Here is a 229,532-nt window from a genome sequence, read left to right on the forward strand (position 1 = left end):
TAGATAGATAGATAGATAGATAGATAGATAATCTCCTGTTGGTTCTGTTTCTCTGGAGAACACACTAATACATTACTAACCTCCCCCTTACACAGGTCCCCAAAAGGCTCCCACCTACCCCAATATCCCAGAATGTACAGAGATGTGACAGAGTAGACTCGGAGTAGAAAAATACAGCAGTCTTAAGGTGAATCTATTACAATGAGAACATCTCATAAAAGATTTACAAAACTGTGGGAATGAGTCACTAATGACCCCCTGACGGACGCCCTACAAGACACTCCAGGGAGAGGCCCTGGAGCTTAAGCTGGGTGAGCTCCCTGACCAATTCCCGCCTGGCCCCACCTCCGCAGCTGAGGGCCCTTTTCTTCTCCGAGCCCTGCTTCCTAGTCAGCTCATGCACCATACAGTCTGCGGAGTAAATTTCCTCCCCTCTCCCCAACACAAAGATCTCTCTCCAGCCATGCTCCCCTCCCTCTGTCTATCTCCTTTCCCTTTCAGCTGAACCATTCCCGCCAGCCTCCAAACATGGATGCTTTCTCCATCTTAAAAAAAAAAACACAAACCTTTCCTGCGTCTTTACTTTCCTCCCCGGGAACCTCTCCGTGTCTCGCTTCCATTGATCACAAAACTCCCAGCAAGTCTGTGCTCAATGCCATCCCGTTTTGTTCTTCCACTGTCTCTGCAACCCATTCTAATCAGCTTGGTGGAAATCCTGGGGCCCGAGGGCCTGGGCGTCCCTGCCACAGTCCCAGACAGCTCCCTCCCGGATTTTAATGAGAGAAAACAAGCTCCTGTCCTACGGAAGCCCTGATTATTGGGGTTTTCTGTTTTACTGCGTGTTCTGTGTGGCTGACCTGCATTGGTGGGAATCCTGGGAGTGTTGGGATGAGAGTGAATTCTTACCCAGAAGGTTGCTGAGTATGGCTCTCTTTCAACGTCTCTTTGCTCCATGGCAGTGATCGGAACAAGGGGACTTGGTATGAGAAGGCGGAAACAGGAGCCTAAACAGAACTCTGCCTCTCAAAAGGGAAAGCAGCTGAAGAGGTGGTGGGATTGTTTTCCTTCAAGCTAAGTGGCCAGAGCAAAAAGGAGAAAGCTGGGGGCCGGGGTGTGGTCTCACCTGCTGCAGGTGAGACTGTCCCAGCTGTGAAAACACAATCGCTACTAGGCAGGGGAACTGGCTCCACACACGCTGCCCGCCCACCACCACCAGGTGCTTTGAAACTTGTCCTTCATTGCCCTACAAAAGAGAGAAGGGAACCAACATTTTTGAGCAACCAGTATGTCGCAGGTACTGAGTTAGGTGCTCTAACCATCTCACTCAGTACTTACAATCCTGGGAAATGGGTGATAACTTCCCAGCCTCGGGCTAGACAACTTGTCAAGGACAAAGTTTTAGAGCAGTGAAGTCCAATATTGAACCCAGTTCTGCCTACCTCAAGTTCATGACCTGTCCAGGGTAGGACAGAAGGAAGAAGTAGACTTGAGAGACCTCATGGAGTTGTGTGCACTGATCAACAGTGGGAAGACGGACAAATTGCTTGAATTCTGTAAGTCTTGGTTTCCTCCTGTATAAAATGGGTAGACTGGAACCTCCCTTGCTGAGTTAATGTAAGGATTAAATAACAGAATGCAAAGAAAGGCTTTCAAGCAGTGCCCGGAGCAACACTAGCTCTTGTTAAAACACCTTAGCCCTTATCACCAGTAGGGCTAACAGCATTGTTGTTATTATTAGGTTTGGCCAATGTTAACACCCAAGTACTTTAGTTAACGGTGCTATATCACCCCTTCATTTTCACCCCTTCATTATCACTCCTTCATTTATGCAGCAGTGACAGACAGCCTTCTGAGTGCCTGAGATACCAGATTATGGAATAGACACACCCCCTGCTCTCAAGGTGCTGACATTCTAGTAGAGGAAAGCAGACAATAAACACGCAATCACAGTAAACAAGTGAACCAGCGGTCAGCAAATCTGTTCTGAAAGGGACAGATAGTAAATATTTCAGGCTCTGTGGGTCATAAGGTTTCTGTTTCAACTTCACAAAAGCAGCCATGGACAGTCTGTAAATGAATGAGTGTACCTGTTCCAATATAAATGCATTTCAAAACCGGGCTTCCTGAAAGATTTAACTCAGAAGCCACAGTTGGCTGACCTCTGAGGGAAACAAGGATTATACAGGATTACTTCAGAGTACTAAATGCTATGAAAACAATCAGGGGAGCAGTGTGATACAGTAGGACAGGTGTGACAGTGCAAATTAGATGGGCTGATCAGAGGACACCTGAGCTGAACTCTGAGCGAGGAGACGAGGCAGCCATGCGGTGAATTGGAGTGAGTTGAAGGTGAGGAAACATTGCAGAAAAAGGAAACACATATGCAAAGGCCCTGAGGCAGGATCAAGCTCGGTTGGTGTGCTCCACGAGGCTGGTAAGGTTGCAGCATCAGGGAGAGAAGACACAGGAGGCAGGCCCTGCAGGACTTAATTAGCCTAAAGGAGCTGGTATTTGATGATAAGTGTAAGTCCCTTGCCGAGTTTAAATGCGACAGTAAAGTGTTGACAGTTGTTGAGTTACATTTTAAAATGTCACTCTAGCTGCGGTAGAACAGAGAAATCACTGGTGACAATGACAGTGAAGAGTGGGGAGGGTTGAGGAAGAAGGGGTGATAGGCAGTGGAGACCTCCTGAGGAGAGAATTCCTGGGATGTTTCGCTGGGAAGACAATATGGTCATAGCTGGAGGAAGATGTGTCTTTTTATTATTATTATTTTTTATTTCAGAGAGGACGGGAGAGGGAGAGAGAAATAGAAACATCAAGGATGAGAGAGAATCACTGATCGGCTGCCTCCAGCACGATAGGGGATCAATCCCGCAACCTGAGTATGTGCCCTTGACTGGAATTGAGCCCGGGCCGACACTCTATCCACTGAACCAAACCAGCCAGGGCAAGGTGTGCCTTAATTGAGAGATTTAAGGATGGGCTACTAGAGCATGTTCTCTGCTGAGCAGGAAGGTCCGGTGCGGAAGAAGGAGAGGCTGGAGTGAGGAGGGATTAGGAGATAAGGATGGATGGGACCCAGAGAGAATGGGGAGGAGGCGATGCAGTCTGGTGAGAGCAGGAACTAGAGCAACAGGTTGGATGATGACTTTGAGAGGGAAGATGGAGGAGTCCGCATCTGTGAGCCCAGTGCGTGTGGGGTCCCCAGCATCTTCTCCTCTTGATGCCTTTCCCACTTGTCCCTGACCTGAACTTGATCCTGCATCACCATGAATACACTGACTGCTCTTTCCTCTCCCTAACCCTCTCACCCAATAGTATATAGTAGCCAGAATCCTTTGATTTCTAAAGGCTGTAATCCTCTGCCTTTCAAGATAATGAGTTAACCCAGTACATTTTTCAGAATAAATGTGCAAATCACCTGATCTCCCAGTTTACTAAGGGACTGAGCTGATAGAGGGCATCCGATTTGAAACTCTCCCCCCACCCCCCCACCGCACCCGCCATTGTCCTCTCCATCTCACAATCTCCTCTCTCCTTCCTTCTGTATTCCAAAAATTACTCCCACTCCAGTTAATCCCACCTTCTCTGTGATGGTCCAGGGGTGGGAAAACTTTTTTTCTGCCAAGGGCCATTTGGATACTTATAACATCATTCTTGGGCCATACAAAATTATCAACTTAAAAATTAGCCTGCTGTATTTGGTCAAACATTTAATTAACTTAGTCCTAATGCCTTAGCAGGCCCAGACCAAATTATTTTTCGGACCTTAAACAGCCTGGGGGGCCAGATGTTCCCCAACCCTGAGACTGTAACCACAGCCACAGAGATTCTTCTCCTCTTCCCACAACCCTCTACCTTCTTAGCAATTCTCTCTCAAGTTCATTTTGAATGCATATGTGTAATCTCCTCAAGCAGATGCTGACATTTTTTTAGTCCTAACCCCCCAAAGGCAAGTTCAATAATTTATGAAATAGTAGGTGGGAATAGCAGTGTGCTCGTACTGACTCAGAGAATAGATTGTTAGCTTTTCAGAATTCTGTGAGCCAGTTGTGAAACACAGCCACTATTCAAAATTGTTACATAAAATTATAGTTAAGTAAATAATATTAAATCCTAAAATAGAAAATACTCAACACTCATGCTTTACAAATTATTCTGATGCATTTTTACTATTATCTATGCATTAGAGATTAGTTTTGTCCACTGTCTATGTATATGGTGGAAATACTAACTAATGATGAGTTTCTGTGCATCTCATTTCAATGCCACGTTCAGTGATGGCAGCTTGAAATCAGTTAAGAGCATTTACACCACAGTATATGGGCACATGCTGTGGTATAATTCAGGGCTATCTTCCCAAGAGGGTCAGCTGTCATTTACCAGCACACTACTGATTGTAAACCAATTTAATAGAAGGCTATAGCAAACTTTCCAAGTTTATCTCCTATAACTATATACATGATCTCTCTCTCCCCCACCCCCAAACAATTCTTGGTACTCTATGCTGAAAATACTTCATACTTCTGGGTCATTCCATGTGCCCTTTGCCTAGAATGTACTTTTTTCTCTTTTCCACCTGGTAGACTCCTACTCATCCACTGAGCCCTGATTCAAGTGCAGCTCTGGGAATTTTTTCCTGACTCCCTGTATTAGTTGGCTAGTGCTGCCATAACCAAGTAGCCCTGACTAGGAGGCTTAAACAGCAGACATTGTTTTTTGCACAATTCTAGAGACTAGAAGTCCAAGACCAAGGCGTTGGCAGGGTTGGTTTCTCCTGAGGCCTCTCTCCTTGGCTTGCAGATGGCCGCCTTGTCCCTGCATCTCATATGGCATGTCCTCTGTGAATGCATCCCTGGTGTCTCCTTGTGTGTCCAAATTTTCTCTTTTTATAAGGGCTAGTCAGATTGGATTAGAGCCTACCTTACTGGCCTCATTTAAACATAATCGCCTATTTAAAGACCCTATCTCCAAATACAGTCACATTCTAGTGTACTGGGAGTTAGGGCTTGAACATATGAATTTGGGGGACATAGTTCAGCTCATAACACTCCCCCAGGCTTAACTTTTTATTTTAATGTTTCTCTTAAAACTTTGTGTATGCTTCTTACTATAGAAACGTCCATAGCCATTTTGAAATTATCTTTTAGTATCTTTCTGTGTAACTGCTCTATTAACTTCATTAAAGACCCTGACTTACTCATCTTTATATCTTCTCATACCTAGCATCATGCATACACAGAAAAAAAAATTTAAGTACAGTGGGGCCTTGACTTACAAGTTTAATTCGTTCTGAGACCCAGCTCATTAAGGAGCTCGTTAACTCAAATTACTCTGTCAACTCAATGCAAAAAATCAGCCGAGAGACAGCTGGTATCTCAAAAAACTCGTTAGTCGGGACACTCGTAAGTCAAGGCCCCACTGTAATCAAAAGAATGGAAGAAGAAATGAAGTTCTACTTTGACAGAGGAAATGTGTATTTTGTTCTTCAAAATAATAATTACTTTCTAATTTCACAGGTATCACAAAAAATTTAAAAAAACATAGAAAAGGGTCAAGAATAATTTTTTAAATTGATTGAGAGAGAGAGAGGGAAATATGGATTTCTTGTTCACCCATCCCTGCATTCATTGGTTGATTCTTATATGTGCCCTTACCAGGGATCAAAACTATAATCTTAGTATATCAGGACGATACTCTAACCAACTGAGCTCCCTGGCCAGGGCACAAGAATAATTTTTAAATTGTCCTGGTCTTTGTTATCTAGAGATAACAGCTGTTAAACATTTTGTTTGTTTGTTTTTCTTCAAAGCTTTCTACATGATTAATTTTATCAGATGGGAAGAGAGAGGCAGCTGTTCGTAGTATCTATCCTTTCCTTCTTGCGAGTAATAGCTTCTAGCCGAGTAAAGAAGAACCTAGAATGAGTATTACTTTTCTCAGGATTCCTTGCATCTGATGACTAAGTTCTGCTCAATAGAATAGGAGTCAGAGTGCTGTGTAATGACTCCTGGAAATCTGCCTTAACAGGCAGTGGGCCTGCCCCCCCCCCCCCCCCCCCCCGCCTCTCCCCACACTCCCCCACAACCCTTGCTGCTTCCTGCTGCTTAGGAAGCTGAAACCTCCTTCTCAAACTGCAAGGCTGAGCCCCTGTGGACACCCGCAGAGGGAGGCAGAGGGAGGCAGAGAGAGTGCGCTGGAAGAAGTCAGGGGCCCTGAAAACCTTATGGAACTTCCTGGGCCTCCAGGCTTTGTTTGTGAGGGAAACATAAATATGCCTGCCTTAAACCACTGTTTGTTTTAAATTTCTGTAACATACAGATGAAACATATCATTTGGTAACTTTTATTTAGTCATATCTCCACATCAATGAATATGGAGAGTTTGGTGGATTAAAAATGGCCCACGAGGGGTACAGTTTGCTGGTTCCTCAGAATGCTAAACATAGAATTACCATGTGACCCAGCAGTTCCACTCCTGGGAATGAGAATTAAAAACAGGTACACAAGTGTTCACGGCAGCATTATTCACAATAGCCAAACAGTGGAAACACCCACACTATCCATCAGCTGACACATGGATGAACAAGATGTCATCTGCTCATTCAATGGAATGAAGTGCTGATACATGCTATGGCACTGAAGAGCATTGAAAACATTACGCTGAATTGAAGTAGTCAGTGACAAAAGGTATATATGACTCCATTTATATGAAATATACAGAATAGGCAAAATCCTTAGAGGCAGAAAACAAATTAGTGGTTGCCAGAGGCTAGTGGGAATCTCAGTGACTGCTTAATGGGTATGAAGTCTGCTGTTGGGGTGATGAAAATATTCTGGAACTAGATAGATGGTTGCACAGGGTTGTTAATGTACTAAATGCAATGAACATACTGTAAATAGAACCCTGAGACTTCCACAGTGTGGGAAAAGACATGTGGAAAGAGTGGCCAGCTGTCCCCACTGCCCCAGCCAGGCTCCTGCTATGTGCGGAAGGCCTTGTCCTATGACCAGGCACAGCGGAGCACCGGTCTGCCCGAAGCTGCCTGAGAGAGAGCTCACTTGACATCAGCAACCATCAAGCCCAGTCAAGTCCAGTCAAGCCACAGAATTGTGAGAAATCATAAATCACTGTTGTCTGAATCCACTTCCTTTTAGGTGGCTCATACAGAGGAACTGTAACTAACATAACGAATGGCCGCCATGCAGTTATCACTCAACCTGCCTCCTGCCTCCAGGCATTGATGCCTTGTCCAGGCTCCTAACTATTCTATACAACTCTGTCCTGGACATTCTTATATAAACAACTCTCTGCACTTATCTGATTTCCCCCCTAATACTCTCAGCAACAGCACACTTGCATTTAATGGAAACATTAGGGAAAGAACATTCTAAACATATTCCTAACTCATTAAAGAAGCAAAAACAATCGTGGTGATTTCAGGCCATGTCAGCTGGGAAAACAAGGCCTTGCCAGGTTGCTGAAGAGTTTGCGTGGAATCGACCCTGTGATGTATCTCATGAATCCTATCCCCAAGTTTCTCACTTGTATGCCAGCCTTAGGTTCTTTGGGGCGTCTCATAGGGTGTGTGGGACCCCTGTATATATATATAAATAATTTAATTAAAATATGTTACAAAATGCTTGGGCCCATGTAAGGTGATTTCTCCATGGATATTTAATAAGCCCTTGAGTATTTGTTTATTCCGATGAGTGTACATAAAGATTCCTCTTAGGGCCCAGGCACCAACTTTTCCTGTTTACGTTCAGTATATATCTCCCATTCGTCTTGTCAAATGTGACATGTGGCTACTTTCTGTCTCGCACCATGAAAAAAGGACAGGGAAACTATAATTATTCAGTGTCATGGATCTTCAGAACCTGTTGGTATTAAAACAATACAGAAACTCATACCTCTGTAGCTAGCTTCTTAATTCCATTTACGTAAAGCTGACTGCTTTGTTTTTTATGACCCTGTGTTGTCCATTGTGGGCCTATGACACCCTTAGAGGTTGTCACAGTGCTTTGTTAATGATGACCACAAATGCAAGCCCAAACCAGAATATGCAGGAAAACGTGAATGATAATTCACTTCTGGGTCATGTTAAATTTACCACTGAGGGTCATATGGGTGCTAGGCTTATCCAAGTGATTACTTCGTAAGGTATAGAAACGTCTAGTCACTATGTGATACACCTGAAATGAATACTGTACGTCAACAGTAATTGAAAAACAAATGTTTGAAAAATTTACCATTGAGAATTTTATAGCAAAACCATTGAACATCACATCCCCCCATTATATCTGCTCTTGGACTTCACAGGCTGTAATCAAGGCATTCTGAACATACGGTTGATTTCAATGTTGGGTGCCCCTGGCTTTCCAGCGCCACCACCAGTGGGGAGGTGGAGGTGGGGCCATGAGTGGAGTGGGAAGAGCTGCCCCAAGAAATGCTCATCTCTCATTTGGCTCAGATTAAGGACCCCTCACAAGACTAAAGACACCATACTGATTGGAGGCAAGAGAAGACATTGATTGGAAGGGCTGATTGACAATGCTGAGCAGCTGTCCACAAGGAGAATGTGGGTGCAGTTAACCTGGGAGGATTGCCTGATGTGAGGCTCAGAGCCAGTGAAGGGAGTAGGATGACTGTTCTGTGTGCCTAGGGTGGGGCCACACAGTATAAAGACACTTGCCACCTCCCCACAGTGAAGGGTGCTATAGGCCCAGGCAGTACCACTGTTTGTCAGAACATACAGGTGAGGCCTGACACAGGAGGTCACACACATGGCTAAGTCCAACAGTCCACCACTGGGGGGCTGTTGGTGGCAAAGAGTACTGCAGTTTGCCTGTCCAGGGTGAGTGAGTCACTGAGAACCCATACGCTCCATGAGGTCTCCATTGAATGCCAGCTCTGGACTTCTGGATGACACCATGTGCAGGATAGGGGGTTAGTGAGGGCCCCAAATGGGGAAAGACTGAGGGTAAAGCCCACACAGGACCTGGGTCCAGGGTGGCCTGGATGGCACTGCTAGTCCTAGCCAGTCCTAGCACCAAAAGGGCCATAGACCGCTTTGAGGAACGCATTCCCAAGCACAGTGGCCCACTTTCTTCAATCTGCGGGTGTCAGTCCTCCTGAGGTATTGGCAAATTGTAGGCAACAAAATCTATTTCAGAGAACAAAAGGAGACTTATTAGAGAGTGTTTCAACGTTTGCTGTATCATTGGCAGAGCTGGAGGATGGGCTTTAGGCAAAGCTTCCAGAAACAATTCTTAGAACCACAGCACAGAGCAGGCCTGATTGGTCAGAGGCTGCTTCACCTACCAACCTAGGAAACCTGCTTCTTCTGCCCCCACAGCTGGCCACAAAAGCATGCTGCCTCTGCCACAGCCTGGGCCACCAACATGCAGTTTGTTTCCTGAGTTAAATCTTCAGTGGGTACATCCAACTGGTATAACTGAAGTTGTATCTTTGGAGCAAATGGAACTTGAAGGTTCTCCATTGGGTTGAAGGGATTCACCATGTGAGGACCTTCTAGCAGGTAGATAGGATCATTGGAAGATATGGTGCAGCTCTACATGACATACCCACTCATTAAGGTGACTGAATTATGATTATGCCATTAATAAATGTAGGAAAGTTGGTAGGTGTTGATGAGGAGAATAAAGGTTTAGTTTTGGCATATACAGGATGAGAAGACCCTCACTAGGAAAAATCCAACAGATGGTTGAAAATATGGGGAAGGGACACCATAGAGCGTGAGTTATGGATTTGGACATCATTATGAAGAGACGGCCCTGGAAATACTGAGAATTAATGTAACACTGAGAATGTCAAAGTGGGGTAGAGATTTAAAATGCATGCTTAGGAATGATCACATTTTGGAGGCTGGAGGGAGAGAGGAGCCTGTAAAAGTGGCAGAGAAACAGGTCAAAGAGGTGGGAGGACCAGACCAATGCAGTGTGAGAAAAGCTAGGTCAGAATGGCTACATAATTTTCAGGACCTAGTGCAGAAGGGAAAAAAAGCAAGGTCCTTTGTTTAAAAATCAGCAAGAATTTCATGACGGCAAAACCAAGAACAGGGCCCCTTCTGAGCCTGTGCAACTAACTCTGCAGGTGGCACAACAGTGAAGTTGGCCCTGGAAACTAAGATGTTAGAGAGTTTCACAAGAGGGGTAATGTCAAGGAGGATGAAATTTGAGAACAGGCTATTGAACTTGATTATTTTGAGGTCATGGCCATCTTCAAGAGAGCGGGATGAAGGGCAAAAATCCCATTGTAAGGCGTTGGAGTTGATTGTTTAGAGATGAATTGTAGACAGTGAAAAGCTAGGGGTTCGAAAAGAGATGGCTTAACAGTTCAGGGAGCAATTAGGTTAAAAAACAGCTATTTCCAAGTCAAATACACACAATCACATATATTGGCTTGGATAATGTGAGCAGAAAGGTTCAGGAAGGGGGAGGAATATGTGAGGGCACAAGGTTGGGAAGTGGTAAACATTAGCATTATCAACAGCAACAACAGAGGTGGAGAGAGGGTAACACTGGAGAGTCAGCCTCAGAGCCACTGTAAGAAAAGATGGGAGCGTGAAGATATAAGAAAATGGGGAAGCAACAGTCCACTGGGGCAGAATAGACCATCACCGAGTGTTCCCAGGATTTATACCATTTGTTTATCACAATCAGCAAGACCGGACTAACCGCTTTAAATGGAAATGGATTAATTTATGAAAACAACTCTTGGTGTTTGTGTGGGTTCCCAGTTTAGAAAGCATTCCTGCGGTTTTGAAGTGATTGGGATTTAGTCAGAATCGACTGTCCACTGAGTGCCCTCGCCCTTCTCGTTTAGAAAAATGACTGCTAACAAATTAGTTTTTTTGGATGACTTATCCTTGCTTTATTTCTGTATTTTGTACTTGTTTAATTCTATTACAAGGTGAAGCATTTCAAGTATCCCCCCTCCTCAATTTTATTCTTTTTATAGAAATCTTTCACCATTGCAGTTTCACATGGAGAAAAATGTCCTTCCGGATTTTTGAATTGCAACTTATGAGAAATAAAAGAAACACTTGTCTGCAAATGTTTAAAATTCCCTTAATTTAAAAATTCCCTTAATTTTTGTTTGTTCAAAAAGACAAACACGCGTGGATTTTTAAACATCCAGGACTATAAGTGACCCGAAAGGAGGAAATGTTGTTTAGTTAAACACGAAGAACAGCATTTTACAGTTGTGTCAGTTATTAACCTCTAATTTGTGTGAAAGAAACTTCTAGAACTTTCCCTTTCCGTAACTACTAATTAAACCATTACTCTGATTGGAGCAATTAGAGGTGAGTGTTTTATGAAAACAAAGGTAATGGAAAAGATGCTCCACACTAAACACACCCAGATTAAGAGCTGCTAAAAAGCAACAGAATAACAGCAGAGAAAGCAATTTGAAATCACAAAGGAAGTTAAGACAACCCATTTCAACTAAAAACAAACTCTTGGGTTGAAAACAAAACAGGACCATTGTAGTACTTCACTCACATATATGCATACATAATCCTCCTTTAGAGTGGCAAAACGGTCCCACCTATATCAAGATAAAGTTTTGTCAGTTGTGGATTAATTTGTGCAGCTAAATAAGAGAATGTTGTTTGAGCTTTATTGATGTTTTAATTTGAAAATATAGCACTCCATTCGCATGGTGTCTTTGCGAAATAAGTAGGGTGACTGGGAAGGAGCTTTGGCTCAGAGCATTAACATTCCTGAGCCTCTGTTACTTGTCGGAAGGCAGGGTTTAACTGTTTTAGCCTAAACAGCTTTGACCAAAGGGTTCCACAGACCCTTGAAAGGAAACACTTAACTTTTTAAAAATGGTAACAAAAGTGGATATTCTTAGAAATCTATGGATTTAAAATGCTTCCCCATTTTTGCCCAATTTTGTCAAAGCCCTTGTAAATGTAAGAGTCCTTTTAAACACCAGATTCAACCCCAAATACATGAAAGTTGGATATCCTATTTAGAAAGCATATATATATATATATTCACGACCTTTGCTGTTTATTCAGCAAATAGCCTAACTGTTCAGTTTATCTTTACACATCTTTGAGAATGTACATTTATGAGGAAAATCTGATGAATTCTGACAACCTTAAAGCAGCGATTCTCACACTGAGAATTGCCTAGTTGGGTGCTTACTAACATTCAAATTTTTAAGCACTCAGTCCACACCTGAGATTAAGAAACAAGTGCTTTTTTTTTTTTTAACAACAGTCCCAGGTGAGAGAAACTTTTTAATTATAATAAGTTAGTAAAATTCAACCCTTATGGATTGGATCTGGCTCATATTCTTCATATGAGTCAAGTTGGGGGGGGGGTAATTAACTATATCTTCTTAAACAACAGAAATGTGACTTTTAAAAACTTAGACTTTATTTTTAGAGCAGTTTTAGGTTTACATAAAAATGGAGGGGAATGCCCTGACCGGTTTGGCTCAGTGGATAGAGCGTCGGCCTGCGGACTGAAAGGTCCCAGATTCAATTCCGGCCGAGGGCATGTACCTTGGTTGCGGGCACATCCCCAGTGGGAGGTGTGCAGGAGGCAGCTGATCGATGTTTCTCTCATTGATGTTTCTAACTCTCTATCCCTCTCCCTTCCTCTCTGTAAACAATCAATAAAATATATATTAAAAAATGGAGGGGAATGTGTCCATCTACTCCCTCACTGCCCCTTTCCCTAGTTTCCTCTATTCCTAACATGTTGTATTAGTGTGGTAAGTTGTTACAATTGATGAGCCAAGCGTCTTGGCCAAGACTGCCCAATACATTACTCAGTGCCTGGGCTGCTGCTGGGATCCACGCCCCACCCGCACACCCACTTGAACAAGCTGCCTGGTAATTTCTCTTGGAAGATGTTCTGTACAGATTAATAATACCATAATGACTGTAATTGTTCTGCTCCCATACTTGAACACAGGTGGCAGTAGGACTCATTTGAGTAAGCACTTTGATGCCTGGGATTGCTGTTATTTATCCTGGCTCCATCTTCAATCTGGGACACGGTCTTTATTGGCTTAAGCGTCTATGAAACAGGGCAACAGCACAGTGCACTATCACAAATTTATACCATGACGTTTTCCACAGGGGGGTGGGCTGAATAAATATTAATGCTGGAGAACGGCTCTGAGAAGGGTTATAAACATGCCTGGAGTTTCACACAAGGGTTCATTCATTCTTTGAGAAAGACAGGGGATGCAAATTTTAAAGTGCAGTTCCCTTTCTTAAGGAGCTTCCATTTTCCCAACTGAAGGTGAGTAGGACAGCAATAAAAAGCCCCTTACAATATGATGTAGTTTCTTCAATAGTCTTAGAAATAAGCCACACCCATGTCTCGGTGGGGCTGGAAGCAGGGTGAGTGTCTTGGCATCTCCGGGGAGGCTTCCTCTGGAAGATGTGACTTTCTGGCTTGAGTTTTAAAGCATGAGTTGGCAAATCCCAGCGAGCGCGTTTCAAACTACTTGTGGTGAAGAACCAGTCATTTTTGTCAACGATCTGCTAGGAACCAATAGGCGATCCCTGCTGTGCCAGGTATATGACTCACCATGCAGTCTGACAACACCAGAACTGGTTTATATTCGGTTCAAAGAGTCCAACGATCAGGCGCTTGGATGTCGTGGCATTTTAAAATCGTTACAAAAGTTTCTAAACCTCGGTTCTGCATTTCTCTACCTGTGACAGACAGGCTTCAGTGTGCAGATCTGCACAGCTCCAGGTGCCACCCTCTGAGGTCCTGTTAGAAACGCAGATGGTCAGCGCTCACCCCACTGAACTCCAACCTGAATTTTAACAAATTTTCCAAGTGAGTCCTGTGCACGCTAAAGTTTGAGGACCTGCCAGAGAGGAAACCAGGGCTCCGTCCGTACCTGGTGGGTTTGATCCTTCATCCACCCGACTTTCTTATCTCTGTTTCCTTTAGGTCCCAGGACAAGGCTACGTTTTTTAAAGGTGCAATTGGCCACGCCCTCTTCCAGTTTACAAAACTGCTTTCCCTCCCGCGGCTAGGAAAACGTCCGTTCGCCTGACCGCAGGAGAGAAACTCAAGACGGGAAAGCAGCTTCCAGAAATTCTGATGAGCCTCAGTTCACCGCTTTGATCTGACCCAACAGCCGGGGCCGCTCCGCGGACCGCGCTTCCTTCCCGGGGTCGCTCCTCTGCCGAGCTGCATTAATGAGATCCGCGTTGAGCGGGTTCCAGGGTCTGCCGGAGATCAAAGGCACAAAAGAATCTCTCAACCCCTCCTCCCCGGTGACTATTTGGTTTCTATCACCAGAGCGAAGAGTCAACTCCCCCGCCAGCCTTTAGGTGGGGAGGCGGGGACCGGAGTGGAGCCACTTGGAAACCGCCTTCCCCGCCCGCCGCAGAGCCTGGAGCAGCCCCGGCGCGGAGTGGGCGGGGCCTGGGTGGTAGGTGGGGCGGGGCGACGCGGGCGAGTGGGCGTGGCCTGGCGAGCGGATCGGGGCGGGGCGTGTGCTCCCGTCGGCAAGTCCCAGAGCCTCGCTGAGCCGGCTGAGCCGCGGCGCCCGAATACTTACCGCGGCGGCGCTCGCACGGGGAGAACGACTCCGGGCTCGCCCTGTGGCCGCTGTCCCGGTGCCGGCGCCCAGTGCCTCGGGCCCCAGCTCAGAGGGGCGGGGAGCGCTCCCCAGCCCCCCGCCGCTCTCCCTAGCCCCGGGGAAGAATGTGCCACCAGCTGTTCTCCGCTCGCGTGCGCTGCGCCCAGAAGTGAAGAACTTGGAGGAAGAGGAGACAAAGGCTGCGCTGGGGACGGAGGAGTTCGAGAATTGGGTCTGGGCAAACAAAAGGTGCGAAAGACGAGCCGGGGGTCAGGCGATGGCCACGGGAGAGCCCCTAGGGCTCGAGTTCCTGGGAGTCGCGCCGTGACATGCATGGTTCCTTCCCCGGACTGACTTCTTCGAGCTGGACACCCGACTCGGGCAAGTCGGGGAACGCACTGGAACAATGGACAACTTCTTCCCCGAGGTGAGTGCGCTCGCCGCCCCGCGCGGGCTCCCTTCCTGCCCGGACCTGGCCTCGGTGCCCCGGAGGAGGGGTCTGCCCACCGCGCCGGGCGCCCGCCCGGTACCTTTCCCTAAGCCGTGGAGGGCGAAACTTCCCGTGAATCGCCTGAAATCACCCCCTCACCCCCCGGGGGAGCCTCGGGATGAGTAAGCCGAGGCAGGTTTTGCTTAGTCCCGCGCTTCCCCTTTGCCCCGGGAGTAGGGAAGGTGAGCTTCCTTCCGCGTGGGTAGCCGGCTCACCGGTGTCCCCGCCGCGGGCGCCCGGGCCTGGCCAGGACTTCTGCTTGCCCGACTACCTGGGTGCAGGAAGCCCAGTAAATGTTCCACCGGGACGTGCCTTTCTCCAAGAAAGGTCTGGCATTTCCTTTGCAAAACGAGCCGGCTTCCTGTGCGAGGGGTGCACACACTTCCAGGGGAGCCGGCTGTGAAGGAGTGTGAGCGGGAAAGGCGCGTTTAATCACTCCCCGTGTTCTCTGCCCGCTGGACCTTTGGTGTGGGACCTGTAGTTCTTCCCGAGAAGCGCTCAGTAGGGTTTGAGGTCCTTCCAGATGCTGAGATCAAAAGATCAGGTATCAGTGCGGACTGCCCTGGGCAGATTTTGAATTTGAATGTAAAGAAAATCGTTTAGGGCCAACAATGGCTATTTAAACAGGTTAAACCGAAGCCCCTTTTAGGTTCCTTGAGGGCGGGACACCACAGTGACTTGAAATCCTTGGCTGGAGAACCCTCTCCCCTTTCTCTCCCCCTGGGGTCCAGAGTTACTGTAGTTTCCTGGCTCCCTTTCCTTTCTTGGTTGTGTTTATTTAATGAGTTCTGTTTAAGTTTGAGGTTTGAAGTGGCTCAACGTAAACTTAGTTGACTTCAGGGAGTCAGATGTGACTTTCATTGAGAGCCAGGGGGTGTTTTGTGAAGCCAGGACAGTTTTGGAATGTTCCTGCCTATTAGATTGGTGAGGGGTTGCATCTGTGTTCCCCAGCTTGCTTTTTCAGACTTAATTGGATATAATATTTCAAGTCATTCTGCTTTCGGGATGCCCACTTAGACAACTATTTGTAATGGCCAAAGTGATAAAAGTATTCCTGTGCAATAGTAATACCCAGTTTTTTTCATAGTGGCATCTCACATGTGATACCCATATTCTCTGTGAGATGTGGGCTGGAAAGGAATTACTCATCCATTAATATGTATTTTTACCTGTTTTTAAAGAATGAAATCTGTAAATGTGAGACTGTAGCATTTTCTAATCCGTAGAACTTCATGCCTGCAAGAAGGCACGAGAACTTTTTGCAGGATTGCAGATTAAGCCATGATGAAAGACCAGTGGGCTTTTATCTGTTGGAAAACCTAGGCTGTGCCTGCAGGACACTAATTCTTAACTTTTATTGGCTTTATTTTGCTTTTGTGTATTCTGGGTCCCTTAAGAGATAGGATGGGACATAGAATTTGTGTTGAGTTTTTTGGGATCCTGGTCTCCATGAAGCCTGTCTGGACCACAGGGGGTCTGTGGCCTCCCCTTGGGAAGAACTCTGCCCCCTAGTGCAAGTGGGGGGAACTTGAGGATAACGTGGGACAGATGCCTCTCACATTTTCTGGTTGAAAACTTTTTCCTTACACTAGAGTGACCTTGGTTCAGTGTAAGGTAACCTGGTTGTTGGATTTTATTTCAATGATATAATAGTGAAGTTGTCTTTTAGTGATCATCCATTCCCTTCATTTCCTAGTCGAAGCATTTTAAGTCAAAGATTAAGTCACTTGCCCAAGGATGAAGAGCTTGTTGTAGAATCCAGAGCCTTTCCCCTCTGTTGCTGGTGGAAATGTTCATTTTGAGGATATTTTCATTTATTTGAAATTATATTTTTAATTTGGTGGCGTATTTCTAATCAGGCTTCAACGTTCTGCCCCTGAGGTGGAGGCCAGCAGGGCCAATGACGGTGGCCACACATTGCTGTATTAATTGAAAACAAACTCCTAACGTAGTCTCTCTGTTTAGTGTTTAATAACAGAGCCTCCTTTTGTTAAACTGTCCAGTGAAGAAAATCTTGCTATGTCTTGTGAGAGTAGAAACAATAAGTGTGGAAGTGATATTTCCAAGGACAGCAAAATTGGAGGGCCTCCGTATCACTAAGTGGTGTCCTGTTCTTTGGTAATTTTTCCCATTGCGATTTGGGCATAATGACTTGTTGCTTGTTGGACAACAATTTGAAGCTAATGCTAACGGTTGAGAACAAAACGTTGAAGGAAATGTTATATGCATTAGCTTCATGTATGACTGGCCAAAGAATAAGGAAATAGGAGTTACCTGGGACTTGCAGCTGTTACTCAGAGCAGGGTCAGGGTTTCTCAAACTGGGTGCCAGTGTCATTTTGGGCCGGTTCATTCTTTGTTTTAGGGGGACTGTTCTGTGCCATGTAGGGTGTTGAGCAGCATCCCTGGCCTCTAGATGCTAGTAGAGCCCCCAAGTTGTGACAACTAAAATGTCTGCGGACATTGCCAGATGAGCCATGGGGAGCAAAATCACCGCCACTTGAGAGCCACTGAGCTGTACCCACGAAGCAGTTGCCTCGTGGAATGAATTCTCGTGCGTGTTGCATGCACAGCCCTCTTGCCTTGGAGTTTCTGCTGTAAGTAGCAGCAGATACCTATCTTCCTGCCGGCCAGGTCAGCGGGACACTTGTGAGGCTCACGCCCCTCAGCTGATGGCTACTGACTTCAAAGTGTACCCCGGGGATTGGAGACACTGAGCACCCCGCACTCCCTAATAGAGTTTGTTTCTTCATGGTCTGCCTTTAGATATTTATGGCTACTGTCAAGTAAATTGTGTGTATACTTCTGGGAAGACTAGGTGTGTTTTCTTTAGCATTTGGAGGTAAGTTGTTAAAAAGCTCACTTTAGGCAGCAACTAGGTTTTGCTATGTCTGTAACCAAAGCAGTTAAAAAAAACAGCAGAAAAGTCTCAACCAGCACAGTGGCCAGACTACTGTGCACATGTGTTGTTGATATTTTGAAGTGGACGCCGTTTCCATGCCCCCAGGGCCAAGTACAGTGCTGAGAACACTGGAGGGCCAGTAAGCACCTACCAGTTGAACTCATACATGAGCTTGACTTTTCTGTTTTCCATTCTAGGAACAGGAGTGGCACAATGGCTGTTCAAGCAAAAGCTCTTTTGGGGATTATTAACGGGACATACAAACGCTTTGGTTTTTCAGAATAAATATGTAAAATGTACACAAATATACTGAGACATCCAGATGCAGGAAGCAGGTATGAATGTTTTCAGGGATAAATTGTTAGGTACAACTAGAATGTTTTCCACTATTTCTTACAGCCTGGTTCACTCCAGGTTGGAACAAACTCAACTCGCAAGAGGTTCGGTGGAAATGCCTTTTTCCTCCTGAGCACTCAGTTTGGGTTTGGTTGTTACTGGGGTTGTTTAACGAGCTTTTTAAGGTGCTAAGAGTGTTTGAGCCTATTTTTTCATAGCATTTTATTTTGTTTGGTTTTAGAGCTTATTGATATTTCTTGTTTTGGTTAAAAAAAAAAAATGAAGACTGTTATTTTTGGCAGCTCCTTCCCTCCCCTCAAATCATCTCTCCGAGGCAAAAGGGAAGTGCTGAGGACTGCCTTGCCTCACCAAATCCTGAAGCCCACCCTTTTGACGACTGTATAATAGAATCAGAGCGTGTGCCTTTTCTCACCGTGGAGTTACAGTGTCTTGCCTTTTTTGCGCACCCTCAGTGATTTCTATTGTCAAGTACATTTTTTGGCCCCTGTCACACTGGGAACAGCAAAGCCCCGGGAGCAGCTGCGAGCAAGACAGTTGTTGCCAGCAGGGAGCCCTGATCTCCCTGGCCAGGGCTGCGGGAAGGGCTGCTCCCCGCCTATCACGTGGCCTCTACAAAATCAGGCACAAACCAGCCTGGGCAGGGCCTTCATATCAACCAGAGCGCTGAAGGGAGCAAGCAGAGTGTTTGCTTTTCCAGCTCTGCTGGCTTTAAGTGGGGTCACCTGTAAGGACACGAGCCTGGGAGGTGCTCTTCTGTTGAGATTTGTAGGCGAGGCTACCTTTTGGTTAATGGGTTTTCAAAATTTTGCTTTCAGGGTAATTGCTACGTAACATTTTCATGTCATTAATTTGCAGGAAACATTTCAAGAATGAGTAACCTGTGAGGTCTAGATTAATCTTGGCAAGACTTCCTCATGCCAAAAGGCCCCTGGGCGAAGGGAAAAGCACCCCATCCCAAAAGGAAAAAAGATGTGGCCTCTGGGAGTCCCCTTACCCCTCCCCCCCTGTGGGAGCTTGGCCAGGTTACCTCACCTTCCTGGCCTTGATTTCTCTGGTCTGTAAGTGGGCATAATCGTGTTGACCTTGCATGGAATTCAAGATAAGATTTACATCTCTTGGCACGGGGTAGGTGGGTGAGTAATAATAAGAGTTTAGTTATTGTAACTGAGACATGAAGCACGGGCGCTGTGGTGGTGAGTGAATCCCAGCACTCACGGGCGCAGGGGAAGCTCGGCCTTAGAGCTTTCCCAGGTCTGTTTCTGGGTGCTGGATTGCATTTGTTCATGTGCTCCCTTTTAGCCTGTGCACTCTGTACAACACAGAGTGTGCATGTCCAGAATTCTGTCTTAAAGCATCTCTGGATTGCTTACAAAATCAAGTTCACGTTCCCGAGTCTGGTTGTCCAGGCCTTTCTGACCTTGCAACTGTCTTCATTCATCCCCGCCTGCATTGGGCTCCAGGGCCTCCCTTACCAGCCCTGCCCGCACCTCTGTGCAGGCCACCCTCGCTGCCGATCAGATGGCCTGCCTGCCCAGCTCCCTTTTGAAACCGCCTCTGACAGGTCTAGTTCACCTGACCCCTACCTCTCTTTCCTCTGAACTTGGCTCTGCCTTTCCGTCCTGGTCATCTTAGGAATTTACTCCTGTCCTCAGAGGCTTTACATACCTTCCCCCACCCCACCCCCTCTCAAGTGAGTAAACAGCCTTGAGAGGTTCAATATCCCATTTACAGATTGTATCACCTCGTTTGCACTGGAAGGTCCTTAAGGATGGGATTCTAGCCTTGGATAGCCTCTACTTTCCCCTCAAGTACAGATTTTTTTTATGACGGGAGGGGAGATGCTCATAATCTTTTTTTATTAATTACCAAGCTTTTTACAATTCTTTGAAGACAATGATAAATAAGGCTAAGGTTTACTGAGTGCTCTCTGTGTGCCCCCGCAAGTTCCTGAGCACTTTACATTCATTACCTCATTTAATCCATTTAGCAACTGTATGTGTAAGGAAAGTGAGGCACAGAGAGGTTAAGTCATTGACCCAGTGTCACACAGCTAGAAAATGACAGCCCACATTTGAACCCAGACAAGCAGTCATCAGAGCCTCTGTGTTCTTCACAGCCTGGCCATGCTTTTCTCTCCTGTTGGTGTCCTTAGCCAAAGTGCCATAGACAGTAGGCACTTAGTAAGTGATTTTTGAGTTGAAAACAGCATGGGAGTTTGGGAAAACAAGTGATCCACACCCCAGAAACATTGCAAACCCAGCAGGAAATTGTGAATCAGCTTTTGAACATGCCACTAATTTTTATTTAGTTTGTTTCTGACTTAGGAAAGACAAGTATCTTCTGTTTCTTTGTAAAATGTGACTTCTAAAGCCCCAACCTCCTGAGGATGGTAGGGGGATTGTAAAAGAAGGCGTTTAGAAAACTGGGTTTTTAAGAAGTGTTTATTTTATTTTATTTTATTTTTTTAAATATATTTTATTGATTTTTTTACAGAGAGGAAGGGAGAGAGATAGAGAGTTAGAAACATTGATGAGAGAGAAACATCGATCAGCTGCCTCCTGCACATCTCCCACTGGGGATATGCCCGCAACCCAGGTACATGCCCTTGACCGGAATTGAACCTGGGACCCTCCAGTCCGCAGGCCGACGCTCTATCCACTGAGCCAAACCGGTTTCGGCAAGTGTTTATTTTATTAAAAGAAAGGGTTGGAAGACTATAATTTTTCTCCCCAATTCTACTGCTCGGTTATTGGAGTAGTCCTCCTTTAGATTTTCTGATGGAATCTCCTCTTTCGAGTACAGATTCCGCTCCTTTCCCAGAGTTTCTGCATATAGTTGTGCTCTACTTGTTAGCTTGTGAACGCTTGTGGGGTGATCATGACAGCAGAGAGCAACGTTGCTCAAGGAGTCTTCCTTGAATAACATTTTTTGCTTCTTTTGCTCTGAGGGCTTTTCAGAAAATGTGTCCAGAAAATGTGTTCAGAAACTTAAATCTATTTTGATTGTCCATATTTGAGAAGATTCACTAATTTTATTGTAATCATGATGTTCACAATACTTTGTGTATTATTGATAGTAGTGCCAAAGTAGAAAACCTTTCTTGAGTCATTGTGGTTCTTAGATTTGTTTTTGTATTAATTTCAGTTTGGAGAAGGCTGGGCATTAGTTACTGGCATTGTCAACAGAACTCATATAGCCATATTTAGATTTAAAAAGGAATAGGATTGCATATGATAAGTTATGGATATTACAGGTTTTACACAATTTTGAAATTTTATTTTGTCACTGTCATTGTGAATCTCACCATTTTTTAAAAAATTGATTTCAGAGAGGAAGGGAGAGGGAGAGATAGAAACATCAATGATGGGAAAGAATCATTGATTGGCTGCCTCCTGCCCACCCCCTACTGGGGACCGAGCCCTCAACCCAGAAAGCAAACCGTGACCTCCTGGTTCATAGGTTGGGACTCAACCACTGAGCCATACCATTTCTTAAAACGATCTTTAGGCCCATTAAATATTTCTTAAGTTGTTTTTCAAAGTTTTCAATGCTCTGCATATTATAAAGAAAACTGAACACAGAAGTTAATTCATTAAAAGTCTGTTTTCAGATGAGACTATTCCTTAATGCACCTTGGCCATGAAATAGTGTATATAAAAATGATTGGGGATATGTGTGTGTAAATTTTTTCCCTTTCTAGTCATACAAATATTTTTATTTCCTTAATCTGATTTTTAAGTATTGTCTTGAATTATCAATTTTGTTGCATGTTTCACAATTGTTCCTTTTTGATTGAGGAAATTTTTCTCTAAACACATTTTTAAAATGAAATGGCTAAATTCATTCTGTTTCAGTTTGGGGGAAACTTTTGCTAATATTGTCAGTGGAAAATAATAATAGTTCATATCAAATTACTGCCACTTACTACAAGTTTGAAATTATTAATATTTTTTACCCAAGACCACGATTAGCTCTTTGAGGAACTGCTGTTAACTTTTTTGTGTGTGCCTTTGTTATGTACAGGGCACTCTAAAGCCTACAGCCCAAGGCAGGGGTCCTAGGTGTCCGGTTCTAAAAGTGGCCCTGCCCATTTCTCCTGGGCATGTATCATTTATATGACCATTTTAGGTTGTTTCTAGTTGTTTGCTTTTATAGAAGGCATCACACAAACATTCTTGTTCCTGTATCATTGCATGCTTGTTTGATTATTTCATCGAAGTGGAGATGTTTCATCAAAGGGTTTTGCACATTTTTACTTATCATTTGGCGCAAAAAGTTTTATGAGATGTGCCAGTGCAGCTTACTGCAGGCACAGCCGAGACACTCAGTCATGATGTACTTATGATAAGAGGGATTTTGTAACTTCTTGTTAGTGACATGCATTGCTGAACAGAGGATATTAACGTTGAGTACTCGATTTCCGTGGCCACTGTCAGGTTCTTCTTTAAGTCTGGGTGGAGGAGAGAGGAATTCTTCTCAGTTAATAGCAGGGCTGGTAATTCATGTATGGCCCCCAAAAAACCCCAGTGTGGTTGCTAATGTTCATTTAAGACCAAGGCACACACAAGGGATGCAGCCTTGGGCTGCGTGGGGAACCATTGAACATTTGTTTAGGGCAGCGGTTCTCAACCTGTGGGTTGCCAACCTGTGGGTCGCGACCCCTTTGGGGGTTGAATGACCCTTTCACAGGGGTCGCCTAAGACCATCAGAAAACACATAGATAATTACATATTGTTTTTGTGATTAATCACTATGCTTTAATTATGTTCAATTTGTAACAATGAAAATACATACTGCATCTCAGATATTTACATTACGATTCATAACAGTAGCAAAATTACAGTTATGAAGTAGCAGCGAAAATAATTTTATGGTTGGGGGTCACCACAACATGAGGAACTGTATTAAAGGGTCGCGGCATTAGGAAGGTTGAGAACCACTGGTTTAGGGTATTGTTTGTATGGGTTTTTCTTTTACTTCTCATTCCTTTGCATTGTAAGTATCCTTGGGAGTTAACCCTGGGCCACAACCATTATGGTGTGGTTGTTTTAATTGTAGGGATTTGGGTGACATGCAGCACTGGTCTCTCTCTCTCTCTCTCTCTCTCTCTCTCTCTCTCTCTCTCTCTCTCTCTGTTTGACTTGAAGGCTTATTATTCTTACTAATTACCCCTGGGAAGTCTTTCCATGAACTTTGAAATAAAGTGTTGAGTGCTAGGTGCAAATAGCACTGCATCTTCTACGATGTTGTCATTTCATGCAGCCTTGCCCCTGTTTATTTCCTCCCCCGTTTTGTTCTCTTAATGACTGGGCTCAGGGCCAGGGTATCCAGCCCTCCGGTAGTTTTCAGCCTCAGATTTGCAGATGTGGGGAAGTGTGCCCTCTTCCTCGGCCTTCTCAACCTCGCCACCGTTGACATTTTCAGCCATTGCACATGTCCCCTGGGGAGGGAGGGGGCGCCAAGTGGCTCCAGTTGAGAATCGCTGTGCTGTGTCCCTACTTTTATGGGCATACATTCGATTTGGGTCTCACTGGTAATCCAAACTCTAAATCATTGTTTATCATCCAAGTCATGGGTTAAGGTGTTGGGTCTGGTTAGAATACCCGTATCCGGCTGTACCCTCTGTCCAAGGCTTTCTCACTCCCTGAAAGTTCCCTTTCAGATACTCTCCCCAGAGCATTAGAGAAATGTGTATTATACTGTACAGAGTGATGGGACTGACAGTTGCTCTCTAGAAGGTCATGTTCTCTGAAAGTTGAGAACATCTTGAACTAAGTTATATCTCCTGCGCTCTCCCCCAGGTATTTATTTCTGTTTTATTCTGGGATGCTTTTTTTTTTTTTTTTTTTAACAATAGGCTCCGCAGTTGCCAGAATAGTACAGCATGGTCCTGTGTACCTGTCACCCAGCTTGCTCGGTGGTGACATCTTATATAACAGTAGTACAGTATCAAGACCAGGGAATTGACATTGGTACAGCATTCACACCTCGTTTAGATTTCACCTGTTTTTCACACACTTCAGTGTTTTCACATATATAGGTTTGTGTAACCACCAGCACGATCCCAATACGGAACGCTCCATGCTTTGCTAACCCATGAGAAATATCCCCCCTCAGTCCCTAGTCACTGCTGATCTGTTCTCTGTGAGTTTGTCATTATAGTTTTATGTAAATGAATCAGACAGTATGTAAACCTTCTGAGATGGGACTTCCCACTCAATACCCTTGAGACCCACCCATGTCGTGTGCATGGACAGTCTGTTCCATTTAATAGCCAGTAGAGCTTCATTATTCTGGTATTCATTTAATACCTGTTGCTAACATCCATTATCATTCTGAGGCTCACAATCATTTGCATAATAAAGTACTCATTTTGTCCCATGGTTGTTAATACCCCAGATTCGCTGGCATTTGCTCCTTGTAGTAAATTGAAATGCTGTTGTCTAAGAATTTTATAATCTGTGACACCATTCTCAAGTCTTGTGAGGTAGATTCACTTAGACCTGAGTGCATTCAAACTCTTGCTTATCATGGTACCAACTAGCAGATTCTGATTCTTGGTCCCCTTCCCTGAAACAGAGACTTCATGAAATGAAATGACTTTGGCATGGTTAATGCTGTCGATGTCACAATCCTAACATGTTACAGCCTTATGTGGCCTAGCCAGGTGAGTAAATGGATGCGGAGTTTGCTAGAGCCAAGACTTCCTGGCCACTGAACGCTAATGCAACAAGCTATTCCTGACTTGGCCAGTGTGGCTCAGTTGGTTGGAGCATTGATCCATACACCAAAAGGTGGCAGGATTGACTCCCGGTCAGGGCACATATCCAGGTTGCAGGTTTGACCCCTAGTTGGGTAACATGCAAGAGGCAACTGCTCGATGTTTCTCTCCCACATTGATGTTTCTTTCCCTCTCCTTCCTTTCTCTCAAATCAATTTTTAAAAAACTTTAAAAAAAGGTATTCCTGTCATCCATCAGTATCTTAGCAGGACTGAATGGAAAGGGGATTTGATTTCTAGGACTTCTAAGGCCACTGAAAGTGCCCTGACTTGAGTCAAGTGTATGGCGGTGGTCGTAGTGAGGGGGTTACCCTGTTGGAGGTGTGAGAAGCGATAGCCTCCACCCACTTGATCAGCCAGGGATTGGGCCATCCTGACACCCCAGTTCTGGGACACTGTCTGAACTACCCTCACACATATAGCCAATTCCTGTGCCAACCTACTAGGCTCTGTCTGTCACCACCCTGGGTCCCTGATCTTGCTACCTTTTTCTTGTTATAATTAAATGGAGCCAATCCATTTCATACCTGATCTTCCTCTTTTCCTGATGCTTTCTATTTTTCCCAGCATTGTTGTGTTTTCCAAAGAACCCTGCATTGTCATGATGTGCCCAAAATAGGACAGCTTCAGTTTGTCATTTTTGACTCCAGCGATATTTTGGGCTTAATTTAATTGAGGGACCCCCTTGTTGGTCTTGCTGGCCATCCAGGGTATCTGTAGAGCTCTCTCCAATCCCGTATTTCAAGAGAATCGATGTTTTTCCCATCAGCCTTCTTCACTGCCCAGTTTTCCAGTCCATACATAGTAATTGAGAATAAGAGGCTGTGGCTGGTCTCAGCCTTGATCTCTAATGGCACTTGTTTGTTCTTGGTGATCTTTCCTAATTCTTCCATTGCTGCCCTTGGAGTCTCTCTTTGGAAACCAAGTATCTGTACAAGGCCAAGTTGCCTGTGGGCATTTTCCACATCTAGTAGATGTGTTGTTGCTTGCTGTCAAAAGTGGAGTCTTCAGTAGGCACTATTTCTGAACTGCTCTCAGATTTTTAAGAAGATAAAAGTTCGCAGCCTCCCCACACTTTTACACATTTTTGCCTTGTATAGGAGGGGGTCATCAGAATACTGCCTTGTGAATCATAGGTACTGCATTTCCAAAGATTTTCATTCTCCAGGGATTCTCTCAAGAATAGGTGCCAAGTTCAACTTCAAAAATATAAAGTTAGGTGCAGACTGTAAATTCTGACCTTAATTTTTTCAGCCCTTGAGAGCCACCGGAATTCTTGGATGTTCCTCTTGGTAACGTGGTATTTTTCAGCCATAACAGTTTCCTTCTTGCCTTTGTGCAGATCTGGTAGGTTAGCTTACTCTGTTTTAGGTCCTAAAACCATGCTCACTTAAGGTTCTCTTCACCAAAGCCCATGTCTTTCCTACAAATATTTTAAATATGGAATCTCTTGTTTTTCAAAGTTAACATAAGAAGAAAAAACATTGGATAAAATGAGCTCTTGGTTGTGAAAGTGGATTCTATCATATTTTGGAGTGTAAGCCAGTCAGGGGCTGTTTTGCCTAAGTTGTGAAGGGTAATTTGGACATCTGACTCTCCGGCATAATTATTTCCCAGTATTTTATTTAAAAAATTAAAGTATGAGTCATCAATTCTAAGAGTAAAAATGAAGAGCAAAACCTGCTCTTCTGCGGGTTGTATGCCGTGCTCAGAAAGTGTGCTTCGGAAGTGGACAACCTCTCTCAAGGAGTTCAGAGAGCTCTAAGAGGGCTGGAGCTCAATCGTTATGCTCCTGTTATTTCTTTGATATCAAGTAGATTCCTTTTATCCGGAGGCGCAGAGAACTGGGTTGCTTTACCGAAAATCTGCCACAGGTGATGGGGTCAGAAATATAACTAAGTCTCTTACCATCTCCACAGGCTCGTAAACCTCCACCAGATCCCTAACTGGTAATCTTTAGAGTTGGCGTGTGCGTATAAGACAGGAAATGGGCTATCCTCAGAAGAGCTAAAGGCCGCAAGAGGGTTTTCTTTTGAGTTATTATAAAATGTTTGATGAAGTTGAAGAGCTATTCCCTCCAGGAAAGCAGAATTCTGGAAGCTCATTTTTATTTATTTATTTATTTATTCATTTATTTATTTATTTATTTATTTTTATAAGGGCATATATCCTATCTTTACCTTACTGAGGACAAAGTTACCTTTTAGGAAAAATATTTATTCTAGTAGTGTTCTCTAAGTCAAGTCAACGGTTTATTTGTCCAAGGAGGAAATATGCTGTATCATTAGGGTTTGATATCCTGAGGGACTTTGGTAACAGATTGAATAAATGGAACTCAGATCCGGTAGGCGTGGCTCAGCGGTTGAGCATTGACCTATGAACCAGGAGGTCACGGTTCAATTCCCAGTCAGGGCACATGCCCAGGTTGCAGGCTCGGTCCCCAGTGTGGGGCTTGCAGGAGGCAGCCGATCAGTGATTCTCTTTCATCATTGATGTTTCTGTCTGTCTCCCTCTTCCTTCCTCTCTGAAATCAATACAAATATATTTTTTAAAAAAGAAACTCAGTCTTGGGGCTTAACCAGGGTTTTATTTTTGTTGTTGTTGTTATTGTTCAGCCTTCATGTCCCCTGCACTTTCTTTTAACTGGTTTAATTTTATTGATCACTTACCATGGCCTGGGTCTGTTAAATTTTTTATGTGGATTAATTTATTTCATCTCTCCAACAGCCTTAATGAGGTTGGTACCATTCTCCTCTGCATTTTACATAGGAGATATACAGAGTCTTAGAAGTTAAGTAATTTTCCCAAGTTCGCACAGCTGGGAAGTGATGAAACCAGGATTTGGACCCAAAGATGGAACTTGGATTCATGTGGAGGTGCTGGTAGTGGGTGTTGTAGATAGATAGAAGGAGATATGGGTAACATCTGTGTGGAGATCTTTGGGAATGCGCATTTGCTTCTCCAAAGTCATGTGATACAAGCGGGGAAGAATTACCCATTTGTGCCAGCAACAGGACTAAGAAATAGAAATTTTCCTGTAATCCATCAAAGCGAACACAGTCCTCTGATTGGTAATGTGATGGCAGCAAGTGAACACTGTTTGGGAAGAAGATTCAAAGACTAGTTTCAATGAAACTTTTAAAAAAATTTTTTAAAATATATTTTATTGATTTTCTACAGAGAGGAAGGGAGAGGGATAGAGAGTTAGAAACATCGATGAGAGAGAAACATTGATCAGCTGCCTCCTGCACACCCCCTACTGGGGATGTACCTGCAACCAAAGTACATTCCCTTGACCGGAATCGAACCTGGGACTCTTCAGTCCCCAGGCCAACGCTCTATCCAGTGAGCCAAACCCAGCTAGGGCTCAGTGAAACTTTTATAGGTTTCTGGGGAGCGTCTCTACTGAAGGCGAAGGTCGCACTAGATTTCCTAAGTCATTTGTCATGGCTTTTGTCTGTTTCTGACAACCCCCAGCTTCCCATGAAGTGATGCCGCGAGAGGCATGTTTGCTTTGGAGTCTGTGGGCAGTTTTGTGAATCTCGCTTGTCATCTGCAGAGCTGACAGCTGCTGTCTGCCTTGTGGATGCCAGCGGCCCTCGTCACAGATGTGGGCATTTGAGCTATTCATATCTTCCTCAGCAAAGATGGAGAAAGTGCCGCTTCATTCTCGTTCAGGGGCACATTTTCTTTTACAGGGATTTTTTTTTTTAGAGGAGTTTTAGGTTCATAGCAAGCAATAAAATTTTAAGAAACTATTTGGGAGATTGACCTTCCTTCAAGTGAGGTGAGAAATTTAAAAAGTAATTAATGGTTTACATTTAAATCAACTCTCCGAAGCTGTAATTTAGTTAAGATGGTGATATGGTAGCTGCTAATGTTTTTCATTTCTAACAAAGACAGGTTCTGTAGTTTACAAAGAAGAGTCTGGCGTGGTTGTATCAGCAGGTGTGTTCTGTGTCATAAAGTGTGCAGTCTGGATGTTGGTAAGGGCTGGGCAGATCTTTAGGAATGGGATTAGAATTATGTTTTATATAGAGTAGTGGTTCTCAGCTCTGGGCAATTTTGCCTCCCTGAGGCTATTTAGCGATGTCTGGAGACATTTTTGGTTGTTACCACCCATGTGGGAAGGGTGCGATCAGCATAGAGGGGGTAGAAACCAGGGATGCTGCTAACCATCCTCAGATGCACAGGACAGCTCCCCACAGCACAGATTGATTCAGTCTAAATGCCAACAGCGCCAAGATTGTTTCTGTAGTGTACTTTTTAGAGGTATGTATGCACATGTGTGTGCGTATGATACATTCATCTGATTTTTTAAAATTAATATCGGAATTATATTTTATAGCTTACCTATACTATATATCTAGATCTATAGATATATTATATATATATATATATATTTTTAAAGTATATTTTTATTGCTTTCAGAGAGGAAGGAAGAGAGCGATAGAAACATCCAGGATGAGAGAGAATCATTGATCGGCTGCTTCCTGCAAGTCCCTCACTGGGGATCGAACCTACAACCCATGCATATGCCCTTGACCGGAATCGAATCTGGGATCTTTGAGTTCGCAGGCTGACGCTCTATCCACTGAGCAAAACTGGCTAGGGCTATGTTAATTGTATTTATTCCAAAATCGATTTCTGTAGTATTTAGTGAAAAATAAATATAGTTATCAGATATAAAAATGTATATTTATATAGTGAGATATAAAGTTATGTTTTTCCAGGCTTCCTTAACTATGAGCTTGCACTTGATCCTAAAACAGCAAGGAAATAGACAATTGGACAAGCTGTGTCATCGAACACCAGGAAACCGATACGTGTTTCTGAGACGGAAGGAAGCTAGGGAGGGCCAGCATCAGAGATCGGCACTCTGCTCTCTGGACCTCCCCTGATAATAACTAAGCACTCAGGTTACCGATCTTGATTAAAGCAAGAGGCTTGATTAAAGCAAGAGGCGGCTTCTTGGAACCAGTCATAAGTGAAACTCCACACCTCTTCTTTTCCACCTCTCTCAGTTTGGATGAGTAAGGGTGTGATTTTTTCCTTTCTGCTTAATTTTCACCTGGCATGTTGTTTTCTTGCAAGCCACAGGAATGAATCACCGAAAGCTTGATTAAGGCTGTTGAATCAGCAAGCAGAACTCTCATTTGCTGAAAATAATTGGGAGGATATTTAGAAGTTTACACCCTTACAGCTCTCCCCAAACCTCCAGGCAGGAGGGAAATTAAGTTGGGTTTGTTTTAAAGTTCCTGGATTTAATCTGCGGTTTAGGAGCGAGCGGTTTTTTTAAAAAAATTATTTTAGTTTTATTGAGATAATTGACATAGAAAATTGTAAGATGTTTAAAGTGTACATTGTGGTAGGAGTGAGTTCTCTCCATGTTTCTCCTCACCCCCCCCCCCCGCCCCCCTTCTAGCAGGAGGACAGAAGAAAACATTTTAATCTGATGTTCTTTGGACCTTGTTTTTTAACATGTAAGATGCTCTAAATGAGACATCGTCCTAGAGCAGTGGTCCTCAACCTGTGGGTCACGACCCCTTTGGCGGTCGAACGACCCTTTCACAGGGGTTGCCTAAGACCATCCTGCATATCAGATATTTACATTACGATTCATAACAGTAGCAACATTACAGTTATGAAGTAGCAGCGAAAATAATTTTATGGTTGCGTCACAACATGAGGATCTGTATTTAAAGGGCCAGAAAGTTGAGAACCACTGTGTTAGAATAAGAGTCTGTGCCACTATCTGTTGACACAGTTAATTTAAGTGGATAATTTGTTGGGCATTAGCTGACCCTGACATGGAAGGAAGGTCTCTGGAGATGGTTCATGATGGAAGTCTGGGCTTGATAGGTCGGCAATGAGGCTTCGGCGATGACACTGTCACATTAACACTCTGACCAAGCCATTCAGCTTGTAAGGGACCAGCACCAGGTACTTATTCTCCCACTCAGTTAATTCAGATTAATAAGCAACCTGAGTATGGTGAACGATTCCTTTGCTTTAGAGATTACTGCTTGTTAAAAGACTGCTGTTGGTGGAATTCAGCATTATTCAGTTGTGCGAAGAGACCTGTGAGGGACCCGGCATGTGTGAGACTAAGGCTATGCTAAAATTGACATCTAGGCTGAGTGGATTCCCACCCCTGCCTTACTGAGACCATGATGTCATGGAGGGGGCACCAGAGGACTCGGAGGAAGGACTGTTGATTAACCCATGAACCTGAAACATCTCTAAGGTTTATCCAGATGCTATAAACTTCTAAAACTAGCAATAATATATTTATGAGACATTTTACCTGGTAGCATTTACTGTGCTAAACCCTTTGTATATACATCATGCAATTAAATCCTCTGCATGTTAGCAACTATTGTTAATCTCAGATAGGGTTGATCAGTTGTGGCTTTGAGAGACTAAGTAACTAGTTAAGTCACAGCTGGGAGATGGAATTCCAAGTTTTTTGTGTGTCTTTGGAGCCTGTGTTCATTTTTTTCTTCTGAGTTCGTGTCTCGAGAGCATATCAGAGTCTCCCAGCCAGGTGCATTGCCAGTTTGCAAGATTTTCTGTGGATTTATCAAATGTTTGGACTTTTCTTACTGCTTTATGATCCCACACTGGGCAGCGATCATGTTTCAAGGTTATTTTCATGGCTTGTGTACCCAGATTGAGGGTGTGTTTTGTCTAGGGCTCCCTCATTATGGAAGTCTGGGCTTGATAGGTCGGCATACCTGGGGCTAGAAACTCAAGATTGCAAGTGGACAAAACAAAAATAGTGGCTTCAGCAAAAGTAACAGGTCTACAGAATTAACAGTGACACAGATGGGCCACTTAGGCTTCCTCGGACACCCCTGCTCCTGAGATGTGATGAGACATAGTGATTTGTTCTTTTGCTGGCTGCTCTCTGATAGCCTAGACCAGTGGTCGGCAAACTGTGGCTCGCGAGCCACATGCGGCTCTTTGGCCCCTTGAGTGTGGCTCTTCCTAAGCCTTAGGAGTACACTAATTAAGTTAATAATAATGTACCTACCTATATAGTTTAAGTTTAAAAAATTTGGCTCTCAAAAGAAATTTCAATCGTTGTCCTGTTGATATTTGGCTCTGTTGACTGATGAGTTTGCCGACCCCTGGCCTAGACTTACTGATGACGGATATCATCATTCGGTTCTTTTACAAATGGGTCCTGCGGGCTTCGTAGGGTGCTCCAGCAGAAGCTCATGAAGTTCCTTGGAAGGTGTCACGGGTCAGAATCACATAGAGTGACTGTGTGGCCAGCAGGTGAGATCAGCAGAGTGGACCCCAGGGGTGAGTTCTCGATGTCTGGCTGCTCTAATATTGGGATCAGACAGATGTCGCTCTGCCGGACATTCCTACTGCCCAAGTCCGTGGCCCCAGGTGCCTGCTTCCAGTGCGGAGCCCAGGCTATAGATGGGTGTCGTATCTTGTTCCTTGCCTCACTGAAATGATAGAAAACATTCAACATTGAGGTACAGAGTACCCCCATGACGGAGGTTCTTCCTTCTGCTGGTGCCTCCTCAGCAGCATCCTCAACACCCCCTGTCCCGTGCACCCCAAGTAGGTATAGGCTTGGCTTTGCCTGTTGTGTTTAGAGCTCTCATTGTTGCTGTCCTTATTTTTGAACTTTAATACCCATGGATGTATCGTGGTTCTAACTAGTCGTTTTTGTTCTGACTGAGATCTGGTGGTCCCCTGGCCACGCCCACCCCAATCACACAGAGTGGCCCCTGCTTAGGCCGCTGCCCAGGGTGATCATGCTTCTGGGTAGGCCCGCCCCCTCCTTTCCTCCTCCCCCGTCTCTGACTGTTGCCATCCTGGGGTCTCGGTGATGACAGTTCTTAGCGGGAGTCTCCACCCTGCAGGTGCAATTTCTCCAAGACAGGCCTGGGAAGGAGGAGATTCTCCCCGGGCAGAACTTAAAATTAATTGTTCCGTCTTGAGTGTCAGGTGGCCAGGCGAGGAGAAGCAGGACAGCATAGTTTGAAATGTTCACCCACAATTTACGGAACAGTGGCCTGGATTTCCTGGCAAAACTACCATGTGTCCCACTCCCTGCGCTATTGCTAGTCAGAGAAGAATTGATGATATCACTCAAGGTTTGGATTTTTAAAAGTACTTGGCAAGAGTTTTAAGAAAACATTGAGAGCTGCTTGTACCTTTTCTATTTGGTGAGTTTTTAGCACCTTTCAATTCTGAATATGAAAGTCGTTTGTTTTATATCTGGGGAAAGCAAGCAATTTTTGGTATTTTTGTTAGGATAGCAATCACAAAAGAGTGGAAGTGCTGTGAGAAATGTAGGATCCTTTTTGGTGAACTTGACAAACACTAAAGGGAAGATAGAATCAGGTTTTCTTTGTTGTTGTTTTTGAGGAATACACAGAATTTCCTTGCATGCTGGCGTTCAGTTGGCAGCCAGCCAGGAAGCATGCCTTTAGCTCAGAAATGATCCCAAACCAAACTAATGGAAAAAGTCTGACTTGCTGGAGGCTGAAATTCAATATCGAGGTGGGGACATGGTGTGTGTGTGTGTTCGTGTGTGTGTGTGTGTGCATGCTCATGCATGCATGGGTGTGTGCACTGGCATTAGTGGTAGGGAAGTGGGCGGGTGAAAGCTGTTGGAAGCCTTAACCCCTGGCAGCTATAAATAGACTACTTACTCACTTGAATGGCTAAAATTCATGCTTTTAAAAAGGGCTTTATTCTGCCATTTGGTCAGAATTAAGATTTGATTCAATATATTATGTCCAAGACTGGCTTAAGAACATACTCATTTTCTTTTTGATTTGAGCCAAGTTTAATTAAGAGCGTTGCTCGACAAGCCCATTAAAAATTGAAACACTTCCCTTCAAAAGCTTACGCTGAATGGAGGCACTATGTACAAAATACTATTTTTTAAAAAACCTATATTGAGACCCAGAATCCATGAGGCAATATGTAAAAGAGTTGCAAATACTGGACCACAGGGCCCAGCAGGTAAGGAAAATGAGTGAAATGAGCAAGCTTGTGGGCGATAGGGCCTGGTGGAGACTGTGGTGGACAAGCTCACAGATCTGGGAGAACTAAGGCTCAGTGTTCCAGGCCTTAAACATAGATGAGGCCAGATATGTAGATGTCTTAGAATTATCTCAAAGTAATGCAAAACACTGTTTTAAAGTATACTCTTTTTTTTTAAAATACATTTTATTGATTTTTTACAGAGAGGAAGGGAGAGAGATAGAGAGTTAGAAACATCGATGAGAGAGAAACATCGATCAGCTGCCTCCTGCACATCTCCCACTGGGATGTGCCTGCAACCCAGGTACATGCCCTTCCTTGACCGGAATCGAACCTGGGACCTTTCAGTCCGCAGGCTGACGCTCTATCCACTGAGCCAAACCGGTTTTGGCTTAAAGTATACTCTTTAAAAAGAAATACTGCTTTGAAAGAGAGAGAGAAACATTGATTTGTTGTTCCACTGGTTTACACATTCATTGGTTGATTCTTGTATGTGCTCTCACCAGGGACTGACACCGCAACCTTGGCACATCGGGGCGATGCTCCAACCAACTGAACTATCCAGCCAGGGCCAGACATTCTGGGTTTTACTGCGTGGGCCACACAAAACGTGACTGGGGCTTGTACTCTCTAAAGAGTGAAGAAGTTACCATTTGCAACAGCATGGATGGAACTGGAGAGCATTATGCTAAGCGAAATAAGCCAGTCTGAGAAAGATAAATGTCACATGATCTCCCTCATATGTGGGATATAATGATCAACATAATTTGATGAACAAGAATAGATCCAGAGACAAATGGCAGGGGAGGTGGGGGGGTTAGAGAGCGACCAAAGGACTTGTATGCACGATATTAGCATAACCAATAGCACAGACACTGGGGCAGTGGGGGCTTGCCCCTGGTGGGAATGGCTGGGGGCGGGGCGGTGTCAATGGGGGGGGGGGAGGAGACATGTAAAACGTTAGACAATATAAATAAATAAATAAACAAATAAAAACAGAGTGAAAAAGTGCTTCTTAACTTTGGAGCAGAGAAAAGGAATGGGATGGCTTGTATTTTCCTTTGGGTTAGTTTTAGCTTGCTTCCAAAAAATAGTTGTTATATTGTGAAACTGTTTTGAGAGGGTGATATCTAGGTTAAATTTCTGCACTTTCAGAATGGATCCCCATGTTATTCAGTCTTTTGGGCCCATTCCTTACATTTTTACTTGGGATAGAAGCTGGATAATTTTGTTTTTGAAAGGGGAAAAAGGTTAAAAGTTTACTCTGCTCTTTTTGCAGAGCTGTGCGGTTTGGCGAGTTGAATGCCATATGAAAATTCTGTCCCACCCCCTTTCTCACTTAGCATTCACTCACAGTGGCTGAGGGCTCCCCCGTAGAGTGTAGTTTAGAGGGGAAGGTTGTGGAGGCACACTGCCTGGGTTTGAACGCTGTCCTCCTGCTGCCCAGTGTGTGACTTTGGGCAAGCGAGTCACCGTTCAGTGCCTCATGCTCCCGTTTGTAAAATGGGTTTGATCATAACTGTCCTGTCTTAGTCAGCTAGAGTCACCACAACCAGATACTACAGACTGGTGGCTTAAACAACAGACGCTTCCTTTCCACAGTTGTGGAGGCTGAAAGTCCAAGATTAGGGTGCTGGCTGATTCAGTTTCTGGCGAGGGCTCTTTTCCTACAGAGAGCTGCCTTGTGGTTGTGACCTCAGCATGGAAGGGAGAGAGAGTTTACTGTGTGAGTGTGGTCTCTGGCATCTCTTCTCATAAGGACCCTAATACCATTGGGTCAGGGCTCCATCTTTATGACCTAATTTAACCTCCAAATAAAACCCCGAACCCATTAAAGAGTCATTCCCCATTCACCCCATGCCCAGCAACTGCCAGAATAGGTAAGTCTCTATAGATTTACCCATTCTGGATATCTATACCTATAAAAGCCTAAGCGACGACTGTTATGACTGGTTGATCAAACGACCGGTCACTGTGATGTGCACTGACCACCAGGGGGCAGACGCTCAACGCAGGAGTTGCCTCCTGGTGGTCAGTGTGCTCCCACAGCCAACCTCCTGCGGCCGGCCAACCTCCCAAAGTCCCTCCCCCCGGCTGGCTGACCCCTATCGGGACTGGGTGAGACGCCCCGATCCTCCAGATTGCTGGCCAGGCCGAGGGACCCCACCCATGCACGGATTCATGCACTGGGCCTCTAGTTTCATATAAATGGAATCATGTAATATATGACCTTTTGTGTCTGACTTTTCACTTAGCATGTTTTCAAGTTTCATTCACTTGGTAGCTTGTAGTATTTCATTTCTTTTTTTTTAAGTTTTAATTGATTTTCTTTAGAGAGAGAGGAAGGGATGGGGAGAGAGAGAGAGAAACATCCATGAGAGAGAAACATCATTGATCAGCTGCCTCCTACAGGCCCCTTACTGGGGATCTAGCTCGAAACCTGGGCATGTGTCCCGACTTGGAATAGAACCAATGACCTCTTGGTTTATGGGTCAACGCTCAACCACTGAACACACTGGCCCAGCTCATTTCTGTTTATGGCTGAATAATATTCCAGTGTTGGCTCCTTTTTTAGTATAAATGTGTATAAAACACATTGTATAATACATCTATATGTTTTTAATATATCTCGCATATATAATATACATATTGATTTATCTCTGGCAAGAGGCCCACATTTAGAGAGACTGGAATGGGTGTGCTTTTATTTGTGTTCTTGGTATATAGTATCACAGTAGTTTTCACACAGGTCCCACCTTGTACCTCTATTTTCCATTGGTTTAATAAATGGTATTGGTTTAAATGGTATTTAAAATGATTTATACATATCCCACACACCCCCACCTAAATTTATGGACGGATGAAATTGTCCTGTGTCTTCTGTTTTTTCTTTTCCCAGTAAATCACTGTAAGTGAAAATGCTGTCACCAGTGATCTGCCATCAGCAGATCAAGTGATCAGTGGCAGCTTCTTTGGCCCTCTCTCTAGCATTTGATACTTTCTGCTTGGGTTCCCCTAGCCTGTGTGGTGCTTCCTGTTAGCATATCACTCTTCTTCTGTTTCCTCTGTTGGCTCATTCTCCATCTCTCATTTGAGAGACAGTGTAATAATTATGTGCCCTGGAATAACTTCTGTTTTGAATGCTGGCTCTACCATTTAATAAAGTTACAAAGAGGCAAGCAAAGAAGAGAAAAGGAGGAAGCAGATTTTTCAAGGGGTTTTTAGAAATCATGATGATCTGGTTCCTTAAATATACATAGTTTCTTCCTTTCCACATCAGCCTAGGGATTCAGAGAAGGGGTAGATCAGACATTGATGGCACCTCTTGGATGTAATGGATGGGATTGTTTAGAAGGTCAGTTTTCTACCTAGTGATGGCAGAAACTTTCAAGATGAGGGTGGAGGAGGAGAAGGTTTGGAGAGATGATAGGGTGGTTTTGGCCATGCTGGCTTCTGGCATCTGGTCCTTGGTAGTTAATGATTTATAATGGCCTTAAGATTGCACTCCTCTCCTGGCCTCCACTGCTCTCAGTCGTTACCTTGAGTTCATTCCCCTTGAGAGTTTGGATAAATTCAGTTCAGAGCTGTAACTGTCCTAGAAAATCAATTCACTAAAGGCTGATCTCTCCAGAAGTGTGTAGTTTGAATGTACAGTGATGAGAAACTGCTATTTTATTTTCATTAAAAAGCTTGATTGAAAACTGAAAAAAACTGAATAAATGAAACTGCTTCTGGCCGGGGCTCAGTGGGCCTGAAACACCGCCTGGTCTAAAGAAACAATGGCTCTCAGTGGGGTCATTTTGCCACCCCCCTGGAGGTTACTTGGTAATATTTGCAGATAGTTTTGCTTGTCGAGTTAGGGGCAGGGTTATCAGGTGAACAGAAGCCAGGGAGGCTGCTAACCTTCCTGCAGGTCACAGGACAGCCGCCCACAATGAAGAATCAATTGACCCCAAATGTCAGCGGCACTGGTGTTGGGAAACCTGCTTTAGGCCCTTCCTTCAGTCCTAGGCGAACCTGCGAACCTCATTCAGTCTATAGAGATGTGGCTGTGGGGTCGTGGGGGATGACCAGTGTGGACCCTTCCCCTAGTGACCATGGAGGATGCCCTGATAGAGGCCTGGGAGCAGCTGTTCCTTCAGGGGCTGGGTGCCTTCAGGGGGTGGGTGCCTTCAGGGGGTGGGTGCCTTCAGGGGGTGTGTGCCTTCAGGGGGTGGGTGCCTTCAGGGGGTGGGTGCCTTTAGGACCTGTAAACGGATACGGGCTGCGTGTGAGAGACTGTTACCATCTTTGTGAAAATGCCAAGTATAAGAATCTCTGTTGTCCCTGACAGGGACTGCAGTTGAGTATGTGTCCATTCTAATCGGTGGGGGCTTTTCTTCCCTCTTTTTGTTGGTTTCTGATTTGCCATGGAAGATAGGAAACAGGAAATCGGACTCAACAATTGCTGGATTGTTCTCCCTCCTCAGATGTCACTTTGTTAGGAAGCGTCTCTTAAGTCCCCACAGCACTCATCCTGGACCCATACATTGTCCCGTGCGGGTCAATGCACATGATGGTGATGTGTGAAGGCTCCCTCGGCACTTAGTATCTTGGAGATCAGGGGTTACATTTCTTAGTTCTTCCCCTAGCCGGGGAGTTTATTCTTTAAAGCAAATAAAAGATCAGTTGGTGTCCTTGGGTTCCTGAGAACCATAAACTGTCTTTGAAAGTGGGTAAAGTGGGTTACGTCTAAGGTAATGCTGCCTTTGGCTTTGGCAGCCCCTAGAGCGGAACTTTCTCCCTTTGGGGCACTTGTCAATCAGTGGATCTGCAAGGGGCGCCTTGCCCTGGCAGGCTGAGGGCTACTCCTGCCACCAGGGGAAGGCTGCATGTCAGGGAGGTGGCTCTGGCAGGGGACTCTAGCTGCAAGGGCAGGAACAGTTTGAAGAGGAGGGTTTCAAGGTCATTGAGGGCGATGACTACTCTCAGCAGACAACAACATAAGCTTTGCAGAATGAGACCAGACAAATGGCTGAGGTTGAGTATACTGATTTCATTCTTGGAAGTGTTTCCTGAGAGTTGGGAAGCCAAGTATGTGTTGGTTTGTTTAGAGACGGTCAGACCCATCTCTAGAAAAGGGCTTAGACCGCCGTCTACAGCAAGCATGATTCTTTGCCTCATGTTATTCGGGTCAACTATGCAAGACTCGCCTTATTATAGAGGCTTTGGCTCTCCTCCGGAGTTTGTGTTTTAAGCGATTTAACCTGATAGCCAACCCAGCATCCTCTCTTTTTCAAATACTTAGCTCAAGAAACACAGATCCTTACTCTTATTTAAACACACAATTGACCTTTGTCTTTTTATGTCCACTTCCGGTGTCATTTATCTCTGCATTTTGTTATGGCTGTTTTCTGTATTTACTGGTTTTGTCTGAGAGCGAACTGTCTTACTCGTTTCAGGCTGTGGAGCAGTTCTCTCTGGGCCAGGCATCAACATCTTTTTACTCGTGCATTTCCTTAATTTAACCCCTTCACTGCTCTGCTGATCAGAGCTTATTTGCAATTTATAAGATAGGAAACTGTGTCTCAGGAAAGCCAAGTGATGGGAGAGGCAGAATTTTGAGGAATTCAGAGGATGGACTTCCCTGGATATAAATAATTTGATGGCATATAAATTTCACATTAATAAAGCTGTTCTTTTAATTAAAAAAAAAAAACGGGGGGAAAAAAAGACACAGTGCCACTACCTGTTAGCTCTGGGATTCGGGCAGGTTCTTTAACTGCTCTGTGCCTCATCTCTCACATCTGTTTAAGGGGGCAATATTAGTTGTTCCTGTTCATTGCTGGTGTTAGAATTAAACAAGTTAGCTCATGTGAAGTGTTTAGAACAGCGGCTGGCAGACATGTCTACTGTGACTGTTATTCTCCAAGGGTATGTCTGGGCTGCTGAGTTCTGAAGCCCATGTCCTCATCTTTGAATTCTGTCTTTCTTGGCCCAGAGACGGGCAAGAGGGGCTAAGTCAATATTTGCAGAATGAATGAATGCATTTGGAATTTTGGGTGGTGGTGCTTCTCTAGGTAAAAGGAGTTTGCTAAACGTTGAGACCCTACCTTGGGATTCCTGGAAGAAATAGAACACCAGGTCAGAGTTCTGGAAAGTCCTCTTGTATACCTCAGCCTGGGTTGAAAAAACAAACACTTCTCAAATCAGTCATTTTAAAGGAACGCCCACCCATGTGGAAACTATGGCCTCATGTTGGTCTGGCTCTAGAGGCTGCCAGGGAGCCAGGCACTTGGGCTGGGGTGGTGGTGGAATTCCTGTGCCCTCTCTGCCATCTAGAAAACCTGTCTGGCCAGCACTGGAGGTAGCACGGTGGGGCTGGGCAGTGAGCGGATCAGTGCCTGGGTGCCAGGGTGAGCAGGCACTGACTTCTCATTGTAAGGACTCTAGCAGAGCGCGGGTGCTGGTAGGTAATCCAGGATCTGATGTGTTTTAGGGGGTAGCTATCACTTGTATTATTGGATTCCACAAGTGTGAACCCCAGAAACTGTAATGCAGGGAGGGCTGGCATTGCAGGAGTTATTTTGTACTAATTTCTCCATCCCGGTACAAAGGTGCAGGAGCAGAGGTGATTGTGTTGGGGAAGCAGGCCAGGGCCTCCCAGGGGAGGTGATATTGATGCCCAGGCTAAAAGGGTGCAGTGGTATCGCTGGCAGAGTAGTGGGGAGAGGCTCCGCATGGCTGAGACCTGAGAAAAAGTCCAGATGAGGCTGGAGGTGGGGAGGCAGGGTGCCCATGGTCCACAGGCCACAGGAGGGATTTTGTCCACGTGTAAGGGCTTTAAATAAGAAGGGATGTGGGTCTGCAAGGATCACACTGGCTTCCTAGTGTCACATAAATTAAAGAGGGGGACGGGGCTGGGTGTGGGACCAGGGTGGGGGCATCAGACATGGGAAGGTGTTGAGAACAGGTGTTCTAACTGGGCCTTTGTCCCTGGATGGTGCAGCCCGAGTTTTGAAAAGCCAGTTTACTTCTCTGAGCTGTTCACTTCCCTGCTGAGTATTGGGGGGGATTTACAAGTTTTTCTGCAGTCAGTCTTTCTTCTGATCCCTACTCCAGACTGCAGGGTAGTTATCACTGCTGCTCAAATACCTTCACCTTCTAACCTAGAGCTCACGGAGACCCCAGTTCAAAACACATTTGCCTTAGACTCTTTCCTCTTCCTTTGTTATCACATTAAAAATATCTGGTCATGGTTGGGAGGAGGAGAGGGCAGTTTTGGGGTGAAAGCACATGCTTTCTGCTGCTTGATGTATATATAATTAATTGTCTAGTTTTATTTGTCTTAACTCTAAATCACCAATAACTCAGTTAATGAGCTGACATATGCAATTAAGAGTTCAAGAATTTCTGAAACACTGCTTTTGAAATTGCTGCTAGTTTTATATTACAATAAACAGATATGTTTTTCTTCCTCCCTTGGGTAAAAAATGTCATGGGTATTTATGTGCCAAATTCCCCAGTGCTGTTTAATCATCTTATATAGTGGGCATGTAGAATTTACATTCCTAGAGCAATTCTAATTTATCACATGCTTTTATTATTTCAGAGCTAGAGAAAGAGAATGTTCTTTATTTCCCCAAGTGAATTTGAATAGGTTAGGGTGGGGCAGGTGAGGTGATGAATAATTCATACATAGCTTTGCTGGTTGTCCCTGGGGAGGTTTATTCCTTAAAATGAGAAAAAGAAAACTAAAAAGGAGACCCTCCCCCCATCTTAGCTCACATATAATGACATAGATTCTAGTGTCTAGATTGAACTTCATGATCCAGTTGAGTGGGCAATTGAAATACGGCTGTTCCTGAAGTGAGATGTGCAGGGTCTAAAATACGCCCCAGACGTTGAGAATTACCATGAAAAACATATGCGAAATTCTCATTCATACGTTTTTATATTGATCACATGAGGAAGTGATAATATTTCGCACCTCTAGGGTTAAATAACACATAGTATTCAAATGAAACTTACCTGTTTCTTTTTACTCTTTGATAAAATGTGGTGGCTAGAAAGTTTAAAATGTGACATGCAGCTGCCTGAATTCTGCTGTGAGCATTGGTCTCAAAATGCACTGAGCCAGGAGGCAAGAAGGGCCCAGAGGGAGCTGGGAACCGAGCAGGGAGCTCCTGAGGATTTTATCTATGGAGTCTGAGCTGCTGGCGATAAGTCCTGCTGCTCGTCCCCCAAGGAGAACGCACTGCTTCCTCCATTGCTCTGCTGTGCGGGCCTCCCTTGCCTGCCCCCAGAGTTCCTTAGGAGAAAGGCTGCTTATCTGCCAGTCCTGATTGATGACAGCAGGAGGGCACACATACTTGTAGGTCAGCTCTTTCTTAGAACAAAAAGAGTTCAAGGAGTTCTTGAGATTAGGAGGGTCTGGAGAGTTTTAGTGACAGTCATCAAGTGCTTGATAGCATTTGGTGGGTTGCCCAGGATCTTTCTGATTTCTGGGTTAGCCACTGAGAACATTTGGTCCTTGCTGATCACCTTGCATTTAAACAAACCTCTTTGGGGTGGGGGGGAGAGTGGGCTTTTGCTTCTTTCTGTCAAGTGAGAGGTTTGGACCCTTTTGGTTCTGTCCTTCTAGGTCAGTGGTTCTCAACCTTCCCTTTAATACAGTTCCTCATGTTGTGGTGACCCCCAATTTCATTGTTACAAATTGGACATAATTAAAGCATAGTGAATAATCACAAAACAGTATGTAATTATATATGTGTTTTCCAATGGTCTTAGGCGACCCCTGTGAAAGGGTCGTTCGACCCACAAGGGGTCGCGACCCCCAGGTTGAGAACCGCTGTTCTAGGTGATGCTAGATCTCCTGGCCCAAGCAGGATGTCCCCAGGGAGAGCCGGCACTGTAGCCTGTAATGGAGGCAGTGGAGATGAAGGGTTGTTTCTCAGGACTTCCGGTGTCTGTTGACAAACCTCAGTAGCATTTGTTGGGAGAACAAAGGAGTTTGGACTGTAAGGACATGGGGCCTTCCAGTTTGCCTGGTGTTAGCAGGAGAGAGCAGCGGACGGACTTGCTGTGGAAGCCTGTAAAATCTCTTGCCATTTGAAAAGTCGAGGTGTGGGCTTACACACAGATAGATGTGCTAGTACACGGGTTTATCTGCGGATGCTGAATTCACACACCGGAAGGGCCTTTGCACATGTCTTAGAATGGGATATTGTGGTATTCCATTGCCGTTTCTTCAGGGGTATTGCAGAGTCCCTAAAGAATGCTAATTAAGGACATTTTCTTTAAAAGGGTACATTTTTAGGCTTTGATATCCGTGCAGTTTTGTGGAAACTTCTAAAATAATTTTCAGCCGAAACCAGTTTGGCTCAGTGGATAGAGCGTTGGCCTGCGGACTGAAAGGTCCCAGGTTCGATTCCGGTCAAGGGCATGTACCTGGGTTGTGGGCACATCCCCGGTAGGAGATGTGCAGGAGGCAGCTGATCGATGTTTCTCTCTCATCGATGTTTCTAACTCTCTATCTCTCTCCTTTCCTCTCTGTAAAAAAAATCAATAAAATATATTTAAAAAAAAATAAAATAATTTTCAAATGGCATGTTTCAAAATGACTTATTTCAAAACAAATATGTGGATTGCAGTGAGCATTGATTTTTGGAGTGAATAAGTGTAGAGGTGTACTAGTATGTCAGCATTGTTTAGTACATTACCAGGAGCAAGGCATTCTGTTTGGTGACAGAATGTATATGTTGCTAATTAACTAACTTAACTTTTCTCCCACCTCCTCTTCCTTCCTGGTTTTGCTGGGACCTAATGCTTTCCCCTCCAGGGCAGCTGCTTAGATTCATGGTTTAAAACCCAGTGCTCTTTGTTTAAGCTGGTGTTTGCTTTGTGCGGGGGGGGGGGGGGGGGGGGCGGGGGGGGGCGGGGGGGGGCCTTGTTTCCTGGGAGTCGACCAGGGTTGAGAGTCCCTGATTTGGTGAATGTGCAGATGGGGGCAGGGGAAGGAGCCCTCAGCCTTCACCGCCACCGGGCCCAGAATTTCAGTGGAGCCACGGACGACCCAGGGCCTGCCCGCCCAGGAGTGCACATCTGGGCTGGGCCCCTGGACTTTGTCAAGTTTAAAAGGCTTCGGTGCTTTTGATTCTGCTGTGAAGTCAAGGATGAGGGTCTCCCTTCTGGGTGTTTCTATCCCTGGATAGTTTCCTGGACATGTGGCTGGCCTGGCATCTGAGTTATGACTTCCTCTGCCTATAGTTACTTTCCTTCCGTGAGCCTGTGCAGTGGCAAAGGGCCCTACAGTGGGGCCTTGACTTATGAGTGTCCCGACTAACGAGTTTTTTGAGATACCAGCTGTCTCTCGGCTGATTTTTTGCATTGAGTTGATAGAGTAATTTGAGTTAACGAGCTCCTTAACAAGCTCGGTCTCGGAACGAATTAAACTCGACAGTCAAGGCCCCACTGTATTTTGCAGAGAGAAGCAGTGGGGCCAGGTGGATGGCTTAGGAGCAGAATCCTGCCTCCTCAGCGGAGCCCTAGCTCAGCCCTGCCTGGCCTGCTCATCCTGCACCCAGGCCCACCCTGTCCTGGAGGAGGAGCCCCTCTGTTTCGGGTTCACCAAAGGGGTTTTTATTGTAGGCATGCCCTTGCTTCCAGCCAGGAGTCAGCTTTGTCTGAGTAGGCAGAGTGAGAGTGTGTGTGTGTGTGTGTGTGTGTGTGTGTGTGTAATTGTGGCTCGAGTGATGCGGGAAGGATGCAGTAGGAGCAGAGGACCGGACTCCACTCCTAGGAACTTTCCTTTGGTCTCGCTGGGGAGCAGCTCCTTTGCAGGGCCGAGCTTGTTCTTACCACTAGCCCTTAGGGCAGTGGTTCTCAACCTTGGCTGCACATAAAATCCTGTTTCTTTGTTATGGGGTGAAGCCACAACATTAGTAACAGAGAAACAGAATTTCCGGAGGACGAGGCCCAGAAATCAGGATTTTAAAAAGATTCCCAGGTGATTCTAACGTGCAGCCAAGGTTGAGAACCACTGCCTTAGGTAGTGAGAGACCTTGTGGGAAGGAGAAAGGGGAGCAAAGTGGTCCTGCATGTGGACCAGGGCCACTTGGTCTAGATGGGGCTTGGCATCCAGGGGCAGGGAGAAGCCAACCAGGAGCCAGGAGGAAGTGGGAGGAACTTTCCTGTAGCTTCAGATCTCAGAGCTAGGTGTTACCTGCCCCGAGGCGCTCCCCCCCCTCCACACCACCCATTTAGTTGGCAGGCCACAGATTCAGCCCACCGGTTCAACTTGTTCACCCCAGTGGGGTCTTAACTACAGCCTCCAGTCCCTGCTTCTGCCCACCATTTAGTCTGCTCCAGGAGATCTTGAGAATTTCCAAGTTTTGCGTGACCGAGGGTCTTTTGAACTGAGATGGAATTCAAAGTTGATACTTCAAAAACGGCGTGGCTGCTGTGTTTTGCTTCTTGTGTTTGTAAAAACATAGGAAAAAAAATCGATTGCATTGCCAGACAGTGGAATCTGACCCACAGTCTGTTGGGCAGGGGGAGGCAGTTAGCCCTCAGTGGTTCCTAGTACTTGGTGGGTTTGAGTCTGAGACTTGTTTTTTTCTTGGACTTGTTTCTTTCTTGGACTGGACAAAGGTGAATGCCTTCGTTGTTCAGTTGCGTGCAGCTGTTAATAGTTTACAGATGTGATTAAGACAAGCAGGTGAGCCACGTTACAGAGTATCTTAGCCTACCTAAGCGGTGCCTGGCTAATTTGCATCATTGGGCCTTTCATCTTGAGGCTTCCACCTGCCCGTGGGGTTTGTCCTGTTCATTCATCTCTCAGAACCCAGGTCTTGTGAGGCCTGCTTCCTTCCTTCATCAGCACCCCCAGGTACGGGCACTCTACGCGTATGTACCCCCAAACTAGCCTGTGGCATCAAGTGTAAATGACCTAGCGGCATCCCTGTTAGATGGCACGGTCTGCTGGGTGTTCATCTCTGGGCTGTGTCTCTGGCACAGCGTCTTCCTGGCTCAGTTGGTCAGTGGCCACTTCAGCTCTTCTTGGGGAATGTGTGCTTTTCCACTCATCCTCATCTCAGAGTTACCTGGGAGGTAGGTGGTGTTTGTTTCTCCTCTAAGATGAGGACACTGAGGCCCCTGGTGGTTAATTTGGCCCAGCCCACATTCAGATGCAGGAAAGCCAGGAATCCCATTCAGGCGTTTTGACATCTGCGTTGAGCCATCATTGGAAACCACCCTACTGTAGTCTAACCTTGAGAAGAACCCCAGACGAGCACCAACTGAGGGGCATTCTATAGAGTACCTGACCTGTGCTCCTCAAAACAGTGAAGGCCTTTAATCAAGGAGAGTCAGATAGGGGTCTGCTTGTTTTTCTGTGTAGTTGTCTGTCTCTTCCGTTTCTCTTTTTTCACTTGAGATATAATTCACGCATCAAAAAATTCACCCTTTTAAAAAGGTATACAATTGAGTGGTTTTCGGTATATTCATTAAATACTAGTATTTGTATAGATTTGTATACTAATACTGGTGTATACTAATAGTTATGCAACCATCACCACCATCTAATATCCAGAATATTTCATCACCCTTTAAAGGAACACCATACCTATTCCTGGTCACTCCTGCACCCAGCCCTAGGAGATCAGCAACTGCTGTCTGATATTTCATATCGATGGAATCATATACTATGTGGTCCTTTGTGCCTGACTTCTTCCACTTAGCATAATGTTTTCAAGGCTCATCGGTGGTGTCACCTCGATGAGTTCTCCATCCTTTTCATTACCAAATAATATTCCACTATAGACTATGCCACATTTTAAAAATCTGTAGTGAATAATGCTGCTACAAGCATTTGTGTACTGGTTATGATGTGTGGACATATAGTTTCATTTCTCTTGGGATATGCCTAGGAGTGGAATGCCTGGGTCATATGGTAGCTCTGTGTTTAAGATTTTGAGGGATTGCCAGACTGCACCATTTTTACATTCTCACCAGCAGCACAAGAGAGGTCTGTTTCTCCACATTCTCATCAGCACACCTCTGTTCTTTTTGATTGGGTGGGATTATCTTTTAAACACCTTTAAGTCGAGGAAGTACGATTTTATGAAAAACATTAACTATTTTTGAAATTTAATAAAATTCTGCAAAGGCATTACTTAGTATGGACACGACGGCAAGGAGAAATAGCTGTGTTAAGTTTATTTACTTCCCACTGTGTACTTGGGTCATTTGTTTTTATGAAGTATTGGTGAACTCCTGTTCTGAGTAAGTCTGTGTATTTTTTTTTGCTAAAAACAGATGGTAGCCAGAACACAGCCAGGATTTCATCAAGATAATTTTATCAGTTTTTGTTTATTTGTGAATTTTTTTTTTTTTTATGTATTCACATCAAGAATAGGAAAGGGCAGTAAGCTCTAGGAAAGGGGATGTGAAGGCCGTCTGGTACTGCATGCCATGGAGAGTGCAAACATCTTGTGATGGCTTTTTATTGCTCCTTCTGTTCCCCATCTCCTACTGTTTCCACTAAAAGGAAGAATGGAATGCAGCTCTCAACCAGCTATTTTATGTCTCTTGGAGAGGATTTCCCACTAGTTTTTGATAGTCCTTAGACTCAGAACCGTTTTATTTATTTTATTAACTTTGCACATCTTTTCCTCACTTACCTGCTTTTCTTTCTTGCCTTGTTCTACTGCTCCATATGTTACACGATTTTTCCCTTTGAAAGAGACTAGATGGGCCCTGGCCAGTGTGGCTCAGTTGGTTGGAGCATTGTATTGTACACCAAAAGGTCGTGGGTTTGATTCCCAGTCAGGGCACATACCTAGGTTGTGGGTTTGGTCCTCTATTGAGGCACGTATAGGAAGCAACCTATCAATGTTTCTCTCTCTCTCTCTCAAATCAATAAACATATCCTCGGATGAGGATTTAAAAAATTCTTTTCATAAAAAAACACCTAGATAGGGAAGCTTTTTAGAATAGGCAGAGTTTACTTCTAATATATTGTAAGCTCTTTAGAGCAGGGATCATTTTATACTGTTTTGTAGTGCTGGTACGAAATAGGAAGCCTAAAATATATTTGTGGGAAGCATGGGTTTGTAAAAAGGTGGCCTGGTAGATGATGGATGGATGGACGGATGGACGGACTTATGGGTAAATGACTTAGACATACTTGAATGAATTTTAGGGGTATTGATTGATTCGTTAGGTCCATTTTCTATTATTTTTTTAAACACCTGTTGGCTATGTGACGATTGGTTGGCTAATAGATGGAGTAATTAGATTTTTGTTCCTTGGATTGTCATATTTCTACAGTGTTGAGATTATTTCAGCAACTTGGAGATGTCTCATTTCTTTCAGTGTTGAATTGTTTCTTGTATTTCTAGTCACTATATTTAACTGAAAAGCTGTTTCAAGGAATTGCAAGGAAGGTAGGGAAAATGAAAATATGAAATCAGGACTGAATCAATTGGCAAGTTGAACCCCTGTAATCATGGGAATAAACTCTTTACAGGGGCAGGCATCTTGCCATTTAGTCTAGTTTGTTTTTGTTTTTGTTTGGGCTGGAAGTGGGGGATGCCAATGAGTCTTTATTAGATATAAAAGTTACTTTATTATTACTGATACTTTTTTCCATTTTCTTTCCTCTGTTTCCTCCCTTTCCACCATCTACTCTGTACAATGTTTGTTGTACCCTCTGCATGGAAGCTGCCCTTCTTAGTAGCTGAAAGTGATGACAGAGTTTGACCTTATGGGCTTATGGGCAGGACAACAGGAAAGAACATTGGTGCCATGTGATCCTCTCACTGGGTGCTCTGGAGACCAGACTGTCCAAAGACATGGATGGGATGTTTGTGAATTTGATAGCAAAGAATGCACACAGGCCTCAGTTCGCAGCCAGAGTGTGTTGTAGGTGTGCTTGTGAGTTAGTTGTTTGGGACACTAATCTTCCTGTGGAAATAGGGCTGTAAATGATCCCAGGCCCATAGGCAATCCCAAGAAATGATGTTGATAATGATGATGATGATGATGATGATGATGATGATGACATAGCTGAAATCTACAAGTATATTGTAGCTACAAATAGTTGAATGCATTTCTTACTTAAAAGCAACACCATTCAAGACTTCTCTAGGCCAGCCTTGGGAATAACCCAGCACTTCTGCTATAATCTTTGGGGAGGGGTGCAGATTATGCCATTGAGTCCTGAAGTGGAGTGTCAACTACACATTCTCCTCCGGAATTGAATGGTGGCATCATGTCCAGTGGTGGCAGGATTGTTGTTCTCGGGGTTGCCTGTATCGGAAACAAACGCCATCGCGGTCTCACAACCAACAGTCAAGTGGCACAGACCTGGGATCCTCGCACCACATTTCTAACTTTTTTGGGCTGTATACTCACAGTTTCGCTTTGAGCCCCCCTTTAGTACTTTTTCCTCCTCAGCGGTTGGTGCTGGCCTTTGAGGACAGAGCCTGCACTTGCCCGTGTTCCATTCAGAGCCTAAGAGCCCTGGGCTGACTTGAAGCTTTCCTCTGTGGACTCTGATACAGCTCAGAACTGATTGCCAGGCTCAGGTCTAAAACCCTGCACTCACGCATGAGTCATGAGTTCACTGGGCGCTGTGGGTCCTCACGCTGCACGCTGAGCCGCAGAGGCTAAGGACCACCCACGGCTGCAGGGATGCTTGGAGGGCCCGGCGCCGCCCTCTTCACTTTACTTCCAGGGCCTTCGAGATTGGCCAGGGGGAAGGATCTTAGGTTCCACCTTCCCCTTTAATTTTCAACCTCCTGTGTCTATCCCCAGCCAGCAGTACTTCTTGTCCCCGCTGCTTGTGTTCACGCTGCATTTTTCATACTTATCTTGTGGTGTGATTATGTTGTGTCTTTATTCTCTCTGTTTCCAAGCTTTCCGACAAGTGTGGTGTTGGGGTTTGCAAGCACTTGGGGTTGAAATAGCTCCGGAGGTGAAAAGGCACAGTGAGCAGTTCCAGTGACCTGCATGAGAACATTAAAAGTCCGTTCTAATTAGCATTAAAGAGCATTGGAAGAAACAAAAACAGAAACAGCCCAATGGACAGAGCGGAGGAAGAGAAGAGCCCCTCTGGCACCATCGTCTAACCGGCGGCCTCAGAGACTTTCCCCTTATGTTTGTCAGACATAAGGGGAAACCCATCGCAGAGGTCGCTCCCTGACCCTGCTGTGTGCACTCAGTTTCATGTCCCTGGAAATTAGATCTGTCCCAGGTATGCTGTGTCTGGGCTGATCCTACATTGGGAGGTTATGGAAATTCCTAGAATTTACAAGGGAGTCTGCTTTCAATTAATGATGTCTTGGACAGTGAATGGTTTTGAAAACTCCCTCAGAACTTTGTATTACTCTACATCCACAATTGTCAGCTGGGACAGCCCCCTCGCCCACAGCATAACTACTTCATCCAAAATGTCAATAATGCCGAGGTTGAGAAACCAGCTTTAGAACGTTGAATGTTATAAAAGCCGTGTGTCCTTTGAAGTGGGCTTTAGTAATAAGGATTAGGAAAAAACAACATCTGTGAAGTTGAAAAGGTATTCCTACTTCCAACAGAAAAAAAAGACAATAAAACAGGAGATATCTCACTTACACGTGGAAGCGAAATAAAAGAAACCAAACTTAGAGATACAGAGGACAGATTGGTGGTTGCCAGAAGTGGCGGTGGGAGAAATGGATGAAGGGGGGTCCAAAGGGACAAACTTCCAGTTATAAAATAAGTGCTGGGGTTATAGTGTACAGCATGGTGACCACAGTTAATAACACTGTATTGTATATTTGAAAATTGCTAAGAGAGTAGATCTTAAAAGTTCTCATCACAAGAAAGTAAATTTGTAGCTATGTGTTGTGATGGGTGTTAACTAGACATATGGTGGTGATCATTTCATAATATACACAAATATTGATTCATTATCTTGGATGCCTGAGACTAGTATAATGTTGTATGTTAATTATATCTCAATTAAAAATAAACAGGAGAAAAGTGCTATTTAAATCCTTAGTATAATACATGATTTATATCTGGTTTCTGGAATTTAACACCATTCACAACCAAGATCCCCTTGCCCACTCCCCAGTCTTCCACAGGAGACTTCTTGGCCAAGTTGGGTTGCTTGGCCAAGAAAAAGTAAGAAGCTTCTCTCAGCTGCTTCATTTACTGCAGATTTAAATAGTTTTTAATTTATCCTTTACAAAATTATTTGACCTTTTTGCCTTAAAAAACAAACCAAAAAAAAAAAAGCAGATCACATTTCAGGACCAAATTGTGACTTTCTCATGTAGGTTGTTAGAGAATCCTGAACTGTGATACTTAACATAGGCCAAGTAAGTGGTTGTGGGACAAAAGTAGGTGTGGTACCCTGTTCTGGGTCTGAGATTGAGTTGTGTGTTTTGCTGAAGAATATTCTCTTTTCCGTGAATCTGTAATTAGAATATGCCACACAGCATGGTATTTAAAGTCCATCATCATTATCACTTTTCAAGGATTATTTTCTTACGGTATTTTTAAACGTAATTTTTTCAAAGCCAAGAAAATCATTTTTAAAGCCAAAAGAGAAATATAATTTTTCAAAGGGCAATAGGAGGTTGAAATCTATGTGGTGATTTTTATCTTCTTTACCTTAAGGTAGGTAATAATAAGCATTTTTGTGCAGAAGGCCATTTTTGTGTAAATATTTTAGGCTTTATGTAGCTACCTCACATAGCCATGGTAGGAGGAAGAAAGGAGCTAGGTTAGCTTTCTTGCCCAGAGGAGCACTGGCTGGGGACTTATGACTAACTAGAGGCCCGGTGCATGAATTCAGGCCAAAACCGGCACCCCTAACATCCCCCGAGGGATCCCGGATTGTGCGAGGGCGTAGGCCAGGCCGAGGGACCCCACTGGTGCATGATCAGGGCTGGGGAGGGATGCAGGAGGTTGGCCAGCCGGGAAGGGACCGTGGGCGGGCTCCAGGGCGTGTTCGGCCCATCTTGTTCAGCCCCGATTGGCCAGACCCCAGCAACAAACTAACCTACAGGTCAGAGCGTCTGCCCCCTGGTGGTCAGTGCACATCATAGCAGCTGGTCAACGAGTTGACTGTGCCCCCTGATGGTCAGAACATATCATAGTGAGCAGTTGAGCAGCCTTAGCATATCATTAGCATATTACGCTTTGATTGGTTGAAAGGCCAACCGGTTGACCGGACACTTAGCATATTAGGCTTTTATTATATAGGATAATTGAATTCCATGAGACACTTCACCTTTCGATTACCTTAGGGATGACTTGTGTGGTGTCTTGGCTCCCTGGTCAGTGTCAGTGGAGAGCAGATACTAATTAATTCAATTCAGAACTCCGAGTTTTAACACAGCCCTTACAATTAATTGTTGTGGGTTTGATTTTTATTGAGTGGTTTCTTTTGTATGTTTCTTGGTTACCTCCATCACTCAAATACAAAAACATAATTGGTTTTTTCCAATTATGGAATAGTTAAAAATAATTATGTACAATGGAGATGTATATAAACTGGGAAATTAATTTTTAAAAATTGTTTGAAACTACCAAGGTATAATAACATACAATAAAATGCACCCATTATAGGTGGACAGTTGAGTGAGTTTTTGTACATTTATACAGTTGTGTGGCCATCAACACAGTCCTGCTTTAGAACAGTTCCATCATCCCCCTGAGTTCCATTTTCCACACTCACAGTCAGTGTCCCTCCCATCCTAGCACCAGGCAGCTGTTCTACTTTCCGTGTCTGTGGATTTGCCTCTTCTGAACATTTCATGTAAATGGAACCCTATAATAGGTACTCTTTTGTGTGTGGCTTCTTTCACCCAACATGAAGTTTTTGAGATTCATGTTTATCTGCTGATTCTATCAGTGATTCGTTTTTATTACTGAAGAGTTTCATCCTAGGGATTTACCACATTTTGTTTCTGTACCAGTGGTGGACATTTTATTGGTTTCTAGTATTTGGCTATCATGAATTATGCTGCTATGCTTGCAAGACTTTTAAAATTTTTCTCTTGAGTAGGTAGATATCTAGCTGTTGAATTGTTGGGACATATGGTAAGATTATGTGGAAACATTTTTGTTTTACATGCCCGCCACTATCTCCACATCGTCACCAACACTTGGTATAGTCGGTCCTTTTTTATTATAGCTAGGAAATCATTTGTTGGCAGTGGAAAATGGAACCCCTATGAACTTCACTTTTGAAGAAGGGATGGTATTTCTTGCCTCCCCATATCTTACAGGATTGCTCTGAAGATCAAAGGAGATGGAAATTGATGTGAAAGGGCTTTTTAGTGTTAAACTGTTACTGGTGAGTATGTGCAGAAAAGTATTGAGCTGTTAAATTTAACACATATCCGTCTCAGAGATTAGGATGAAAACTTGCTCAAGTTTTAATAAAATGTGTATGTTATGGTTGAACTTGTTCTACCTTCTTATAAAGGCATTTTTACTCAAGTAGTGAGCTTCCTCCATATGCCTGCATTGTACATTAAATTATCAGCCTTATTTCACCATGACAGGATATAATGGTTTGCATATGCTGGGCAGTTTTTTCTTTCCCACTCAAACTTGGATGGTCTGGTAAATGTCTGCTTGTGACTTCATTTTCAAATACCTGTGGGTGGCCTCTTTTCTGGACCTGGGCATATGTGTTCTATTCCAATGGAATGGAAGGAGAAAGTCTGGGGACTCAGAGAAACGACCAGGAAATAGTTTATCTATGTAAAAACAGGCATTGCAACGGTTTTACTTTGCAATTCTGATTCTATGAAAATTGCCAGTTTGAACTTTTTCAAAGAACAAAGGGAGTTTTGAATGCATTTTCCTCCCTACCTGTGGAAGCCAGCTGCCACAGGTCTAGGGGAACTGGCCTGGGGGCCCTAAATTTGCTATTTGTGGCTGTATTTCATAAAACTTGCTTATCAGCCGCTCTTCACACCTGTTGAGAAAGACCTTTGGACTAAGGAAGTTGAACTGTGTGTTTGACCATATACCACTGTGTCCATAAAAGGCTTGATGGCGCTTCAAGTGAAAAGGTAAACAGAAACAACAAAACTCAAGTAAAAGAAGCTGCGTGCCTTATATAGTTTCTGGGAGTTTATAGTTATGGGGGTTTATATTAATCCTGGCGACAATTTATATTAATTCAGTAATGCTTCCTAATAAAAACCTTAATTTATTCTTACTAAATAGACAGTTTTAATAATTGGGAAAAATGATGCAGGTGATGGTCATAGCAGCCGTGCTTTGGACCCAGGATCTGGGATGGTGGTTCATTAAATTAGTATTTCATGATTTTACCTACTGAGCAAAAGTTCTCACCTTACATGACTTCGAAAATTTCTATTTCAGGGGTGGGCAACCCCTGGCACGCATGCCAAACATGGCACGCCAGGAACTTTTGCTGGCACGAGAAACCCTCTCTTATAATCTTCCATTTACAATTTTTTTCTTAATATCGACTTTTTTATTTTTCAGATAAATTCAGTGTAGGTGCATCTTAGATAAATAAATAATTTTACATAACATGTATACATTAAAAAATAAATGTATTTGTCATCATCATATACTGTGTTTTTGTCGCTCGAACTTTATTATTTCTTCAAGGTTCTTCACATACGTACACCTCAAGAGATAGCAAGCAGGCGTAACATGTTCTCAAAAAATTAGCGTTGGCACACAGAAGAATTTTGAGTCAGAGATTTTGCTGGTTTTGGCATGCACTCACAAAAAGGTTGCCCACCCCTGTTCTATTTGAATATGGGTACACGCATGTGTGTGCACAAGTGTGCTCACATGTGTGTAAGTATTTCAAAGCTTTCAAATGTTGCAGTCTCCAAAGTGTGAATTAAAAAGAAGGTGCAAAAAGTAGTTGAGGCCCTCGGAAATCCTTTTCTTGAGCATCTATAATAATAAAGGCGTAATATGCTAATTAGACCGGACTACCTTCTGGATGAAGCCAGGGCTGCCAGGGAAGCCTGGGTCTCGGGTGCCAGAGGTAAGCCGGTGCCGGCAGCGGGGGGGAAGGAAGGCCTACTCTTGCATGATTTTCATGCATTGGGCCTCTAGTTACTAATAACATGGTTTGTTATGGAATGATATTTGAGGGGTCTTAGAGGAGGCCTGAAGTAAATGTTCTTTTTGGAAGCAGCTGTTTGCTAATCAAGAATCAGAACTGTCAGGCGGTTGGTTCTCATTGTTTCTGGGTGTTACCAGCATCTCAGCCTGCGTTGGGCATCAGAGGTACATGACCCACTCCTGTGGAGATAAGAACGCACCGCTGCTGGTGTTATGCGTGTTCTTTAAATAAGCAGACTTCAGGACTTATAGAGAAACCCCTCATATTCATTTCTGATGATCTTTTCCAACTTGATCGTGGAGGATTTCAACCCCTCTTTGGAGGGGTGGTGAAGGAAGGATGCGGTTAATTTAAAATTCCCTTAATAATGAGAAATGGGGCGCCCATGGGGAGGGACTTGTGTGGGGCTGTCATAGGGGATACTAGGAAAGTTGCAGAACTCACACAGGGAATCATGTGAGCCCTTTCAACTTGAGGCCTCAACCACCTTGATGTTCTTGGAAATGCTTGTAGAATCTCATGCACATGTGGCCCCGCCTCTGGGTCCCCCTGCTTCCAGAGACCCTGGGTCCACTTAGCTGGCCCCAGATGCTTTCATCCAACTCAAGGTGACTTACTGGATCCTGAGTGACAGTGGTGTAAAGGCAAACATTTTGGGCCCTGGCTGGTTATTGATGGCACCGAGGAAATAACTTAAATTGAATTTTTATATCTTCTTAAAATTTTCCTCACAGGGGGTGGGTGGGGCAGGGAGAGAGAGAGAGAGAGAGAGATTGAAAGTGATTGTATGTGATAACTGGCCACTTAAAGGGGCCTTTGTTTTATACTTTAATTATTGACTAATCCATTAATGCATTTGATTTATTTATGAGTTATTTTAAGGAGATAAATAGAGTCGGTGTGATGTGTGGGAAGAGCCTGGGGTTAGGAATTGGAGAGATTTGAGACCTGGCTGCGTCACTCACTGTGACATCAGGCAAGAAGTTAGGCTCTGAGCTTCCGTTTTTTCCCAGGGAGGGGATTCCTGTCTTACTGAGGATTAGTATTAGATATAGAGTGTCATTGAGCACATGACCAGGACACCTCATGGGCACTCCGCTACTGCAAGCTACTGTTTTTGCTATTTATAAAGAGCAAAAGTAGCATAAATTCAGTATACTTCTGTATTACTTACTTCCTGCCAACTCTTTGTTAACAGAGCAGTAGTAACCCCTTAAACTGGAAGTTTAACATACCATAGCCAATATATTGTAAATTATAACAGAAATTATGCAGGCCATTGAAATGAGGTTGAAAGTTCTAGAAAAAGAAGTTGTTCCGTTTAACTGCTATGTCAAGTTATAATTTGGTATATTTTTTTTCCAGTTTTGTTTTTGTTGGAGTTCATGAAATGGTTGAGCACAGTAGAAATAATGTAATGAGATACTAACACTGTCCATCATATGGGTGTACATCATAAAGGCAATTCTTTATGATTGGAATGACTAGCGAACACCCAGTAATTTCTTCAAACTCCTTTATCACTCCTTCTTGGAAACAAATAGTTTCTATGTTGTGAAATCAAAGGAAGAAAAGCTAAAAATATATTTATTTCATTTGTCCACTTGGGAAATTACAATGGAAATGAAATCAATGCCAAAAAAATATTCCCATCATTCAAACAATGGGATCTGGAAGTTATCTTTTGGACTACAACCCCAGACTGTGGAGTGCATTTGGTGTCTGTTGGAATCCTACCCACATTCCTACCAGTGGATTGGGTTCTGATATTTACTAAAATGTTAGTCCCTCTCTTGGTGAATTCAGTTGACTCATGGATTTGGTACAAGTAGGGAGTCTGAAGCCCTCCAAGAGGACACGTACATGGGGCTTGGGCCCAGGAAAATGGGAGCCCTCGCAGGTCCCAAAGAGTTCTCAACTTGGGGTGAAGCAGAGTAGTGACCTGGCCAAATTTGTGGTTTCTGGAAGCCAACTGCCTGGGGTTGAGTTCTCTCTCTGTCATGAGATGATGGGCATAAAACTTTACCTCTTGGCCTCTATTTCTCCATCTGTAAAATGGGTGTGATAATAGTTCCTGCCTCAACAGGTGTTTGTTTATAAGTGAAATGAGATAATCCCAATAAGTCAGTTGCACCCAGTAATACAGGGGCTACAATTTTCTCAGCCCCTTCTTCGTTCTCTTTGTCCAAGTGGGCCTCCCTCTCCGTCACACTTCTCTATAGTAAAGCTTGCAGGTGATGCTTTCTGAAGAGTCATTCTTTGCTTGTTTGAGAAGAACATTTGCATTTCAAAAATTTTCTTTTTCTTTTTAAAATATATTTTTATTGATTTCAGAGAGGGAGGGAGAAGGAGCGAGAGATAGAAACATCAACAATGAGAAAGACTCATTGATCGGCTGCCTCCCGCACACCCCACAATGGAGATCCGAACCCACAACCTGGGCATGTGCCCTGGACCAGAATCGAACCCGGGACCTTTCAGTCTGCAGGCCAACGCTCTCCACTGAGCCAAACCAGCTAGGGCAAAAAAGTTTCTTTTTTAAAGAAATGTCGTAGTCATAGTAATTTTGAGGGTGGTGTTTTGCCACAACATGCAATCCAAACGCATCATTAAATTCTGTTTCTTTTGTTTACAGGGAACACGGGTCTGGCTGAGAGAGAATGGCCAGCATTTTCCAAGTACTGTCAATTCCTGTGCAGAGGGCGTCGTCGTCTTCCAGACAGACTATGGTCAGGTGAGCACCGGTCTCTTCGCCCAAGGAATGCGAAGTGCGCACCTTGAGTGTGTGTGAGACGCAGTGACATTCCCCAGTGGAGCACAGGAAGGGTTCCAACCAGGGCGGGCCAGAAGAGCCTCCACTTGGCTCCACTTGGCCGGTCTCCTTCCTGGGGGCTCTTGTCCAAGAATCAGAAGTATGGAATGCAAGCAGCTGGAGGAAAAGTCCGAATATATTGATGTTTGCTCATTGGTTTCCTTACCACTTTCCCTTAAAATTCTTAAACTATTCATAGAGTATCGGAGATACTGGCTGGCCAGTGAGGCGGTAGTGTGGTGGTGTCTGGATTCCTGTCAGAATCAGACTGACTAACCTCCTTGCCTGAGCTACCTATCCGCCTTGTTAAGCAGCTGCACAAGTTCCTTCTGTGTGTGGGATCCCGCTGCTCCTGGTTCTCCATTTTTGTGTGTAAAACAAATGAAAAGCCCCATCATTGAAAACCGAAATACAATGCGAATCCAGAAACTGGCTCATTGATTGTACAGCTGACTCTTGAACAACACAGGTTTGAACTGCGCAGGCCCGCTTATGCATGGATTTTTCTTCTTCTTCTTCTTTTTTTTTAAGTACATTTTTATTGATTTCGGAGAGGAAGGGAGAGAGAGATAGAAACATCAATGATGAGAATAATTGACCAGCTCCCTCCTGCATGCCCCTTACTGGAGACTGAGTCTGCAGCCCAGGCATGTGGCCTGACCAGGAATTGAACCGTGATCTCCTGGTTCATAGGTCAGTGCTCAACCACTGAGCCACGCCAGCCAGCCCTGGATTTTTTGTTTTTTCCCCCCCAAGAAATGTTGTAAATGTGTTTTATCTTCCTTATAACTTTCTTACCGTTTTCTTTTCTCTAGCTTACTTTATTGTAAGAATACAGTATATAATGTATATAAATATACAAAATGTATGTTAATCGACTGTTCATGTTATTGGCGAGACTTCTGGTCAAAAGTAAGCTATTAGTAAAGTTTTGGGAGAGTCAAAAGTTATATGCAAATTTTCGGCTGTGCAGGGGGATAGGTGCCCATAACATGTTGTTCATCAACTATTCTGAGTAATTGTGAAAGGAGCCCAGTTTCTCCATTTTTATAAAGAAAATTAATTTTAATATTACAAATGGGTCCCTCCCTCAGAGGCACACATCAGAATTTAAGACAAAGACATCAAGAAATAAAAGGATGTCCTATACCAGTATCTAAAACGACTTTCTGAATGTCATTTGTAAGTCGTGCTGAGCATGAAAGCTGCAAGCTCAGTGCTGTGTCGTTTGAGGCAGGCGAGCTACCGGGCGCTCTCTGCCTCTTAGCCCAGCTGGTCCCTGGGGGTGGCACCTTTCGCATTTCTCGGCTTCCTGAGGAGTGATTTTACTGGGCTGTTTTGTAGTTCCTCAGATGCTTTTTCATCTGAGTCTTGAATGGCTCTTCGGAATTCATCTGGTGGTGTGAGGATACAGCTGTGTTTTGTGGACGTAGATTGGGGGGTGGCATAGGGAGAAGGTGGCAGGGGGTTACATGTTTACCAGCCCTCGCAGGTGTGGTCGCTGCACTGGTGCCCAGTCTGGTTCCTTTCCCATCGGGTTGTCAGGTCGTGTTGTGTGATCCATAAACCGACTAAATGACTTCTGCTGAACTTCAGGGTGGGGCGCCGCTGTGATGCTGAAGTTCCCGTGCAGGCTTGGTCAGCATTTTTCTGTCTTTGCTTGACTTCTGCCTTTTTCTTTCTCACTGGCCCCACGAATTCAGTCCCTTTCAGGCCCTGCACATACTTCTCAAATGCAATAAAAAAGGAAACAATACTTACTCAGTGTACCAGTTTGGCGGAAGTATTCCTAAAAGATTTATAATGCAATTACTTGCTGTTGTTGTTGACTTTTCTTTTAATCCCAAAGATAATGTTTTAAACCTTTTTTCCCTTTTTGAAAAAAAAGTGGTAAAAATCCACACAATATTAAATTTACTGTCTTAAGCACTTCATCGTGCAGTTCGGGAGTGTTAAGTACATTCACAGGCTGTGCAACAGGGCTCTAGGCCTCTTTCGTCTCGCAATACGGAAACTATACCCACCAAACACGGGTTCCCCATCTCTCCTCCCCCAGCCCTTGTAACCCCCTATCTACTTTCTGCCTCTGTCCTTTGCCTGCTTCACATACTTCATCTGGGTGGAATCATACAATATTTGCCATTTTTTTGTGACTGGCTTATTTTGCTTTACTGTCCTCAAGGTTCTAAGACGCTTTCTGTTCTTATTTGCGCTTTGCTTAGTGGATGGAGGCTTCTAACATGGCAACTTCAGCAGCACTTTAGTGTTACTGCCTGTGACACGTGGTCAGCCGTCTGTGTCACGGCCCATGGACAGCTCTCGGGGAGGGTGGAAGTGGAATGGGATGGTCAGGGAGTAGTTCTGTTCACTCTTGACAGTATTTATGGATTGTGGGTTTAGAAAGAACGAAGCCAGAATAACGTGTACTTAAACATGAAAACAACTCTCAACGTGGACTTCTGATCTTCAATCGGTCTTCAAATACTTGGTCTTAATGTTGTCTACTCTGTCATTCCAAAGTCTAACAAGTATAATTAGCTTGGTGATTTGTGTAGGAATTGCAGGGTTTAAAATATGAGAAAAGTGAGATGAGATTGAAAGAATTGGGCTCAGACTAGGATCAAGAACTGGCAGTGGCCAAAAGACTCTAGTTTCGTTCTTTCTTGACCTACAAGTTCACTGTGGGGCGTACAGGCGTGGTCACCGAGGAGGAGGAGAAGTTCATTAACTGGTCCTGGTGCCCAGGAACATCTGCTTTTTAACTCACTGGGATAAATTCTTTTTTAAAAAAATCTTTGTGGTTGAAAGTATTACATATACCCCCCCCTTTCCCCCCATTGACCCCTTTTAGCCTGCTCCCGACCCTGCCCCATCCAGGCCTTCACCACCCTGTTATCTGTATCCCTGGGTTATGTATAGATGCATACAAGGTCTTTGGTAGATCTCTTCCTACCCACCCACCCACTCACCCTCACCTTCCCTCTGAGATTTACCAGTCTGTTCAATGCTTCTATGCTCTGGACCTGTTTTGTTGAACAGTTTATTTTGGGATAAATTCTTGAAGGAATCTGGTCAAAGGTGCAGAGCATGGCCTTGTCCTAGTTAAGCCCCGTGTCTAGTAATTTTCCAAGGCATTGGCTAATTTCAACCCAATTTGGTATGTTATAAAAGGGTGTTAAGAAATTGTTGTTTCTGACCTAGCCAATGTGGCTCAGTTAGTTGGGCATCCTCCGGTGCACCAAAAGGTTGCTGGTTTAATTGCCAGTCAGGGTACTGCCTGGGTTGCAGGCTCAATCACTGGTAAGGGGTGTGCAGAAGGCAGCTGATTGATATTCTGCTCTCACATTGTTGTTTCTCTCTCTCCCCCTAAAAAATAAAATCAATAAATTATTTTAAAAAAGAAAAGAAATTGTTGTTTCTGGGGGAGAGAGAGGAACGGGGATTTATTGTTTAATGAGTACAGTTTCAGTTTGGGAAGATGAAAAGGTTGTGAAGATAGATGGTGGTGTTGGTTACACAACTGTGTGAATGGATTTAATGCCACTGAACCGTATGCTTAATGGTCAAGATGGTAACTTTTATATTCGTATGTGTATTTTAGTGCACACACACAAAAAAGATAGTAATGTTTTACCAGTTATGGTAAAACATGCCAATGGGTATTTTTCTTTATCTTTAAAAATACTTCTGATGAAATTTTTATGTTGCCAAAATATGACTTCTCAGAAACATAGACGGCTTGAAAAACGAATTACTCTTTGGCTCAGAGCAGTGCACCTCAAACTTTACTATCCACGAATCATGTGGGGGTCTCCTTCCAATGCCAGTTCTGATCGGCAGGTCTGGGGTGGGGCCTGAGGGTCTTGCATTTCTCACAAGCTCCTTGGTGACTTGATGCTGCTGGTTCTTGAGCCCCACTTGAGGAGTGAGGATTTAAAGACATTCCTGGAAGTTACCTTAGGGTCATGGTTACGGCAGGGAAGTCTCTCCGACCTCTTCCATCTGTCACCTTGGAGGACACACGATAAAGATAAGGTGGAGGACTTTGTAGAGAAAGCTGGAAAATATTTCTTTGGTCTTTCGAGGCTTTTCTTTTCTTGGTGTCCTCCCTTCCAACAACCATTTTACCTTGAGTGTGGCCAGGGCTGGTGCTGGCTGCAGCATAATAATCCTCAAGTAGATGAAAAAGCCGTTTTTAAAATTCTATTTAGTGTTAGACCAAGGAGAGCCTTGTGTAACTAAAATCCTACAATGGAACCCCGGGAGCCCTGGGAGGTAGTAGGCGATAGTGTGGCAGCACAAAGGGCATGCTTTCTTATTTCCTTCAGTCTCTGAGAATTTTGCACACTCATGTAAGCTGTTCCTTTTTGGCAAGGGAGATGGTTTTAAAGCTCACTTAAAATTCTGTTCCACGCGAAAATCTTAATTGCTGTTGATTGGTCCTCGGAATACGGAGGACCGAAATACTCCCCTTGGACTCATAACTTAGGCAACACTCACCAGCAGGTATTTGCAGAAGGAAAAAGAAATGTGCCAGTGACAAGCTAACACACTTGGTTGAAAAATATGCATAGTTGTGTCCTCGGGAGGATGCAGTACACGGGCAGGTCAGCACATGTCCTGAAATGTCAAAATTACTAGCTTATCGTCCTAGATAACAGGCTTTGGACAGAGATTTAGAAGGCACCACGATTCTGCAGGGTGCGGATGTGGCCGAGCGCTCAGCTCCTGTCCAGTGCTGTCTTCCAGTCTTACCCTTGCTGACGTGAGGATGTCTTTTCTGGAACATTCACGAGGCACACGGGTGATCATGATAGCACCCTTTATGCACAGTGTAGAATTGAGTAATAAATTCTACATTAGGTTTTTTCACTTTGAGAGTGAACTGTTATCTCTGATTGCTCTGAAATTGCTTAGAGAGAGATCAATTGACCTAGTATTTTAAAGGGTAATTATTTAACTTAACCCAGGAGACTTAGGACGATTACTCCACGCAATGATTTTTGTAGGATTTGCTGTGTGCCGTCTCTGTATGGGGTCTTCTGAAATATTCTACTGGCGGGAGATTTAATTGCCCTAATCTACAAATAGATGCCCTCCTCCATGCCCTTTGCTGTTTATTTGCAACAAACATAATTAGACTTTGTTTTCAAAGTTATTCTCCTCATTCTATTAATCCAGGAAAAGGCTATTAGGTTGCCTGGTCCTTTGAAGTCATCCCCCAAGAAAGATTTCCCCAGGCCACACAGGAAACACAATCCTAATGATTTATAATCACATCTCCCATTTAAAGCCATCTCTAACCTTTTTGGTTTGACCTTCTGGTTTTGACTTGTTAGAATTAATATAAGATGGGCCCAATTTTGTGAAACTTGGTCATGGGTTAGTGTAGTGATTTTTAACAATTTCTTAAAGTCATTTTCACACTTTCTGCCATGGCCAACTGCTTTTCTTTTGCTTCCCCCTCCCTTCCACTTTGCCCCCATTGGTTCCTTTTTGTGTCCCTTGAATGTCTACGACCATGGGCGGCCTTTTGACCTCTCCACACTCCCTCCTGTGCACTCCTGTGTCCTGGAGAAATCTGCCCCAGGCCTGCTGAGTGCTGGCATACTGACTGTGGGCCTGCCCAGCATGGCTCTGTCCCATTTTAGAGCTCCAAATAACAGCAGGACCCACACATTGTCAGGAACTGGACAACTAGACTCTGATTTTAATCGTTGTGACGGGTGTGTGTGTGTGTGAGTCGGGTCTGACTGCTGCTGGATCCTGGGTATAGTTGAGTGAAACATCTCACATGAAAGGAAGCTGACTGCACAAACTGGCCCCAAGAGCACAGGAATGCCTGCGCTTTTCAGCAGCCAGGGGAGCTGCATTCCAGGCTGCACATGCAAAGCCAGCTGTTGGCAGAGGCAGCTGCCTGGGGACAGATGCCCCTCCCACCCCCTCCTTCTACAGGAGCCGGTGGGATGTGAGCAACCATGGGCCCTGCCCCCAAGTGAGGAAGCCAGCAGTGGGGAACCAGCTGGAGTCTCCAGGGCAGCTCACAGCCCAGGAAAGAGTCTCCAGGCTATGACTGACGGAGGAAGAGGGAGACATCTCAATTTATGAAGATGGAGAAAAGGGAGTATGAAGGGCAATATTAATAATGCAAAAGTAGTGTCCTGTGGGTACTTTGACTCTAGGGAGTCAAACTCGGGGACAGCAGTACATTCTTTCTAGTCAGCTGTCCTGGACATAATTCCACCCCCCACCCCCCCATTTTATTTTGTATTGGTTTCAGGCGTACAGTTTAGTGGTTAGATAATCATACTTCTCATAGTGTGCCCTTCAACATTCCCAGTACCCCATCTGGTACCATACATAGTTATTACAATACTAGAGGCCTGGTGCACAAAAATTTATGCACTGGTGTGTGTGGGGGGGTGGTCCCTCAGCCCGGCCTGCGCCCTCTCGCAGCCCGGGAGCCCTCAGGGGATGTCCACCTGCCGGCTTAGGCCTGCTCCCTGGGGGATTGGGCCTAAGCTGGCAGTCAGACATCCCTCTGGCAGCCCGGGAGCCCTTGGGGGATGTCCGACTAACGGCTTAGGCCCGCTCCCCCCTGTGGAAGCGCAGTGACCACCAGGGGGCAGCTCTTGCATTGAGCATCTGCCCCCTGGTGGTCATTGCGCATCATAACAACCTGTTGTTCCGGTCGTTCTGCCTTTAGGGTCAATTAGGATTATTGACTCTAGTTCCTATGTTGCACCTACTTCCCAGGGACTCTTCTGTAATTACCAATTTGGGCTTCTTAGTCCCCTCACCTCTTTCACCCAGTCTCCCTTTGTTATTTTTAAAGTATATTTTATCTCCGTCTCAAGCTTTCTTATGTCCTTTTTTGTGTGTAAAGGACAGTATTTTTATATTAATGCATGTATTCGGGAGAAACCTTACCCATTTTTTTTTTTTCTGAAAAGGAAAGAAACATAGATGCTATGTCTTTTGGCTCCTGTGGTCTCAGATGTCCCATATTTTGCAATTGCTGCTTCCAACCAAATGAACCTGGGGGTCTGGTTGAACCATATGAAATTGCCATCTGTCTAGGAGGAGAGAGTTGAATATTGGCAATTTTATGTGGCCCCACCTAAAAGCCCTCTTTTAATTTTGTGTTTTAGCTTATCTATATGTTTATGACTTAAAGATAGAACTTTTGTGATGGTGTACAGTAAAGTTAAGCAGAACAGTGTTTCTGCAGGTGAGTTGAGGGGCAAAGCATGTCCCTATAATGATATCCAGCCCTGGTTCTTGGAGTACCACTGACATCTTTAATACTGTTGTGGGTGCGTATGTTTGTTTGTTACGGCTCTGACATTTTGCATTCCTTTTGCAGTTTTCCGTTTTTCTGATATTTAAAAAACTTGCCATGATGGGTCTCTACTGCAAGTGTCCAAGTTGGAACTGAAAGAAAAATGAATGAATGTTCAATTTGTTTTTTTGAACTGGAGCTTGGGTTTTTCCATATTGTCATGTTTGTGTTTTTGTGCTTATTGTGGGATATATAAATGACATAAAGTTGATTATTTTAACCATTTTTGAGTATATAATTCAATGGCATTAGTTACATTTGTAGCGTGTGCAATCATCACCATTATCCATTTTCAAAACCTTTTCCTCACCCCAAACAGCAACTCTATAACCATTAAGTACTGACTTTCTATACAATTTATTTTTTAGCTACCTTCCCCTTAGATGCCTTTTCCTGTGCCGATTTTAGAAATAAGAGGGTATTAGAAATTCTCCTTCGTGTTCTTAAGGCGTACCGTAGACAGCATCAGGAAGCAATTGCTTTCCTCAGTTCCAGATTCCTGGGTGTCTTAGGACTGCTGCCCAGCACTGAGCGTTGGGCACTGGCCATGGATGTCCACGTGGGGCGGGAGGTACTGCCCTGGGTGGGCAGAGGGCCCTTCCCAAGAGGAAGGTGACTGCACAGTCATTCAGAAATTAAGGGGAACGAGGGGCACGATGGTGACAAATGGCAATTTTTAAGAATCGGATGCGTTTGGCTTTTTTTTTGGTTGAAACTTCAATATGGGTCCATCTGTTATTCTTGGAATTCACTTCAATCAAAACAGTGCAGCTGTATTAAAGGGACAACGCAGAGCTGGGAAACTTGTAAATTCTCTGTTCTTTCCCACAATCTGCTATTTCATCCTGGAAATACCCGCCTCTGAGATGGATATGACACCAGCCGCGAGTTTCTTAGAATCAGAAGCTTATTTTCCTCCAGAGACCAAGCGCCACGGGGCTTTCAGTCTTGCTTTGAAGACAAAGTCCAACTTACTTGGTTGTGAGTGGGGGGAAAAAATGTTCCTATGTTCTGAAAGCCATGTGATGGGCCCTCTAGACCTCTTCCGAGAATTTGGTTTGGCATCTTATGGCTCAAAGATAGGAAGTCAAATGTTTCCATTAATTTTCACTCTGGAATGATAGAAAAAAAAATAATGATGTCTGCTTGTTTACTAGTGTACTTAGCTCAGAGAAAAACATGCGAGACTTTGCAAGTCACAGCTCTGTGTGGAACGCTCACTTATTGTGACCTGGGAAGATTGTCGCTCAGGCAGCCTGGGTGCTTGTCTTTCTCCTTTTTGGGTTCCTGCACAGATGTGCCTGGGTTTCCCACCTTCACTCAGGGATGAACGCCCCAAGGGAGACCTTCCCGGAGAGAACTTCTCGACTTCTCCATCCAAAGGAGCCACCACCTTGACATTTGGCCACTGTGTTTATTTGATTTTCTTTATCTTTCCTCACCAAGCTCTCTGAGAAGGGGGCCTTCTCATTGTGTGTCCGTAGCAACTAGGAGCAAAGCCTGGTTGGGGGAAACACTCAACAAATACGAAGCCAGATTAGTCATTAGAATGCTGTGGGCTCTGCTGAGACTGTCTTATAACATTTCAATAAAGAAATGACAAGGCTTAAAGGACCACAAGTGACAGAAGCAGCAGCCACGTGTCGCAAGCGTCAGGGTGGGAGTTTCACTGTGCGATTCCTATCCTGGCAGTATATAAACCATGCTCGACCAGAGGACCCCATAGGACTGGAAGATAAAGGACACTGAAGATAATTAGAGCCTCTTTCAAAGTACTTATTTCACGTGATAAACCTCAAATGTATATGAACTGCATTTTCATTCTTTGAGGGGGAGGAGGTGGATATTGGTTCAGAATATTTCCCCAAGGCTTGGCATTTTGACACTTGAGATTATTATTCCACCTACTTCAACCTCTACACTGAGACAGGAAGCAGTTTACAGGGACAAACACTAGAAGGTTTGTTGGTGTTCTGAGGAATGTGGGCTGTGTCAAGTGTTGTGGACCTCAGCTAGCAAGGACGCACACCATTTCTGCTCTGCTACCTGCCATATTCCCAGCTCCTGAAACATCCATCGGCTAGGCCTCGAGTCCTCCCCTGGCTTCTGGGGTCTGGCGCCCTGTTTCTTTAAGGGTATCTAGTTTAGGTGGATTAGGAATCCAGCTTATTTCTGATCCTTGCTTTAGAACATAGCTTTTGTCTTCAAGCCCCCACCTCCCTTGAAGTAAACATCCAGGCCCCTCCCTGCCTGGCCCTAGCACTGGGTGGGTGGTTGGATGGGGAGGGAGGAATGGATGGCTATTAGAGGTATTTACTGGCTCCAGTGAAGCTGGAGCTGAACACACACATATTACACATTTTTTTGCAGGAGAGCAAATGGCTTCTGCCCTGGGTCACATCTTCCTTGGCTTCCTGTCCTGCTTTCGGCAACTTGACTTTCTCCGTTGTGGATACGTCTCGACTTTGCCCTCTTCTTTCCTCCTATTGATTGAGCCTCTTCCCCATCCTTAGGCTTGGTCTGTTTCTTTGGACTCAAGCTTCCCTCTGACCTGCCTGTGCCTCCTGTCTTTGGTTGACTTCTGGGTTCCAGGCTCTGCATCGGGGTAGCTCAGCCGACTTGTGCCCTGTGTAAGCCTGACCCTTCCTACAACCAGCAAGAATCCTGGTCCTGCCATGGTATCGTCCAGGCACAAAGAGAAGAGCTGATATTTTGTGCCATTGGACTCATTGTTGTTTTTAGTTTTGTGGTTAGTTCAGCAAATTCAGTTGTTCATACTTGAAGGTAAGCAGGATGCTAACTTGCATTTTTGGTGCCCACGAGCACTGAAAATAGATCATTAATGCTGGGTGCTAAGCTCAGGTTAAATCAAAACTTGATTTTTTTTTTTTGAGGCTTAAATAAATACTGTGCTTTTATTATAAGTATCATTTTATGAAAAATGTATGTGAAGACCTTATTTGGAAACAAAACAATTTATAAATTATCCATGGGAATCAGACATGGCACCATGTAATGCTGGGTGTAATTTCAGTAGAAAAAGCAGGGGCAATGTGTTAGAACAAATTCAGGCAGTTGTCAGTTTGTGACTGATTTGCACTCCCTTTCAAAAATTCATTTACAACCAGTTTTCCCAAAGACTTGATGATATAGGTGGGGAATTGGTGTGTCCACCCCATCTCCAAAGACCCGTGTACATACCGCAGTGCAAGACCGTGATGCTGAGAAAGCCCTCTATTGCCTGACTCCAACTTTAAACGTGTGTTCAGAGTTCCAACCTCGGATGCCACCATGGTGAGATAAGGGACTTGCATTCTTCCCAGGATCACCTGCCTGACAGGTGAGCCGTGCAAAAGGGGGCACCTCACTTCTAAGCCATAGCATTCAGGATGGGTCAAGGGAAGAGGATGCCATTTGTTGAGTGGCTGGTGCATTCTGTCTGTGTGTCCTCACAAATACCCTACGAGGAAGGCGTGATTATGTGCATTTTAGTGATATGGACATGGCGCTTTGGTGAAATAACACGTATAAGAGCCCACTCTTGGTCAGCGATGGGTGATAGAGCTGGAGTTTGGGTCCAGAGTGGATCATCCTCCCACTTGACCACCTCCCTTCTTAAGGAGGATGAGGTGAGAAGGGTGATGGGGGTTGACAATTTCAGTTCTCAGGCCCGGTTACTCTTCATAAGGGTTATTTCTTTTCTCTCTTTAGACCCCTCATCTTGTCATGACGTTTATGCTTCCTCTTGAAGTCACTCTTTGTGGTGGCCCTCCCTCCACCCTGTTTTATTGCTCTAGGCCAGTGATGGTGAACCTATGACACGCGTGTCAGAGGTGACACGCGAACTCATTTTTTTGGTTGATTTTTCTTTGTTAAATGGCATTTAAATATATAAAATAAATATCAAAAATGTAAGTCTTTGTTTTACTATGGTTGCAAATATCAAAAATTTTCTATATGTGACACAGCACCAGAGTTAAGTTAGGATTTTTCAAAATGCTGGCACGCCGAGCTCAAAAGGTTCGCCATCACTGCTCTAGGCCCAGGGAATACAAGGGTCAGCAAAAATCACTTAAAAAAAAAAAAGTTTCATTATCTTGTGTTCACAGTCTTGCCTTGCTGCTTCAGATGGTGTCTTTATCAGCCTGGCTGCATGTTACAGTTCACTGGGCAGCGTTTACCAAGAGCCTTGGCCCTGCCCCAGAACCACGAAATCCGAGTCTCTGCTGGGACTCAGGCCAGGGTGTGTTTTTCAAAAGGTTCTTGGGTGCCCTTTAGGGAGCGGCCAAATTCAGAGCCATTCAGAGACAGAAGGAGCCTCATCTCAAAATATTATCTTAAAAGTTGTTGAAAGAGCACAACTTTTGCATCCTGGACTTAGCGCTGACGTCACCCATGATTCCTAGGCCTTGGTTTTTCCCGTACGGCTCCTTTTCTGGAAGTCTTTTCTTACATGGTTCTGTGAAATGTCACCTGGGTGCACATTCTTTGCGACTGCAGCTCCCTCTGCCCGTCCAACTCTCTCTTCAGTGAATTGTACCTGCTCCTCATCTTCCCATCTCCACCTCTCTGCTCCCACCCACCCTCTCACATGAGGATACTCCATGAGAGTGGGGCATTTGGGTTTACATGTCCCAAGCCCGGTGCAGTGTTTCTCAATTGTGGGAATCATGGGGCCCTCGTGGGCCCCCACCCCGGATCTGCGGGAGCCCACTTCTCCGTGAACATGATCCTGGGATCTGCAGTTTAACAAAGTTCCCAGATGAATCTGTTCGTGTTCAAATTGGAGAGTGTTTTTCTTCCCTCTTCTCACCACCTCTCATTTGCTATTTACTTCACACTGGGCTGCTCCCTGCCCTGGATGGCTAAGGGCTCCGGGGATGGCTGGCATTCTGGTGTTTGACATCCCCCTTCCTGCAGTGATGCCCTGACCTCACCTGGCCTGGGTGAGATGCAGGGTGAAGAAGGGCTGGGAAAATCCCAAGAGGCCGCCCAGCATTGGAGAGGACAGGGGCCTGGGCCAGTGGGTGCCGATCGGTCACTTCTGCTTGAGGGGCTATGCTGCTTAGCCCTGCAGTGAAAGCGTGACCTTCCGGCTTTCAGTTCCGGCTACTCGATTGCACTGCCACTTTACAGGTGATGAACATCTAATCCAGTGGTTCTCAACCTTCTGGCCCTTTAAATACAGGTCCTCCTGTTGTGACCCAACCATAACATTATTTTCGTTGCTACTTCATAACTGTAATGTTGCTGCTGTTATGAATCGTAATGTAAATACTATCTGATATGCAGGATGGTCTTAGGCGACCCCTGTGAAAGGGTCGTTCGACCGCCAAAGGGGTCGCGACCCACAGGTTGAGAACCGCTGACCTAAGGAGTCATGCTACAGGGTCACTTCTAAGGAATGTGACCGGGAGGAGAGGGCCAGTGCACTCCCTGAGGTCAAGGACACGTTCAGCACATTGTTTCTGTGTGGCGCGTCGAGCTGTATATTTTGCCGTGTTAAACCTCAGTGTTTTTTTTTTTTTTTTTTTTTAAACTAACATCTAGCTCTTTGGAAGGCAGCTGTTTGTATTGAAGTTACATATGTCAGGAACACCGCATTCCTGAGCCCAACAAAGTGTATGTAATTATTCCATGTTCAACGCAGGTGGCAGCGGCAGCACGGCCCACGCCCGCTGCCTGTATTTTACCGGCTGTGAGCTCACAATGGCTTTCACGTTGTTAAATGTTTGGAGAGAAAAAAAAAATCAAAATAATCCTATTTTATGACACGTGAACACGATAAGAAGTTGAGATTGGGTGACATGGTGCTGGACCTCGGCCACGTCCACTCGCTGACCTGTCACATAGGACCCGTTCGGCTGCAGCGGCACGGAGAGCCGAGCAGCCCAGGGGATTTGCCATCTGGCCCTTTGCAGGAAAGTTTGCTGACCCTGATCGAAGGGCTCGTTTTCCCCGGTGACTTCTGATATGCTATTTAGGGCTGCAGTGGCGGGGCGGGGGGTGGGCGGCCTTTAGTGGTTCCCAGTCCTGGCTGCACATTGGAATCACTTGAAGGGCTGCTAATTGAGAATCCTGGCCTCTCCCCTGCGCCCAGTGGGTACAGCTTCTCGGGGGTGGGCCCAGGAATCTGTGCTGTGACCCCCACAAACAGATTGGCTAGTGAAGCCCCAGGACTGTGTTTTCCCTGGGAGGGGGATGCCTTGCCCAGGAGGATAAAGCGCATCAGGGCGAAGCCATGTTTCCTGCTGCTTGTGGGGCAGTGGCTCAGACCTGAACCGGCCTCAGAACTGCTTGGAGGGCTTGTTGAACCACCGAGGCCTGGGCGTCCACCCAGAGCGTCTGCTTCAGCGAAGTTCAGGTGGGGCCTGGGCATGGGTGTTTCTGCTCCCAGGTGCTGCTGCTGGTCCGGAAGGCATCCTTTGAGAACCAGTGTATGGGGCTTGGCAGGCTGTGTGTGCACCAAAAAAAAAGGAAAAGAAAAGAAAATCCATGTTCTAAATAAAAGCATCTGATACACAGTCTTCTCCCCAAAGCACGTTCTACAGAAGCACAGATGGTCACTCGCACAGGCCAAGGAGCTTTTGACTGCTGCAGCCGTGGGTCCTTGTGCGCAGTGCCTGTCAGACCCGGGACAGGCTGGCGATCTTGGTTGTAAGTACTAACACCTGCCGATGGTTTAGTCTGTCACCCAGTCTTTTTTTCTGGGTTAATGGAGAGTCACTCCCAGGCACAGCAAAAATAAGAATGTAGCCTGTGGGTTATGTGCTCCTTACTCTCAAACATTTCCAAGGAAGTATTTCCAAAGTGAGCTGATTGTGCTTGACATTCAGAAGGTGCTGCATAACTTTTGACAATGCGTGCTTGTTTTTAATATTGAAGAGCAGTTAACATTGTTAACTCATCGTTTGCCGGGTAGCCCTCATTTTCTAAACGAGGTGCCAAAGCCAGAGAAGGAAGCAGAGATTCTGTATGTTTAGAAGCTGCTGTGAGGACTCCCAAGCTTTTCATAGTTACCCTGAGGTTAATATGCTATTGTATCCCACTGTCCATGTCATCCTGGCAGAGAGAACATTGTGCTGGTAGCTAGAAAGGGGGCCAGGACTCAGGTAAGTGAGTGGGGTGAGTAGGGTGCAGGGATGTACAGAAGCTGCATTTGCACGACCCCCATCCAGAATCGGCTTATCCTTACACTGCATGCCCGGCCCTGCCTCACCCTAGTCCTGGTCCTGGTCAGAACCTGGGAGTTTAACTAACTCTCCCTCGGACAAGATTCCATCTGTCGAATCGGACGTCCCTCTCTTTGCTTGAAGGACTTATTGGGACTTTAAAAAGACTCTGAGAAACAACGCCTTTTGAACAGTCCTTTCTTTGGTACTTACTTTCAAATATGTGTGTTCACAAACATTTTATTAGTGAACTTGTGTTAAGACTAACGTAGTGCAGCATGCAGTGCAGTGTGTAATATGATGGTATTGACTATCCACATGAATTTGTGAAGGGAACCATGTCCCCAAGGGTTTCCTGGACGAAGGCTTGCTAGCAGGCGGCGCAGTCTCCTCTAAGGCTGTGATGACACTTGTACGTTCAGCACATGGACTGTATTAGAAGCTCCAGAGTTGGCAGTGGCTTCCTTTCAGAGGTTCAAGTCGGCCTTCAGCTGCTTTTTGGGTGTTCCAAATGGGTCTTGTATTGATTCTGAATTAATTATCCCGATTTCTAAGTCTTCCAGTGAGGGTAACTGAGTAGCTCACCCTTGAGAATTCAGCGAGTATTTTTGTCTTCTGGAATGATCTTCTGTCCTGAAATGCATCCATCTTCCTGCCATGTCAGGGTTCACAGTGGCTTGCTCCAAGCATCTGCTTTCGCTCTTGGCAAGGGAGCTAATGACAGATGTTTGCTGGGCGGTGCCGAGACCCACTCACTCCCATGACAATGGGCCGGAGCATATGCTGTCCCTGGTTCCAGGAAGCTTTTGTAACAAAGGACTCAAAAGAGATCGGGCCACCGGGGAGTGTTGCCAGCAGGCCTTTGTACAGGGCAAATCCCGGCCGATTGACCTAATTTCCTTCCTGGAGCAGCGATAAACTGGGGCGATTAAAATTGCAGATTTTTCAACGTTAGCAATTTTTCCCCCCGATTCAAAAAAAGTTTGTAATTACAATTTAAGCCTCTTTTTTTGTTTGTTTTGTTTTTCTTTTCTTTATTGATTAAGGTATTACATATGTGCCCTTACCCCTCCCCCCACTCATGCCCTCACCCCCTGGTGTCTCTGTCCATTGGTTAGGCTTATATGCATGTATACAAGTCCTCTGGTTGATCTCTCCCCCTTACCCCCACCCTCCCCTACTTTCCCTGTGAGGTTTGACGGCCTGATCGATGCTTCTCTGTCTCTGGATCTGTTTTTGTTCATCAGATTATGTTGTTCATTATATTCCACAAATGCGTGAGATCATGTGATATTTATCTTTCTCTGACTGACTTATTTCGCTTAGCATAATGCGATTTAAAAAATGTTCGTAGTTACAATTTAAGCCTCTTTTTAATTTAACAAATACATTGTGCTCCCCCCCCCCCCCCCACACACACACACAAAGAAGGACTTAACTTGCCTTAGAAGATAGCACCCGGGCCTCATGAACTTTCACTGGAAGTGTCACTAGTGAGAGCAGATGTTAGCATCTGAATGCCACACTTGTTTTGGAGGTTCCCTGTTTGGGACATTCCTGCAGTGGTGTCAGTGCCACAGAGAAAAGAATTCCTGTATTTGAGGAAAGTTACACTCAGAAGTAAACGTGGTCGGCTCTTTGCTATCTTTGATGGGGATTTTAAAATAGTTTGCAGATGTTACTTTTAGCTAAAAGAGTAAAAGAGGTTGTAGCTGCATGTTAGCACCTAGGATATGATTAGTTAATAACTTTCATAACTTTGGGCTTTGATCTGAAATGAAAAGGACTATTTTCTCTTTTAATTTAATTGAATACAGTTTACTCATTTTAAGTACACAACTTAATGGCTTTTATTATATTCACAGAGTTGTGCAACCATCAGCACAATCAATTTTGGAACATTTTCACTAACCAAAAAAAAAAAAAAGAAACCTTGTACCCCTTAGCCATCAACCCTAAACCCTCCTGTCACACCTCAGCCCCCCTCCCATCCGTAGGCAAGTACTCTTTGTCGTCACAAATCTTCCTATTCCAGACATTTCATAAAAATGGAATCATACAGTTTGCAATCTTTTGTGACTGGCTTCTTACACTTAGCAATGTCTTTAAGGTTCGTCCATTTCATCCATGTCCTAGCATGTATCAGTACTTCATTCCTTTTTGTTGCTGAGTAATATTCCATTGTATAGATATGCCACATTGTATTGAAAAGGAGTGGTCTTTTAAAGCTAAGTAGAAAGAAAAATATAAAAGATAGCAAAACAATGGCAAGCCATATGAGGCCACTTTTTATACAGCTAATACTGGTCACACATTTAATATTTCTAAAATTAAATTAGAAATATTAAACATGTGATGTTTTGATGTGTAGACTGGAGATCAGGATAAGAGTTGAGGGCCATGAGAAAAAAATTTTTTTAAACCTTTTTTTAAAAACAAATATTTCTATTGATTTTTTACAGAGAGGGAGGGAGAGGGAATAGAGAGTTAGAAACATCGATTAGAGAGAGAGAGAGAGAGAGACATCGATCAGCTGCCTCCTGCACACGCCCCACTGGGGATGTGCCCACAACCAAGGTCGAACCTGGGACCCTTCAGACCGCAGGCCGACGCTCTATCCACTGAGCCAAATCAACTACGTAGAGATAATTCTTACTTGTATTATAGCAACAGTTTAGACTTTCTCTTAGGTAGTATTTCTGGTTATGGCCTCCCATCTGAAAATGGGCTCAATGCTGTTTATATCATTCTGGGAAGACTGAGAGATCAGAGGCATAGAGACCGGTTTTTCCCAGAAGCAGCCCAGGGATTGGTTACTTAGCCAGGAGGTTAAGTCAGGCCCATAGGATTCTTAGCTCGTGCAGACCAGCTATTCTTTCCTCCTGGAAGAATGGACTTCAGTCCAGACGGGATGCCCCTTCCGCCCTGCCAGCTCTCCGGACAGGACCTCGACAGGTTGGAGAGCAGCAGGGAGGCTGGAGTGCTTAGCCATTGAGAAGAAAGCGTTGGCCCCTGTCCTGTTTGAGAGAGTGCTGATGCCCTAGGCTTTAGACCTGAGGGTTGTCCAGAGTCATGGTCTCTCTGCCTCTCCGTCCACGTCCTCTCCGTTGCATAGACAGAAGCAGTTTCGGGTCTGTCAGTACTGGGACCTGACTCTGCAGTATAAAATAAGGCTAGGGAGCTGGGGAAGAGTCCTCAGGCCACCTCTCTAGAGGAAAAACAAAAACCAAAAACCACCTGAACAGAATGGCCACTTTCTTTTTTTATATATATTTTTATTGTTTTTATTGATTTTTTACAGAGAGGAAGAGAGAGGAATAGAGAGTTAGAAACATCGATGAGAGAGAAACATTGATCAGCTGCCTTCTGCACACCCCCTACTGGGAATGTGCCCGCAACCAAGGTACATGCCCTTGACTGGAATCGAACCTGGGTCCCTTCAGTCAGCAGGCCGATGCTCTATCCACTGAGCCAAACCAGTTAGGGCCAGAATGGCCACTTTTCATTCTCTCCCTGGGAAAGACTTCACCTTCAGAAATGTAAAATGGACCTCAGGGTAGAAATAAAGGTTTTATTGCTGTCTACTTTGTAGTTAAAAACCATTTTGCATGGCAGGAAAAACCCAGAATGCATTAGGTACTTCTTCCCCATCAACCCCTCATCTCCCACCACTGTTTTTAGAGGTGTCAGAATTGCCTTTAGCGTGTGCTTACCTAGACAATGGCTTTATCACCATCTCTCTCCCTGCCAGTGTCCATTCCATTCGCTAATGGCACTGTTAGGCTCTTTAGCTGAGGATTTCTCTTACGTTGCTTTCTGAAAATTCCTTTTTTCAAAAAAGTATAAGCAGAGTATTGGATTGGAGTTGGAATGTCAGATTGACTATGTCAAGCCAGTGTAAACAAGAAATAGCTGAAGGAATTGATGGTGCTTTCTGACAAAACATCTTTACTACAATTGCTGGGCTGGGCAGAATGACTGATACGCCGAGGGATATTGGTGAAGACCAATTAATTTTTTACTCACCTAAAAGCATTCCTTTGTCTATGGAAATGCCGGGTCTAAAGTTGCCACGAGGGTCAGACTTGCTGAATCAACAGTTTGATGTCAGTCTTCTCGGTTACTCTGTGTTGAGAAAGTCTAAGCCATCTGCTTTTACATGCTTTTATTCTGCTGGCTCGGAAGAGCGCACGCCTTTTGTTTTCAGATTGAAGCAGATGTACGCAGCCTGCCATCTTAATTTCTTTAGTATGGGCTGGTGTGTATGTTAGCTGCTTTGAAATGTTGGAGAGATTTCAAACCACGTTAGGGAAGAACATAAATAAGTTGATGTGTTTTTTTCCATGACCAAGTTTACTAGGTCAAATATTTTGTGAACAAGTGTTCTCTGAAAAAAAGTACACTTATTTAACACCATTGAATGCTTCTCTCAATTTGTTGTTAATCTTTTTATTTTTGTTCCACATGCTTAACTTATGTCTGAATCATGGAACCATGGTTTGATTTTAGTGTATACAGGGAAAGAGTGTTAGATCTTGAGATATTTTGGTGTATGAATGTGTTGTGGGATAATGTTTTCTCTCCCAAACACAAACTCTGCAGCAGTCTTGAAATTTATCCTCCTGATTCAAACTTAGCTTTTATCTTTGCTAGTTTGTGCTTTTATAGGTGTGTACCTTATTTAGGTGGCATACATAGACTCTGCCCTTAATAAAATTTTAGTTATAACTGACTTTTGAGTTAATCAGTTACTCTTAAGATTATGCCTACAAGCCATTTTTTGAGTTTATTTTTTAGTTACCTGCGGAAAAGCCATTCTGTTTCTTTAAGGTTGGGGAGGGGATGCTATCTCCACCGGGGCCCAGCTGCAGATTCATTTGGAGGGATCAGTAAGTGGGTGTCATGGCAGATTATGGATTGAAGGTATTTTCCTGTTATCAAATGGACGGAGAAAAAATGCTTTAAAAAGAATTAATTTGAAAAAAGACTTTAAGGGCACCTTTCCTAGTTGCTATTAATTAACCTTCCTGAATAATATTCGTGTTTCCCAATGTAGCTGAGAAAACTCTTGTGCCCACAAAGTATTATGCTCATGCCCAAGGCAGAATTGAAGAAAGAGCCGTGGTCTCTACCTTCTAGCACTGGCTCCTAAGCAGCATTGTCAATGATGTGAACCAGGACCAGTCCCGCTGGTGATGATGCTGGTGTAGACGCTGGCCCTTGAGTCTGGAGGAGAGAGTGGTCCTTCCTTCTGCGGCTCATCGGTAGGTCTCAGCTCCAGGCAGCTCACTAAAGGCAGTATTAGCTAATAGTGTTTCCCACAGACAACTAGGGAGCACCAGGCCTAACTGACAGTCGGAGAGAAGCAGGTGCGGGGTGGGTTACATCAAGTGTGGGAAAGGCTACATTATTTCTCAGAAATTAAGAGCACGCATTTACTCATAATTTTGTGCTTTGCTTATTAATGCTGCGCAAACCTCAGGAGAAGCCGTTCATAAGATTAGTGCTCATTAACAAACACACATTCACTTTGGGAAACGCTGAGCTGGAGGACGCTTTCTTTCTTGTGGTTGCCTTTCATTAGGGTTCTGAGTATCAGTGAAACTCAGTTCATACCAACACTGTCTTCTCTGGGATATGAGTCCCATCTGAGTCCCATTTGGATGTTTTACTGTTTCTCAGGGACCTTAAGAAATGTGTGTGGTTGTGCGTGTCTCCCTTCCTGGACTCTGTGCTCCATGAGGGTGGACACCGTGTTTGTTCCTCTGTATCACCTCCCAGAACGGTGCCACCCAGGCGCTGTTCAATAACTCCTGAATGGATGAAGGACTGGAGATGAGTTCTGTGTTCTTGACTTACTTACAGCTGTGTGGAGGGCCTGGGAACGTGATTTATCTTGAATGGCCTGAAGAGGAGCATCTTAGAGATCAGATGTGACTGGTGATAGAGGGTGGAGTCCTCGCTATGACTGCCCCCTGACTTTGGACACCTTTGGACAATTGCATGACATTAATTCTCTGTTTTCCATCTGGGAGATGGTGATGGGAATACTGGTCTTTCAGGGGCGGCTGGAGGAAGAGGGAGGGAGTGCATGAGGTGCCTAGGGATGTGCTCACATCCTATGTACTCAGTGCCCGCCAGGTATTATGAAGAGTCGTCCCAGTGGCAGGCCCTGCACAGTGATGACTTTCCCTTCCTTTTAATACCAACTGGCCAGTGAGGAACGTGTTTGTGGCCACCGGCTTCTCTTCATCCTCTTTTAGCTGCAGGCACACCTGTAGGGCAGGTTCAGGTCCAGGCCTCTGTAATGAAGTGAGGATTGCAATAAAGGAGGGGGTGACCTTTTTGCTGGTAGAAGGTCTTGCCTTCAGTTTGTACAAATTGCAACATCTGCGAAGTGCAGTAAAAATGAGGTGTGCCTGTACTTTCGACAACAAAGAACCAAGATAAGAAAGGCGTTGGAAGATGATCAGTGAAATCTGTGCTTTCACGATGACCAGAATCTAGGAAATTTCTCTTTATAGTAATGGGCTCTCTGAGCCTTTCTGCTTGGGTGTGTGTGGTGGTGGGTGGTGGGGGGCGGGGCGGCGAAAAGGGACTTGGCAGGTCCATTCTAGTACAGTTTGTCTCACACCCAGAAATGGCTGTCACCCTTCAGTGACTTCAAAGTGGTTTTCAGTGTTGCGAAAAGCTTGCTGTGAAGGAAACTGCATTTGAATCCTTTTAGTCTTAGGACACTTAAAGATAGTAATGTCCTAATTGGTCCTTCAGTAGCTTCGCCTCATTTTACTTTGAAAACAAAATCAATAATCACCCATGAGAACACTTAGCCATGATCAGTCTGCATTTGCTATTGTCTGGTGCCTGGATGCTGTAGCCTCTTGGTTCCCAGGCCTTTGGCTTTCTCCACCCAGAAATTCCAGGAGACCAGCAGAGAGCTTGCCCATCTTTTACATTTCATAACTTCTGGGCCATCATATTATTTTTTTAAGACAATTTTAATACACTTTCAGTGTGTGGAAGGACATAATTTCACCCTAAAGGAGGATAACATTTTAAATGGAAGACATTAGGCTTTAGGAAAAATTCATTCCATTGTCTTATACTTCTTGTTTGGCTACTGATAATGAGCAGCCCCACTTAAGTGTTTGGAGTCCCTGCTGCAGTTAGTTCAACAATAGGGATCTTTTGCTTCAAGAGCAGAAAACGCAATCCCAACCCCAGGCTTGTGATTCCTGGGCCTGGTCTCAGCAAGAGGTTTAGTTCTGTAGCAGGTATTTAAAATTACTCTCATTCCTTTTGCTTAAAGATAAAGGTTTTGATCGTTTTAAGGCAGCTAGTTACGGCTTCAGTTATAGGTTTTGGTAGGATAATTAAGAGAGTTATTAAAATATATATATATATGGAATTATTTTGTTCAAATACAATGTTACTGGAAGTTCATAGATTTTATAGACAATAGAAGGAGGAGTGGGCAGAAACAACCCCTTTGTTTCAGTGAAACTTGGAGTTCTTCAGAGCTGGCTTTAAACACCGCTGAGAATAATCCAGTCAATATCACATGAGCTCTTAGTGTTGCTGTAATTTTCACCTAGCTTCGTAGTTGGGTTGACACACTTTTAGGACAAAAATTGATATACCAGGGGAAAGTTGGAATTAGTCATTGAGTGTAGATTGGGTTCTAGAATTATGTTTGTGCCAGTTTTGTGTTAATATGGTGTAAGACCATCTTTTGCTTTTCAGAAAACAAGTAGACTTTCTGTTCTGGTAGATTAACTAGCAAAACGTTAAACTGAGTAAGTTTTCTTGCTTCGTTTGTTCATATTCCTCTTTTCTTACCATAACTACTTTCATAACGACACATTTGCCCTTTTTGATTGAGACTATAAAAAATAGGCAAATTGTTGGAGAGAGTGTAGTGGATAAACCATGGTGTCATTGGATGCGATCTTTATTTTCAGGAATCATTGTTCTCTGCTCCTCTTAGCTCACTGAGGTGCTCTGAGAGTGAAAAACTATATGAAAATTAAAGATTTGTGTTAATATGGGATGTGGACCTGATAGCAGTGAAATGTATGTTTTTTCTGTGATTTATGAATAATACTCAGCCCTGAGTTGGATAAGAGAGGAATTATTCAAAGAAAAAAGAGGTAGGTAAAATTGCTTGGAAAAATTTTTTTTATCTAGTAATATGATGTAAAGAATAATTTCAGGGGTGCACAGGGACAACTGGATAGAAATATGGAGCAGAGTTCCTCAGGTTGATTGAGGGGAGCAGAAAACAAGGAGAAAGGAGTTGATTGTGATTTGCACCTAGGTCAACGGCTGATTCATTGAGGGACTTGGGACAACCCACTTTTCTTGTTTTGCCCAATTTTCTCTCTTGTGCGTCAGTCCTTTTGTTTGTTGGGATAAATTATAATGAAGGAATATGGGTTATGTATTTAAAGTTCTTATGTAACCATGTAATTATTATTTATTGGTATCCTCACTTAACCCTTCTGCCTAACTTGTGCAAACTAGTTTTGATGCTATTAAGGAAGTTCAGAAGACCGAGGAGCTGTTGGTTAAGTGTTAGCGTCCCATTTCCTGTGACTATGTTACTTCTTTAAAAAGAAAGTCTGTTTTTACCCATCACTATACATTTGATGTGCTATACTGAAAGAGTCCAAGTGCTTAGCATAGATGCAGTTTTAAAGTACTGCTCCATTTATAACTTGATTTTTAACAGTGGGCAGGCAGGAGCTACTGTTTAGATAGATTATTATGCTAAGCAAAATAAGCCAGTCGGAGAAAGGCAAACATCACATGATCTCACTTATACGCGGAATCTAATGAACAAAATAAACTGACCTATAAAATAGGTCCAGAGGCATGGATGCATGAAACAGAATGACAGAGCTCAAAGGGGGAACAGAGGGATGGGAAGAGATTAACCAAAGAAGTTACATGCATCTATGCATATAGCTCATGGACACAGACCACCATGTGGTGAGGGCCCGCAGTGGGGCAGAGGTAAAATGGGGAACACCTGTAATGCTGTCAACAACAACAACAAAGTTAGATAAGCTAGTTGTAGGACCTTATGGATACAAATGGAACATATTTCAAAACAGGAAAATACGGTGCACGCTGGTAGCACAAAAGCCACATTTCCACAGTAGGCCTGGTACACTCTGATGGATGGGCCTTTGACTCCCAGCCCTGCCTGCCACACACTGACCTTGGGCAAGTTGTTTAAGGTCTCTGGGCCTCAGTTTTCTCATTTATAAAATGGGGATTCGAAGAGCACTTCCCAGAGGGCTGATTGCCATATTACACAGATAAGAATTGCCATAATTATATATGTATATCTGGAGATATATATGCATTCGCACATATGTGCATGTAGATACACATATGAGTTACAAAAATACTTGGAAGTAGGTCATTGCCATAGGCATTTGGAAGGTAGGGGTGGAGTGGAGAACATGATTTAAACTGGAGCATGTGGACAGCCTGATGACGTGTGGAGGCTGGGGCTGAACTGGTCTCTCTGGGTGTGGTTTCGGCTGGCTGCCAGGACGGCAGGGAATGGCTGCAGGAATGTATGGCCATGGGCTCAGAGTACTAGCAGAATGAGACAAAACAGGGACATGGAACCAGAAGCCATAGCAGGGTTTCCAAGGAAACAAGCCTCTGACAGTTTGATGATTGAGCCAATGGGCCCACTGCCAAGTGATAGCAGGTATCTTACCTTGGCATAAGCGATGCCCACTCTTCCAGGTCCCTTCAACCTGGGCATTGTTAACACCTGGATGATGATCACATCAGCCTTGTACCTGGGAGTTTTTTTCCTGCCTTTGGACAGATAGGAGGTTCTGAGGAGTGGACTGACTTCTGTCAGGTCATATCACTGAAGGTGCCAGGACCCCTGTGAGGAGGTGATCTCCCTGGTGGAGTTGGTCTCCCTGCACCTTCGTTATGGCACCTTTTAGGGCACGTTCAGGATCATTTTCTTCATCCGCCCCTTCCCTTGACCAGCTCTCATACATTCCTGCAGCCATTCCCTGCCATCCTGGCAGCCAGCCGAAACCACACCCAGAGAAACCAGTTCTGTCTTTATTTCCTCAGCTCCTTGAACGTGCCAGGCACGGAGTCAATACATTTTGAACAAAAAAGCTTTTGGCAAAAGGCAGGTGAGCAGACTGAAACCCCCATCTCAGTCAACACATGCATCAGAAATTACACTTTTCTAAACTTGGGCAGGTGTGGGCCACATTTTCTGAAGTGTGCAGATACGTGTAGAGGGTTTTCTCTACGGTGCTATTTTCTAAGGGCCTATTTTTATACTGTGAAACCAAGGATGTACTTGCTCCCTGATTATCTATTTATTGTGTAATACTACCCCCACTCCTAACAGTCCCTCCAGAAGATTAGTCTCATGGCTTCGATGATTCTGTCCTCTTTGTCTAGGTATCAGATATTGTGCTAATCTCAGCAGGGAACAGGGCTGTGCCCGCGTGTGGGCTACTCTGTGCCCGACCAGTTCAAAACACTCCAGGCCCCCGAGCTTGCCTGGGTCTGGAATAATGAGGCTAGGACAAAGAGATCAGGGGCTTTATTATTAGACACACTTGCAAAAAAGCTTGTTGATGAAAAGCATTTGCGGGAAGAGTTGGCACAGAAGTCAGCTTCTATTGTTAAAAGTCCGAAGAGCACTTGGCTTTGGTGAAGGAGGGCCTGCATCAGTTATTAGTGTCTCAGGCCACAGGCTGCTCGGTTGTGATGGTCCGTGGAGCTCGTGAAAACATAACCGTCCTTTCTATCTCAGAGAAAGAGGGAAAATTGAAATTTTCACATGAAAATTAATCTTCAGCCCCGCTGTTTCATGCTTGCTCATGCATAATTTAAAGGGTGTTAAATTTGCAGAGGCAAATGTTGGTGTCAGTTCAAAGAAAGACATTATAAGCCGTTTTGCTAAAATCTGAAAATTCCGCCCTACTGTCGAGTGTTAGCCCGATTAACAGAATTGTTCGTGTTGTTAATAATTTGTTTTGACCTTTTGTACAGAAATATGGTCTCTATTTTAATAGGCTTAGCTCAATCCACAGAGTAATTACCCGTAATATCTTAATTCTCCTAATATCACGGCGAAAGACTTCAGAGAGGGATTCATTTGAAAACGTGCATTGTTTCTGAATAAGACCTCTTTCTGGGTCTCTAGGGTTATGTAAGCAGCTTCCAAACATTTTAAATCACCTCTTTTTTTATTTTTTAAACAAAGTTAGCTCTTTGTATGTTGGACCTTCCCCCAACTCTGCATACATTGGTTTAAGCTTTATTCGTAGCAGCCAGACATTGTAAATAAAGGCTTACGGCCTGTTTTTTATTGTACCTTGTTGGCAATGATAGCATCTCCTCTGAAGCCATGTGAACACTATAGATTGGATATAGCTGATGGTGTGGGAGGGCCACACTGTTCCTGTGGCAGGAAGTACCAAGGCCGTAGTATCTTTCCACAAGGGCTTCTAAGAGCAGAAAAACATCACATGTTGCGAGTAAAATGTAAACCAGGGAGTCTCTCAGGGCAGGAATGCTCAGGCTCTTCTGTGTTATTTTTCCTTCTTCATTGCTGTGTTACAGTCTGTTAGTGGGAAATTGTCAGAGCCAGCTGGACTGTGCACCCCAGTTCCGTCTTATCCACAGGCCTGTCCATCTTTCTCCCGGCTGCCCAGACTCCTGCTCTAATTGTGGAATTAAAGCACATGGTCTCTATAACTGTAACAAGGTGGTTCACCAAAGTAGAGAGCATTGGGGAACCGGGATTTGAACCCTGGACTTGTAGAGAATGTTGAATATGGGTGCTGGTTTGTTTTTCTAGCCACCTAGCACTGAATTGCTGCTAAAATCTCTGAAATCTTCCGCCTTGTAGCTTTGTTTCCCTGCAAATGTCCTGGTAAGTGACCCAGCACACAGATCCTGAAGCCCTTCTTTCCAGCTATTCAGTTGGCTAATGTCCTGTGTATTCTGTCTGCATATGCCGGCAGCACCCTGAATTCAGATCCACATCTGTTCATGCTGGCTGTTAAGGACACCTTTTCTGGAGTCTCTTTCCCCATCCAGTCACACCCAGATACATAGGTACATCAGTAATAACAGTGATCGATCGTGGTCTCAGGTGCTGCTCCATGGTTCCCAGTTGTCACCTGCTCTCGTCTTGATAGCTGATTCCAACACCCGATTTACTGGCTCTACTCCAAGCCTCTACCCAGTCACACCCTCCGGGGGAGGGACCAAAGGGCAGCACTACTCACAGTTCCGCTGAGAATCCCTGGACGCACCAAAGCGGGAGGTTGGCCCTCACCCCGCCCACCCCAGCCTGGCCTCTGCTCTGGCTCTTACTCTGTAACTCTGGGTCCCGTCCTCTGGTACCACACACGGCTCCCTGAAACAAGTCAGAACAGCAAGGTGACGGTGCTGATTTTGTTTACGTCCTAGTGATGGCCATGCTAAAGCACGCTGCCAGTGTCTCATGCTCCGACAGTGTGAGAACCACACAGATGCCATCTCTCTGAGTTTTGCTGGGACTCACTACTCCCCACCTAGGTATTCACAGTGATTCTTGGTCTGGTGTGCTTACCAGTGCTTGTCTTCACGTTTTAGAGGAGGATTTTAAAAAACGACACCCATTCAATCGATCCTGGTGCTTTTTGATGCTCTCGCAGTTAGTCATTTGGAATGGCAGGTATATCCTCTTAAAGAGGTCTGAGTCCCGAACAGGATTCTTATCCTGGGAGCTAGTTCAGTTTCCTATAATCCTCTGTAGAGTTAACAAAAACAGTGTGAAAGTTTCCGGGAGTTCTGGTTTTACATCATTTCTGCCTGAATAAATACTGTATTTGAGAGATTAGTTCATTAAAAAAAGCTCTATACTATCTGGTTCATGTAACATCTTATTTACAACTAGAGGCCCAATGCACAAAAATCGTGTATGGGTAGGATCCCTAGGCCTGGCCAGCAATCAGGGCCGATCTGTGGGGCGACTGATGGGGCAGTTGGGAGGCCCCCCCGCTGTCACCCGCCTTGGCTGGCCTGGTGCTGCCCGCTCGCTGGCCCGGCCCCCCCACCCCCACCGCCGCCGCTGCTGCTGGTTGCCTCCCTCTGCAGGGCAACCAGAGGGGCAATCAGGGGGCCCCCACTGGCACCCACCTTGGCTGGCCTGGGGCCTGTGGGCTGGGGGCAGCTCCTGCATTGAGCATCTGCCCCCTGGTGGTCAGTGCACATCATAGCGACCGGTCATTCTAGCAGTAGAAGGTCCTGAGAAAGAGCCTATTGTCATATATTTCTGAAATAAAATTCTCAGTTCACTCCATTTAATGATTTTTGAGGACTTATCCATTAAGTGTTTATTAGTCGTGTCTCTACTAATAGATTAAAGAAAGATCTTTTTCCATATTAAAGAAAACATTTCCCACTGGCTAAAGAAAATATCAGCCCAGTTGGAATGGCTCGTTGGTTGAGCATCGTCCTGTGCATCGAAAAGTTGCCTGTTCCATACCTGGGTTTCAGATCGATGCCTGGTAGGGACATGTCGGGAAGGCAACTGGTGGATGTTTCTCTCTCATATCACAGCCTTGATTGGACATGGCAAGAATGTGAGCCGGGCGTTGAATTGGGGTCAGTGGGGTGCCAGAGACTATAATGACCTGTCACAATTACTGTGTATACTATAGATTAAGCAAGTGATGGCTCGAGACTTAGGACTTGGCGTTTTCTACTGCAGCCCGAGCTGTAGCTCTCTGTGTACCTGATTTGGCCACACTGAGGATGCCTTGCTGTACACAGCCTGATGCTTTCCTGCCAGCCCCTCGTGGCATTTGGAAATGCGTCCGGTTTTGTCCTCTTGCCAAGACTAAGACTCAAACCAAATTTCCATCAGTCTTTCTGAACCTCAGGTACTCTGGCTTTTAGATACTTGGACCTGATTTCCTACAGCAGGTGTGCAAGGCTCTTATATCCTTTGCATTCACAGACATGGATAGAGAAACAATAATTCTTTGTTGATACTTTTCAGGGGGAAACAAGCAAGCATTATTTTTTTTGCCCCCTTAAGTTGTTCATGGTCCAAAACTCAGTGCATAGTATTAATTTTTCTTATTAAATATATATTTCTACTAGTAAAGGAATCGTTGCCATCATTTAATGACATATTTTTTTAGTCTTTTCTCTTTCCAGCCTACTGCCTCCTCCTAATCCTTATAGTAATTAAAGTAGCATTTCCCTGACATTTCCCGAGGTTTCCTTGGCAGTAGGGGTTGGGTTAGCAAACAGGGAGGGACAGTGTGGGAACGAATCCTTGCATGTTCCAAGCTGTGCGCTTCGTTTCTGGCCTTTCCTATTATCTTCCGGATGACTTGGTTTCTTCTGCTTCTTGCACCATAAGTTTGAGCCAAGCTGGCCTCTTGGCCCCCTGTAGATATTTCACCAAACTAACAGCCAACAATGACTTTGGGTTTCAGTCTTGAATCTGGAGTCATTCTATCATTGTTCACTGGATTAATAAGTGCCTTGCTTCATATCTCTTACTTGCCACTTGGAAGTGAGTAGCATGCAAAAAACATAGTGCTTAAAGCTAGGATTCATAAAATTGATTGTGACTTTGTTTTAAAATGTCAAGATGTGTGCAATTTTGGCTCAAATGTGTCTTTTTCATTTCACTTTAGAGCAGCTAAGGAATGACTATAATATTATTCAGTTTTAGGCAGTTGCAAGGCAGCCAGGGAATAAAATGTTGATTTACAACTCGGCCTTTGGAGTTAGGTTTTACATGCAAATGCAAGGTGCTCCTTATATGCTCCTCGCACCATAGAAGGACAGCTGGTGCTCGTCCCTTTAGCAGACGGTTAGTAAGCCAGTGGTGCCAGACGTGTCAGTAGGCGATAATGTCCCTGAGGTTTTCACGAGATTGGTCCTCCCAGATCGGTCCAGTACAAGGCCGGCGGCATGGCCCTGACGACTGTAGACATCTCTGTTCTGTATTTCCCTCCTTCCCACTGGCCACCGGGAGCCCCAGATCCTCCTCATGCTGCTCCAGGAAACCAGCCACTTCCGAGCAGGAGCCCAAAGTTTGCCACCCTGGTTCCTAAGAAGAGATGAGAAAGATTGCATATATCCGTTGGTCATCGGTATGTCTTCTTGGGAGAAGTGTCTGTTCAGGTCCTCTGCCCACTTTTTAATTGGATTGTTTTTGTTCTTGTTGTTGAGTTGTATGTGTCCTTTAGGTATTTTGGATATTAACCCCTTACACTTGTAACCTATATAATTTTATTATCCAGTGTCACGTACAATAATGTCACCCCAGTAAATGTAATAAAGATTTAAGAAAAGGATACAGTATAATGTGGTGACAGGAGAGGTTCCTGCAAGGTGCAGTGGGAGGGAAAGGCCCAGGACATTAAGACAGGTACCGGGTGTCAAGTGATGTTTGGGCCAAGAATTGGGGTTCCTGGACTTTCACCCCATCCCTGTTTCATCTCTGGGCTGAATTTACTATGCATAGGACAAGTGGATTAGAAGAGAAGCCCTTTATCCGTCTAATAGTTTGCGATTCTTGGTGGAGGTTTAGTATATCAGTTTGTTTTATTTTTGGTTGCTTTTTGAAAATAGTTAAAAAAAATTGAACCAGTTGTATGTATCCAGATATGTTCATTGATAGCTATATTGATTGGCCCGATTTAGCTTTGTAAGTCTAGAAATGTTGAAAATTTTTAGAAAAGTGTCATAGAAATATATATATATATATATATATATATATATATATATATATATGACAAAATTAAAAACATCTACAAACTTGCAACCCATCAATGGAGTTATGATATATTTTCTTCCTGTATTTTCCCCTCTGTATTTGTAGACGTCATTTGTTTTGAGATCATTGTAAACCCACATGCATATGAAAGCAAGAATATAGAAAGATCCCAGGACCCTTTGCCAGTTCCCCCCAGTGATCTTACACAAGATCACAGCCAGGGTGTTGACACTGATACAGTCAAGATATAGAAGTGTCCCATCAGCCCCAGGACCCCACATGCTGCCTTTTACAGCCACCCCCACTTTCCCCTTAACCTCTGGCAAACACCAGTGAAGTCTTCCATGCTCTGTAATTGTGTCATTGCAAACATATTATATAAATAGAATCATACTGCATGTAAGGTTCCGGGGCCGACTTTTTCAGCTTTTGCGTATTCCAGATAAAGCTGCTATGAACATTTAAGTTTTTGTGCAAATGAGTGTTTTCAATTATCTAGAATGAATGTTCCAAAGTACAGTTGCTGGTGTGTGTGTGCATATGCATGTGCATGTGTGGGTGCATGCACATGTGTATATATTCTAAAAAATAAGCCTAGGATTATACTATGCATGCACATAGAATAATTTTATCAGATTTTAGTATAACTTTAATGAAAAAACATTTGTATGGCACGATCTTTTCCGGCAGACTGAATTCTTTACTGTGGAAAGACCAGGTCAAGGGCAGTAACCGCTTCTTTCCCTGGGGACTTGGCCTGCACGGTGGTGTAAGCCACGAGGAAGCTTCTAGCAGTGGTTGTCAACCTTCTGGCCCTTTAAATACAGTTCCTCCTGTTGTGACCCCTAACCATAAAATTATTTTCGTTGCTACTTCATAACTGTAATTTTGCTACTGTTATGAATCATAATGTAAATATCTGATATGCAGGATGGTCTTAGGCGTTTGACCACCAAAGGGGTCGCGACCCACAGGTTGAGAACCTCTGTCTAGAGCAGCCGTGGGCAAACTACGGCCCGCGGGCCGATCAGGCCCGTTTGAAATGAATAAAACTAAAAAAGAAAAAAAAGACCGTACCCTTTTATGTAATGATGTTTACTTTGAATTTATATTAGTTCACACAAACACTCCATCCATGCTTTTGTTCCAGCCCTCCGGTCCAGTTTAAGAACCCATTGTGGCCCTCGAGTCAAAAAGTTTGCCCACCCCTGGTCTAGAGCCATGTCCTAGCACAGCTGGAACAATAGGGTGACTTCCTTTGGGCAGAATTGCCTGAAAATTTACACATGTAATTTTCTTTAGTGAATAAGAAATGTAGTTTAGCATTTTTTAAAAATCTACATAATTATTTTATAAAATCACAATTGCTCATGTTCCGTATAAATTCAGATTTGAGGTCTGATTTCCTTTACATGCAAATAGTCTATTGTGTTCTTTAGTGTGTGTGTGTTAGCCATTCCTTCCAACTGTGCCAACTCACTCTCACAGTTAGTCCACTTTTCTCTCTCAAGTTCACCGGGAGGGTCCGGGCCAGGGTAGCATCTCGGCCAGTGATGGCGAACCTTTTGAGCTCAGCGTGTCAGCATTTTGAAAAACCCTAACTTAACTCTGGTGCCGTGTCACATATAGAAATTTTTTGATATTTGCAACCATAGTAAAACAAAGACTTATATTTTTGGTATTTACTTTATATATTTAAATGCCATTTAACAAAGAAAAATCAACCAAAATAATGAGTTCGTGTGTCACCTCTGACACGTGTGTCATAGGTTCGCCATCACTGATCTAGGCCTTCCTGGTGGTGAGCGTTGCCCGAGCAGGTGAGCTGGCTGCCTTTAGCACTGCTTGCTGTGTGCGTGGCTCTGCATCCCCGGCGGCAGACACGCATCCACAGAGGAACTGCCTGGGTGTGTGGGACTCTCAGGTTCTCACCCCTGTCCGTCTGCCTGCAGACTCTGCAGGGCCATCAGGAAGATCCCTGCTCAGTGGTTAGCATTTACTGCTGGGGGCTCGCCTGCAGAGCCTCATCTTCCCGGGTTGTGCATGTCATTGCTGATGCTTTCCCTGGTGCGTTACTTGTGCGCGTGAAAGCAGGGAGAGGCCCTCCATGTGGGGACCGCAGTGCTGGTAGGGGTCACCCCAGAGGAGACTCAGACCTTGCTTTCCGGGGGCGTTTCTGGAAAGTTGGTCTCACTGAATTGCGTTTTGTAGTGAGATTTCTTCTTTGTATCTGGTCTCTAGAAAAGCAGTGCTGGTGTTACGTGTGATATTAGAGTTATCCGTGACGGTGAGCAGGTAGAGAATGTCTGCCCCCACTTACCTGCCTACGTGGCGCTCAGCTCCTTCAGGTCAGAGGCCAACTGCCACTGCAGGACATGGGGTCCGCACGCTGCCCCGTCCGCACCCCACCAAGCACCTGCCTTGTGCAGCCCGGCCTCTGTCTGCTCTTCCCTGGCCGTCCTCCGTGACCATGTGACCAGTTCCCATTATGCCCTGGCAATTGCCTCTCTTTCAGCCCCCACCACTTGGTTAGGATTTGCCTGTTTATTTTTCGGATCCCTCAGTGGATGGTAAGCTTTTTGACGGAGGAGTGTTTAATTCATCATTGTATTCCCAGGGTCCCGCTCACAGCATGGCACGGAGGACTGGGGGACTAAAGAGAGTAAATTAAAAATAATGGAATAAATGAGACATTAAACCCAGCATGCTGAGAAAGCAGTGCGCGATGTGTTTCCCCTCCCCCTCTGCACCCAGCTCTGGGGTTCAGAGGGCCACAGAGTTCTTTCCCATTTGCTCCACTATATGTGCCCAGGGATGCACAGCCAGTAAGTTGGCAGAGCTGGATGCAAAGCCCATCTGTAAGCTAGTGTCCCTCCAACATGCATGCTTTTCCATTCTCCCAAGGAATTCCGTGCTAGCTGTGCTGTGTGCTGTTGGGCAGGTTTCCTAACCTCTCTGATCTTTTGTGAATTCATCCTTTAAAAAATGAGCAACAGTATTTCCTCCCCCCTGAGGATCAAGTGAGGTAATGTAAGCCACGTGCCTGGTGCAGGCAGCGAGCACTCAGTAAGTTCGGTTTTCTCTGCCCAGCCTGCTTCTGCATTGTGGTTCTGTGCCCAAATGCTGCACTGGGCATCGGAAAGCTGACAACAGGGGAGATTAAGGGACTTAATCTCACAAACCAGTGTGAGTCTCTGGAAAAGAAGATATCAGTCTTGCTTTATCTGTGTTTTGTAGTCGGTTATCTAACAAACTCACGCAAAGGAGGTCAAAGCAACAAGAACTTACTTATATCGAGGTCATTTTAACCCCCCGTGCTATGGTTATTAGGATGCTAAGTGTCTGACAAATTGGAGCTGAAAGCACCGTTTTCCCCCCATTAGACATGTATAATTTTGCTTTGGATTAGATCCCAATGGAACATTCTAGTGGAGTGTACATTTTCATGCCCCAAATACTTTCTCCAGTCTCCTGCGACAGAGCAACACAATAACAGGCTAGGGCAGATTTTCAGTTAAGTGGTCGGCTTCTTTTAGACTTGTCTTAAGAGCATGGCTTGAGTCGGTGAAGCTTAACATGAGGAAGCTCATCTTTTATTTACATGATTGCTCATTTTAGCCACGTCAGGAGGCAGACGTCTTAAGCTTTGTCATGGATCATACTTTAGTTTGTGAGTTAAGGCGACAGTAAGCAAATGAAAGAAAGAAAATAAATTGAGAGGCATCCCCAGATATAATGTAGAATTCCAGGGAAAATCGAAACAAGGCCACCCAGATTTGTGCAAAGGGATTAAAATAGAAGAAGAAAGTGTTATGTCAGATAGTTTTCATCAGCACACAAGTCAAGAGATTGCTATGGAATATGAAGAACTAACTGTGCAGCCCTCCTCTGGCTCAGTCCCTTCTCCTGCACAGCTGGGGTTCAGCCCTTGCCTAAGGAGTGGGAGCTCTCCCACCCATGCCGAGTCTCTGATTATTTCCTTATAGAATGTTCTGTGTTGTTCCTAGCATTGCATCCCTCTCACAGAAATAGCAACTTTTACTGAGCTCTAGTGGTGCCAATTACTGTGACTTTTATCTACATTATTTTGTTTTCACAATAATTCTCTGGGTTAGGTATTATTATTATTATTATTATTACCTTTCTTATTTTTCAGATGGGGAAAATTGTGAGCCAGAGGTTATCTTGCTCATTGTCCCTGAGCTGTAGGTAGCATAGAGCTAGGAGAAACAAATCCACCCAGATCTGACTCCAAGACCATGTTTTGGGACCTAGCCAGTGTGGCTCAGTTGGTTGAGCATTGTCCTATGCACCAAAGGGGTGTAGGTTTGATTCCTAGTCAGGGCTCAAGCCTAGGTTGTGAGTTCAGTCCCTGGTTGGGGTGTGAGGCAACTGATGGATGCTCCATTCTCATTATGATGTCTTTCTTTCCTTTTGCCTCCCTCTCTCTCTAAAATCAATAAAAACTTGAAAAAAATCATTATTCCATTCTGCCTCTCCTTCTATATTATACCCATTTTGAAGGACAGAACCATCTTTTCTGTAATTATTGAGTCTGTATAGTGGGCCAAGGCTGGGCACTGGGGAGCAAGCTCAGCATGCTTCCTGCCCTCATAGAGTAGAGTTCAAATTGTGGTTTGCAACTCCTAATAGCGAGATGTGAAATCAGTCTGAGGGCCACATCCAGCATTTAAGAGAAATAGAATAGAAAGTATTGGGATGCATCGAATATTGTGGTGTGTTTTATTAAACTACTAGCGGCCTGATGCACGAAATTTGTGCAAGAGTAGGCCTTCCTTCCCCCGGCTGCCAGCACCGGCTTCCCTCCGTCCACGGGCAGGCGTCCAAGACCCGGGCTTCCCTCACAGCTCTGGCTTTATCCGGAAGGTCATCTGGTCTAATTAGCATATTTTGCTTTTATTATTATAGATGTATATAGTAGTTTAAAGTATAAATATATTTCTTACTGTAGGTTTTGGTGGAAATGAGGTGGTTTTAAACAAGTATGATAATAGATCAGATAAGTGATTATAAACTGTCATAATGAGCTATGAAGACATGTGACAGGTGTCTTCTGAGAGGGTAACATTTGGGCTGAGACCTCAAGGAAGAGAGTAGCAGGACCCAGACAGGGGAACAGCAGGTACAAGAGCCCCGGGCCAGGTAGACAAAAGTAGAAATGGTATGGACCATAGCAGCTGTCGCCAACCTTTCAGACCTCACGGACCACCATTGGTCCATGGACCACCGGTTGGCGACCGCTGGACCGTAGTGTCTGACCATAACACAGTACAATTAGAAATACAGAAATGTAAGCAAACACAATGCCTAGTAGTAATCTTCATCATTATTATCATCATAACCATGACCCTTCTTTAGCTGCATCAAATAAGAAAGACTCAAAAACTAAGTTACATAATATTGTCATTCTGGCCTTTGATTTACATCTACTCTATTTACTGTCTTTAATTGTTTCTGAAATACTTGTTTTTTGTTTTGTTTTCTTTGTTTATGAAAGCTTTTGCTTCTAGGCATTGGCTTACTCTCATCATTTTTTTCTAGAATCTATATTGACAGCTGGTTGGTTGGCCTGCTGTGGGATTTCTAAACCAGGGCATCTCAGCTTTGGCACTCTTGACATTTGGGCTGGATAATTCCTGACCTTCCCCAAAAAACTCTTCCATCCCCCCCAGTTGTGACAACCAAAAATGCCTACAGACATTGCCACATGTTCTGGGGCGGGGGTGAGGTTGGGGGAAGTGGCAAAATGGAGGACTTGGAGAACTGCTCTAAGGGAAATCCCAGGCTAACGTGAGGCGAAGTCTCCCAGATTGAGAATACCCTCTATTCCATCTGTTCATCAAGAGAGGACATGGTAAGACTGCCCCCTGCCCTCTTTCTCTTCAAGAGAAAAAGTTAGGTTTTATGACTGAGAGTTCCTGATGACTTAAAGAAAATCTGTATACTAGTACATCACTCCTTATTATAGAAACTGTTGTGTAAATATGGTGGGGTTGCCTTGCAATGTGTACTATCCTCAGGTTAAAAATAAAAGGGGATTGATAATGGCTCAGCTGTTTTAACTGATTAATTGACTCCATGCCTTTTCATACAGAAGTGGACCCAGCCTTTGACAAGCCTACTGTGAGTTGTTTTTCCAGTAGTGTTGATTGGTTTCCTTTGTTCTCCACGCTTAACCCAGTCCATCTTGTGACCAGTGGCATGTAATTCTATAACAGGACCTATTTGTTCTGAGGCCACATTTTCTCTAAATTGATTTCCTGTCTTTTAATCTTCCTTATTTTGCTCCATTTTGTAACCTCACTATATTTCTCCCGATAAATGCTTCACTGAAGTAACTCAGTTTATTCTGAGTTGGGTTTTTGGGGATACATCTTGTTATTGTATGTTGGCAATTGTCTATTCCTGAAAAAGAATTCCATTCTTTAAACCTAGAATTTTCCTTTCTGCTATTTTGGACTAACCTTGTGCAACTAAATACCCTGCTGATTATTGTACATAGAAATGAGTTTTGATCATATAAGGACTCTCCTTAAAAATCCTTAAATAAGAGCCCTAGTTGGTTTGGCTCAGCGGATAGGGCATCGGCCTGCAGACTGAAGGGTCCCAGGTTCAGTTCCAGTCAAGGGCACATGCTCAGGTTGCTGACTTGATCCCCAGGAGGAGGTGTGCAGGAGGCAACCAATCAATGATTCTCTTTCATCATTGATGTTTCTATCTCTCCCTCTCCCTCTCCTTTCCTCTCTGATCTCAATAAAATATATATTTAAAAAATCCTTGAATAAGATTGTTGGTCTTATCAATCCATTGAAATCTTTGAAAATTCAATCATGTGGGGCAAATGTAGGTTTATATGTGTGAGTATGCAAAACACAGGGTTTATTCTTGTATTATTATTTTCCATATGAATAACTGGGTATGCCTCACTCTGTATGCATTAGCATCCTGAATTCAGGGGGCTAGTTTCATCCCTTACTAACGTAGGGTTTCTACTTGGATATTATCCTACCAGTGAGGCTGTTGCAGAATACCTAATATAAAGTAACCTCTCTTGGTACTTAGTCCCCTAACCTTCATGATGTCTTCATAGACATTCCTCACCATCTGTGACGCTATATACTTGCTGGTATGTTTGGGTTTTCCCACCCTTTCCTTATTGGAATGTAAGCTATATTCCCAGTGCTTAGAACACACCAGGAAATATTTGCTAGAATGAATGAATTTTCTTAATTAATTTATCAGGCACTTATTTAGCACTTTGATGTGCCACACATCATTCTAAGATCTTTGCAAACATTAACCCATTTCCAAGTGGATGGTTTTCTTTGCCTTTCCTTCACAAACATATTTTCTCTACTATTCCCCCTTTCTTTGAAATAATCATTGTTTTGAGCAGCTGCACTCCTGTATCTTAGCAGAATGTTTCTTTTTCTGTTCATAGCCTCTTGTTTATGTAACTGTTTTCTTCCATCATCATGTCCTCTCCCTGAGGTCGTGAGGATTGTTCTAGGTCTCCTGATCGCCCCTCTCCTGGAATAGGCACAGGCCCAGTTGTGTACTCAGTGTGTTCCTGAGAATGTCTAAGGAAACCAGTGTAGAAGGTGGGGAACTCTATTTACAGGTTATGCCATTTTTTTCAGTGGCTATGTGACCAGCTCTGAGGGGCTTACTTGTGCTCACAAATGGTCTTGCTGCTCCCAGCACATTAAAAAACAATGCAATGTTTACATAGGTCATAAATACTTAATCACTATTCATATATATTTTAGTGTCTAAGTGTTGTACCGTGTGTATTATTTCCAAAAAAAAGCAGAATCGACAGAAATACAGGCAATTTTAATACTCTAAATTTTCTGTCCTCAAATTCTGGGATTCTCCATCTACCCAGACAATTCGTAGAAAAAGTTGTTTGTTTTCATGTTGGTCAGGACTTGCTGGTGGTGAGCTTGCAGGAGGTAGTTTTGCTGGCTGAAGTGGCGTGTCTTGGTTCCTACGAGAAAGATGTTTCCGGGGAACTTGAGTAACCTGCCTGCCAGTTGTGTTGGCGGGAGCTTTGAGCAAACAGTGAGGAGAGACCTTCCCGGGAGTACTGGGAGCAGAGAGAGGACGACGCACAGGGCTTCTGTGCGCCCAGCCCACCAGACGTCCCCTGGCCCCGCCAAGTTCTGCTTCTGCGCCCACCCTCACAGTCACTTCCGATGGAAGACCAAGAAACCTGCCCAGTGGTGGTGGTTCTGGCAAACCTGCCTGGATTGATATCATGGGCATGTAGAAAGCTGGGGAAGGCAGAGGGTTCCAGCTGTTGCTTCTGGGATTTTCCATGTTGCCCTAACATAACTACCTGTACTTCTCGCCTTCATCTCTCTGTTTAACTTACTTCCCTGGTATTTATGAGTTAAAATGCGAGCGTGGGTGTCCTGAGTGTTTCCACACTCTTGAATGTTCCTGTGCATTTTTCTTACCACCTTGTTATCCTGGCAAACTCCACCCGGAGCGTCCTCCCAGGGCCCCAGGCCTGCCCCAGCCTGCGGGTGCTCACATGGCAGGGTTGGCCACCTTGCCAGGGGTGGGGCTACTGGGAGGGGTGCATCTCCTGGTGGGTGTCCCAGCACAGGAAACAGTTGGGGAGAGTGGCTGGTCCTCAGAAGGCGAGCAGGGTGTCTGCCCTGGCCTCGAGTAGTGTCTCAGGACTGGTTTTCAGCAGCTCTTGTGGTTCACATGGAAGAAATGCCACTGCTGAAGTTTTAATTTTTCTCTAGAAAAAGAAAACATGCCATTTTCCGAGGCTTCTGAAAACCATCGAATTGGTACTTTTGCCTTTTTTGGTGTGTCATTCTCTTTTGCAATAACATAGCATTTGTTGCCATGTAGGCAACTGGTCAATATTCAAAAACAGAATCCCCAGTCATAAAGTTCTGCAAATATTCCAGAAGGTTGTTTGGTGTGTGTATGTGCACACGTGAGAATGGGTGTGTGTTTTCATGTCTTTTAGGTTCTTGTTTATTTTTGGTTTGCTTTTTTGCATCTTGGAGTTCTTGTTTTGGGGACGAACGTAATAAAAGTGTGAAGTGAATAAATATGGAGTAGACTCCATAATTAAATGATGTTACTACATGAGTTTGCATGTAAAGCTGGACAGGCTTGGTCAACAGATGGAGCTGACTTGAAATGGTTAACCTGAAACCAAATCAGTTGTGAGAAAGGAGAACTGAGTAGGTTTGAGAAATCCACGCACATTCGGAAATCAGCCTGACAGTATCAGAGTTGTCTCAAGTACATGCTAAAAAGCTGGTGTCCAGCACTCACCATGGGCATTTGGGACTTTCAGGAAGACAGGCTGTCAAGCAAACAAACCAATTTTATTTTAAATCCGAGAGGGGGTTTGTTTTGCCTAAAGGTCACATGAATGCTATGCTAGTGTATCCCGATAGTGAGAGGAGAGCGTCCAGGGATATTTTTCAAACATTCCTGTGCAAATGCGTTCCAATCTTTGAACAAATCTGTAGACATACAGTGAGTTTACATACCACTTAAATGGACGAATGTTATTGTGAAGCTTTGAAATATATGATCCCGTGTGAAACATTATGCAGTGAAACCAAACTGCTTTCTAAAAGCTTGGTTAGCCAGTTTCTTAACTGATTTAGATCAGTTGGAGAAATAGGCAGAGAAGTGAACTCTAAGGTTATAATTTTTGTGGTTTCCGAAGGATGGTTAGCCCCGAACTAATGTCTCTTAAGATCATCTAACAGCAACTGTCAAGATAATTTCTTCCCTTAAAAAGAGATGGGTGGCACAAAAAAAAAAAATGAAAAAGTTCTCTGCAGTTTGTTTTTTATTAGCCAATTCAGGATCTTGTTGCGGAAATGTGTCTTGTTTGTATGGTACGTTCAGGAAACTTCTAGAAACTCTTTGCTGCTGATAACTAAACAATTGAATTTATCCCACCCCCTCTTTCAGGTATTCACATACAAGCAGAGCACAATTACACACCAGAAGGTGACTGCCATGCACCCCATGAACGAGGAGGGCGTGGAGGACATGGCCACCTTGACGGAGTTGCACGGGGGCTCCATCATGCACAACCTACACCAGCGATATAAGAGAGACCAGATTTACGTAAGTGCCGCTTCGATGCCCTCTAAAAGTCCCCCAGGTTTGACTGTCTTTTCTTCCTTTTTTAATTTTCAATTATGGTTGACATTCAATATTATACAAGTTTCAGGTGTACAGCATAGTGGTTAGACATTTCTATAACTTACAAAGTGATGGCCCCAGTAAATTTCAAAATTATTGTTTTCAAAGAGTACTTCCTGCCTTTTGAGAACCCCTAGTTAAGGTAAGTAAAACTATGTGTTCAAATGTTTTGCCAAATTAGAAATGTGGCTCAATAAATCATGTTCTCTGTGTTTATTGCCATGATTTCATTAGAGGGATTACTTAAATTGAAGGGTAATTTGACCTTTCTTCTCCTGAATGTGTTCTGTTTGTATGTGTTCTGCTGTATAAAGAAGCCAGGAGGAGTGGTTTGACTTCCTCAATTAAGGGTTGGGAAAATGTGGATTTGCAAAGCAATGTACCTGAGCTTATGCATTTTTCTCCTTTTATGATTTCCTTTTTTTTTTCTGGCTCTGGATCCCACCCAGGGATATATTTGGATTCAAGGGAAACCATCTACTTTACTTGTGGGATCTGTTTTGAATGGATACATGTCCTTACGAAGCAGACATGTACATGTTTCCCTCAATGTTTATGAAATGTGACTATTTCTGTATTATAAAGTAATATTTAAAACTCCTATAATAACCATCGTTTACTTTTAAGTACATATATATTACATTATCGTCAAGATAGAATGGCCTGCAGATTTTATCCATTTTTTTATCTGCCTGTTTGCAGGTTTTTACAGTAGACTGGGGCAACTGTTTATATATGTGTGTGTGTGTGTGTTTTCCGATCAAGTTCAAATTCATATAACTTTTAATAAAACATTTTAATATTGTGACAACACTTCATCTTTGAATAATTTTTGTTCTTTCGGAGTTACACTGAACTTGGCTAATATTTCTGTGATTATGATGGAGGGTAATGTCAGCTTTTCGAACAGCGAGTAGGTCCTAACTGATGCTTGAGGCACGCTTAGGAATTAGGGTCCTCCAAGTTATCTACGTTAGACCAGGAGAGAAGAGTTGGGAAAGAGGAGGAATGAGAGGTCTGGGGGTGTGGGGCTTCATTTTATTCATCTTTTAACAAGCATATTTATTTGCCTTCTCTTTGCATTGGGAAAGTGTCATTTTGCCAGATCGACCTAATGTTTGCCAAATGTTTTCAAACAGCCCTGTCTAGAGAAGTTTCCTCATGTTGTAGTCCTCTGATGTGCTGAGTTTGCTTACACTAAGTCTTCAGATTTAAAATGTTTTCCATATGTTCTTCAGACAAGGTAACGTTCATACATGTCTATGTAAAAGTGGCGGTGTATTCTGTGTCTTGCATGTGCTGGCGGGACGCACATTTATTCCTCTGCTTCCATCTCAGAAATCTCGTGGGCAGCAGTGAATGCCCTCTTCCCAGGGAACGCTCAGGCATGGGTGTCCGAGTTCCCATGTACTGCACTGTGTTTTTAGCATTAAGTATCCGACAATTCCATGTAGCTACTTGTTTACATAGCACATTCTTTCCTCAGTTTGTCAAGGACTTACTTATTTTGTCTTTCTGGAGCCAAGGACATTGCCAGGCACCTGGTGGTTGTGCAATATATGTTTGTATAGTAAATGTCATACATATCAGAAAGAACCAGTTCTGGTAGGTAATGAAATGTGAAGCTAGGTTGAAATAGTTTTTATTGGTGTATGTCTCTTGTAGGTGAGTACTTCAGAACTCATCTCTTTTCATGTAAGTCCTTTCTCTACATGTAATAGTCAAGCACAAGTAAGTCAATTAGGAGGCGAAAAATACTGCCCAATGGATTTATTTATTTATTTATTTTTAAAATAGATTTTAACTGATTTCAGAGAGGAAGGGAGAAGGAGAGAGAGAGAGAAACATCAATGATGAGAGAGAATTATTGATCGGCTGCCTTCTGCACACCCCACACTGGAGATCGAACCCGCAACCCAGGCATGTGCCCTGACTGGGAATCGAACCATGACCTACTGGTGTGTAGGTCAACACTCAACCACTGAACCAAGCCGACCAGGCTCTAAAGTGCTTTTATCCATTTGTTCACTGCTATGTGATCCAAACCCAGATGACCCCTTAGGGCCAGAGATTGCAGGGATCTAAAACACAGACAGAGATAAGCACAAGAGAGTATCTCGGGAATGGACTCAGAAGTATGCCATGTGGTACTACCTTAAAGTCAGAATAACCTGCATTATAGTTGGAATGAACCTGAAATTACTGTTCCTTTTTTTATTTTTTTAATCCAGCTGCTCCCCTGTCAGACCTCATCTTTTTAAATTTTATTTTTTGTTTACCTCCCTCCATTCATTCACAAGCTCATCTCAGAAGACTTAAGTTCTTCCAGCTTTGAACAATAACTGCTTTAGAAACTGTAAAGTAGTTACAAGAGGACAGTTGCCCAAGATTCAGAATTTTTAAAAAAACGGGGCGTGTGTATTTTGTGGCCAATATCTTCACTCTAATTTGGTTATGAGATGAAACCATTCCTCACTGATCTAACATGCTGAAGACATCATCTGAGGAGGAGGAAGATGGGTGCTCAGTTGTCCCATCAAAGGAAACAGCATTATTCTATCAGCATCCATCTCTTCCACTGTTAGAGATCTGAGGTTACATGATATACTCTACACTCATAACTGATGTGGCTGGAGAACTGGTATTGAATTTATAGCATCAGCAGAACAGAAAATGTGATGTCTCTTAGGCATGTCAACAAAGGAATGACCTGTTCTTAGTCTACTGAGAATGGAAATTGGAAGTCAAACATCCTTTGTATTCCCAAATAGGGTCTCAAACATTTTGTGATTTCCATTTAAATTGCCAGGAGGCTTGGAGCTATTAGTTAATCTGTCTTCCAATACACTGTTTAATATACCACTGAATAAATGATGCAAGTTGTCAATTGATGAGTGATCAACTAATAGCTCTGCTAGTCATTGATTTATTTTTCTTCGATAAAGTTGCATAATCCAATGAGTTAGCTGCTGGATTAATCAGCATGGGAAACAATCTTTTGTAAATGCAAAGCTGTTTTTGTATATACTATTGGGATTTGCTTCATTGTTTGACATCAAATGATGATGTAAAGTTCAAAAGAGTGAATATTTTGCCATGTTCAGTTAAAAGTGCATGGTCTGTGCACAGGTTGACACATTGATTGGCCTGATTTATGCAGAATTAATAAGCTAGTCAGATAGTGTGGCTTTCATGTGCTGCGCATGATACTGGCAACCCTGGAGTTCATAGATGGACTGGGAACCCAGCAGTTTTGAACATGTGTATGGAGTTTACAAAACTTATTTTCCAGGTGCAACCCCTATCTAACTAAATTTTTTCTTCATCTTGTACACTTGACAGGTAAAGACCCTATAGCATGGTAGTAATAGTGGGTTTAAATGGACAAAATGAAGTACTGTTTGGTGTGGGAGTTGTTGTGAGGCTGTGTTGAAGTGACCTAACTATGTGGGATATTGAGTAACCATTGAAATAGGTTTGTTCAGCCATTTATATTAATAAGCATTTAAATTCAACAGATAATCCAGGTGACTTAACATGAATGAATAAAAATCAATGCTATTGGAAAAATAATAAATTTCCCAAGTAAACCCTGTGGTTAGGATCTTGTTTTTGGTGGTTTTTTTGTTTTTGTTTTTGTTTTTTCCCCTGAAGTGAAGATCTTTTCCTCTCCTTTGAGGGGCAAAACACAGGATCTTTGCACATCCAGTTTGCAGGTCGACTCAGTTAATTTTGCCTGTATGCCTTCCTTGTGAGACTTGGATAATTAGATTCTTATCCATAAAGCAGCCACCATGATTTTCCTATCATTGCTGACGCTGTTGGCAGTGGGTGCCTACCGTCAGGAGCCCCCTGTGAGAAAAGCACGGCTTTTCGCCTTCTATCCCAACTCTGAGTGACGCCCGTCTGTACATTTAAAGGAGGGAAAAGATGGCTTGACTTACAACATAGGTGAGAGCTAGCCTTTCTGGAGGCTCTGGGGGAGGACCCACTTCCTGCTCGTTCCTGATGCTGGCAGAGTTCACTTGGGACTGAGGTCCTCGCTTTCTTGCTGGCTGGCAGCTGAGGGCTGGCCCAGCTTCTAGAGCAGGATGGCGAACCTTTTGAGCTCGGCGTGTCAGCATTTTGAAAAACTCTAACTTAACTCTGGTGCCAGGTCACATATAGAAATTTTTTGATATTTGCAACCATAGTAAAACAAAGACATATTTTTGATATTTATTTTATATATTTAAATGTCATTGAACAAAGAAAAATCAACCCCAAAAATGAGTTCACGTGTCACCTCTGACACGCGTGTCATAGGTTCACCATCACTGTTCTAGAGGCCCCCCCTTCCTGGAACTCCAGGTTCCTCCTGCTTAAGGCTCCACCATGTCAGCCTTTCCCATCCCCTGGTGACTTCCCAGGCGAGAGCCCAGCTCAGCACTTCAGCTCCCTACCTGCGAACCCATCCCAAACTTGCACCTTGAATCTCTTGCCTCTGGGCTTCCTGACATGGAGGCTTGCCCCTGATGGTCTCACCCCTTGGAGAAGGTCTGACGAGGGTCCCGCCCTCCTCTGTCCCTTCCTACCACTGAGGAGACCTGGTGAAGGCAGCCTCCCTCTGTAAGTTCCTGAAGACTCAGGGAGTGGAAGGGCAGGGTGTGTGTTTGTGGTACAAGGAGGTAATAGGTGGGCAAGGAAACCTGAGCCGGGTGTGAAAAGCCCTATGGAGCAGGGGCCATCATGACACTACGGAGAGTTGGTTGGAAGGAAAGGCTAGTGAGACACCACGCATGAAGATGCAGATGAGAGTGAATTTGGTGCGATGGCCTCACTGCATTGGGAGGTTCTTTGCTTATGGACTCTGGTGTTTGGTTGGGAACGCTGAGATGTATGTAGTCAGGCTGGGTCTGGGAACCCCGAAACCGTGGTTCTTAAGCAGGTGATGCTGCCCCTGGGGACATGGGCGATATCTGGAAGCACTGTTGATTGTCACAGCTAAGGAAGAGAATGCTAATGGTGTTTGGCAGGTGGGGGATGCTCATAAAGGTCCCACAGTGCACAGGACAGCCCCACAACCAAGAGTCACCTGGTCCAAGACGTCAGAAGGGCCGAGGTGGAGAAACCCTGGCTTCCTTAAAGCCAGTCAGCAAAGTCTGGGCTCAGTGTCATACAGACTATGCCGTCTTTGCTAAAGGTTAATGAAGAGAGAATCTACCAGAGAACAATTTTTAAAAGAGCTGATAAGGAAGTGATGTGAGATGAGAGAGTCAGCTCAGAGAGTGCTGCAGTAATTCAAAGGTAAGAAACTGAGGGTTTTAGACGAGGGTCTACATGGTAGTGAGCAAGACTCGAGCAGATATGAGGAGTTGGGGGAGGTGAAGGAGACAGGATTATCTTTAACGACACCCCTCATCAAGCCCCTGAAAACCTGGCACCGTTGGTCCGGGCAGCCAGGGGAGGGGAGGTGGGTTTTGGGTGCCTGATGTACTGTAGTTTCTGGAGCCTTGGTCTCTGAAGCCTGGGCCATTTCAAATTGTTATGTACCCAGGATCTAAACACAGTGTTGACAAGAGTAGATGAGGTTTCTGTTGTCTTGAAGGTGAGCGCTGTGTCCAGAGCGGAGGGACTGCCACGCAAGGCTTGTGGTGTGGCTGCTCTATTTCCCTCCGAATGGAAGAGAAGCCCATTCTCTCCAGGAAAGGGTTTGTCATGCTCTGGGTCAATTGCACGGAGACTCCTGTCCCAGCCCTGAAGGAATGGCCCAAAACCACATCAGGGAGAGAGCTGTGGGGAGCTTGGGGCACGCCTGCAATTAGGGGGCAGGAAAGGGCTCCGAGGAAGCTGTGCTGTTCCACCCAGCCCTTCGGTTAGTTTGTTGGTCTTGTTGAACAAACAGTGCAGAGATCAGAATCAAACCAGCCCGTTTAACGACGTGGGGCTGTGTCTAAGGATAAATGCTCATGTCAGCACAAAGATTCTTCACAGCTAACGTATTTTTAGGTGTTTCAAAAATACTCTTCTTTGGTTAGGTGGCGTTCCAGACGGAATCTGTAAATGTATTTGATGTTGTTCCTGCATTAACTTTGAAGCCTGTTTCTATCAAGCCAAAGGTGTTAGCATTTCTAAAAGGCAGCAACCAGCCCTAGCCAGCTTGGCTCAGTGGATAGAGTGTTGGCCGGGTTTGATTTCAGTTACAGGCTCTTCCCCGGCCCGTGCCCTAGTGCCCTGGCTGGGGTGCATGCAGGAGGCAACCAATCAACGTGTTTCTCTCACATCGATGTTTTTCTCTGTCTTTTCTTCTCTCTTCCACTCTCTCTAAAAGATCAATGGAAAAATATCCTCATGTAAGGATAAACAAAACAAAACAAAAATAAATAAAATGCAGCAACCAGTTAAAGACCCACTGATTGCAGGAGGCAGGTGGACTGAGGCGTTATACCCAACACCATGGAGGGTACCGTTTTTGGACATGTGAATTGAAATCTGCATTTCATTTCCTTGAGTTGAGTTTTCCCAAAGTAGACTTTTTTTTTTTTGGCTTGTTTCTTTTCCTTTCCAAAGCCAGTGTCGAGTAACAGCCGCCTCTCACGGATTCGGGATGGCCCGTTGGTGGGATGAGGAGTAGGCCTGGCATGTGTCTCGTACCGGGAACAGCTGAGTCCAGTGTGGTTTGTCCGGGGTTTTTTTTACATGAAATCAAGAACTGGTGTTGCCAAAAGATGATTGTAACCATCTGTCTGACTGGGGATGTATTTTTAAACTTTACCAACCGTTTATGCTTTGAGTGGCCACTTCCACGTCAGCACATTGATGGTGGCAATTACAAACCTTGTTTTTGTGATTTTTTTTCTTCTTCCCCGCCTCTCTTTGGGGTCAGATTCCTTTCAGCAAGGAAGGGATTTTAGTCTGAAAGCCGCTCGAATTAAATCGAAATGTCACCTCTAAATGTAAGAGCTTGACTTCAGTAACAACTCGAGTTGCCTGTTGTGATCTAGTTTTCAGGGGCCTTGAATGCTTCATGGGTTTTTTTTTAATTGTTTAAAAATGTTTTTAATTGTTTAATCGACAGTGATGGCAAACAGTTTTGTTATGTAGAAGGTAGTGGCTTAGAGCACTAGAACACCTTTATAGTGTGAGTTTATCAGGTAGGTAGGCGGTCAGATCTCAGGCTCCCAGTATATCTACACCGATTCAGCCCTTCCTCTGTGTCAGGATGTGTGCTAGGCCCCGAGGGTGCAAATTACTCTTCTTCAAGGTAGTTGCTTCTTGAAAGATTGGATAAATGAAGGACACTGCCCCTCCAGGGCCTCCCAGTTTATTGGCGAAGACAGACAGAGCACACCATTGACAAATAGCGCGGGGTAACAGTACATGCGGCAAAAGTACTTACTAGGAACACAGAAAGGGCCTTGGAAGGAGACGGTGAGGACAGGGTCTGGAAGTGATTCCAGCCCAGGCACCAGTTGGGCTGAGTCTTGGAGCATTCACTGGGGAATTTGGTCCGGAGGAGGGTGGCTCATTCCTCGCAGAAGGTCAGCGTGTACACAGGCATGAAATCGTGTGATGTTCATCATTTGTCCAACGGCAGGACACTGAAGATGCGGAGATGAAGGTTGCATGTGGCGGGCCGACAAGGTGGTCAGGAGCAGGTGAGGAAGGGCTCTGTGTGCAAGGTAGTGACCTTGGATTTATTTGTGAAGGCTGCAGGGAACAACTTTACACTGAGTTCTGGGGAAACTCATCTGGCTGCAGGGTGATGGGTGAGTGCAGGAGAGGGGTGGGTCTAGGAGGAGAGGGGACCAGCCAACCAGATGGGAAACTATGGGGTCCTGACCCAATCCTGGGAGAACTTTGAATTCAGAAGATACCGAGAGGTAGAATCTTAAATGATTGAGTCTGGGGGGCAGGCAGGCTGAGTTTCTGCAGGATGATAACTAGATTTCTAGGTTAACCATTCTGGTGCTATTTGTCATGCATGAGGTGACCATGAAGAAACAGGTGTTTGGGGGAGATCTGCCGTGTCCTTGTTACGTGTGAGCTCAGGGGCATCTGAGTGAAGATGTCCAGTGGGCCATCGAGTAGACAGACCTGTCATTTAAAACAGAAGCTGCATTCTGGATAAACATTCCGGGAGTAATTCATTGCCATGTTTAACCGAGATGATGGAGAGAGAAGGAAAGAGGAGAATGGTGAGTGGCTAATGACTCCGCTTCTTAGCAATTGTTCCCTTTGGAAAGTGTGCCAGGCACTGACTTAGCCACTGTCCCTGCTGCTTTCACATGACTTGGTCTGCATCCAGCTCTCAGGACCACATGACGAAAAGCAGTTGTGGTTTTATTTTCATTAACAGGAACAATCATAGATAACTTCGATTTATGTCACCGTTTTATGGAGCAATCGTGTGGGATGACAGGGGATGTGTTGTTATTACTGATCAGAATCTTTGGCCCAGAGGGGTGTCCCAGGGGAGGCAGCCCCAGGCTGAGGACTTCCAGCTTCTGACTTGGCCACACCTTGCCGTCCAGTCATTGGCTCCTGTGTTGGAGAAGCCACTTCCCAACAGTAGCAGGACTGCTCCCTGTCTCCAAACAGCTCTGCAACTGAGGCTCCGGGCACTTTGCTTTCTTAGTTGTAGTTGATGTGTGTGTGTGTGTGTGTGTGTGTGTGTGTGTGTGTGTGTGTGTGTGTGTGTCTAGGGTTGGAGAGCAAGTATTATACCCTTATTATGTCTTTTGAAAGCCTTGAATTGGTAGATGTCGGATTGAAGAAATATAGTGAGTTCCTCCCAACAGTTTGAAGCAATGTGTGCCCCAGCTGTTCCAGATTATTAAAATGGGCAAGGATTTGTGTTTTTTGGTGAGTTATGTGGAACTTTTCTGAGTCTGAGTAGAAAAAAAGTTTTATGTGTTTCAAAATAGAATGTACTTTCTATTTCTGGAAAGCCGTTAGAAGGACCAGGCTATTGGTTTGTGCGGAATTCAGATTCTAGTAGGAGGGCACCCGTACCCGGTCCCACCTCATGTTGCATGTGCCTAGAATCTTAACTACCGGATATTATCAAGGCCCTTTTTAGAGCAGTAATAATACATTTTTATAGAGTGATAAATGGTACAAGCAACAAATGTCGCCTCATAAGCTCTCAGAGTTTTGTACTACATTTTCTCGTTGCTTCCCTTGGTACTTAATTTTCTGCTGGGCCCTTCTCCTGCCCCTCCGTTCCCCAGTCGCCATTTTTACTTTTTGTTAGCTGTTGAACTTTACTTATTCAATGAATCTGTTCTTTATTTAGTGACAAAGTCACTCATGCAGCGTGGTATATTTAAGGTAGTGGGGAAAATAAGATGTCTTGTCGTGAGCAGTGATTATTGTTGCTGATGGGCCTCTGACATTTCACACAATGTCTTTCTTTGGATAAAGGATTAGGAACTATTGCTATTGTTGCCATGTTACTTTACGCTTGTGTTTAGGGAGGTTCATAAGTGCTGTTTGGTGTGCAGATGGGCACAAGCAATACAAACTCAATGAGTCCTTAAAGACCCTCAGGGAACTGAAGGCCTCCCCTCCCCCATAACTGCAATGAGAATAACAGAGTAGGACATGGGGTGTCCTATCACCTTCTTGGAGCCACTCAGACTCCCTTCTCGAATATTCCTGTGGTTGACCCTGAGAATCATGGGAGGGATGAAGAGTTTTAAGCAGGAGAGTTTCGTCTTCAGATGTTCTTTGTCAAGTGTGGAGCTTGGATTGAGCATACAGGGCCACGTGGGACATCAGCGAGGACGGAGGCGTTTATGGAAATCTAAGCAAGTGAGGTCAGGGCGGCGGAGAGGAAGGGAAAGGGAAATGTTCTAGAGGTTACTGAACGCGAAGCTTACGGGACGTGGAGACTTTGGCCACTGACGATGAGACTGGCAGCATCTGGGGTGATTCCTATTCTGTATGTCGGTGGGTGGTGAAGGGGGTCACGCAGACCCGTGCTTACCACCTTCTGCCCATTTGTCACCTGCCAGAGGAGGTGGAACAGCGCCTCTGCCCTGCCCACTCCTCCAGGCTGCCTTGGAGCAAATGAGGACTCGTGATGATGTCATGACGCAGACAGTATCGTCCTTTGTGCCCCACGTTTATAAATGTCAGGTAAAGTTGTTTTGGAAACATGTAGAGTTAATTGTCATTTAAAATCAGTGACAAGCCTTTTGAGAAATGACTTAGGTCATTAGTGAGAAGGTGAAATTGTAAACCTTGAGCCTTCATTTTTTAAGAGCCTAATTTACTCTGGTACTAAATGGAGTTTCTTGCAGTGGAGAGACCTTTTTAACTGTCAATGAGGCAAGGTTTTCTATAATCTTAAAAAAATCAAAAATTGGGTTCTCTCCATACCAGCCAGACACATTTAACACATTCTTCGCTTTCTTTCTTTTTTTTTATAAGAAGAGATTTCAGATTATTGCATTTGGTTCATAGTCTGTTGTTGCTCTCGGGTACATGTTGTTTGCTTATGGAACATGGGAGTCCATTTGTTGGATTTATTGTCAACCACAGCACGCATATTTATTATTTGAACTCGAAAGAGACCATTCCATCCCTGAAAATCTAAATGCCTTTGTTATCTCCCTTACTAACCAGTCTGTGCTTGTCACCAGAGCATGTTGATTTCTCAGTTTGGGTTGACATCTGAAGATGTGTACTCTAACACTTTTTATGAAGGTTAAGGAACATGATGCATCTTGTTATTTCTGGATTTGTGAACTTGTGTGTCTGGCTTCTTTAATTGGACAGTGTTTTCAAGGCTCATCTGCATGGCAGCAGGTATCAGGTAGCAAGTACTTCGGTCTTTTTGTGGTGAGTATTCCATTGTATGGATATTCCACATCTTATTTACCCATCTCTCTGATGATTGACATTTGGGTTGTGTCCACGTTTAGGCGATCATGAATAATGCTGCTGTGTCTTTATTAAAATACCTGTTTTTAATCCTCTTGGGCATATACCTAGGAGAGGAATCATTGGGTCATATGGTAATATCCCTTTTATGTTTTTAACCTTTTTCGGTTCAATATATTTCCAGAACACATTACAGACCCCCTTCCATTTGAGAACAGTTATATGGAACGTAGATCCTTTGCTTGATGTTCCTGGCAGTCACCATGAATAGAAATGATTACAAATTGCTGTAATACGGTACAGATGCTGTTTGGATGTTTCCTGCTTTCTGTCTAGTGTTTCCTGCGTCCCTCCTGCTCTGCTGTGTTGCCAGCCTTGCTGGTGAATGAGAGAGGGCTCTGCATTACGTCGCCAGGGTTCAGATCTCACCTCTGCCATTTACTGGCTCTGTGACTGTCCATGGAATTTTCTCTCCATGCCTCAGTTTCCTCATTGGAAAAACAGGGATAGTAATACATTGAACTTCCCAGGGTTATTGTGAATGTGAAAGGGTCAGGCCCACTGTATGAGTCTGCTCTGGCTGCCGTAAAGAAATATAACTGACGTGGTGGCTTAAACAACAGAAGTTGATATTCTCACAGTTCTGGAGGCTAGAAGTCCAAGATCGAGGTATCTGGCGGGGTTGATTACTTCCCAGGGCTCTCTCCTCAGCTTGCTGTGTCCTCCTCTGGCCTTTATCTGTGCACACACATCCCTGGTGCCTCTCTGTGTATCCAAATCTCTTTTCTTGCAAGAATACCAGTCAGATTGGATTAGTGCCTACCCTATGGTTAACTTCAACATCTCTTTAAAGGCTGTGTTTCTATATACAGTATAGTCATATTCTAAGGTGGTGGGGATTTAGGGCTTCAACATATGAATGGGGGGCACAGTTCAGCCCCAGACAACCACACTTTGGTAGCATTTGCAGAAGTGCAAGCGAATGCTTATGTCCATATAGAGGGGGCATGAGGTGTCCCGGTTTCATAGCTCAGTGGCCTGTCTTGGCTGCTCTGAAGATTTAGCTTAATGTCTGGCCTGGCTTTGGTTCCAGAAAGGTCCGCCTGTCCGTCTGCTCAGTTCCAGGTGAGTGACAGGCACTCAGGAGCCGTTGAGATTACTGATTACCTAGGATTTTCAAATGGTCTTGTTACTTTTTACACATTGAGGTTCAATACACATACCATCAAATTTACCATTTTGATTATTTTAAGTATACAGTTCAGTGCCTTAAATACATTTGCATTATAGGGGTGATCTGTGTAAGTTATATAAATGTCTAATCATGGGGTTGTACATCTTAAGCTAGCATAATATTGTATGTCAACTGTAATTTAAAAATTTTTTAAAAATGCATTTGAAATGTTATGCAACCATAACCACTATCTATTTCTAGAACGCTCTCACCATCCCAAACAGACACTCTGTACCCATTAAACCGTAACTCTCCATCCCTCCTCCCCCAACCCCTCTGCCTCTCTCGTTCTTTCTTCAACCCTGCATTCATAGCAGCCACCTGAGAGGGCAGGGTCATGATGAGGACACGGTTAGGAGGGCACGGGGACAGAGATTTGGGCCAGGGCTGGTTCACCATCTTTCTTTTGTGTTCCTTCCATAGCAAGTCGTCTTAGAAATGGCTGCATTTATTTGTACAGAATGACTAGATTTTGTACCAAAAGTTACTGGAAAAGCAAATGCAGTGGGGAGCACACATTACCTTTCCCCTAAGGGACACTCAGTGGCTTCCCTGACATGTGGCAGCCCCCCCACCCCCCTTCTCCGCATGGTTTGGCATAGAGCTGCATGCAGACGCCCTCTGGCCCAGCCCCAGCAGCGGTGGCGGTGCCAGCCCTCACCCCCCCCCGCCCCCGGGGCTGTGTGTAACTGTGTCCCTGTCCTTGCAGACCTACATCGGCTCCATCATCGCCTCCCTGAACCCCTACAAGCCCATCGCCGGCCTGTACGACCGCGCCACCATGGAGCGCTACAGCAAGAGCCACCTGGGGGAGCTGCCCCCGCACGTCTTCGCCGTGGCCAACGAGTGCTACCGCTGCCTGTGGAAGCGCCACGACAACCAGTGCGTCCTCATCAGGTAACCAGGGGTCTCCGCCCGCAGCGCTTTCCAAGCCGGGCCCCCACCCGTCCCCGCGGAGCACTCTCATGAGAAGCTCATCAGCGCCTGATGTCTCAGTGAAGCTTTCCGTTTGGGATGGCTGGTACCTACAGCTTCCAGCAGACACGACGCACGCACTTTAGAGCAATTACTCCATTTGTTTCTTTTTGGAAATTTGCCTGAATTCTTCTTCAGTTTATTCTGGTTGTGAGGCCTGAGCTTCCTGCGGACGTAAGGAAGTGTTGTATAGTTCTTTAGGTGAGCAGGGCTGATATTCCAGAGTGCTAGGCAGCATGTCGCATGCCTGAGCAAGCCTCTTTTTCCTCATACAGCATGATTGCCCTAAAGGGAATCTCCCAAACTGAAGACTTTTTAGTGGTTTTAACTGGACACTCCTAACGCGTACCTCTGAATTGGCTATAGAAAAGGGACTGCTGTTATATGTTTAGAAAATGATAGGAGAGCGTGATTATTGGATTTAATTTGTTTCGAGGAGGTAGGGTCTTGACATATCTCTTTCAGCTCAGTCTTCCTCATTGATTGAAATAAACCACCAGAAACCCCAATGTCAAAACCTTTATTACTAGGAACTGTCTAAAAAGGAGTAAAACCTGTCTCTTAAAAAAAGCACTTCTTCGTTTTTATTAACTAATTCAAAATGGCTCATCACCTCTATTCTAGTGACATCTTTACTGGACCTTCTTATTAATTGTTTATATGGGACTCCTGTTCTGGTGACGATCAGCACACCCCTGGGACGTGTCCAAGGAGGACGAGCTGCATGTCACTTTCAGCGGGATTCCCATGGAGTCCCATGCAGAGCTGCGTGCCACTTTCAGTGGGGTTTCCATGGAGTCCCAGGCATTTCATTCATTTGTCCTCCAGGCGTTCACTCATGGAGCGTGGCTGTTACTGGGAACCAGTGGTGTATAAACAGAACTGCCGGAGTGAAAGATTTTTTTGACATCTGTTTTAGATGGCTTTTTAGTCCCAACCTGTGGCAAAATAATTCTATTATTTTAAGAGGAAAGGGGAGTTTGCATTTGGGGAGGCTAACAAATAAGATCCCACCTACCCGCCGGATTTCTGGTTCAGTGGGAGTCAGGCACAGGAGACAGATGGACAGCCATATGGCCACTGTAGACTTCCAGCCGATCAGGATCGCTAACATTGCAGCCCCCGATTAGACAAGACAGCCCACCTGGTCAGAGTCCAGGCAGGTAACTGGTGGCCGCAGTTCCTGTGGGAAACCAGTTCCAGATGGCGAGAAGCAGGCCAGCCTTCAGCGCTCCTGGTCCTGTGGGGGATGGGGTGGAAGGGTGGGGTGGGGGTTGGAGGGGGTAGACATGCTAGAGCAGGCCCTTCATGGAAACCTCAGGGAAGGGAAATGGAGGAGCCTCTAGCCAAGGATCTTTTCGAGGTGCTCACCCCACCCTGTGTGGTTCCTGAGTGAAAATGGCTAAGAAATGACAGCTGTCCTTTTCTGAAGGATTAAGTGTATTGGACGCTGTGCCAAGAGCTTTCCAGGCACCGGCTCATCGAAACCTGCCAACAGCCCTTTGATGTGGGTGTTCAGTGTGATCTGTACACACGGAAAACTACTGTCAAGGGTGTGTTCTTCTCACTGGCAGTTTTTACCCATAACTCTAGGTCTTGGCTCCTTGCTTTTGTGACAAATGGGCATGATATGAATATGAACAACAAAACAGTGCCTTTCTCATCTTCCCTGCCCGCACCCCCCTCCACCCCCCCGCCCCGCCTACCCCTCTCTGCCTCTTTCTTTAAGGGTTGATATTCTTTTTCTCCATCACCTTACTGGTGCTAATGTGCTGGGCTGTGGAATCCACTCGGATAGAGGGAATATCAATTCAGTTAAGCTAATATGAAGGGTTATAACTTGCAGTTAATGAAAATAAAGCTACTTGCTTCATATAAAAACAGAGCTTTTAAGAGTCACATTCCCAATAAAGTGGGCTGCTTTATGACTAGAAGCACTATTTCTGGGTTCTTTCAGATGACTTCACTAAAGTTCAGAAGTTAGGGTTTGAGGTCACTATTTTAGCTTACAGAATCTAATTTAATAAGATTAACAGAAAGAAAGAGAACTTAATCTATTTTAAGAAGATCGAATTGTTTTCCACACTTAGGTACCTGAATATTTGCCATTGATAATGGCTTGTGCTTATTACTTTAAGTGGGGCAAAAAACAAAACAAAAACGAGAGCATAACTAATATATCACTTGCTAGACAGAGCAGCTTAGGAAAAAAGTGAAAAATCAAATGAGATCATTGTGCATTTGTGTGTGTGTGTGCATGTGCGTGTGTGTGTATATGCATGCAATAAAACGGAAAAGGGTTGGCATTTTCATGCCAAAGACTGTGGTCTTTAAAAGTCAGGTGGAGGGAGTGGGGGAAAGGGATTGAGGGGGAGTGGATCCCTAACAGAAAGCTCCCATTGTATCATGCTGATGTGAAAAAAAACTAACTGTATTTCTCTAAATTAACTCAGGAAACAGTCTTTCAAAATAGATTTCTCATTAAAATGTATTTTGGCTTTTAATAGCTCTAACATTTTTTTTTAAGTGAGGGCTGGGGCTATTGGAATGAAGAGAAAATTGAGTATAAAAATAAAAATAGCAGGATACTGGAGCCCTATTTACATTTCCTCAGGCATAGTCTGCCCCCTGGTGGCTGCTACATAAGCCTATTTAGAAGTAGACAGAACTTCCTACATCAATTTTTCTCTCACTTTCTGAGCCCTCATCACTTGGCCAAGGTCCCCCCAGCTGGTTGGTGTCAATGCCATGTCTCTCAGCTTCTAGTTCAAGCCTCTTTTGTTGGTCTTACTTTCAAGGTCGTTTACCTCTCTCGGTTAAGCATATTTTTCACTTTTTCTGCACATTTAAATGAAGAATGCTCACGCTATGATCGTTTTAAGTACATAAGTTTAGAACTTACTTGAGAATTCTTTTTTCATCTAACAGACCAGGTCAGCATTTGATCTTGGTTGACCTACTACATTCTGCGTTGACTTCAGTTTTTCATACGTTGTGTTGGGCAGGCAGAGTTTAGTTGATGATGGTCTTTTCAGTATACGTGACCTTTTAAGAGGCAAAGTGTAGTCAAGTCCTGTGGCTGATTCACCTTTGCCCAGGACAGCGTCTGGCAGAGGGCCCGCCTTCAACAGCTGTCAATCAAAGGATGGACAGAAGGAACAGCTGTTGGTTTAGGGCCTCTGCATCCTTTGCATATTTTGGTTTTCCAAAACCAAAGCACTTTCTTCTTAACTGTCGTTTCGATTCTGGAATGATAATTGGGTGTGTGGTATTTTTCTCTTTCTCGTAATATATTTAGAAGTGACTGAATTGGAACAGTGAACAAAACTTGTACCCTGGACCGGAAGGGTACCAACCAGAATAAGGTGCTGGGCGTGCCTCATGCTCATGTCATACCTCAGGGTCCTGTGCTAGGCTTTGGGGATTTAAAAAGAAGAATACCCAGTCACAGCCCTTCAGGAACCTCTACTCTGACGGGAAGAAACCGGTGTAAATAATTTCCATGCAGCCTGCCAAATGCTGTAATAGAAGTAATACATGGCTGCTCAGTGAAGGTGCCGAGAGAGCATTTCACAGAGAAGGTGACATGTGACCAGGTTATACAGCCAGAGAGAGGGGAGGAAGGGCACAGAAGAGTTTGTAAAAACAGAGATATTTGGTCAAACAAGGATACTTGGGAAGTGGGAGGTATATGCCTATAAGGCTGTGGGGTTTGCTAAGGGGCATGAAGGAGCTGGGGAAAGACGATGGGAGGGGACTGATACTTGTTGAGAAGACAGGCTTGTGTGTAATCCTCAGAAAAGCCGGGGCATTTGGGGAAGCTGAGGCTCAGATTTTGAATAACTTGCTAAAGAGACCAGCTATGAACAACAGACACAGAATTTGAACTTGAGTTTCCCAGTGTTTGTTTCAGATCAGAATCCTAATTCCTGGTACAGAGTCGAACTTTTAAGGATTTTGTCCTGCTTGCTAAGTTCTTTGGGCTGAATCCTGTAGGCGGTGCAGAAGTCTTCCTGGTCTTCCACAAGCAGGGAGTGGTGGGTGGATGTACACTTTGAGGAAATCATGTGAAGTGGAGGGATTTGATTGACAGGGTGGAGATGTTTTTGGATGTCAGCAAAGGGCCAGGGTGTACATATTTCAGGCTTTGTGGGTGAGACTCTGTTCCAACTGCTCACCTTTGCCCTTGGAGTGTGAAAGTGTTTATAGACAGTCCACAGATGAACAGCCGGGCTGTGTTCTGATACAACTTTATTTACAAAAATGGGCAGCTGAGTAGATTTGGGGGCCACAGTTTTCGGACACACCTGCACTGGTCTTGGGGTGGCTAAAGGGCCCCATTTGTGGCAGAGGCCCTTTCCTTCCTGTGTGGTCGGGATCCCTCCCCTGCTCCCCTGCGGACTTCGCTCCATCTCTGAAGTCTGCCTGTCCTGATGCTTTGGCTGTTTGGCATCATCATCCAAAAATTTCTAGTGTGGAACCTTTGGTTCCACAGCCGTTACACCACATGTTCCCCCATCTCCTCCATGGGGCTCCTTCCTTGCTCAGTGGGCACGCCTCCCCTCAGTCATGTTCCACCTTCTCCTCTTCCAACGCCTGCCTTTCCTCTCAGGTCTTCATGACCCGCAGCCCGAAACACCTCCCGCGCCAGTTTCTCCTCTGAGCTCCAGACATACGTCCACGTGCCCCTGAGGTGTCATCACAGATGTTGCACAGGCCTCTCAGGTGGCATGTCCCACATCCATCCTCATCTTCTCCCAGAAGCCTGTTTCTCCTCTCATGCTTTGCATTCTCAGCAAGTGGACTTTCCTTCCTGAGATCCCACGCCTGAGATCAAGAAGTCGTTCTTGGATCTAGAAAGTAAGATTACCTATAGCAGCGCGTGCTGCTCTTGCATGCACACTTGGATGAGTACTGACAGATGTGCACACCTGTGTCACCAACGCCCAGGCTATGCTAGCAAGCTCCCGGCTCTCAGGACTCATTCCCACGCTCCCTGTCACTTACAACCAGCCCTCCTGACCGGGCCCCCAGCCCTTCTTCCTTTCTCCCTCCGCAGTCCTGGGCCTCTCACTTCTCATCTGTTCTCACATCTTGTTTCCCACTTCCCCCCTTGCTCCCTCCATCCCTTTTCCAGACCCTACGCAGTGATTCTTTAAAACCTTGAACCTGATCATGACCTTCTCCTGCTTAAAACACCGGTCTTGTGACTTTCCATTCTGCCAGTGATAAAATTCTCAAAACATGTGATACGGCCTGCGAGGCCCACGTCAGTACTCTGGGTTATCGTTTTTTGTTTTTGTGTGTCTTTTTTTTTTTTTCATTTTCATTCTTATCTTTCTAAAGTATAAGCTCATTTGGATTCATCTGGGTGAACGTGTTTTCGCCGAAGCCCATGTTTGTGTTTGCAATTGGGTTGGCGTCACGGGTTAGGACTCAAATTGCCCTGGGCTGAGGAGAAGAGAGTAGGACTGGAGATGGAAGTGATATGTTTGCTCCAAGTGAAGGTGAAATAACATCGTAATTGCTGCAGGAGTTACTGTTTTACGTGGCTGGAATAAGGGAGGGGTGGAATAAGTGAGTCACAACTTGCCCGTGGTAGAAAAGCCTCCGCAGGCTGAAATCGAAGCAGTAGGGCAGTCAGGGTGCAAAGTGAGCAAAATGTAATGAACCAGAGGGTTCCATTAGTCTTGTTAATTTGGCTTTTTTTTTTTTTTTTTTGGTGTTGTATTTTCCCGTTGGCTGAAATCCTGACCCCTCCTCTCACCTTCCCATTCCCTCTCTTCATTTTCACCCAGTTAATCCCAGAGCATATTTTTGCATTTTCCCAGAGAGGTCTTTACGGAAACTTTACCCTCCATCTAAATGACTTCTCCCATCTAAGATTCCTATTTGACAGTATTAACCACCATCATTTGTGTTTCTGCTTTCAGATCATAGACAAATAGTGTCTGTGGGCGTTTGGCTCATGACTGTGGCCCAGTCTGTAGGGCATAAAAGGCATGTGAATAGGCATGCAGGGGTGCTCTTCCATGGTTTCAAAGATGTGTTGGTTTGACCCTCAATAAATTGCCTTCATTGGGAATGGTGAAGTCCCAGGCGGGATGGGAGGTGGAGAGGAGGTTTAGAGTGAGTCCTGCCGACGGGACATTTGTGTCGGCAGCCATCCGGCATGTGTCTGGGTTTTAACGACTTGTCAGTTGTTTATTTTTATTCATTGCCTGGTTTATGTCCTGTCCACAGTCCTGTTGACAGTAGCCACCAGTTCTCATCTCCCAGTGCAGTCCTATCGGAATTATGTGAATCATAGATCCCAAACATGGCTTCATAGTAGAATCATCTGGAAAGCTTTTTAAAATAGGGATGAGTGAGTTCTCCCCTATAGGATTGGGCGCATACTGGGTGAACCTAGTGTGCAGCCAAGGTGGAGAGCTTGCAGAGCATGGTGTGAACCTCAGCTCTTTTTTTCTTCCGCATTTAATCTATCCAAACAGGTGTTCTTAAAGGAGACGCTTGCAGAAAATGTGGTCCAATGTGAAAAAAGGGGGGCTGAAGATTGATGTAGGTCGATGTTGGTGACTGGTTAACGGCAGTGAGCATCCTGAGCTGTCTTCTCTGCCAAGTCTTTGCTGTCCAGGTTGAAGGATATCTTCTCCGAGATTGTGTTTTTGCTGTGCTGTGTTCGTCAGGGTAGGCTGATTGCTGTACAAACAGCCCCCGGATCTCAGGGGTGTAACACGAGCACATGTATTTCTTGCTCCTCTCCCATTCCTACGTGGGAAGCTGAGAAGCTCAACTTTACTCCGTGTTACTTTGTCTTGGAGATGTGTTATCGCTGAGGGCACCTGGGTGGCAGGAGTGGCAGGTAGAGTCCAGAGGACCACGGGGGCGTGTTAGCCACCAGACATGGGAGCAGCACATGTCCCTCTTGCTCTGTTGTTCGGTTGGCCAAACTCGGTCCCTGTTACTGATTGCTTTCCTTACCAAGGGAGGTGCAAATGTTGTCTACCTCTGGGTGCTGGAGCGTGGAGAGTGGGATTGGGGAACACGTAACGTTATTTCTGCCTCACATGTTTTAACTAGAGAACTTATGCCTTTGAGTTTTGTTTGTTTTAACATAATTTAATCATCAACAACCACTAGATAGGTGAGTGTATGTTTTACTGTCAAAAATTATTTAAATCTCTTCTTGTAACTTTCTCTTGGGTTCTGTGTTGTTCATTTGGTGCATCCTTGCTGAATGCCTCGGGTCTGCCAGCCCCAGGGCTGGGCAGGTGCCAGCTATGGGAAGGCGAATGCTAAGTCCCATGCTGGGGAGATTCTGGTTGCTGATAACAGAAAGCTTAACCACAGTTGGCTTGGCTGCATGGCTTTTATTATCTCAGACTAGACAAGACAGGGCACTTCAGGGCTGTGGATTCAGCCACTCCCTCTGGCTTCCACTTTCTCCAGATCAGTGTGGATTCCCAGGTTCTTGTCTGCAGCAAGCCGGGGGTGGGAGGGCCTTTCTGCTGTTCTCTTTGGTGTGCGTGCAGCCCTCCCCAGGAGCCCTCAGCACACTGCACTTTAAGCCTCTTGGCTGAAATGCTGGCAGCTGTCCTGGTCAGCATGCAAAGGGAATGGAATGCCTGCAATTGGCCTGGACCAGTGGTGATTCCCCATGGGCCCGTGGCACCCAGCAGGGCACAGACGCGTCATTTCTGAGTCATTTCCTCTCCTTTACTACACGTGCTTAATCATTCACCAAGTGTTCAGCAACATTCCTCTCTTGTGATAACTTCCTGGATTTTGGCACTCAGAGAGCACTTCTTCACAACTTACATGGAACTCATCTGTTATATCGCCCATCGAGAGATTATCAGCATGCCGCCTTGTGATATTGGTGGCACTGCTGTACTGTCATTCATGTCCTGGGTTTACCTTTTTTGTAAGTTTTCTGCCTTTTTACTACTTCTGCTCTTCGCACTGTACCAAGCATGGTGCCTTACACAAAATTAATTTTTTCTTTCAAATTCCTTCCATCTCCATACTTTCCTTTCCGTATCCAGCCAGTTGGTCTTGTCCAGGACCTACCTACCGCCACACACCTGGGTTATGGCAACAGATCAGGATCCCTGAGGGACCCTCTCTCCTGGAGCATTAACTCCAGAGCGACTCTGATGAGCTGTCTTTGCCTTCCGTCTCACACAGGTGCCTCTGAATGGTCAAACTCGATCCTTTGGCCCCCTCTCTCCACCGCCTCTCCTCAGTCCTGCTGACCTAACCAGAACCGCACTCCCTCGTAGATCTTTCCAAGCTCATCTGACTTCTGTGCTCTTCACATTGTTGTCTAAACCCAGTCCTTCCCCTTTCCTCTTTGCCTGGCTGGTGTTTGCCAGTCCTTTAAGGCACAACTTGTACCTTACTCAGTTCTCCCATTGCCAGCCTCCCCCCCCCCCCCCACCCCACCCCCACCCCTCTGCATTGCTTTGTCCCTTTTCCTTAACTGGCATTAAAGCAGGGCCTCTCCAGGACTTTGGACTCAGACGGATCTGGTGTTAAATTCTGACTAAGCTTAGCTGCTGCCTCCCTCTTAGGACAATTATGGGAATAGAATGACTTAGTGTGGGTCGAGTACCTGAGGGCTCATTCTTCATCCCCTCGATAATATTTATGACTGATTGCATTTCTGTGCACATTTCCCTGCTTGAAATGCCCCCAGAAACATGCTGATAATGTGCTTACTCATTTAACAATGTCTTGCCCAGTGCCTGCAACCAGCCTGGCACTGTTGAGGTGTCTGGGATATGTAGTAGACCTTCCCTCCCATGAAGGGCACTGTCCATCTAATTACCTTATCTTAGCAAAGGTAGTTCTGTTGACCTCATATGCCATTTGAGGCCAGCGGGACAAAGGACTTCTCCTTTCATTCAACTCAGCTCTTGAAACAGGCATTTTTAGCTCTTTCCACCACCTTTCACCAGGTGTTCAGTGGATGGGTTGTAGTGACATTGGCCAAGGTGGTTTTTGTAAAAGAAATTATACTTAGAAGCACAAACTTTCACGTTTTGTCTTTCAGTGGTGAAAGCGGGGCAGGTAAAACCGAAAGCACAAAGTTGATCCTCAAGTTTTTATCGGTCATCAGTCAACAGTCTTTGGAACTCTCTTTGAAGGAGAAGACGTCCTGTGTTGAACAAGCCATTCTTGAAAGCAGGTATTTCTTCATCATCTCTCTTGTTTCCAGCAAATAGGATTCACTTTCCTCACGGTATGGCTTTTATAAGAAGAGTTAAAACTAGTGGGTCTGTTTCCTCTCTTTCTTGACTTCTCTTTCCTCAAGGAAAGGTCTTGACATGCACATAGCAATTTCTAGTAACCCAAGCAACAGAACCTGACCTTCCATCCTTGGGCCAGGGTTGAGTTGGGGAGGCCTCCTTTTCTACCAGAGTCCTTGACCTGCTTTTTGAAGGCCTTGCTATCAGCAGGAATTTCTGCCTCCAGCCACTGAGGGACAGGGGGCTCAGTATGGAGGCAAGTGAGCCTCTGTTCTGCATTCCGCCCTCTGGAAGTGCCATGGGAGCAAGTCGCTTATTTGTAGCTTCATGTGGCAGAAAATCACTGATCCATCCGATGGCAGTGAGCCTCATGATTTGAAAGAGGGTGGTGTGGTGAGGTATCACCTAGAATTTTCTTTAAAATATGCAGTTGCCCAGAATCTGGCTTGTGCCTTACAATATTTTAGAATCTATAGGGACTTTATAGATCCTACTAGAGGCACAGTGCATAAAATTCATGCATGGATAGGGTCCCTAGTGGCTGCCAGCTGCCAGCCAGAGCCTTCCTTCGTTCCACACCACCCCCTGGTGGTCAGTGTACATCATAGCGAGTGATAGAACTCCTGGTCTTCCAAACTCCCCCGGAGACATGTTGCATATTAGCCTTTTATATATGTAGAAGATTATTTAGAAATTAGTCCAGGAGTCTACAAACTTAGTCCAGATCCTACAGCTGGTTTTTGGTGCTTTTTATTTATTTTTTCATCCAAACTTATTTTTTAAATTGTCATAAAATACACGTAACATAAAACTTCTAACCTGAAATCTTTTCCCAAGTACAGCATTAGGTACATTTACCTGGTTGTGCAGCCATTTCCACCATCCAGCTCCAGAATGTTTTTCATCTTCCTCCTGCAGCCTGTTTTTATAAATTAAATTTTACTGGGACCCAGACACTCATTTGTCTATGGTTCATTTTTGGCTGCTTTCACGCTATCGCGCCAGAGCTGGGTAGTTGTAATGAAGACCCCGTGGATCTTTACAGAAAAGGTTTGCTGATCCCTGACCACTTAGAGATGACCCAAAGAAGTAAATGAGTTACTCCCAAGACACAACCAATGGGTAGAATTTTCAGGACGGACTTTTTCCAGTTCCTAGAATTAGAAGCTTTTTCTGTGTAAACCCTGGCTGGAGTGTATGCCAGTCAGCCTAAGCTGAGTTGTGCAGGGACGAGCCATCCTGGCCTCCTTCACTCAGTGAAACATCCTGGGCTCGCACAACCAGCCCTGAGAGCTCTGCCTCAGGTGGATGTTCCTGATAAACCCATTTCAGCGAGTGCTTTGGAGACCTGGCTCTTCTGTAAAGGAACATAATCACCGTTGGTCCTTTTGATCTCAGACTTTTCTTGCACTTGTGTATTTTGACGTCTGTGGGGACTGTCCTTGCTGTTTTTTAGATCTGTCCTCATTAACACGGCTGCTGTCCTGACTTCTTTTCAGCCCCATCATGGAAGCTTTCGGCAACGCGAAGACCGTGTACAACAACAACTCCAGCCGCTTTGGGAAGTTCGTTCAGCTGAACATCTGCCAGAAGGGAAATATTCAGGGCGGGAGGATTGTAGATTGTATCCTGTTTCGTTTAGTTTTTTGTTTTTTTTTGTCTACAGTATTTGACTCCACAAGTAGAAACTGTTCTTGTCATAAGGATGGATGAAGAATATGAATGAAACATGTCTGTCTGGTTCTTTCTATCCAATTATTGCTCTATTATTACTGTGTTTGACCTATTAATTATTCTAGGGGATAAAGAACCATTTTTATTTTGGAAATCTCTGAAATGTCCATAATCTGAAAAAAATGGATTTCTGATCAAACATCAGCTGTTGTTTGAAATCAATTCTGCCTAATTGTTTGATACATCCTAGGGTGCCATGGGTCATGTTTGAAATTGGATTTAGGTGAAATAGTCTATGCTTTCAGGGCTTATCTTTTGGCACCGGAAGTCTCAATGGCAGCGGACTGGGGAATTGTAATTATTTGGGTAACAAAGAACAGAAAATGAGAGAGTAATTAAGCAGGTCATATCCTGGTTTTGTTCCTTGACTTGCCATTGCTTTTCACATGAAGATTTATTAGAAAAAGTAAGTAGACATGATTTAATTCAGGTTTGCCTTCACAATAACAATTTTCGGAAATTATTGGTTTGTGTTAATTAAGCAGGGGGAAACATCTCTGAATAGAAATCTGATTTATTTCCACAGAACCGAGTAGTAAGGCAAAATCCTGGGGAGCGGAATTACCACATATTCTATGCACTGCTGGCAGGGCTGGAGGGCGAGCAGAGAGGTGAGTCACTCATTTTCCCTTTAAAAACCATCAGGACACAAGCAGACATCTGTTTGAACTTTGTCAGTATTCCACCAATCGATTCGAAATGTGAGAGAGTATAGACAGTGTTGAGTTCCTTTCAGAGCCAAATAATGTACAGAGAAAGCATCAATAGGGAGATCTTGGGTTTTGTGTTTGTTTTTGGAATCTTGGTGCTTTTCTGATGTAAGGAGTATTTATGGAAACGTTTATATATAATGTATTACAACTCGTTTTAGTTTGAAGTTACACCCGAAGAAAGCTAATTTCTGAATATTTGATTATTTTTGCTGAATATTTGATTTTTAAGAAAAAGCAGTCAAGCCGTAACCGGTTTGGCTCAGTGGATAGAGCGTCGGCCTGCGGACTGAAAGGTCCCAGGTTCGATTCCGGTCAGGGGCATGTACCTTGGTGGCAGGCACATCCCCAGTGGGGGGTGTGCAGGAGGCAGCTGGTCGATGTTTCTCTCTCATCGATGTTTCTGACTCTCTATCCCTCTCCCTTCCTCTCTGTAAAAAATCAATAAAATACATTTTAAAAAAAAAAGAAAAAAGAAAAAGCAGTCAAAACAGGATCCTTATCCATTTTTTTTTTCAGTAACATTTTCTATCATACCATTTAGTCTCATTAGATTCTTTCTAATTTTCCCTATCTGATGATTAAGAGAGGACTTTCTCTTAATAGGGGACTACTAGCACAGAATTATTATTATTTTTTATTATATTTTTATTGATTTCAGAAAGGAAGGGAGAGGGAGAGAGAGATAGAAACATCAATGATGAGAGAGAATCATTGATCAGCTGCCTCCTGCACACCCCCACTGGGGATTGAGCCTGCAACCTGGGCATGTGCCCTTGACCACAATCGAACCCGGGACCCTTCAGTCTGCAGGCCGACGCTCTATCCACTGAGCTAAACCGGCTAGAACAAGCACAGAATTATTTATGTACTCAATTTTAACATCACAAAGTAAAAACTCAGATTCAGTCTTATCCTGGACAGTCAAGCATTGATGTTGTTGTTTTCTCCTTTTCGTAGAAGAATTTTATTTATCTGTACCAGAAAACTACCACTACTTGAGTCAGTCCGGATGTGTAGAAGACAAGACAATCAGTGACCAGGAATCCTTTAGGGAAGTTATTGTAAGTTACTTTCTTATTTTCCCTTATTTAGAGTGACACAAAAAGAACAAATTTTATTTTCTGTTTCATATAAAACTTTTATTAAAAACAGAAATAATTATATTTGCACCACTGTCTGGGAACAGTATTTTTTTCTTTCCCAGTTTTATTTTGGCTCCCTCAATGTCTCTCATGACTCAGATTTTCTCCATTCACAATTCATATACTGCATTACTCTCTTTGCTGAAAGATCTTGCATTAGAATAAATTAGAAAACTCGTTCTTATTTTTGATGAGTTGCAAAAAGACGTCTCAGGAATTTTTTTTTCGATTATTTTTTTATTTTTGCTTTCTTTTTTTAAATTTTATTTTTATTTAAGTATAGTTGATATGCAGTCTATATTGGTTATATTAATTTCAGGTGTACAATATAATGATTCAATATTTTTATACTTTACACCATGATCGTCCCACTATGTCTAGTATTCATCTGTCACTGTGTAAACTTACCACAATATTGTTGACTATATTCCCCTTCCTTTCACCCATCTCCTCATTCCCCTTCCTTCTGGTAATTATCCCTTTGCTCTCTGTTTCTGTGAGTCTATTTTTATTTTGTTCGTTTATGTTGTTCTTTAGATTTCACATATAAGTGAAAAAAACATATGATATTTGTTTTTCTTTGGATTATTTCACAAAGCATAATACCCTCTCAGTGGTTCTCAACCTGTGGATTGCGAACAATGAAAATATATCCTGCATATCAGATATTTACATTACGATTCATAACAGTAGCAAAATTACAGTTATGAAGTAGCAACGAAAATAATTTTATGGTTGGGGGTCACCACAACATGAGGAACTGTATTAAAGAGTCACAGCATTAGGAAGGTTGAGAACCACTGCATCCATCCATGTTGTCACAAATGGCAAGATTTCATTCTTATTGCTGTGTAATATTCCAGTGTGTGTGTGTGTGTGTGTGTGTGTGTACATGTACACACACCACTTTTTCTTTATTTATTCCCCTATTACTGGATACCTACATAGCTCCCACACCTTGGCTTTTGGAAATACACCAAAAGTAAGCAAATAATAAAGATCAAAGCAGTAACAAATAAAATAGAAAATAAAAACAATAGAAAAGATTAATGAAACTAAGAGTTGATTCTTTGAGAGGACAAATACAATTGACAAGCCTCTAGCAAGACTCATCAAGCAAAAAAAAGAGAATACAAATAAATAAAGTTGGAAAATGAAAGAGGAGAGATTACAATGGGCACCACAGAAATACAAAGGATCATTCAAGAATACTGTGAACAATGATATACCAACAGTCACAACCTAGAAGTAATGGATATTTTTTAGAAATACACAACCTTCCAAGATGAAACCAAGAAGAAACAGATTCTGAACAAACCAGTTAGTAGCAGTGAAGTTGAAGCAGTCATCAAAAAACCTCCCAACAAACGAAAGCCCAGGACCAGATGGCTTCACAGGTGAATTCTACCAAATAGAATTAGTATCTATCCTCAAACTATTCCAAAAAAAAAATGGAAGGGGTAGAAACACTTTCAAACTCATTCCTCAAAGCCAACATGACTCTGATACCAGAACCAGACAAAGACACCACAAAGAAAGAGAATTACAGGCCAATATCCCTGATGAACATAGACATCAAAATTCTCAACAAAATACGTTGCTTCTTTCTTGAAGCTGCCCAACAGTGCTTTGTGATAGGACCTTGTTCCTGGTAACCCATAGACTCCTAATTATCGGAGTGGTAGTTTCACTGCAGGTGAGACTGACTAGCTGACTGGCCACTAGGGGGCACTGGCAGTGAGGCCTGCCCTCGTCCTGAGTGCCTGGAGAAGGTGCCTTGATGGCTTTCCTCTTGGGGCACCGTTTTCTGATTCAGAACTGCTTGTTCTTGTTAGCTGCAAGTTAATTTTTGGAGCGGGTCCTAGTTTCAGTGATTGCTAGCTTTTATTTTTAAATTATAATGATAGGTTTTGACATTTGAAATGTGGTCTTATGATGAAAGGCTTTGTCTCCTAGAAAGGAAGAAAAGTGTATACATAAATTTGGCTTTGTAAATATACACAACAAACTTAAAAGTATTCTATTGACAGATCCTTAATACTTACTTTGCAATTACCTTTTAGTGTGGACCCGTCAGAAATGTCAAAGACAACGTAGCTGGTGATTATTGAAATCAGGAACATGTGGTTTCCTCCTTCTGGAAGTTCTAAGCAATGTTGTTGGAAAAGAAACATAAATGAGCAACTTTTCAGAAAGGAGGAAAAAATTCTTTTCTGTAAAAAATAAGATTTCTTTCTCCCTAAACTCACAAAATCATGAATTGGAGAATGGTTTTAATAATTTGTTAAACCCATAAAATATGATCCATGGCAACAAGCAGAACACATGCTCAAGTATCTATAATAATAAAAGCATAATATGCTAATTAGATGGGACAGCCTTCCGCATGACCTTCTGGATGAAGCTGGGGCTGCAAGGGAAGCCTGGGTCCCAGGTGACAGAGGGAAGCCAGTGCCAACAGCTGGGGGAAGGACGGCCTACTCTTGCACAGATTTCATGCATCAGGCCTCTAGTCTATATTATAAAAGGCCTGTGGCCCTAACGCCATAATGACCAAAGACTGGCGCGGGTGGGCGGGGCCATGCGATTTCGCGTGCTGGGCTTCTAGTATTTACTAATATGGGAAAACTTGCTTATTACGTAAATGAGGAAGGTGTTATGCAGCACTATAATCTTTTTATTTAAATAATAAGCATTATATATACAGGGTGGGGCAAAAGTAAGTTTACAATTGTATGTGAAACAGTTTATTCTTTGATTATTTATTAATTATTGTATTATTTTCCATACAAACATCTGTAAACCTACATTTGCCATACCTTGAATATAATGTATATATATAATAATTATATATGCAGAAACATATTGGAACAAAATATACCAAAATGTCACCCATGAGGCAGAATTCCAGGATTGTATTTATTCTTTACCAGTCTCTGTGTTACATTTTTACAACAAATATCCCAACTTTGTAATGATTATTATGATAATATTCTTAAAAGTCATATTTCTGTAATATAGGAATATAATCATAAGTATCATTACCAGTACCAGCCAGCCCATCTTTCTGCCTTGGGCAGCACTCTGTTACCAGGAGTGACACAGAAATGGATAAGAAGACTCCAGACTCTCCTGGCTGGAGGTGACTTTATATGTTCAGCATATTTGAGTACCTGCTGTGTGCCGGGCACTGGGGAGACAGAGCAAGCCAACCACATGATCCCTGCACTCTGCTGAAGATGACTGGAACAGATTATACTGTGGTTTTTTTTTTTATGTAATTCATCTCAATATTTCCTTCCAACCGCAAATCCCACTTACATTTGTACCTTCATACTCGAATTCCGTAAAGCTCCTTTTCCCAGAGGTTTGGGGATTGTAGGAAGGAAAGGGACTACATTCTGCTGGGGCTCACGGACATTTGTTAGCAGAGTTGTTAAAGTGCTAATGGAGAGAAATTATTTCTATGAATATGTATGAACATGTCACTGGTGTTCTTTTTACTTTTTATTGATTTTTTTTTGAGAGAGAGAGAGAGAAACAGGGTGGGTGGGGTGGAGCGAGACAGAGAGGATCATCGATTTGTCGTTCTGCTTATTTATACATTCATTGGTTCATTCTTGTATGTGCCCTGACCTGGGGTTGAACTGGAAACCTTGGCGTATTGGGATGATGCTTTAACCCACTGAGCTATCTGGCCAGGGCTGGTGTTCCATTTTTTTAGCTTCTAAAAAAAAACACATCCTTTTTTTTAATCAACTTTAATGTCAATATGCTTTGGCAATATACTTACGGAATTTGCTTAATTCATTGAGAATTTATGTATTTGTAAAAGTCATCATTGGCATCGACGGTGACGCCATCAATATAAATAAGCACCTGTGACATTAATATAAATAAGTAAGTACCTGTGAGGTATCCTGAGCAATTATGGGGGGACCTAGGTTTGCTGGGGCAGGGACAGGACCTGTTAAACTTCGTGACCATTTTTTATGCAGCCTTCCAAGTTGCCTGTTAACTAATCAGTTAGTATGGAAAGCTATTTTTTAAGTCAATAGTAACAACTAATGTATTCTGTCACCTGTATTGACCCAACAGGATAGGGGCTGATGAAATGTGTGTGAGGTAAGATGAGTCTTTGAGCTATAATCTCAGTGTTTTCTTCCTCCACAGTATTGAATGTTTTCCAGTGAGCCTAGTCATGAGCCACTCTGGGATTTCCTCACCATATGGGCTCACTGGGCATATCCATGGGTGTTTAATGGTGTGAGCCCATGTATATGTATGCACAGATTCATGCCTCATGAGTCAGAGTTTAAGAAAATGTAAAGGGCTGACTTGATACCTCGATTTTACCAAGCTTGGAAACAGTCTCTTTCAGTATTGGAAAACTTGGGAATATGAGCAAATTTTATATTACTAAATAGCATATTATGGCCTTGCTGTAACATAACATTACAGAATAAGTGATTATATTACTTATAATAATTGACTATGCCCAGAATAGCCTTCTCTCCCACCATTTCCATTGTACCATTTATTCAGGGTTCATCTGTGATCCCTTTGCCTTCCTGAATGGAGCCTTCCCCCTCACAGCTGACTTCTGAGACCCTGAGCAGATCAGATGTACCTATTGTCAGTGAATTATCCTCAATTCGCTGCTCTTCTCTATTTGTTTCTAGTGTGACACCCTCACTGCCTTCAGTCCTTCATGGTTGGGACTGTATCGCCCCTAACATCTCTCACACACACTTTCACAAACATTTAATTTTTATGGGCTTAGTGCAGACTTTATTGAAAATATGTTGTCAAACTTTGTGCCAGTTTCATAACTAAATTGCTGTTTAGTGCTTCTGAACTATACTGAGAATTTCCCAGGGTTTTTATTTTTTTTAAGTCTTGAGCCCTATTGTTGAGAAAATAAGATAATTATAATAAACCTTAAAGTGCTACTCTTGCCTAGGGGTGGAGATTGCTACTAAAAATATCGTAAATAGGACAGTAAGAGACAATGGATGGAGCTCTGGCTAGCAATTTTGGCACTCACACCCACGCGGGCGATAATTGGTTGCAACCATTAAATTACCCCATGGTGTTATTAATGCAATTACCACTTATCACCACACTCCTCACTAATTAATTCACTCAGAGTTGGACTTGAAAGTGAAGAAGTCACAAGTTTATTAATGAAGTAAGCACGCTTTATCCATCTGTTTTCGTACCTCCCTCCATTTATAATCTTTGTATGTATTCTCAGAACTTAACCAATTTTTTCATAGGGCATCTTTTGATATTTTTCATTTGACCATTTGAAATTTTCTGCTACTGTAGACAAGTTTTCAAAAATCTTGTTTCTTTTAGCTATGTTTAAAGTCCTGGTAGGTGACTTAAAGCAGTGAATATTTGCATTTCTGTGGTCATTCTAAGATGAGGTTAGAACATTTTTATAAATGAGTATTGACTATGTCTGGTAATATAAGGAAAACTTTCATCATAGAAAAGGAAAATATTAACTTTTGCACAGCATAGGTGATTTTTTATTTTTATTTTGCTGATGTCTGATTTGATCCTGACCACTGTTTTAAAGTCCTGAACATAATAAATTGTTCTGTATTTCTTAGCCCTATTTCTTTGCATTTAGAATAAGTAAATTGGAGTAATTATTTTTCCACAGGCCTTTTTATTGATAAACACTTGACTAATAGTTGTTTTTGCATTAAGTTTTGTTTGTACCCTGAAATGAGTCTTCTCACGCTTGATTAAATAATTCATGGTCTTTTCATTTTTTGTAATAAACTTTACTGAGCTAAAATATACATAAAATAAAACGCTCCCATGTAACGTACGCATTTCGATGAATTTTTAATTTACACACCCATGTACCTACAACCACAATCAACAGAAAGGACAGTTCTGTACCCCAGAAGTTCTTTGTTCTCCTACCCAGACAATCCCAGCTACCCCAACCCAGCCTGGGAAAGCACTGATCTTTTGGTCACCATACATGGCATAGGTTTGTCTTTTCTAGAGTTTCGTGTGTAAATGAAATCACACAGAATGTATTCTCCTGTGTCTACCTTCTTTTGCTCACCCACATCCCACATAACACCATTCATTCCTCTGCATGGTGAGCAGTATCCCATTGGGTAGAGAGCGATTTGCATAATAGTCTCATTTTTTGTTCAGAAAGACGTCAACAACATTAAAGGACATGATACAACACAGTGTTTATGAGCCTACCAACACTAACATATTTTTCATTTTTTGTAAGTTTTCTTCCCGTCCTGATTTTATTAGTTATGGATAAAAAAAATTGTAGTTTTTACTCTTTGAATAAAGCAAAATATAATCATGTTCCTATATGAGGTTGAGAATTTCCTTTAAAAACGATTCACTATTCTAACAATGTTATTTACTCTATTTGTTTTGCCTAATTATGGGTTAGTTAGAATTCTCTGGAAGCGTTAAGATAACACTGTAGTGACATTTTGCAAAACTTTATTATTGTCAACATTTTCCTTGGAACAAGTTTTCGTCATTGAAGTTATTGGAGATTACACAGGAGATTTCTTTCTTTCTTTTTTTAATGTTCTTGGAAAGTAATAAAGTTGGATCGATAACAAATTCTTGGACTTTGAATCTTGTTTATGCAACCCTGAGAAAATTCCTTAACCTCTCTAAACATTGTAAGAGTGTATACACATGTGGCCCAACACAGTCCTGCCACAATCTTGTTTTCCAAAAAGTTATACTCACTTATAGTACCAGTGGCCAGTGCCTAAACATCCCAGTTTCGCCACTTTTAGGTCAATTCTTCAGAAATGTTTTGCTAATTTAATATACGTGATCCCCGATTTTCTTTAATTTGTGCGTGCTTCGTTTCTATGACAGAGAATAATTTCTCTGTGGATTTGCACTTCCTGTGTAAGAAGGGCCTATTTTATTTTTGTTGTGTATCTCCCAATATAGCTCTTGCTCCTTCCCTTGCATTTTTTTCTTTTAATTTTGTTTCCCTGTCTATTGTTTTGCCCTTTGTTTCAACTTCATTGTTTTTTCCTTGTAAAGAAATCCTGTGTCTCATTTTTTAAAATCTGCAGTTGTTTCCTTTTGCAATTTCTATTGCTTCAAAGTGGTGCATGGTTTCCTTCTCCCACGTCTCCTGTGGTCAGTGCAGTGATTTCGGATCCAAGTCCTCTTTTTTTTTAAAATATGTTTTTATTGATTTCAGAGAGATGGATAGAAACATCAATAATGAGAGCGAGTCATTGATCGGCTGCCTCCTGCACGTCCGCGTCCCCACTGGGGATTGAGTCTGAGACGCAGGCATGTGCCCTGACTGGGAATCGAACCATGACCTCCTGGTTCGTGGGTCGGCGCTCAACCACTGAGCAACACCGGCTGGGCCCACGTCCTCTTTGTAGGTCATTTCAGGAGTCTTGTCGCCAATTCTGCCCTCAGTTGAGGATGTGGGTGTGAGTGCAGTGTTCCTGACATGAAGATGGCTCCTAAATCCCAATAGAAAATGAGCAGATCTTGGATGTGATCGAGAAGACTCCTGGCTAAAGTCGTTTGGATACTTGCTGGTTTCAAACCCTTTGCATATTTAAAATACAGATGTGGACGTGTAGGTAGATGCCTGTTTATTGTTATTTTTCCCCCAAACAGCATTTTGTTAGGTTCCATTTACTACGCAGAGGCCAAGATAAGACCTTAAGAACCCTTTGGAGAAATGAGAAGTGGAGACGTCAAAGAATGTCTAGGGCAGATAGATCCAGATCCATTCCTAGGTCCACCCGTACCTGTTGTAAAAGGATACAAAGACTCTCCCATTGTAGAGTCCCTGCCCGATTTTATTCCACCTCCCTGGGTTCCTGCTGTGAGTAACCATGAGGACAAGCCCCAGAGTTGACTCTGCAGAACTCTAAGGAAGGCTTAGCTCCCCCAAATTGCCCCCCTACTTTCATGTGTAAGAAAATAAATGTTCCATTATGCTTTGATAGCTGTAGGAAAAAATGTAATTTTTTGTGGCATAATTAGGAGGCTTGTACATTAGGCGGATACTTATTTTTATGTCATTGATTGGGTTCTTCCTCAACATTCCACAGTTCTTAACCTCGTGTTCTTTAATGTGTATCTGTGTAAAGTCTTTATCTTTAAAACTGGTCATGCATCTATTTCCTATTTTCTTGCCTTTTAGAACAATACCTGATAATTCTGTTGAGCAATGAGCATTTAAAAAAAATTTCTCTTTAGTATGAAAAACAACAACCACAACATAAACAATGAAACACGTCACTTTTCTTCCAGACGGCAATGGACGTAATGCAGTTTAGCAAGGAGGAGGTCCGGGAGGTTTTGAGGCTGCTTGCTGGCATACTGCATCTTGGGAACATAGAATTTATCACTGCTGGCGGGGCGCAGGTTTCCTTCAAAACGGGTAAGGCCGCCCCTCCCGCCCCTGCCCCTCTTTCCTGCCTTGGCTTTTTCCTAGTAGGGAACTTAGACCTGAAATAGTTACTGTCTGGCCTTTTGCAGAAAGAGCTTGCTGACCTTGAAATAAAGAGCTACAGAGCTCTATTCCTCATGTGAACTGTCAGCAGATAAACGGTCAAAACCTCTGAGACTTGGTTCCAGAATGGGAGGGTGGTTGTGTTCTTGTTCCTACTAAGAAAGAAGGAACATGGGCCAGATCAGAGGAAACACGCGTAAGGAGGATGAGCTGTAGGGAAAATGTCCTGAGTCGGGCGGAGTGTGGACACAGTTCTCCAGTTGTCGAGTGGTGGCGCAGTGTAATGGTGAGGCCCTTAGTTTTCAAGGCAGAGGCTCGGTCCGCAGCCTGGCACGGCCTTGGGCTATTTCCTGGCTTATTTATCCCCTCAACACCAGCAACTTCTTGTTGGTAAAGTGCCTCGGAGATGTGCTGTCGAGATGGAGTGAGTTCATGCACACATAGCTGTGTCAGTGGTCCTCTTCCTGGAGCGGTTTATGTATTTATTTTTAAACTGTTCTGATGGAAGCACTATATGAGGGCACGGAGGCTGGGAACTTAATGAGGTCAAGTGCCAATGGCTGTAAGGAGCCCAGTGTTGCAGGCCAGTAGTTCTGAAACGTTCGGTCCCAGCACCTCGTAATCATCTTAACATGATGGAGAACCCCAAAGAGCTTCTTTTACAAATGTGAGTCTTATCTATTGGTGTTTACAATATTAGGAATTAAAACAGGCATTGCAAAATGACCATAACAAACCCTTTGCATATTAAAATACAATATTTGTATGTAAGACTATTTTCCAAGAAAAACAAATCAGTAAGAAGAGTCACATTGTCTTATTTTTTGCAAGTTTCTTTAATATCTAATGTATAGAGGCCAGTTGGGTTCTCATATCTGCTGTTACATTTATTTTGTTCGAGATACCTCAGGTCATGTAGTCCCTGGAAAAATCATGGGTATACTGGTGAGGGGATGAGAATAAAAAAGCAAATAACATCTTAGTATCATCATTGACAATAGTTAGGACTTCACAAACCTCTCACAGTGTCTTGGGAACCCCCTAATCTTGGGGTCTCTGGACTGCACTTGGTCCAAGCTCCAGGTTCTTTGCTAATAACCTAGGACTTGATAAAGGAGCGACAAACGTGCAATAGAATGTGTGTCCCATCACTTCTGCCTGAGGGATTCAGGGAAGCTTTCTGCTTTCCTGTGTTGCTATGAGTGGTTAGCTCTGTACCCCCTGGGGGTCCCTTCGGCCTGGTCCTCTTGGGGGCTGGGAGTCCGTGTTCACTTTGTTCTTCATTCCCAGCCTTGGGCAGGTCTGCAGAGTTACTTGGGCTGGACCCAACGCAGCTCACGGACGCTCTGACCCAGAGATCGATGTTCCTCAGGGGGGAGGAGATCCTCACACCGCTCAGCGTTCAGCAGGTACATGCCCTTTGCTATCCAGGCTGGATTTGAAGGACGTTCCTGGGGTTTCAGAGCCATGGCTTGGATTCAAATAAGTAACTGTGGTTCACAGTCAAAATAAAGATATCCGCCCGGAGGGGAGTAGATAAAGTTACTGAATTGTTTCTAAGAGACGGTGTAGCTGCCTCTTTAAGAGGGTTGGGTCTGGTGCAGATGGCCTCCCTGTGAGTCCTGACTCTTCCACCTTTTACTGTCTGCTCTTAGGAAATTTGTTCACTGTGCCTCAGCTTCCTGTATAAGACCTAGTTCAGAGGATTCTTGTAAGGGTAATAAGAAAACATATATATTCTAAGTACTTATTGATTGGCACAGAATAAGAACTAAATAAACGTAAACTATAATACATTATTATACATGAAAACAGTGCAATAGTATGTTGTTTTACTTATTTTTGCCTCTGTAACAGCCTGGAGCTAGTTATATGCTCTAGTCTGTATAATACCTGTGTCTTGATTAGATAAGTCAAAAATACTAACCATATCCCATAAAGGAAACTTTTATGTGTACAAAGTACAAATAGGAGAAGAAGATAAAAATGAAAACACTGTCTTCATTATTGTTTTCAACCTGATAAAATGTGTAGCTGTATATATCAGCCCAGGTTCTTACCTAAACTCAGCACACAGAGTTGTCGTTGGAGCCTGGTATTTAAAGGCATCCTTGGTGAGTCCTACTATAAAGGGACAAGCAAGCTCCAGTTTATCCTTTCTTCAAGTCTGTGTTTTCCGAGGTGGCATTGATTTACTTGCCATTGAGTCCCCGGTGCCACCTCTGCCTGCCACATGTGTCTCCCAAGAGTTCCCGCGTGGGTGGGGCGGACCGGCCTGGCTGGCTGTCCCTGGTCGGGGACAGGGTGACCACGTCTCCTCCCCGCAGGCAGTGGACAGCAGAGACTCCCTGGCCATGGCACTTTATGCGCGCTGCTTCGAGTGGGTGATCAAGAAGATCAACAGCAGGATCAAAGGCAAAGACGACTTTAAATCCATTGGCATTCTTGACATCTTCGGATTTGAAAACTTCGAGGTATGCTTCCACCGGTGGGACACATGCATTCTTTTCTATCCACTTATTGGCTGATCTTCAAAACTTTCGGAACAAACACTGATTTTTTTTCTGGAGATTTTTTTTTCATCTTTATATATAATAGTGAGAGCATTAAAGATACTTTTTGAATGGTTTCTTCCCTTAGGTTAATCACTTCGAACAGTTCAATATAAACTATGCAAATGAGAAACTTCAGGAATATTTCAACAAGCACATTTTTTCTTTAGAACAACTAGAATATAGCAGGTAAGCACTCCTGGAATCCTATTTCAATTTTTTTTTATTAGCCACTAAATTAGAAAGGTACAGGTTGCTATAACTCAGCTTTTTTTTAATATTTCTACAGAGAAGGATTAGTGTGGGAAGATATTGACTGGATAGACAATGGCGAATGCCTGGACTTGATCGAGAAGGTAATGTATTGTTGAAGAGTCGTTTCAGTCCCAAGGGTGTCCAGCTGGCTGATTCATCTTTATGGGAACGAAATGGCTTGTGTGAACACGCACATCAAAGATGTGAATGTTTAGAAGACAATGGGCCATTTGGAAATGTAAATGTAAATGTGCAGGGTTGAATTTAAACACTTGGCTGCTTCAAGGCTATTGTCTCCTTGACTCAGTATTTTTAGGATCAGCAGCGGGCAGAGCCGCTTCACTCACGTAGATTTTAAGTCAGCATCAAGGCCTTGCCGGTACCAGTAAGACACCAGCCAGTTGTAAAAGTTTTGTCCACAAAATAGTGGTGGGTTCAAATGTTTTTTTTAATGTTTATGTGGAATTTAAATTTATTGGATTTCTTTAAAGTACTATTTTGAATTTTTTCAATTAAAGAGTTACTGTGCCTTTTACTTTCTTTTTTAAAATATATTTTCATTGATTGCAAAGAGGAAAGGAGAGGGAGGGAGAGTTAGAATCATCAATGATGAGCGGGAATCACTGATCAGCTGTCTCCAGCATGCCCCCGTGAGGAATCAAGCCCACTACCCAGGCATGTGCCCTGACCAGGAATGGAACTGTGACCTCCTGGTTCATAGGTCAGCATTCAACCACTGAGCCACACCTCTGGGCTGTGCCTTTTCTTTTAACCCCTTATTTGATACAGAGTAGAGAGGAAAGGAGCTCTAAAATATTTTGAAGCATGTTATGTTCACTTTTAACTCATTTAACCTTCTTTCTCTCTTCTAGAAACTTGGTCTCCTGGCCCTTATCAATGAAGAAAGCCATTTTCCTCAAGCCACGGACAGCACCTTATTGGAGAAATTGCACAATCAACATGCGGTATGTCAAGACCTGCCAATTCTGAGTTATGTCTGGGTAGCAGATCTGTGGATTAAAATGACATTCGAGATATTTCAGTGCTGTTGGTCCCCCTGTACCTCCACATTTAATTTTGTTTTTTCACATAACAATGGAGCGCTTCTTCGATTTCTAGAACTAAGTTAAAATAAGCCAAAGGGGTAGATTTGGCCCCCCCTGTGCCTCCACATTTAATTTGTTTTTGCCTCTTAAGCCAATGGCGGTCCTCTTCGATTGTTAGAACTAAATCAAAATCAGCCAAGGGGGTAGATTTGGGGCTGTTTGTCAGATTATGCCCATGTATATGAGTATAGAATTTTTTGTTTTTAACCTGTTGTAATGACACAGACAAGAGGGACATGGTTTTCATTAAGTGTATCACCAGCTGTGTGGCTATATGACTGGTTTTGAAATTGCTTTTACTGTAGTAGTTAGTTTCCTCTGGAACTCAGTGGAAACCAGTAAGTAAAAGTAGGCATTTGTATTTTTTTTTTATTAGAATAACCACTTTTACGTGAAGCCCAGAGTCGCAGTCAACAATTTTGGAGTGAAACACTACGCTGGAGAGGTAACTTCTTAATTAAGATCCTTATTGACATTTGCCCAGTTGGTATTTTAGAGAAATAATACTTTCAGAAGCCAATCATAAATATATTCATATGACTTTTTTTCCATAGGCCTATCTTTAAAGGGAGTCTCATGCTTTTCAACTGAGATTACTCTTTTGATCAATTCTATCTTCTTGCGTTTATTTTTTTAAAACCAGGTGCAGTATGATGTCCGGGGCATCTTGGAGAAGAACAGAGATACCTTTAGAGATGATCTTCTCAACTTGCTAAGGGAAAGCCGGTATGTCAGTCTCTTCCCTAAGACATCATTAGCGAGCAAAGTAATATTTATGCAAATGCCTTTAATCTACAAATATCGAAACAGTGAATATGGAAGCAACTTAATCTGTTCTCTTCTTCCCTGGGCAATAGTTCACCAATAAAATGACCAACAGATATACGAATAGCAGTGACTACCATTTAATCAGGGGCTGTAAGCACAGCAGATCCATGAGTTAGATACTGTTTTGACTCCTGTTGTGCAGATGAGGAAACAGACTTGGAGCAGTTAGGTGACTCGCCCAAGATCCCTCTAGTTTTGATTGGTCTGCTTGGCTTAAGAACCCAAGACTGTAACCAGTATGACCGGCGTTCTTCATGACAAGCTTAGAGCTGCGGTTATCGATTTCAGCCTTGGGTTTGTAGGACCGCTATGTCTTTAGTTAGTGCAAAGTCTGTCAGGAAAAATAAACCAGCATCAATTCAGCTAACATTGTAGGTTTATTACACATCCAGTTATTCATTCATGAATTGTAAATCCACACCACTAAATCGATAGTTGATTAGCTTAGCTATGTGTATATATTAAACTAGGAGGCTTTGTGAGAGGAAAAAGGGAGGAAGATAAGCCTACGTGAAAGCTTTCAATACCTGTGTCAGATCCCGAGTGAATATAATAGAAATAAAATTTTAATACCTAAGGAAGGAAAGCAGCCAATTATTTTAAAGGCGTAATACTTTTAGGAATGCCAAGGCCAGGTGGCCTCCCTGTCACTCAAATAGCTGTGTACTGAGGGGAAGGGAGCCATCTCAGGTGTTAGCTAAGAACAGTGGTTCTCAACCTTCCTAATGCCGCGACCCTTTAATACAGTTCCTCATGTTGTGGTGACCCCCAACCATAAAATTATTTTCGTTGCTACTTCATAACTGTAATTTTGCTACTGTTATGAATTGTCATGTAAATATGTGATATGCAGGATGTATTTTCATTGTTACAAATTGAACATAATTAAAGCATAGTGATTAATCACAAAAACAATATGTAATTATATATGTGTTTTCCGATGGTCTTAGGCGACCCCTGTGAAAGGGTCATTCGACCCCCAAAGGGGTCGCGACCCACAGGTTGAGAACCGCTGGCTTAGAAGCTCAGAATTGGAAGTATTCCTTCAGATGTGTTTTAACTCTCTTTCCCTATTTACAAGTTGTCGCCATTTTTACTCTTAGATGAGTTTTTAGATCTGTAAAAATGGTGATGTTTTAAAAATCCATGGCATGTTATCTACCAGAGAAGTTTCTGAGTTATTGGATGCATTTAAATAAAAGCAGTGTCTTGGTGTTAAACGGAAGCATTCCGATGTAATGAGAAGCTCCCAGGCGTGGAGATCAGCAAGCTGGCATTTCACTCTCACCCGTAAAGTGGTTTTGTGATGGGACTGAAGAACTCTCTGTTTCAGCCCCAGGTTTCTCTCTGCAAACTGAGAGGCGTGGGCTGTTTGCTCACTCTGCTCTTTCACCCCTGACATCTGTGACCGGGTCATGGGACCAGAGCTTTTCTTCAGAGCGCGCAAAGCATTGTTGGAGCGAGCATGAAGTAGCCCCCGGGGACAAAAGTGAGGAAGGGTTGGGGCAAAGGGAGATGTGACGGAGGAAGCACTGGCGTTGCCACCTTGCGAGTTGTGGATGCCCAGACATTGTCCCCACCTTTCCTGGTCTCAATGAAGCCCCCAATTTACAGCCCAAATGTCTTTCATGCAAGGAAGATAAAAAGAAGTTACTGAAAAGCCTTCTACTTTATTAGTAGGGGCAATGAATTATATACAACCTTTTAGTAATAGTACCAGCTACCAACTTTAGCACTTACCATGTGCCAGGCACCCTGCTCAGCCTTTTGTACATTTTCTCATTTCATTCTCCCAGAGTGATGGGATACATTTTAAAATTACCCCCATTTTCCAGATGGAAATACTGAGGCCTGGAGAGAGACAACCATCCTGCCCAAGTCACCTGGCCTGGAAATAGCGGAGGCAGGATTTGAACCCCAGTCTGCCTCACTCTAGAGTGAGCACCTTCCCACCTATTAAATGAATGGATGTTACAACACTGTGACATGAGCAAAACATTATGTCCCTCCAACTGGAGGAAGTCAAGGCGGCAGAAGCTGAGGTGGTTCTCTTCTAACCGGACCCTGGGCTGCACATCACTTTCATCACAATCCACTGTTCTGCCAGACTCTAGAGCTCTGGAGGCGACCAAATTATTTTTCAATGCCTGACGCAGTGGTTGGTTTGAAATCTTTGGAGCTGTCTTAGCTCTTCCAGGCCTCGGTGTGTTACTGTCAGTGGGAAAATGCATTGTAATTACAGTAATCTAGCACCTAATAATTGGGTGTGTGCCCCTCATGGTCCCTGCTCTTCGCTCTCACAGATTCGACTTCATCTATGACCTATTTGAACACGTTTCAAGCCGCAATACCCAGGATACCTTGAAATGTGGAAGCAAGCACCGGCGGCCCACGGTCAGCTCGCAGTTCAAGGTTAGTCTCCTCCGCTGGCTTTGATGAGTTCGTTGTTATTGTGATCTAAGAATTGAAAGTAGGAATTAGGAACAAGAGCTCCATGAGCCAGTGTTTTTCTTTTATATCATCCTTTAAACCAGAAATAGTATATAGTTTTTTCGTTGTTGTTAAAAAATAAGTAGCTGCTTAATCTTAGATTGTGAAATAGCAATTCTTAAGAATTGCCATGTGGGATTGTATTTGACCACGTGGCATCACTGATTTGTATCCAGATCATCATGTGAAAATTGTGTCTATTTCTTCCCATGTCTGAATATTTGTATTTTTCTCAGGTCTATTTATATTGTCATAACTAGGAAGAATAACCAAGTGCATATTTAAATAAGATCAATATCAGTTACCTTGTCAGATAGTTCAGAATGCAGGAAAATAAGGAACATTTTTATTTTCATTTTAAGCATTTTATTTTCATTTTAAGCATTTTATTTAGTTGAGAGCATGTGATGACCATTTTGGTAACTTAATCCTAATATGAAGAGATACGGAAACACATCAGTCAACAGACATTTAAAATATATTTTTTATTGATTTCAGAGGGAGGGAGGGGGAGAGAGAGAGAGACGGAGGAGAGGGGAGAGAGAGAGAGAGAGAGAGAGAGAGAGAGAGAGAGAGAGAGACGAATGATGAGAGATCATCATTGATTGGCTGCTTCCTGCATGCCCCCTACTGGGGATCAAGCCGAAACCTGGGCATGTACCCTGGCCAGGAACAGAACTGTGACCTCCTAGTTCATAGGTCAACATGCAACCACTGAGCCACACCAGCTGGGCAGTCAACAGACATTTAGAACTCTGCCCTTTATGGGGCTTTTATTTACTCACAGTTGGATGCATCAGTGGGAGTCTGTGTGTGGTCTGTTGTGCAATGCGGTTGGCGATAGGCCAGATACACCCAACATGGCTGGCAGTGCTGGGTAACGTGATCAAATGAGGGGCAGATAGGATGTAATCATAATAGCTGCCATTTATTATATACACTCATGTGCAAGGCATTGGGCTAATCACTTTATGAACATTATCTTGGTCTCTTCTCCCATAATTGTATAAATATATATAATTGTCCCCATTTTATAGATGAGAAAACTCAGGTTTAGGGAAATGGAGACCCATCCAGTCCCTCTGAGGACCGAGCAGGATTTGAATTAAGCGGAAGTCTGTCTGACTCTAAAGCCTAGCTTTCAGTCTCCCGGTGGGGCTTTCTTTTTCTAGGTCGGTGTGGTCTTGCAAGGCTTTGTGGCTATTTGGGGATTAAATCGGACTAGGAATCATGGAATTGGAAAAGAGTGGGTGGACCTACCAGGTAGAGACAAGGGCAGGAGAAGGACTCCTGAGACAGGAATGCGATGAGTCCTGTCCCAGAGGATTATGAATCGGTACAGGCCAGCTGGCCAGACACCTTGTACAAACTTAAGTTGGTACCAGGATATGAAGGGCCATGGATGCCAGGACATTCTGTCATCTGTGAAAAACTTAAAGCTTTTAAGTAGAGAAGTAACTAATCAATATAGTGTTACAGACAGCCCAGTTTCCTCGGCAAGACTGTAAGAAGAAAAAAGAGAGATGGGGGGAAGAGGCAATCAATGGCTTAAAAGAGACTTAAGAGATATATCAACCGACTACAATACATGAATTCAAAGAACAAAGCATTTAAAAATGAAATTTGCGACAGTTGACTATTTTAACATGAAATGAGACAATTGCACTTTTTAATGTTAACATTAAGGAATTCATGGTAAATCTTTTTAGGATTACATGGATATGGTTATCTACCTATATATTTTTTAAAGTGATTATCCTTTAATAGAACATATTGAAATTTTGAGGGATGAAATAAGCAATGTCTTGGATTTGCTTTTCTACAAGGGGCGGGCATAGTACGGATGGAGACAGGGATCAGAGGAAATGGGATTAGCTGAAGCTGATGATGAGTATTCATTGCATGCTGTCTGCTTTGGTAAATGTTGAAAATTCACAATAAAAAATCTTAAGAAGAAGAAAATAAAGCAGTATTACAGAAATTGAAGGTAAGAGTGGAGATTGTAGGTCAAAGACCAGCGAGGTGCTGGTAGAGGATTGTGGGTCATTTGGATGGAAATAATGAGTTTGGATAAATAACTACAGTGGGAGAGCTCATATTTCTCAGGTTTCCTATGCTAGCCATTGAAATAGCCTATGATTTTTTTGCTGGTTAACAGAATAATGTTATTTTTTTAAATGGTACTATTTCAAGGAAGTGACAATGAAATTTGTATACTGTATTGTGAAATAATTTCAGTGAAAATGAATTATAATATCTTTGCTTTACTTTATCTTAAATGACATAATTAAAAATAAAGACCATTATTATTCCTATGATTAAATTGTTTTTTTAATTTGTTTCTGATAAGTGTCTAAGGTGCTGAGAAATTTAAAGAACGAGATACTAAGAGACTAAATCGACATGTACGTTTTTCTTTCTATTAGGACTCACTGCATTCCTTGATGGCAACCCTAAGCGCCTCTAATCCTTTCTTTGTTCGCTGTGTCAAGCCAAACATGCAGAAGGTAAGAGGGGCCAGTTCTAGATTGAGACCCTGTCTTTGAGGACACTGCCTCCTAGGGTGGTTACTCACAGATTGGGTTTCTCCGAAGTCCTTTCATTATAGATGGTTGGAGATGGGTGTGGCGTTATTATAACCGAACGTGGCTGAATGGAAAGATTCCCTTTGTCTCCTGGGTCCATTCGTCTGCTTTTGAATGATGCCATTAAGCTTTAAAGAAGTCTAGTTGAAAAGGAAACACTGTAAAGCCTTGACTTTTTTGTGTTGGTTTGTGTGTTTTTTAAGCACTTGATGTGAAATTCTTGGGAAAGCTTCTATTTTAGAAGAAATCATTGGTGTATTTTTGGTGGTTGATTTTTCTGTTTGTTTGATTTTCTTTTGCTTTGTTGTTAAATGTGATGACGAGTCTGTATTCTGTGTTTTAAGGACGTTAGGTGGTCAGAACTAATTTGAAAATTCCTGAAAGGTTGCCATTATGAGTTTTCTTATCTAGGCCCCGAGATTTTACTTTGAATGCCATATCCTGATCAGAAATAATGTGAATTTTAAAAGGGAAAGCTATTTTAACAAAGAAAATTTAAATTTAGCATTAGATATGGATGAAGTTGCTCGGTCCAAGACTAAACTGGGCAACTTGCCTTAGAGTGTTGTTGAAAGTTTGAAATTATCTTCATTTGGCGAATATTACCTCTTAGTAGCCCCCACTGAAGAGAGGCAAACCCCCAAAGGTAATAACGTCAAGGGCCCCTCATGTTGAAAAACAGGTGTCCTCCTCAGAAGGATTAAGGTAAGGAACCTGACCTGAACTGTGTCCTGTGAGACTTGTGTTAGATTCTGATAATGGGGCTGAGGCTAGATCTTTATATGGTGGTTACCAGTTGCCTTTGACTTAGTATTACAGTGATTCCTGATTTATGGTTTCAAGATGTTTATTTATATGAATTACAGTTGAATTCTCTGTCTTCTCAGAAGGCGGAAGTGTATGTTCTCTTTATTGAGGAATAACCTGTCAGTTTGTTACCTTACTGGGTAGTACAATGGTGAGAATCGGCACATATAAGGCATTAAGGTGGTCAAGACTGGTTTTACATAGAAGATCTGTGATGACTTAATTTAATATGCATCTATCCTGGCAGTCTAAATAAATAGTAACTCATCTTCCCCATTTTCACATTTACATTAAAGTGTTTTAGGTGACTGCAAAAAATGACACATAAGCAATACATAGCTTTTCACATTATGTAGGAAATGAACAGTTAAGACATAACCATATATCATTCCCGCTGGTTTATTCTTCACTTTATTACCCCAATGGGCAGTACTTACAAGACAGTATAAATGGGTTTGTCATTTGGGAGGGGAGCTGTTTAACACTTGTCAGCATTTCTTTTCTGATTTTATAACAGAGATGATAATCCTCTGTTTCATCCTTAAGCATGCATGGTTTTTTTCCAACTTAAGGTCTTGGAGCTTGGGATGGATTTACAGCTTTTGGCAAGCCATAGTTTAGTGCACGCTCTTTCTCTTCCTTAGCGGTGGCATCTCAGATTCAAAGAAACGGGGGACCTACTATCTCTGCATTGTTATAAGGATAGACATTCCTTTAAATTGTAATAGCTTTTGATTTTTAAAATGTATATTTTTGTGATAGCTTTTTAAATTAGGCCCTCTTGAATTGAAAATTATTCCACAGCCAGACAGTAAAAAAAAAAAAAAAAAAAAAAAAAAAATTTACTCTCTTTTTGATGTTTATTTTTCCTTGTTGGGATTTGATTGTGCCTAGTTGCTTTGGTTTTTGCTTTTAAGAAAAAAAGATCCAGCTCAAACTCACATTTCCATTTGTGTGCACTCACACCCCCTTTCTTCTCCCCCGACTGGGGGCGGGCGGACACAGGTTCCCAACACACCAAGAGATGGGCTGTAAAGACTTTGAAAAAAATGTCTTGGTAACAGTTTAAAGACACCCCGGCAGTAAAGGCATAGACACAAGAACGGACTTGCCTGAGGCCTGACATGAAGGTGTGATTTTAAGTGTAAAGATGCTAATTAGAATATGGAGATGTTAAATTAGGACTCGCTCAACCTTCATTTAGTTCCATTGAAAATTCGGGAGTGTTACTGGTGATTGTTACATGACATGTATGTAAACAGCCCTCATTTGGAGTTTTTTATGAATACTCTTTTGTCCAAAGATAGAAGCTTCTAGAAATTTCACAGGGAAAACTTTGCCTTTCTTTGCTCCAAGATGAGGCATGTGTATTTCCAGCATGGAGGGGTGCGGCTATCTCCCCTCCCCTCCCCTCCCCTCCCCTCCCCTCCCCTCCCCTCCCCTCCCCCCCTTCTCAGGTGAGTTGTTCATCACTGGCTTGAGAGCATTTATTCAAATACATGTGCATGAAGGTACTTTGTGTATCATTCTGGAATATGGATCATGGGTTTTGGCAGATCCTACAGTGTGTGTGTGCGTGTGTGTGTGTGTGTGTGTGTGTGTGTGTGTTTCAATTCAGTGATCAGAAACAGATAAGAACAGCGGCTCTAAAGTCTGTGGCCTTAGAAAAAGCGAAGTAGTTGCTTTGTGCTCTCAGGAGCACGTCAGGCATATCCAAGACTCCCTGGAGGCCTGGCCAGTATGAGCACACACAGCCCTGGGCCCGGGCTGCCAGCACTGGCTGCCTCCCCTCCAGGCAGCGGCTCAGAGCGGGCGCTGGGGCCTCCAGCATCGGGAACTCCTTTGTGGGAGTATGGCGGGTTTTGTATTTTGCTGTGAAAAGCAGGTGCGTGCAGGGAGAGGAACAATTATGTCAGTTCAGTTATAGTCACAGGTGGACTTTTTTCTTTTTGCAAACAACTGGTAGCTAATGCCGGGTGTGGTACAACAGGCTCTTGTCTGGCGTCCTTGGAAAGTCCTCCTGGTGCTGCTTTATAAAGTGAATTTTAAGCAGCACAGCTCTTGATCCAGTGCTCTGTCCTCGGCAGCCCTGAAGGATATTCTCCTCCACGCGACTCGGAATTTTCAGGTTGCCAAGAGCCGACTTCCCTATTGAACGACTTTTAGATGGTGGGGTGGCCAGTTAGCACTTTTCTCTTGTATTTGCTTAGGCAGTAGTAGTTTCTGGCCGGAAGTGCCCAAACCAAGCCCAGGAGATGCCTGTATGCAAGGAAACCTGCTTTGCCTCCTCAGAATTTCCCCCCAGGGGTAACCCAGGGCCTGTGATCTACTCCCCCCCCCCCCCCCATGCCTGGTATTTTAGCAAATGAGTTCCAGTAAGAAAAGTCTGTCATTAACATTCCTCAGAAAAACCCTGAGGAGGTGTAGGACAGAATTAAAGAAGGGAACAGACCGATACACATCAGGAAACCTTCCCAGGTGTGAGAACTGGCTGTCTGCAGTTACAGCCCCCCCCCCCCCCCCCCCCCGCAGTGCACCCAGCTGGGCAGCTGTCACCTGGAGCTGGACTGCTGGACTGGCAGCCTCACCTCCCAGTGCTGTGGGGAGCAAGCAGGTGCTAGAGGGGGACCGTGCTTGATTTCAGCAGCGTTGTCTCTACTTTTTTAGCCCCACATGACAATATCCTGAACCATCCTGTCAGGTCTTCTTCCCAAAGGCAGGCCTGTGGTCACCGGGGGAGCTCTGGGCTGGAGACAGGCCACCGTGGAGCAGTTTACTTAAAAGAGGAGGGGAAGGGAGAGCAGAGGGCTGGCCACCCTGAGGGAGGCTGGAGACCAGGCCCCAGAGGAGGGAACCTGTGTGGTCTGTGAGGTAGACTGCAGTCATATTGCTGGAAAAAGGGATGTCCAGCAGAGAAGAGAGTGAAGCTGGAGACATAATGGCTCTTGCCATTTTTTTTAATCCTCACACGAGGCTATATTTATTCTTTGTTTGTTTTTTAGAGAGAGAGAAAAGGAAGAAGGGAGGGAGGGAAACATCGATTATACCCACCCAGACCAGGGATCAAACTCGCAACCTAGGTATGTTCCCTGTTTAGGAATCGAACCCGCAACCCTTTGGTGTACGGGCCAATGCTCCAACCAATGGGCCACCCAGCCAAGGCTGGCCCTTGTGAAAGCTGTCTCTCTGAGACATGCGGCTGCCAAGGGTCTCACCGAGTCTTTGAGGAAAGTCAGAGCATGCCGGTGTCCTGCACTGTAATGAACCCTGATGGCCTGCATCCCTACGTTACCACTGTTGACCTCAGACGAGGTCCCTCGTTTGGGCAGCACCCTAGACAGCCCGCGGCCACACACCAAGTGACAACGATGAGCATGCATTGTGGAAACATGAGCCTTTTGCTTCCAGAGACATAAAGATTTGAAGACCGAATCAATGAATCAATCACACTTAATCCTCAGGAGTCATATTTGTGTGGTTCAGGTGCTGCCTGCCATGTTTGTCTAGGCCTTCTTTTTCTTTTTTGCCTTGAACAAAGACCAAACATTCCTGTGAAAAGTTCTGATGATAATGTGGTGTATGACAACCTTGAATTTTCTATATATCTTTTTTATTGATTTCAGAGAGGAAGGGGGAGGGAGGGGGGGGAGAGAGAGAGAGAGAGAGAACATCAATGATGAGAGAGAATCCTGCATGCCCCACACTGGGGATCGAGTCCACAACCCTGGCATATGCCCTGATTAAGAATCGAACCTGGCATATGCCCTGATTAAGGTTGATGCTCAACCAACTGAGCCATGCTGGCCAGGCTACCTTGAACTTTTGTCTGATTTTTATTCTTCCTCTGTCATTTTTTTCCTCATTTTATTTTTCATGAACCTTACTGAACTTCATGCCAGCAGCCCTTAACATTTCATTTTGGGCTTTGGGCGCTCTACCCTAATCCTGTTTTCTGAGGACAGTATTCCATAGATAGAGAAGACAGTGACCAGCACAGCTTTGCAGGGCCTGCCTTGTGCATATTTGCTCCCTGCCTCCTGGCTCCGTGTCCAGGATGTCCTGTGTGCTCAGTATATGTTGGATCCAATTGCTCATAAAAGGGCCCTGGAGAGATGCTCATGGTATGTGAGTGCTTAACGTTGCCAGAGGTAAACTCTTAGGTGCTGTCTTTAATCCTTATTGCCACAGGTTCCATTCCAGTTATTTATTTTTGGCACATTTTTCACTTCTGGATTATCTTTGATTTGTGTAGTTGGAAGTTACTCTAGGGACATGCCTATAGGACATTTTGATAGGTCATTATCTTTCTATTTTAATGCGTTCCTTCTCTCTCTGCCTACCTCTCATGGGGTGGATGACCCCTCCTCAGGGCCCCCCCTAGGGTTCAAAGCCCTTTTTTAACAACCAAGCACAGCATGGGAGGCTCACGCACAAACACTTCTTCAAGCTGGGGCTGGTGCTTCAAAGTCAGATACTCAGATATCCAACTGGGGTCGCCCAGGGCCTTCGTTACCTGCCAATTGGGCAAGAAGGCCTGGAGTGTGACTCTATCAGATAACAAGGGTTTAAACTGAAAGATTAAGCATTGGATTTTTGCCTTTTGATGGAACTTTCTGGGGTTGTAATCAGTTAGTTCAGGCGTGAGCTGTAACCATATTTTGTTGAATATGACTCCCATGATGGTAAAATGCACCGTTATCTGTAAGCCACTGTGGAAGCAGGAGCTCTGCCTATGAAACCCCAGTGGGAGTCTGCACTCAGCTCTTGGCTGTTGCGTTGCAGAAAATATAGAAGAGGGTATGGGAAGGGGGGGCTCTTTTGGTCTGAATAACTACATTAAGAGGAGACAGATGGATAAGAGAAAGTCAAATTTAATCTTGTCCGCACAGGAACCCCCTATACATGAGGGAATCAGAGACCCACATAAGATAGACATCCCGAACTAGGGAACTAGGGATGCCGTAAGGCGCCTTGGGGGCTCAAAGGTCATTTCAGGCAGACCTTTTGTAAACAGAAGTTTGCCAGTGCCCTGCAGATAGGTCAAAAGTTATCTCTTATAATCTCTTAAGGGCAGATCCTCTAATTCAAGTTCTTCTAGGTACTTAAGGGGCGAGGAGAAGTTTCTCTTGAGCCTAAAGCTACATTTGCCTTTAGCTCAAAGTAACCTGCATACCACCGAGGCACATTGGGGGGGGGGGGGCTGCTTCTGGAACACGCCCCACCCCCTAGGTCACTGCTCCTCCACAAATATTTGCTTCTCTAATATCGCAGTTACACCTTGCCACTCTGTTTCCAGGCCTTTCTGCAAATGAACAAAACTATCCGGTTTCACGAATGAAACTGTAGTGTAATATTTTGATGACATTTAAAGGACAGCTGGATTCAGTTGGAGGAGTGTACCCAGAATTTGCCAAGGTAGAATGAAAAGCTGTGATGAGATTCACACGCAGCCATGCATTGAATTACATCAGGATGGCTGTTGGGATGTCAGCGAGTCATAGACATATCCCAGTTTCAAGCAGTCATGATGGCAACATAAATATGCATTAAGAATGCCGAAACCGGTTTGGCTCAGTGGATAGAGCGTCGGCCTGCGGACTGAGAGGTCCCAGGTTCGATTCCGGTCAAGGGCATGTACCTGGGTTGCGGGCATATCCCCAGTGGGAGATGTGCAGGAGGCAGCTGATCGGTGATTCTCTCTCATTGATGTTTCTAACTCTCTATCTCTCTCCCTTCCTCTCTGTAAAAAATCAATAAAATATATATTTAAAAAAAAAAAAAAGAATTGACAGGCCCTGGCCTTTGTGGCTCAGTTGGTTGGGCGTTGTCCTGTGCACCGAAAGGTTGCCTGTCCGATTCCTGGTCACATGACTGGGTTTCGGCCTCCGTCCCCAGTGGAGGGCATGTAAGAGGCAGCTGATTGATGTTTCTATCTCTCTTATCCCTCTCCCTTCCTTTCTCTAAAAGTCAATAAAATATAGATTTTTTTAAAGGATTAATGAAACATGGTCTATTTCTCCCCTTTATATATGACAGAGAAGAATCATCTTTCTAAATAACCTTTGGGGATGGAGGACTTACTCTCTCCTCACACCTGCTGTTTATGGGAAAGGTCTTACTGGTACTGAAAGAGAAATCTGTACTCCTGGATCTTCTATTCACTGGTTTTCATCTGGTCATTGAAGATCAAAGTGAAATGTCAGATACATATTCATTTGTAAGAGTGTGTCATTTTTTTTTTCATTTTTTAATATATTTTTTATTGTTGATAATATTACAGATATCTCCCATTTTCCCTCCCTTCCCCCCTCTGCCTATCCCCTCCCCCGCTCCTCAGGTCTTCCCTACCTTATTGCCCGTGTCCATGGGCTCTACATATAAGTATATAAGTTCTTTGGTTTATCTCTTCTTGTTTCCCCAACCCCCCATTGAAGTATGTCAGTCTGTTCCATGCCTTCCCTGCTTCTGGTCTTATTTTGTTGGTCAATTCATTTTGTTCATTAGATTCCACAAATAATGTGTCAAAATATTTTTAAACCCTTAATAAATATACATTTCCCTGCTCTACTAAGCACCCTCCTAGGCAAAACGTTATCTCAGAATTTTTGTCCAGACATCAGCACACGACGGTCCAACACCTCAAGGCTCCTGGGGCACCTGGGTTTGTAGGGCTTTGCTTGTCTTATTGCTGACTGTACGCGTCTCATTCGTGTTTATGAAGTCTGTTCCTTCCTCTGTGACTTTTCCCACCACCCCCCAGCCCTCTCCCTTCATGCACTTGCAGGGTTACCTGCAGAGCCTTGGTAACTAGGTCATTCGTGCCGAGGACATAGGTGGCTCTGCTCCGTTCCCAGTGAGACAAGGGCATGAGGTGTCCTGGCCATGGGCTAGGGTGCACCACAGTCCTGTGAGTGTGGGAGGCCACTGCAGAAGCACAGGTGCAGAGCCTGCGGAGCAGTGGGGCGAACTAGAAGTAGATCAAAGGTGTGCGCCTGGGTTTCTGTCCAGCCTCTTGTCACTAAGCAGCTGGGGGCCCTGGGGATTGTTTCCGCGTCTCTCCAGTGTGTGTAAGGGCAGTGCCTGCCTAGAGGAGCAGGTGGAGGTGTTAAACGATGTAATGTAGACATGCAACCAACTGCATTTGACTGTGTGAAATACTTCACACTTGAGTTATGTGTTTGAATGTGGACAATATGCTCTATGGTTTTACCCCTCACTGCATCCTCCCAGGTTAACCTCTCAATTCTAGCCAAATCATGGAAAATCTTTCTAAGACCTTTTCTTTTTTGGGTTTGGTTTTAACTCACATATCTTTGGTAGATTGTTGTAATTATCTTTAAAAAAAACAGATTCCTTTAATCCTTGACACTGGTATGGGATAAATATTTTTATTTCAAGTTTTTTAAAGTAATAGACTTTATTTTTAGAAATTTTTAAATGGACAGAAAATTTGAGACTATAGTTGTGTTCTTATATCAATCACTCTCCCCTCCAACACACACACACACACACACACACACACACACACGCACACACACACACACACAGTTTCTCCTGTGATTAACATCTCAAACGAGGGTGGCGCATTTGTTATCATTAGTGGACCAGACTGAATCAGAGTTCTCAGTAAGGTTCGCTGTGTCGAATGGGTCTTTGATCTTTGACAAATGCATACCATCATGATGTGTCCAAATGCCCAGTGTTTCATACCCTATTCACAATAAGATGAACTCTTTTAAATTAATATTTTTAGAAGAGTAGGATAGTTTGTAATTGGCTAGAGATGAAGCATTGAGAATGAAGTTTTATCGCACCTGATAAAATGGGAATGGTATGTTTTATGTACTTAGCAGAGACTAAATGAAAAAATGGGGAGGGCAAAAGACAGGGAGCTGGGATGGTCTTAGAACTGAATAGATTATCAGCCCCTGCGCCTCCTCCCTACATTCGGTTAGCCTGACAGCCATTCGAGATGGTTCCATTTCCGCTGCCTCCTTGCTGAAATATGCCCCCTTGGTATTCGGTAGCTGCCACAATTCCTCCTGTCTTTCTGACGGCCGCTCATGCTGCCTGTCCTCCTGTAACTGGAGCATCTTCGACTTTTGAGAACATCATGTACGGAGGAGAGGACCTGTGAAAAGGGAGCTTTGCTTTTTCAGGAAATTTCAGTAAAGGAAGCATTAAGGCTACCATTCTTCTCCCTCCAGAAAACAATGCCACTAAACCCCTCGGTGGTCACTCGAATCCTGTTTACCGAGTTGCCATAGCAACTATTCAGTAGCGCTATGTAAAGACCAGAATAAATAGCGGTCAATGAAGCTCCGAGAAGGGGAAGAGTGTTGTTCTCAGGGTCGACTTTCTGAGGTCACAATCTACTTGATTTGGTCCTGGAGCATTTTTTCAAAAAAAAAGAAAGAAATAATAATAATTATTATTAATATCTTTTAAAACCAAGGTTCTTAGCGCATTTGCAGTGCAGAGAAGGTGGTTGCTTTCCTCCCCCAGTCAACTGCCCCGCCAGCCTCGCCAAGCTGGACTTCCTTTCAGTAGGAGAGTGAGGAATGAATTAAGCAAGCAGAGCCCAAGACACCACATAAAAGACCGGGAACACCGGCCAGCTGCAGAAAGCCCGTTTTTGTGTCTGTCGGCTCACAGGCTCCTGGTCCGGACTGCTAACGATGCGGCCATTTACTGGGGACAGACACTGAAGGGGGGACCAGAAACCCAAGGTAGGGGTTTTCCTTTTACTTGCACTGCTTAAAAGGTGTGTGTACCTTCGCCATGAATGCGATGGTGTAAAATTTTGCAGAGGACTTTTTTTTTAAAACCTCAGGGGAACAGGTTTTACCGTCTCTGTGAGCACTGTTTAGTTTCTAAACGTACGGGTAAGTGCTGATTTTGATCACGTGTACTAATACGGTGCTTTGTAAAAATTAAGGACATGACAGACTTACCAGATAAGGCGCTGATCATGCAACTTGCTTTTGGAGAAGGAATTCATCTCTTAGAAGGAAAAATAATTTCTCATATTATTTTTGAATGGCAGTCGGCCAGAGGTGAAGCACTGAGAGTGTTGTATTGCACCCGATAAAATGTAGATGGTATGTTTTTGCGGGCGGGGGGGGGGAGGGGTTGTGAGTGGTAGTTTTTTTTATTTCAAAATATTTCTCTTCAGAAGTTTATGCACTACAGTCATGCAGCTTCTCCTTGCCTTGTGCTTTATATGGCTAAGAAATCTGCACACGGATAACCATCTCTCTGTAAATTGTCTTATAAACTGGTTTCTGCACAAGTACGGGAATGGGGGGAGTTACCGGAGCTGAGTGGTCATCTGGTGAATATTCTGTGCTTGTTTCACGAGTTCACACATGCCGGCATTTTGCAATCTGCCTGGAGAAACCTGATAAGGCAGGTTTTGTAGAGATTCCCTGATTCCCCAAAGTAAATGTCTCCAAAGAAAAGAACATAATAAAGAGAGACTGAAATGCTAATCTCTTCCTCTAGGGGACACATGAATGTGTTCAGTTGATTTCTATTCAGTTGCTAAAAGTGCCTTTTAAGAGAGTCACAGTTTTAAATGTGAAGAAGGTGGTCTTTCAGATTAAGTTGAGTTACATTTAAAAGAAACGAATAATAATGTGTCTGACGGCTACTTAGCTCAATCTGCTTTTTCTGAGATAATTTGTAGTGCTAAGTGAAAACCAAATGTTAGATGGTTTTACTTTTACCATCAGTTTTGAAAAAGTTAATAGTAATTAATCTGACATAAAATGAATTACAGCATAAGAGAAAGGCTGAGAGTAAGTCCTGGGGAAGATTTCTGCCTCTCCTATAGCGTTTTCTCACCCTCATTTCTGTGTTTAAATATTGGGTCCCTGGTTCCATAATCCCATTGCTATTTGCAAGAGGGTTTGATCTGTGGATACACTCACTCTCTGGTGAGTAATATTTCACTCTCTCCAATGAGTGCCAGGGTGTGTTAAAGGGTATATTCAGGAAGACACCACCCAGTCTGCCCTGCTCGCTTCCCTCCCGGGGTGCTAGCTGATAAAACGAGGTAAACATTTTCTTCTGCGCCCACTGTCCATAGCCACGGCTCCTCACTGCATCCTGGGGCTGTACATTTTACCTGGTGAACTCTGGGTAGCACCCAAATAGAATCCCAGCCCAAGCTCATCTGTCTGTCTCGTGGTTGTTGTTGATCTCCAGCGTAAGTGGCCCTGCGTTAGCATTTTCACGGTGGCCAGCCCCCAGGCCTCCTTAGTGGGTGATGTCTGTTAGTGACCTCAGGCTAAAACCCACCACTGCTCCCGCAGGAGGTGTGTGAAGGTCCAGTTTGAAAGCTGGGGTTCCCCTCGTGACTCTGGAACAAAGGGCCGGGTTTGAGAGTGCTGGGCTCTGCACTCTCCTCTGCTTCTCCCTGCGCTGGCCTTTGACCCTGGGGGAGGGCCCTGCTCCTGCCTCAGGTGGGCTCTTTCTGATACTCAGATATGCTGCTGAAAAGGTAGTAACAAGAATAAGAACCACCACAAGACTTACTGGGTTTTGTGGTCACCCCTTCCCAATAAAAAGGCAATACTTATTGACTATATAAATTTGGAAAACAGGCAAAATATCCCATAATTTCACCACCCAGAGACAATCCTATTTACATTATGTTGTATATATACTTTTTGTTTTCCTTTATACTTGGGTCATAGTCTACCTTAATTTTATAACTTACTTTAAAAAATATTACTGTCTTAAAATATTCCCGTGCTTTTTTTTCATGACTTTAGAATTCTGCTAGTGGCTATACTTTCAGTCAAATTTCTATTGTTGGATTATTTCCATTATTTGTTTTAAGCAGTGTCGCTATATTATAAATGTGTAGAAGTATCTGTGCACATTCAAGACTGTTTCCTTCAGGGAAAGTCTCGGAAGTCGATTTGCTAAATCAGCATGCAGATGATGGCATTGATGTATACATGCACACATGGCCAAACCGCCCTTCGTTAAGGCAACAATACACAGGAAAACAATTTTTGAAACATTCATAACAGTGGATTTATAACCTTGATAAGTAAAGAGCCCTTACAAATCAATAAGGAAATGTTACAGATTTTAGTAGGAAAACGAGTAAAGCACATAAATGAGAAGTTTCCAAACGGTGAAATACAAATGGAAAATAGCTGAACAACGTCAATGTATAATCAAAGAAATGAAACTTAAAATAGTGAGATACCTTTGCCAGTGGGAAGGTTGAATGAGCTGTTGGTTTGTGTTGCTTTTTAACAACACTTCCCAGGGTCTGTAAATAGTTAAGAAACTACGATTATTGCACTCTGGAGCTGGGGGTTTAAATTGTGGCAGCCTTTCTGATGGGCAGTCTCTGTCTTCTTGATTTAACTTTTTCTTGCCTCCCTGGGACTGTATTCCATCCGATTTTTCTCTCTTGTGCTGTCACAGGTTCCTTATCCTTGCTCACACTCTCTTTGTACTAAGTACATCTAAATATTCTAATATAATATTTAATATAGAAATTATATATCTATAGAATAAAGGGAGGTGAGAGTGAATAGGGTTTTCCTTTGAACAGTCACTTTTCACAACCAAACATTTCTACAAAGAGTCCCTGCCCACTCTCTTATTGCTAATGCTGTGCCATCAAATCTTTCCTGGCCTCTTGCTGAAAGCTCCCAGGTGCCTGTTCTCCGCCAGGCCCTCCTAATCCCCACCCCCGCCCCCAGGCCTGTGACTCTCGCAGTCACCGCCTCCTTCCTGGCACCTCTCTGCCTGCCGGAGCGTCTCCCCCTCCCCCCTCACTCTTGCTTGGCTCCCGGGATGGAGGCCTGGCCTCAGCTTCTGCCCGCACCTGTCCGGTTTCTAAAGGAATGCTCACTTCTCTCCTTCCACCCTCAGCCAACGTGAGTACCGTTCCACTGTGTTTTTTCCAGCCCAAAGCCCTCTTCCACGCTGTGGCCTCATAGTCTAGTTTGGTAACCTACTTTTTTTTTGAGTTCTCTAAAGTTTCTAGTTCTGTGCTGGTCTATGTCACCTGGCCAGCAATTCATATTGAAATGTGTTCAAAATTCTATTTCACTTTCTTTCCTATTTGCCTCATTTAACCATTTTCTTATTTATTGGGTCACAGTAGAGTGTCTCAGCCTTGGCATTTTGGACGGGACAGTTCTGTGCTGGGGGCACCTCCTGTGCATCCCAGGATGTGTAGCAGCAGCCCAGGCGCCTGTAACAGCCCCTTCCCCTGGTGTCTCCATGCCCCAGGGGACACAATTGCCCCTGATTAAAACTCACTGGGTTAAATCAAGGTGTCAGTGTTTATTATCCCCCCCCCCTTTCTTTGCTCAGTAAAAATGGCATCTATATGCAACTCAATTTTTATTACAGTTCTTGTTAGGGCTTTTGGACCCTGTGTCTTACTATTGAATATATGGTGAAAATAGAAAATTGAGTAGCATTTAACCTTTTCCAGATGTACTGAGTCATTAAGTTAAATATATATTATTATTATTTCCTTTCCTAGTAAGTGGTAGTAGAAATGTTTAATTGGGGGGCTGGGGGCTGGGCGCCCTTAGCACCAGCATGCCCTGCAGGATTACGTAATTGCTCAGTGCTAGCCGCTTTCTCAAATGAATGGCTGTGCTGTCCTAGTTTCAGCCACTCTGAAAGGACAGAACAGCTCATTAAAGAGGGGTGCCGCATGCTTCATTGTCAGGATTTGACTTAAAAGGGAATACTGTTTGCCTTTGGAATTATCGTGTGATAGACTCCAAATTTGCCTTCATGAAATGAAAGAAAGGTATCCCAGTTAAAAATATTGTTGCATCTCTCCACCCCCACACACTCGCAATTCTGTGTGTTTATAATGATGAAAACCTCACTAGCAGCAAATGTTTTAAATACTTTTTAGTGAAGCTTTTCAAAGTCTCTTTAATACATTTGGATAACTGGTTTGTAAGCTTTGGGCTAGGGAAAGGACAAGGGTTTGCATGTGAAATCTTCGTAGGCATACCTCGATCTTGTTTTAGGTGAAACCATTTAGGGTTATTACAATTACATAAGTAGAAAACCAAGACCAATTTTGCTGAGCCAATTAATAAATAAATCCCACAAGATAATTAGAGCTAAAGGTAAAACTTGTTTAATATGTTCCTTGTGGCTTGAGAAATGGCAGGAGGAAAATTGGCCCGGCCCCTCTCATTCCCTCCTTTGTGTGCTTGTGTTGGTATTAACTCTGAAACACTGGCCTCTATATGTTTGACTCACTGACTTTATTACATCAATGCAGGGCTTCGACTGTTCCATTTATGCTGGACCTCACAGCTGGAGCTCTTGGAGCCTCTTAATCAGAGGTACCTTGCAAATGAGGGGAGCCCGGTCTAAGCAGAGGTGGGAGGGCAGGTTGGACCAGGTCCGCGATGTCACTTGATTTGGAGTTCCTGGATTCTGGGCACAGCCTGTGAGTCCTCAGGGCCAGCGGCGTGAAAGGTTTAAAAAACTCCAGCGGCAGGAAGTTTAGAAAACTGCAAAGCTTGACGTGACTGACCCCCTCTCGGACCAGCCCCCTTGCACCCGAGAATAGGCACTTCTGCTCAGGGGCCCCTCTGTGTGGGGCTGTGCCGAGGCAGGCCCTGGTTTACACAGACTTGGGGCCCTGCCAGTGTCCACAGTTCAGGCCTTTCCCTTCTCATGCTCTTTTAACAGATTGACTGCAGGACAATTGCCGCTTGTTCCCCATTACTCACCTGGCCTGCCCACAGCTCATGCACTCTCCTTGTTACAACATGTCGATCTAAAGGTTTTAAATCGCTGAGAAGGCAGCTTGGGAATAGTGGCAGGGCCTTGAGCAACCGGCCCGGGTGCCCAGGCTTTTTTGTTCTTGGTTCTGGTTGTGTTGTAAGCATGCCTCAAGCACAGGCTTCAGGGTGCAGCCTCGAGGGGGCACGGATGTGCGGGTGTAAATGAATAAACCCTCTAGACCAGTGGTTCTCAACCTTCCTAATGCCGCGACCCTTTAATACAGTTCCTCCTGTTGTGGTGACCCCCAACCATAAAATTATTTTCGTTGCTACTTCATAACTGTAATTTTGCTACTGTTATAAATCGTCATGTAAATATCTGATATGCAGGATGTATTTTCATTGTTACAAATTGAACATAATTAAAGCATAGTGATTAATCACAAAAACAATATGTAATTATGTATGTGTTTTCCGATGGTCTTAGGTGACCCCTGTGAAAGGGTCGTTCAACCCCCAAAGGGGTCGCGACCCACAGGTTGAGAACCACTGCTCTAGATCCTCTGACGTGGAATATTAACTGTATTGAGGGGTAGGTGCAAAAATGGACAAGGGGGCGAAGAGAAGAACTGATCATGTCTGAATTTTTTCTGTTTCTGTTCATTTATTGCTGTCTGGCCTTCGATCATTGACGAGGGGAACTCGGAGAGAGACTGAGGAGGGGTTTCTGGTCCCCTAGTTTTATTGCCTGAATCACAGAATTAATTAATTAGTTAATTAATCAATTTTTATTTTGAATCACAGAATTTAAGCTCTAATTCAATATTCACACCCACACCCACACCCACCCCCCAACCCCAGCGCAGTGACACTGTAGCAATCACTGAACTTAGGCCTGTTTTTCTACGTATTCCAGGGCATAAAGCTTTCATAATTCTCAGAGAACAAGTCGATTTTGTGGCTGCTTGCTGGGGAAAGCAGTCCGTCGTCCTTCAGGCAGTGTGTGTGGTTGATGGGATGACTCTACAGGTTGTTCTCCAAACGGTTCAGGATTGAAATGACTGATGAGGATGTAGACACGGGAGGCCGTGTCTCATGGGACTGGGTGAAGATTTATAGGAAATGCCGTACCACCGCCTTTCACCTGCCACCAGTCTGTCATCTAAGAACCCCATTTCCTCCTCGATGGAGTAAGGGCAGATCACCCGTGTTTAGGGTGGTTACAAGGGATTAAACTGATCATGTCTGGATCCTCGTTCAGACTCTGGCTCACAGTGGCCACTGATGGTCATGGTGGCTAATACATAATAATGATTATACTTGTCATTATGGAGAGAGGCAAGGGATGTATCATGGCAGAGACCACTGATGCTAACTGTTGTGTGGCTGTCCCAGCCTAAAGGTGTTCATTTCCTCCTGGGACTCATCACTTAACTTATTCCCCACTGACTGAACTCAGCACCTCACCCTCCACTAGGGTTTATGGGGACATACATTCATTTGGGGGTTCGTGTAGAGAAAGATAAATTCATGGGGAAAGGGTGATTAGAACCCTGGGACTACTCTTCACACCCGAGAATGGGGACTTTGGTTTGGTCAAGTCAGTTGGATCACTGAAGATGTGGGTGAAATACATTATTCTAAGGGCGGGTGAGGAGAAAGTTTTATTGTCGCAAGTGTGTTTCCTGTCTGTCTTGGATCTAGGAGCACGTTTGCTCTTTATCATTTTTTAATTTGTACCATTTTGCTGAGTCGCTGAAGTAGTCTTCAACTTGAAACTTTCTGGCACACTATTGCCCAGGCACAGTGTCCTGAAGAAAAATGCGGGGTTGCAGATGAGCGAGCACTTCACCCCGAGGGGCAGTTCCAGTCGCTCACTGGGAACCCTGGCCCCTGATCTGTGATGCTGAGAGTGCAGCCCAAGCCAGGCCCTGGGGTGGGAATACCCTGGCCTCTGAGCATCGCCTGACCTCCTGTTTCCTAGCAACTCCCAGCTGCTCAGTGGAATATGTGGTGGTGTTTCACATTTCTACGTAACAGATATTGGCTGCGTCTAAGGCTGGCTAATTTCCCATTAGGCCTTGCCAACGTCCACTTTAATATATGAATAAGCAAGAGAAAGGAGTCCTAGAAGCTGGACAGACCCACACTTCCTCCCCACCAGGCCTTCCTTTTCCTTCTGGAAAGTAGAGTCCACCAAGGACTTGCCCATACATTTCCATTTTTCTCAGGGCAGACGTGTTCAGCAGCTTCCAAGTAAGATTCTCCATTTGATTTTTTTTTTCTGATAGCCCAATCTATATTCATGAAATAAATATAATAAATCAGCTACATCCATTCTCAAAGAGGTAGCTCTTTCCTTGGCTTTACTTTATTTATGTTTTACTTTTGTTGTTGTTAATCCTCATCCTAAGGATATTTTACTATTGTTCTTTTAAAGAGAGAGTGGAAGGGAGGGGGGAGACAGAGAAAGACACACATCAATTGGTTGCCTCTCGCCAGCACCCCAACCAGGGCTGGGGATTGAGCCTGCAACTGAGGTATGTGCCCTTGAACGGAATCGAACCTGAGACCCTTCGGTCCTCAGGCCGATGCTCTGTCCACTGAGCCAAACTGGCTGGGGCTTTGGCTTTATTTTTTTAAGCAACTGGAGTGGTCACTTCATCGCAGTGCCTTCCTGTGTACTGGTGCTGATGGGATGGGATCATTTCTCAGGCCCCTTCCAGCTCTCAACTCAAATGAATCCGATGGACTTAACACTCTTTCTAATAATTGCCATCACTTTGGTGTTTGGCTCAGATGTTTTTGAGGAGCTCATTTTATTTTTCACACGTTTCATGGCAGTTGAAACTCTTCCCAATTTGGCTTTTTACTTATTTGTCTTTGAGAACCATTGTTTCCTTCTGTATTCTAACTTAAAAAAATTTGAGGGTGGGATTTTTGTCTCTGAATTCAAACACGTTAAAGCAAGAACCCACTAGCTAGTGTGCTCTCCTGGTGATATCTGTAAACTGGTTTGTGCTGCCATGGTGACTGATGACCCCACCCCATCATCTCATTCACAGAGGAAGAAACTGAGATCAAGTGGAGCTTTATGGAAGTAATAACTGGCCAAGCACTGAAAACACGCGTTTGACAGATTCTCCTGGCTGTGGGCGAGGGAGTGTGTTCGGCCGCTTATTTCCCTCCTCATCCCCTGCCTTTCATTTTCTACCTCGGCATCCTTATCGATCTCACAGAACCCACGTGCCGGCATAGGTGACTTGGAAAGTTCCAGGGCCCTTTTGGCATTTGAATGACTGATGTCTTGCCAGAGTCTACAAAGAGAGACAGCTGCCTCCTAATTTGTATTTCTCTTCTAATTTGTATTTCTCAGCGGGATTTTCAGAGTGAGTCTGAATAAAGGGACGACATATGACCTGTTCAATATGGTGGACTGAGAAGCAGAAATGTTAATAATGATGAATAGAGCGAGATTAAGGTTTAGTTAAGATAAAAAGGGATTAATTATGTGCATTAGATGAAATGGCAATAGGTCATATCCCAGGGGGAGGCGGCTCTAGGGGTTGCCAGATGGGATTTATGCCGGGGGTTGGGCCTTCTGTTTTCTTTATTTACACCAAGGATTGGCCCTTCTGTCTTTACCTGGGCTTTTGGGTTGATTTAGAACAAATCTTTAGTTCCTCCCTTTCTCCCTGCTCCCTTCTTCTTTGTGTTTTTTCTGAGTCACTTTCAATACATACTTATTGACTCTCAGGATCAAATTTTTTTATATATATATCTTGAACTACCGAACTCCAAATTGTAAATTTATGTGACCTCTTCAACATTTCAATTTGTCTCTCCAACTCAACCTCTCCTCTTCCCGTTGCTTTTACTCCCTGATTGGGGAGGACTTGCTCCTTTTCACCACGCAGGCCTGTCAGTCCCTTCGTTTCTCGTGGTCTCCCCATGACCCCCCTGTAGAATTTCATTATTCCCTCACCTCAACTGGATTGATTGGTGGGCCTTTTAAAAACTTTATAAAATTGGAACATAGCATACCTATTTTTTAAAAGCGATCCAATTCTAAGTGTCCAGCTTTGAATGAACACAAAGTGAGTCCAGACATAAAACAATATCCCGGATCAGGGAGCTGGCGAGCCATTCATTTAGTCATGAACTTGCGGCTCTGGGACTCATTGACCCCTCCTCCCTCCAGATTGCCAGCCCTGTCTGGATAGTGCGCACGTTCTCCTCTCTGTCGCAGATCCTAGAGTGCTGCCAGTCATCGAGCATTGTGCTTTTTGATTGGTCCTGCTTCACATTTGTGCCAGCCTAGGGAGAGTAGGGGGCCTCCCTGCTCCCCCACCCCACTCACCCATGCCTTCCCACACTCCGCAACCTGCTGTCAACCTTCCCACCCCGGCATGACCTCACCGTGCAATCCGCCAAAGGACTGAGAACGTCTGTCATTAGCCACCTCACCCGCCCTCCTCCACGGCGCCCCGTTTCTCATGGTCTTCCTCCCTCTGGCACATCCTCACTGTATTCTGAGAACCACGTTCCTAAAACTACCCCATCCCAAGGCCATCCGGCTATTTCAGCCGAGGCCACACCTAGTGGTTCTCACTGTGGCCAACAGAACCTGGGCCCATGCATTCTGTCTTGGAGTCTCACTTCTCTGACCTAGATTTGAACTGGACTGCAACTTTGTGATGTCCATCTGGCTTTGGCATAATATATACCAGCTTCTGTGGCCACTGCTGACCTCTGCTCATTGTTGATTTGCCTTTTGAGACTTAACAGCATTAACCACTATCCAGTTTTAAGCTAGACACCGACCTCTCGTGATCACCACGGATCTTGGTCTTCTGGAGTCTCAGCCCATTCCCCACTGGTATCCCCTCCTTCCCTTTTTCCACAACATCTCTCCCATTGTCTGCCACACACACATGCTAACCCCTCAGTCTCCTGGGCAGACTCGGACTCTTCAGCAACAAGACACAGAATAACTATGACCTACACAGTTTGTACACATAAGTATCACATTTAATACTAAGCACTTGTTTAAGCTGCTCGACAATGTCAGAGCTTTGCGTAGATGCCTCTGTGATTCTCTTGGTCCTTCAACCATCCCATCCTCACGGCACATCCATTGTATTCACTTCTTTCATCAGATAGATTGTGACCACCTGTTGTGCCCCTGGGAGGATGCATTACTGAATAAAGCAAACAGAGACCTTGGCATCTTAGAGTAAACAGCAACGCCTGAGTGGAATGCGGGCTGTGCCTAAATGGGTTGCTCTTTTATTAGGAAGGAAAAAGTTTTTCCCAGGAGCCCCTGAGTAGGTTTGCCTCATATTTCCCTGTTTCTAGGGCCAGACGGGCCTGTGGCTGAGCCTCTCTCCACAGGAAGCTAGGAGAGTATCTGGCAAAGGTGAATGGGTTTGCAGGGTCGGCGTGAGTGATCTCATTCCCAGGCCAGCTGCCCTGAGTACAGTGGGCGTTCCATGACCAAGTGCGGGTTGAGTAAAAGTGTTATCAGAGAAATGTATGGATGGTCTTTCTCCCTTGCTAGTGGGAGTTGGGTGCTTGGGGAGCCGCTGGAATAAGCATTTCCGGAGGCCCCCACCTTCCCCGTGGGAGAATGACATGTGGTTGAAAGCTTTATTTTTGAGGAATGACATTTCTGGGTTTGCCAAGTCCCATTTCCCATAATCCAATCCTGGAAGAGGTGCAGTTGAGGTTTCAGTAGAGCTAGAAGCAAAGCCAGCGTCCAGAATTTTCTTTCCACGGTGGAGCTGGGTCCAGCGTAGATTTAGGCCAGTTGCACACCATCAGTCCATTGTGTGGGTCATGTGGGCAAATGCAGGAGTGTGAGAGCTCCACAGGCCAGGGGTCAAGAGAGCAAGGGCGCAAGTGGGCAGGAGAGCAAACTCCTTTGTTTAGGAGCCTAAGGTATCTCAAATCTTCCCCCAGTTGCAGTGGCCATGCCCATCTGGCCAATTACCTGTTCCCAGGTGTGACTGACAGCCAAGTACATTTCCTATTTCACCCAGACTTTACTGGGCAAGCCTATAATATTTGGGATTCTCTTTGCTCCTTTCCTTTTAACTAGAGGCCCGGTGCACGAAATTCATGTGTGGGGGGGGAGGGGGTGTCCCTCAGCCCAGCCTGTGCCCTCTCACAATCCGGGAGCCCTCAGGGAATGTCCAACTGCCGGCTTAGGCCCACTCCCGCCACTGACACTGCACTCACCAGCCGTGAGCCCAGCTTCTGCGTTGAGTGTCTGCCCCCTGGTGGTCAGTGTGCGTCATAGCAACCGGTCATTCTGCCATTTGGTCGATTTGCATATTAGCCTTTTATTATATAGCATTAGGTTAAATTATAACAGTATCAAAACTTATGATGATGAGTGGAGGGTATGAAGATGGAAAGATTGAATACAAAAAATGTCTGGATTTTATCTTGTGTACAGTTTGGAGAACTTTTAGTTGGGATGTAATATCAGATTTTGGGATAGACGTTTTGCACTTATAAGTATTGAGGAAGAATTTAGATAAAATATATTTTCCTTATCTATGGACCCTGGTACTTTATCTAATATTAATTAATAATACATAACAATAGTAGATTTGTGTGCACACAAATGTAAAAAAAATTCTTAGAAGCAGTACTCAGTTCGACATTGGTACCTTCTAGAACAGCACTTCTTAAACTATGTGGTGAAAGAGCCATTCTTTTTTATTGTTGCCAATTGGTGGTGGACTGGTACTTTTGAATATAAGAAAAATTATGCAGCCATGTCAAATTGCTGTGAAGTTCTTAAGTGCTTACTCCCATTTTTTGGTAGATATCTCCTCATAGACGGCAGCCATCACAGGCCACACTTGGAGTAGAAGAGCACAGAATCTAGGTACAGGTCCTAGTGCCTACTAGTCACGTGACTTTGGGCCTGTCACTCAGGCTGTATCTGCTCACCTCCTTCATGTATATAAGGGAATGATATTTCTGGCTTGTCCACTTGCCTCAATTGGGTTCTTTGAGATTTTATTAACATTCTTGGTTGGAGTAACCCATATTTAAATATTAGGTACATTTATTTGCTGTTTCGCTTTTAATTCAGGAAGGAATTAAATTCAGTTTTGAGAGTTAAGTGCCAGCTCCACTGTTATCGATCCAGGGGTCCCCTATTTGCAGGGACACACTGACAGAGGTTGACCACAGGAAAGCCCCAGGCATCTTGATCCCCAAGAGGGGAGGGGCAGGCATGAAAATGGGGAACTTCCTACAGTTTCCTGGGGAATCACAGGTGGGCAGGAGGCAGAGTGGGGGCCTCTGCATCCGCTGTGTGCAGGAGAGGAGGGAAGGAAGCGCAGCAGCGTGCAGTATTCTAAGTAGAGGAAGAGAAGTCCGAGCTGCAGGTGCACAGGCGGTCTTTAAAATCAGGAAACCGGAAAGGAGTAAGAATGGAAGAAAGACGTTCGGAGGAGGGTGGGTTTGCATTCTTGTAGCTCAAGGAAGCATTGGACCAAGCATTACATACTGTGGTTTTCAGGCCATTTGTAGGTTTTGGAAACAAGTATGTGACATGGGCACAATGGTAGCCGAGATTCAAAGGAGTATATGTCCCAGGGATGCAATTAAAGAGAAAGTGCTTGAACTGCACTTTGGGGAGCTTTAGACTTAGCCTTTCCAAGCATAGACTTGCCAATTTGGGGGAGGGGGGAGGAAGGGGGAGGGGGGAGAATCAGGGTGTGTGTTCCCTGTTTAGTCTAGCTTTCTTACCAATTCCCCCAATGGTGCTCTATTTCAATGTTAACATAGGTGCTGAAGACTCGGGGTTCAGTGATCTGCTAAAAACCCAACAAACATCCTAAGAATCTTTTGGAGCGACTTTGGAAACTAAATAGAAGTTTATTAGGAAAAATTAAATTAATGTATTTTGTTGGAGAATCATTGTCTTGATTTGAAGTCGATGGAAGTTCTTTGTGCCCTAATACATTTGTCTAGAGTCTGTTAGTCTCCTGAAAGCTACTCATGGGGTCACTTCTGTTTCACATTTGGGTATTTTTCATCATTGAATGCTAGATACTGTTTTTCATAAGAAGTGATATATTTTATTTTAGTCTCTATATAAGCCTCGTAATAAAGTGGTCTTGCAGTCCTGCCGGGAGCTGGTCCATCCTTGCTGTTTCAAGGGACCTGGCATATATAGCATACGGTTCTTAATATGTTTGCTCACCTTCTTGGCGCTGTGTTTTAACCAAGGTCACCTCTCCGAGAAAGGTTGAATCCCCAGGTAGGGATTTTCCCCTGAAGTTAGGGAGGGAATAAAACCCCTCAACTAAGTGCCAGGTGGGTAATTAATCATTTTAACTACGAACAATCATGCTTAAGCTACATAATCTTTACTCCCTGGAATGGAGATAAGAAACGCCCTAACCTTTGGAATAGAGATTGATAGGATTGGAATCAACTGGTATAAATACAGATGCAACAAGACAGCAAGAGACAGAATTCAGAACACAGAACCTACACAGAACGTTCTCTAGAGACAGAAGAACTTCGCTGGAGAAAACATGGCAAAAGATCCTGGACTGAACCTGACTACAGAAATTGGCAAGAGAACCTGACTAGAACCTGGTGACCGAACCTGGCTGGAGATCTCAGACAGAACCTGGCTGGAGAACCTAGCGAGGGAACATGGCTACAGAACCTGGCTGGAGATCCGAAGCAGAACCTCTCTGGAGATCCAGACCAGAACTTGGCTGGAGATCCTGGCTAGGCTGCTGATCAACTGAACGCTGTCTCCGTGTCATTCCTTCTTCGCCGACTCCGTCCACACCTTTGGGGACCCCTGGACCCGCTGGGGTTGGACCCTAGCACAGTCCATTTATATAAAGCATTCTCTGAGTATGACACTGAAGCAAATGAAATTATAACTTCTTAGGCAGGCAGACATCCCCCAAGGGGTCCTGGACTCCGAGAGGGTGCAGGCCGGGCTGAGGGGACCTCCATGCACGAATGTCATGCACCAGACCTCTAGTAAAATTATAACTTCAAGCTTGCTGTTCTTTCACAGGTCCAGGTAGACCCGGGGTTCAGCCTAATGTAGCAGTTGAAAAACAATGTGAGTCAGATAGGAAATTAAAATTCTTCCAGTAGCCACATTTGAAAGTATAGAAAGGAATTAGTTTTGTGAAGTTAGTTTTAAAAATATATTCTAGCCCGGTATGTCTTGATTCCTCTCCCCCACCCCCCCACCCCCCCAAATCTGGTGTATAATTACCTTTAGCACGTAATTCCATTTGCACTGTTTGAATGCATTCTTTTGCCTGGCTTTCATTCTCTGATTCAGGTCTGCCAGCTTTTTCATAGTAAATATTGTAGGTTTTGCCACTGCGGTGTGAAAGCAATCACAGACAATGCATGGCTGTGTTCCAAGGAAACTTTATTTAGAAAAACAGGTGGCAGAATTGATGGGGCTGGGAGTTGTAGTTTCCAACCCCTGCTCTGACTAAATGAGTTCAATGTATTGTCTTATTTGCGTTTTAATTCACAGAAGTTGATTTCTGTTTGGGCCTAACATCCACTACCAAGTTAGCTATTGTGATGCATTTCATTCAAGAATATCCAGGAAAAGTGTACCAGGAAACAAACTCCATTGTTAAGTAGTGAATACTTGGGAACTGCAGGAACCCTCACTCCCCCTTTTCCTGAGCGGGACAAGCAGTGTGCTGGCTGGGAATCACTCTCCTTCTGCCTGGACTGGAAAACTGGCTCTGTCAGGCATAAGCTTTATGACCCTAAACCGGTTAATTAACCTCTTCGTGCCTCAGGTTATACATCCGTAAAATGGGGGTGATGATAATACCTACCTGATAGCGAATTGCTGACATTAAATAAAAGCCAGCATGGCAAAGCAAGCATAGTGCCTGGCATATAGTAAGTAGGAGAGGTACATGGTAGCCTTCACAGTGACTGCTATCAGGACTGCTGTGGCTAACATGACTTCAGGACTGTTGCTACTGTAGTATTAGTGCTGCTGCTACCGCTACCACCACCACAGAGGTTCATAAATTCAAGCCAATCCATGCTCCAGAACAGAAGCGTTTCGACTTGGTCAACCATCCACAGATGATCCTAGCAGCTGCTCCCATGGTGTCACTTTGGACTTGAACTTGTTGATAAGCATTCTAGGGAAGCTTTGACAGAACCTGCAGGGATTCTGATGTTGGAAGTGGGTGTCTGGGTTGGTAACTACTGTGGGTATGGCGTCGGTCACTCACATTCTTTGGAGCTACTAATGAAAGTACTATTGTCCCGTGCACCTCACGGGTGGTAGAGATGAGCACATGATATCTTGTGTAAGTTCTTCAGAAGGTGTGAAGTGCTGCGCAAATGTTAGCTAATGGCATTTCCTGAGTGGTTGCTCTGTTTGCCTGATATCACATTAAATTTGATCAACGTGGTCTGATTGAATTCAGAGGGTGGTTATAAGGATTAAGTGAGATCATATATGTGAGGTGCTTAATTCTACATTAATGGAAATAATTCCTGTTCAAGATGTAGGTAGTGCTATTTTTTAAGAGATTTTAAAACTGATTTTTACAGAAAGAGGAAGGGAGAAGAAGAGAAAGGGAGAAACATCGATTGGTTGCTTCCCATATGCCCCTGACTGGGGATCAAACCTGCAACCTGGGCATGTGCCCTGATCAGGAATCGAGCCCGCAACCCTTCAATGCCCAACCAATGGGGCCACACCAGCCAGGGCAAGACTTTATAACCCAAATGGGGAGTTCACATGGATATGTCTAATAGATATGCAAACATATGTGACATGAGGGAAAGCCTGGTCAAGGCCACCTCATGTGCTGGGCAGGGAAAAGGGGACCACAGATAGCGTTATTTGTTGGCTGTATCAGGAACAGTTTATTGAAGGAACATCTAGAAACTGATGAAACTCCACAGGGAAAGACAACGGGAGAGCATTTCAGTTGACGAGGCTAAGGCTGGTTCAGCTGAGGTAAGGCAGGAAGTGAAGGTTTCAGTCCAGAAACAGTTATCTATATAATCTGGCTCAAATGTAGGGTGTGTGTAGGGGTGAGCTGACTGGGGAGGTAAATCGGGGACATATTGCGGGGGCCTTTATTGTGCAGTTGAAGCCTTTGTCTTGATTTGGGAGTTTGTGAACAGGGGCAGTGGGTCCAGCTGTGCCTTAGACAGATAGGTGTTTTAGTGCATGTGAACGTGTACCTGCATAGACTTTATGTTCAGATTTTTCCTTTTCCATTAAGTAGTGGGGTTTGTGTGGCTCAGAGGTGAGCACACCAGCTTTAGCTGTAACACCGCTCAGGGTGATAACTGTTGGCTGGCAGAGGTGATGGGAAGGCTGTGCTTGGGGAGTAAAAAATTTCAGGACTGACTCACGGCTTTTGCCGGTCTTGCCAGTCATGTAACCGTGTTGCTCCCTGCTCCTTGCCTGGATGAGCATGGCCCTTTCTCCAGGGAAAATTCGTTGCTGCCTCTGCTACCAAAATGCGAGAATTACCAAGGTGGCGAGAACTGTGTCCAGTGTCTCACAGCCCAGGAGAGGAACGGCTGCTGTAAGTACCAGAAACCTTCCTCACCAGTTCTGTTGGCTTTTGTTTCCTGCCTGTCCAAGGTCAGGAAAATCATATCGCTTTTAGTAACTATGCTTTCGAAAACTGTTCAAAGCCTGATACATTTCTTATCCAAAATGTATTCACTGCTTTTGGGAGTTTGATGGAGCAGAGAAAGCAAATGAAGATGGAGAGGCCTTACACCTTCTTTAATTAGTTTTGTTTTGTTTTGTTTTGTTCTGTTGTTAGTTAGTAAGACTTTCTCAGTGCGTATAGGGCTGGGAGTGATACTTTGCTTGTGTAACATGATCGACATCTGGAATCTTTGACTTTTTAAGGTTGATGAAGGGTTATCAAAGGTAAGGGGTTTTTTGCTTGTTTGTATTTGAAGTTGAATTGCGGCAGAGGTAGAGCCCCTAATGGTAATGCAAACACAATACACCTAAAACGTTGAATCCGCGTAAGGCTTGTTGCAGTGTCTGTCCCCTCCCTGCTCTGCAGTATTTACTGATCACAATAAAGAATTGTAGATTCCAGCATAATTTTTCCCCTGAAGAAGTTTCCAACTCATTCCTTTGAGAGCTGTAGCCTTTGGAAAGATGCTGCCAATTTTATAACATCAGTAGGAAAATGGGTTTGATGTGTACATGTTTGGTTTACTTGTTTTCAGGAGTACAAAGCACTTTGAGACTAACTTTCCTAATTGTTTGATTTAAGCAAATATTAAAACTGGTTTGTACAGGCCATTGAGCCTCGCTCAGTCCCAATGTCCGCATCCGCAAAGTGGAAGAATGTTCCCCACACAGCCAGCCCTGTCAGGGTTTCTGTGGTCAAGTGGTATATGAATTGAAGGATGGCTGTTGGTACCTCACACGCATAAATCAAAGAGTCCTTGGTTCCTGGAAGGCTGTTAAACAAGAATTCGAAATTCTGCATGTAAAATCAACAGCAGGTCTTTGAAGGGTGAATAATAGAAATCTTCTTTTAAAAATGTATTAATGTTTTTAACATATTTTTATGGCTATTTTGGATTTTAAAATATATGTTTCTTAAAGGAATTGAAATATCTGTTGATTAACATCTATGAAGTCATTCAAAAAGAAAGGCAATATAAAATACCTGGTTAATGACAGTCATGAAGAGAATGAAATTTAACTTTGCGTTTCCTGTCAGCCAAGGCAGAAGGGGGAATATAGTGCATTTTCTACTCTTTTCCCTTTTTATCACTGTATTTTCAGTTTATCTTGCCTTCATTCCTTTGGCACAGGGTAGGGCATAAGTAAGTTACAGTGACATATAGGGTTGTCAGTTTACAAATTTATGGTCAAACAAAGCATGCCATTTCTTCTAGAGAGATTCCCCTTTCCCCCCTTCAAACCAAATTTGTAAAAAATTGAATCTCATTGACCCAGGTTAGGTGATATTGCCTAACGATGGGTGATGGCAGAGTGCAATAAGAATCAGTGAGTGCCTGTCCCCCGCCCTTGTCTCGCTTGTCCTCTCTCAGAGTGACAGATGGTATGTGTTGCTCTCCCAGGAGACAGAGGGTCTCCCCTCACCCCTGGTGCTGATGTCCCTGCCATCACCTGGCTCCATGACTGGCAGATACAGTGCTTCATCAGCATGTGTGACCTTTACCATCATTTTAGAGAAAAGTACCTTCTCCCTAAAGCCCTGGCTGGCCCCCACCGAACCCCACCCCCCTCCCCGGGTCCTTGGTTGGTTTCTGTGAGATCTCTCACATAACGAAAAGCCTTCTAACCTCACGGGCCCATAGGTGATAAACTCACTCTGTTTTCTTAATTAAATAAGCACAGCTTGAATGTCCCACACTGTCGACAGGTGATGATTTCCAAGCCCGCCATCGCACCTCCTGTTTCCTTTATGCCATGTTTATGAAATTATGGAAGGCGAGGTAATGTGCAGGTTCATTAACGCATACATGAATTCCTCTCCGTCCTTTCGTTGTAAATCACTCCCCTGTCCTGCTGCCCTTTTTTAGATTTTAAGCTGCAGAAGGTAGGGCTTGCCGTAATTGAGTTTTGTGGAGGGCTTAGCATGCTCTATTTGTTTTGTCTAGGCATTCTGAAATCCTTTTTTTTTTTTTTTTCAGGTTGTAGGGGAGGAAAGGTTTTTCTAATTTTTTTTGTCGAGTTAAATTACCTGAAACTAAATATACTTAATCCTGTCTCCAGGATGCAGGCTTGGTCCCGCACCCATCTCTCCTTGTCCATTCTAAATCCTTCCATGTCTCCCTGGCTGTTAAAATACTGTCTTGTAAAAAAAAACAAAGTCATTCAAAAATTAAGGCAATGCACACACAACCACAACAACAAAAAAAAGCGGCTTCACTGAGATACAATGCACCCACCATGCAGTTGAGCCCTTTAAAGCAGTGATTCGCAACCTTCTGGCCCTTTAAATACAGTTCCTCATGTTGTGACCCAACCATAAAATTATTTTCGTTGCTACTTCATAACTGTAATGTTGCTACTGTTATGAATCGTCATGTAAATATCTGATATGCAGGATGGTCTTAGGCGACCCCTGTGAAAGGGTCGTTCGACCGCCAAAGGGGTCGCGACCCACAGGTTGAGAACCGCTGCTTTAAAGTGTTCAATGCAGTGGTTCACAGGTACGTACACATCACCACAGTGACTTTTGAAACATCATCGCCTCAAAAAGAACACACACACACACACACACACACACACACCCGTCTGTTTTGGCTATTCCTTCCTCTCTGTCCCCATCCCTTTCACCAGCCCCCAGCAGCCACCACTCTACTTTCTGTCTGTAGGTTTCCTATTCTGGACATTTTATATGAATGAAATGAGATGATATGTAGCCTTTTGTAGTTGGCTTCTTTCACTTAGTGTAGTGTCCTCACGGCTCATTCATGTTGTAGCATGTATCAGTGCTTTGTTCCTTCCTTATTTATTTTATTTTTATTTATTTTGGAGAGGGAGGGAAAGGGAGATAGAAACATCAGTGATGACGAGAGCGAAACATTGATCGGCTGCTTCCTGCATGCCCCCTACCAGCGATCAAGCCCAGAACCCGGGCATGTGCCCTGACCGGGAATTAAACCAGTGACTTTTTGGTGCATGGGACCACACCCAACCAGCTGAGCCACACCGGCCAGGACTGTTTTTTGTGTTTTTTTTTAAATGACTGGGTAACATTTCATGATGTACATTATATCAAATATAGTCAGTTTCCAGCTGTGCTGTTGCCAGTAAGGGGATCTTTCTGTGGCATAGTCGGACCATGTTCATCCCCTGCTCCAAGCCCTTACCTCGAACAGTGGCCATGGAGGCTGAGCCTTGTCCACCGTCAGCCGGTCCTCCCACCTCCCTGTTCACTCTCAGACTGACTGCTGAACAGGCCAGGTTCTTTGCGCTTTTTGGAGCTGTGTTCTCTGTGGGGAATGGCCCATCCGCTTAAGCATTGAATAGTATTGTAAGAGCTCAAACTCTGGGTCGGACTTGGGTTTTTTCCTCTCCTTAGTATTTTCCTCTCCTATATTCCCAAGGAAGTTCATTCTAATCTTCATTATGTTTTGTATTAGGCTTTCTACTATCTAAGTCAGTGATGGCGAACCTTTTGAGCTCAGCGTGTCAGCATTTTGAAAAACCCTAACTTAACTCTGGTGCTGTGTCACATATAGAAATTTTTTGATATTTGCAACCATAGTAAAACAAAGACTTCTACTTTTGATATTTATTTTATATATTTAAATGCCATTTAACAAAGAAAAATCAACCAAAAAAATGAGTTCGCATGTCACCTCTGACACGCGTGTCATAGGTTTGCCATCACTGATCTAAGTAGTGATGTTTGGTGCTCCCATCACCACCCTAAATTCAGGTTCCTTGGAAACAAAAGTCTGCCCCTCTGAGGTTGTGCAGTGTATAGAGGCAGGGGGTTATGGGAAATCTAAAACTGTAAAAAAAAATTAAGTCTAAAAAACCCCACTATGGAGCCCTGATGGGTGGCTCAGTTGGTGGGAGCATAGTCCCATACATCAGAAAGGTTGCGAGTTCGATCCCCAACCTGAGTTGCAGGTTAGGTCAACCAATTGATATCTCTCTCTCTCTCTCTCTCTCTCTCTCTCCTTCTCTCCCTTTCTCTCTCCCCTCCCTCCCTCTCTTCCCCTCCTCTCTCCTTTCCTCTTCCCCCTCCTTCCCTCTCTCCCTTCCTCTCTCTCTCTCTCTTCTCCCTCCCTCGCCCATTCTCTCTCTCTAAAAATCAATAAACATATCCTTAGGTGAGGATTTATAAAGCTATAGAGACAGTAAAACGATTAGTGGCTAGTAGCGGTGGAGGGTAGAGATGATTAGGCAGAGCATGGAGAGTTTTTAGGGCAGTTAAACCACCCTGAATGAAACTCTAACGGTGGCTCTATGTCATGTTACAGTCGCCCAAACCTAGAATGTAATGTAAACTATGGACTTAAGGTGATAACAATGTAGGTTTATCAGTTACACGACAAATGTACCATTCTGGTGGGGGGTGTTGATTAAAGAAAAAAAAAATCTAGCCTCCACCTTTTCTTTAATCCCTGCCCCCCCCCCCCCCGCATGAATCGTGGACCTTTGCATGCAGAGGTGTTTATTAATTTAGTATTCAGTAAATGGATTAAGACCAGACTCCTGTGACTATAATTGCCCTGGTTTATGGCTGTTACTTCCAAAATTCACCCTAATTATCGCCATCAAAACTTCACTGTTAGTACCTGCAGGCGGTCTTTGTGGGAGCTAGCTCAGCTCTGGACAGGGGCTTACCAGCCAAGACTGGGGAGCACTCTGAAGTTTTAAAGGACACCGTGCCTTGAAGTTTGTGGCTTGTGCCGGCTCCAGCTGGGTCATCTTTGAACACTAAATTCACCAGAAAAGAAAGTGGGAACTGCAGAGAGAACCACCGGTGGAAATACAGGTGTAGCCCCCTCAGATGGCAGCGTGGGTTGCCCCTGGTGACCATCTGCCTGCAGATCCCCCTTCCCCTGGTTCCCTTTCTGTGAAAGGGCAGAAACAATCGCAGTGGGTGCCTGGGAGGAGTGGCCACTCTTGGTGGCTCTCTCCCTCCCCTGCAGCCCCTCCCTGGACCATATGAAATCCTACAACCACACCACACTAATTAGCCCGAGAATGGAAGGGGTTGTCATGGCAACCGAGCACTTTTTAAAGCGCAGGAATGGTGTTCATTATTGTTCAGTGTCTTTAGCTGTGGCGAAAAGGTCAGTGTGGCAGTTGTTTTCCATATGAATTTTGGCCCCAGAGCCAAGCAGAGTGGAATGTTCCTCGGAGACACTGGAAGATGGTAAGTGCAGCTGCACTTTTTGGATGGGGCATCCCTTCAGCGATACATTTTAGAATGTTTTGATAACTAGTGCCAAACTAAGGAATCGTGTGGACTTTGTTAAAAGATTGGAAGAAAAGAAGCAAAGGGAAACGGTATGGGTCAGGAATGGTGAAAGCTTGAAGGAGATTCTTTATTTGGAAAGTTTTGGAGCATCAAATGATTACATGCTAAATAAGGAGGTTTCTCTGGTTATGACTTTAACAAAGTTGACTAAGTCTGATGCTTTATTCGGGGTTTGTTTTATATTAGCGCTATACTAGTCTTTGCTGCTGGTCAGAATATATTACCAAATAAATGTAGCAAGCATTTTAATTTTAACCACATATCTTCAGGGCAGCTGCCTCTCTCTGTTGTTAACTCAAATATTAAGGAAGAACAGTGACCAAGGGTCATTTTGTTTTCTTACTTTTATGTTTTTCCATTTTTCTAAGGATATCTGAAATAATCAAGACTAGAAACCTCCGAGGCACAATTCTTGGGATGTTTGCCCTAACTTGTTGGCTTTCCCCAGGGAGAATACTGCTGAGTTAAGACAATTTGACCAGTGTTTGCAGAAGAAATTAAGTATAAGTCAGCCTCCTGGAGAGGATGACAGCTATTCCATCAAAAGCTGGAAGGGCGATTGGCAAAGTATTCTTTAAGCTTATGTGTTGCTAGTTTGGAACGCGTACAGAATTACGTGGCTTTCAGCCTAATTTTGTGTTAATGACCGACGACGTTTCTGTGGTTCGCAAATTTGAGCCACTTGCCATATTTTGCACTTTTAATCAATGTACTTCTAGCCCATGGCACTATTTTTCAGCCATTTTATACACAGTTGTGTAGGATAACAAACTTCAGATTAATGAAAGGGGATGCATATTGGAATTAAAAAACAAATCACTGCCCACAGAGCTGTGCATGGGAAGTGGCCTACTTTTGGGCTTTACTCTGAAAGACTTATTGTCCTGTGAGTAATGGCCAGTTTGTTTGGCAACTGAATGGATAAGAGAATACATTTCAGAATGTTAAGTCTTGGTTTGATTTCCTCTGTCTTTAATTTGCATGTTCAGGGATTCAGTTGTTTAGTCATCATGGTATGGAGCTCTCCATAAATGGGGTATTTGACTGGAAATTGACAAAATTAAAATTCTCCTTTTTTGTCTCTTTTCTCCACCTCATTCCTTCCCTCCTCCTCACTGGGTCACTGCATTTATTACCTAAAAATGTCTTTAAATGCTTTGAAATTGAAGTTTAAAAAGTAAGTAAATTAATATTTGTATGACACTTTGGATTCTTTGGAAAACATAGAATTAAATATGGTGGTACATTTATGATATTTGTAAAACAATCAGCAATTGAAATATGGTTATTAATATCAAGGAATCATTGGTATCTTTTAAGGTATGATAATGTTGTTGTGACATGAGAAAATGATAATGATATGTTTACAACTGAGGCAGTGTGATATCTGGGCCTTACTTCAAAAAAAAATCCAAGGGTAGGAGTAAGTGGGCTCCCGGATGGGCAGGATTGCCAGGGGGTGATGGTTGTTGAAGCAAAGAGATGGGTACCTGGCGGTGGGATTCACTTTCAGGTTTTGTTTGTTTGTTGTTTGTTTGTTTGTTTGTCTTTGGTGTAGGCTCAGTGTGTGTGTGGGTAGGTGGGTATGGGTGTGCATCACAGTGGTGGGGTGGCCTTGTTAACTTTATCTCTCACCTTCCGCATGTTTAGATGCCAGACCAGTTTGACCAGGCAGTTGTGCTAAACCAGCTGCGGTACTCTGGGATGCTGGAGACGGTGAGGATCCGCAAGGCTGGATATGCCGTCCGGAGACCCTTTCAGGATTTTTACAAGAGGCAAGACGAAGCGGAATAAATCCACTTTCTTTTCAAAGGGATTGGGAAGAGAGGGAGTGGCAGTGAAAGGTGACGCTGGCCCCTTCGGCCCCTTTACATTGCAGGTATAAAGTGCTGATGCAGAACGTGGCTGTGCCCGAGGACATCCGAGGGAAGTGCACGGCCTTGCTGCAGCTCTATGACTCCTCCCACAGCGAGTGGCAGCTGGGGAAGACCAAGGTAAAGCCACAGAGAAGGAATGCGCCCCCCCCCCCCCCACTGCCCCAGCCCCAAGCTCCATGTCCTATGGTCCTGCTGGCCTCTTGGTTTTTTTTTTTGCCTGGGAAAAATATGGTTGGGATCATGCCCAACTCAATCTTTTGTCTTCCAAACAGTATTTATTGGAAGTCCTTGACATTTTAGGGATTCTGTTTTTCTTAGGGCACACCTTGAAACATTGGTCCCCAAGTGTTTCTGTGTTTGTTTTCTCTCAGGCAGCCAGCAAACCTTTGCTGCTGGGCAGCTCGGTGCCTGGGATGTGCTAGGCAGCCCCATGTCTGAGAAGATGTCTGCCTTCTTGCTAGGTTCTCGCATGGGGGGGGGGGGGGGGGATAGCAGAGTGAGCTCTGGTCTCTCTTTTGTTTTCCCAATTGAATTTACTGGGGTGACAGCTATAATAATGAAAGTGTAATATGCTAATTAGACTGGACAGCCGAACGACCTTCTGGACAAAGCCGGAGCTGCTAGGGCCGAGCCCCTTGCATGAATTTCGTGCATCGGGCCTCTAGTTGGTTAATAAAATTATACAGGTTTCAGTATACAGTTCTACAATACATCATCTGTATATTGTATTGTGTGTTTACCACCCTAAATCAAGTCTCCTTCCATCACCATTTCTCTCCCTTTTCCCTTCTTCTACCTCCCCCCACCTCCCTTCTCTTTGTTTTCTTATAAAGGCACTAATCCATCATGTGGCCTCACCCGCCTGACCTTATCACAACTTAATTACTTCTTCAAAGTCCTACCTCCAAATACCATCACTTTGAGCCTTAGGGCTTCAGCATAAGATGCTGGTAGGGACACCAACATCCAGTCCATCATAACATTGACCAATGTGGGAGCAATAACAGGTATTTGGACATCACCTCAGGGCCACTCAGCAAGGGAAAGTGTATAATGGACATTCTCTTCTGCTCCTGAGTTATTCTGACTGGCCAGGGATTTAAGGTCCAAGCATCTAGTAAGGTAGAGATGGTGTGCAGAGGTATTTATTAGTGACCTATTGCTGAGTAACAAACGGGTACAAACGTTAATTATCTCAGTACCTGTGGACCAGGGGTCCAGGCATGGCTACTGCAGGCTCCCCTCAGGGTCTCCAAGCCGCAGTCAGAATTCCTTCCAGGGCTGCCTTTGCCTCTGGAGCTCAGTCCTCTCCCAAGTGTGCGTAGTGCCAGATTCCACTTCTTTGCAGGTGGGGGAGTGAGGTTCCCATTTGCTTTCTGGCTGTCACCTGCAGCTGCTCCCTACTTCTAGAAAACCCCCTCCCCAAGTTCTTGACCACATGGCCCCTTCTCCAACCTTCCCACAGCATGGCAGTTTCCTAAGATGGAGTCTTATATAATGTGACATGTTCACAAAAGTGACTTCCCATCACCTTTGCCATATTCTGTGGGCTAGAGGAAGTCACAGGTTCCACCCACACTGCTCAGAGCAAACAAAGTAACTCATTGGGGGTCACCTTGTGGTGTGGTGTGTCCTCACAGGTTTATGGGTCTCTCTACCTAGAATTCTGCTCCCCCTCCTACTTCATCCAACTCATCCTTCAGTTACCGACTGAGATGCAGATTTTGACAGGAATCCTTTCTGACATTCTTCAGGTACCCCATCCCAAAAGCTCACCCCAGAACTGGGTTAAACCCCTCCTCTGTCATCTCACCTCATCCAATTTTGGGCCCAGTTGTAATATCCTGTCATTGCCTGTGGATTTCTCTACAGTTCCCCAGTAGAGAATGTGGAGTTACTTGTTGGTTCTACACACTGCACATAGTAGGAGCTCAATCAGTGGCACAAGGATGCCATGCATTTAATCACGCAAGGAAGACTTCTAGAGAAGATGGCGCAGGGGCAGCTCTTGGCAGTATAATGTAGTCTGCTTTGATTTCTTTCTTTTTTTAACCAGAAAGATATCCTATTCTCTATAAACAGATATCCTCCTCCCATCTCACTGCTTGATATAGTGTAGTAGCATCAAAGATCACAGTGACTCGGCCAGCCAGTAAGAGTCCCTGCTGAGCTCTGAGGATTCAGTGTAGCTTCACTTACAACTTTCCTTATGGGAGCCCAGCCCAAGCCAGGCTTGGGAGCTGGCATAGCACAGGGGACACAGAGACATAAAGACATGGGCATGGCCCTCAGTTTACTGTGTTGCTGGGGGACAAGACGTCCACATACAACTGAAGAGTCATCCTTTAACGAATGAGAACACAGCTTCTCCAGGAGAGAGCTCCCCGTGGGCTGACATGATCAGGGAAGTAGTCAAAAAGAGGAGTCTTTAAAGAAGACTTAAGTTGTGATTGGTAAAACACTGGAAGAAGAAGTAGGAAGGAAGCTTATCAATTCACAGAAAGTTAGGAGGTAAATGGAAACAGAGCATGCGAATAGTGTACACTAAGTAGCTTTGGCCTTAACCGACCACCATTTGACTTAATTATACCATTAGCGTGTGTGTGTCGGTCGGTATTGCTGCCAGAATGTCTTTGCATTTAAAGCCTTGAACCTCTGATGAGCATCTGGATTTTCTGGTAATTTCTGCAATTATAGGAAGAAGACTGTACAAAAAACTACTTAGGAGCATTACTTGTGGTGGTTTTACACATGCTGGGGGACCCAGGGCAGGAGTAGGTAAGGCCGTGGGTCACAGGTGGTCGGATTCTTTCGTTCCTTTTTTGGCCCAATGTCTGGGAGCAGGCAGAGCAGAGTCTGGGAAAATGTGCCATCAAGAGGACATAATACGTCATGATAGACCAGGATCATCAACCACAGGAGCGTAAATTACAAAATCATGAGAGAGAGAGGTTGTCATCCAGCTCCCTCCTCCAACCAAAATGCCCTCATGCTGACCGTTCATAGAAAAGCATATAAATATGTGGCACTAGTTTTTGGTTTTTTATAGGGAACTTCTTATTCGTGTATTAAATCTGAAATTGCATAATTAAAAGGTTGATTGAGGGATTATTTTTTTCAAAAATATTTTTTCAAAAGTTATTAACGTTGAGAAACAGCCATGCGAAAAAGAGGCACTCTGATCCCTCCCCCACGCTCCCCCTGACTCTCCCGTGTGAGAGGGTCCGCCCTGTACAAGGAGGAGGAAGGCATCCTTATCACCAGAGGTGGGAGTGGAGGCTGGGGAGGCTGCGGGAAGAAACTAGTTCCTTCGCTAGCTTGTTGCCCCAAACACAAACGCCTTTGCTTTGTCTAATCGTCATGAGTAATTGTCTCTGTGCCTAAAACGGGCGTCTGAGCTGCCTGCTCTGGTCACTTCGGGGCCCATTTCTGTGAGACCGCCATGTGGACGTCATTATATTTGTTTTTCCTCCTGTTAATCTGCCTTGAGTCAGTTTAATTGTTAGATCAACCAAAAGAACTAAGAAGGGCAGGGAGGAAAACTTTCCCTCCTTGACTGTATAAATACTGAATCATGATGTCCACCTGAAACTAATTTAATGTTATGTGTTAGTTTATTCCTCTGTGAAAAAGTAACAAGGCCCTTCCCCACGGGGAGAGGAAAGCATGGGGCTGGAAAGCGTGGCTGTGTGTGCTCAGAGCAAAGTTAAGGCGAGGGGAGAAAAGGCCTAACACTCCCTGCCGGCCCTCCCTCCCCCTTCCCCCCCAGATATCTCTGACTCAGAGATGCCTGCCTTCTACCAGCCACCTGCCTTGGATCTGACATGTCACTCCCTCCTGGACAGGTCTTCCTTCGAGAGTCCTTGGAGCAGAAACTGGAGAGGCTGCGGGAGGAGGAAGTTACCCGGGCGGCCATGGTGATCCGGGCCCACGTCTTGGGCTACTTGGCACGGTAAGAGGCATCGGCGGGGAGAAGGTGTTAAGCTCCATGCGGCCTTCCCAATATAATCCATCAGGTGGGATAGGCTGGCCGAGTGCTTTTCCTTAAAGGGGACCTGGCTGGAAGGTTAGGATGGGGTGAAGGAGAGCCCCAGGTCAGCGCTCCTGTCTCGAGATGCCAGGTGCCTATTTAGCTTGCCCTTGGCAGAGAGTAGGAAAGGGGGCCCCTAACGTCTCGATGAGAGCACTGGGATTAGGGGACCGTGCTGAGATGCTTAAATTGCTTCCCAGGTTCATCTTCCTGGCATACGGAAGCCAGAGGCAGCCTGGCTGTTGTCTTTGGTATTTTGGCTGTTGATATTGGTGTCTCGTTGGGTCCACAGAGGCCCACCTTCAGTGTTTACCAAAGAAGGCAGCATCTCTTCGTGTGCGGTTGAGTTCTGCCCACCTCTGTGGACCAGCCTGCCACCTGTGACCTCACACTGTTACATGTTCTGCAGTCCGAAGCTGTCCTGCTGTGGCGAGTTTTTTGTTGTTGTTTTCCCCCCTTCGTCACAACAGGGGGATATATCTTTAAAAATCTCTTTTGGTCCTGTTTACAACCCAACTTCCTGCCAGAACTTTTCAAAGTCAGCATTAGGGATTATGTGTTTATTTTCAGCCAAGATCATGATAGGGTTCTGGCTTTCCTTTTGTTTGTTATTATTCTTTTGTTTTTCTTCTGCCTTGGTTTTGCCCAAAGGGGCCTCCTGTTTGAGACAGACTCTATAATGAGAGCATCTTCCCAAATGAGGTCCTGTTCTTTTGTCTCATGGCACCAACGGAAACTCACTCGAAGGGCTCGAAGCCTCATTGCCTCCACAGTTATTCTGTTGTGCTGTTTTTGTTTTCATTTTCAGAAAGCAGTACAGGAAGGTCCTTTCTTGTGTGGTGATGATCCAGAAGAATTACAGAGCATTCCTGCTGAGGAGGCGATTTCTGCACCTGCGAAGGGCAGCCATCGTTTTCCAGAAGCAGGTCCGAGGTCAGATGGCCCGGCGGGTGTACAGACAGCTGCTGGCGGAGAAGCGGGAGGCGGAAGCAAAGAGGAGACGGGAGGAAGAGGAGAAGAGGAGGCGGGAGCAAGAGGAAAGGTATGTTGCCTTTGGGTGACACAGAAGGACACCTGTTGAGTTGGAGGCTCGGTACCCATCCTCACCCAGGAGTTCCCCATGCATGCTGCCGAAACCTGCTGGTGGAAACAGTAGCTTCTGGTGGCTCAAATGGAAAATTTCTTGGCAGCATTGAGAAGCTGGTTCTGTGTGTGTTTTTATTTCATGCACAGAATAAATATATTGCCAAAGGAAGAGGCCCCATCCATCATGCTTTCTCAGTTGTCTCAGCAAAGCTTTTTAAAGAAAATTAGCTGTCTCTGACATGTGGTTCTGGGATTTTTTTTTCTTTTCATCATGTTTGTTTATTTTCACTGTCTTTTCTTTGCTGTTTTTAGAGAAAGAGAGAGGGCACGAAGAGAAGCTGAGCTCCACGCCCAACAGGTGACAAATGCAGGGACAATGTGGCATCTCATCCGTCGGTTTCCTTCCCACTTCCAACACTTTGACTCAGAGTGTCTTCCTATAGAGACGTAGGAAGAACACTGGGAGAGATGTTTATGGTGCAATTTCTAACCCAGTACAGTGGGGTGAAAATTAGTGCATGTCTAAGATTTTAGTGTGAATCATGGCAGCATAACTTCTCTAAACCAATGTCTGCGTTAGTGTGCTCGGGCCATAATGAAGTTACCATAGCCCCGGTGGGTTAAACAATAGAAATTGATTTTCTCACCATTCGAGGTCTAGAAGTCTAAGATGAAGATGTCGGAGGTTGGGTTTCTTCTGAGGCCTGTCTCCTTAGCTGGCAGGTGCCCACCTCCTTGCCGTGTTATCACATGGTCTTGCATCTGTGCCTGCGTCCCTGGTGTCCCTCTGTGTCCAATCTCCTCTTACAGGGACACCAGTCAGGTTGGATTAGGGCCCCACCTCACAACCTCCTTCTAACTCAATTGCCTCTTTAAAGGCTCGGTCTCCAAATACAGACACCTTCCGAGCTCCTGAGGGTTAGTTAAGGCTTCCACATGTCAACTTGTGGGTGGTGATCACAATGTTAGCCCAAAACAGCCTGTGGTGGTTTGTTACTGCAGAGGAGGAGCGATGCTTGTCCTCTTGTTGCTGACACCTAACGCCTCCTTCCCCTCCGTCCAGGAGGCAGCGAAACGGAAGCGGCAGGAGCTGGAAGCCTTACAGAAGAGCCAGAGGCAAGCTGAACTCCACCGGGAGCTGGAGAAGCAGAAGGAAAACAAGCAGGTGGAAGAGATCCTCCGCCTGGAGAAGGAAATCGAGGACCTGCAGCGCATGAAGGAGCGGCAGGAGCTGTCCCTGACCGAGTCCTCCCTGCAGAAGCTGCAGCAGCTGCGCGACCAGGAGCTCAAGAGGCTGGAGGACGAGGCCTGCCGCGCCGCCCAGGAGTTCCTGGAGTCGCTCAACTTCGACGAGATCGACGAGTGCGTCCGCAACATCGAGCGCTCGCTGTCGGTGGGCAGTGAGTTTTCCGGGGAGCTGGGTGACCTCGCCGAGAGTGCAAGTGGGGAGAAGCCCACCTTCAACTTCAGCCAGCCCTACCCGGAGGAGGAGGTGGACGAGGGCTTCGAGGCCGAGGACGATGCCTTCAAGGACTCGCCCAACCCCAGCGAGCACGGCCACTCGGACCAGCGAACAAGTGGCATCCGGACCAGCGACGAGTCCTCGGAGGAGGACCCCTACATGAATGAGACGGTGATGCCCACCAGCCCCAGTGCCGACAGCACCGTGCTCCTGGCCCCCTCGGAGCAGAGCTCCTCCAGCGGGGAGCCCACCTACTGCCTGCCCCAGAACGCGGGGGGCCTCCCCTCCCCGGAGGGCGACTACGACTACGACCAGGACGACTATGAGGACGGCGCCGTCACCTCCAGCAGCAGCGTGACCTTCTCCAACTCCTACAGCAGCCAGTGGTCCCCAGACTACCGGTGCTCCGTGGGGACCTACAACAGCTCCGGGGCCTACCGCTTTAGCTCCGAAGGGGCGCAGTCCTCGGTGAGTACCCTCTCCCCTGGGGGCCCCGGCTGCCCCCCACAGGGATAGGAGCTGTCCTGAGCCACACCCCTGCTGCTCCATCCCTTGGACCATGCCAGGATTTCAGAGTCAGGCCCTTAAATCTGATCTCAAACCACTTTCTCTTCCCCAAAGCAATCGGATTAGTAAATGGAACTTGGATGTGTCTGTTGTAGATCAAACACAAAGCGCAGCACTGCATTTTGCCCAAAGCCTAAGGAGACTTTGGCTGTGTCTGTCACTGCTTTGCAGCCAGTTGGGAACCGAGACCTGCCCTGATTGGAACCAGAAGAGCCAAGGGCATTTTGGAGAACTCTCCTCACAGTAGCTTCACAGTCCCCACCACAGGATGTCGAAGGGAGGAATCTTTCAGGGCTAAACATGCCCTTTCCAGAGTCTATATTTATTTATCACTTATTTTTAACCCCACCCTACCCCTACCCCCTTATTGGCCATGCATTGAATACTGCCTTGACTTTCTAAGACTTGATATTTTTAGCTTGGTAATTTAAAGGGAGTTAACTCTTGCATGGTTTGATGAAAATTAGGCCTTTCCACAGCAGTGTTGTTTTTCGAGTAGATGGCTTTTGGGTTAAAGTATGCCTAGCATTTTTTGTATCTGTGCAAGGGGCCACGTGAATGTTTTGGCGACCATGCCACTGTAATGTTATGAACCCTGTGTCTCTTCCTTGTCGGTGGTTTTAATTTTTCTCAATGCGGGTCGATGCTGGGCGCGTTTGTGCCTGCTCTCTGGTTTTCTTGCTCACTATTGCTCTCTCCTTCTCGTCCAGTTTGAAGACAGTGAAGAGGACTTTGACTCGAGGTTCGACACGGACGATGAACTTTCCTACCGGCGGGACTCTGTGTACAGCTGTGTCACACTGCCTTACTTCCACAGCTTTCTGTACATGAAAGGTATGAGCTGCAGCCACCAGGGCCATGGGTCTGGGTGGAGCGATGGGATGTTGAGATTGTGTTTTCACAGAGGCTGATTGAGGGGGTTGGAAATATCACCCTACCTACCCCTCACCTGGTATCAGGTTCCCTAGCTGTGTGGAGGATGCCATGGTGGTGTGACATGGGTGGCACGGTAACACCAGGGAGAACGTTGCCTTGACTCCCCTCCGTTGGTGCAGTGTCAGGACAGAGTTGACAGCCATGTTACCAGGGATGAGAGTTACAGTTGGACACTGTGATTGCTGTTGAACTTGGGATGTACTGCACTGCACCTTACTCCTTGGGGACCTTGGGCCACGCTCCTTTTGGAAAGCACATACATCTCTGGAAATGACCTTGTACTCGTGCCTGATTCACGATCCACTCTGACCTCCGATTGAGTGACCAAGGTCATGAGAAACCATAATTGTCACCAGGTTTTGATAGGAGTTCCACATGGATCGTTAGAAAAGGGGGCCGTCATGTTTCTCGCATGGCCCTGGACTGGATGAGGGGGAAGAGCCCAAATCTCGGGGATAGGGCAGGGGAGACAGGAACCATGGTGCTCAGATGATGTCCTTCACTTTGTGGCCCTTTCTTTTCTCCCATTTTCTGTGTCCCCAGGATCCAGTTTTTTGTTTTCTCTGCCCCTTTTCTTCACTCTCTTTCTATGACCATCTTTATTCACTTTTCCTTTTCTTTTTCACTCCATGAAAAACTTGATTCTGTTTTCCTTTTCTCTGTTTCTTCTGTTCTTTGCCTGTGCTTCTCTCTTCTATCGGCATCCCCCCACCCCCATGCCCCCATATCTCTTTTGTCCTCAATATTTTTTTCTATTCTTACGTTTTTCTTTTATTTGGTTTTACCCCCCTACTTCTGCACCCCTTCTTCAAAACTGGTCTGGCTACTAACATCAGTCCTGCTGTTCTCAGCCTCCAATCCCCAAGGTGCGCATGGAAACCACCATGTTTGTTTTAGGGGGATCTGCCTATTGCTTGAGGTCACTGGTTGGTGAAAATTTTTATAGGAGCCTGAGGATGACAAAGATTGAGAAAGTCTAGCCAGGTGACCTAGTTAGCATTGGATCACTCGATAAAGAACAACAGGTAATCAAAAATTAGGACCTAATAATCCAATAACTATATAACCATAGCTATTAAGATTTTTCTCATCCATCTCTCAGAATAAATATAAGCTTTTTATTAATAATGTATTTCCCTCTCCCAATTAATTATAGTTCCTAAGTTAGCTTTAAGATTTCCTATATCAGTATAGCACTCTTATTTATAATACTAGTGACCCAGTGCGTGAAATTTGTGCACGGAGGGGAGGAGGTTTCCTCAGCCCAGCCTGCACCGTCTCCAATCGGGGACCTCTTGGGGGATGTCCGACTGCTGGCAGTCAGACATCCCTCTTACAACCTGGGACTGCTGGCTCCTAACCACTCACCTGCCTGCCTGCCTGATCGTCCCTAACTGTCTCTGCCTGCCTGCCTGATGCCCCCACCTGCCCTCCCCTGCAGGCCTGATCTCACCCTCAACTGCCCTCCTCTGCCAGAAAATTTGGTTCTGATTTATCGGTTTCTATGCCAATCAGCATCAAAAGCTCCGCCTCCTAGGTAGCCATTGGCTCCTCACACTTCACCCAGATTTGGTTCTGATTGGTCGGTTTCTATGCCAGTCAGCGTCTCTGGGCCTATAGCAGGGCCTGATCAGAAAGGCGAGGCTGATCAGCAGCCCTGGTGGAGGCCTGGAGAGAAATGGAGGCACGGCTGCTGGCCCAGCCCAGAGAGAGAGAGGCAAGTGCTGAGCAATAGCTGCGGATCAGACCCTGATTCTCTCTTCAGGCCTCTCTCTGGGCCTGATTCACAGCCCCCTCAGCAGTCAGTGTTGGGTCACCGCGCCTGCAGCCGCAGCTGACTGCAGGGCTGACTTCCGGTTGGTTGAGCCTCCGGTTATGACAGACTCAGGGTATTTATATATTAAGATGTGGCATTGACTTAATACATAGTTGTCTGATTAAGACAAATGACATTAGGAAAAAGTAAACATGCATTCAGAGCATTACATTTCAACATTAAAGCATTAAAAAGCTCAAGAAGGTAAACAAGTGAATTTTTGGCAAACTCATCTCTTAAAAAAAGTTATTATGTAAATGCATCATTAAATCTAAATAAAGCTGTGGTCAGAAAAGATCAAGAGAAACCATCCTATATAATAAAAGCCCAGTGACCAAAACGGCGGAACGGCCAGAGACCAGAATGACCACATTCTTCACCCTGGCTGGCCCTGGCCCCCAGTGAGCAGTTAGGGGCGATCAGGCAGGCAGGAGAGCAGTTAGGGAGGATCAGGCAGGCAGGCAGAGGCAGTTAGGAGTGATCAGGCAGGCAGGTGAGTGTTAGGGGTGATTAGGCAGGTAGGTATAGTGGTTAGGGGTGATCAGGCAGGCTGGTGAGTGGTTAGGGATGATCAGGCAGGCAAGCTGAGTGTTTAGGGGCGATCAGGCAGGCAGGCAGGCAAGCAGTTAGGAACCAGTGGTCCCGGATTGCAAGAGGAATGTCCAACTGCCAGTTTAGGCTCAATCCGCAGGGATCTCTGTGGGATTGGGCCTAAACCAGCAGTCGGACATCCCCCGAAAGGACCTGGATTGAGAGAGGGTGCAGGCCAGGCTGAGGGACCCCCTTTTCCACCTCCTGTGCACAAATTTTGTGCACTGGGCCTCTCTAGTTAATAAAGAAAATAGAGAAAATCTAACCACCTGCCTATTCATCTACCAAAGGTGTTTGCAGTTGAACATTAATAGCATTGCATCAAATTCTCTAAATGAAGGATTGTTGAGAGAGCATCCAGAACTGCAGTGGAAGGACTGGGAACAAGTCCTATTAACAGCATAAGACAGTGGTGGCGAACCTATGACACATATGTCAGAGGTGACACGCGAACTCATTTTTTTTGGTTGATTTTTCTTTGTTAAATGGCATTTAAATATATAAAATAAAATATAAGTCTTTGTTTTACCATGGTTGCAAATATCAAAAAATTTCTATATGTGACACAGTACCAGAGTTAAGTTAGGGTTTTTCAAAATGCTGACATGCCAAGCTCAAAAGGTTCGCCATCACTGGCATAAAAGCAACAGAGTGAATACACTAGCAGTGGGGGCTATGGTGATAACTGATCTAATCTGTCTTTGAAACAACTGTGAATAACCTTTATCATTTAAAGACAATAAGATAACAGAATAACTTTGTATTACGGTTTCCTCTGGACTTGTTTGAGAAACCCAGATTAAAGTCACAAATCAAAAAGAAAAGAAAGTCTTGGTAGTCTTTGGCAAGTTTGCTGTTTGTTAGGAAATGGCTCTGGAGCTTGGCATGACCACAAAGACTTCTCAGCCAGGTGAGCAAGCAGTGCTCGAGATACTAGAAAAGGCAGCAATTTGTATTGCTCAACGAAGCAGGTGCTCTCTGCACACCAGACAAAGGAAGGCAGTGTTGTCATTGCCTTATCTGTTCTAATGTGAGATTTAGATCTATAATCATTGAAGAAATTAATCTGAGGTCCTTTATTTAAATTTATTTCTAATATGTAAAAGAAAAATACCTTCTTTATACTTTCAATATCCATGTTTAAATGTCTCTTACTTTTAATTACTGGCTAGTTAAAAAAGATGTGGAGATTTTATAATAAACTATTGATGTAGATTATGTTCTTCAGTGGATACATTAAAACAGATTTTTAAAATATATATTTTTATTGATTTCAGAGAGGAAGGGAGAGAGAGAGAAAAAAAGAAACATCAATGATAATAGAGAATCATTGATTGGCTGCCTTCTGCATAGCCCCCTCCCCCCCAATACTGGGGATCAAGCCCGCAACCCAGGCATATGCCCTTGGCCAGAATCGAACCTGGGACCTTTCAGTCCACAGATTGACACTCTGTCCACTGAGCCAAACCAGCTAGGGCTAAAATAGATTTTTGAATGATGGCAGTAAGAGTGTCCTTGAAAAGTCTAGACTACTAAGATAAAATTATCCTGCTAGAAAGGTATTAGAAATATTTTTTATCTTACCAAAATGACATCTGTATATCTTTGTCTCCTTGTATAATTTTGCTCAACCAAAAAAAAACACAAAAAAACAAAGTGTCCCACTAAATAAGTTATAGCTAACCTCATTTTTTTAGGTCTAATTACAATTCACTTTGGAGTCTTACTTTATTTCATATTCTAAATCGTATACTTTATACATGTCGTTGTCAGATGTTGCTGCTTTTTTCTTTAAGATGTGTTTATCCAAAAAAGTATATTTTATTTTCCTATGTAAGTTAGAGTTTATTGCTAAACTAGCTAAGCTACAAAATCACTGATAAGTCATGTTATGTTGACCAAACAGGAAGGAATGTATAAACTTTGAAACCATTTTAAGCTAATTTCCCCTTGGGGCATTTGAAGGTAAGCATACAGAAGTGGTTCTCGTCCCATGGCCCTGACTCATTGCAGGGTTAGATGTCAGTCAGCATAAGAAGGGGAAACATTCTTGTATCACCCATCCAAGCTAGTGTAATATGAAGCCAGCACCCCCTGAACAAGCCAGCACCCCCTGAACAAGCCAGCACCCCCTGAACAAGCCAGCAGTGCCACCATCCTTCATTGAGGGGTGTCTGAGGGCAGGTCACCTGTGGCAAAATAAAGGACAGGCCAAACCTTAAGACCAACTGATATTGTCATCCAATTTGATTGGCTCTTTTTAAACCCCTCCCTACCCGATCTTGGGGGGAACAGGTGGCCTAATGAACTCCTGGAAACGCCGCTGGTGCGTCCTGAAGGACGAGACCTTCCTGTGGTTCCGCTCCAAGCAGGAGGCCCTCAAGCAAGGCTGGCTGCACAAGAAAGGCGGCGGCTCCTCCACGCTGTCCAGGAGGAACTGGAAGAGGCGCTGGTTCGTCCTGCGCCAGTCCAAGCTGATGTACTTTGAAAACGACAGCGAGGAGAAACTCAAGGGCACCGTGGAAATCCGGACGGCAAAGTAGGTTGATGAGCCTTGGATGTGGCCCAGTGGGTGGTGCTCTGGGGCGGCTGGATCATCTGTGCTGGTGCCTACAAAGCCAGCCGGTGCGAGTTCGCCGCGGCAGGGGGCTGTAGTAGGGGTCGAGTGCGTCCCAACCATTCACTTCAGTGGCGTGCTTGATGAGGAAACGAAGGAAGGACTTCATCCGTGAACAGGTCACTTCCTGTGGTTACATTCAAACATTTGGTTCTTGTTTGTAAGATGCTGGTTGGACATGTAACTAGCCCACTGGAGCCATGATTGGTTGTTTGCAGGGATCATGGTTGAACGATTGGCTGAGAATCTCTTTATCATCCTTTTATTGGTCAACATACCACTTTCAATTCTCGTACACTCCCAGCTGTGCCAACAGATTGCTGAATTGGGAGCCGACTGCCAATCTGGAGGTGTTTTTTGTTTTGGGGTGTTTTTTTTTGTCCTGTGTTGTTTTTAAAGATATAGTTGACATATCAGTTATATAGCATTATATCAGTTTCAGGTACACAACCTAGAGATTTGGTATTTGTATATATTGCAAAATGATTATCAGCCCATAGTTATATATTTTTTTCTTGTGATAAGAACTTTTAAGATCTACTTTCTTAACAGCTTTCAAAATATGCAATATGTGTTATTGACGATAGTCACCATGCTGTACATTGCATTCCTTCAGCTTATTTATTTTATAACAGAGTTTTTACTTTTGACCATCCTCACCCATTTTTTTGTACTTGCTGATGACCTTTCCCACATGAGGTGGTTTTTGAAATGAAGCATTTGTCTTCTACCCATGGTGGCTATATACCATCTTCTTTCTCAGCAATGAGCGAAGCAGAGCTGGTCTTTGAACCCAAGAAGACCCCTTTCTCTGTCGCCCTCTTGGTGCAAAGCATTTGAGCGCCTATTATTTTTGTTAAAAATTAAGTAAGGTTTTTCAGCCCTAACCGGTTTGGCTCAGTGGAAAGAGCATTGGCCTATGGACCGAAGGGTCTCAGGTTTGATTCCTGTCAACGGCACTTAACCTTGGTTGCAGGCTCAATCCTTGGCCCTAGTCAGGACATGTGCAGGAGGCGACCATTCAATGTGTCTCTCGCATCAGTGTTTCTCTCTCTGTCTCTCCCATCCCTTCCACTCTCTCTAAAAATAAATGGAAAAATATCCTCGAGGTGAGGATTTAACAACAATAAATACATAAATACATACATACATACATACATACATACATACATACATACAGTGTTTCCAAATCCCCTTTGTAAAAAAAAAAAAGTAAGATTTTCAGAAAATGTTGGAGTTACGGGCAGCTGGAAACTGGATGCTAAGCATAAAACTTGTTTAGCATAACCTGTGGCCATACCCCACTTGAGCAACCTCATGTATTTAGAAAACTGGTAATATAAGCTTAGAGAGATCAAATGAACTCCTGAAGTCATGAGTCCTGAAAGTAATCATCCAGCCTGATCAGCTTTAGAAAGTGATTCATGAAAAAGTGGAACGTTAAACAAGAAGAGGAAAGTGTTTGGGGTATTTACAGACAGATAATGAAATGCAGACGGCTGAGGGCTGGACTTTTCTGGGCTGCCTCGGGGCTGCGTTCATTGTAGGAGCCCATGCTCTGTTTGAACCTGAATCCCCCAAGCAGTTTTCACAGATGGCACAGCTCTTTGCCTCATGCAGTCTTCCCTCAGCCTGTAGGCCATGATGTTCCTCTTTATTCACCCCGTCGGAGGGGGGCCCACTGATGGCAGGAAGCTGCAAGAAGCATGTGGGTCGTGGTCTTGGGTTTTACACATTGTATGTTATGTTGTATGTTCCTTTCTCACCTCACTCTGCTGCTTAATAAGCCCTGTTCCTCAGGTATTTGTAAAAGTTTCAGACTTGAGGAAAGGTTAGCTCTTAGCCATTTCTGTCACAGTCTCTAGAGCAGTGGTTCTCAACCTGTGGATCGCGACCCCTTCGGCGGTCAAACGACCCTTTCATAGGGGTCGCCTAAGACCATCCTGCATATCAGATATTTACATTACGATTCATAACAGTAGCAACAATACAGTTATGAAGTAGCAAAAAAAATAATTTTATGGTTGGGTCACAACATGAGGAACTGTATTTAAAGCCCAGAAGGTTGAGAACCACTGGGCTAGAGGCAGAGCATGAGTTGTTAGGGTTTCACCATATTAGGATTCTTTATTAAGATTAAGATTTTTATTTCCTATTTTGAAATGTTTTATTATAGAAAACTCCCGTCACATGCCAGAAGAAGAATATAATGAAATCCATGCACTCATTGCCCAGCTGTTAGCAGTTACCCACCATGGCCATAGTGTTTCGTTCATAACCCCACCCCACACTGCTCCCCTTACAAACTGCATTCTGTAAAGCAGGTTCCTGACATCCTGTAATGTCCTCTGTAAATATTTTAGTATACACTTGAAGATTAAGGCTCTTTTTAATATACAATCATGATCTTATTGTAACATTTAAAAATAACATTCACTCCTTATCATCTAAACTTGAATCATTGTTCAGATTTCCCCGGTCTTCTTATAAATGAAGTGTTCTTGATGGTTTGGGTTGGTTTATTTCTTCATATTAGAATCCCAGTAAGGCTTATAATTTTCAGACAGATCTCTCAAGTCCATTAATGTATAAATTCCCCCTCCATCTTCCTTTCCCTTACTACCTATTATTGAAGATGCTGCCTCACTTATCCTGTAGTTTCCAGACCACATTTCTTGTTGACCGTGGTCTTGATAACGTCATCTTACCCCACCTCCAAGGAAGCTTTCGCCAAAGGCAAGCCCAGGGTCCCACCCGCAGAGGGTTCCCGCCTGTGTTTTCTGATGTTTCCCAGGACTTAGGACCACGGCCTTGTAGCCAGACCACAGCCTTACCCCCTCAGCACTCGAGGTTGCCGACTGAGTTCCTGGGAGGCAAAGTGGCTAATCCAGGACGGCCTGGTCGGGACAGCTTTGCCCAGGGATTATCATCGTGCTCCAGGCTCCTGGCTGGTCCCTCCCCACTGCTCACTCTCACCTGCCACTTGGAAGAGGCATCCCAGACCACTCTGTAAAGACTCATCTTCTTGTTTAATATTTTATCTCATCTCAGTGATTCTGTCTATAAAGTTATACATTTATTTTTTTCTATCCAGTCCGACTGTTTAGTTTTGTAGATGTAAAATGAATGTTGTACTGTGAATAGTTGTACTATTCCAGTTGTCAAAGCAAGCTGGCTTTATCCCCAAGATCCCTCTTCAAATATTGCCCTCCCTGGGCCAGTCCTTTCTCTGCTGGTGTTTTGTCCGAATGTTGTTAGCCCCGTCCACCGACTTGAAACCTCTAGGGCTGTTTAGGGAGTGTTGGGATGACACCTCAATCCTGCTCTTGGCCCCAAAGTCCCCCATGGAAACAATGAGGCCGTGTCAGGTTGAGTACAGCAGAGGTGTCAGCCAAGGCCTCGAACCACAGTGTCATTTGGAAGCTGTGATGAACTGGGAAAGAACTCTGGCCAGCCCAGCCCCCATGGGGGTCCTTCCATTGAAGAGCTGTGGGAGGGACCACAGGAAGGGAAGGCCGGAGTGAGGCTGCCTTGTGAGGCCAGTGTGAGAAGAGAGGGGCCCCTCCCTCGGGAAGACTAGGAAGCTTGTACCCCTGACCAGGCCAGCAGTCCTGCCCCCTCTGCAGGAGAGAGGAGTCTGGCTCCCCCTAGAGGCCACATGAGGCTTAAATAGGTGTCCAACTCCGTCATCAGTTCGGTGAAATTGCTTTTCCCACTGATTGCTAAGAATTCTGTGTTCCTGAATTGCTATTGGCACTTTTCCCCCTGCAGAGAGATCATCGATAACACCAGCAAAGAGAACGGGATTGATATCATTATGGCCGATAGGACCTTCCACCTGATCGCCGAGTCCCCCGAAGATGCCAGGTAAGGCGGGCGCTGTGGCATCCACCTCACTGTAACTACCTCCTCACTCCTGTGCAGACCCGGGCGTCACCCAGATCACTGCTTACCCACTGGTTCTGAAAAGATCTGATTGATTTCTCAGTGGCGTCTTTCTGTTAGGATGGGTGAAGGACTGTTGAGTCATAAGAGACTGCTGTGCTTGTCCCCTGGGGAATTCTTCACTGAGCAGACCTGTCCACGAACAGCACCCCGTTCAGGATTCCCAGCTTCGAGTGCCACCTGCTCGATCCCTGTCGTCCCAGCTCAGGTGTTTAGTGTCACCAGCAGCCTGTGAAACCCGCAGCTACCCCAGCTGAGAGCCTGCCCTACCAGAGCTTCTGAGCTCTGAACGGGAACAGCTGGTGTTTGCTGAAGGATTGAAGAGGCAGGAGCATCAACCACCGGCTCTTTAGACGGATGAGAGTGCAGTGACATTTGGAAGGTGTTTAGTCTTGCTATGGAAGAATTCAGTAGGGTAGAAGAGACAGTTAACACGTAGAGAATTTACTGTACAGTGGGGCCTTGACTTACGAGTTTAATTCGTTCCGTGACAGAGCTCATAACTCAAATTACTCGTATGTCAAATCATAAAGTGAACGAGTGAGACACGTGATGCTGGGCTGATGTTGTGGCGTTCACTGTGAAGTTCGCTGCGCCAACTAGCGGTGGGGTATCTGAAGCTGGCTCGTAACCCGAATTTTAGCTCGCAACTCAAAGCAAAAAATCAGCCGAAGACGGCTTGTAACTCAAAAAACTTGTTAGTTGGGACACTCGTAAGTCAAGGCCCCACTGTATTTCAGGCCGTATTCTAAAGTCTGTAGGGTGAGGCTGGCGATCTCTGTCATCCACTCTGAGCAATGCCAGAGAAGACCTTCCAGTTTATGAGGGTGACATCCTTCAGCCGACATTCTTCCCTTTCCAGCTCACAAATCACCAGCTCTGCCCTTTGAACGCTTCTGTGCTGACACAACACCATGGCGAAAGGCATGAAGGGCAAAGAAAATACTAGTAGTTCTTCCCCCGGGGACAACCTGAAACCCTGCCGAGATCCACAGATTAGGACACAAACTGGAAAAACAAGCAAACCTGGGGATGCAGCCCATCATTCTGTCTGGGATGCATCGTGACCACGCGTGGGGGGATTTTTTGTTGTTTTTTTTGTTTGTTTTTTGTTTGTGGTCCAAGGAATGCCCACAGCTTTCAGCTGGATTACAGGCTCAGCACTTGGCAGCTGCCCGGTCTGTTTTGTGCCATGATGAACCTGCTAAATTTAACATTTGGAATATTTTAGCCAAGGACTTTTTCCCCTGACCAGTGGAACACAATTTTTAAAGTTTCTTTCAGAGCCCAGGTTACTCTGTACTGATTGAAAACTCGGCAGATTTTGTTTCTTTGATGTGTGCATGTGCGTGCGTGCGTGCGTGCGTGTGTGTGTGTGTGTGTGTTTGTGTGTGTGTGTGAGAGAGAGAGAGAGAGAGAGAGATCCCTGTGGCCTCCATCTTGCATGCATGTGTTTTTAGTGTTTAATTTGGGATATTTTTGAGCTTCCACATAAAACGATGACTGCAGTCTTGCCTCTGGGTTAACCAGAGTCAGTGAAGCAAATTGATGTTGGAAGTTTCCGTGTCTCCCTGTGTATGTTGAGTCTGTGTATGTTGAGTATTTTCAAGGGCATAGTCACATTTTTCTTCTGCAGGAATCCCAGGTGATAGATTTTAGTGCTTTTTTATAAATAATTCACATGGCTTGTCTTTACATATAGGTGCTACTGTTTTACTTAAATATCCGTGTGTTAAGTACTTTCTCCTCTGCCTTATTTAGTAGGAGTATGTATGTATGTCTTTTTTCTTTTTTCAGTTACAGTTTACATTTAATATTACTTTGTCTTACTTTCGGGTATACAGAATACTGGTTAGTCATGTACTTTACAGAGGGTCCCCCGATATTTCCAGAACTATTTGCCCCCCACAGGAGGAGGGCGTCCTAGCGTCTCTCCTGTTTGGTCCCGCTCACATTTTGTAGCTTAATAAATGTTGGATAGATGGACAGACAGTGGGATAGTCATGGTCGTTTTCCTTAAGCATGTATTGAATTTCTAGGTACATCATAACCTTTGTTCTGCTTGACTTTCCTGGGGTTGGCATGTTTTCCTTTATTATCTGATTCTGGTGGAAACAAGACAACTCTTCCAAAATGAGGATAGGAGAGTTCTCTGATCAAAATAAATGTCCATTTTCAACTTCAAGCAACGTTTTCTATTTCCAGCTCTCCTGTGGTTTTCTCCACGTTAGTAGAAATCGTCCGGTGGTTGGAAACCCCATCCTGGGGGTGCGGAGGGAAACTGGACTTCAAGTGCCCATTCTGAGAAGGCCCTACATTACTGGCCTTCTCACCTTGCAGTTTACTTCTCAAAAATGACAAAGCACTTGAATATTCCCAGGCTTTAAATAATCTCTTTAATCAGGATTTTTCACGACGTGTTCTGGGTAGAGCAGAAGGTTTCACGTTTCCTGCCAATTTCTCTAGGAACTCATGGTCATTGTTAAATGTCTGTAAAGGTCTGTGTGACTTGGAGGGAAGCCCATCCAATGATCTGAAATTGCAACAGCTGGGACTGGCGGGTACTTTGGCTCCTTCTCTTAACTTTGCTCCTTGGTGGTGGGAAACCCCATTTGCCCCGACGTGTAAGCAGGTTAACAGCACCGTTGGTCGGAGGCCCGGTTGTTTTCCTCCATGTATAAGGGCATTGCTGTGTGCAAATCCAGAGGTTGGCCACTGCTGACAGCCGCTCTCTCCTTCCCACAGCCAGTGGTTCAGCGTGCTGAGTCAGGTCCACGCGTCCACGGACCAGGAGATTCGGGAGATGCACGATGAGCAGGCAAACCCCCAGAATGCCGTGGTGAGTGAGCATCCGTGGGGTGGAGGTGATGCCCTGAGGGAGGCGAGGGAGCTGGGAATTTCTAGGCAATCTTTATGTTTAAAAGAACAGTATAGTAATTAAAGATTAAAATAGGAATATTCTGGCTAAAAAATCATACATAAGAACAGAATAAATTATACATTAGAAGTAGTAACAAGCCATTAAAAGAACAACAACAAAAAAATCCCAATTTTTACCAAATCATGGGAGCACATTACACTTTTCTTACCAGGACTTAGTGGATTTTGAATGGCATTCTGTCTTCGTCTGTCCCAGACACATATACAGAACCATAGAAATCTTATTTTAGAAATAAAGTCTTATCTTTTCGTAAGAAAAAAACATCAAAGTTTCTTAGCAAAATAAATGTAAAATTTAGTGACAGATCTTAGTCTAAATTAGAACACTTGTATTATCGAAAGAAGTTTGTAGACACTCCTCGCTGAATGCACTTTAAGAAAAAGACAGAAAGATTAATTTATAACTTTTCTAATGAGTGACCTGTAGCATCGGCCCTGCCTGGAAGCTGTCTGTACTCATTAAATACCTTCCTTAGGTAACTATCATGTTGCAGTTTACACAAAAAGGAGCCTTTGCTGGCCTGCTTGGAGGGCTGTGACCTGGGGGTCTTAAGGTAAAGAGCTCTGTACCTGAATGGTTCTCTCACGCTCTCTACTTTCTGCTCCATCTGTTCCAGGGCACGCTGGACGTGGGGCTCATCGATTCCGTGTGCGCCTCCGACAGCCCCGACAGGTGAGCTCAGAAGTGACTTTTAACACAAGTAATTGGTTACCTGCATGCACTCACATCTCTCTCTGCTTTTCTGGGCCACCTTCCTCTGTATGGGACTGTGAGAATTCTCTAAGCTGCATGTTCCCACCGGGTCAACCTCAGCAATCCACAGTCTTCGTTCCTGGTACCCAGTTTTACATCATCTGAAAGTTTTCCTCTTCGTGTCTCTTTGGGAGTGCTGGGGGAGATAGTGAAAACCTAATGTAGACAGTCGATTAAAACAATAAAAAACACATGTAGGAGAAATAGTCTTAATTTGGATACAGCACAAATTCAGGATCATACAGGAGGAAAATGCCTGTGTAGGAAAACAGTGTTTTAGCACAGTATTCCAGAAAGGGTGTAGCTCCCCTAAACTTAATAATGAATTCAAAAGATTGTTTTTTAATATTTTTATTGATTTCAGAGAGGAAGGGAGAGGGAGAGAGAGATAAAAACGTCAATGCTGAGAATCATTTGATCAGCTGCCTCCTGCACGCTCCCCACTGGAGATCAAGTCCACAACCCAGGCATATGCCTTGACCAGAATCTCACTCGGGACCCTTCAGTCCACAGGCTGATGCTCTATCCACTGAGCCACATCAACTAGGGCTGAATTCAAAAGATTTTGATTGGCATTTATATGTAGAGTATTAATAAATTAAACCATATGCATTTCTTTTCCTTAACGTTTCTACCTTATCTGCGCCTTCAGAGTAGCATGCTGTTGGTTTTGGTTTCTGAAGGCATGTCGTCTTCGGAGATGGTCTCGGAAGTCCTTGTCCCAGTGACCTCTGCCTTTATCATCTCTGGTTTTCTTTGCTGTTTGTGAACTCTGAGTAAGAATCAAATCAGCTTCTACCTTCAGCAACAGCTTTAGAAAGCGAAATGTATTCAAATTGACAACAAAACTAGTGTCCACTAGGCAGCATCTGAGTTTTGGAGCGCCCATCGCCCTGTTGACGAAGGCTCTCCTGGACCGTAGGTCCTTGTTTTCTGTGCCTTCCCACACCTGGCTCAGGAACCTGCCACACATGTGTCAGGCCAGTCAATACCCAGAGTCTACATTCTTGCTCTGATGGTGGCATTCCTGCCTCATCAGTGTCTGTCTGCTCCCAGCCCTTTCACTCCCTCAGGCCGGGCCTGTGAACCATGCTTAGAACTTCCGTCTCTGCTCCGACTTTCTCCTCCTCCACTGCCCACCTTTCTCCCTTCCCAACTATAGACAAATCTTTGTTGCTGAGGAGCACCTGTCTTTTTCTGCCTACTATACTCTTGTTAATCTTCCTCCCTTTTCCTTGAACTTTCACTGCCACTTAACTACAGTGAACTTGCAAGACAGGCAGTCACTAGCTGACACGGTTAGATAGAGGAATTGGTATGAGCAAGGACCTGTGAGAGGCTCCAGGCGCTGAGGGGAAAAAAGTAAATTTCCATTATTGTTACCCCTGACTGGGAAATGAGCCCTTGTTAGATTGCTTTGAAAACAGGGGCCCAGTGGCTTTTTGTACCCGGCATAATGAAGTGTATCAGATATTCCGTTTATGCCTTTTTACTGATCTTCTTCTAGTACTGGTGTCTGACATTTCATTACCGACCCACAGAAATATTATCCAGGGCAGGACCCAGAGGCAGGAAGAAATTTACTTTGGAGAGGCATCAAAACAAAATTTTCCCCCACGGTCACCTTAGGTAGCCTTCCCGGAACCCAGTTGCATCTGGAAAGTTTTGCATGAAGACATGTGTTCCCTTCCAGGGCCCTCAGAATGTGTCGCTCCCAGTGAAAAGGTTAACGATGCATAAAATAAATCCTGCGGAAATGAGCAAGGCCTGCCGTCCTTACCGTAAAATACAAGTAGCGCGGCCGTTTCTATCCCCATTGACCCATAAGTGCGGAGAAAGGCGTTCAGTCCTGGTTCACTCAGAGGTGATGCTCACCGTCGGGCTAAGAGGCTTTGCTCCCTTCTCGCCCTGTCGCTCAGGCCCAACTCATTTGTGATCATCACGGCCAACCGGGTCCTGCACTGCAACGCCGACACGCCGGAGGAGATGCACCACTGGATCACGCTGCTGCAGCGGTCCAAGGGCGACACCCGGGTGGAGGGCCAGGAATTCATCGTCAGAGGTGACTGCCAGCGGCGCGTTCCTTTTCCCGGACTCCTGCTTTCACGTGCATGGATGTCTGCAGTATTTCCATTTGAGCAGCTTTCCCCAGTCATTTACTGGCTAAAAATGAGACAGAAACGATCATGGTCATTCCTAACAAATCATCTGTAAGCATCGTGCAGATGATACCTGGTATTTGGCGTTTCTCGTCCTTGCTCTCATTTACACCCTCCTCTTGCTCTCCAGGGTGGTTGCACAAAGAAGTCAAGAACAGCCCGAAGATGTCTTCGCTGAAGCTGAAGAAGCGGTGGTTTGTGCTCACCCACAACTCCTTGGATTACTACAAGAGCTCGGAGAAGAATGCTCTGAAGCTGGGCACCCTGGTCCTCAACAGCCTCTGCTCCGTCGTCCCCCCGGACGAGAAGGTTTTCAAAGAGACAGGTAACTGGGGCCGTGTGCTCACAGCGAGCGGGGCCCGAAACAGCCTAAGAGTTCTGGGTCTGCTCGGAGCAAAGGAATGAGATTCCTACCAAGAGCATGTGCTTCCCCCCCCAAAAACAAAAAAAGAAGCTCTTTTCTAGCAGACTTACCTTCCGAGGCTGTCTGTGCTTAGCTATGTGAACAGTTAGTATTTAAACCATCGTAAAGAGGTCTTGATTGATGGAGTTGCAGAAAGAGTCTTCTAAGGACAGTAGCATGTTAAGCCCATGAAGACTGTCCTACAGGAAGCTTTATTTTTATTTGCTCGAGTTTCGTTGCTTTTATCATTGTGCCACGAGAGTCAGAACGCAATTCTGCCAGTGAATGTAACTCAAATAAAATAGAGGGTAGGCTTAGTTTTTTTCTTTTCAGTATTATACAAAATAGCCCTAGGCTTATTTTGGTTTTTGTCGCTAGTTGTGATTTTGTGCTCCTTTAAAAATATAGCTATTCCATGTAAAAAATACCAGTATGTTTTTAGTTAGTTACTCTATTCCAAGTTACAGCTTGTTTTGAGCACAGAAACGGCTTACGTCTTAGCACAGGTGTCTTCAGGGGAGAGTCTGAGAAGGGAGAGGAGAACAGGGAGGGAGAAGGAGAAAGCTATGGGCAGTTTTCTCTCTATTCCAAGAGCCATGAAAGGGGCTTAGCTTATGGACTTTTCATCCAGATCAAATGTTACAATTTGCACATTTAATTCTGGGTTTATTAGTTTATGTTCATCTTCCTCTCTCACTGTGAACTCCTCCTGTCTTTTGGATACCTAGGTACCCAGTGCAGGGCCAGGCACCTGTCCGAGTTCAGCAGTGGTTATCGAATTAAGCAATAAAGGGGCTCAGGTGGGGATGACGTAGGCTGGACTCCTGGGACTCCGATGCAGGAGCGTGGCCTTGGTCACAGAGGTCAGCGCTGATGTGTGCGATGCGTCTGTTACAGGCTACTGGAACGTCACCGTGTACGGACGCAAGCACTGCTATCGCCTCTACACGAAGCTGCTCAATGAGGCCACCCGGTGGTCCAGCGCCATTCAGAATGTGACGGACACCAAGGCCCCCATCGACACGCCCACCCAGCAGCTGATTCAGGACATCAAGGTAGGGTGGACCCGAGCTCACCCGGTGGTTCAGAGTCGCTCCCAGGTTGTCACCTTTAGGACATCAAGGCATCAGCATTAGTCAAGCTCCATTTTTATTCCGTAATCAGAGCTAATCTTCGTAAATTTTGTGTTTGCGTAGCCCTGCCTTTAGGAACCTAAATGTGAGATTTTAGGTGAATTTCATGCTAAAATATTTTATCTTTACGGGGTGTTTGCTGTTGCTGCTCAGGCAGACCTGACTGCTGGCTTCTAGGCAGAGGGACGGTGGTCTGTGGTTTGGAGTTAGGTTCCCCATCACAGTGGCGGGAATTGCGTTGGGAACGACATGCTATGCCAAAGGTGCGACTTCAGCCCTCAGTTGGGGACCTAGGAGTAACACAATAATTCTTCTCTTAACTATGTACAGTGTCTAGACCAGTAATGGCGAACCTATGACACGCGTGTCAGAGGTGACATGCGAACTCATTTTTTGGGGGTTGATTTTTCTTTGTTAAATGGCATTTAAATATATAAAATAAATATCAAAAATATAAGTCTTTGTTTTACTATGGTTGCAAATATCAAAAAATTTCTATATGTGACATGGCACCAGAGTTAAGTTAGGGTTTTTCAAAATGCTGACACGCCGAGCTCAAAAGGTTCGCCATCACTGGCCTAGACCGCACAGGTGGATTCACAGAGAGCCCAGGTTGGTCTAGAAAACTTGGAGACTGTACCAGGGGCCCCCAAACTCACAAAAGCTCCTGTTCCCAGACCAACAGTGACCGTGTTCAGTTGCCATTTCCTGTGTGTGAAGATGAGCTGCTCCGTAAGTGTGTGTTGAATGAATGAACACACAACGAAATGGCCATCGTGCATGAGGATTACTGCGCTCTTCGTCCTGGGAGGGAGACAGACATGGGGTATTCAGGTTGCATTGCTCACCCAGCTGGTCCCTGGTGCAGAGCCAGGTCAAAGGAATTATTTTTACTGCTGTTCCTCCATGTTGTCCATGCAGACAAATTCCCAACACGAAGGAAAGAGCTGGAGCTGATTCTAAAATGATAGTGAGACGGGTATTTATTTACTGATTAGTTGGCCCAGCTGGAGTGGCTCAGTTGGTTGAGCTTCATCCGGTGCATCGAAAGGCTGCCGGTTTGATTCTGGGTCAGGGCACGTAACTGGGTTGCGGGTTCAATCCCCAGTCAGAGCACGTATGGAAGGCAGCCAGTCGATGTTTCTCTCTCACATCAATGATGTTTCTCTCTCTCTTCTCTCTCTCTCCCTCTTCTTCTCTCTAATCATGTCCTCAAGTGAAGATTTTGAAAACAAGCAAGTTAGCACATTGGATGGAGGAGGCAAACTCAGCCTTTGCATGTGGAAAAGGGTCTCATGTCAGTAGTATGTTAATGACCCACCAAATTCAAGTCAGCCTCTTGGTATCGAAGTTATCTGTTTCCTGGGTGTTGGAAGCTAAATTGCACCAAGTGTGTTATTATCCAAGACTCTGCAAAGCTTTCTGTGGAGCCCAAGATACTAATAACTTTATTTCTAGCCTTAAAAATTTTTTTTTTGAAGCTGTCTTTTAGATCGGAGTAAAAAAAATGCGCATATCAGCTGAACTTTCTCTTCTAAGCTTTATCTAGTCTTATAATCTCTTAATTAATTTGAAATCAGGCATTCAAAGAGTAATAGAATTTTCCAAATGTGAAACTGTGCTTTTCAAAAAACTAGACAAGCTGCCCTAATTAAGTCCATACCACTTTATTTTTAAGTAAGTAAAGTTTTTTCCTACTTTTAATCGGGTGTTACTGACAAAGTTTCATAGTGGAAATGGAATTACCAGGGTAGAGCGACTCATTGGCTCTCCTCCAACTCTTCTGTGTATTTAAAGTCATAAAAGTGACTGGCTGTTTCGCATCCCATATGAACATTTTAGGAGCATAAATACATGATGAATTTCTGTGAGCAGATCTCTTAAATTTCAGGAGTGAGAGAGAAGGTAGGCACATGGAAAGACAGTCTCGCTACTCCTGTAGCTTTCAGGTAGAGAGAGAATACAAAAGACAAATTAAAGAATTAGCAACATGCATTTTAAAATGAATTATAGGTCAAGGTACATGGTTTGGCTAAGCAACAGCTAAATAATTAGCAAGAGAACTTTAAATTTATGTTTTAAGTCTGCATCATTTCAGAGGGAAGCTTTTAAATAACATGGGAGCATATATGCGTATGAAACAAAGAGAAAGAGCGATGTAAGGCAACGTGTGCTTGTGGCTGATCTGCAGACACAGACTGGGGTCTCTTCGGGCTTCCAGTTACTAATGCTGGGTTTCTACCACCACCGTGGGTGTGTTGGACGGTGTAGACTTTGGAAACACATTGGTGTGTAGGAGAACACAGATGCGATAATGTTTTTGGCTTGCTTTGTTTTCCAGGAGAACTGCCTGAACTCGGACGTCGTGGAGCAGATTTACAAGCGGAACCCCATCCTCCGGCACACCCACCACCCGCTGCACTCCCCGCTACTCCCCCTGCCCTACGGAGACATCAACCTCAACCGTGAGTCCCTGAGCCACCCACTCCAGACACTGGTTCTGCTTTCCCGTTAACTTTCACTGCCTTAGCATCCCTTGGTTGTAGTTGTGGGAGGACTGTGTACTAGAGCAGAGGTTCTCAACCTGTGGGTCGCAACCCCTTTGGCGGTCGAACAACCGTATCACAGGGGTCGCCTAAGACCATCCTGCATGTCAGATATTTACATAATGATTCCTAACAGTGGCAACATTACAGTTATGAAGTAGCAACAAAAATAATTTTATGGTTGGGTCACAGCATAAGGAACTGTACTTAAAGGGCCAGAAGGTTGAGAACCACTGTGCTAGAGGGAAGAACTTTAAAGGAATCAGAAAATGCCAGCACTCCCATCCATGCACTCAGTCACCTTAGTATCACCAAGAACAGATGCTACAGTCTTCGTTCTGATTATGGAACCAATTGGCAACAGACCAACTTTTTAAGTAAGAATATTGTATGAGAAAGTAATTGAATTGCATAACAAGACAGTTATCCTATCTAATAATAGACAAACATGATAATTAACCGTACCTCCGACACGCTTCCCATTGGCTAATCAGGGCGATATGCAAATTAACTGCCAACCAAGATGGCAGCCGGCAGCCAGGCAGCTGAAGCAAACAGGAGGCTTGCTTGCTCCAGTGATGGAGGAAGCCAAGGTTCCCCGCCTACCACCGCCCAGCTCTGAGCTGCACTCTAAGCAACTATGTTGCAATTATAGAAGCTAAACAAACCCCAGAAACCTGCTTTCAGGCAGCTGGGCATCAGAGCTGGAGTGTTTCAATTATAGAAGCTAAACAAAGCCCAGATACCTGCTTTCAGCAGCCGAGGTCTCAGAGCTGGAGCCGAGCCTCAGAGCTAAAGCTGGCTCTCAGCTCCAGTGACAGCCATAGAAGGTAAATGAATCCCAGAATAAAAAAAAGAAAGAAAAAAAGGAGAGGTTGGGAGCTTCAGTCACCCGCCAGCCTGAAAACAGCCCTCAGCTCCTCACCCAGGCTGGCCAGGCACCTCAGTGGGGACCCCCACCCTGAAGGGAGTGTGACCAGCTGCAAACAGCCATCATCTCCTCATCCAGGCTGGCCAGGCATCCAAGCGGGACCCCCACCCTGATCCAGGACACCCTTCAGGGCAAACCAGCCAGCCCCCACCCGTGCACCAGGCCTCTATCCTATATAGTAAAAGGGTAATATGCAAACTGACCCTAACAGCAGAAGGACTAGGAATGACTGGTCACTATGACACACACTGACCACCAGGGGGCAGACGCTCAATGCAGGAGCTGCCCTCTGGTGGTCAGGGCGCTCTCACATGGGAGGAGCTCTGCTCAGCCACAAGCCAGGCTGATGACTGCCAGTACAGCGGTGGTGGTGGGAGCCTCTCCTGCCTCCTCAGCAGTGCTAAGGATGTCCGACTGCAGTTTAGGCCTGCTCCCCGCTGGCAAGTGGACATCCGCCGAGGGCTGCCGGGCTACCAGAGGGATGTCTGATTGCCATCTTAGGCCCAATCCCCCAGGGAGCAGGCCTAAGCCAGCAGGTGGTCATCCCCTGAGGGTTCCCAGACTGCAAGAGGGCACAGGCCCGGCTGAGGGACTCCCCCCTCCCGTGCACAAATTTTTGTGCACCAGGCCTCTAGTGTAGTTATATAATTCATAAACAGTTGTGACTAACAGAACATAATTTGCCCCTGTAGTTTTTATTATTATTATTGATTTTAGAGAAAGAGGGAGAGAGAGAGAGAGAGACAGAGACAGAGACAGAGACATTGATCATTTGCCTCCTGCACATGCCCCAACCAGGGATCGACCTGCAACCTGGGTCGAACGAACCCATGTACAGGACGATGCTCCAACCAACTGAGCCACCCAGCCAGGGCACCCTTCTGTGTTTCAACAGCTTTTTTTGCCGATTCAAAGGTACAGAGACTCTGGTGAGCACTGCGTCATGGCGTAGCCGTCTGTCCCCGCTCCTTCCTCTCATCTGCTGCTCACGTCGTCCTTCTTGGACCCCCTGGCGTGACCCCTGTTGGTTTGCTTTCCCCAGTGCTCAAGGACAAAGGCTACACCACCCTGCAGGACGAAGCCATCAAGATCTTCAACTCCCTGCAGCAGCTGGAGTCCATGTCCGACCCCATTCCCATCATCCAGGGCATCCTCCAGACGGGGCACGACCTGCGCCCACTGCGCGACGAGCTGTACTGCCAGCTCATCAAGCAGACCAACAAGGTGCCGCACCCGGGCAGCGCCGGCAACCTGTGCAGCTGGCAGATCCTGACGTGCCTGAGCTGCGCCTTCCTGCCCAGCCGCGGCATCCTCAAGTACCTCAAGTTCCACCTGAAAAGGTACGAGCTGAAGATAGGTACCGTAGCATTTCACTGGCATGCGGGATCCGAAAAACAAAATGAACAAGCAAACAAAACAGAGACAGAGGCATAGACACAGAACAAACTGACGGTTGCCAGAAAGGGAGGTGGGGGTGAGGGGGCGCTGAGTGACAAAGGTGAAGGGATTGAGAAGTACAGATTGGTAGCTATACAGTAGTCAGGGGATGTAAAGTACAGCCTAGGAAATACAGTCACTAATATTGTGATAATTATAAATGGTGTCAGGTGGGTACCGGACTTACGAGGGGAGGAGGGATCACTTTGTAAGGTATTTAAATGTCTAACTACTAAGCTGTACTCCTGAAACGAATAAAATATTGATGTGCACTATAATTTAAACATTTAAAAATGTTTTTTAATGAGGAAAAGTTATGAGATGGCCTGCGCGGAGCTGTTCACATAAGTGGTGTGATGGACTGTGGTTCGGATCCAGAGGACCCCCACCTAGTGGGGTCAGGGACTCTGGGTCAGACTGGTGGGTCGCTGACGTGAGCTCAGAGGGAGCACAGATAGCATTCATCTCTCTAAGCCACAAAGGCTGCGTCAGGGACCAGGCCACTTCAGTGCAGTTTCCAGTGTGTCAGAGGACGTTGGATACACTTAATTACTACATCCACATAGAAATAGAAAGCCCCCCAGACTTGGGTACTCATTCCAGATGAAACACTGGTAGAAACAGCCTGGTTTCGATTCCGATTACCTGAGGAAAACCATTTTCACAGGACAGCCCGAGGCAGGACTCTCTCAAATGCAACAGCCCTGCAGAGGTGGAAGTTGCTTCCAGGCAAACACTGGCTTTTGGGGTTGTTGTTGTTTGTATTTAAACTGAACCTACACAGGCTGTGCTGGGCCCCTGCTGGGAAGTGGCTGGTGTTTGCTCCATTCACCACCAGGTGCCTGCCCGCCACCCCGAAGCAGCCCAGCTGCCAGCAGCCCAGCCGTCCCTAGTCTGGCAATTAACAGTTGGTACTTGTCTCCTAGGATACGGGAACAGTTTCCAGGAACCGAGATGGAAAAATACGCCCTCTTCGTTTACGAATCTCTTAAGAAAACCAAGTGCAGAGAGTTTGTGCCTTCCCGCGATGAAATAGAAGCTCTGATCCACAGGCGGGAGATGACGTCCATGGTGTACTGCCACGGCGGGGGCTCCTGCAAGATCACCATTAACTCCCACACCACGGCCGGGGAGGTGAGGGCCGCCCCACCTCGCATCCTATGTGATGCCTGATGCCGACTTGCTCGAGTCAGGAAAGTGGTGCACAGTCAGATCCGCTGTCGTGCCAAGTTGTGATTTGCATAGGATAGCTGCTCAGTAAACACAGGATCAAACGTAACTTGAAACCAACCACAGTATAAAGAGATAAAAACAGGCCCTGAAGATGAGTAGAGACACCAAATCAGAGTGCCAGTGGATCTGAGACAATCCCAGTCCTGCTGACCTGACAAGCAGTGGAGTGTGTAGGGATTGCAGCCCTGACTTGGGCTGTCCACTGTGGCGAGGGTATCACACTTCTGCAATGAGGTGTTGATATTTCCACACGAATATCTAGAATGTTCACTCAGGTGAACACCTTTTCTTTTCATTGTTTTCTGTTTTCTTCTTTCTCCTTTAACATTTAAGTAAAGCCCAAAATCATCTTGTATACAAGATACATCGGTGGAAGTCACTGTTGTGTCTTGCAGGTTTTTTTGTGTTTTTTTTTTAAATTTTTATAAGAATTTATTTGAGTCAAACTGACAACATGCTGGGGGACAAGACCACGTGCACTCTCTCTCTCAGAGTTTTTGAAGCACAGGGTTTCCGTTTTCATGCGCTTTTCCTCTTTATGTGGGTTTGTAAGTCATTGGCCCAACATCTGCCCCTACCTGTGTTCTTTTGCCAAGAAAGAGCTAATAAAACTGGTTTCAAGAGAAACAGCACCTTTGGAATTCTGGGTGGGCACACAAGACAGTTTTGGGGGGCTCTTTGGACCCTAGCTTTTGCTGGCAGCTCCCTCCGAGTTCCCAGGAAGGTGCATTCTAGAAGCACAGTTCTGGGCGCTGACGGCCTCGGGCATGTCTTGCAGGTGGTGGAGAAGCTGATCAGAGGCCTGGCCATGGAGGACAGCAGGAACATGTTTGCCCTGTTTGAGTCCAATGGACACGTCGACAAGGCCATCGAGAGCCGGACCATCGTAGCCGATGTGCTAGCCAAGTTTGAAAAGTAAGTTCCTTCTCCCTGAAGTGCCAGCCGAGTAACTAAAAGCAACTAAGAACAAGAGTGGGGGACTGGGACTTCCATTTCCAGCCTCAGTGTGCACTGGAGTTTGTTTGATTTTATCTGTGTTGAAGCTTGCTTGGCTTTTCATCTCTGCGAGCTGACTTTTTGATTCCTAGATAAAGCCACTGTCTGAGAGATGATTCCGTTTGTCATTGTTCCTTTGCCCCATCCCTCCCGTCCCCTCTTTTACTCATTGCCTTGGGATTCCTGACTCGTAGGTTTTCACTTGTGCATTAGCTGTGAAACGGGGCTAGCAGATGCAAGCCAACTAGAACTCTCTATCTCTCTTGGAACTCTTAATTTTGACCTGTGCCTCTTCTATCCCTTTAATGGCAGAAAAGAATATTCCTGTTCCATATGAACACGGCCTGTTAATATTCATGTCAGTTTTTATAAATGTTGTAGTTTATTTGTGGGTTGGGAGTGAAGAAATCGCCTTGGTTTCTTTCCTTTCTGTGGATTCAGCATAATGCTTCGCTAGCACTAACTAGACTGCGGCACTCGGAAAATACTTGTTAGCACAGTTTAGTTGAAGGCTGACTGTTTGCTCTGTTAAAGCAAGACCCGGATGAAAGCATGGCTTCCAGCTCTGGTTCAGTAGAAGTCACGAGGGTCTCTGATAAGCCTCGCTCTTATTGTTTTCTCGCTCTCTCCATCCTCATCTGCCCACTGAGCATGGACAGGACCTTGCATCCTTACAGAGAATAAGCCGTCCGTGTACAGTCAGCCCCCGGTGGGTCACCCAAGCCTCCCTTTCGTTTTGCTTCCTGAGTCTCTCTTGACTTCTGTCTGTAGGCTGGCTGCCACCTCCGAGGTGGGCGACCTGCCCTGGAAATTCTACTTCAAGCTTTACTGCTTCCTGGACACGGACAATGTGCCGAAAGACAGCGTGGAATTCGCGTTTATGTTTGAACAGGTAAAGGAACTTTTTTTAAAATGTATTTTTTATTGATTTCGGAGAGGCAGGGAGAGGGAGAGAGAGAAAAAAAACAAAAACATCAATGATGAGAGAGAATCATCAATGGGCTGCCTCCTGCAGGCCCCCTACTGGGGATCCAGCCTACAACCCAGGCATGTGCCCTGACTGGTAATTGAACTGGGACCTTCTGGTTCATTGGTCGATGCTCAACTACTGGCCAGGCTAAAAGGAACTTTTAGACACAGATTCCTTTATCAGAGGGCAGGGGTGAAACCCATTTCTACTACCTTTGTAAATTAACTGCTAATCCTTAGAAATTCAACATGGTAGTCAAGTTCCCCGCATGGACAGAGTCGGCTGCTTGTAGATGAAATTTATGCCCATTTTAGTTGAACTCCTGGGCCAGGAACTGTTCTAGTTGGGCTGAGAGACGATCAGGAATAAAATACACGTGTTAGATGGTATCCATGCTAGGGAAGCGGGGTCAGGGTACCATTGTCATTGAGAGAAATCTGAGGGAGGAGGGCGTGAGCCAGGCGGGCATCCCGTGTCTGCCCCTAACGGTGTGACCGCTCTTTCCAGGCCCACGAAGCTGTCATCCACGGCCACTACCCGGCCCCCGAAGAAAACCTCCAGGTGCTGGCGGCCCTGCGGCTGCAGTACCTGCAGGGGGACTACTCCCTGCACAGCACCGTCCCGCCCCTCGAGGAGGTGTACTCCCTGCAGAGGCTCAAGGCCCGCATCAGCCAGGCCACCAAAAGCTGCGCCCCGTGTGAGCGGCAGCGGCGGACCAGCTTCCTGGAGGGGACGCTCAGGCGGAGCTTCCGCACGGGCACGGGCGCCGTGGTCCGGCAGAAGGCGGAGGAGGAGCAGATGCTGGACATGTGGATCAAGGAAGAGGTCTCCGCTGCTCGCGCCAGCATCATCGACAAGTGGAAGAAGTTTCAGGGGATGAGCCAGGAGCAGGCCATGGCCAAGTACATGGCCGTGATCAAGGAGTGGCCTGGCTACGGGTCCACGCTCTTTGACGTGGAGGTGAGAGCCGGCTGTTGGGCGGGTGCGCGGGCAGTGGCTGCTCCAGGGACCAGGCTGTGTCCAGGGACATAGATCAGTGCGCCCATGGCCAAGTGCGCTCGGAGGGAGGATGGGTCGGAACACTGCTCCCTTTTACCCTCTTTTCTTAGAGCCCCCAAATTTTACCCTTAACACACCCACCCACTAAAGGTTTTTTTTTTTCTTCTTTATAGTAAATGCTTTTTTAATAATAGGAGTGAGTGAAAAATTAAGATGTCACCTATTCTGAAATAACTTCTTTCTTATGGAAGCTACAGATCCAATAAAAAGTGCTGGTAGAAATGCATTGTAAAATTTTTTTAAAAAATTAGAACTATGTATTCAAAACTTTGGATATACTTGGATTATTTTGCCTTTTTTATTTTTTCCCCATGACTATTTTTAGGGAAGAATTTCTGTTTCATAATTGGAATCTAGCCATTGAATTTTTCTCTTTTGTTAAAGTAGACCATTTATTTTAAAAAAGCACCTTACTGGTGGTTTAGATCCAGGCTTGGCCAACTGCAACCTGAGGGCCAAACCATCAAACCATGCTTGTCTCTTTTTTTTTTTTAATAAAGTTTTATGGGAACACAGCCATGCTCATTCCTTTATATATCTTTGGCCACTTTCACATTACAGTGGCAGAACAGAGTGGCTGTGGGAGAGACCGTGTGGCCAATAAGCCTGAAACATTTACTGTCTGTCCCTTAACATAAGCTTACCAGTCCCGGGTCCAGATGGGCTTCCATTTTTCTTACCACAATGCAGGATGTTATCTGATAACCTTTAAGTGAGAGTGTAAACATCTAAAGATTGATTTTATATTTCAAGATCCCTTCATGGCTTTTCATGGGATGCTGTCTTTGGTTTGGTTGGTTGGTTGGTTGGTTGGTTGGATTATGTTGGTTTTTGAGTATAAATCAGGTCCTTTGTCCAGGTGGCTCCTCTTGATGTCACTCGTGTGTGTGCTGGTGTCACTGTACTGGTTCGGATCAGCCCCTGTTGTTTTCCCTACACTGGGGCTCCATTTTCCTCCCCTGATCCCTGCGGGAAAGTCTCTCATTACCCAGTGAGATCGGCCACTGCAGCACAGCAGGTCACTGCTGCTCCCTGTCAAGACATGTGTTGTTCACAGGAGCCAAAACTGTTCAGCACAGAGTGATTTAAAGACGGTCCCGCTGTGGTCCTAGACTTGGTCAGAGAGATGCCATTTCTCGTGTTTCCGTTCCCTGGCCTAAATGGGCATTGCCTGTGTTCCGCATTCTGTGCAGAGGCTGCCTGAAAGCCTGTCTTGTTTCTGGGTGCTGCGCTTCCACTTGCTTCCTGATCTAACCCTAACACTGACTCTTGTCCCCAGTGCAAGGAAGGCGGCTTCCCCCAGGACCTGTGGTTGGGCGTCAGCGCAGACGCTGTCTCCGTCTACAAGCGTGGGGAGGGGAGACCCTTAGAAGTCTTCCAGTATGAGCACATCCTCTCTTTTGGGGCCCCCCTGGCCAACACGTACAAGATCGTGGTGGATGAGCGGGAGCTGCTCTTTGAAACCAGCGAGGTAAGAGGCAAATGATGGCCTTGAAAAAATAGAAAAACAATGCGCCGTTTCCTGATGCCTTTGACCAAGTAGTTTTATTTGAGTATTTCTCACTAAGGCATGGGAAAGCACAGTGTGATGGTCCCTACCCAGCTTCAGGTTCCTCCCAGGCTGAAAGCTGATAATCCCAAATTTCTTCTGTATACCTCTGCAACAGAGAAACCTGGTTCCCTTGTATCAGGGAGGAAAGGAAGAGAGAAATGATACGGATGTTCAAGAAGAAAAACATCGTTTGGCGATAGTCTTGTGAAGATTAATGGATGCTGATGGCAGCGAGTAATAGCAGTTACTCTTGGCTCTGTGGTGTCCACGGAGCAGGAGCAAGGCAGGGATGTGGCCATCTTGGGCAGAACTAATTCTGGCTCACAGAGTCATCAAAAATTCTGAAATATGTGTGCTGTCCGCTCCAAAGCTTACACTGTAATAATAATGGTGATACAAGAAGCCTGTTGAAGTCTGCACGTAGGGAGCTGCCTACGAGTGGAGGCAGGGAATGGAGATGAATCCCCGCTGCCAGTCTGGCTGTTAAGTGCTGGGAGTGGGGGTGGTGGTGGAGGGGGTTCTTGAAGGAGCAGTCAGGCCAAGGATGTGGTGCAGGAGCTAGATGAGGCCGACTGAGATGGAGAGAGGTGGGGGGCCGTTGCCTAGAGTGTCTTGGGTGCCAGGCTGCAGGGTTTGGTTGACTCCAGTGGACAGCAGGGAACTGCGCTGAGGTCTTTGTGCATGAAGTAAGGACAGCGATGACAAGCAGTGATGTGGGATGGGATTGGTTGGCAGGAAAGAGAGAACCGGGAAGTGGAAGCCAGTGAGGATGTCTTAGCAGGGATCCAGGCCAGCCGTGAGAAGCGATGGGCCAAAGGGGGTGGGAGGAGCTAATTCGAGCTCGCACAGGCATGGAGCAGAGCTGGCCGCCTGCCGCTCTCTGCTGGTCCCTTAGAGTCTCAGTTCTGTTTTCTCAGTTGCACCATGAAGCGTTGACTCGAACTATACGGTGCAGTCTTTCACAGCCATGATTGTGGGCTCTGTCGTTTACCCTTACTTTAAGTGGGTAGAGAAAGCCCAGCCCTGGTGATACCAACTTTAGCATCATCAGGTTTATTTGTTTGTTTTTAATGTGCCAAGTCCGACAATTTCACATTAAGCAAAATTGTCGTTTTTGCCTGCAAGAACCACCAGGTGGTGCACACTGTTTGGAAAAGCCACAGTTCCCCTGCTCCCTGACTAGGAATAGGTAAAAGCAGGTAAACTTGTGGCTTCATACAAAACTCGAGCTGTGGATTTGCACAGCAGGCTGGTGGTGGCTTTTCCGGGGAGGACGTGTGGTTGTTGGGCTGGGCCCGCTGGCCAGGCAGAGACCGGTGACCCTGTGCCCATCTGCTTCCCGGGCAGGTGGTGGACGTGGCCAAGCTCATGAAAGCCTACATCAGCATGATCGTGAAGAAGCGCTACAGCACCTCGCGCTCCATCAGCAGCCAGGGCAGCTCCAGGTGAACCCAGGCGGGAGTCTGTGTGTCTTCAGTCTCTGAACATGCCCCCCTCTGGTCTGGGCGGTCCCTGCGTGCCAAGCCCAGGGCAGAGCTGCCAGGCCCTCTGGAAGCCTCCGGAAGGGAGGTGTCTCCGAGGGACCTTTCGCCCCATCCACTTCAGTGATCATGTATGAAGCTGTCAACCTTAACCCGATTTCCAAAGCTTTACTACTCTTAGATGACATATGCCTTAACAAAGAGAGAGGAAACATACCCACGCCGCCGCCAAAGCAGCCAGAAGTGCCTTAACTTGTGGAGCAACACTCACGGACCTTCACTGTGCTACTGAGGGGAATGCTCCCCGCCTTGTTGGGGAGACTGGCAAAGCCTGGAAGTGGGGGGCATTTATCCATCAACTATGCACTAACCTCCCCGCCTGATTTCCCGACTTTGAGGGAAGGTGAGGGAGTGGGGAGGGGGACGGGGAGCTCAAGGGGACAGTGTATTTTAGTCGGAGTGCTGCTGGCAGCCTTCCTGGAAGACGCGTATTAACTTTTTTTTCTTTGTTTCATCTTTTAAGTATATGTGCTTGCTTGTGCATGCATGTGTTCATAAACCCATCACTTTAATCATTGTCTCAAGAGTATTAAAAGCAAAGGGAAAAAGGAAGTGCAATGGTGTAAACAGTCTGTCTGTATATTTTAATAGTTCAGAGTTATAGTCTCCAATTGTTACTTTATAAGGTGGTGATATTAACAGACCGAATCCCAGATTTCCCCCTGTTTTTGCTATATTTCGAAAGCCACATTTGGACTCAGTTTTGTTATTCATGTAGCAAAGTCTGCATTCTGTGTCTGCTGTGTTATAAACAGATATGCAGCCTGCAGATAACTGTATTTATAAACCACTCTTAAACAGCTGGCTCCAGGGCTGTTTTTAGAACTATATGAAGTCTTTTTGGAGTCTTGAGTTTCTAAAAGATTTAAGTTAAAAAATGTTTCTTTGAAAGTTTGCTCATATGGCTCCGGGTAGATCACATATAACCATGTGGAATACGGGGAGAAGTGCTGTGCTCCCCAGAGGTGAACTATGTGTGCAAGTCTTTAAAGCAGTGGTTCTCAACCTTCCTAATGCCGCAACCCTTTAATACAGTTCCTCATGTTGTGGTGACCCCCAATTTCATTGTTACAAATTGAACATAATTAAAACATAGTGATTAATCACAAAAACAATATGTAATTGTATATGTGTTTTCCAATGGTCTTAGGCGACCCCTGTGAAAGGGTCGTTCAACCTCCAAAGGGGTCGCGACCCACAGGTTGAGAACCACTTCTTTAAAGGACCGTGACATTAAATACTGAGGCTTTACTACACTACACAAATTTTATCTCGAGTTTATAATGGTGGTCTGAAAAGGCACCTGTAAATAAATCAGCATTTGTGACCAGAAGAAAAATAATCTGGTCTTGGACTTTTATTTTCATATGGAAAAGTTGTAAAGCCTTAGGCCAACTAAGTCTACCCACAAAGAAAAAAATAATGCCTTATCCCTCACGGACAGCCATGTGAAAGTGAAATCATTGTTTGTTGGCTGCAAGAAAGTCTGACAATAAAAGATATTAGCTAATATAGTGTGCTTTCTTCATCCGAGCGGCTCTCAATTCATATGGGATCTTGTTTTTTTTTTGTTGGTTTGGAGTTTAAGGCTTTGGGCTTGAGGGTGCCTCAGCTGTGTGTTTCATGCCCTTGGTCACTGGTCTGAAAACAGACATGTAGGTGTCTCGACTGCTCCTATAGGCACAGAGCATGACTCCAAGAAAGCTGAGAAGGTAAAAGCAGGGTTTGAGGAAATCACAGGTGAAGGGCGGTGGACCTTGAGCTGGTCTGGCAATATGGCAAAGGAGAAGGCGGGCCCCGAAGGAGGACAAGCACAGGTGTGGAGGTGGAGATGGCATGCAGCAGGAGTCAGGGCCATGCTTCATTGATCTCACATGATTCCATCTTTGTGCTCCTCAGCCCCCCATGAATGCTCTTCTCCATAGACCAGATGCCCAAAGGGATCTTTACTATAAAACACAAATCCAAATATATGCCTCTCCTACTCAAACCTATTACTCTCTCCCCAAAATGGTAATCTGTACTACAGTACCCTGTGTTTTCTGCCCCCTCTGCCTCGACCCTGGTTTCCCACCACTCCACCTCCCTCCTACTTCAGCCAAACTGACTGACTCAACAGCACACACTCTCATTTCATCCTTATTTTATCAGCCCCCCCGAAACTGGGGTATTAGCTGCCCAGCAGTGAGGATGGTAACTGATGTCTCCTGGTGAAACCCGGCGTCTGTATTCAAGAAGACGAGAGTGGTAATTCCCCGGAAGCTGGAGCTCCGGCCACGATGCGCTGGTGAGGGTTCATCAGGGGTTCTCCAGGGGGAAATCGTCCTGCTTCGTAGTGTTTGCTGGTTTCCGTGGTGTCAGTGTTCCCGCCGTGGCTCATTTCAAGCTCCAAGGAGACGTCAGTGTGTGCAGAGTTGGAACAAGATGCGTGGTCAGACCCATTGCTGGAGGGAGCTTGGCCCTGCACACCACGGAAAGGTGACACCAATAAGTAATTTTTCAATTTAAAAAGAAGTCATCTTCAGAAGGAAATGTCTTAAGTAAAAAACCTCAGAAGTAAAAAAGACACTCAAAGCTTTAAGTACTTTGAGTGGGGAGGAAAGTTACATGAGAAAATTGAAGAGGTTTCATAGTATATACTTGGTTCCTATCTTTAGTTTTCCCAGGAACTTCGTTTTCTCTTTCAAGTAATAACAGGATTATAGTTGATTTGCAGTTTGAGACATAAACAGGGTCTGTTACCCCTGAGGCACCCAGATGTTTGCTTGGTGGGAACCAGTTGCCTGATTAGAGTTCTCATGATTCCTCATGACCCGCCAGAAAAGAAAACGAGTCATTCCTGTAACTTTGATCTCTTGGGGGAATTGTTCTCCATACATTTACTTTATAACTTGACATTGAAATTTCATAGGCCTCGTTATTAGAGATAACCCCAAGGATCAACACCAACCATAGCCATTTAACTTTTACTACATATTTACTAAATTCTTGCTGTTCAGATTTTTTAAATATATATTTCTGTGGGGTTTGCAAATGAACCATAAGAACCGTCTTAAGTTGCTTAGAGCCTCATTGGGGGTAAAAGATATAAATATATGAAACTAGAAGTTGATTGTATCATAGCAAGAGGGCAAGGAGGAGAGTTTTCAAAGGAGAATACTGCACTAAAAAGGAAAAAACAAAACAAAACACAAATGCAGATTTGCAGTGAGAGCACATGCCAGTGGCACAACTGAATGAAGAAAATCCATGAAGCAAAAATGAGCAGAGTGTGGATTCCTAAGTATGACTGCTGACATTGTCATGTGTTTTCTTTTGACCGTCTCCATTGTGGCCACCGGCATAATGACCATTTCCTCAGCACACATTATGTTTCAGGTTGTCCCAGGGGTGGTATGACCATCATTATTTCATTGTATCCTCACAGTAAGCATGATGTAGGTGCTAACCTATTGTTCATAGCTTTTTGAGATTTAGAAAATTTAACTTACTGTAACAGCTTTGCTGTATAACAAATCACTCCAAAATTCAGTGGCTAAAGCAACAAACATGTTAACTCTCTTGTCCATTTGAGCTGGGCTCAGCTGGGCATTCAGCTCCAGTTCAGCTGCAGCCAGGTCAACTGTGTTGACCTTGACGTGGCTTTCTCATGTGTCTAGGGCCTCAGATCAGATGGCTGAGCTCTGTTCCATGTGGTCTTTCATCCTCCAGTTAGCTTAGCCTTTTTAAATTAAAAAAATAAGTAAATAAATGAAAATAAAAACCAACGTATTTCTACAGAGCAGCAACAACCAATTATAATTTTTAAATGATTCCTTTGAGAATGTTATAAAAAACATTTAATATCTAAGAGAAGATCTGAAGAAATAAGGTATGTCTGATGTCAAAGCCCATGACATCTCCTGTATGCTTCAGTCGGAACTAAGATGTAAACTGATCTGCAAAAGCAATTGAAATGAAATGAAACAAAATACTATGATACAAATGTCAGCTACTCATAAAAACAAAAATATGATGCCTGGCTGGCATGGCTCGGTGGTTGAACGTTAACCTATGAACCAGGAGGTCACAGCTTGATTCCCGGTCGGTGCACATGACTGGGTTGCGGGCTGGATCCCCAGTGTGGGATGTGCAGGAGGCAGCCAATCAATGATTCTTTCTCTTCATTGATGTTTCTATCTCTCCCTCTCCCTTCCTCTCTGAAATCAATAAAAATATTTTAAAAACCCACACAAACAAAAATATGTTGCAACTTAAAGGAAATGGGTTTATAACCCAACTTACTTGTTATCCAGCTAATGACATATAGCTTCTAAGTTCATGGATCTTCCTCTTCAATGATGCTGAGTGTAAAATGTAGTAAAAAAAAAAAAAAATTTAACTTCTAAAATAAAACAAAATGCAGCCCTTTGTGACAGAAAGAAAGTCCCATTTATGGGTGAGTAAAGAGCTTCTGCCGGAAATGTGTATTTCGTATTTTAAACCATCTGGCCTTCTGCTTGGTAGAGTCATGAATTTTTTAAAAGCAAATTTCTGCTGCTATTCACCAGAGCTCGCTACTTGGAATCACCCATGTGAGAAGCACATAGGTTGCGAATTGATACCTGCCATTAAAGGCACTTCTCTCTCCCCTGATTCTGTGCAGTGACTGTCATTCAGGCCTCAGCTTTAATGGCACTTCTCCAGAAAGGCCCTCCACACCCTCAAATATAAAACAGCTAGTCGTTATCGCATCCCCACATTTGCCACTGAGTGATGTTTCTTGTTTGTTCAATTGTCTATTGTTAAGCCTTCCCCAGTGGAAACATAAGCTTGGTGAGAGCAGAAATCTTTTCTTATGGATTACTGTCACTTTTAACTAGAACTGTGTGTGAGCGTAGTAGGTACCAGTAATTTCTTCTTAAATAAGTGGAGGAGTAAATAAATGATTTTCAATTTGGGGGCCACCCCAGCTGAGATTTCCCTAGAGAACAGAGGTTAACTGCTGATGCTTTGGGAAGTGTGATTCCTGGGCAGCAAGGGTAGGAAGCTATGCGAAGTGATGTATTTCTATGCCAGCCACTGCGTTGAGTCCCAGTGAAGTTGCTCAGCAGGAGCATGTGTGTGGCCACGTGGGATATCTCTACACAGGCTGTGGTGAAGTCCCGCCTCTGAGCAGTCCTCCAGAGAGGAAAGAAACAAAATTTCTCTTCCTGGCTTGGTCCTGTCTCCTGTTTCCCATTGGTTGAATTTCACTATGTGAGATTTCACATTTTCACGTCATCTGGTGCCTTTAAAGGCGACATAGTTACGAAGCCGTGTCCCACACTGTGGCCAGCTGAATAACGGCCCCCAAAGATGTGAATGTTATCTTGTTTGGCAATAGAGACTTTGCAGATGTGATCAAATTGAGGATTTTGAGATTAGCCTGGATTATCCATGTGGGACCAGTAGAATCACATTATAAGAGAGACAGAAGATCTCTCATAGTAGGAGATGTTACAAAATAAAGGTTGCAAAGGGGCTACAAGCCAAGGACTGCTGGCGCCTCAAAGTTGGGAGAGGCATGGAATGTATTCTCCCTGTAAACCCTCAGAAGGAACCAGCCCTGCTGACACCTTCCTTTTAGCCCTGTGAGACTCTTTGCAGACTTCTGATCTCCAGAACTGGAAGAAAATACACTTAGGTTGTTTTCACCGACTGAGTTTTGTGGTAACTTGGTGGAGCAACAGTAGGAAATTAATGCCCACATCCTGTAGGGGAGCATTTCCTTTAAGTCTGTGGCAGGTGGATCCAGAGACACCACATACACAGCCTGACTTCCCAAGGGTGCAACGCCACAGGCCTACAGGGAGTCGGCCAGCATTCTTGGCCCTGAGAGCCTGGGAACCCGTGAGGCCAGAACATCTGAGCAGGTCTGCAAGGTGTGCATAGTACAGAGGCCCATACTCAAAATGACTGCTCAGCCCTGACCGAGTGGCTCAGTTGGTTGGAACATCATCCCCTACACCAAAAGTTTGCAGGTTTCGATTCTAGGTCAGGGCACATACCTAGGTTGTGAGCTCAATGCCTGGCTGGTTGAAGATTAGAAAAATTTCATGCATCAGACTTCTAGTATGCATATAAATTCTTTGGTTAATCTCTTCCTGGCCCCTCCCTCTGAAATACGTCAGTCTGTTGCATGTTTCAATGTCTCTGGATCCGTTTTGTTCATCAGTTTGTTTTGTTCATTAAATTCCACATATGAGTTAGATCATGTGATACTTATCTTTCTCTAACTGGCCTATTTCACTTAACATAATACTCTCCAGGTCCCTCCATGCTGTCTCAAAGGGCAAGAGATCCTCCTTTTTATCGTTTCATAGTATTCCATTGTGTAAGTGTACCATCGTTTTTTAATCTATTCATCTACCAAGGGGCACTTGGGCTGCCGTTTGACCCAGTGATCCCACGGCTAGGAATATATCCTAAGAAGCCCGAAACACCAATCGGAAAGAATATATGCACCCCTATATTTATAGCAGTGTTATTTATGATAGCTAAGATCTGAAACAGCAACCACCTTTTCAAAAACAACTCTACAGTAAGTACAGGGGAGGACGAAGCTTTGGTGGACAGCTGACTGTCACTTGCCACAGTGTGCCCCTCTGGCCAAGAAATATTCATGAAGACTCTGCTCCCAACCAAAAAAAAAAAAAAAAACATTCAAGGGATTTAACTCAAAATCCTATTAGTGCCGAAACCGGTTTGGCTCAGTGGATAGAGCGTCGGCCTGCGGACTGAAAGGTCCCAGGTTCGATTCCGGTCAAGGGCATGTACCTGGGTTGCGGGCACATCCCCAGTAGGGGATGTGCAGGAGGCAGCTGATCGATGTTTCTCTCTCATCGATGTTTCTAACTCTCTATCTCTCTCCCTTCCTCTCTGTAAAAAAATCAATAAAATATATATTTTTTAAAAAATCCTATTAGTTACTGACTGCATCCCTAGGGGCAAAACTGATGGTTAGCCAATAAGAGAGTGCTCAACCTATACAATCAGAAGAAGTCAGGAGGCTGGGGGGGACCACCACCCCAATAAAAAGTCACAATCCCTTACCCAGTTTCCAGGCCTGAGTTAAGTTTTGGACCCAAGCCCATTCATTGAAAAAAAGACCATTTCCCCGGAAGGAAGAACCCTGCAACACCACACAAGTGTATCTGCTCCTCGGTCTCCCAGTCCTTCACCAAGGAGCTCTACTTGGTAACTGAACTCTGAGAAATACCCAAGCATCTTGATGACTGTTAGGCAAGACCTTAGTGGACATTAATACCTAGAGACATTAATCATTACCACAGCCTCTGTTTGAGGGTGGGAATATTGGGGCTAGGTAATAAATGGAGATCTGACCCAGATCCAACTTGCAATGGGTCCACTATGACACTGGCCCCACCTGGTGGTCTTTCCCAGGCCCAAATGTATAATGGGAATAGTTGCTATTGCACAACCTCGCATTGATTCCTTGGCTTAGGGCAAGACTACCATATTGCAGAGGGCCAAGAGTGCTCTGAAAAGAATCCCCTCCATGACCTAGATGGTGAATCAAAACTGATGTGGCATCCTGGGAGGAGTAGCAGAAATTAGTGATCCCTAAAGAAGATTCAAGGTAAGGCCCCATCATGCTGCCTTTTAAGTCTTGCTCCTGAAAAACAAAACAAACCCCCACATCCAGTGGACTACAGCAGAGTCAACCAAGTGGTAGTCCAACTGCAGCTGCTGTGCCAGATGTTGTGTCATTTCCAGGTCAGACTTGCTTGGCCTTAGTGCATGTCACTTATGACTTAACATTCATTCTTCCATGGAGTCCTGTCTTTTGAACTAATTTTGAGTGAACTTAAATCAGAATCTATAACTACATGTCTGAAGATACACAATATGTATGTAGGATAATGCCGGGAGCCGGTCCATCCTTGCTGTTTCAAGGGACCTGGCATATATGGCATACGGTTCTTAATATGTTTGCTCACCTTCTTGGCACTGTGTTTTAACCAAGGTCACCTCTCCGAGAAAGGTTGAATCCCCAGGTAGGGATTTTCCCCTGAAGTTAGGGAGGGAATAAAACCCCTCAACTAAGTGCCAGGCAGGTAATTAATCCCTTTAACTACGAACAATCATGCTTAAACTACATAATCTTTTCTCCCTGGAATGGAGATAAGAAACGCCCTAACCTTTGTAATAGAGATTGATAGGATTGAATCAACTGGTATAAATACAGTTGTAACAAGACAGAAACACTCAGAACTTAGAACTCAGAACTTAGAACAGAATCAAGAAGACAGAACCTACACGGAGCCTAGAGACAGAAGAACTTCGCTGGAGAGAGCATGCCGGAGGATCCTGGAGAGGGACTGGCCTCGGAGCCTAGAGACAGAGCCTAGCGGGAGAACATGGCAAGGGATCCTGGACTGAACCTGACTATAGAGATTGGCAGGAGAACCTGACTGGAACCTGGACACTGAACCTGACTGGAGAGCCTGGACAGAACCTGGCTGGAGAACCTAGCGAGGGAACATGGTGACTGAACCTGGCTGGAGATCTGAAGCAGAACCTCTCTGGAGATCCTAACCAGAACTTCGCTAGAGATCCTGACCAGACCCTGACAAGAGAACCCGGCTATGATGATCAACTGAACTCAGTCTCCGTGTCATTCCTTCTTCGCCGACTCCGTCCACGCCTTTGGGGACCCCTGGACCTGCTGGGGTTGGACCCCGGCAGGATAACGTTAATTTTCTCAGTTATATCATTAAAGCTTAATAAATGACATTATAATAACAAATTATTTATATGGTATTTATTTAGCAAACTCAGTAATTTGGACATGGCCAAGGATCTGGAAGGAGGCACGACTTGGCTTCATGTGAGTAGTGAGTATTAAGCCCAGGTGAGCTCTGCTGATTCTGCTTCTGCTCAAAGAGGGTCAGAAGCTGATCTTCCCTTTCCACACACGCAACAGGTGCCCCCCTCTCTGCTCACCCCCCCCCCGTGCTCTCTCATCATTAATGTTTCTATCTCTCTACCTTTCCCTCTCTCTCTGAAATCAATAAAAACGTATTTTTTAAAAATGTCTCTTGCATCTACCCTGTCTTCATGTCCCTGTCTTGGTTTAGGCTCTTAGCATCTCTCACCTGGACCAATGCCTGTTACCTAGTCTCTCTGCCTCAACTTCTTCCAATCCACCTGCCTCTCCACCACCAGTTTATCTTTTTAAGATAAGAATCTGATCATGTCACTTACCTTCAAAGTCTTCTCATCAGCTACAGGGTATAGTTCAAACTCCTTATTATAAGATAAAAGCTCTTTATCAAGTAGCCCATGTTATATTTCTAGCTCCATCTCTCTTACCCCTCTATAAATACCCTACATTTCAGTTCTACCTATATTTAACTACAGATTCCCAAATATGTCATGCCCATTTCACACCTACATGCTTTTGCACATTTTGTTCCATTTGTTTGAAATGCTTACCGATTTGTCTTGAAAATACTGTGACCTACACTTCAAGCCCTAGATCAGAGGTATTCTTTGTTCTGAAGTTGTCCCTGATTGCTTGGTCATAATTTTTAGAACCTGATCTTTTAAGAAATCTTGTCTTATTGTATTGAAATTAATGTGTCTCTATTTCCCAAAAGACAAGGGGTTCTTTATTGCAGGGACTGTTTTATACATAATTAGATTCCTAGTCCTGCTGTTTGTTTAGCTCATAATAATCTCTCAAAAAATGTTTGCTGAGTTCATTTCTGTGTTAGATTTTGTCTTTCAAGGCTGAAACCATACTGTTGCTCATCTATATATCTCTCATGGTGCCTCTCATAGGATCTTGTCTATAGATGATGCTCAGTATAAAAAGGTTGAATTAAAGAGATAAGTTACTGTTCTCTGGAGAAAATAGAAATATTTCATTTCCTGTTGCTACAGTATTTCAACCATCATTTTAATTCCTGTGCTAAGTGGTATTACAATGATTTTAAGCCAAGCAAGAGTTCATGGAAAGGAGAAATGTCTTGGGGGGGGAAATAAATTGAAGGGAACTGTCTTTTTAAATATTTTTATTTTAAGAAATTTATTTTCTATTCTTTCATTAAGTCTTCTAAAAACACTTTTGTTGTTTTAACATGTTTCAAACCCACAGGAAAGTTCAGAGAACACCCGGATACCCCTCACATACATTCACCAAGATCTTGCCACACCCGTTTCCTCTCTCTATTTATCTGTCTATATATATATACACACTTCCCTTTTGCTGAAAGCAGATGGCTGCTACCATGGCTTTCAGCCCTAAGTGTTGCATCTTGCTTCGCTCAGGAGAAGGGCCTTCTCCTGCACCACCATAGCACCGTTATCTCACCCAAGAAAAGCAATATTAATTCAACAAGATTATCTAACATGCAGTCTGGACTTAGATTTTCCTAAATGTCTCTCCAAATGTCCTTGATAGCTTTTTTTTTTTCCACCCAGAATCTGATCAAATTTCACACACTGATTTGGCTGCTATACCTCTTTATTTTCCTCAAACTCTTCCTCTGTTCTTGATATTACACACTTTGAAGGTCTAGGTCAACAGACTTGCAGAACGTGCTTCTTTCTGGATTCCTCTGTTTTTGTCAGGAATTGATTCAGGTAAAATGTTTCCAATACATTTTATTGTGTCCCTCCCATAGCATTCGATCAGGGAGCTCAGAAGGTCCAATTGCCCCGATACTGGTGATGCCAAGCATGAGGAGATGCAGATAAGGGGGACTGACATAATGCATAAGCAATGCATAAGTAACCTGTGAGACTGTGTAGACATTCTCTTCCCTAGTCTTTTTCCCAATAAGCCATGTTATTCATTGATGATCATTGCCTAAATCTATAATTTAGTGTAGTCTATATTTATTAGTTTATAATCTTTGTAAAGCAGAGCTTTTCCTCTCTCTCTTTTGAGAATCACTATAGAGTCGTGATTTTTTTTAACTCAATGTGTTATCATTTAACAAGATTATTCTTTTTGATCCCCAAAGTTTCCCAGATTTGGTCAATGGGATCCCCTTTTGACATGGAGTGTGAATAATCTTTACACATGTCTTTGCTTTCTAGTACACCAAATGCCTCTAACTCAGACCTAGTATCAGCCAGTTCCCGAAGGAGCCCTGGTTCTTTTTGAAAGGAAATAGCCAGAAACCAGCACCTGCTCCCCAAGTTAGCTCATCGCCATGCGGTGTCAGGGATTCTAAGCTCTTTCAGTTATTCGGAGCTAGAATATGGGGTTATGATTTCATATTTACTGAGAACTCCCACTCAAACCCTGCACTACAGGGTTCTTCACTTCCCTTATCCCATGTTCTATTGCCCTTCACTGAAAACCAGCATTAGGTCCATGAGCAAGAGGTAAACACCAGTCTTGATGATCTGGGTTTGGGGTTGCTGATGTGGTTGAGAGAGAGGCAGGCTCCCTTGCCAGTTAGCTAGATTGTGCCCCAGGGGAGCTGGCTGCCAGGCTTCTTGGAGTGAGCCAAGTTTTATAAGAAAGGAAAGGACGTCTCACCAGGGATGGCAATCGTCCAACCGAACAACATTAAAACACCCAACTCTGACCCAATGTTAAGGAAACTACTTGTGGACTTTTGACATAGAATTAGCTTTTGAAGATTTGCTACCTAAGAACAAATTAAGGACAACACTGCTTTTGTCGTTTTCTCCATGCAAATAACATCTCCAACAAAAAGCTACTTCATCCATTACCGCTGGAGAAATGTCCCCTTTAGCTGAGCAGAATTTTCAGTGGAGTGTTGTGGTTAAGCCACCCAGGTCTTTCTCACTCTGCACACTGCAGGGAATTTTTATGTAATTCTATTAGGCACAAACTTTGGTATCTGTTGCAAGACTTTTTCCATGTGGTACAGGCCTTCCCAAGAGATACTGGGCAACCATTCCCAAAAGGCTGGGCATGGAATCCAGATTCCCTCGGAGATCCTCTCCTCCTGGGTCTCTACTGCATTTATCTCAGGTAATTCCCACAACAGTCTTGAGAACCAGGAATTATTCCTGTTTTAAAAGATGAGGGAACTAAGACTCAGAGGGACTGTGCTACAACACAGAGTCAGAGTGCTAGTATATTTTAGTGGGTCTAAGATGCCGTAGATGTTAAAGTACCTGTCATTCTCAGGTATGTTAATGTGGGGAGGGAAACGTGTGTCTCAGGATCAATGAGACAGTGGTTGGTGCCTGGACACTTGGGTCAAGTTCAGATCTTCCTGACTATGGAACCCATGCTCTTTCCACTTGAGCAAGGGTCGATGGGAGAGGAGTGAGCAGGCTGCGGAGGGGAGAGCCAGGGCTTGGGGAGACAGGAAGGGTTTGAAAGTGAGAGCCAAGGTATGGGTGTGAGAGTTTGCTTGGGGTGTGGGCTCATTGAAAAACTAATCTGACTACAGTTGAGTGTTTGGATCAGGGAGCAGCTAATCTGCCTAAAGAGAATTAAAGCTTTTAGAAAGAGATGAAGGCAGTTTATAATTATTTAGATTTAGCTGCGCTAGGTAACTGGGCATTGTCCTAAGCGCTTGGGTGGGTGTCACATGTTGAAAGCTGTGTTTTACTATTATTATTTTTATTTTTAAAATATATTTGTATTGATTTCTGAGAGGAAGGGAGAGGAAGAGAGAGAATGAAACACCAGGGATGAGAATCATCGATCGGCTGCCTCCTGCACACCCCCTACGAGGGATCGAACCTACAACCCAGGCTTGTGCCCGTGACTGGAATCGAACCCGGGGGACCCTTCATTCCTCAGGCCAAAGCTCCATCCACTGAGCCAAACGAACCAGGGCTGAAAGCTGTGTTTTAGAGGAGGGCTGTGCAAGGTGGACTGGAAGAGGAGGAGGTATGAGGCTGCCATGGTTTAGACGGGCACCAAGCGATGAAGCTTGAACAGCGATGTCGGCCCTAAGACTGAGAACAGGGATGTAGGCATGGGAGTGTTTAAGAGGAGGGATCCTCCGTAGTTGCTGACAGATTGGAGATAGATAGGCAGTGCATATAATTTATCATCCAAACCAGGACACCCTTGAGAAGGAAAAGCGAAGTGCTATAAATAAGCATGCCAGACAGCAGTCATAAACCAGGACCGTGGTGGGCAAACCTGACATATGGTTACTGCAGACAGAATGAAGGAGAGACCAGAAGCAAACTCACTCCCGTATTTCTTGCCTTGGGCACTCTGGGTTACTGCCGTTGACAGGGAAGCTGTAAATGCCACTCTTTTTTACCTCTACCTGTCCTCCTCCATCAGGCTTGTGAGGAATCAGACACCTCCCTCCCCCGCCCCATATGGTATAAACTAAAGAGCAGGCTTAATTCATAAGGTGTGTCTAGGGCCAGGCAGCTGGTTGGGACCCACTAGGGTGCACATTCCTGGGAAAGGAGCTCCTCCTCTCCAACTCTGTCCTCTGTTCCTTATAGGGTGAGATCCAGAGCAACCCCATCAATGGGAGAACAAACAGAGGTAGGTGCATGGGTGCCAGCAGTTTGCAGAAATCAGCTGCCTGGCACCTGGGGAATCGGAGGGCCCACGGGAAGCTAGCTATGGAAGCAGGAGCCTCTGCACCTGTGGGAGGCTGATTCACAGGCATCTTCTCCTCGAGAAAGGAGAAAGGCCTCCGTCCCAGCCAGAGGCTTTTATAGGCAACCCAGAATGAGCTCCGTGGCCTTTAAATTTTTATTTTTTATTTTGGATAGTTCTGCTTGTGACACCAGAGGACCTGGTTTAGGGCAGGAATGAGTGCAAATCGGGTAGAGAGAAACTATCAATTTCCAATAAATTGGCCCACATGCAAATATTGTAGGTCCTCACCTATGTTGTTGAGTTCAGTGTCATTTTGCTATAATGTTGATGAGAAAAAAAAAAAATGGATTCGTGTCCAGGGCCACTGTCTGTGTGGTTTTTGCATTCTCCGTTTTCTCCATGTCTGCATGGATTTCCTCCCACATCCCAGAGGTGTGCATGTGAGGTGAATGGATGTGTGCCCGTTGTCCAGTCTGAGTGAGTGTGGGAGTGAGCGGCCCTGTGATGGAAGGGAGTCCCATCCAGCCTGGGTTCCTCCTTGCTCCCTGAGCTGCTGGGAGAGGTTCCGGTCACCCTCGACCCAGAGCGGGAATAGATGGTTGAAATAATGATCTTAGTTATTTTTATTCATCTTAAATGTAAGAATAGCTAGCATTGATTGCATTGTCTAATATTAGAAGTGTTTTGGGTCTTTATCTAAAAGTTTGATGATATTATGTTATGCAACCAGAAATATGCCATAGGAACTTAACTCTTGTTTGTATCAGTTAATCCATGGGAAACTCGGTTTCGCTCTGTATTGTTTTTGCTGAAAGTAGCAGTTTCCAAGAACCTATTGACGATGTTAAGTGAGGACTTACTGTAGACTGAACTTTGGACTATATTAAATAGAACCTTAATATTCCTTTGATGGTTCAGAGGACACTTGAGTTTTGCAAAGCTGAAGGGTCCCCATGAACATCGCCAGTTGTGCCCATTCAAGCACTGCTATGAGGATAACATGTGACAGCCTGAATGTGTGTTCCCAACAGGGCCTTCGGCCGTTGCCCAGCCTAAAGGGGCACCAGTGTTTTGTGCCTAATTTCTAATGAACTAAAACTTAGTAAGAGATGACAAGCCAGATACACACTCTGAAGGGATGTCTGTGGGATGGAAGTCTCCCAGCTACTCCATTCTGTTCCACTATCTAATTTTAACTTAGAAAATAAATGCCCTTGAGAGTGGAGGCCTGATTCCGAGGCCTGGATTCAGAGACAATCACATGACAGTTTCACTCCCTCACTCCCTCCAGGGAAGTCAGTTTCACTCCTGGGCCCTCAGGAGGCTGGTATGCGGAGTCTGTCACTTCCTTGGTAAAAACAAACAAACAACAAAGAAACCCACAAACTTCAAGAACTCTCCCCCTCCACCCTCCCCTCATGAGATTGTGCCTAAATCAGCGACTGATACTCAAAACACTCTTCCCTATGATCTGTTTATCCAAAGGTCTCATCACCTTCCCTGCTCCGTGCAGTTGATCTGAGCTGGGCAGTGCCTCTGAGCTGGGCCTTGCCCTCCACCAAGCTCTCATACAGCTCATTCCCCTGCCTGCATCCATTTCTCGTTCATAACTCCTGCTGGTCTCTGAGCTGCAGGCCCCTGTACCCTGCTGCCTAACTGGCATTTCCTAGGATGAGCCAAACCTGTCTTCCTCTCCCATCCTAGTGAATGACAAGGAAAAGTGCCCGTATCTCGGCCAGGCTCGTTAATCCACTGAGCAGAAACACCTCCCTGAAACACAAACCAGCCACTTCACTCTCCTGCAGACAGCCCGCCAGTGGCCCCAAAGCTCAACTCCTTAGCTGCACACAGAGGAGGCCCTTCTGAGCACCTACCTGCTCATCCGCTGTCCCCGAATTCACAACTATTCGTGGTTTCCTCTGGCGCCAGGCCAGCTTCTCTCCTGCCCGGGCCCTGCACATGCTCCCCACTCCCTCCCCCCAGCCACCGTCTTCAGATTCCCTTTCCCTTGTCCAGGACCTAAGCACCATGAGGGAAATAAGCAGTCCTGTTTGTCTTACTATAAGCCCCACAAGCAGCCTTTCATCAAAGTTTAATGATCAATGAATGCAGAAATAAGGCATGAATGAAACTAAAATGCAATGAGGCAGAACCAGGACCAAAAAGAAGAGGCAGCAGACTAGGTTGTTGGTTTGCAACCTCAGGATCTCCCTGGGCGAAATTTGAAACTGGCCCCCTACACAGAGGGCGAGGAGACATGCAGACCATCCAGGCGGGGAGGTGGCAGGCTTAGTTAACAAGGGACCTCACTAGGCTTGTCTTAGGCACCTGCAAGAGGACATCTCCACACCTGCCCGCCAGAATCTTAAGGGTTTCTTCACAGGTTTTAACAGGGTTTAGTCCAGATGGTCTCAACAACACCTTACTCTCTCAACCTGTGTCCTAGAAACGGCTCCCACTGTGGAAACAGTCGGAGGAATGTAGATTCCAAGGACGGGGAGGGGGCGAGGAGGCTCCGATTGCCTGGTTCCAGCGGGTGGTTCAACAGGCGGTCCGTCCTCTCTATGAACTCCTACAGAACAGTGGCGGGTCGGCTGATTCAAGTGTAACTGCTGCCCCGTGGGAAGGGGTTGGAAGGCAATGTCCTGCAGTCATCCTTGCGGATGGTGTGTGTGTGTGTGTGTGTGTGTGTGTGTTGATGTGTGTGCTCATGGATAAATAGTGCCTTTTCAGGATATATTCTTATTGTAATGTGGCCTAAATTCTCTCTAATGAACCATTCTGAAGCCTTAAGAAAGCTCTCTTGTCTGTTATTAGGGAGCAATTGTTGTAATGTACCCCGCGAATCACAGAAGGACGCCTCAAGAAGTCGAATTAAAGAGTCACATTTATTGCAATCCGGGACTATGAGGGGCCATTTCCCAAATCTCATAGTAACAATATGGTCGCAGCTCCAAGGTTATATAGGCAAAAATCACAAGGTATTGATTACATCCCAGGGTTTGGAA

The 229,532-nt window shown here is 44.6% G+C and overlaps 1 protein-coding gene across 3 annotated transcripts; it reads left to right on the plus strand.

Moving 5' to 3' along the window:
• The first annotated feature begins 14,515 nt into the window (after positions 1-14,515).
• MYO10 (myosin X) lies at positions 14,516-214,479 on the plus strand. 3 transcript variants are annotated; one of them, XM_059694746.1, is made up of 41 exons: positions 14,516-15,025; positions 57,880-57,978; positions 98,345-98,503; positions 111,394-111,581; positions 120,718-120,852; positions 122,413-122,537; positions 123,040-123,053; positions 123,174-123,258; positions 124,318-124,421; positions 132,810-132,939; positions 134,302-134,420; positions 135,339-135,485; positions 135,652-135,752; positions 135,853-135,919; positions 136,691-136,783; positions 137,301-137,369; positions 137,568-137,650; positions 140,056-140,164; positions 142,669-142,749; positions 176,039-176,163; positions 176,268-176,382; positions 180,111-180,217; positions 181,104-181,337; positions 181,694-181,739; positions 182,445-183,311; positions 184,121-184,244; positions 189,049-189,292; positions 193,142-193,237; positions 196,061-196,154; positions 196,873-196,928; positions 198,929-199,071; positions 199,299-199,493; positions 200,469-200,626; positions 203,046-203,169; positions 205,224-205,521; positions 206,545-206,752; positions 207,630-207,766; positions 208,619-208,739; positions 209,325-209,777; positions 211,156-211,347; positions 212,776-214,479. In XM_059694746.1, exons 1-41 carry the CDS (start codon positions 15,005-15,007, stop codon positions 212,875-212,877), a joined length of 6,168 nt encoding a protein of 2,055 aa, XP_059550729.1. In that variant the 5' UTR covers positions 14,516-15,004; the 3' UTR covers positions 212,878-214,479. The 3 variants fall into 3 exon arrangements, with proteins under 3 accessions (XP_059550729.1, XP_059550731.1, XP_059550730.1); XM_059694747.1 differs by lacking the exon at positions 123,040-123,053 and having other exon boundaries at positions 14,517-15,025; positions 122,413-122,530; positions 123,153-123,258; XM_059694748.1 differs by lacking the exons at positions 57,880-57,978; positions 123,040-123,053 and having other exon boundaries at positions 122,413-122,530; positions 123,153-123,258.
• Positions 214,480-229,532: the final 15,053 nt, after the last annotated feature.

This window comes from Myotis daubentonii, chromosome 4 (genome assembly GCF_963259705.1).
Source record: "Myotis daubentonii chromosome 4, mMyoDau2.1, whole genome shotgun sequence".
In the NCBI taxonomy this organism is placed as follows: Eukaryota; Metazoa; Chordata; class Mammalia; order Chiroptera; family Vespertilionidae; genus Myotis; species Myotis daubentonii.

What these genes read in the sequence shown, in the direction of transcription:
- MYO10 (XM_059694746.1), top strand. Translation starts at nt 15,005, where the DNA reads ATGGACAACTTCTTCCCCGAG. An exon ending in TGGACAACTTCTTCCCCGAG is followed by an intron (nt 15,026 to 57,879) that starts GTGAGTGCGCTC and finishes TTTTGTTTACAG; the next exon opens with GGAACACGGGTCTGGCTGAG. An exon ending in GCCTCCGACAGCCCCGACAG is followed by an intron (nt 196,929 to 198,928) that starts GTGAGCTCAGAA and finishes CCTGTCGCTCAG; the next exon opens with GCCCAACTCATTTGTGATCA.